This window comes from Platalea leucorodia (assembly GCF_965183815.1).
Source record: "Platalea leucorodia genome assembly, chromosome: 21".
Lineage (NCBI taxonomy): Eukaryota > Metazoa > Chordata > Aves > Pelecaniformes > Threskiornithidae > Platalea > Platalea leucorodia.
Window position 1 is genome coordinate 5,702,377 of NC_138843.1, and position 240,016 is coordinate 5,942,392.

Genomic DNA, 240,016 nt, shown 5'->3' on the forward strand with positions numbered 1-240,016 from the left:
TACCTTAGCATCCAGGCTGAAAAAAATCAATGGCTGATACAGCATGAGACTCAGAAAGACAACATACATCTATCACTTAGGGATTCGATGGGCTTAGAATAGTCTTGTCAACAAATGATTGTTTAAACAGAATATCTCAACTGTTTATGGCACCCTTAATCCATACATCTAAGCACCACTGTAACATGTCGTGAGCATGGATTGCTCTGTAGAAACCTCTGTTGTTAGGTCCGGAGCTGCGGAACACTTAAGCATGTGCTTAAGTCTCTTAGACTTCAAATTAATCATGTACTTAAGTGTTTTGCTTGACTAGGCCCGGCCTAAGAACAGGGAAATACCTGTCATTATGTTAATGGATGAAGTTTTTGTTTCCTGCCCTTCATTTATGTAGCTTATAAAGGGCTGAATGCACACGCGTGTGCTCCGGACAGAGTCTTCTGGCTGATTTATCCAGCCGGTGCACAAACAGACCCTGTGTCACCTGGCCACGGCGGTTATTTCACAGCTCTTCCTTCTCCCCCGGGCGCGGGAGTCCTTGACGTGGCGTTTCAGGGAGGCTTTGGGCCAGCGGAGCCGATGGTGGTGGGTGAAAACCCCCCAGGGGTCGTGAGTTAAATGACGCAAAGAGGAGAGGAGCAGATGGAGAGGGCTGAAAAAAAAAAGACGCAGAAGAGAGTGAAGAGCAAAAAGAGGCTGGAAAAGCATCGCAGGCCGAGAGCAACAGCTCCGATGTCCACAGGGACCTGAGCAGGGCAAGCGAGGGAGGCTGGTGCCAGCTCCAGCCAGCCTGGAGACCTTCTGCTGGCGAGCTGCAGCCCCCGCCGAGCCCCAGCCCAGCAAAGCCTGGCGACGCGGACCCGCGGGGAGCAGCCGCAGCTGCGGAGGAGATGCTGCCCTGCTCCCTGCACGGGTGCCTGGTGGCTTGGCCATGACCTGGGGAGCAAACCCCAACGCTATCATCCCCTTCGCGGGTCCATCGCCTGCCCAGGCTGGCTCTGAGGTCTCTGGGGCAGGGGAGATCTCCTGCTGTGGGCTCTGCTCACGACACTCACGTTAATTATACAACAAATTTAAGTGTGTTGGGAAGGGGGAGCTTCTGTTTCCTCCTCCAAATAACTGCAGCTTCAAAGCGAATTTGAAAAGAGGCTTTCAGGTGCTTGGGGGCTTGCAAGGGGACAGGGGTTTATGAAAACACAGGACCTGCAGAACAAAAAATACAGCAAGAAAGAAGAGGGAGCGAAAAAAATAAAGGAGCATTAAAGCTCAAAAGTATCAATATTTCTCCTCAAAATGTAGAATGCATTTTCTTTTCTGAAAAATTAATAACCTCACTTTGTCAATGGACTCTCTCCTCCTCCCCACCTCTGCTCCCTCCCTCTCACCTCCCCTCCTCTTCCTCCCTTTCCTTGTCTGCAGAAGACAAGCAGAGAATAAAAAAAGCCAGTTAATCCTCAGCAATTCCAGACTTGAGCTTTTTAACGGCCTCTCAGGGTTCATCTCCCAGCCACGCGCTCTCTGCAGAGAAGGGGAACCCTCCCCGCCGGCCGCTGGCTGGCTCCTGGCTCCGGTTCAGCCATGCATCTTCAGGCTCTGCAACGTCCCGGCGTGCCGCGTTCAGCCAAATCACAGCTCACGGCCTGAGTTCCCCAGGAGGGTGGCCCTGCGCCGCCTCGGGGCGGTCCGAAGGAGGTCGCAGGGAGAGAGGGGGTAATTGCCGAAAGGATCTGGGGACTCAGCCCCTGTGCTCGGGTGAGACTCAGCCAGGTCCCTGCCAGGGCCATGAGATGCTGAAGCTGATGTTTGCATTTCATCTCCACCTTAAAGCCAAGCAGGTAGCTCAGTGATGCACCCCCTGAGCGGTCTTGCTGGAGGGGACCGGGGTAAGTCCTTCCCGAGATGCTGCCTCCTTCTCTTCCTGCTACATCCCTGCCCAGAGCCCAAATCCAGCAGCAGGTGCCTGAGCCCAGGGAGACCCTCACCACCCCGCCGTGAAACCTGGCCTGGCTGGAGGCAGCGGCTGGGCCTCTTCTCGTGGGACCTTCCTTAGGGCTCCCCCAGCAGTCGGTGGCAATGCCGGCAAGAATCCCTATTTCCCAGCACTTCCGCACGTGCTTAACTTCAGCTGGTTATGGAATGCCCTCGATGCCAGCGTGGTGCCTGGAAGGCTGGGGCAGGGGTGGCCGCAGCCCTGCCTGTCGTGGGGACACCACGAGGGGCTCGAGGTGGGGATCAAATCCGCTCCCCATCGCTCTGGCATGCAGCAGCTCTTGAAGGCAGAGCCGTTCGGAGGCTGCCGGAGCCGGAGAGCCAGGGAGAGGCAATCGGGAGAGCGTGGAAGCATCCGTCCCGCAGGATGCTGTGGCTCAGGATCAACCCCGAAGGCTTCTGTGGTGGTGAAGAGCAGGAATATTTTCCTGAGACGCTGCTCGGCTCTCGGGGCCAGTGGAGAGCTTGTCAAATATTGAGCAGGCACGTCAATGTTGCAAGCTCTAAGTGAAAGCAAAAATCAGTTAATGGTCTTCCCGAGCCGTCCTCTTGGCGTGGGGAGTCCTCGCAGAACCTGGGGCGGATGATTTGCGAGGGGTTGATGCGCTGCTTAGTAAAGTGGTCATTCAGCAGCCATTAACATGTGTATAAAACAAAATATCCGAAAAATCCCAGTGGGAAGAGGAAAGCACTGCCCCGATTCGAGGAAGTGGTGCTATTCATCAGAGCCCGTAAGTACCCGCTTAAACCCCCCTGGGAATTTGGAGAAGAGTTTTGGGACCTGACGGGAGTTGGGTTTCTCCTTCTGTGAGATTTTATGTGAATTTTAATTTCTCCACTTAGGAAAAAAAGCAAGAAATTGCAAAAAAAAAAAAAATCAAAACCATTACAGACATTGTCAATCAAAGCAGGTGGTTTTGACAAGCTTTAAAGTTGCAGCTAAATTTAAGCTTGGGCGGTTTTTCAAATTTCCTTTTAGTGTAAATTAATCATGATTTTAAAACAAAAATAAAATCACATGGGGCTGGAAGAGGAAAATTACTCTTTTGCAAAATGTTGAAACAAGACAATTTGATGACTCCCACTCTTTTCAGGTGGCCAATGAAATGTTTGAAAAGGGAGATTTAATGAAACAGCTGGCTCTTTTGGGAAAAGGATTCGTTTTGATGAAGTGGCATTTTTCTGATTTTTCAAAACTTTTGGAGCATCCCCCATCTCTGCTGGCTGGGGAAGGGCTTTAGATGCTCCCAGGAACGGAGCTCTGCACTGACAGGGCTCTCAAGCTGTCGTCCCCCTCCTCCAAGGTTCGTGTCCCGCCTTCCTCCAGGGGAAAAATTAGTGTAGGAAAAGAAAATTCAAGGAGGCAACTGCAGAGGAGGAGAAAATTGTAGTGGCAGAGTCAGGGTGACTCGTTATGGCAAAGGACTTGGCTCCTTTCATCACCCTGTGGCAGCCTGGGGCTCACGGCTGAAGTTCAGCCCTACCTCGATGCCTGCGCATAAAGTCTGAGCGAGAGATCGTAACCCTGCCTTGGGCCGAGTTACGTTTGGCTCTCCTATCTGGGATGAAACTACTGGGATTTTTAATTTACAATAAGACAGTAATACATCTTTAAAGATAATAACGTATCTTTAAAATAGGCTAATTATATACATCTCCTTTAATGCTTCTTCCTTTGGCTGAAGGACGCAAGGTCTGGTGAGGGTCTATCAACCTGCACACAGTATCTGGGGGGTCAGATCAAAGACCCATCTAGCCTGGTTTCTCACCTCCGTTGGTGAGCCGTGGTCTACCCGGACGCGATGCAGGTACTCCGTGACTCACCTTTCCAGCAGGAATGGGTTAGCGAGCTTCTCCACTGCAGGTTGACCCTGAACTGTTAAGATAGAGAGCCCCAGAGTCGTGTGTTGAACCCAAAAATTAAGCAAAGAGGTGACCCAAAGAACACCTGACCCAGCGATAATACGGACACACCAGTGTGGGGGACCCTCAGATTAGGTGGAGTCAAACAGGCTGTGCCGAGGGCTGAGGGTTGGGACCAGAGGTCCATCTTTGCTGAGCAAGCACCGGTCTCATGTTTTCTGTCTGGGAGACATCTTTGCATGTGAATCACCTCTTGTGGCAGCTAATAAAAGTGGTTGGCTTTGATGACCCTGGAGAAATGTGGCTTTTCCTGGCTTTTGAGGGAGAGGATCAGCACTTGTGGAAATGAGGCCACTTCACACAGGTGTCACAAGGCAAAGCGTCCACTTGTGAGCACTTGCGGTCTCGTATTAACCCCTCTGTCCTTTGGCCGTGTGAAGATAATCACAAAATAAGGATTGTAAAGCTCTTATACAAAGACTTGGGGATCTAGATACGACATCATCTAGGGACCGTAGCAAAAGGCATCGTTAGAAAACACACACACACACACACACACACGAGATGCATGTATCTACGGTGGGATGGATTGAGAGCAGGATCAATATCTGTACAGTAAATACTCTACAGCAACGGGGAAACAACCACCCCACCCCTGATCTTCATCTGATGGAAGAGAAGCAAAGCCTGGGCACCACTTTTAGGATGAGCCATTGGAGGCTGCAAAGGTGATGCCGTTGGGGAGGCTGCGGGAGTGAGAGCTCGGAGGCTTTTGTGGCAGTGAGATTTGCCTAACGAATGGCTCTTTGGAGAGGAGGGATGGACCTTGTCTACACACAAAATTGCAAGCCAAAATTGGTCTCGTGTAGACACTCTTAAATCATTTTAAAGCAGGTTGGTATTGGTTTGTATAATTCGATTCCTTTACCAAAGCGAAGCGAAATCGATGCAAATGGGGTTTACATTGATTTCAGTACATCCGCACAAAGGTTTTGCCCCAGTTTAATGAAATCAGTTTAAAAACACACCTTTAGCTAAACTGGCATAACTTTGTGTCCGGCCAAGGTGCGAGAGAGAGGGAGAAGGAAAGAAGGCAGCGTGAGCTACCCTAAAAAGAGGCGCGGGAGAAGTGTTCATGAAGTACATGTGCAGGCAGCGAAGCCCCCGTTTGAGCAGGCTGCAGTGGCGCAAAGTGATAAGGAATGGGTCAATATAGTTTTCTCAAAGATTTTTTTTTAAAGAAAGGTTAAATGTGAGGTGATATCGATTTCCCTTTTCTCCCCGTCCCTCCTCTTGCCACCCCCTGGCCCCTTCCCCTCCTCCCTGCCCTTTCCCCACCTCCCCGCAGCCCGGAGCCATCCTTGGAGGAGGAATTGCAGCCCAAAGTGGCCAAGTGACCAGGGAGGACCACGGCGCCCGGCCGCGGCGTTGACCAATGGCCGCCCAAAGGAGCCCCCGTTGCTTAGCAACCCGCTGCAGAGAGAGAGGCAGAGAGCGCAAAAAGATGGATTTTCAGATTGCAGCAGCCAAGCAGATCAATTCTGCAACATGGGCTACAGTGGCCAAGCGGAATCTCTCTTGCTCCCAGCAGGTATTGATCCAGCCATGCTATAGGCATTGAATGAGCTCTAATAAGTCCTGAGTAAACAGGAACAAGGACTTAAGTGATAGCCCAGCAGTCAAACATCAACTCCCTTTGTCTTCTTCTTCCTCTTCTTCTTCTTCTTCTTCTTTTTTTTTTAATTGCTGAAGGGTTTGCAAGAAACGGACAATAAAGTTTATCGATAGAAAACTAGAGAGTCAGAATATCACGTCGTTCGCAGGCTGGGAGGGTTTGGAGAGGAAAAGTCCCTGCCTCAAAAATCCAGGTTGGCTTTGCGGAGTGGTGACCCATGGACACACGTGGTGAACGTGGCTCCCAGCTTCCCTGAGCTTCCCTGGGCATGTGCAAGACTCGATGACAAGGTCCTTCACAATGAGTTTTGCCAGGGACAGGCTCATGAGGGAGTGCAGGTGTCCAGAGCTGCCCATTTGAAGCAGACGTGGAGGTGGGCCCATTCAGGAATCTCGGCTCAGGTGATGAGTCTCCTCCAGATCTCCAGGGCTTTGGAAGGGGAGATTAAAACTCCTTGCAGGGAAACAAAACTCAGGCCAGCCTTCAGGAAGGGGCCGGGAACAGTGAAATTCCCCCTTTGTAGACCCCAGGGCAGGCAGCAAAGCTGGGTCTGAATGCTGCAGAGCCTGAAGGACACGGCCGGAGCTGCAGGATGCTCGGGAAGAGGGAGGGAGCAGACTTGGCCTTGGTTATGAGAGGGGCCTTGTTTGCCGCAGGGAGATGCCAAGGCTGAGGGCAGAACCAGGCAAGGAGGAGTCTGGGCTGATTCAGGACTCTGATGTCAAAGAAGGGGACACAGCGCAGCGTTTGGGGGGACATCACCAAGCCTGAAGGACCTGCCTTTGTGGGAAGTGTGTGGCTGAGACCAAGGAAGAGCCCAAATAAGCTCAACCCACGAAGACTTGACTTGGTGGGTCCCAGACACTTGGCCGGGGCCAGGCTTGTGCAAAAACCTCCATTGCTTGGTGTTTTCCAGTGTGGGGACTGCAGTGACCAGCCCATTGCAGGCCCAGAGCCTGGAAAACAAATACCCCATGGCCATATCAAAACCCTCTGCGCTGTTCCTGTCCCCTCTCCACCCCTCTGCATGTGGCTGCTTCGCTCCCCGCTCCATCTCACACCTCCTCCTGCAGCACCTCCATCCCCTGTTCCTCACCTCCTTCCCCAGCCTTCATCTCCCTGCAGCGAGGAGCCCCACGGGCTCAGGACCCTCTGGCTACTGCTCCCCAAGTCTCAGCTTTACCCGTTCTCTCCTAAATTTCCTAAATGTCCTAAATTTCTACCTCCAGCTCCGTGCACAGTGAAGTCTCCAGCCACCGCTGTCACCCAACTGAATAATTGCTGTGGTCAGTGTGGTTAAATTGCCGGCAGGAAGGACGAGGCTCCCATCCAAAGGGCTGGATGCTGCTCTCCGTTGCATCGCTGGCAATTCCCAAGCGACACCAATTAAATAACTGGAGCTGCTCCAGATTTATGCCTGTGTAACCGAGATCACAGGCCAGGTCTGCCTCCAGCGATTACAGGACTGGGGAAATGAGAGCTCTTTGCTTGCACTCTGAGATCTCTCAACCCACATTTCAGCAGCCTTCGTCATAACAGGGCTGATAATTAATTGATCTGATATTAAGGTGGCTGGCTCCTGCGCTCACCCGAGCTCCCTGCTGCAGTTTAACACCAGTTAAATGAAGTGAGTCCTTGAATCTTTAACGTGATCCACAGTGAGAGGGAGCAAAAGGGAGACAGGCACCTCCGTGCAGACGCACACGCGTACGGGTGCATGCGCGCGTGTTTGCCAGTGTGCACACGTGCGGCTCGATTCCTCCGGAGGTGGGAAGAAAATAGACAAGCACTGGCCCATCCCCAAAGATATTTGCCATTTTCCAAGAAGAGAGAAGATGTAGTCTCTTTTTCTGAAGGTTTCTGCATTTCAAAGTAATATCAGAAGGGCTTGAAGCTTAATCTTCATTACCCAGGAGGCTGCAGGAATCAGGCAAAAGGAGAAAAAAAATCGAATCAATACGGCAGTATGAATTTATTCCCAGGGGGGTCCGAGGCACCAATATTTTCTCTCCCCTCCGTTAAAGAGATAGCACCAGCCTGATGCAGAGGCCCCTGACGTGTTCGGCCCAGGAGTTACGCCACGGCAGTGGGTATGATGACACGGGGGATAAAGATCATGGAAGGTTAAATGGTATCACCCGGGGGGCTGGAAGGAAAACTCCCGGCTGTAGCAAACAACTTCTTTTATTTGTCAATGGCTTCCTGCATCCCTTGGCTCTGCGTGATGCTGGTGGCCGGGAATGCAGGGAGAGGGGCAGGGACAACGCAGGGAAGAGGCGCCGGGATGCTGAGCTGGAGATGTGGGAGGACCGAAACACCTGCGATCCCCGTGGTGCCGGGATTCACCTACGCTGGGTGCCCCGCAGCTGAGCCTCAGCTCCCTTTGGGGGGGATCGATAACTACACAAGGGACTCATCCCAACAACAGATCCAGGCTGAAGGCAGTGATCCTGATCAACTTTAACATTAAACCCTTCACCCTGAGGTGCTCACCCCCACCAGCATCCAGGGTTCAGCATGGCCAAGCAGGGAAGTCTCCAACTGCTCATGTCCAGCCCACCAGAGCCGTGTCCTCAGGCCTGTGACCGCGCCCCAGACATACCAGGAAAGGAACACAGAAACACAGCAGTTCATCTGCACGCCAAAACCAGCTGAAGCTTCGCTTCGTCGCCCACGGCGGAAGCGTGAAGCCCCCGAAGTCCCACAGGACGTGGGTCTCCTCTCCTGGCATAAACAAAGATGGGCTGTGTGCATGGCTGGTGGTGGAGACCAGCATGGTCCCGGTTCTTGCCTTGCTCCTCTGCCGCAGGTTATTGCCCTTCAGCAACGGGGAGATGCTGACCCTCCAGGGCCAGCCACCTCCATGGTCCCTGTTGGTTGCTGCTCTGCTGTGGGCTTCTCCTCCCTGAGCTCTGGCTTTGGCCAAGGTCTCCTGGGGAGGAGCAGCCTGGAAACACCAAGGACACATGGTGGAACTTGCCTTCCCACCCTGGGAAAAGCTACTTCTGCAGCCACAGGGGAGGGAGGCATCCTTCCCCCACATTGCCAGAGCTGAGCCAGTATCTCCCTGTTCATACTGGGAGAAGAAAAATCTCCTTTTCACTTGGGCCACCCAAAGTTCAGGCTTTTCCTGCACAAGCCAAGTTTAGAGAAGACTCAGGGACCCTGCAGCCCTGCGCAAGCCCTCCTGTGGCTGCATCACCACCACGTTAAATCCACTGGAGCATGAAACCGGGCACAGCGGGGGGAACTGCGGGTTGGGGCTAAGTTGCATTTGCTGAGTCTTGGGGAGGGCAGTGGGACCACCGGGCATGGTGGCACGTGGGGCAGGGGCTGCACGGGGCTGGGATGGCGGGCAAATGGTGCGGGGGGTATTTATGGCCTCTTGCTGCACAGCTCTAACCAGAGCTATCAGCTTCCCACCACAATGCGCCCAATCGTTTGAAATTTAAAACAAAATGTAAAACAAGGAATAATGGTAACAAAAAAGGCTTAATTAATTGAAGTAAATTGCATCACAATAGTGATTTCTCAGTAACACAGCTAAGTGCCCCATTATTCTGATTTCACTCAGTATTCATGGATACTAAATAAATCACAGGCCCTCCACTTACAGCCTGCTGCAGAGGGGCAGGGGGATGGGGGTCCTGCCATCTCCTCGGTCTATACGTCGATAACCCCAGCACTTCCCGAGTGTCCGCCTTAAATGGCAGCCAGAAAAATTACCGTCAAAATAAATTAATTGTCCAGTGTTTTTGTTTTTTTTTTTTTCCTTTTTTTTTTTTTAACCTTTGGAAAAACTTCCCCTGGAGATTCACTAGGAAGCGTTTTCCCCGCTTGTTTCCCCACAGTACTGCCCCGCTCTGTTTATCAATATCCTATTAGTACCAGTTTATTTGAAATCATTTATTTTCCCACCGCTCGGGCAGCCTGGCTGCCCCCAGATGCTATCAGTTCGCCTCAGCTCGGCCCCGGGGCTGGCAGCTCCCTGGGCATCATTTGGCAGTGGTTTGTTGGAAGGGACGGGTGAGCTGGCACCCGGTGCCCGAGACCATGGTGAGGGCCAGGCACAGCCTACAGAGCGGCTTGAGGAGCACACGTGGGAGCTCAGCAAGCATTTGCTCGTGACTTTGCTCTTTCCGCCCACGTCCATGCTTTATCCAGGGCCAAAACTGCTTTGGGAGCAGACTGGAGCCCTGCTAAGTGCCAGCCCCGAGCAGCTTGGAGGTGATGAACCACTGTTTTGGGTGGTTTGATGGCGTGCCAAGCTGGAAGGATGGCCCTAAAGCTGAGGTGAGGATGAGGATGCCGGACCGCAGCCCTGCAGGCACAATCCCCTCGACGCCTGGAGCGGGGTCCCGCATCCCAGCATCCCCAGCGCGGACCCCGTCGGGGCACCGGCAGCGGCTTTGTTCTCCTGCCCTTGCTAATCAAGCCGGGCTGGGAAGCGCTGCTGGATGTACCAAGCATGTGCAGCCCAGAGGCATCTCCTTCAGGAGCTTAATGATGGAAAAATACCTATTAGGTGCTGCAGCCCCGTCCCTCCTCCCCGCCGGAGCAGGGCTTGGTACAGCCAGCATTGATTTCGATAGCAGGTCAATGGAAATCAGCAGCGGGGAGGCATGGGGGGGTGTGCAGACCCTGCGACAAAGAGGTTTCATCAGCCCACGACTCAGCGGGATCCCACCCCGGGATCGGCTCTCGGGATCTCATCAGTGTCCCCAGCTGCTGTGCAGTGCCCGGGGTCCCCGGCGGCTGCGTCCCCTCTCTACTGCGGGCGGCTGCATGGAGAAGGTGACGTTACGCAGCCAGCACTGTGGTGTTAGCACTCGGGCACGGCGGGAGAGGGGACGCTGGCTTTTCCCACTCTCCTCTTCTCAAAAGCAACGTCCCCTCTCTCCTCTCAAGCATCCCCTGAGCCCCTGTCCCCAAATCTCACCTACGGCCAGCCCAGCCGTCTCACCCCTGTGCAATTCCTATGGAGGGGCTGCTGCTGCAAGGGGCCCAGGAATCAATTAATCAATCGCAATCAAGATCCCAGGGTGTAATCATAACTAATGTTCAGTCCTGATTGATCATGTCATGGTTTTGCTGTGCTCACGTGAGCTAGGATGATAAACCTGACTGTTTAATGGTGCTTTTGGAGATCCCTTCCCGTTCCCAGCCCTCCCCAGGGCTGTCACCTCTCCTGCAGGAGCAGGAGGGACAGAGGTGACCCCCCAGGAGACCCGAGGAGCCATTTGGGGTGGGGGACAGCACGGTGGGGCCTCGGCGGGGCTGGCTCTGCCGGGAGCAGGCAGTCGCAGGGTGTTTGTGCACAGGGCGGGTGACAGCAGTGCTCTGGGTGGGCACCCTTGCCATGACGGAGGGCATCAGGATGACACCCATCGGGTGGGTGTCACCACTGGGTGGGTGTCACCACCGGGTGCTACAGGCGGGACTGGGGGGGGTCAGTGGCCCCTTCCCCAACTCGTGGCTCCCAGGAGCGGCTCCCAGCTGTGCAGCTCTCCGTCCAGCCGAAATCACTGGAGCCGGCAGACGCTGGCTGGGAGCCCTCTGAATGTCACAAACACGGTGTAACTAGACTTGGATCAATCCATCAATGCGCAGCGGTGGTTAAATAGTGCTGTGCTCACCTCCCTCCAATTAAACTATCATTTCTGATAGATCCCTTTGTGTCTCCGTCTCCCTGCCAGGCCGCTCCGACCAAGGGCGATGGCGATGGCTCGGAGGATGCTCCCTTCTCCTGCCACAGCCGGATCAACGCCGGCCATGGGCATGGTGCGCCGGAGGGATGCGGAGTTTCCTTCACGGCCCACACCGTGTGGGCTGGCTGCCGTGCTCGGGAACCCCGGGAGAGGATGAGCCCCAGGGGCCGCCTGTAGTTTCATCCCGAGGTGCAGACGGGAGCGGTGGGGAAGCAGATGGCTGCGCTGCTGGCGCGTTTCTCCTGCATCTCGCGGCTGTGCTGCTGGGTGATCCCTGCCCGTGGCTGCAGCAGCGGGAGCAGCCCCGCTCCCCGAGCTGCTGGATGCTCTTTGCTTTTGAGCTGCCCCGGGAACAGGGATCCCACGCCGGAGCTGGCACTGGCTCCAAACTCTGACCCCCTTTGCAGGTCAGAGATGCTTCCTCAGCACCCTCCCGAGTCAGCTGGGGGAATGCAGTGGCTGGGGCTCAGCTTGGCTGGGAGTCCGGTCCCTCCAGTCCTGCCGGGGATTCAGGGCATGGCTGAGCCCCATCCGAGCCCCCCGGAAAGCACAGAGCCTCCCGCTGCTGCGCAGACCTTTGCCCTTAGCCTTGTGCTAGCGGTTTGGTGGAGCTTCTCACCTGGAAGCCAAAATTTCTCCTCCTTTCTCCCTTCTGAGGGGCCGCGCAGGGGGTGCTCGGCCGAGGGGTCTCGCCGGGGGCCGTCCCGTGGGGTGCGGAAGGTTTGGGAGCACCCAGGGAGCGCAGCGGCAGCAGGGCCAGGCGGGAACCCATGAAGCAGAGCCGGGTATTGATTTCCCATCGATCCCATGCAACCACATTCTGCAGCGGCTGCTGTCCTACATTTCAATCCCACACCTTCGCCTCTGACTTTAATGGGCTTCATCACAGCCCAAAGCTTTATTTAACCAAAAGGGGAGGGAGCCAGCAGGCAGCTGCCAGAAATCAGAGCAACCCAGCCCCCAGGGTTTGCCCAGGCACAGCCGCATCCTCCGGATCCCTCCCAGCTGCAGGGAGCAGTGGACAGGCTCCCCAGGGTATTTTGGGGGATGCAGATGCACCCGTGCGATGGGAGGGTGCTGCGGGTGTCGGCGATAGCACCCGGCTCTCCAGCAGCTCTTCCACCTCGAGGTCTCTCTCCACCCCATCTTTGCTGTACCTGCACAACTCCGTCTTCCGAACAAAGGGCTTCAACTGCTGCCGGAAGGGCAAAATTAAGCTCCACCTTAACGGGGATCTGCATAATTGTGTGTGCATGTGTAAGCGCCGCACACCCACCTACCCACCCCCAGATGTGAGGTTACAGACAACACGTACGCACCCACGACAACGGGAAGATGAATACGGAGGAGCTGGATCTGGCTGAGGATGCCTGCGTCTTGCTTGGGCATTCCTCGAGCATCCATCATGGCAGCAGGCAGCCCCAGCGCCCGCGCGGCCCCGGCCAGCCAGGCCATAAGCAATCCTGGTTTATCCTCCACACACCCAATCGCATTTTTAAGCCTCCCTAGACCACGGCCCTGTTTGCAGATGAAAGAAGATGCAATCGTCCTTTTATATTTAAAGCTCTGCCCCTGTGCACGTCGCCGAGGCCCCCAGGCTGCCTGTAAGTCCTGGGGAGTCCTTCAATAGGTTCCTAGCAAATCGATGTTATGGCAATCCGAAACGTTGGGGGCCAGCTCCTGCGGGCAGCCCAGGGGACGGGCAGCAGGCAGGCAGTGCAGGCAGAGGAGGGAAATACAGAGAGAAGCAGTGGGGACGGGGTCATCGCCGGGAGCGTGGATGGAGAGGGCAAGTGCTTCGATACGGCCATGCTCCAGGCAAAACCCTCGTGGACAAAAAACCCAAGAGATGTGAGAAGGAACCAGTGGCAAGGAGGGATGGCTGGTGCTCAAGACTTGCTCAGGCAGGTGGCCCTGGTACAGGCAGGGCAGCGTCCTTGCCCTTCCTCCTCCTTCCTTTCCTGGTTTCCCTGGACTGTGCAAGTGGCAGGCACTGACACGCCAGCTCCGGCTGGTGGCTGCCCCCAGCACTATTCCAGTAACTCAAAAATGTCTCCCCACAGGCTGCTGGTAGCTCTGGCAGGTCACAGCTGGGGGCAAGAAGAGATGGAGGACCTGGGAGCAGGAGGGATGGAGGACCTGGGAGCAGGAGGGATGGAGGACCTGGGAGCAGGAGGGGTGGAGGACCTGGGAGCAGGAGGGGTGGAGGACCTGGGGGCAGGAGGGATGGAGGACCTGGGGGCAGGAGGGATGGAGGACCTGGGAGCAGGAGGGATGGAGGACCTGGGGGCAGGAGGGGTGGAGGACCTGGCAGCAGGAGGCATGGAGGACCTGGGAGCAGGAGGGGTGAAGGACCTCGGAGCAGGAGGGGTGGAGGACCTGGGAGCAGGAGGGATGGAGGACCTGGGAGCAGGAGGGGTGGAGGACCTGGGGGCAGGAGGGGTGAAGGACCTGGGAGCAGGAGGGGTGGAGGACCTGGGGGCAGGAGGGGTGAAGGACCTCGGAGCAGGAGGGGTGGAGGACTTGGGAGCAGGAGGGATGGAGGACCTGGGAGCAGGAGGGATGGAGGACCTGGGCACTGGAAACACCTCAGGCTTTCCCCACAGCAACAGGCTCACGGCCTGGCTCCACTGGCCCCTTTCAGGTCTTATCCCAAGAAGCCTTTTAGTGCCAATTTCAATAGGAGAAACTCAAAGTCAACGCCAGCCTCTTCCAAAGAGCCGCCACTGCCATCCCATCCTCCCCCTGTTGGGAGGCAGCTCGGAGGGGCCGGGGGGACCTCGCTGCAGAGCCGGCTCAGCATCTTCCAGCCCACATGCCTGCTCTCTCCCTGGGGCAGAATATGGATGCTGTGTTTATTTTTGATTTATGCCAAGCCGAAAAAGAAATACATTTTCTTCAATTATTAATCAGCGAGGTGTGAGAGGGGGACAAGAGCTGGAAATTAATTCTGTGACCTTTGGGGGTGGGTTTTTACCTCCCTGCCTCCCTCCACTCTTGAGCCCAGTGTGTTTTACCAGTCCTCTCAGCAGAAACAGGGCTGCTCCTGGGAACAAGCTCCTGGCAGGCATCCCTGAGGCTGCTGAAGGTGTTTGGATGATGAGGATGGCGTACAATGCAGGTGCCCCAGCCCAGGTTGTCTGGACATCCAAAGCTGTCCAGGTGTGTGTTCACACACCCCTATGCCTGAACCCAAAGGGTCACTCTGATGCCAACCCACCTTCCCTGCTCTGCTCCGTCCCACCACACCTTTCTGGATGGCTCTGGGTATCTGACTGCCCCTTCATCCTGCCATGCACAGGTTCTTGGGCAGATTAGGACACCTCAGCCCCCATATCTGCTCCTACGCAATGACTCTCCTATAGAGAGACATGGGCCCTCCAGGGAGCAGGAATGGGTGCCCCACAGCTCCCCACACTCATTTGGGTGCCCTCAGTAGGCTCCAAGGCAGGACGGAGACCACAGCTACCTCTGCCTCCTTTGGCTCTTGGCTTCTGCTCTTGGCTTTGGATGGACACCCAGTTTTAGGCATCTAAGGAGGCTTTGGCAAGAAAGCTGCTGGACAAGAGAGAGGAGGCTTTTTGGATTGCTCTTCTACCCTCTGCCTCGAAAACACCCCCTGAGCCAACGTGCGAGGCCGGAGCTCAGCCTGCCTCCCGCAGAAGGCAAGATGGCCCCGAGGCCAGCAGGAGAACGCAGAGTTGGCCTTGGGAAGTTGGAGCATCTCTGGCGCAGGCGTGCTCTCACCTCCCTGCCCCCTCCTCTGCCTCTCCCTCCCTTCCCGAAAGCGGCACTGCGGCAGCACACACCAGCAAACTGATCAAGGCGAAAGGACTGATCAATAGGCGTATTGAGCACTTTTCAAGGTACGGTGATTTTTGCGGATTCAGTGCTAACCTCACACCAGAGCCCCGAGCTACCTCCTCTCCCCCAGCACCATCACCCCCAACACCAGCTCTGCTGCTCCCTCCCAGCACACGTCCTGGCCACCTGCTCCGGGCTGGCAGGGGCACCCAGCCGGCTCCTAGGAGGAAGCAGAGACCTTGTAGGCTCGAGTCACTGGTGACACTTTCAGCTGGAGGGAGAGGGAAGAGTTAGCAACTCCCGGGGGCATTTCTTCATAGTGGGTTCATAACACGGTCTTGGGGACCACCTTGCTCTGGGACAACTCGTGGGGTTCAGAGACTCTTAGAGAGGCGCATCCGAGCTGTGAGATTCCCAGGGATGGGGATGGATGAGCTGGGATCGTCGTGATGGTGGGAAGAGGAGGGCTGAGGACAACCTTTGCAGCTCATGGGGCTGAACCAAAGGCAACGATGGGAGGGGGGAACCCTCCAGCAGCCCGTCCTTCCCGACAGTGCTTGGACGGAAAGGGCAGGATGCGTGAGGACCTACTCCACGCTCGGTGGCATTGCAGGAGATCCGGCTGGAAGGGACCTCTGGAGGTCCTCAGCCCCGGCTGAGTGTTCCTGGGCCACAGCTCCCAGGAGAAACCCATGGGATGTACTTCTGGCTCGGCTGGGCTGGATCGACATCGCCTGCGCTGAGGTTTTGATGGAAAAGGATCTTTGCCTTTAGCATCCTCCAGCTCGCTGACAGCCCGCGAGGGGAGGGATTGGGAAGGCAGATAGCCCAGAGTGGCTGATAAGGTGCTTGGAAAGATAACGCAGAAATTAAACAGAACTTCATGTTAAGAGCTACTGCTTTAAACATGTCCCAACCCCTTCGCTACCGAGGCATGGATAGATATTACACCTTGCAAGGTAAAAATAGCACATTTAATGAAGTCGGGAAAAACGTCAATTGTATTTTGTTGGAATTGCAGAGACCTCATTTCCACGTTCCCCAGGAAAATGCTTCGGCGTCAGAACAGATATGAAAGCCCCACATGCTGATTTGCAAAATATGCTTTAAGCAAGAAAACCAGCAGCAAGCAAACAAACCCCAAATGTTGTTCCTCACCCCCATGTTTGACCTTTATCGTTCTCACACAGCTCAAGTTTCAGATTTTGGTCACCTAGAAAAAAAAAACAACGGTATTTTAACCCTGCTGAATTTTTAATAGAAATTTGCCATCTAAACAGAATTTTGCTCCAAAATTGAGGGTGTTTGGGAATGAATGGTGGAGGGGATGGGAGACCGGCCGGGGTGGCTTCCCCGTGCCCGGGGACACTCGCTGCTCTGGGAGGTGCAAGTGCATTTAGAGGGGAAGAGATGGACCATTCGCCTCTCCAATGCCGCCTTTGATTTAGGAGAAGGGAAATGTCTGTATCTGGGGAGGAAGGAAATGTTTCTGCTCACTTTAACGTGGAGGGAAAGATGTGTCCTGGCCCCCGTCCCAATGCCACTCCGGGGGGACGGTGTCGGTATGGATTTTTGAGGGAGGAGAGCAGTGGGGAGGGCGAGGGATGCTACCTAATGCCATTTCATTTCACTTAGCAGTGCTCTGCTCGCGCAGTCTCCAATACGCCCATCCGTCACGCTCCTCGTTAGGGAAAATCTATTTTAAAAATCTCTAATTTTTATTTTAAAGTCTAATAGAGCTCAGTGGTAATTTTCACTTTAAATAACGATTACACGCTTCGAAGTACAAGGTGTGCCTGGGCTCCGGACCGAGTACCGAGGAGCGGTCCCTGCCTGCTCTCTTCGCTCAGAGCAGGACCCAAGTGATAGCGCTCGGTGCTCCGCAAGTGCAATTCCTATTTGCACCCGTTATGACAGTCCTTTTTATATTTAGAAGGAGGGATTTGGGCCAAACTTTTTATTTGGAAGTGCCGACACCAGGCCTGATGCAGCTCTTAAGCAGAGACGGTGATATGAGATCCATCACTGCTTGCAGTGGGGCTTTGCTAAAGGAGCATCTTGGAAATCCGGAGCGCGATGCGGCACCAGGCAGAGCCGAAGGGCTCCCGAGAGCACGCCGAAAAAAAGGATGCAAGATAAAAGGGGCTCAGCCCTTGAGGTTTCTGACCCTGCTGCCCACCTCCGCTCATCTCCCCTGCCCTCTCCTGCTCTCTGCCCCTGCCATGTCCCATCTTCCTGACCCCAGACTGGCGTGCACCCTGGAGAAGCGACCGTTGTGCACCCTGGAGAAGCCAGGCTGGCTCCATACAGTGTCGTGTCCCTGGCAAAACCCTCCGCTGAAGAGTGGGTTTTCCCAGGGGAGCTGCCAGGATGCTCCACAGGGGGATTGTCCAGTTGGGTGCTCCAGCTGGGGGAATCCTCTCGCTCGGAGCATCGTCTACCCAGCCAGGATTTCCCCGTCTGGCCAGGGAGCTTGCAATGCCCTAGTAAAACACATGGCAACGGCCGAGCTCTGCCGGGGGCTCTGCACATTTTTGCTGTAGTCCAGCAAAAGCCCTTGCAGGAACTGGGAGCTTTGCTGGAGACGACCTCCGCAGGAGCAGAGCACCCAGGGAGAGGCGGGGAGAGGGCGGGTGTCCGACAGCAACACCAGGGCTGCATGGATCTGAGACAGCAACCGGGCTTTCGGCAGGGCCATATCCCCCTCCCTGAGCAGATGAGCTGCTCTGGAGCCTGCCCCTTCCCTCATCCTCCCCTCCTCCTTCTGCATCAGCTCCTCTCCTGCGCATCAACTCGTGACGCAAGGTCTCAGCCCACTGAGCAGGGCTGCCTCGAGCTGCTCGGACCTCCCAGGCAAATAAATTCTCCTCCCTCTCCCATGCACCCATCAAGCCCCATCCATCCTCACCCTCCCTGACAGCTGCCGTCTCCCCTTTCACCTGGCCGGTACCCAGAGGACGCGCGGGGAGGGACGGGAGGGCATGCCGGGGCCCTGCCAACCCACCCAAGCAACAAGCACAGAAAGAGATGCAAGGATGGAAAATTCCCCTTCATAATTAATAAATGAAGAATATTGTTGTTAATCGATGTAGCTGTGAAGAGAATATCGATCCCAGCCGCATGCTATTTTTTGTGCGGCTTAGATTTTTACACCTCATTTAGAGGCAGGTCTCTCTGGGGACCTCTTAACACCAAAAGATATTTGCAAGAGTCCAAAGTGAAGGGAAAAAAAGGGGGGAAAAAGATTAATTATTACCAGAGCTGGAGAATTATGTGTGTGTCCCGTTGTGGCCAACTGCAGTACTGATTTGAATATTTGATTAATAGCGAATTATAGCTGCAGTTGATAACTTATCTCCGTGCTGGCTATTTAGTAAACAAGTGGGAGCCATTAGAAACATTTTTAATATTAATCCCAGGAAATTATGTTTATGAAGGCAGTGGCTAACCCTTTGCGTGCTAGGGCTCTGCACGGAGGATGCTCTGCTCGCTCGCCTCATCCTGTCCTTGGGTGGTTTAAATCTCTCTGTGCCTCAGTTTTCCTTCTTCAAGATGAATAAATCCTGAGTTGAAAGTGGCACTGGTTAAAGCACTGAGCGAGGAGCTTTCGTTAGCACCGCACCTTTAATGAACTGCCAAGGAGATGGTCGGGGAGGTCCTGCAAGACCTCGCGGAGGGTGGGTTTGCTCCGGGAGGGGTTTCATGTCGGCTGTCGGTTTGTGGCTCCGGGACGACGCAGAGCAGGGAGCTGTGCATCTCAGTGCCAAACTACGTGCGGTGGGGAGATGGCCGCAGCCTTCGGCACACCTGAAATGCTAAGAGCAGATCAAAGAGCTGCCGAGAGCAGCGGCATTCCTGCAAACCTGCTGCTGCCTCCCTGGCAAAAACCACATCAAAGGCAGCAAGAGGTCTCTGGGACACGGCAAGCTGCTCGGGGACAAGGCAGCTGGGGACCTGCCTGTCCTGGCTTCCAGGACCTGCTCCTCCAGCAAACCATGCCGGGTTTGTGCAGCCCATCGGTTGTGTCGTCGGGGCAGGGTCGGAAGGTGGGCGCTGGTACCCAGGGCCAGCCGGAGCAGGGATGCACTGAGCCCCAGGAGATGGGAAAATAAGCCGTGAAACCTCCAGCACTGCAGTCAGCAATCCCTCCTACTGCAAGGCTTTAAGAGAGGGTTGGGGAGGGCAGAAAATAAATAGCAGGAGAGCCTCCGCTGAGCGGGGCAGCATGGCTGCGCAGTGCCCGGTCCTGCCACGTGCAGGTCCTGCCAGTGCCGTCCGCCCAGGGAAGCGTGGAGGAGTTTGGGGCTTGTGCGATATTCAGAGCAGGTTTGTGAATTGGGGTCAAATTTTAGCCGGGGAGAGAGGGAAAAATGTGTGAGAGAAAAAAAAAAAAATTAGAAAACACCAAATGCTCAGCTTTCCACCATCACAAAACATCCCCCAAAATAAACACAGGGAGAAAGGTCCCCAAAAAGGGAGGGCTGAGCCTACCTGAGGTGGAACAAACCTCAGGATTTGGGCAGGATGCAAAGAGGGAACCGGCTGGACTCTGTTGGCAGGGGGGGTGGGATTCACCCGGGCGAGGCAGGGGCAAAGCAGTGGCCCCCAGCACTGGGGCTTTATGGGTGCCCCATGGTGTTTGCTGGATCTGAGCTGGCAAAGGGTACCCTTGCTCCAAAAAAACCCCCGAAGCACCATTTCGTAGATGGGGAAAACAGCAAAAGGCGTGGGAATATGTGTAGGGACAGACACAGGGGGTGGAAGAGGATGGGACAAGACCCACTGGGATGTCCCACCCCTGGCAGGGGGCTCCCAAAATGAAACAGCTCCTTCCCCCTGGCTTTGAGGACAGATCTGTCACCTCCGGCCGCGGGAGCCCCGGGACAGGGGGGACCGGGATGAGCCGTCAAAGCCGGGCTGCGGAAACGGGAGCAGCGTGCCTGGGATATGCTCCCTCCTCCACACTTCAGCAGGGCTCACGCATCCATCTCCTCCTTCGCCCGTGATAGGCCCTGGTGCTGCAGATCCATGCAGATCAATGCAAAATTAATTAGAGTAATCAACTCAGCTGTACCACAGAGATCATACAGGCAGGGTTTTAGGTGACTAATTGGTGGAAGCTGACAGCCAGTGTCCCCGGTGTCTTAGAGGTATTAACACTTTTTTCTCTGTAGATTAATTACCTTTTTCCACCTTTCACTTGATGGGTCCGTCCGTGCTGCGCTGTTTGGGGGGCAGCCGTGATGGAGGCCAGGCCTGAGGAGCATCCCTCGGAGTGCGGTGCCTGGATTCGGGAGGGGGCGGGAGCCTGGATTTGCTCTGTGGGTGACAGCTTTGGCACCCGCAGCCTGGTTAGGGGAGAGATGCGTGTCCCTGTCCCCCGTGCTGAGCCTCCAGCCCTGCGCCACGGCAAAGTCCCCCTCGTGCATGCGTACGGCACGGGGCCGCTCTCCTGCTGTGCCTCTCCCAGCTGATCCGTGGCCCCTCCAACACCGCATCCCCCTGCTTCTGTCTGGGATTGAGGTTTGACACCACCTGAGCATCGTTCGGCAAAGGCTGGCGTCCATGCTACGAGTCTGAGGCTGTTTCACAGGTCCATGAGAATGTTAAAAGATGAGTTTGTTCTGCAAATACCGACATGGGGTCTCTGTGATAAAGACCTAATGAGACACTTGTGTTGCCGGGATCCAAGCTGGGAACAGGGCAGATGCTCTTAATAGCAAGGGTAATTAATCATCACCGGTTATCTGGTGCTAGAGATGGGTTCTCCATCACTTGGACTCTAAGTCGTCACTGAGCACCTTCCTGCTGAGTGTGCCCTGGCTCGGACAGAAATGATGGCGAGAGAGAGAGATGGAAATGCAGTGGTCCCTTGTGATGGTCCTCATGGCCTTCACACCCTTGAGCCTAGGGAGCAATGGGAAATGTCCCCTTGGCTTCGACAGAAGATGGGTCAAACCACACATGAGTAACCAAAGATATCTTGCTGCCTTAGTGAAACATGTACAAGGTGTCAGTTAGACATGGAGGAGGGTGGCAGAGTCCTACTCCTGATCCAGGACTGTCAGGACCAAAAACCCAACGAGTTGAACCCTTGGGTGACACTTGTCCCCTCGAATCATGGAAACGGTGGCGGAGGGGAGCTCCACTAGGTCAGGTCAGTGGCTTTCCTCAGGCACTCTTGGGCTTCAGCTGCCCATAATTAAGGTGTTAAATCCAGAATGGTCACCCGCATCACACTGATGGCCGGCAGAGAAGGATTGCCACCTCCAGAGAGCCATTTGTCCCTTCTGACGGCTGGTGTCCGATAGCCAGGATGAATTGTCCTCTCGAGGAGGCCGTGTCTCCCCATTCAGCCGTCCTGGCCACCTCACTCTCATCCCGCTCGGGTGATGGGAGATGGATCCTGCCATCATTGATCAAGGGCTCAATCTCAGAAGCAGGTTTTATTGGCAGAGAAAACAGAGAGGAGAGCGGGAGCTTCAAGTCAGGGAAGCAAAAGCATCTCAGCCCAGGTGGTCCATCTGGGCACGGCAAGGCCAGCTCCGGTGAAATGGGGCTGTTTATTTGAACGAACAGGTAAGTGGATCACCAGAAGCTGTTATTTCTGTTACAGGAGCATCCTGAGACAGGGATTACACCCAGGGAGAGTCAGTACTTGCTCCGAGGAGCTCAGCAGCGTGGACAGACGGCCACGGCCGGTGAGCTGTGGAGCCAGTGGCCAGTTAGGGACGGTGGCAGAGCTGATACCTGACTCCAAATCTCAGCAGTGTCAGACTTGCATCAAAATCCTACAAGCCTGCCTTTTTATCTACTTTTCTTAAAATAAAAAAGCAAAACCCTGTACCTTTCCTGCAAGGGAAAAGGCAACATTTCCAGGAAAAGTGCCTCCCTTTCCATGTGGCTTCTCGAAAAATCAAACTTCCAGGTGTCCTGGCTTCCCTGGGGAGGGGGTTTAAGGGTGATGAAAGGGGCTGTGCAGACAAGGTGGCACCATGAAGCCACGTCCCACAGCAGCACGTGATGGATGCATGTCCCCAGCAGTGGGATGTGATGGAAATCGCTGCCCCAAGATAGGGTTGGCAGAAGGATGCTCATGCATCCGTGTTCCCCATCTTGGTAGCCAGTTCCTGGTGGCACTGGGTAAGTCACACCACCCCAGTGGCCTCAACGCCTCCGTAAGACACCGACCCGCACCCCGCACTGGCTCTGGTGTTCCAAGGAGCGAAGATTCGCTCCCGGCTTGTGCCGCGAAGGCTGGTGCGAGTGCGGTGACCCTGCCGCTGCCTCCCATGCAGGCAGGGGGATGAAGGAGGGGGATTATTCACTACTCAGCTCCAAACACTGAAGCCAGCACTTTAGAGTGCTTTCATCCCTGAAAGCTTCGGCGGGGAAGAAAGGCGAATGGACTGATCCCCCAACAGCACCGTAAGTGCTTTCTTTTTTTAACAAAGCATCAGCGAGGCGGGAGGACAGGAGTGCGGGCTAAGCAGCGCGATGGCCTCTGAGCAAACCCCACACCGGTGCAAGGCACGACCCCTCCCGCGGTGGGTTATCGGGATTTGCCCAACCTTAAAAATAAATCTTCCCCTGTTTCCTTTTATAGGGCCTTTCAAGCTGTATCCCCCAGGTCCTCGTGGAGGGTAATGAACGCGCAACACATGGCTTAGGGCTGCTTGAATTATTCATTGAGAATAATATTTGTTGCCCTTCTCTTGGTGAATCAATGGCGATTTATGGTAGAGGGTCCCCGTTATTGGGGGGCCATTCGCCGTGTGGATAGCAGCATCTGCAAAAACAGGGGTATTTACCACCCTCCCCCTGGGCCTCAGAGCACAGAGATCCTCACCCCAGGCACAGCCGCAAGGATTTCACTCACCGTTGGCCAAAGTCAAGCCTGGCCTTGCCTGGGAGTGGCACAGAGGCAGAAGGAGAGGATGCTCCATGGTGGGAGGGATGACTTCAGACCCCCCCCAGCAACACCCGAACAGCCGGGGGGAGCACCCCGTGCACGGGGACATTTACGGACAGGCGTGCTCGGAGGTCACGTGGCAGAGCCCAACGTGCTCAGAGACGTCTCCTCACGTCCTCGCTGGCTTAGTTAGCAAGTTGGGGTTGCCAGCCTGAAGCAGGGGTTTAACTTTGTGAGAAAGCTCTTCTAGAGGAATTTAAAGCAGAGTCATGCTCCCGGGAAAGCTCTGTACACGGTGCAGCTCCTCTGGTGCTCGGGAGTCCAAGGAAACTCCTACGAGAAGACCTGGACCCTTTTCCCAGCTCTGCCGCCAGCTCTGAGGTCTCAGCTTGGAGTGGGGCGAGGGGAAATCTCATTCCTGCCTCCATGCGGGTATTTAATGCTGTGTTGGGCCCTGTATCCCATCCCATTGCATCCCATCCCATTGCATCCCATCCCATCCCATCCCCGGCATCCCCAGTCCCAGTCCACCCCCCAGGTCACCGGAGGGGGAGACGAGCAGGGCGGAGCTTCCCTTCCCAGCCCAAGCCAGAGTGAATGAATTTCTTTGCGTGATTCCCAAGAGTTGGATCTTAATTAGAGAATGAAGCCGTGGCACGAAGGCAGACACAATCCCGGCTCGCTAAGGGGGCAGGGGGAGGCGTGGGAGAGCTGGGTGTGTTTTCCAGCTCTGGTACCTGCTCTGTCTGGTAAATCCCAACCCTGCAGCTCTCTGAGCTTGTTGCTCTTGACGGGAGTTTTTCCGAAGGGCAGGGGATGGTTTTGCCCGGCGGGGTTCACATCATGTGGGTCCATGCCTCTCCTTTGCCTGGCCTGTGTAAGCATGGAGGCCAAATCCTGACTGCAATCAGCAGCTCTCCATTGACTCCTAGGGCCAATTTACACCAGCTGACGAGCTGGAGATGTGTTTCTGAGAGCTTCTTTTGGGGGAATTGCAGTTTTAAGACAGCTGCACACTGGGCTGAGCAATTTTGAAGGGGTTCATTCTTCCTTTTGGTTTTTCACCCTACCAAGGATGAGGCCCCGCCAGCAGCTTTCTGGGCTAACGTGGTGAAAGCTTCATGGACACGTCTCCTTGCAGAGCCACCAAGGAGCTTTGGGAAAAGGCCCTTTCTCAGCCCCTTTTGGGATGGGAAGAGACTTGCTGGGAGCAGAGGAACCTTGCAAGGCGAGCGACTGCGGATGGCTCAGAGCTGGCAGAAGCAACACCCTGATTTTAAATTTAAAGAAAAGATCCAAAAGTGGACTCAGCCACCTGCAAACTGCACTGAAGTTGGGGGATTCCAGATCAGCTTTTCCTTCAGCAGTGTTTCCTGAGATGTAAGACTTGGCTTTTGCATTTGAGATTTGGACCTGAGTCCCGTCCACCCCAAAAAATCCAGGAGGGCTTCACAAACCTCCATCCCCCAGGCCCCCGCGCAGCCCCACCGGCTCCCGACACCCGGCAGCGATGGGGCCGAATCCGGGGTCTCATCCTTTGTCACCCACCACCTCAAAGTGACGGCAAGGAGGTGGCTCTCGCTTGTCAAGGTGGCATGGTGTCACACAAGCGATGGCCTGGGGCTGGCCCGCGGGAAGGAGAAGAGCCCTAATGCAGTTTTGACAGCGAGGCTGTCGGTTAAGTGCTCCGTGTGGATATTTCCCCCCCCTCTATTGTTTATTATTGGAAGTTACAAGTAGCTAAAGACCTCCCCAATTATCTAGGAGCCGCTTAAGAGCAATTGAGCACCTGTCACCTACTGAATGGGCTGCATCGCCCTAATGACAGGAGCAGAGAAAAGATGCAGGTCAGCAGTGATGGGGATGCTGGCGATTTACAGCTTTGCAGTGCCAGCTCCCGGCTCTGAGAGGGGCAGAAAAAAACACCTGAAGAAGCAGAATGAGGAAAGGAGCCATGAGAAGCCTCCCCAGGGGTCCCTCATGGGATGGGTGGGAGACTTGATGACCACAGCTTGAGGGTCAACCCTTGGTCCGCAGAGCTCTGCAGCTCCTGGCATCCCAGGGGATGTGCAGCAGGTCATGCCACGAGCTGCTCAGTCCCGTAAATAGGAAAGAAAAAAATCCAAGGAATCATTCACTGATCGTCAACCAGCATTAAAAAAATATTTATCTATGCTTTTTTTTCTGCTTTCAATGAATGGCTGCCTGTGGGGGTATCCATCCCATGCTGGGGGGCTTCTTAGGCTACTGGAAGGACTGGAGCTGTTGGAAACCCAGAGACGCAGAGCCTGAACCTGCGGGATGAGCTGCAGCCTCTGGCCAGCGGGAGCACGGCTGTGTTTCCTGTACGAGGCCATTTAAGACAGCTTTGGATGTGGGATCATGAAAATGGTTGCTTTTGAGGCATCGTTTTGATTAGATTCATTATAATTTCTATGTAATATAAACATATTAAGTGGGTCAATTGTGTAGAATAGTGTGAAAAACAAACACAACCCAATACCAGCAAAACCTGACGCGACGTACTCCCATCATGAACGAGAAGATGTGTGTGTAAAATATCACAAAAATCATATCGGAGGAGATTGCACTCAGCTCTGTGAAACAAAGCCTGGCACCCGTTCCCCAGCAAACCAAGCCTGAAACCAGCCTCTTCCCTCCGGCTCTGCCTGCTGCGCAACTTTGACTGGGAATCCCCTTCTCGGGAAAAGCAGAGGTTTTCTGCCCTTTGGATACAGCTTTTTGGAGCAAGGATGCGGGAAGAGGCTGGCGGAGCCCCACCGTCCCCCAGCAGCGATCACCCGAGCCGGGGCACCGGCAGCGGGGTGTCCCCAGGGAGCAGGGGGCTGGGAGGCGCGGGAATGGGGGAGAAGGTGCCAACCTGGAAAGGTTCATCGATAGAAACATAAAATTAAAATAATTTGCGTCAATTCTGCTGAGTGGCTGTTAGGCCTAATTGTTATTGACTCGTCACTGTAATTATTAAGGCTCACACAGAGCTCGGCTGGCAAAGGAGGCGGGTTTGGGACCCCCCGACACAACGTGTCCCCGCCATGCCGGACAGGGCTGGGAGGGGGACGGCAGTGACACCGGTCCCCCTGCCATGCAGGGATGCGTTAGCTCCTTGGTTCTTGGAAACAGCCCCCAAGAAGTCACCATCGGAGCAAAGCGGGGAGATTTTGGCCATTTTCAGTGGGCAGGAGTGAGAGAAGGACGGCAGAAGGGAAGATGGAGAAGGGATGAATGAGGGGAAAACCGAGGGCAGATGGCAGGAATGGGAAGGGATGAGGAGGCGGCTCTGGAGAGACCCTGTAGACGCTGCCAACGCTATTTGCTCGGTGCGGTGCCGGGTAATTTTCTCCCCTCCTTCCTCCGGCCTTTGTTTCTGCTGCCAGCGCGGACCCCAAGCAGCAAAGGAGCCTGATCAATAGGAACACGGTGTTTGCATGGATCATACATGCGAAGAGCACGTTCCCGGATCAATGCCGAGGTCTCGCAGAAGGAGAGGAAGGGAGGGGAAAAAAATAAAAAAAACCCTGCCAGGATGCGCATCGCCACAGGATGTACCGTTTCCATGGTGATGGGCTGCTCTCCCGCCACCCTGTCCTCTGCAATGATGCTGGGGACCCCGCTCAGCACCCCAAGGCAAGGCAGCCGTCCCGCCAGGCTCTCCACCCAGGGGTGATGGGGGTCCAGCTGCCCTCATGGCCACAGCAATGGGGGTCAAACCCCGCCTCGGTCAGCTCTGCCCGCAGGCTGGATGAGGCCCCTCACGTGATGTGACGTGGGGTGTCACCACGGTACGGCCAGCAGCGGAGAAAATCTTTATCCTGTTTTTCCTCCTTCCAACAGGCCGCAGCTGAAATCGCGGCTCCCAACTGCCCGTGCGCCCGTGCAGGATCCCCAGCTCCACCTCCCTACCTGCCTCCTTCCCCGGGGGCTCGGAGGAATTAATTAGATCATGTCTTTAAAGTGCTCTGGAAATGAAAAGCACTTGAGAAAAGTGGTCAGAAACCTTAACGGAGCTAGAGGTTGCCCAGCCAAGGATGGACATCCCCTGCTTTGTTTCCATGCAAGCAAAGACACCTGGGGCCACATATCCTACCAAAGCCCCCCAGACCACACCTTTGGGCTTTGCCCAGGGGTTTTCTCCTGGGGTTTTTGCCCTGGGTTTTTTCTCCAGGGTTTTTTCTCCTGGGGTTTTTTCTTCAAGGTTTTTGTTTCTGGGGTTTTCTCGCCCACCGTTCATGCTGGGCTTCACCTGTGGCTGGCCAAGCAGAGAGGCAGGGGGCTGTCTTTGCAGCAAAGCCAGCCAATACTTCTCAGCCAATAAAGTTATCTAAGGGTAATCATTAAGCCCTTACGAGCAATGCAGCTTGCGTGGAGCTGGGGGAGACAGCGAGTGAGATACTGCTGCAAATGTCCTTGCAGAAAGCGGCTGACCTTGGCGAGGCAGAACCGCGCAGCTGTGCCGGGCGCCGCCGGCTGGCTCCCGACCTCCTCCAAATTTGGGGATGAGCAATCACTGCAAGACAGGTTTCCTCGCGAGTAGTCAAAGGGCTTGTGGTGGCAACCGTGGCCAACCCGTGCTTGAAGCAGTTGTGTCCCTCCTGCAGCGAGGAACGGACACAGGGTGGTGGGAGGAGGGCAGGGAGGAGATGGTCTGAAGAGGGGCAGGCTGGAAGCACACGGGATCACAACTGGATGAAAGCTTTGAGAGCAGCTCCTGAGCATCACCAGCCGTACCTGAAGTTGAGCAGTTGTCCTCCATGAGGGTAAATCCCACCCTTGGAGCCACCAGAGCTGCCACCCAAAGCGGCCGCCCCAGGTGCTGGCAGCTCGCAGGCAGAGCTGGCTTCGAAGCGTCTCTGGCAGGGTTTGCCTTAGCACCAGCTTGGCCCCTGCTATTGCTTAAAACATTTTTCTTTTAATCAGCCAGGAAGTAAATTAAAAAAGTTGGCTGTGCAGGAATTAGGCCTTTTGGCTGGTAGTTTGGGAAGCATCTGTCTCCATCGTCCGCAAATTAGTCTTCCACAGGAGAGTAATCAGATGGTTAATGCAGCCGCAAATGAAATCGCCCATCATTAACTATTCAAACCAAAAGGTCTGTAAAGGATCGGCCCAATAAATCCCCCCTGGAGTGAGGACATGAAGAGCTGGAGAGGGGCTGAAGTCACCTCTTTAGGGCCATGAGTTGGTGATGGGGACACCAGGGCTGCCGGGGAGCACCAACAGCCATGCTCTGAGCACGAGGTTTTCACCAGCCTGAAAAGCATGTGGAGGAGGATGGCTTGGACGAACCAAAGCCCAGCTGGTGTATTTGGAGCAAAACCAGAGATACTGGTCAAAAAATACTCATTTGGGAAGGATGAGGGGTCAGCGAGGCGGGGTCCCAGGCCCCACAACGGGCCCTGCTGTGTCCCTGGGGAATGGCCTTTCAGAGTTTGCTAAAGCAGCATCTCCCTGGCCCTGTAAATGCTGCCGATCCCTCACCTCAGGGCCAGCCCCAAGCCCCCCGCTAGCGAGGCAGCATCGCCTGCGCCTCATTACAGCCCCCTGCCCACCCCTCGCCCCACCCGGAGCTGCAGGGCGCAGGCGGAGGAAGGGACGCGTGGGGCTGGGGACGGCCCGGGAGAAGCAAAGCCCATAGCGGCATCCCGGCCGGTGCAGCAGGAGAATCGCTCGGGCTCAGTGCCTGGTGACAGGCTGGTGTTTTAGAGCTGGGAAAAACAAACACAGAGGGCAAAAGGGCCTTTTCTCCTGGTTTTGGGCTCTCCAGACTCCTGGCTGGCGAGCTTCTGGGAAAGAGGGAAAGAAAACCAAACGAAGAAGCAACCTCCCCTGCAGTGATGGGACAGGGAAAAGTGCAGATGTTGCCAGCTGTGCCCTGCCTCGCTGGTGGGCACCCATGGGGGTGCCCCTGATCCCTGGCGCCTGTTTGGGCTGGAAGTTCATCATCTCGATATTAAAAAAAAAAAAAAGGAATTTTGGTCTCGTGTTGACACTGCCACATGCAGATAACAACCACGGAGACCAAGGGAGACATTTACCCCTTTGAAAGAGGTCAGCCCAGAGGTGATGTAGCACCGGAGCCCCAGGGACGCCGTGGGCTGCCTCTATCCACAGCGCTGTGTTTTGCCCTTAAAGAGTAATCCCTTAAAGATGACTTTACTGCCAGAGAAGGGGAGGAGATGGAGGGAGTGTGAGAGCCTGCGTGCTGGAGGAGTAAGTTCTTTGTTGCCTAGAGCTTGTTAAATCCATACATTGAAGAGAAGAATAAATAAAAAATCAAATCTCTACTTCTGAAAAGCCTTTCTGTGGGGAGCTGCTTCCCTGAATCTTCCAGACCCGGCCTCTGTCGATAAATCAATAGCTGATGCAGGTTGGCTGCAATCGGCTGCAGGAGAGCAAGCTTGTGATGGATGGACAGGAGAGAGGAGAATCTAAGAGATAGGGCAGAGGTGATGCTCACCTTGAGCTTTATCGTTTGCCACTGAAAGACAAGGTAGTGTGGAGGCATTAACCGAAGTGCTAACAGCAGGAGCAGCAGCGCAAACACCCCCTCCCCAAAGCCCACTTCTGAAGAGCCTGCTGTGTCTCTCCTCTGGCTTTTACCCTGCGTCCTGTGGTCTTCCTTGCCACGCAAATGGGTAAACCAAGGTGAGGAGACAAGCTAAATGATGCTCCAAGTGGCTGGGAAAGGAGGGATGCCCCTCGGGCCCCTGCTCGGATGTTTCTTCTGCATTAAATCTTTCCCGTTTTGGCTGCAAGGGGGACCTTGCTGCTCCTGCAGGAGGGAGGGAGGCGTGGGAGAGAAATGTGGGATTTTTCACAGGCAGTCTGCTAGTTTTTAAGCCCAGGGTCTGCTTAGCATCAGGAAGGGGGCAACTATGCTGGGGAACGGAGGACTAGATCTCCTGGGTTCAGAGTTCCCTTGGGGCAGCACAGACCAAACCCAGCCCTCGCTCCCAGCCCAGCACCGAGATCCGCCTGGAGCAGCGACGGGCTTCCACGAGTCTCTCTCATGGGGAGAGGTTTTTCCTTCTGCCACCCTCCTCCTGCCCCACAGATTCACTCTTCCCTCCCCTGAAATCCAGGAGACCTTTGGGACCCTCAGCACATCCCTGTCCTCGGGGACAGATGCTAGGGGGAAAGCTGGTGAGAAATAAGGTGACACTTCTCATGCTGAACCACTTCTCCTTATCTTCAGCTTAATGACTTATTTATCTGAGGCTGCACTGGCCATCCCATGTAACTGCCCCCTCCAGCTGGTTATTCCAGCCCCTCCAAACACATTTATGCCTTGGGTCTTGGCAGCCTGGAGATGGGGAGTTCCTAAACACAAGGAAACACAGAAGGACGAGGATCCCTTTGGTTTGCTCTGTGCCTGCTTATCGGAGAGATTTGAGTGTTTGCCTCATTCTTCTGTTAGGAAAACAAGAAAATAACCATTTCCCTTCTTCTCCAGGCTGCTCACCATCTTAGGACTCCTCCTATACCCCTTAATGTCCCCGCATGTGGGTACCAGCCCATCCCACCCTCAGTGCCTCTCCTTGCTCAGCTCCCAGAGCAGGAGGGGACGGGAGTATCGAATATGGATTGACACAGGACTATAATGATGCGTTCTGATTTCTCCTCTGTTCCTCTCTTAATCATTGCTAACATCCGATTTGCCTTTTTGACTGCAGCCGAACATTGAGCTGACATTTCCAGAGAACTACCCGCATTAACTCCAAGAGCTCTTCCCTGAGCAGTAATAGCTAATTTGGAGCCCATCGTGGTATATAGGTAGTTAGGGTTGTTTTCCTCATGTGCATGACTTTGCATTTATCAACATCCTATTTTATCTACCCTTTTATTGCCCAGTCTCCTCGTGTCCTTAGATCCTTCTGCAAACTTTCCCACTCAGTCTTTGTGTCAGCTACCCTGAAAATTTCTGCCTCCCCATCAAGCCTTCTTGCTTTATTTTCTGCTTTCTCCCAGATTATTTAAGAGCGTGTGGATCAGAGTGGGTCCCAGCACTGATCCCTGTGGACCCTACATGGAAGTCCTCCATGGGGGTCGCTTTCAGGCTGAAGAAATGATATCCAGGCCACATTTCTGGTCCCAGATTCTCCAGGAGAAGCAAATCTATTTCAGGCCCAGGACACTGCATAAGAAGGGAGCTAATTTTGGAGAACGTGGAAGTGAGCAGCAACAGATCCCATAAGATAATCAGGAACGTTGAGGAAGGTCCATCACACAGGCAGAAGGCTTCCGCCCATGTAGATGTTGTCTTCAAGCCCTTGTTGCTGTCCTGCATGGGCATGTCCATCCTGAGGTCTGTCTGTCCAGTTCATCCATCCCTCAGGCCAGGATCCCACGTGAGCAGTTCTGGCCTGGGAACCTGCAGGGCAGGATTTTCTCCTGCGATATCTGCAGGGCCCTTGACCCTGGTGATCTCCAGGAGCACGTGGAGGCAATGAAGCCCATATCCCGGGGACTGAGTCAGCCAGGGAGCAGCGTAGGGCACTGAACACAGCAAAGGTGCTCAGAGACAGGCTCTCCTTGGGCAGGGGATTCAGAGCTGCCCTTTCACCCGTGACCCACCCCATCTTCCCTGGCACAAGTCTTCACCTTCTGCTTGCTACTCAGAGGTTTGTAACAGCAGGATGGAGCAGCCAGGCTGAAGGTCAGCCTGTGCTTTGTAGGCAAAGGCAAATACCTTCCTAATCCAGGCATCTTTTCCCCAAAGAGGGATCCAATTGCTCTCACAGGGTGTGTATAAAGAGGAGAGGACTGGGATTTGCACCCCTACTCATCCCAAGAATGAAGGCATCCCATTTAATCTCCACTCCCAACCGAGTCACGGAGATGCTGCATCACCTCCCCTTGGCTTTCAGCCATGCCGTGTCCTGAAGGATGCAGCAGCCCCCACACCCCTGCCAGTTTGCCCAGTAACCTTTGCCATACACCTCTCTGTGTGCCCCTTGTCATGGGGAGAAGCAGGGGAATCCAGCTCGGAGCACTTTCCTTTGTTTCTCCTTCAAACTCATTCTTGGTTTCATTCAAAACAGCTTGGAAAATAATAGCCAAAAATAAACGCGGCTGCCAGGGCAGGCTGGCGGGAGAGGACTGTGCCCACTGCTATGGCAACTGCAATCACTCCCTGCCCTGCTGCGGGAGGCAGAGCTGCTGATTTGTCTTTATTTCCGAGAAGATTGGCTCAGCCCCAGCCCAAGGCATGCGCCGAGGCACGTTGTCCTTCGGTGGGCAAACTGGCACCTCACCCGCGGGCAGCACAGCGAGCCCCGGGCACCGCTGGCAGGGCAAGGGGCAGCCAGAAGCAAGTCAGATCTAGTGGCGACAAGCTTTTGGAGCTGGGTGGAAAGGAGCAGAGTTGTGGTTTCGGCGCTGGGTCTGTCCCTCCGACCCTGCAAAGGCCTTGTGTGCACGGTCACAAGAAGACAGAGATCCTGGCGTGCCTAAAAATAAACCAAAGGCGGACAAAGAGTGCTCTTATGGCGAAGGCATGGGCTGGATGCAAGTAGATGAGATGTTTAAAAGGTTTGAAAGCAAACCTAAAACCAGATCAAAAAGACAGCCGCTGCATGGCGTAAAAACACCCCAGCCTTCTCCAGATCACTTCAGCCTCCTCGAGGAGATTGTTGGTTGAGACTAAAGTAAATGAGATGGGTGAGATTTGGTCTGCCCAGCCACCCCGGCTCACACACGGGCAGTCATCGCCCCTTCGGGTCCTTGGCCAGCCCCAGCCCCTTCTCCTTGAGACCTTGGGGGAGCCCAGACCTCGCTCACAAACCCCCTCCGAGAACTGGACAAGGAGATTTTTTTGGTGCTGTTTATGGGTTTCATGCTGTGGGTGCCTTGCTAGGATCATCCTGGACTTTTACCCAAACTCCTTCCTTTTGAGGTTATCAAAAGTAGCACCTGCACTTGAGGACTCCGTTGGCTTTTCCCAACCTCTCATTTATTGCTGAAGACAGAATTTCCATAGGTTTTAAGATCTGTCCCAAGGTATGCAGAGAGGCCACGTTTTTGGGTCACACTCTACTTCCAAAAGGATCCTTTGTAGCAGACGAGCCGGGTTCAACCCTTCTGCTGAGGACCAGGGTCGCCAGCCCAGCAGAGCAGGGCTGAGCGGGAGCAGCGAACCTCCGCAGGTCTGGCCCAGAGTAATGAGAAACAGAACCTTCAGCCTTTAGAATTTTTTTTTTTCCTAAACTAGAACTTTTCAACATCTCCTATGAAATAAAACTGGGGAAGACACAATTAGCTAAAATCTGGTAACTTACTCAGAAACACTATAGGCATCTTAAACATAGAAATTAAGTATCATTTGAAACATCCTATGTTGGCAGGTCAAAGTATTTAATTTCAGCTTTTAAATGGCATTTCCTTCCGGAGCTTTCCCCTGTACACTTCATTCAGCTGAAGTCAACACCGTTCCTTGTATTTGTTTGATGAAGGAGTCGCCGCTGCACAGGCTCCCAAGCCATTTCTGCTCATCTTTTCTTTGATTTTCACATCAGCTTTCCCCAAACGGAGCAGCCAGGCTCCTGCCTCACCGGCTATTTAAAGCACGAGGTCCTGAGTGCCTGGCACACTTCCCCAGCTGGATCTCTCCCCAGCCTGTCACCCTGGGTCCTGATATTGCCGAAGCACCAAGGCTCTAATTAAAAGCCAAGCAGAACGCCACATGCTCCCAATTTGAGGACTGGAGACTAATTTAGAAGCAACAGCCTAATTCAGAGGCAACGGACTAATTCACCCCAAACTCTGCAGCCTGAGGAAGGGAGTGGGGCTGTATTACAGAGCCAGGACTCAAATCCCCTTGATCTCCAGAATTTGCCCAGTGCAGCCCCAATATTTGGGCTGGTAGTGGCTCTAGGAGCCCTTTCTCTTGGGGAAGGGGGATTTTGAGGGGTCTGCACTGCCCTGGCGCCCCGTAGTCCTCCCTGCTGCAGACCCCTGGGCTGGCTGGGGCAGCCTACGGGAGTCTCAGAAAGAAGGAGAAGCACTAGAAACAGAATTCTTTTTTTTTTTATGGCCCTAAAGAGACGCTGATGCCTCACGGCTCCTGGGGGAGGATGGTCTTTTGCTTGTTCCAAAATAGGCTCAGCAGAGGCCTGAAAATGCTCGTCCTGCTCCCTGCAGAGCCAGAGCATCCCTAAGAGGAGCTGCAGGGCTGCGGTAATGGTCCCGTACACCCGCTGAGGTGGGCCTGGGTTGGTCAGAGATGAGGCGGGTGGTGGGACAGGATTGGTGGGGAAGGCAAGCCTCGCAGGTAAGAAGCAGGACCGGGATTGGGCTGGAGCCAAGCAGGAGCATGGGATTGGTGGGAAAGGCCATGGCCCCGGTCTGACAGAGGGAGGCTAGCCTGGGCTTGGGAGTTGTGTCCTGGTGTCCCTCCATGGCCTCATCTGGTCTCCTTAGCCATGCTGAGGCTCCTCAGGGTCTCCAGCCTGAGATCCCCAGGGCTCGTCCACACCTCCTGGCTGCCCTCCTCTCCGCGGGGCTGTAGCCCTTCCCCAGCATCCCTTGTGCCCACCGCAGGTGAACTGCACCCTTGGCTCTTGGACCAGGATGCGGCTCGTGGTGCCTGGAGACCCAACGGTGCCTGAGAACCCACCGGCAGCTGGTTTGACCACAGGAAGGGGATATTTTAAAGGCAGTGCAACTCACCCGGCCGACACAGTGGAGGACAGAAAGATGTTTCTAACCACGATAAACTTGGAGCTGCAGCATGAGGCTCATTGCAGGATTGCCACCCACGTGGGCATAGAATCATTTAGAATCATAGGATGATCTAGGTTGGAAAAGACCTTTAAGATCATCGAGTTCAACCTGCATCTCTGCAGGCACATCAGTACCAGCTGCCTTGGGCGTTGCAGGATAAGGATCTTCCATTGGATAACGCAGGGAGGGCTGGTGGCTTCCTGGGACACCTCTCTATGGTGTCCCATGCGCAGCTGTCCCACGTTGCTCGGCACCACCAGGCCTGGGTAAGCACGCGTGGCGCGTCATGCCATGGGATGTGGGGCCCCTGGACGCCAGCAGGGAGTAATGCACACGCTTTCTTCCTTGCAACTGCAACAGCAAAGCTGTGGCAGAGAGTTGAGGGGGGAATGGGATTTTTTGTCCTCTTTTTCTCCTTGCACTGACATCCCCTGCCTCAAGACTGGTTCCTCCATGGGACCAACACTGCCCCAGTCCTCCAGAGCCATGCCCTGGACCCAGACAAAGTCTCCACTGCCGTCACCTCCTCCCAGCTGTCGCCAGCTGCAGCAGAAAATCCCTGGCGTCCCCGCTTTGGCCGGGCTCCGCCGCTTTCCCTGGCTCTCGGTACAGTATCTCCCGGCCCCCTCCCTGCTCCTTGGGCTTTGTCAAAGCACATTTCCCAATTAGAGGATAAAAATATTCCATTCCTGACTCCGCGCGCTATCGATTTTGCCCGTAGCTGTGGAGAGGGCGAGGGCGGGCGTGCGCGGGGTAGGGAGAGGTGAAGGGCTGTAGGCACGAAGTGCAGCTGCCTCCCCCCCTACCCCTTTATTATTATTGTTATTATTCATCACTGTGAAAAGCACCTAGCAGGACTGGTTAGCTCAGCTGACCACTGATAGAGAACAGGGGATCGATACTTAATTGACACAGGCTGGGCAGCCAGAGCAGGGATTGGAGATGGGGGAAGGCTTCTGGGAGGAGGGAGGGGAAGAGAAGAGAAGGAACAAAAGCCAAGGGAAGGGAGGAGAGGCAGGGAGAGGGTGGGAGGAGCGGAGAAATAATGAAGGAAGAGGCAGAGAGGAGAGGACGGAAGAGGAGGCGGGCGGACAAAGCCCCGTGGAGCCCAGCTCGCCCAGTGGGAGCTCTGCGGGTGGGTGCTGTGCCGGCACGCGGCCCTGGACGCCGTGCGTGCCGCAGGGTCTGACGGGACGGGAGAGGCGATGGCGCGGCAGGGACCTCCTGGCGCCGATGTGAATATCTAAATCCTCTTTTGAAAGCAAGGTGTGGGCTCCGTCACTGCTGCAGGTGTGTCCGCACCCTTGGCATCACAGCAACAACAAAACGCCCTGGACCGGCACTGCTGAATTGTCCCTCCTTGCCCACTGTGGCCAGGAGCATGAAAAGTAATGAATGAACATTGCTCTGCTGTCAAAAATACCCCAGCAAGACCCAAACAGCATGCAGGAAATAATCTGCTGACCTCAGATCTTCTCTTCCACCACCTCGTGGTGTAACCCCACCTCCTTCTGCTGGCAGGAGCCATCCCTCCCTTAGCAGCACAGCCTGTCCCACATGGCTGGTGGTGTATCTGCCTAAGCAGTAGATATGGTCTAAACTCCCCAAACCTCAGTTTTCCTACCTCTAGATAATGCTTCCCAGAGCTGTTGGGAAAACGAGTAAGTTTGAGTGAGGCTCGTCTTATGAGGACTTGTTTTCCCTCACGTTGGCCATCCAGGTCCTCTCTCTGCCCAGTGATGTCCTGCTGTGGAGGCAAATTCAAGTACAGATGGTGGCAATGACAGGGACAAGTGCGGCTCACAGAGTAGGGTCTCACAAAGGACCGATGTGTTGGTCCTGGTGGCCCTGGTCATTCCCATCCTTCAAGGTGAGGGTGCTCAACAGATCCTGCAATGCCCTGCTTTTTGGGGGAAAGCCCCGAGTAGGCTGGGGAGTGCACAGGAGCCAGGCGAGGTGCCAGACCTGGCAGTCACCCTTTTGCTTGACTCTAGTGAGATCCCTGCTGGAGCAGCTCACCTGGGCTGGGCGCCAGATTGACAAGGAAAATGTGGACAACCTGGAGAGCCATGGACAGAAGGAACAAGAACAAGATGTTTGGAAGACATGGCCTTTGAGGAAGAGTGGAAGACATTGAGTTCATCTAGTCCAGAAGGGAGAAGACATCAGCAGCCAAGCCTAGTAGGACAGGACACTGGCTTGTTTCTTCTCTGTCTCTGTTGAGGGAAGGACAGGAGAAACCGTGTAAGGTTGGAGATGGGCTCCCAGGCTGGAGCCAATTTCTCTCAGGATTTTAGTGGCCAGTGGTGGCACCAAATGTGATCGTTGCAGAGGTCTGGGGGAGAACAAGGTGGATGCTCCTGCAGAACTCCAAGGGACACTGCCTGCGGTACGGAGCTCTGGCAAAGGGAATTTTGACCAGAAGGACAGAAAATTGCTGAACTTCTCCAGGACTTGGCTGCTCCAGAGGACTGGGCAAGACACACTTGGGGCTTCTTGTTGGGCCAGGAAGGGAAAAGCCAAAACATGTCTTGACCTTCAAAGTCCTTCAGCTGCCAACAGCATGGGCTGCTCTTCACTCCGAGCTGAGCTGGGCTCTTGGCCCTAGAGAGAGAGGCAGCAGGAGTCCTTTCTTGAGCAGAGAGCTCTTCACCCCTGTTTGTAGAATAAGAGGGGTGACCTTTCCCAAGCTAGAGGTTCACTTTTCTTTCTCTTTCATTTTACTCTGGACCCTTCCAACTCTCCCACCAGTGACCTTCAAGAGGACACCCATGCACAGAAAGCCTTCCAGGCTCTTCCTTCTGCCAGCCTTCGCCAGCAGCTCACATAAACAATCCAACCAGGCAGGGAAAGGCCAGCTGGCCTTGAGCAGAGCCCAATGGAGCCTTTGGCTGCTTCCCAGTCAACGGGAAGAAGAAAGACTTTGCAGGCACCTTGCCCTGCTCCAGAGTGTTCAACCTACAGAGAACGTACCAACCTGGAGACACACATCTGCCGCTCCGTCCTGGGAGCTGTCTGGATGGGAAACGCTCAGACCCTCTTCCCATCCACAAAGCCAATTGCCCGCAGACGGGAAAGGCAGATATATTTAGCTTCTCTTGGCACCAGCCAAAAAGAGCATTGAAGGGAGGGATGGGGTGGTGGGAAAACAGCACTTTGATTTTATTTGTTCTTTTTATGGACTCTTAAAGGTACAGGCTGGCATTTGATCCCTGTTAAGGCATGGGGCCCAACAGGCCATGGCACGCGGAACCTCAACCCAGGGCCCGTCCCATCACTCTTGATCTATAACAAGTCAGCCTTAAAAGGATCCTCTCCGTCTCCTTAAACAATATATTACCGCTGTCTATCGTTCCCATTAATGCATAAAAAATCATTAGGTATTTCTATGGAGACCCATCGCCATAAACACAGGCTTCCAAATGCACTCCGGCATTAAGCGGCCAAAGTAAACTGAAGGCGATTTCTGCGGTAATACCCTCTCATCACGCATCCCATCCCAGCCCTCCCCCGTCCCCCGCCGTCTCTCTTCCCTCGATCAATTTTATGGTGCTTGCCTGGGGTTCATTAATGTTTCCGGAATCTCTCTCTGCCCTGTTTAAAAATTCTTAATTAAGCAAGGTTTTTTTGTTTACACTTGAACTAATTACACTTTTAAACCCGACAATAAAACATCAGCTCTGGGCCATTAGGGCCCGCCGCGGCCGGGCAATTCAGGAACTGCCACGCTTTGCAAGGAGATAGGAAGGCCGGAGATGCAGCCGTTCTGCCTAGCTTCAGTCAAGAGGACGCCAGGATCTTCACCTGGTACGTGGAGATGGGGGCCAAGGGTTCGAGCAGCCAGATGTCCCCTTTAGCTCTTCCTTGTTTCCTCCGGATGCGCCTCCCCCAGATAAGGGCTGGCAGAGAGGCTGGATGCGGACGTGTCCTCTCCCAACCCTCGTTGTTGTTTGCCACGCATGGGTTCTCCATGCAACTGCCCCCGTTTCTCCAGAGGCACATTGGCATAGTGGGGCCCAAGGGTAATGAACGATGGAGGCAATGGAGACCTGGAGAATGGGCCTACATGGAGGATGTAGGCCTGGGATGTCAGTGGTTGGGTCGTCTCCAACAGGCGAGGCTTGAGCACTTGTCTGGACCCAAGGAGATGTTCTCCCAGGTGGCCAAGGAGCTGAAGGGATGGAGCAGAACCTCTGGGACACGTTTGTCTCCATCCACAAGGGAATGTGCCACAGCCTAGTGGTGGGAGCACCACATCTTGGGAGCTTGGATTCAGCTTCTCACCACTGCAGGAAAATGTTTCTTCCTGGCCTTTGTCTGCCTTGGGCTTTTTGTGTCCATCCTTGGGGAGAGGAGCTGCTGCTGTGGTGCTGGGTCCTTGGGGTGTTGGTACCAGGCCGATGCTGGTGGAGATCCTTTAAGGAAGAGGTGGTACAGCTGGTGGTGGACACACTGTCACCAGTGACAGGGAGCTGCCCACCACCACCATGCGAATGCTCAAAGGTCCCCATGAGCACAGCAATAAGGGACACCCAGAAGCTGTTCTGCTTCATTCAGGACCAGGAGGTGCTGGTCATTACTTTGTCTCCCACCATAGTGGTGGCTCTCCAGACACCAGCTCCAAACTGGTATTTCCTGCCTTCTTTCTGTCCCATCTAGAAATAACCTCCCTTACATCAGGAAAGCACATGGGGCATGATGAAGATGGGATGGGGGCTAGGGTTGTTGAGAGCCTTTGGGTTGTGTCTGCAGTAGCAACATGGAGGAGAAGATGTCAGGACAAGGCAGGGTGTTGGTACCTGCACGATGGCAGCTCTTGGGGGACTCAGGTTTCTCTGTGAGGCTCTTGATGCCCACGGCCATCCTACCTATCCCACCCAGGCAGGCAGCCTTTCGCAGGTCCTCAAGGGACCCACCAAGAGGAGAGGGAGGAAACCAGGTCCTGATGGCCCAGCCTGAAATCCTCACCAGAAGGGAAAACCAGAGCTCCAGGGCTCCCTCTGCAAAAAGGAGTGTGGCATTTGAGCCCCATGGGACGTTTTCGCTTGTGCATCCAGGTCTCACCCAGCCAGGCCTGGAGAGGGCTTTTGCAATGCAATAAACACCCTGAGCAAGACCAAACACTCCTGTCCAGTCCTACAACCTGCTCCCCACGTTGCTTCATCCCAAAAAGCTGCCCAGCTCATGTCTGCCTTTTGGAAACCCCTTTCCCTGCCAGTTACGAGCTGGGAGCTTAGGAAAAGCATCTCTCCTTGCCCTGTTGTTTCTTCTTTGTAGCCTTCCCCAGTCAATCAGAGCAGAATTCCAGCCACCTCCAAAGCCCTCCGTCATCCGTTCCCCTCTGAGGGAGGCGGGCGGCGGAGCGAGCTCCTCCCTGGTGCAGAGCCTGCAGGCAGAAACGCGGTCGTGCAGACCCGGGCTGCGCTCGGACTCGCGCGCGTCTCCCGGGCAGTGCCGGCGCTGGGGCAAGAGCGTTGCAAAGACCCTCGCCGAGATCCCTGCCAATGGACCTGCTTGATAAACTCACTCACGTGGTGAGAAATGAGGTGTCAAAGCCGATTTTTTCCATAGAGAATTATTAAAAAATAAATACGTATACAAAGCTTTTGAGGGGGAATGTTGCATTTTTTAACTTAAAATACCCCAGATGCACAAAGGGAGCCTAATTCTTAAAGAAACGAGTGGATTTGCTAGGAAGGGAGGGAGGAAGACAGGACTGAAATTGTCTCTTCCAATGTACTGATCTTTCCTTTCTCCTCTCCTATTTGAAGCAGAAAATTTCCCATTTTGGAAGAAAACCTGAAGCAAAAACCTGAGCAAAGAGTTGATTCCTTCCCTGCGATCGCTGCTGCCCACGTGAGCTCTCAGCCCCCCTCACGGGCAGGAGCAGGCCAGCGAGGCGGCAGCAGCGAGGCGATCGCCATCTCGCCCATAAATCCCTCTGACTTCTGTGTTATTTTTTTTTTTCCATTCTGGACTCAGCCTGCTTGGTGTCGGCTCCTGGCATGTGTAAAACCTGCTCGGACTTCACTGCAGCCATCCCGGCCAGTCCGGGGTGAACCGCGCTTTGGCTCACGGCCACCAGACCGGGAATCCCATGGGAATACTCCTGGGAGGATTTTGTTCCTGCACAGCGGAGTCCACCTCACCCCCGGTGCAGGCTATGAGGAAGGAAGGTGCGTTGTCCTCCTGGGCAATAAGGGAAACCGAGGCACGAAGGGGGAGAGCAGCTCCCCCGGATTCACGAAGCCCTGGGGGTGCACCCACTCCTCGCCCCGCGGCCCCCCTGCGCACAGCAGCTGGAGCTGAGACCCGGCAGACTCGATTCATGCAACAGCCGCACAGGGAGTCACTGCTCTGTCGCACAACCGGAGCCGGTGATGGGGGGATAAAGTCACCTGAGGCTGCTGCCAAGCCCCGCAGGAGGGGAGTGTGAGGCTGCTGGGAGGATGAGGAGGGAGAGGAGGAAGGAACGGGGGCCGACAGGGCACGGGTTTCCAGCAGGATCCCGCTCGAGGTGACTGACTCGGGTCACATCGATCCCGGCGTTATCGGGACATTGTATTTGCTGCGCAGGGGAGGGGGAGGAAAGCTCGTGGGGGGGAAGAAAATAGCAAGAAGAGGGGGAAACCTGGCGGGGGGTGTTGTCCTGCCCCTTCTATCGCCCTAGAGGGAGGCAGAAAACCAGGCCCCCCCCTTCCTGGCAGACCCACCCCAGCGCCAGCCTTGAGCATCCCGACAACGCCAGCCACAAGGCACACGGAGGACTTGGGGCAAAGAGCACAGCTGAGAGGCATCAGTTACGGGGAGACCTGGGGCCCCAAAGTCAAACCCTGTTCATGTTCACACCCCCACAGACCCCCCCTGGAGGACTCAAGCTGAGACCAGCCAACTCATCACACCTGTAACACGTGGGTATGGTGGGCTCCAGACCGCTTGGGGACCATGGACCTTCACGCATCTCCTGGCCGTGTCCCCCCAGGAGGGGCCACCCTGCGGTGTCCTTCTGGCTGGGAAAGGGGAGGGGGGACACAAGTTTTTGGGGCACGGAGGAGCCGATGTCACTTTGCCATCTCCCCCCTCTTTTTTTTCCCTAATTCCTCTCATAAATATCTCGCCACATCAAGGCCTGGAGGAAAACTGCAGCTCCTGGCAATGTTGAGCAGGGGTTGCTCCTGGGGGCCGGGGAGGCAGGAGGGGTGGGCTGGGGGAGCTGCCTTCCTGGCAGCCACCCCGAGAGGGGAGCCGGGGCAAGCGGCTGCAGCTCCCACTTGCCCTGGGGCCAATAAGGGGGGAAAGGCGCCTTTGCCATGTGTCTCCCCCAGAAATAGGTCAGGAACCCACTGCGGGGCTTGGGCTGGACCCAGAGCTCTCTGCTCCCTGGGGCGCATGTGGGCTTGCAAAGGGCTGGAGGGGCAGAATTTTGCTGGGGTTAGCACCCAACCCCCCCATGCGCAGCCACGTCCCCGCCGTGCTCACCCCGGGACATCATTTGGTGCTCCCCTGCCCCATGGGCTGGGTCTCCACCCCACAACCCATCCAGCACCGAATCCCAAGCCCTAAACAGCCCCCAGGGTGGGCAGCTTCCCACCCGCCTTCGCACTCTGCATCTCCCCTTTCCCCTTCCCGCGGTCAGCATCACGGCCGGGCTGCAGCCGGGCTGCAGCCTCCTTCCCGTGCTCTGCCCTTGTTTCAATTTTATGAGCTTTTTCTTGCTATAAATATGGTTTTGAGTGCCCATTTATCAGGTCCTGCAGCTCTGGAGTCAGCCTGCCGAGCTGCCCATGACAGGTCAAAATTGACTCGTATGATATTAGAATTGCTATTGATCCCTTCGGCACCTCGCAACGCTCCCGGCTCCGTGACCCGGTGTCAGGCTGGGCAGCCCCCCCGCCTCCGGCCGCCCCGCGCTTCCTCCTGCCTGCTCTCTGCCTCATCCCTCCCTCTGCGGCTGGGATGGGGTCCCTCGCTCCCTGCCCGCCTGACACCCTACAGGGACCCAGGCACCGTGTCCTCCCACGGCCATGGGCCCTTTAGCCCCCCATCGCCTCCCCCCCGCTGCTTCATTGGGTGATGCTGAGCGGGATACGGCATCAGAGCTGCTCCGTGCACAGCACTGGGTGAATCCCAAAGGGAAATCCTTCTCCACTCTGGGTGACTTTCAAGACTCTCAGCCCCTTGCTCAAGGGCTTTGGGGCTGGGATGGGTGCTGCACCCCAAAAAGGCCATCAAATCCTCCGTGCCTCAGTTTCCCTGCATGCAAAGTCAGCATCTTCCCCCTTCCTTTTCCTGCAGGTTTCTGCACTGGAGGCAGCTAAAGGCTCAAGCGGCTCTGGGTTGTTGCTTTTATCAAAACGGGCAAATGCCACCACCAATTCAAGCTGAAATAACCTCGTTTCTTCCACCCCCAGTTCTTGGGGAATCCATGCGGGTTCCTGCTGTGCTGGAAGCCCTTCAGCAGCTTCCTAAAAGACAGCGATTTTCACCCCCAGGTTCATTTGTCCTCGTACCAAATCTTCATCCTTTTTCTCCCTGCTTTTCCCCTGGAGAAGGAGATGGAGGAAAGACCACTTTCTGGCCCTTCTCAAACAGACTGAAGGGCATCAAAGGAAAAGAGCAGGTAGCAGAATCAAACCGTGCAGGAGAAGGTCCTTCTCCACTGAGATGTCACCCTGCAATGGCAAGATGCTGTAGGCACTGCAAGGGTGGTCAGGGCCAAGAAGCACGTTCATGGGAGACAAACCATCCATGATTGTGCATGGCCAAGACACCAACCCAGCAAGGGAATCCCTGGGGCAGGGTGGCTGCATGTGTGGTGGTCATGTGTGGTCATTTCACAGTCATGCATGGTCATATGTGGTCATATACAGTCATGCATGGTCATCCACGCTTGCGCATGGTCATGCATGGTGGTGAGTGGTCATAGAATGAAGAGAATGGAATCACAGAATGGTTTGGGTTGGAAGGGACCTTAAAGATCATCTGGCTCCAACCCCCCTGCCATGACAGGGACACCTTCCACCGGACCAGGTTGCTCAAAGCCCCGTCCAGCCTGGCCTTCAACGCTTTCAGGCATGGGGCATCCACAGCTTCTCTGGGCAACCTGTGCCAGTGCCTCACCCCCCTCAGAGTGAAGAATTTCTTCCTTACATCCAACCTAAATCTCCCCTCTCTCAGTTTAAAGCCATTACCCCTTGTCCTGTCACTACGTGCCCTTGTGAAAAGTCCCTCCCCAGCTTTCTCGTAGGCCCCCTTCAGGCACTGGAAGGCTGCTCTAAGACCTCCTCAGAGCCTTCTCTTCTCCAGGCTGAACAACCCCAGCTCCCTCAGCCTGTCCTCATGGGAGAGGTGCTCCAGCCCTCTGATCATCGTCGTGGCCCTCCTCTGGCCTCACTCCAACATGTCATGTGTGGTCACCCACAGTTGTGCACGGTAGTATATGGGTGTACATGGTCATGCGTGGTCGTGTATGGTTGTGGGTGGTCATGGACAGTGGAGAGTGGTCATGCGTGGTTGTGCATCATGGTGAATGGTCATGCACGGTCATACGTGGCTGTGGTGACATCCAGAGCCACATCTCTGTGCCCACAGCCTGGAGCAGGGCCGACCGCCAAGGACGTGAGGATGCCACCAGCTCCTGGGTGCAACATCACGGACAACCAAAAGCGAGACCTGGCTTTCCGAGGCGTTTCCTCTGGAGCCAGGGCTGGCAATCGATCAAGGGGAAACTCCGCATCCTCCAGAGCAACCCAGGATTAATTTATGTTTGTCTGAAGGACGCTAATTAAGCCTGTTTAAGAGAAAGTTAACTTTAATACTGTAATCTAGTTGATATTAAGAAGCTGCCAAGGAGAGCTGGAAGCAGCCGATCTAACGTCCAGCCAAGGGCCCCGTTTCGGGACCTGCTCAGCATGGCCCCAGGGCCGGACTCAGCTGCCCTGGGGATGCTCCCCAGGAGAGGCCGTTCCCCTCTTCTGCATCCCACCTGCTTGAACACCCAAAGGGTACAGAAGAAGGACCAAATCTGACCCAGCCTGGGCTTATCAAACAGGACCAAAAATATTTTTTTTTTTTTCAGTTTATTGGCAATTTCCCATTCCCCACCTCAAAAAAATTAAATAGAAGTAATTTGATTTGAAATGAAAACTGGTTCAAAATCATTAATAAATCGAAAGTCAAGCAAAAACCAATTGTTCTGGGTCGGGCAGCACGTTCGGGTTTGATTTCAGGCTTCGAGGCGCAGCTCGAACACTTTAAGGTCAAACGGAAGGAAATGCTTCCAAATGAAGTTGCTCCGGTGGCAGAGCTGGAGCCGCTTGGCCCTGGAGCTGCCCCAACGCCAGCTGGCACGGCGGGCTGTGCCGGAGCCCGGCGTCCCCCCGGGGTGCTCCCATCCCCCCGGGGGCAGGGAGTGGGGCCTGATCCTGCTCCCCTGGGCGGTGCGGGAAGCCCTGAGCTCCCCCTGGTACCGGCGGGTCCCTGGTTAGACCCGCATTCACCGCGGCAGCTCCCCACACACCCTGGGGCTGCGGGAGCGGCCACCGGCCTGGGGATGAGAGGTGGCGGCAGCGCCTCATCCCACCGCAGCCCCATCACCCAGGGCAGGGCGACATCCATCGAGTCAACAAAAAAATCTCCTGGCAGCTCCATCTCTTTTTTCCCCCCTTAAAGCAAACATCTTCATTACAGCTCGGAGTTGTTTAAATAAATGAATTAATATTGACAAACCATCAACGAGGCTAATAAATGATTAGTTAAAGGCATACATACATCACATTACGGTTAGCATTAGCCGAGGCTTAATTACTTGTGGAGAGGATCCCATTAGAGTAGGTGCTACGTCGCCGTCACCCTCCGCAGCCCTCCACCCCCGCGGGGCTCCCGCCGCGCCCTCGGCCCCGCCGGGACCTCCCAGCGCCACCGCGTCCCACCGCCGCGGGGCCGTGCCGGGCTGGGCACCGCTGGCAGGGCAGGGCACGGCAGAGGAAACCTCGCCCCGATACCCGCTCCTGGGCACGGCCCATCGGTGCGGTGAGCAGGCCAGGTCTCAGCGGGCAGCGGCGCCGCCGGCGCAGAGCCGGCAGCTCTCGGCAGGGAAAGTTCGGACGCTCAGTTGGCACGAGGTGGTCAAACACCCAGATCCATGCGGCCTGTGAAAAAAGACACTGACAAATAAAATAGGCAATAAATAATAATAACAATATCATAAAATTTTCAAATTTATTGAAAACCGGTCCACTCGCAGAATATTGGATTTTTCTATTATTTACACAGCTGCTGATTTTCTGTAAATATTTAATGCCCCATGGATTTTTTTCAAAGTACAAATCTGAACAATTTCTAAATTTAAAATCCACTGCACAATGCAACCCAGTGAGGGCCTGATCCTGCCGCCCTCCCTCGGCGGGAGCCGCCCCTGGAGCCGAGATGGGACCGACGCTGCACCCAGAGGTGTTCACCGAGGCTCCTTCTGGCCGGTGACGTTTTGGGTCGTCATCTGGGTCCTCCGATATTAGAGGGGACAGGTAGGTAAAGCAAAACCCATAAAACCTCCTAATATCTTTCCAGCGTGTCCAGCACCCTGTGCCACCCATCCCGGGGGACCCGAGGCCACCGCGCCGGTCACACACGTGCTGTCACTGGGATGGCCGTGCCCTGCTGCGGGGGCGAAGAGCCGAACACCCCAAAAAGGGGAAAATTGAGATGAAAGGCAGCGTGCGCCAGGCTCACGTCCATATGCATTTCGGCTTCGAGAGGTTTGTTAGGACTAAAGAGGCCCTTTCATCCCTTTCCAAGGTGTTGTAATGTATCCCCAGCTGGCTTTCATCTCCGCCTGATTGATACTCAGGGCTCTAATGAGCGTGACGGGAAAAGTGGCCAAGGCCAGGGGGGTATGGGCGAGGGGGGGGGTCGGAGAGAGACCCCTCTGCAAAGGTTTCAAAACACTTTCCGTGTTGCAGCTAATGAGGGGATCAGGAGAGGAGAGCGGGAGCGCGGTGCTGAGGAGCGCGGCGGGAGGACGGGGCTCCCTGAAGGCTGATGGGTGCGGGTCTCTGCCCCCCCCGAGGCCATTGAGCCCACGTGGCCATGGGTGACCCCCCAGGATGCCTCTGCGCCGAGCCAAAATGAAGCATTTAAAGCCAAAGGAGGACTTAACCCCCCCTTTGCGCTTGTCCCCCCGGCTGCATTTGTCCCCAAATGGTTGAGCGGCAAGAGAGTGGCCCCGCTGGCCCTTCTCCCCTGGGAGGCGAAGGTTTGTACCCCCCTCCCCAGGGTGGGCGAGTGAGAAGGAGCCCCTGGGACACAGCACCCTGCGCCGGGGGAAGGTCGGATGCTCAGCACAGTCGGTAGGCATCACCCTGCCTCCTCCTCACCAACGGCTCCGGGGCTGAAAATCTACACCAATACCAGTGGGGTACCCCTGCACCCCCACTTCGCCTCCCTCCTCCCACTCCCTTCCCATTTAGGCCACCAAGGTCAGCTCGATGGCAGCCCCGGCACCGCTCCATGCGCTGCCGCAGGGAGCTGGGACGACAGGCGCCTCCCTCCTGTCCTGCACCGGGGCCACGGCCCGGCTGGCACCCGCTGCGGGTTCCCCAGCTGCCTCCCAGCATCGGCACCTCCGGCGCCAGTGCCACCAGCTCTGGGTGCTGGGGCAGAGGGGAAGCGCTGCCTTCCCAGGCTGGGGCCGAATCCTGCACACCAGCACTGCAGAAATGGTCTCACTTCAAACGTCGACAGCCCAGAAGGTCCCCGGCCGGGGCCCGTGTTGGTCCTGGTGTCTCAGTGGCCCTTCTGAGCTGTGGGACGAATGGCCGGAGGCTGCTCCGGTGTGGCGGCCCCGCCGTGTTTGGTGAGCAAAGGGGTGTCCTTGCAACCCCCCCGGCACATGCCTCTGCCTCCCCAGGGGACAGATCCTGCCCTTCCTGTGGGCCGCCCAGCACCGATGCCACAGGGGATGCCCCCGAGCACCCCTCACCTCTCCTTCCCCCTCCTCTTCCTCACCCCCTCTGCCCCCTGCCAGCGTTCCCCCGTTTCTGTTCCCGGGTCTAACGGGCTGCTGAGGGATGGGCCACATGCCAATATGGATCTTGACAAATGCGGCCTGAGCAGGGCTTCTCCCTCTTCACTCTGGCCCATTTGTTTTCCCTAACGCCCCACTGGGTCGGGAGCTGCTGGCTCCTCTCAACAAGACAAAAAAGACAGGGGGAAAAAAAAAAAGCAGCTTCTCCAGAAATCCCTGAAGCCGAGGGTTTTTGGAGCCTCCTCATCTGCCTGCACCCGCTGCCCAGCCGGGGCCAAATCCAGAAGCGCCCCACGCTGCCGCCATCCCTGAGCCCACCGCATTCATTGCGCCCACGGCCAAGGCGGGGGCCATGTCTCTGTGCCCCCGCAGCCCGAGCTGCCTGCCCCCGGCTCCTCTCCCCTCCAGAGGGCCCTCAGGCAGGATTAACCCCAGTGGGGCTCAGGTCTTGGCCACCTCTCCCATGGAGAGGGTCACCAGAAGGTCCCTGCCAGTGGGTCCCATCGGCCAGAGCGGGTCCTCCCCGCTCTCAGAGCTGCGACCACGGCAAGCGCATGGCATCCAGGCTGGACCGACCCTCAGCAGCTCCTCCATGCCCGCGGGGCACCCGAGCAGGTCCGCTCTCCTGTCCCAGTTCAGGCACTGGAGCTAAAAGGACGACGTGGCAGTTGTCACTGGCCCAGAAGGGACTGAGCAGGGCTGCACCCTTGGGGACATCAGGGAAAGGCTGGCACGTCCCCACGGCAGAGGGAAGGGGAGCTGACCCTGGTGGGGACCCTTCCCCTCCTGCTCGGCTGGTACCTCCCGGGAGCGGGGGAGCGAGGGGCTGGGGAGGAGAGGAGGGAGGGGAGGGGGTTATTAGCAGCTTCTCCCTTTCAGGGCCAGGCAGCCAGACTCTTTAAATAGATCTGAAGGAGTCCGAGCGCGTTGGCTTAATTGATTGGCAAGTGCTCCAAGCTGAATATCGGAGATGTGCTGGGGAGCCAGGCGCTATCGCCTTCCTCCATCCATCACCCCGGCATGGTCCTCTCCTCTCCCCCAGCCCAAGCAATACCTGCTCCCCACGGAGGAGATCTGGTGCTGCCAGGCCCACTCCTGGCTCTGGCACCGGGCACCCGTCCTTGCAGCAGCTCAAGCCAGCTGAAAGGAAAAATAAAAAAAACCCTAACAAAACCAAAAAACCCCAAGGCAAACCACACACCATTTCCCAGGACCCACGAGGATTTGGGGCAGAGCATCTGTGTGCACCCACAGATGTTTGCATATGCTTATCCAAGGGGAACAGGGACGGGTTTTTTTCTCATTGTGTTTCGCTTTCTATTTTGTTTTCATTCTCATCCAGCCCTCAGAGCCGGCCAGGGTGCAGGAACAAGAATTAACACAAGAAAAAAAAAGAAAGAAAGAAAAGAAAGGAAAAAAAAAAAAAAAAGAAAAGGGGGACAAGCAGGGATCACCGCTTTGCACAAGTGTCTGTAGTTCAGAGAGACTCGCCCAGAGCCTCCGGAGCCACCAGTCCGGCGAGGAGCAGGGGCCGGGAACTGGGAGTTTCGCACCCCCCGGCACGGCTGTGGCTGTGGCACCCAGGACCCATCCCAGCTCCCCGAGCTCACAAAACCCGCGGAGGGGCTTGCCCAGGGTTTCCAGCCCTTCAAGCAACCACTTGGGCAATTCCCTGCGCATGCGAAAGCCAGAAATGCACTTAAAAACCTCCCGAAATTCATGACCTGAGGCTTTAAGAACCAAACCCCAACCTGGCCATAGGCAATCCCTTTCCAAGCAACTTCGGCTTCCAAAGCAGCTCAGGACTCGCCACGACCTCGGCACCAGCCAGCGGCTCCCGGGCCAACACTCCGGGCTCGATGGGTCCGACTCAAGGCCGAGTTGGCAATCCCATCCCTGCCTTCCCACAGGGAGCTGGGAGATGCCCTTGGGCACCCGGGATGGAGGTGGCGCGGGCGCTTCAGCCGCTGGCGTTTCAGGCAGCCCCCATGGCTGGATCCATCCCCCTCCCATTGCACGCACGCTCGGAGCGCCCGGCTGAGTGATCGATAGATTTTTATGTTACATTGGGAGGAAAAAGGAAAAAAAAAAAAAAAAAAGGCAGGCAAGGGAGGAGAAGACGGTGTATTTAACACTGGAGCAGGTGCTGATAATTGCCTGGAGTGAAACATCTCAATACCTGGTGGCTGCTGGACCCAGAGATCCCCATCTCGCTGCTGAATCGCCAGCTGCCAGATGCAAAAAGCAGCCCTGCAAGATGCCTTGCTTTCCCCCCCCCCAAATTCCCTTGTCCCATCTCTAGCCAGTCTCCCGCTGCCTAGCACCGCACACGAACACCACCGCCTGCCCCGAGGGTCCCGTCCCCTTCCCTTCGCTCGCTGTCCCCAGTGCATCCCTGTCCCTGCCTGGGTTTGCTGGCCTGACCCCGGGCACGGCGTCCGTCGGTCACAGAACCGTGGCAGGGGTGGTCAGGGATGCCCACGCTCCGGCAGCACCGGGAGCCGGGGTGGCCCCAGGGCAAAGGGGTCTCTCCAGGGCAGCTGGGAGTGGAAAAAGAGGGGAGCAGGCACAGCTCCCACCCAAGCACCAAGGCTGCTGTGGGGGCACCCCAAAATACATCCCACCCCCCTGGCAGCTCCGTGACCCTCCCCTGGGCTGATCCCTCCTTCCCTCAGCTCCTCCAGCAGCTGCCTCTCCCCATTGCCTTCCCCTCCCTCCCTGCTTTTAAACGATTGCAAAGCCTCTCATTTTCTAAGCCCAATTACTCCGGCACAATACCCCCGACCGCGCTCTAAGCACGGCAGCACGGTCCGTTGCCTCCCCAAGCTGCCCCGCGGCTGGCGGCGGTCAGCGCCAAAAGGTGACGGCGAGGGGCCGGGATCAATACGGCACCTCCATCTCCCGGCCCCGCTGTGGATGAGGGTCCTCGCACCTCCAGGCTCTCCTCCTCCAGCAGGAGCAGGCTGAGCCGAGTCCCGTCCTACCAACCTGCCAGCGAGGGAGCGGGCGTGGAGGGCTTTTGCTGGGATTTGGGAGCTTTACCTGCCCAAACAGGAGCTGCTCCCTCTCGGCACTCCCAGCGACCCGGATTGCAGGCGGCGGTTGGCTTGCAAAGAAGTTGGGTGTTTTTTGTAAACCCACCTGCCCGCTCTGTGCCATAGCAATAGGAAAAAAATGGTGTTTTGCCAGCTCAGGCAAATAAACCAAAGCCGAAGCCCTGGCAGATGGGCTAGAGAGGCCGGGGTGAGCCCAGACGTTTCACCTGGGCTGGGTCCTGCCCCGGCTGTTTCATCTTTCCCAAGGAAGACGGGAGGTGGGAGTCGCGGGGGCTGGTTTGGAAGGAAAGGGGCCGGCTGCGGGGTTTTCCCACTTTTGACCAATTCCACAGGTATTCCCACCCATCTGATAACGCCCTTTTGAACACAAACCCTTCAGCGTCCATCCCTTTGACCCAAAGATGCCCCCAGCTGTGCCCCAGAGCACCGGATCCCACGGTCTCACACATGCATCGAGCGCTGCCCGTCCTCAGCTCCGGCTGAGCCGACGCGCTGCAGACCCTTCACAACCCAAACCCTCTGCGGGGAGCTGGTTTACAAGAAGAAGAGTGCTGGCTTCCCAAACAAGCCTCCCAGTCCACAACACATTTCCAGCCATACATAATCTAATATACGTTACCATAGCGCCAATCAATAACTCAGTAGGCCAGCTCCGAAATTATTCTCTTAAAGGGCCAGCACACCTCTTCCTCCCCCTCCCCAGGTCCGTCTGCCTCGTGGTACCCAGCGCTGGGCCCAGAGAAGCTGCTTGCCCTTGGGTCTCGCACACCAGGCATTGCCGGGCAGGACACGACACCGGGCTGGTGGTGACACCCTTCTGCACCCATCGCATCCTCTTTGCGCCACGGCTGCATTGCGTAGCCTGCGACGGACACGTGGGTGCCCATCTCCGGGCCACGGCTCTGCCTTCGCCGCTCGGTAGCATCTTTCCTGCTCTGCAGCTCCACCGTCGACACAGCTTTCCCCTCCTCAACACGACCGCAGCCTCCCCACGTGCACACACACCAGCAGCAGGCAAAGCGTGCAAAAACCAGGTCGTGCTCTACCAACCCACCTGCTCAACAGGATTTTCCATCCCTCCAGTTCCCGGGAGATGATGGTGTCTGGGCTGCAACTGGAGCACAGGACCAGGCAGCACCCGAAGCCACTCCAGCCCCTGCCCAGCATCTCCCTGCACACGTCGCCGCGGGCTTGGGGACAGGCAGGGGGGACGCCAGCACCCTGCCCTTCGACAAACCCCTGGGGAGCTGCCCCTCCTGTGCCAAGGCACCCGGGACCCCCAGGTGCCTCAGAAAGCCCCAGGGCGCGTTTCCAGTCCAGCTCCCGAAGCATCACTGCCTTTTCCTCCTTCTTCAACACCAAGGGGGGAAAGCTCCCAAAGCCCCAGGAACGGCCGTCGCCTCCCCGCAGCCCTCGCTGGCTTTAACTCCCCCCCAGGCCAAAACCTCCTGAGAGCAACCTCACACAGGACTGCGCGCAGCGGGGGCATCGCCGTAACGAACCCCACCCTGCATCGCGAACTACCGGACCTGACGCCGCGCCCTCGAGGTACCGTCCCCTTCCCCAAGCACTCGTGGTCCCAGCGGGAGCAGGTTTACAAACGGGCCCTGCCGGTGCTCCCCCCAGCCCGACTCACCTGCTTTGCTCCCATTATAAAAGGGAAAAAGAAGCGGCAGGACCTGGAGACGGTTTCTCAGGTGGCCGCGGTGCCTCCCCAAGCCCCTCAATGCGCAGCCTGAGCAAAATGAGCCAGGCAGCCCCTACCTGAGTCTGTATTGGTGGAAACTCTTCCATTCCCTAAATGCGTTAACACTGAAACCTAATGATACCAGCCAAGGCTGCCTCCTCTCTATCTCAATCCCAGCAAAGATGGGCCAGAAAGAGGAAGAGTAATTAAGCTCTAAGACCCTAACGAGCCTCAGCAAGTGGCAGGGGCTGCATATTGTCCCATCTTGGGTGGAGTTTGGGAGATTTCTGCACTAACCATGTGCTCGGCAGGTGGGTCTGTTTAACTTCCATTACCAGTAACAGGAATCACCCACCTGCACCCAAGACCTATGAAAGAGAAATGCTGGTGCTAGCGGCTGCGGCCCCTCGGTGCCAAGGGAAGAGTTTTTGGGGGAGATTTTCAAGGCTTGGCTTTTTTTCGCGCTCGCCACCAAACGCTCTGCGAAGGCAAATGAGACGTCGGAAACCTTTGCGCTTGCTCCCAGCTGGCTGTAGGCAGGGCCCTGGTTACACCCGGCTTCTCGGGGTACGGGGAGCCCTCTCGAAAGGAAAGACGGCAGGTTTTAATGAGAAGCTGGGGATTTTTCTCTCCTTCTTTCATTTTCAACACACCCCACCAAAGGTTTTCATGAAAATCCTGACCAAACAGCCTCCCTGATAGCTTTTTGTTTGTCACAAGAAAATATCATTTTGTTTAAACCCAAGACGCCTGGCTGTGGGGAAAGTGGCTGCAGATGCTCTTGCAGAGCTGGGCACCCTATGGTGCCCCGGGCACGGTGCTGCCCTGGCAGCTGCCGGCAGAGCCAGGTCTCAGGCACCCGGGGCTGTCTCAGGAACCAGAGGGTCCCAAATCTCTTGTTGGGGAGAAGCTCTGGAGACACAAGGTCCCCGCAGCCGTCCCCTGCCCCGCTGGTGTCCCCCGGCCCCCGGGCAGGATCGGAGCCAGGGTCCCCGGGGACCCCTCGCAGCATCGCCAGCTGCCTTCAAGCAGCCCCCGAAGGGCAGCCCGGCCTCGGCAGCGCTGTCAGCCAGCCTCTACGTCTTCCATTAATTCACTTCACACTGTCCATATTGATCGGCTCTGCTCTCTCCCCAGCTCCCCCTCCCTCGCACGCCCTCCCCCCCGCCGGCTGCTGCACCACTGGGCAGCCCGGGCTGCATGCTGCATGATCCATACAAACTCACTTACTCAGGGAAATCAATGGGCTCGAAAGAGCACACGCAGCAAGGCGAGGAGTCTGTCTGGGGATCGACCGCACAACAAGGAGACACAGAGAGCAGCAGCCTGCACCCCGCCTGCGCCCGGCGCCCCGCGGGGCGGCCAAGGGACCCGGCGGCCCCCGCTGCCACCCCTGCCGCGGCCCCTCCGCGCCCTGGTTCCCTGTGGGATGGGGTGATGGTGCTTGGGAGCTGGCTGGTGGCCGGGATGCAGCCATCCTGGGCGGGGGGGTTCCCCCTTTTCCGACAAAGTGGGGGGTCTGGGAGGCAGCGTAGCTCCTTGGGTAGGAGCAGGGGGTCTGGCAGGGGAGCGTCCCCGCCAGGACACCCGCCTCCTCCTCCCAAATCTAAAAGAAAGCGCACCCCCCTTTTGCACTCCAGCCAGCACAGGCTCCCGTATCCTCCCTTTGGTTCTCTCCAGCCTCAGACAAGTCACGCTGCATCCGTGCCTCAGTTTCCCCATGTTTAACTAGCAGGATGCCTCCCTTCCAGCCGGTTTGGGGTGAGGAGAGGCCCTGCTCTGCCAGGCTGCCCTGGTTTGTGGCCAGGCCTGTTCACAGCAGCGATGAATGGCACTGGGCTGAGGAGAGAGCTAAAATTGAGGGTTTTTTGCCCCCTCTCGGGGCACTGCCGGCCCTATTCACCCAGAGAAATAGTTGCCGCTGCACAAGCAGCGCGCTGGGGTGATTAATAAATCCTGCCAGAAGAGCTGCTGCTGTGCTGAGTTCGCCCATCAAGGAAGGAAATCTTTATTTATATATATTCTATAAACTAATTTTTGCATCATTGCAATAAATCCATCTTCCAGCCGTCAGCCACAATCTGCCTTCGTTGCCATTCACATGTGGCTCCGGGCGGGACGCCGGGCTGGGGGGGAGCAGGCGCAGGAGCATCCCAGCACCAGTGGCCCCGAGGGGGTTCCCCAGGGTCCCCGTTGGGGCTGGAGCCAAAATGGGAACTTGGGGCAATGTTAAGGGGGGAAGAAGGAGCCACTGGCACCCAGCTCCCACCCTGCTGGTCCGTCATGCCTCAGCGGAGGGATGGAGGGGTCCCAAGGATCATCGAGCGACTGGGATGTCACGGCACCTAGGATACGGGACCCCCAATGGGCTCGGACCTGCTGCGTCCCTGGGGAGGCCCCGGAGGAACCGGGAAGGCCCCGAGACGGTGCTGTCAACCCAGTACCGGTAAATCCTGGCAGTGCAGGCGACCCGGCAGAGGCGGGGGGAGGCTTTTCCCAGCAGCCCCCCTCTCCGAGGTGAGTGTGGTTGTGCGCTGGAGACGCCGTGTCTGTCCTCCGCAGGCTCCAGCCCCAGACCGGAGCAGCGGGGAGCTGAGTGGGGGCACGGTGGGCAGCGGCAGAGCTCCGGGGATGGCCGCTGCCCCCTCCCCAAAGTCCCCCCCCCCCCCCCAAACTCTGGGCTGTCCCTTGGGGGTTCAGTTTGGGGGTCAGGAGGTGGCAATGCAGGGCCCGGCCGCTCTGAGCAGCCTCTGCTGGGACCTGGTGGGTTTTCAGCTGAGACTTTCTCCGGGGGCGGCCGTACCCCGGGGGTGGCTGCACCCCTGCGCCCCGGAGCATCTCGAGATGAGAGATTGCACAAGAAGTTGGGGTTCCCACCCGGCTGGCCTCCCGCACAGCCTCAGCGATGCCCCCACCTGCCCTGCCAGGCTGGGGTGCTCCCAAGGAGCAGGACCCTGTTTTGGGGAAGATTTCGGCGCCCCATCCCACCCCCCTGCCTGGGAGAGGGCTCTGCTGCCCAGACTCGTCCCAGCACAGCCCGGAGCCGGGGCCGGCTGGCAGCAGCCGATCGAACCCAGCCGAGTGCCCCAGCAGGGCAGGCAGGAGGTGCGGGCAGGGATCCCACTGGGGAGATGAGTCTGCTGGGCCTCAGCCAGGCCAGGAGGCCCCGCAGCCGTGGCTCCTGGCCCAGGGCTGGACGTGAATGGCAGGAGGCTGAGGAAGGCTCAGAGCGACTGGGGTGGAGGAAGGCTGCCATCAGCTTGCCTCTTTGGCAAGCAGGGACCCCGGAGCCCTCCCCAGGGTGGTTTCCCCATTGCTGGGGGGCACACGGCTGCCTGCCTCCCTCCCTCTCCGGGACGGGGCAGGAGGAGGCTGGTGGGGTGCAGCAAAGCCCCCCCCTCTCCCCTGCCCCTTCCCGCAGCCGCCTGCTGACGCTCTCCGGCAGGATGCGGTAACGCCGGTGGGAGTGGGCTCACCCCCATGGGCAGGGGGTTTCGGGAACCGGCAGCCCCCAGACACCGGTGTACCGGGCAGCACAGCTGCTCCGCTGCCTCGGCCCGACCCTGGGCACCCAGACCCCCACCCTGCCCAGGGACATCCCCCCCAGGCGCGTCCCTGCCTGGCCCCAAGACCCCACAGCCCCTCTGCGCCAGGGTCCCTGCGGAGTCTGGACCCACCTCGGGGGTCCTCTAACAGGACAGGGGCTGGGGCGGGGCTGGGGCAGGCTTTTGAAACAAAATTCTCTGAGTCGCTTTTATATCATTTTTCCCCCGGTTTTGTCCCTTTTTCTCTCCCTTTCCCGTGCTTTGCCAGCCCTGGCACTCGTTACCAGCGCTGGCGGTAAGGAAGGGCTCGGTGCATAGCAATGAGATTGATTGACCCCGGTGACCCTGGCCAGGGCCAGGGCTCCCTCCAGGGCGCCCAGGTCACCGGCTGCTGACCATCACTGGTTGCCACGGTGACACCAGCGGTCCCTAGGGATGGATGGGGGGGCTCCGGGATGCAGGGGGGTGCCGGGGCAGGTCAGCGTGTCAAGGCTGGTGCGTTAGTGGGATGCTACCGGCTTGGGGAGGGCAAGGGTTAAATTCCTGGCCCGGGTGGCACAGGGACAGGTCCCTCCCAAGGGGAGCAGGACAGGGGGTGCCAGAAGTCACCAGTGAGGGCTGGTGTGGGGTGTTCCCTGGGGAAACTGAGGCACAGAGGGATGCCTGGGTGGCGCAGCAGGAACCCAGGAACGCTGGCCCCGGGTGGGAGCCGTCGGGGAGCGGGAAGAAAGCCCAGGGAAGGGGGAAGATGAGGAGGGTGGAGGTTGGAGGTTTGGGTGGAGAGGTGGGGGGGTGCAGGATGGAGGGGTGCAGGGCAGGGTGCAGGGGTGCAGGATGAAGGGGTGCAGGGTGGTGGATGGAGGGGTGTAGGATGGAGGGGTGCAGGGTGGAGGGGTGCAGGGTGGTGGATGGAGGGGTGCAGGGCAGGGTAGAGGGGTGCAGGATGGAGGGGTGCAGGGTGGTGGATGGAGGGGTGCAGGGCAGGGTAGAGGGGTGCAGGATGGAGGGGTGCAGGGTGGTGGATGGAGGGGTGCAGGATGGAGGGGTGCAGGGCAGGGTGGTGGATGGCAGGGTGCAGGATGGAGGGGTGCAGGACGGAGGGGTGCAGGGTGGTGGATGGAGGGGTGCAGGATGGAGGGGTGCAGGGCAGGGTGGTGGATGGCAGGGTGCAGGATGGAGGGGTGCAGGACGGAGGGGTGCAGGGCAGGGTGGTGGATGGCGGGGTGCAGGATGGAGGGGTGCAGGACGGAGGGGTGCAGGACGGAGGGGTGCAGGGCAGGGTGGTGGATGGCAGGGTGCAGGACGGAGGGGTGCAGGACGGAGGGGTGCAGGGCAGGGTGGTGGATGGCGGGGTGCAGGACGGAGGGGTGCAGGATGGAGGGGTGCAGGGCAGGGTGGTGGATGGCGGGGTGCAGGATGCGGGTCCCGCCCGGGTCCCCAATTCCTGGGCTCCCGCTGCCCTCTAGCGGGCAGCTCCGCCCGGCCGCGGGCCCGGCCCCGCCGAGGCCACCGCGCTGTCCCCGCTCCCGTCCCGCCGCCGCCGCCGGGGGTCCCGGCTGCCGCCCTCGCCCCGTCTCCCGGGGGGGGGGAGGGGGCTGGTGGCGCGACAGGGGTCCCGCGTGTCGTGGCGCAGCCACGCGAGGGGAGGAGCGGGGCGGGGGGGCCCGGCCCCGGCAGCCCGCACCCAGCGGGGCAGCGGGCCCGGCACAGCGCCCGGGCGGGCGGGGTCCTGCGTGGGGCTGCTGTCACCCCCCGGGGGGGACACGTCGGGGACACGTCCCCAGGGTGAAGGGGACGGGAGCTGCGGGCGGGGCCTGGGGCTAAAGCCACCCAGCCCGCCCTAGGGGGGGGCCCCCGGGCGGCCCCGCTCCCGCCGGAGCCGTGCCGGGGGGGCACCCACCGGGGTCCTGCCCCACCGGGAGTCCTGCCGGGACTCCCACTGCCCCCCCCCCCGCCCAGGGTCCCCTCCCCTGCACCCAGGGGCTCCCACCGGGTCCCCTCCCGGGTCCCCTCCCGGCACCCAGGGGCTCCCGCTGCGCCCCCCGGCCCCGCGCCCCCGGCAGCGCCTCCGCCGGCCGCCAGGTGGCGCCATGAGCCCTCCCGCGCCGCGGCCCGGCCCCGGCCCCGGCCCTGTCCCTGTCCCTGTCCCCATCCCCGCCCCTGTCCCCGGCCCCATCCCCATCCCTGTCCCTGTCCCTGTCCCTGTCCCCATCCCTGTCCCTGGCCCCATCCCTGTCCCTGGCCCCGGCCCCGGCCCCAGCCCCGGCCCCGGCCCTGGCCCCGGCCCTGTCCCTGTCCCTGTCCCTGTCCCTGTCCCTGTCCCTGTCCCTGTCCCTGTTCCCATCCCCATCCCTGTCCCCGTCCCTGTCCCTGTCCCCGTCCCCGTCCCTGTCCCTGTCCCCATCCCTGTCCCCGTCCCCATCCCCGTCCCTGTCCCCATCCCCATCCCCGTTCCTGTCCCTGTCCCTGTCCCCGTCCCTGTCCCTGTCCCTGTCCCCATCCCCGTCCCTGTCCCTGTCCCTGTCCCCGTCCCTGTCCCCATCCCCGTCCCTGTCCCTGTCCCCGTCTCCGTCCCCGTCCCTGTCCCTGTCCCCGTCCCTGTCCCTGTCCCCATCCCCGCCCCTGTCCCCATCCCCATCCCCATCCCCATCCCTGTCCCTGTCCCTGTCCCTGTCCCTGGCCCCGGCCCCGGCCCCAGCCCCGTCCCCGTCCCTGTCCCCGTCCCCGTCCCTGTCCCTGTCCCCATCCCCATCTCTGTCCCCATCCCTGTCCCTGTCCCCGTCTCCGTCCCTGTCCCTGTCCCTGTCCCCGTCCCTGTCCCTGTCCCCATCCCCGCCCCTGTCCCCATCCCCATCCCCATCCCCATCCCTGTCCCTGTCCCTGTCCCCGTCCCCATCCCTGTCCCTGTCCCCAGCCCCGGCCCCAGCCCCGGCCCCGTCCCTGTCCCCATCCCCGTCCCTGTCCCTGTCCCCATCCCCATCTCTGTCCCCATCCCTGTCCCTGTCCCCATCCCTGTCCCCGTCCCTGTCCCCGTCCCCCCGCCCTGCCCACCCCACTGCCTAACACTAGGCTGATGCTCAGCACCCCGCAGGCGTGTGACACCCCGGGTTCTCCCTGCGCCCAGCCCTTGGTGGCACCCGCCAGGCTGAGTCACCCCGGGCTGGTGGCACCTGGGCCAGCCCGCCGTCAGGGACGCGTAGCCACACCACGGGCTTCGGCCGGGGACGGGAAGCCCTCGGTTTTGCTTCTGCCCCTCTGACGTGGGGTGAGAGGTGGAAAGGGAACGGAGACCAACTCCGGCCCCAAGGACTGGGGTTAGGGCACGTTTGGGGACCAGGCAGTGGGTGCTGGCAGCTGGGACGGGAAGCCCTAAACACCACCCCGGGACAGTGACACACGGGGGGGTTCACTGCCACCACGGAAGCCGGACCAGGGTAAAGCACCTCCAACATGGGCAGCCCCCGTTACCCCAGCGCTGCGCCCCGCTGCCTGCGGGGTGGCAAAGAGGCAAGAGAGGGGGGCTCAGCCTTCCCTCCCATCCCCTGCACCCCTCCTCTTCCCTCAGTTATGCCGGGACGTGGCACCTCCATGCCCGGCCCGGTGCCCTGGAGGAGGGATGCACAGGGCTGGCGAGCGGCCGAGGCTGGGGGGGCGCGGGGGGAGGCGAGCCCCCCTACTCCTCCCCAGCCTGTTGCGGTTGGAGCCGTGGAGTGGAAGTAACACGCGGTGACACCACTGCCCAAAAAGCCGCCGCCAGAACAATAGTCAGGAGCGCGGAAGACGCAGGCAGCCACGCTGCCCCCAACGCTCGCCAAGGACCCGGGCACATCCCCGGGCCACCCCGCAAAGGCACCCGGCGCTGGGTGGCCCGAGCGGCTGACGAGGGCACTGTGCTAATGAGGAAGGCCTGGCGTTCCTGAGGGTGGCACTGGGACAGAGCGGGGCTGTCGTGCTGGGGTCACGACCAAAGATCAGCTCCGGCCCTAACGGGGAGAAAGCGAGGGAAAAAGAAAATGGCAGGCGAGACAACAGGAGCGGGGTTGCTTTGCCTTTAAAATAATGCAGCAAAATTAGCAGCTCTGCAGTCATTAATATGCAAAAATGCAAATCAGGAGGTAATTAAGCTGCAGTCCTCCGGAGGATATTTCCATCATAATGAATTCTATTGTCAGGGAAAGAGCAGCCAGGCGGATTTATGTTGCTTACATGAATATAAAATATGAGTATCAAAGAGCTGTCCTTGCTGCCTGCTGCAGTCCCCTGCCCCAGACGGAGGAGGGCAGAGGGCACAACATCCCCGTCCCTCGCGCCGGCCCGGCTGGCGTTGCCCATCGCCAAGGCAAGGCGGCAGCCAGGGGACGTGGGTACCTGCAACAACGGGGACAAATAACCTCTCCTTTCCCCCTCCCTCCGTGCCACATCCCCGGCAAACCCCAACCAACCGGCAGCGCCTTGGTGCCGTCCCCTGTGGTGCCCGCTGGCACCGAGCCCCGTGCCGGGGCTGTGCTGGCTCTCCGTCTCCCCAGGGGCCAAGGAGGGACCCAGGACACTCATGCAAGGGGGTGGCTCTTCCCCGTACGGTTGGGCTCCCCCAGGGGCACTGTGGGGACCTGGTGTCTGAATCCACCGGATCGCCCCATCCCACTCCAAGCCAAACTCCTGGGAGAGCTGGAATAACGCTGTGCGTCTGTGTCTTCCTACCCCGTGAGTGTGCTGGGGGCCAGGACCCAACCGAGGCTGGCACTGGGGGTGCAGGGACCCTTGGACACCAGGACCCCAAACTGGGGGGATGACATGGGGGGGTTTTGGGGTGGCAGGGACAGCTGGACTGCTGAGCCGTGTGAGCGACACACCAGCCAAAGGGCCACCAGCCCTTGGGCATGGGCTCAGTCCCCGTCTGCCAGGTCAAACCACGCCACCAACCTGCCCATGGGTGCCACGTCCCCCCGGCAGCCCCCGCCGCAGCCCCCAAACCCAGAGGGCGAGAGCCAGGGCTCAGCCTTCCCCTTTCATTCCCGCCAGCGGTGTCCTCTGCGGAAAACAAACCGAAACCCACCCAAAATGAAATAGTTGGCCGGGTGCCACCCCGCAGCTGCCGTCTCCCGGCTCAGCCTGGCATTTTTCAAATGTCAAGGCGAAAGGCTGCAGGGCCACCAGGCAGCCCAGCTCGGGGGGCTCGACACTGGGGCGGGGGGGCTGGGGACAAGGAGGGGGACGAGGACGGGGATGGGGACGGGAAGGGGTGCAGAAGAGGGGGAAGGGACGCCCGCAACCCCTGCAGCTGTCATTGTCATCCTTGCGGTGGAGGTGGTAGGTTGGGGGAGGTGGAGGGAGCCGGTTACGGGTTAGATGGGAGGGAACCGGCTCCATCTTAGCGTCGCTGTGGTCGAGGCGAGAGAAGAAGAAGATTTAAAAAAAAGAGAAAAAGAAAAAAAGGCAGGAAAGGAGACGGGCAAACAGGAGCAGCTGCTCCCCGGAGACGCGAGGCTTTTTTCTTTCTTTCAAAGCCACAAAAGTTCTTGCTCGCAGGCTCGGGAGCCCCCTCCCACGGCCCCTCCTGCCCGTGGGCGCGGGGAGGCCCCTCCTGCCCCACGCTGCAGTGGCAAGGGTGGCCGGATGGCTGGTGGCCAGAGGTCGAAGCCACGCTTGCCATCTGAGGGCCCGGGGAGCCAGAGCTGAGCTCGTTCCCATCCCAGGGCATCCCCTTGGCTCGCCCAGAGGGAAGGGTCCTCCCTGCCCGGGGCACCGTGGGGTTCGGAGCGGGCAGGGGACACCCGCCGTCCCCAGCAGGACAGTCCTCACCAGCGCGTCCGAGGGCTGGGTGCCCCTGCCCGTGCGCAGGGTGGCACATGGGAGCCTCGCAGCCACGCTGAGACGCAGACGCAACCCGGCGGTCCCCCGCGGCCCCCACCCGCCGCAGCCCCCCCGCCGCCCGCTCAGCCCCACCGTGCACCTGCGAAGCCGGAAACCTTCATCTCCCCGGTGGAGCCCAGAGCCGGGGTGCGGGGGGGCCGGGGAGGGGGCGCGGGCGGAGGGTTGCCTCCATTTCCCCCCTGCCACGCTCACGCTCTCACTGTCGGGCAGCAGGGAAATGGCCGGCTTTTGCCAGGGGAGGCTCATAGCCCCGATGCCCCATCCCTGGGGAGGTGGGGACCCTTGTGGGTGCTTGCACACACGGGTGCTGTGGGTGCTTTGTGGATGCACGCACAGGCGGGTGCTGTGGGTGCGTGTGCAGGCAGGTGCGTGGGTGCGCTGGGTGCTCTGTGGGTGCGTGCACAGGCGGGTGCTCTCCCCGTGTGACACCTCCACCCAGCAGCATCGGTGTTGCGGAGCCGCGGTGGGCGCTGTCATACCTGGGCGTCCCCATCCCCGACACCCTCCTGAGCCCCATTAGCGGGTGCCGGGCTCTGGGCAGCGCGGGGTGTTTTAGGAACGACGCGCGGCCCCCTCCTTGCCGCATCCCAGCCCCACGCCCAGGGCGGCAGAGCCCGATGCGGTCGGGGGTCCCAGGCTTCCTGGCTTTCGGGGCGCTCGTGCCCCGGATGGGCTGGGGTGGGGGTTCGGAGGGTTACACGGATGATGGATGAGCAAAAGGGGTTTGCGGTGGTGATGGCTGACAAATTGAAATCAAACTGGCTCTCGTGGAGCCCAGAAATGGAGCTCACTGAGGGCAGAGACCCCTGGCCCTGAGGACAGACACCCCCCCCCATGAGCTTAGGGGGTCGCAGGGTCCCCAGCCATTGCCCCAAAGCTACCAAACCCATCTCACGGCGGATGGCAGGGGTCAGGGTGCTATGCTGACCCTAAGAGAAGGGGACACCCTCATGCCACTGCCCCGAGAAGAACCCCTGAGGGCATCAGGGCATTTTCTTCAGTCATCCTCACGGCAGGGTCCCAATACGGCCCCGGCAAAGGGTGGTGTCCCCACTCCCCCGGGGGCTCACGGTGCACGGAGGCCATTCCCCGTCCCTGGGGGGACATGAGAGCCGCACGGCCCCCCGCAAGGCTGGGAGGCTGCGGAAGAGGACGGTTGGGAGAGGAGCACCCGTGTTTACATACGGTGACTTGCAAATCCCCCCCCACTCCCCCGCCTCGGCATCCCGGCCGCCCTCCCCCTCGGTGGCAGCTCCTCTTGAGGTTTGAGGTGACATCCTGCCTTCTGCGTCTCGCTGTCACCCCAGCCCGGGGGGCCCCTGGAGCAGGTAGGGAAACCACAGAGGCAGCAGAGGCAGGGCTGGGGGGGGGGCACGTCCCCCTGTCCAGCTCCAGCTGCACCTGAAAAATGGCAACTATCTACACCAAGGCTGAGCCAAGTCCAATCACCCCCCCCCCACCTTGCACGGCTTGCAGGGGGCACAGCGCGGGGCAAGGAGCTCCCAGGTTCCTTTCCTGAGCTTCCCATTCCCGTCTCCTTTCCTTGTTCTGGGGAAAAAGCTGCCAATATTTGGGTTTATAAGCTACCAGGAAAGGAAAAGAGCAAGCTATAAATCAGGGTGACCTGCTCCTTGCGGAGCAGCAGGCTGGAGCAGGTGAAGCCTTTTGCATCGGTGCTTTATTTTGGGAGCACGTATGTGGAGGCAGGATTAGAGATAAACACCGGGCTCTGCCCTGCAGTCCATCGCCCAGCCCCGAGCGTCCTGGCTGCCCACCCCGCAGCACCCGCATGCCCTGGGCACCTCCGGACCTAGAGCCCAGCCCGCTTTAGCTTCACCACTAGGAAAATAGAGACAAGGATGATACCTGGCATCCCAACCTCCCCTTCCCGGGATGCTGGGGGATGGAGGAGGGATGTGGGGATGGCACCGCTCCCTGTTCCCCTGAATTAACCCAGGGGAAAGCTGTAGTGCCAGCTCCGGGCGCTGCGTACGGAGCAGCCCGTTCCCCCAGTGACGAGCAGAGGGGTGCTGTGCCTGCACGATGCGGGTGCTGTGCCTGCACGGTGCGGGTGCCCCAGCAGGCAGGAGCAGGGGAAGCCAAGGTGCTTGGCACTTGTTTAGCTGTGAGCTTACAGCGAGATGCAGAGATAAGATAAGGCGTCTGACGGCTGCCAAGTTAAACTGAGGTCACTGCAAACCCAGGCGGGTGAACGTGCCCCCGCAGCCCCAGGTTACACACACACACCTCCAGATGTGTGTTTTCATTTTGGGCAGATTTGTGTCCATCCAGCCGGCTCTCCTGCCCGCTTTGATAAAAAGGCACCGTTTCACACAGCACCAAGCATCGAGCAGAGCTGATGGCAGGGCCGGGGGCTTCCAAGCCACTTTCTGACTAGTTTTGCTCAAAATCTGAGCAGGATGCTCTGCGGGAGAGGCGCTGCTTCTTGGGCAGCCAGGGTTTTTCTGTTTCACAGCTGGAGCAAGGTGTCGGGGGCTTCCCCTCCCAGCGCGAACGCGGGGCTGGTGTGGGGCTCGGCTGGCAGGGCACGGTGCTGCCAGCTCCCAGCCTCCTCTTGCTGCCCCAGTTCCCCGTGTTCCAGCCCCACGGCCCTGCCGGCAGCGCCCCGGCACCTCCTGGGGCTGGCACCCTGCGACCCTCCCCAGGGGCTCCAACACCAGTCTCTGAAAGCTTTGAAAGCAGCTTCAAAAGCCAGGCTCTCCAGGAACCACAGAGCTGGGGCTCGGCCACAGGCGTGGGCAGTTCAGAGCCTTTGGCACAGCCGGAGCCACCTTTCTGTCCCTTCCTCTCCCCTCTCCAAATGTGCTTTTTTTCCCCTCTTAAGCTCCTGATTTTAAACAAAATTATCATGAACCCCCCTGACTCCCCGACCTGGAGCTTTCGGGAGACCTCAAAAGAAGAGAAAGCCCCCAGGTGTCTGCAAACTGGGTCGGAGGAGAGCTGGGAGCCCAGGCTGGGGAACAAAAGGCACATCCAGGGTTTAATAAGGGCAAAAAGCCCCTTCGCCACCCCAAGGCCTCCTCTCGCCCCGCCGGGGATGCTCCCCGCAGCCCCCCCGGATGCGGGTTTGCAGGGAGCAGGGGGGGGGGGATGCAGGAGGTGGGGGGCGAGGCGGGGGGAGGCATCGCGGCCGGATTCGAACGGGAGACGCCTGACAGATGGGTCTGCCCTAGATTTCACGACTGGCTGCCGTTAATCTGGCTTCCTGCGCCCTCCCCCCCCAGCCCACCTCCCCGCGCCTCGGGGCTGCACCCAGGCTCCCCACTGCCGGGGTCGGGGGTGGCAGGGCCCTGCGGGGCCACGGGGTAGGGGGCCATGGCATAACGGGGGTCATCAGGTGTCCCCAGCCCTTGGCTGGGCTGCTGGGAACCCACCGGCCCGCGGCCAGAGCCACAGCACGCCGCTCTGCCCTAAACGTCCCCTGCCACTCGGGCACAGCCTGAAACCCAGCCCCGGGGTGCCCACGTCCCCTCTCGTCACCCGCGCTGGCAAACCTGCAGCCTGCTGGCGACGGCTGGGGGGAGATGGGTTTTGCTGCCATGCCCGGGGCTCAGCACCTCTTTGGCCTCCTCCTCCTCCGGTCTCCCTTAAGCCACCTTTGGATTTCGTCCTGTCTCCCCTCTACGCTCCCCTGCTCCCCAAAGACCCTGCAGAGCTGGGGATGTCGGAGAGGGGGAGCACCCTGCAAAAGGCCAGGGAGGGACCCAACAGCTTCAGCTGCAGAAGAGGCATCCCTGGCTGGGCTGCAGGATTTTTGGCTGCTCCCCACGTGGGGACATCGCCTGGTGACACCCCCCCGGCGGCAGCCTCTGCCCCAGCCGTACACGTGGGAACAGGCCACAGCACGGGGAAGGATGCTCTGCTCCCCTCGGCCGCCCTTTGCCGTGTCCCCAGGCCACAGAAGCACCCCTGGACCCCCCGCCAGCGGCTCAGCCCTCCCGGGAGTTTCTGCTTCTCCTTCCTCACAGCCGAAGTGACGTGAGCTCCCGGGGTTGCCGGTGTCTAATTATATCGCCGTGTCGGTGTGGTTGGCTCCCCCACCCACGCACCACGTCGCCCCGGGGAAGCGAAAGAGAAGCGGTGCTGCGGGCCGGGCCGGGTGGGAGGACACGGCGGAGATGCACCTGCAGCCGCGGCAAAGGACGGGCAAGAGCTGGCAGAGCTACGGCATCCCCATGCCCGGCCCTTCCCGGGTGAGAGGGGTGGATTTGGGGGGTGTCATTTGTCTCTGGCCCCCAGCACCCTCTGGGACAAGGTGATCCGGGCTCGTGTGTCCTTCCAGGGGAAGCACATCCAGATCTCAGCCCCTTGCTGCGGAGCTGATCTATAAATTTAGGTGACCCAGGGCCAGTTTCTCCAGGGCACCGGGTGGGTTTTTAGGTGCCTGCTCACGGTCAGATTGGCTTTTGCTCCTGTGCCCAAGCCCAAGTTTTGGGGGAGTTTTCAGCATCTTCCACCCATGCCAGAGCCACGCACAGCGGGATGAGGACATGGTGCAGACACAGAGGTCAAGGACTGGGGCAGCGTAGAAGAGGACAGAGCCAAACTGGATCTTACCCGTGCCGGTGGGGCTGGATCTGGCAGCGGGGAGGCAGCTGGGGGGCAGGCGATGCCCAAACCACCCCCTGGGCTGAGACTGCAAGGAGGGAGGATGGAAAATGGGGCTGAGATGGGATCCGCTGCAAACTTTGCTGGAGAAGAGTCTTGAGCCCGCTCCTGCTGCGGAGAGAGGTGTTGCCAGGATCCAGCCATCCTCTCCCGTGGCCGTGCCCCACAGCGGGGAAGGAGCCTGGAGCAGGGACTCACCTCCCCGGGGTGGTTTCTATTACTCCTCAAATGATGCTGAAACTTCACATTATATCACGAAACCCGCTAAGGGAAGAAATCTGGGTAGGGAAGGGAAATCCCCCGGCCGGTCCCAAAGAGGCACCGCCTGTGTCCTCTCCTTCCCCCACAGCAAAGGCACCGCCGTCCCCGGTGTCCCGGCGCTTGGAGCAGCTCCACTTCAGGGCACGTTTGCAAATCGAAACTTTCTGAGCCTCACCCACGGCGATGATGTCTTTATTTAGCTGTTTAACTTGAAGAAGCTGGAAAAGCGCCCTGTTAATGACACATTTACATCCCAGCAGCGTTCAGACCCTCAGACCCAGTCAAAACCCTGCCATCTCCTCCTGCCCCTTCCTCTCCAGGACTTTTGGGGTGGGTGGAGGGGACTTTTCCAGCTGGCAGGGGGTGTATTGGCAGTCCTTTAGATGGCCGCTGCCACCTTCCTTGTCCATTGGGAATAGTCACCCTCAGGTTTGACACCTGCCCTCAGATCCTGCTGTTTTCACTGTGAAGAGGTGCTGGACGGGGCATTTGTCATCCCGGCCAGCACCCACAGGCAAGGCTCCTGTCCCTGTCCCCTGCTCCGCACCCAGCTCCCGTGACAGCTATTTCCTTTCCTCCATCTCTCTCTTCCTTTCCGCCTCTCTCCCTCCCCCTGTCCCCATCCCCCTTTCCCGGAGCCTCCTGCCTGTGCCTCTGCCCAGGCCGGGGCTGCCTGCACAGCCGGGGACCAGGCTCCCTTCAGCCTTTTCCCAGCAGGATCTCCCACCCACCCCCATTAACCTTCTCCCACCCACGAGCTGTCTCAGCCGGCAGCAACCTTCGCCCCTGCATCCTGGCAGGGGGAAGATGGTCCCCACCGGCCCCCCCGGGGACACCCCGACAAGGGCACCCCCGGAGATCCCCCCCCGCCTCGGAGGAGGCGTTAAGACGGTCTCTGGGTGCGGGGGTGCCTTTTCTTTCCATTCAGAGGAGATTCCCCAGGCCCCCCGCCCCGGCGCACACGTACCGAGGGTTTCCTGTTCGTAGGCGGATGCTATCTGCAGCGGCGCAGGGCGGGGGGACCCCACCGGGGGCCGGGGACACCGCGTTGTCTCCTCCGGCACACCGTGCCCACGGCTCTCTCGTGACCCCAGTTCATTTTTGGTGTATTTTAAGGCAGCTTTTCCAACCCGCCCTGGGCAGGATCGCACCCCCCAGGCAGACACAAGCATCCCCAGGCTCTGCTGTGCCGTGGGGATCATATCCCGCTGCCAGGGGATAAAGGGTGCCCTCGACCTGGGGCGCCCAGGGCGCGATTTCTTTACAACTGAGTCATCTAAACATGACAATCTGGGGACTACTTTCCCCCGAGCCCCAGGAGAGGCGGCGGGGCTGGGGTGCGCTGCAACGTGGCACGACCTCGCGTTTCCCAGGGGTCCCACCAGCACCCAGTGGTCTGCGGACAACGGGCTGGAAACTGTTATTCTGGGTATAATTAGGGAGAGAAGCGGCGTGGCGGTGGTGGGAGGGAGCCGGAGTGTTTGTTGTCACTGATGCACCGGGGCAGTGTTTTGATGGAGCATTTTTGCATTTTTCAACATTTGCACAAAACGAGGGGGTTTGCACACAGAAGAATTCCCCGCTGAATTTTCCATTGAGCTGACCCGAAGCTTTGCAACGCATGGTTGAGAAGTTTCCATCTCAGCTCTGCCCAGGCTGGGAGGCGAATGGAGGCGGGTGCCGCAGCCGTGCTCCTCTGCAGGGCTGGATCCGGCCGGCCCCGCCAGCGCCCGGCTCTCCAGCGGGTCCTGAGCGAGGGCTGGGCCGTGCCCCGTCCCCCCCCCAGCACCGCTGCCTCCCCTCCATCCCGCCGCTGCTCCGGCGGGGATGTGGCCCTGCTTGGCAGGTGCCTGCGGAGCCGCTCGATGGCCACCCCGCGCTGTTGAGGTCCGTGCTCCAGCAGAAACGCCGCTGCCCTTTCCTTTGCCTCAGTTTCCCCACCTGCAAAGGGGGCTGGGGGCTGCGCGACCGCCCTGCGCGGGGGTCCGGAGGAGCAGCCGGGCAGTTCACGCCGGGGCCGTCCTCTGCCCGCCCACGGGTCCCTGGGGACACACGTGGCCCTGGCGTGGGCTCCCTCCCCGCCCGGCCATGTGCAGCCATCACTCACGCTCAGCCAGGAGCCGAGCCTGATGGAGGGGGGTGTCCTCCCCGCAGCACCGGCAGTGGGGACCCTGGGGTGCTGGCAGCGGGGGGGGCAGGGACGCTGATGTCCCTGCTCCACACTGTGCCCAAAAGAGGGTGAAGGAAGAGAGGAAGAAGAGGGTCCCTGATGCCCCTATGGGAAGGCAGGGAGGACGATCACGCTCTGCATCACTTCTGTCCCCACAGCTGGAAGAAATGAAGCAAAATAGGTCAGAGGAGGGGACCCATCACTGCCACCGATGTCCCCAAGGCTGTGCTGAGGGTCGGTCCCCGTGGGGCATGTGGGCAGGCCGCGCTGGTGGGCAGCCCAGCAGGCAGGGATGGACCCGGGTCCATGGTTGGACTCCAGACCGCCCTGCGGGCGATACCCACTATCACAGCCCCGCTGACAGGATCGTGCCAGGGGCGCGCGTTGCACGAGGGTGCCCCGCTCTGCTGCGGGTGCTGCCAGGGCGGCCGGGAAGGAGGGGGCACCCTTGGAGGAGAGGGGGACGGCGTGGCCCATGGGTCCTTAACCTGGAGAGCGCGAGTGAAGCTCGAAGCCTGCCCTCGCCGAGAGCCCATCCCCGCGGCAGCCCGGCTGCTGCACCATCACGCGGGCTGGGAGGGAGCTGGGGACAAAGTGGCTGTAATATGAGAGATGGGTGGGTTTTAAAAAAAGAAAAAAAAGAGTTTTGAGGCCTTTTTTCTCTCTCCCTGTTGTTGTTGTTGTCCATAAATAATAATTAAACCACCATTTCCAGCCGAGGCCACTTGTTTTAAATTTCCTGGCTAAAGTGATGTAACAGCTGTGCGTGATGCAACGCCATGTGGAATGCATCATTCAGGAAACCAAAAACAAAACTGCCTTTCTGTCCAAATACTCGGCATATCTCCTTCCCCCAGCCCGGCTCGGGGGGTCCAGCAGCCCCCAGCTCTGGGCTGGGCACCCCCGATGCTCCCGCGGGACCCGGCGCTGAGGGGGGGGCACGGTGGAGAGGCAGCTCCCTGGTCCGTGCCGGCTCATCTCCAGGTCTTTTTTAATTAAAAATGTTACAAATGAAGAACTGGCGCTTTGCTGAGGAGAAATAAACCTGTGCAAGCCCGGCACGTGCCCTGCCACGGGAGCGGAGGGTCTGATGGGCTTTCCCTGGGGGGTTCCCCCATTTTCTCTCCCTCTTCCCCCCCAGTTTTGCCCTGCCCTGGGGCCTCGCTGGGATGGCCGGGGTAGCCGAAAGCTGCCGGTGGCTTCAGTGGGGCTCCTGCCACCCCCACGTCCCCCCCCACCATTGCTGGAGGGATGTGGGGGGCTCCCTGGCTCAACCCCCTCCCCGGCCGGACAGTGTGGTGGGGTTTAACCCCCCCTCGGCTCCCCACTGCTATGGGGAAAAATAAACTCTCCAGGATGCCCACAACCGTCCCTCTGCCCCGTCCCCATGCAGCATCGTGGCCGTGCCGTGCCCAGTGCCGGCTCCGCTCCCGTGGGAGCCCAACCTGCCTTCGAAACAGGGCCGGCCAGAAAGGACAGGCAAGAAAAGGAAGAAAAAGAGGAGAAAGGGAAAGAGAAGAGAGGAAAAAAAAAAAAGAAGAAAAAAAACCCCCGAGGTTGCAGTGGGAAATCAGAAGTCAGAGCTGAGGCATTTCGGCAGCCGGGGCTGGAATGTCTGACTCACACTGTGACTAAATGCAAATATGAACTCAAACTTGCTCCTTAAAGTCACCGGGATCCAGTGCAAAGCCCCGAGCTCCCAGGCGATGACTCCCGGCGAGGTGGCCCGGGCCCGGCCGCGTGCTGGCCCACGTCTCAGTGGCTCCGGGGACAGGCACCTGCGGGAGCATCCTCCACGGTGACAGCGACTAGCGATGCTCTGCACCTCCCGGTTTGTTTTACCTCCCTGAAACTGGAATGAAAGGGGAGCCTGGGGGCAGGATAGCACCCTCAGACCTCGGCTCCAGGTGGGAGATGCCTGCCCGGTCCTGCCCCTCGCTGTCCCCCATCCCGAGGGAGCCTCCTCGGGCTGCCCCGGTTTTTAGGGGCAGGGGGACTTTGCACAGGGACTCTGCAGCCACCGGCCGCGCTGGGTGGTCCCGGCCCATCCATCTCTGCGCCCATCATCAGGTCCCTCCTGGTGCGGGTGGCTGTCACGCGGGGTCCCCGGTCATTAATAGATGGGGAAAGAGTCTGGGTCCCAAACGGGGGGCAGGTCCCAGCAAGCAGCGCCATACACCAGGAATCACATCACACCCTGGAAAACCAGCCCTGCTCGAAGGGAATTCCAGGGAAACGGGGATTTTGCTTTTTTTTTTTAAGCCTGTTTTGTTGCCCAGCGCTGACCTGAACTTTCATTCATTTTCAGTTTTGTAAGAGGAGGGTGGGAGGCTCCGAGGGAAGCGGCAGCAGCCGGCGTCCTGCGGCCCCCGCCGGGGCCGGAGCCTCCCCCAGACATTGCCGCAATACTTGGGCTGGGCCAGCCCAGCGCTCCCAAGCCCTCCTGGCCAAGGACCGCAGCGAGCCTTTCCTGGACCCTCCCGAACTGCTGGGAGGTGACATGGGGACGGTGACAGGCCAGGCTGGGAGCTCAGAGGCAGGACAACCTGCTCCAAAGCCACCTTTGCGCAAGTCTCCATCCATCCCGCTTCAGGTTTCAGCCTTTTCTTCTGCGCCAGCAGCCTTTTCCCTGCAGACAGCAATGGGTCCCGCACGCCCTCGGTGAGAAATTAAACGGCTGAGATGGCTTTTGGCTCTGGGACCGAGGCCGGGGCACAAGGCAGCCCTTCCAGCCTGGGCAGGTTTCTGCCGTGAGGTCCAGGGCTCCCCTGCCCGGGGATGCCGGTGTGGGCTGACGCACCGCTGCCATATCCCCAATAGCACCTGCAAAGATCTCCCAGGGCCTCCCATGGGCAGGGTTTGTCCCTGCTGCCATCTCATGGAGGGGAAACTGAGGCACGGAGACCAGGGCCACAGATAATCAGAAAGACCCGACCAGAATAACTGCTTGTCTTACTGTGGAGACGGTCCGTGGCTCTGCTGGCTGTCGGAGCGCATGGCCTCTCTCTGTTGACTTCTGCCTTATTGCATGTAACGACCTGCCCAGGCCTCAGCAGCGAGGAGGAGGCGGCTGCGCCAGAAGCTGCATGCCCGCGGCCAGCCACCGCGACGGCTCCGCTTTGCACGTGGGGAGCAAGACCCAGGGCAGGGAATTCGCCGTGGCTGGAGCTTGGAGCTGGCCGGAGCCCCTGGCCCTCAGTCAAGGGCTATAAAGGGATGTTGTTCCTCTGCAAAACTTTTAACGCAGGGAAATCCCCGGAGCGGGAAGCAGAAAAGCCGGCGCTGTGCAGGCTGGTGAGGGCACAACCACTCTGCCACCACCTCCAGCTGCCAGCAGCACTGTTGCTTATTGATGTTTTACGGCTTTTTGTTTCTCCTGACGCAGTGCTGCAAACACGGCATTGCGTTGGGGGCGGGCAACTGATGAACCTGCCTTTGGCTCCAGTGGGATTTGTTTGATTCCTGCAGAACTATTAACTCACCCGCACTTTCCAGGGCTGTCGGTGCCCTGCCCCGTCTTGCAGCCAGCGGGTACCGCGGGGCCAGGGGATGGGAAGGGACCCTGGGAAGGGGACAGCGAGCAGCCCTGGAATCAAAGCTGAGGGACATCGGCTGCGTTTTATGCAGCAACCGCGGACTCATTTCCACGGGAGCTGGCAGGACGATGGCAAACCCAGCATGGAGGCTCTTTGCTGGGGGTCCGCGCTGGATGCCTGGAGAGCGGCTGGGCTGCTCCGGCCCCCCCAGCACTGCCGGGTTCACCACCCGCTTCCAGAGCTGCAAAACCCTTCTCGAAGGTAGCAAACGCATTTGCAAGAACGGCCACTGTTCCTCCAAAGAGGGAGAATTGCACGGAGGGGCTCTTCCCCTTGCAGCGAGGCTCGGCCGGGAGCTGAGCCCCGGGGGGTGACCTGCCCGCAGGGAAGGTCTCCGTGCCCTCCTTCAGCCAGTGCCTGCCCCGGAGCCTCAGCTACGCAATGGTTTTTTCCCCTGGCATCGCCAGCTCTGAGTATTGCAAGAGTCATTGTGAAACTGTGTTTTATTTAAGCCACAGCTCTTGGTGTCGTAGGACTACGATACAATCTCAGCTCCATTTACTTATTTATTAGCTGCACATTATTAGCACTAACAGCTGTGAAGCTGATGAAAACTGCTACTCCCATCCCAAAGGTTCAGGGGATGGAAACAAGGAGAACATGAGGTGTTGCCCATGCAACGCTGCTGTTTTACACTGTTCGGCGGGGGCAAGGGGCTGGGGCTGGTCCGTATCTCGCCCCACGAGGCGCCCAGGGGACGTCGAGGTTGCTCCTGAGCCTGCAGGCTCCAGTGCATCTCCAGGCAGGGAATGGCACCGGAGCCCCTCCAGCGTCCTGGCTGGAGGTGTCCGCACGGCATCCCCGTGGTACCCCTTTGTGCATCCCCTCATCCCTTCCGCTTCCTCCTGCCCTGTGCCGAAATAGCCCGAAATAGGAAACTGAGGGGGCCGCGCTGTGAACTGGAAGGGGGAACTTCTCAGCTTCAAGAAAAAACGTTGATGCTGGAGGAGTTTTAAGCCTCCTCAGTTCCCCACGGGCAGGCCTGGGGACACGCTTCTTGCCATGATACTGCCACCGGGAAGGAGGAGCCTTCAAAGACAAATTCTATTTTTGATAAAAAGATGCACAGTGACCAAAACAGCTCGGAGCAGGAAAATCTCCCCACCGCTTTCACCCCGCCGCTGTCCCGGCGGCGGATGCCCGGGGAAAGCCGGTGAGGCTCACGGCGACTCCTGCCCGCCACGGCTCTCCGTCACGTGGCTGTGCACAGCCACCAGCAGCAGGATAGCTAGGCTCTGAGGTTTAATTACAATTGTTGACAGGGAAATTATGGCCACACACGCAAAATTAGAATATAATTGTGTTAGGGAAATGTTTCATCTTCTCTTTGTCATCCCCGAGAGCGGAAGGCAGAGGGGGAGCGGAGGAAGAGGGCCGATGCTGGCGGGAGGCGCTGGCCCTGCGCCTCGCAGTGGGGGTGAGCAGCCGGGCTCGGGGTGCTGCGGGGCGACAGCAGCCCGAGGGGCCATTGGGCACCGAGAAAATGCAGGAGAAAAGGCAAATAGCCTCCTTTTACAGAGCAGCAGCGCACGAGGCAGCGCTCCCCTTCCTTCGGGATCAAGGGGAGCGGGCAGGGGGTTGCATCTCTGCCGTCCCGTTAGCCCAGGGCTCAGCCCCACACCGATTCCCAAAAGCAGCTGCACGCCGTGGCCAGCCCCATCCGTGCCCTGCGCCCCTTTCTGCCCCGAGCCCAGGCAGCGTTTCGCCCAGCCGGGCTCTTTGCCCAGGGCTGGCTGCCTGCGGGGAAGCGGCAGGGCCGAGGGCGATGCTCAGCCTGCTGTGCCGCACGCGGGATCGGTGTGGGATGTCCCCGGGGCAGCTGAATGCTCCCAGGGGAGCACGCTCCTCTCGGAGGGGCGCAGATGGCTGCGTACGAGCGTGGCGGCTGGCGGTTCCCCCTTCGGACGGCCACCACAACCGGCACCTCGCTGCCAGCCCAGATACATCCCCATCCTTGCCGAATCGGGGTGGGGGCCATTCTCACCCCTGGGAAGATCCATCGGCAATGACAGGAGATGACTTTGGTCACCGACCCCGTTTAAATGCAGGCAATTCTTTCCACTTTTTAAAAAAAAAAAAAAAGCCAAATGGCCCGAAGGTCCAGGTGACAGCTGGCCCAGGACCCCGGCTGCAGGAGGGGGTCAGGCAAAATGAAAACGAAAGCAGCCTTGCTGACCGATGGCTTTGGGCAGGAGCAGCAGGCCTTCGCGGGGAGAGCGCCCGCTCCGGGGCGGGCAGCAGCCCAGCTCCTCCTCGGTCCCTCCGTCGGATGCCGGCGCGGACTCGCTGAGATGAGGTGACCCCCTGCCCGCACCCACAGCAGCCACACGCTTCTGCCTTTGCTTTTCCACCTGCCTGAATTAATTGAACGAGGGGCAAAGCGCTGGCTCTCCGCCGCGCCGTGACCCGGAGCAGGGAAGGACGTCGGGCTGAGCAGAGCCCTGCTCCCCCGAACCCGGCTCCCTTCTCACCAGGCAGCATTTTAAAAAGCCACCGAACAAGCGAGCGGCCCTCGTGGGGCAAGCAGCTCCCGGGGTGCCAGGGAAGGAGCCCGCCGAGCGGCAGCTCCCTCGCCCCCGGTGAACCGGGCGGACACACGGCACGTTAGGGAAGGTGCCGGGGCCGGCCCGTCGGCACCTTTGATACAAAGCACCCGCCGGTTGGCTTCTAAGCGCCGGCACCCAGCTGCAAAGCTAAACCAGGTGGGTAAACGGGCGGAAAGATGTAAAGATCTGGATATAAAATAGATGGACTTTACATCACAACGCCCACTGCGCTGCCGGGGACCGGCTGAGGCTGCTGGCGGGCAGGAGTGCGGGCAGGAGTGCGGGCAGGAGTGCGGGCAGCGCAGGCAGGCGTCGCCGGCCGCAGGCCTGGCAGCGCAGACCCCGTGCTGGTGGGTCCGGCCCGGGGCGGTGGGGCTGCCCCTGTGGCGGGGGACCCGACGTCCCCAGCACCGCGGAGGGCGCCCGGGGCACCCCGAGGGGGTCCACCCCTGCAGCGCCAGGGCGAAGCTACCCCCCGGCGGGGCACCGAGCGGGTCTCCAGCTGTGAGGCGGCTGCTGCTGCCAGGCGGGGGCTCCCGGAGCGCCGCCGGCCCCGCGGCGGGCCCCCCACCCCGGGGCGGGCCCCCGGCCGGCCCGGCCCTGCCCGCCCGACCCCGGCGGGGGCCCCGTCGGCGAAGCGAAGGGGGGGAGCTGCGGGCGGCAACGTGAACCAGCGGCCGCTCCCGGCCCCCGCCGCGCCGCGCCCCGCCCCCCGCGCTCGGTGGGCGGGGACCGGGACAGAGCGCGTCTTGGTTGGCCGAACCGCCTGCCAGTCGGAGCGGCGGGGCCTTCCCGTTGGACGGCGCCCGCGGCCTTATCAGTCCATCTCCCGGAGCTCCCGTGTCGTCACGGCCCTCCCTCCCCCGCCCCTCGGTTCTGCGTACGCCTATCCTCCTCCGCCAGGAAACATAGTTCCTCATTTGGGGGGCGGGGGGCGCCGAGGCGGCCGCGCCGCCGCCGGGGCCGGTCCTGCCGCAACCGGTACCTCCCCCCGCGGCCGCACGGGAAGTGTGTGTGTGGGGGGAGTGGCAGCGCTCCCGCATCACCCGCTGCCTGTGCGGGAGGCGGAGGGATACGGCGGGGGGGCGGAGGCGTGAGGCGGGGCGTGAGGAGAGGGGCGTATGCGGGGGGGGGGGGGGGGTCGCCGCGTCTCTCGCCGCCGCCGCCGCCGCCGCCGCGGGGGGACCATGCGGAGGCAGCGGGGCCGGCGGGCGCAGCAGCAGCGGGAGGCGGAGCGGCCGCGGCAGCAGCAGCGTTAGGACCCGGGGCGTGGAGGGAGGGAGGGAGGGAGGCGGGGGCGCGGGGCGGGCCGGGCCGTACGCGCCGCCCGGTGCGGGGCGATCGCGCCGCTTCGCTACATTGTACCCGCCGGCGGCGTGAGAACAATAGGCGCCGCCGCCGCCGCCCGCCGGCCCTGGGCGCCGCGGCCGCCGCCCGCTGCCCGCCCGCCGCTCCGCCGGTCCTCCGCGCCCGCGGGACCTTCATGCGCTTCCCCTCCCCCGCGCACGCACGGGGGGTGCGCGCCTGCCCCGGAACAGGTAAAAAAAAAAAAAAATTATAATAAAACAAATAAAAGTATAAAATAGGGATGCGCTTCTCCGGTGCTGCGGGTGGTGGAGCTCGGAGTCGCTGCGGGACTTGGGCCGGCGGCGGCGGGACGGGCCGGGGCTCGGCTCTATTGTCCCCGGCGCCGCCGGCGCTCGGCAAAGTTTGCCGGGGCGAGCTGGGGGGGCCCCGCGCCTGCGGGCGTGTCTGGAAGGGGGGGGATCCCCCATCCCCGCCGGGGTGGGACCGGTTCCCCCGTCCTGCTGCGAACTTCAGCCGGGCACCCCCCTCCCCTCCGCCGCCCCCGGGGGTTCCCTGCGCCCCCTTGCCCGGGCCGGGGCGATGCGAAAGTTAGGGAACCCGACGGGGAGGAGGAAGGGGGGGCTCCCTCGGGCCGCTCACCCCGCTCCCGGCGGGACCCCGGGCCTGGCAGGGGGCGAGCGAGGCCCGGTCCGGCCTGGCTGGGCCCGCTCCGGCCCGGTCCGGCCTAGCTGGGCCCGGTCCGGCCTGGCTGGGCCCACGCCTGTCCCCGGAGCAGCGGGGCTGCCCCCAGGCCGCCCCAGGAGTTGAGGGAGAGGGAGCCGGAGCAGTGCGGGGTCCCCCGAGCCTTTGTCCGAGGCGAGGGGGTGCCGGCGGGCCCCGCTGGAGGAAACCCGAGCGGGCCGGGGGGAGAGGCGGACATCTGCTGCGCGTTAGCCCGGCATCGGCGGGGCCCCCGGCCGCCCCTTGCTCCTCCCGGGTCAAGTTTTGCTCGGCCTTTGTGCTGCCGGGGCGGATAAAGCCCTTCCCGGGCCGGGGCAGGGCGCTTGGCTTCCCGGGGGCTGGTTTGGAGTTAAAAATAGGAGGCGTTGGGAGAATAAAAATAAAAGCCCGGGCTGGATTTGGGGTGGCGAGCGCGTATTGTTCAAGTTGTCAGCGGTTTTGGTGAGGGATGCGGGGTTTGGGGGGGTGCTGAAGGGATGGATCTGCTCCCCTTCCCCGGCAGCGACCGGGGTGCGGGGGGGTTTCTCTGGGGTCTCACGGGGACGAGCTCGCCTCCCCCGCCAGCACCGGGGCAGCAGGTTGGTAAAGTTGCTTTAAAAATACTGACCAGATGCACTGATGACACTTAAAGAAAAGGCTTTTTAAAGAAAAGAAAAAGAAAAAAAAAAAATCCCCTGGCTGTTTTTTATAGTGGCAAAGGGTTTTTACATGCTGGGCTGATTTCAGTGTGTTTTTTTTAAAACTTCATTGAAATGTGGTGGCTGAGCCGGCACAGCCTACAAATGCTTTGGATCGCATGGAGTTTTCTTCTTTTTTTTTTTTTTGGTTTTTTTTTTTTTTTTAAACCTTATGATTAATGAGTTAAATTTATTGGCCAGCTGCCCTTTGTAACCATGAATGAGTTCCTAAAAAAAAAAAAAAAAAAGGCCAAAAAAAAAAAAGGAATCTTTTATCTCATCCCAGGCCTCTCTTCCTCCCTCCCAAAGAAATATTTTTCTATCATAGTGAGCTGGCCAAAAAGATCAATCTCCCTTTAAAAAAAATAATCTGTAAAATTAGGAAGAATAATATTTACCTATCTTGCAAGGTTGCCTGGAGGGCTTTATTTTTGCAAAACCCTCCGAAAACAAATTTTTTTTTTTTTTTTTTCCAGTCTCTTTTGGGAGCAGAGAGGTTCAGTTCTCACCGGGTATGGCCGGGCTGGGCATCCCCAAATTCAGCCTCTGAAAAAGCAGCTGCAGGTGCTCGGCAACCCCAAGGAAAGAGGCATAAGATCAGACCTTTTTTTTTTTTCTTCTCCTTTTTTTAAACAAAACTAGGCAAGGACAAGAGAGCCTCCTGCGGGGAGCGAGTGTGGGGGAAGGAGAGGGGGCGAGCCGAGCCAGACAAGCGCCTGAGTGATAACTTGCCTGAACCCTTTGATAAATGAGTTGACTCTTTTTTTTTTTTTTTCTCCCCTTCTTTCTTCATTCGCCACACGCCAGGAACAGAATTGGCCTGAACTAGTGGAATTGGCAGCAAAAAACTAACATACAAGTGTGTCTGGTCAATAGAGCGCTTGTTCCTGCCTCTGGGTGCTATGTGAGGACTCCGACTGTGCGCTCAGCGGAGGAGTTGGATGCTGGAGACTCGCAAAGGATTTTTCTTTTCTTGCTCCTTTCTCTCTCTCGCTCTGTCTTTTTAAAATATTCATCAGTGGGGTGGGTAGTTTGCTCTAGTCATTAAAATATCTCTTTCCCCTCCCCCTCGCTTTCTCTAGGACTGCCACTGTTGAGTCTGTGGGAGTATGAATCAGCAGCAGCAGAGAATGGCTGCAGTTGGGACAGACAAAGAGCTCAGTGACCTGCTGGACTTCAGTATGGTAAGCGAGCGCGGCCGGGGGGCTTTAAAGGCCCCGGGGCTTTGCTTGTGTGCAGTGTTTTGGAGCTGCAGAAGGGAGGAAATGTGAGCCTGTAAATTGGACATGATGGGTTTCAGATGTGCCGTGTTTGTGTGCATGCACATGTGCTGCAACTTGTTTATTTTCAAGTTAGAGCAAAGCCTCTGCCCCTCCTCTCCTCCCCCCTTCCCCTCAAACGTATATTGTTTCCTTGCAGGGAGCACAGAGAGGTGGGTTGAGTTTTTTTTGGATGGGAAACGTAACGGAGTTGTGCGCTCTCTGTTTAAATGCTCAGTGTGAAATGGGCTGGGCGACTGATTCTGAAGCCACGCAAAGCTGTAACTTCAGTAGCTGATTAATCAGGCTTTTTTCCTCTCCCCAGATCCAGACTATTAAACTTTTGCTCCCACAGGTTATTTTGTCACAGTTTGAAACGTGTCCAAGCTCTCCAGCGCATTATTTTTGCAGGAGTTGGACACTTATGTTCCCCACGCTCTGCTCTTCTGTACCCTGGAAACCTTTAGCTGCATTTAGGAGCTGTTTATTTTCAAAGAAACAGGACCTAAGAGTTCCCCCAGAAGGGTGTGCACAGCTCGGAGGGAGGAGAAGTCCCTTCTAGTCGTAGCAGAACGAGGGTTAGCCCGCGGCACGTCCGTCTGTGCTGCCGTCCGGGGTCAGCGATGTGCCAGGCAGTGTACGCTGTGTGCTTGCCGCGCCGGTGCTGGCTGTTGTTGGCAGGTGACTTGCGAAGGGGAGAGCTTGTGTTCAAAAGAAAATAACTTTCTGTTGGGTTCCTCTGTTGTGTGCTGCACCCTCATGGCACTTGGAGCCTGCGCCTTGCTTTTTAGATAAGCAAACGTGCTGCGAAGATAGAAAAAACAGCTCCACGAGGAGGAATAACCATGAATGTTGCTGCTGTGGCTCTGGGCTGTCCTGGGTCACCCAGCCCATGGCCCCGCTGGGCTGATTTTCTTGCCTCTTGGAGAAGAAGGGAGTAGAGGGGGGAAAAGCGGTGGCGGAACTCGGGGCACCCGCTGTCCTGGTACCTGTTAGGCCTGTGGGAAGTGCTGAGGCCCGGCCGCTTTTCTGCACCCGAGCGCTGAGGTTTAGCAATGGGAAATAAAGCTTCTTATACAGCTGGGGCTTGTACCTGTCCCGGCAGGGCTCTGCGCTGGAGGGGGAGTCAGTGGTGGGGTCTCTCAGTCCCCTAAAGAGCAATTCTGCCAGAGGAGAGGCCCGGTTCTCCCAGTTTCATGCTTCTGTTGGGAGGCTGGTTCCGTTAAATCACCAGCGATGTATTTTTACAGTAGTATGTTTTACAGTTGTTGGGGGACTGCAGCGACGGTATGCGTTTAAAAACAGGAATATGTTCAGGGCTCGCTGGGGAGCGGTGCGTGGTTATTTGTGCCTCTCTCATCTCAGAGGTCCTGCGGGTTGGCAGGAGCCCTGGCGCTTTCCATCTCCTGCACTGGAGAGTGCCAGGTTTTGAACCGCGCTTTGGGTCGGTAACCCATAATCTGCTCCCTGGCCGGGGCTGCAGTGGCTCCCACTTTGCTTTTTCTCCCCTTTAGAAAAAAAATCAAATCCCACTCACCGTTTACAGCTTTAAAAAAAAACCCAAGACCTTATTTTCAAATTTAACGAACTGTCCTCATTTGCATGCTCAGAGCTGTATTCCCTGGAGGGGTCCTGACCTGTTCCCTCTGTACACGATTGCTTCTGTCCTTGGAGATTAATCTACACCTAACGGTTGGATTTGGGTTCAATTCCAACGCTCTTACGCTGATGTAAACCTGGGAACGACCAGAACTACTACTGTGTTCGTGTAAGGCTCATGCGTTCGGCAGCGGGGGCGGCTGCTTGCAGGATCAGGGCCTGCAAATGTCATTTGCCAGCAAATGATTCGAAGACGTTCCCTCCAGGATAAGTTGGCCGATGGGCTCCGACGCAGTCTGGATTCGAGCCAGATCTGTTTCACAAACCCTCATCTCCGCACACGCACACCCTTCTCCTGAGTTTGCATAAAGGGAATATTAACATCTCTCCTGAAGGATGAGTAGCTAAAATGGAAAGCTTCCTGGCTAGTAGACTGTCTTCACCCTGGCATCGCGAGCTTGTGGTGCGCAGCGTGGGTCTGTCGAAGAGGCTGCTCCGTGGCTTGCTCTCCCTGTGTCGTTGGGATGCAGGCTTTTTGACCACAAAGCCTGCTTTTTCAAGTATATTTATATTTTTCTTTGAACAAGCAGGAGTGGAGCATCGGTCCACTAATCCACTCCAGGAGAGTAGATGGGAGAGAGATTCAGAGCAGCTGCAAGCATTTGCTTCAGATAGCTATTTCAATTCCTTTTTTCTAGGGAAAATATGTTCAACCCCGGCAGTCTGTGGTCCAGCTCTGCGCCGTGTTTGGCTGTGCAGTGGGTGAATGTTAAGGTCCGTCCCTAACGGGGTTGCGCGGTCAGACCTGAGTTCGTGGGGTCAGTAAATGGCAGGGTTGTGTGAGATGCTATAAATTGGGCTTACGGTCCTGAAAAGAAAGACTGGTGCCTTATTTATTAAAGAAATACATTGGGTAGTTACTGAGTGGCAAAGCACTTGCCCAAAGCTTTGTGCCGATGTAATTTGCCAATAAGGGTGAAAATCAAAGGAATCTGTAACGTGCATCTAAGTGAGCTGGAGCCAAACACCCAGCTCTGCAGTCTGATCGCTGCTTTGGGGTGTGCGCGGCAGCGTGCTCACCTCTGCCTCTGAACAAATTGCCTTTTATAATTGCCCCAAAGTACAGGTAATTTGTAAGCTTTCTTTCACCACCGCTCCCTGGCAGTAGTCCAGGACGGGCTTGCAAATCTGGAGGAGAGCTTTCAAGAAAGCATCCTGCCTATAGATTCGAGTTGCCGGCTTAACCTATTTATTAGGCTTGGGTTTTGGCGCTTTATCCTTTGGCCCGTGGTTGCCAGGCTTTGCAGCTCGGCCTGACGGGCACAGGCTGCCTACGGCAGGAGCTGCCCTCGGTCTGCGCCGTCGGGAGATGCTCGGCCGCGAGGACTCGTCGTGGTTATCCCGGGCGGCGTCTCGGTCGTGCCATGCTGCCGGCGTCGGTGCGTTGTGGGAAGGTGCGGGCAGGTATCCCGGCCAGGCAGGGGTGCTCGGAGGGCAGGAGCACCCCACGGCACGGGGAGAGCCGGGATGGAGCAGCCCGGGCGGGCACGCGAACGGGGTTGGGGGCCTGTCCGTGCCGCAGAGCGCGCCTGCCAAGCTAGATAGAGGCAGGCGGCTGCGTGCCAGCCTAGGTCTCTGGCAGACGTGAAATGCTGTTAACAGCCATGATTATTAGCAGAGTATTAACCATATGCTGCGGGGATGCTAGTTGTCAGGGTGGGTTTCTAGCTCAGTGAGACGTTGCAGGGTGGGCAGGGGCTTGAGCAGTCACATAGGACCTGCCGTCTGATTTCTCCGCAAGCGATTGCTCTCTCGTTGCGTGCCAGCCCTCGTGGCTCCAGCCGTCGAACTGGGGGTGAAAGCCAAGCTGTTACCAGCAAGCAGGGCTCGAGCGAGCTCCTTCTGCCCTCACCGCTGCTGCTTCTGACACGCTGGAGGGTGCCGAAGCCGTGCCCTGCGCCCTGCTCCGGCCAAGGCGCAGCGCCTGTGTTTCCATGATAAAACTCTCGCTTTTGTTTAGAGTGAAGCAGTCGTAAAGTTTGACTTTACGCCACAGTGGACGTTTGGGGCTGCAGTCAGGAAGGCCTGTCTTAAATGAACACGTATAAAATATCCTGCTGGCAATGTTTATTGAGTCAAATTCCCTCTTCTCCCCGAATTAACAGCTGGATACTTTCCACGCTGCAAAACAGATTTCAGGTTTTGAGTTCAGGCCTGAGGTTGGTTCAGCCTGGAGTTCATAAGGTGGAAGAGTGGAGGAAGTGAAAACAGCTATTTAATTTGAAAACACTGATGCACTGGTAGAAATACACAATAAATGAAATGCTGCTTGATATTGTTACTTGTGTCTGGCAAATTCCCTTTCTTGCTTAGGAGTTCGCTGTTGAATGTGTGAGGTCTCTTTGCTATAACCTCCCCGGTGGTGGGTGCGGGCGTTTGGATCTTCCCGTGTGCTGGATTTGCATCTTTTAACCTGGGAGAAATGGAGGGAGAATAAATTCTTTGGGAGGGGTGGAAATTGAGCTACGAGGGTAGACAGAAGTTGTTGTCAGCTGTCGGGGAGGCTGGAGATAGGAGTTGAGAAACCAAATACAGCGACTTAAGATGGGGGATTTTACATAACCGTTTAAATCTACATTATTCAAATCCAACAAAGGCCAAGTAATGACCCAATTACAGTTCCTCAGACGCTCATGCCTGGGTCCCTCCTCGATGCCCAGGTCCCTCCGGTACGTGCCAGCTCTGGTTCATCTCCTCCCTCCCCCCCGTTTATTTTTAAAGCAGCGTTTAAAAGCAGAAAGGAAATTCGGAGTGGGTGGGTGAACTTTGCCTGTGAGTGACATACGCCAGCGAAGGCAGACGGCACTTCACGTATGACTTGCGCCGGGCTCCTCGAGGCAGCGTTACCCGGTTGGCTTCAGCCCACACCGCGGTGGAAAAACAGGCTGGCAGCAAGAACAAAAAAAATCCAAAACGCTTCCTGGGGTTGGCAAGCGATAAGTGTATTTGGAGCCTGTATTGAGGTGAGGGGTAACCCGGGGTTCCCCCCGCTCCGCCATCACCCTGCTTTAGCATCCCTGCTCGCCCCGGCGCGGAAAGGGGTCCGTGACTCCCGAATCCCTTGGGGAGGGAGCGCAGGAAGGTGTTGCATCAGTCTCGAAAATCTCTCTCGAAGCAGGCGGAGGCGGGCGAAGGGGAGAGGTGGGGAGGGCATCCCCCGGCGGGGCTGGGTGTGGGGGCGTGCTGGGGATTGCCGAGCGTGGCGGCGGCGGGGGGGACCACCTCTTCTGCAGAAGTAGAAAGCGCTCGTTGCACAATGGAACAAGGCTGTTCATTTTCTCCACTCGCGTTTGCCACTCAGACCTTGGGTTTTTCAGCATCAGCAAGTATTAAGCAGAAATGCTTGTGAAAAAGAGCCAGCAGTGCTTTTTTGTTGTTGTTGTTGTTGCTTTTTGCTGCTCGATACCATTATGTTCGTGCATCCCATCCCCCCCTGCTCGCACATGGAGAACTGCCTCTTGCCACTTGGAAAGGGGCTTTCTAACCACTTCACTTAATCTTCTGCCCTACCTTAAGAGGAGGGAGTGAGCACAGGCCAGGTGGGATCAGCCACGTAAATTCCATTTTTAGTAATTTTGGAGATCTTCACAGAAAACAACGCTGCTCTGCAAGGGGAGGGGGGCAGGAAAAACCTGTAGCGTTGCAGAGGAAGGTAGGCTGCAAGTCTTGGGTGTCGTCAGGGTTTGTTTTTATTTTCTAGCCCGACTTCCTGAGGAAACAAGGCGTATTCGATGGCGGGGCCACTGGCCCACCCCGAGTGACTCCGGAGCCCACCCCGGGTGGGCAGCAGCCGCCGGGGGGTGCAGCGGGAGCCCCCCCAGCGGTGCACGTCCAGCGGCTCTCGCTGCAGGGCTGCCCGCAGGAGGGTGTAGGGAGAGCGGGGTTGCAGCCGGGGGCGAAGCCGTAGGAAGGCAGGTGTCTGCAGGCTGGCTGCTGGTGGGAGCGGTTGTCCACACGCGGGCTGCATCCTTAAACGCTGTTTACACCTTTAATAAATACATATATATATTACATATACATGATGTGCGTGTGTGCATACATATATATGCTCCCAAATTTGTGTTCTTTTTTTGAATGGCAGTTGGTTTCTTAACTGCTCTCTTTGCATCTCTACCACATTTAACTGTTGTGTTTTTTTTTTTTTTTTCTTTTTCCTCCCCAGCATTTGTAAAAACAAAGCTAGGCAGACGGTTTTGTACAAAGGAATGTTTCTGACCACAGCCAGACATCAGCTATGTCAGGGCATGAAATGCTGCATTTCTGTAGGCTCTTGTGCCATTACATTGTTTAATCTTCAAAGCATTAAACTTTTGAGTTACTGAGACATCGCAAAGCTAAAAATAATAAAAATTCAAATGACTTGGTGGTGAAAGTATCTTGAGTTGAGTAGTAAAAGGATATTAAAATGTTAATTCACTAAGCGTTTTCCCACCAGTTGTTTTATTGGCTGGAGCTCCATTTGTGTGGAGAAGAATTAGTTTTCTGCTGCACGCAGGTGCATATAAATTTTTAAATAACAGCTCCTGAAACCCTCCCAACTTATATTAAAAATATTTATACAGGTTAGCTGACGAGGTATGCAGTATTTTTGAGGAAGCTCCCTGGCAGGAGAAGATCAGTTGTGATACTGAAGCTGCAGCAGTATAGCAAACAAGTAGCCAGAATGACTGATGCTGTACAATATGTTAATTTTTCTGATCGTGGGTTAAATCCCTTTGCCCTTGGCTTCTCCCGCCGGACCCCGGGGCTGTGTTAGCTCACGGCGCTGCTGAAGCCCCCAAAGGACCAGGGGTGGGAGCTGCTCCGCGAGGCTGGAGGGTTCGTCCCTCCGAGAGCTGGCAGGAGGCTTCCTGCACCGAGGTCGAGCATCGCTGGGGCGTGTGGCTTAATCATCTCTGCCCGTGCCAGCTGGAGCCCGCGGGCAGCCCGCGTCCTCCCCAGGCACTGCACGTTGCCGGAGACGGGCATGGGAGCGCAGGCGACGCGGGATGAGACCCAGACCACTGTGGGTGCTGGGGTGTAGAGGGATAAAAGGAGCTTTGCTGGGTGGGGTGCTGTCGTTTTCCTGCTAGCTTTTTATGAATGGAGTCAGCCTTTCTCCATGGCCCCATGGGCACCCTCTCGTCTGGGCCTTGGTGAATAAGTTAGGGAAGAAGCTGTTGGTTTTGACCACAGCGATGATGCTTCTTGGATGGTTTTCAGTTGCACCTAAGGAACCAGACACGCTGTGTACAGAGAAGTTTATGCACGTAGGAATGTGTGTGTATATTAGCGCACAGCTGCGCTGCTCTCCTGTCCCTCCTGCAGCTGATCTATGTAGCAGGGACACAAGGAGAGGAAAGTTTTTTGCATCAATAAAGTGCTTCTCTTCCCCCTTTCCTCCCCCCCGCCTGCCCAATCTGACCCCCTTTGCAGCAGCACAGTAAAACTAACATACTGAAATCTCTTTTCTCTTCCCTTCTCTCTCATCTTCTTGTTTTTCTAGATGTTTCCCCTGCCAGTGGCTAATGGAAAAAACAGACCCACGACCCTAGCGAGCACTCAGTTTGGAGGATCAGGTACTGTCATCTTAATTTTTTTTTTTTTCTTAATGCTGTAATGTTTCTTGCAATAAATTTGTGTTTGCTTCCAGAGACCCAAAAGGAGGGGGTTCTGTAGTTTTGTGTTATGTATTTTTCTGGTGGTGGTCTGCTACTATTTCTCTGGATGATTTTCTTGTTGCTCCGTGTGTCCCTGGGTAGTCAAAGCTGCTCTTGCTGATCCGTCTCCCATTGAGAAGTCACTACCTGAGCTGAAGGTTGTTGTCTTGCTGTTCTGATTGAAGCAGCCCGAGAGCGGACAGTCAATGCTGTTCCTTAAGCTGCTTAGGCGAACGCGTGTCTGCAGACACACATCCTGGAAGACTTTTGCTGTGTGTCGCTGAGAAGACACGGTGGTGGTGGTTTATTCCTGGGGCTCAGCTGCCCAAAGGGAGGCTCTGGTGCAGTTTGGGTGTCTGCTCCGTTCAGCCCCTGCAGCAGCTCCCTGCTCTTGGGTGGGATCTTGGCATTCCTACAGGGACTTTTGCAAAGTCCTCCTGGCCAGATCCCTCCAGGCAGCACGGCCGCCCCGGGGAGGCGGGCAGCAAGGGTGGCTGGAGCCGTTTCACCTGCCTCCGAGCTGCGGTTTTGGGGTGCTGTGGAGCAGAGCCTTGCCTGTCCTGTCCACCTTGCTGCAGTGCCCCCGAAGCCAGCAGCTGCCCCCGCTCCCCAGAAGTGCTGAGCGGCCGCATCTCTGCCAGCCCGGCTGCCGAGGAGGGGCCAGGGGTGCCAAGATCAAAGGGCTTTGGGAGCAGGGCGTCTGCGGGGAGGAGCGGGCTGGCGATGCGGCTGTGATAGGAGACTCTCTGAAGGGCGCGTAGCTTTAGATGTCTGATTGGGAAACGCGGCACTGGTTAATTTGAGGCTGAAGTGGAGAATTCCTTGGCCAGGCGGACGGCGCGGTGCTGTGCCAGGCTTTTCATGCCCGGGGAAGCTGCTCTGTGCCGGGCTCGCTGCGGCCCCTGGCATGCAGGAAGTTCAGTTAATTTGCCCTTCTTGCTGAAACACGCCAACACTTTGTGGATGGTTAAAACTTGACCTTCTCTACCCTGGGCCGATTCAAGCTGTCCAGGGAAACTCCTGGCCACATGGAACGGCCGTGCCCTGACACCGGGAGGCATCCCGGAGACCAGGATGGGCTTTCTGGATAGCAGCTTTGATGCCGCAGCACGCCGTGGGGCAGCTCTTGGGGAAACCTGGAGAAGCAGGACGGGAGGGGTGTACTCTGCCCTGCCCTGCTCCTGCCCTTTTTGGCCAGGGAAGTTTGATGCTTTCAGATGGGGCTGTTTAGCTGCATGTCAAGATGGTTTTGAGCAAACATTTTTGCAGAGGGGGAAGCTGTTGAGTGGGCGCTGGAGGAAATTTGAGGGGAGAAAACTCTTAGGTTAACCCAGATGGAAGCTGATCTCTCCAGCGAGTGTTCCCGTGTGCGACTTTTGCTGTTAAAATAATCCACAAAAGACGCGCTACACGCTAGCGAGAGAATAGTAATGGAGCAAGCTCACGTTAATTCGCTTCCTGCTCAGAGGCTGGCTTGGCTGCCGGGCTTACAGCGCTGGCCAGCGAGGAGAGGCTGCGAGCAGGGCTCTGCGGTACAGCCGGCACAGCGACCGGACCCCCCTCCGCTTGGCTGTGCAGCAGCCGAAACGACACAAAATCTTTTATCCCCCCCCCGCCTCTTCTTTTCTTTCGGGTGAGTGAAAGGTAATGTTGACACCACCCTTCCTCTGGGCTGCTGCTTTTTGAGTCTGGCTGTGAGCAGTTCATAAAAACAGAGGACTGATGTTATACAACTGAAGGCAGTTGCACAATCGCTGCCGTCCCGGTCTCGGGGCTCTGCGGTGGCTCTTTCGTCCTGCCGTGGGCATCCCAGGTTTGAAACGCAGCTCAGGGCTTGGTTTAGGGGAAGCCTTTCGCTCCAGCAGCAGAGTTATCCCTCGGCCAGTCATCCTCGGCCTCACCTTTGGAGAGCAGGGAGCGTGTTTCGTTTGCGTGTCAGCTTTGTGACTTCGCTCTGGTCCTGAACGTTTGACGATGGATTTTTGCTGGTGGGGTGAATAACTGCAGTAAGATGTTAGCGAGATGTTCCTCGCGCAGGGGCGCGCTGCATCCATTAAGGTGTCTGAACTAGGTCCTAGATAGCGGCAAGTGGTGGGTTTCATAGTTTGCTGATGTTGGGTTAGCTTAATGCATTAAGTGACAGCAAGGTACAATCAGATACTGGTTCATCCACAAAGGCATAGCCAGCCGTCCAGCCCAAAATTCGATTTGAAGTCGAATCGTCACCAACCCTGATGTGGTCAGAGGATGAAGAGCAGATGGTCCTTGGATTTGGGGACCTGGGCTTGCTGAGGGAGGAAGCGCCTTGCAGCCACGCTGTAATCTGGACCTGGAGATTAGCTCCCTAAATCTTCTTGCCTTGCAGGAAGGCCTAGACTTCATCTTTAATGTGCCTCATGTTTTTCAAACACTCCTGTTCAATGGGTATCTCGTGCCCCTGATAAAGATAGCGCAGCGTTTCCCCTCCGCTGCTATCCCTCTGCCTGGAAGGGAGAAGCAAACACCGATTTGGTTAAGCCTTAGGTTGGCAGTGTGCACCGTAGTGCTGCTGTCTCATTATTTGGGGTTATCGTAGTAACCCCAAGACAACAGACTGATGCTGTCTTATGTGCCAGAGAAATTGGTGTTTCGTGCTTCTGCCTGCCCTTGGACATGTCAATTTGTGGCCTCCTGCTTTTCATCTCCCTCCTCCTCGGGGAAATCCTGGGGCAGTGCGTAGCTTTTATTTTTTTCCCCTCCGGAGGAGCTATTAACTCGAGGCTCTTTCCTCCCCAGGGGAAATTAGGAATGAAGGGAGCAAGGCAGTGCCGCTGATGACTCCCGGCCAAAATCCCCCACTTGCCAAGATGAGGTTCTTGCTTCCCAAGTCCAGCTGGTAAATAAGGTAGTGCAGTCATTTAAAACAGCGCTACTAGAAAATCACAGGGATAAAATTGCCCCAAATTCAAATCCTTTTCCAATCCCAATTAATAGTTGCCCTGGCCAAGCTGCTGGCGCTCGTGCGGGTGGCCCCTTCGCAAAGAGGAACCCGTTTCTCCCAGGCCAGGAAAATTCAAAGTCTTAATGAAAGCCCTTCGGCTTTGAGATCCCGTTGCTTTTATATTTGTCTCTTGTTTTATTTTAAGCTCTGCTACTGTTTCCCTCGTTTCTGTCCTTAAATGCACCAGGGAGGAACTGGTTTAGCTACCCCGCCGCATGGACAATTCAGCACCTCCGCTTTGCGTTTTCTTGGCAAGGCGAAACCCAACAATTGCCACTAGGAGAGAGCTTACGTCATGCAGCCCGGGCCTGCAGCATTTATAGCACATATAGGTCACCGCAGGGAAGTTGGTCTTCCTGGGGCTTTGAGCTGCAACTAGTGTTTTTCAGCGTAAGCCGTGTCATTTGCTGCTGGTATTTTATTTTAGCCGGGACGCTCAGTGTATGCCTATTGTCCTGGTCCTAGAAGGCTGCGGTTTGGTCGTCCCCTCATCAAACTGTTTGTTTATTATTTGCAGTAGCAAAACATTTAAAACCGTGTCCCCTGTCCCCCCTGTCATAGTTCATAAATGACTAATCTGATCAGAAACGAGCTCCCTCCCAGTGCGCTTAATTAAACTGCGCCTCTAGCAGGAAACCACGCGTGCTAAATTTCACATGGAAATAACCATTTTTAATTGACATTAAGGCAGTAGGAGTGGCAGGAGGCAAAGAAGTTTCATTGTCTCTTCCCGGCCCGGGCCGCGGCGTTGCCACCACGGCATGGGGCCGTGCCGGGGTTGTCGCCTCGTGGCTGCTGAGTTTTCGGCAGGGTCAGTGCGTGCCAGCTGCGCCTTTGCTTCAGCGAATAAGTTAGGGCTCTGCAGAGCAGGGAAGTAAAACCGAGGCAAATGGTTGTGCAAGGTAACGCATCTCCCGGAGCAGCTCGTGAGCAGCGCTTTGCATCCGCGGTTAATACGGAGGGTGTGCAACCACCTCCCCTTCGCATCGAAAATGGTACGCGATGCCAGGTTGGTGTCCTATTGAAACAGGAGCCCAGGCGGTCTCCTGCTGGCAGATTATTCTGCTTGCACCAAATAAAAGCTTTGCCAAAAGAAAATAGCTTTTTTTTTTTTTTTTTTTAATTGTATTTCCTTTTGAGTAAGTGAATTCACCATTAAATGCCTTTTCCTTCTTGCTTTGTGCTGAAGGGAGCTGCCTTGCTTGGGGTCTCTTAGGTGGGTTTGGAAGGGAGAGTCCCCTCCTGGTCTGTGCTGTGATTTCCACCCCCAAAATTTGTTCGGTGCTTTTTTGCTAGCGAGGTGGTGAGATGAGGCTCATTGTTGAGGGAATTGCTTTGATCGGGGCAAGTTCACGAAATACATTTGAAGCTGGCTAAGCGGGGAGTTTTTCAAAGAGTTACAAGCTGGTGCATGTAACAAATTTTAAGTTATAGTCTACTGAACAAAGTAAATGCATTCTCCCTGGAGGTAGGTGAGTCTGTATCCCCTTTGAAAGCCTGCTTTAAACAACGTTCAAACTTGGATACCTGTGGCAACAGCACTGAAAGTAATAAATTCTATGAAAGATGAGGTTGTCTCTTTAATTGGTGCTATGGGTGAGCTGTTTGAAGATTTAATTATTTTGTGTGTGCACGCAGCCCTGTATTGGGAAGCTCCAAGGTGGGGAGGGGAGGGTCGGGAGCACCGGCTGGGAGCGCGGCGCCTGCCCCGGCACCTCTGCGAACGCAGGAGCGGTGCTGGGCTCCGCTTCGCTTGCGGAGCGGCCGGCTGCGGAGTTTGCAGTAAAAGCATCTAAGTTAGGGAGTTACCGAGAGCTAAGCGCAGCGTTTCTGTTGCCGTGCTGTCAGCAATCGAGTTTCAGGCTGCAGAAACGCATTGGCAACTATTTACCCTAGTGAGGAAAGCAGGAGCTTTTATTAGTAAGGATGTATCACGTTTTCCTACTAACTGCCTCTAGTTCCCACATGTTTTACTTATGCTGAAGTGGGAGTGATGGGCTTTGCTTGCTATTTTGATAGATGATGAAAGGCAGACATGAGGTGCGCAATATGTGACTTGATATTTAAAACTGGCACTTTCCATTGAAGTACGTACTTCAGGCTGCTTGTTTATGTTGCGGTTGCGTGCGTGCCCATACAGCAGGCTTGCAAAACTGTCACTAAACACAAAGCCACCACAACAAAAAAGTCAAAGCAGGAAAATTTACTTGCCTGCCTCTTGGCATGACCGTTTCTTTCAAAGTCAAAATTACTTTTTAGCCATTATCAAAGGGGAAAAAAAAAAAAAAGCCTTGCCACGGACAAGTCAAGCTTGCAAAGCTGTGAGGTCTTGTTAGCCTGGAAAGAGGCAATCCCTGCAGCCCTCCGCTGCTCTCCGCACCCCTGGAGCGTTTCCATTCCTGCCGCCGGCAGAGCCCGCTCCCGGGGTGTAGGAGGATGCTGCCGGCGCGCTGAGGGTATGGCAGGGAAACACCCAGGGTGCCGCAGTCCCAACCTTTCCAGTAACAAAGCCTGGAGGACTTTCAGTGAAGTTCGTCTCCCACGTGCTAGTCAGGTGCGTTAAACGACTTTCTGCTTTGTTTTTGTCTCTGCCTTCAGGAAGCTCCTGTTCTCCTTCCTCTCCTCTTTCTGCTCCCTGTTTTTCCCGTGGGGTGGGTCCCATTAACCGGGATACAGAACGCAAGGTTTGGAAGAAAGGGCTTGGAGGGCCCGAAAGCTGGGGGCAGGGAACGCGGGTCGGCAGGAAATAGCAAGCGCGGGGGAACAAATGGCAGGGGAAGATCTTCACGCCTGTCTCCCTTAATCCAGCGTCGCACCCCGTCGCAGCTCTGATCCTCGCGTCCTGGGGTGCGCGTTCCTGCTCCCAGGGCTTCCCCACCTGGGCAGCTGTTTTTCCAGCGCCTTTGCGGTGAGGTTGAAACATGAAGGCCTTCCTCTCTCCCTCTCTCTGTTACCTCTCTTCAAATCTACTTTTTTTTCCTCGAATTTTTGGGCAAGGCTAAGAGCGAGGGCGTCCTGCCAGAGGCACAGATGGTTTCTAACCGACATGCGAGGAGTGAGCCTGGGAAGAGCAGGAAAAGGGCAACAGTGCTCTTGGGGCAGTGGGGATGCTCTGACGGCAGCTCAGGGCTTCTCCAGCAGTTGGGGAGAGGCAGATACAACCCGGTCCCTGTCTTGGGGTGTGTTTAACTTCAGGGGGTGAAAGGGTGCACGTTTTCGGGGAGAGTTTTTTGTGGGTTTTTTTTTTTTTTTTGTTCTTCTACCCTGGGAAAGAGTCCTCCTGGCTGGATTTGAGATTTTGAACTAGGAAGGAGCACGGGGAATGTCAGGAGTGCCAGAGAGCCGAAGCTGCACTGAGATAAGTGACAGCTTTTGTTTAGAAACTGCAAATTTGACACAGACCTTGTTTAAGCACACAGTTTTAACTTTGCCAGAAGAGCTAAAGCAGCACAGCTATCTCCTGCCGGCAGAGCTTTTTCCTTCCCTAGATGAGGCAATTCAGTACCAGTGTAACTGTGCCTGCTCGAAGGGTTACGACGAGATGAGTGTATCTTATGTAAAAATCACGTGCCTCGCCTGCATTAAGGCTGACATGAAGCTGGGCTAGGAGCAAACCTTCTGTGTTTCAAAAGAACGCGTGCAAGCTCAAGCACCTGCTTTCCTTCTAATAAGAGGAGCTGGTTGTGTATTAATTGCACGTCTAATGTCATTGCCTTGTTCTCACTGTGTCTTCTCAGTCGCAAAGGCCAAGGTCTCATTACAAATGGTCTTCTGGAGGGCGGCACGCTTGGGGCTTGGCGCTGGGATGCGACAGCTCTGCCTCAGCCCACCTCAAATCCTGCTCACGCAGGGCTGCCCGAGCGGCACGTGTTGGTGCGGGGCTGAGCCTTTGGCTCAGCATCCCAGCTCGAAGCCTTGCACGCTTGTTGTGCCCTTTCCAAAGGGGAGAGATGGCTTTGGAAGGGGCCCAGCAGGTCTGGCAAGCGTTTCTGCTGGACCTCGCTGCTGCTAATTTCAAATTCTGCATGCTCTGTAGGGTGCCCTGCTCCAGCACGTGTCCCGCGTGTGACCAGCTACTCTGCCTATGGCATCTCCATTGTTAATGTTTATACGCAGTGAAACTCAAACTGGAATTAGTATTTTATTTTTTTCATTTGAGACAGCAAATGGGTGTCTTAAGGGGATGGATTTAATGCATAGTGCTATTTTGTTACTCTGGATGGCCTCATCTTTAACCCGGCACTACATTCTCCAGTGTTAACATGGCTGAAGGATGCTATAAATGCATCTTCTCTGCTCACTAGCGCCCAAAATCACTGGTAAAGGTGGTATTTTACAAGAGCAGACTGAACCCAACCAGATAATGATGTTATTCGCAAGCAACTTTTTCACAAGTAGGAAGATGATGGTGATCTCCCACTTTAGCTGGAAGAAGGAAATGTTGACACAAGCCTCCCTGCGGTCATCGGAGTGAAGTCGTGAGCACCTCTGTTTCCTGAGCACTTTGAGCCGCGGACCCGAGGGCACGAGAAGAGATCATTGACTAAACTCCACGGGCAGGTGAAGCCCTCTCGGGAAACACCACGTCCCCTCATAGATGAGGTGATTGTCTAAACCGGGCTGATCTGCCCGTTGGCAGCAGCGTGGCACGATCACCTCACTGCAGGAGCGGGGGTGATCTGGCTGCATCAGCTGGAAACCTGCCCCGGGAGCGGCGTGGGCCAGGCTGTGCCTGAAAAACACGCTGCGCTCCTGGGAGCGGGGTTGGTACCTCTCCCCCGCGGTGCAGGGATCATGGTGCGGGTAAACCCTGGGTCGCTGATTGCTGGCTGTTGTTTCTCTTTTGTCTTGGCGCTCGCTCCCCGGCGAGGCTCCTTGCCGCTTCTGCTCAGCCTGTTTTACCTGCTCCGGGCGCAGGAGCGGAGGGGTTCGCCCGCCCGCGCGCTGGCGGCTGCCCAGCGCCCTCTCCATCGCGTGGAGGGCTGCCGAGCCAGTGGTGGACGTGCGGCCGATGCAGCTGTCTCAATTATGCCAAAAAGTTTGCCCACATCTGCCTCTTGGATTCCCAGCCGCGTGGGTTGGGATTATCCTGCCCTCTCCCAGCGCCTCCAAATAGCTGAAAAATCCCAGGAGCACGGCAAGGGGGTGGCAGCCCGCAGGCTCCGAGGAGGAGCACCGGCTCGCCCGCCTGTCCCTGCGTGGCAAGGGGAAGGGACCTGGGCAGCGTCGGGTTTCCCCAGCACATCCCCAGGCCACCAGCCCACCTGGATACGTGCAGTTGCCTGATCAACTCTGGAGGCGAGGATGGGCCATGACCTGCTTGATGTCACGCTTCCCAGCTAGCGGGCAGCTTGGAGGCTGCAAAAAACCCGAAGACAATGTGCTGGCCTGAATGCAGGTGCCTGTTGGTGACCGGGGCTGTTGGGGAAGGGATTGCATTTTAAGAAAGCGGGGCTTTTCCCCAGGGTGGCTGCAGGCAGCCCGTTGTCGGTGGGTCGGTGCTTGTGCCCCTGCCGGGCCTCCGAGCGGAGACCAGTGGGCATGGAGAGCGTCTCACTGCACGCTTCAGAGGCCCTTCTGCCAAAAGGTTCCCAAATACTTTGCAAGTCTTGATTAGTGCATTAGCTTAAACAAATTGAGTTATATATGCCACTGAGGGAAGAAAGGTACTGCACTCCTTCAGTGTTGACTTAAAGTTTAATTAATTTTGTTGCCAAATGAGGCATGAAATACAGTGTGAAATATATTGTGGTGCTGAATGCGTAATTGTACGGGGGACTGGGAGCGCAGCGAGCGCTGAGGATAGGAGATCACCTGAGGCAAGCTGGGGCACAGAGCTCTCATGGCACCGAAACGTGCGCATCTGGCAGCGGCGACGCAGCCGGGCTTTCAGCCGGCAGCAGCGAGCTGGTTCGGGGGGACGCGCACCCCAGCAGCGCTCCCGGGGGAGCCAACCTCCCCACCCAAAGTGGAAGCGGCGTCTGAAGGCGCTGTCACGCCCAAGCGTTTGTCACTGGTTTTTTTGCCGGAGGATCCAACCACCGGAGCCAAGCAGCCAGACAGGGCTCGCGCCTGGGGCTCCCTGGGGTCTGTCCTCTCCGGGATGCAGCGGACGCAGCCGCTGTGGCCTTTGCGTCTTTGCCGTCTTGAAACCGATTCGACGCGGGTTTGGGGTAGGATGGGGAATTTCGCCGTCTGGTTATAGAGATTTTGGGTTTGTCTGTCCCAGGTGGCCTTGCAGGGTGGAAATGCATATGAAATAACATCAGAAGAGGAAAAAGCTGAACTGTCAGTGAAGATTTCTTGATTCAGCTTTTGAGAATTTTTGTAGCAGCTGTTTTGATGCTCTTCTCGCTGCCGTGATTAATGTTTGTGGAGGGAGGATGTCTTCCCAGTGCCTTGCTCCCCCACTGAGGCAGGGCAAGAGGCAGTCCAGGACATCAGCCCCCTTTTGTTTTATTTTGAATTTTTCAATTAACTCTCCAGGTAGCCCAGCTCCAAAGCCAGCAGGGAGAAAAATTTTAAAAAATACTGTCCGTCTGCCTGTTAACCCTGAGAAGCACATCCCCACCTCCAAAGTGACCTGAGGCAACGTCTCCCTCTAAATTTAGCTGGAGATTGCGTCACGAGCAAGAGGGAGGTGAAGTTAATGTGGCATAAGCTTTTTCTAGCAGGGGAGTCTTCATGGTTAGACAGGGACCAAAAATAAAGAAACAGGCCTTGTTTCAGAGTGTCTGGGGACGAGGCTGGGAGGGAGGGCAGCCTCCAGCACCCCGGTGTGTTTGTGGAGGTGGTTTTTTTCATACCAAGTGGGGCAAAAAGTTATCTACGAAATCTTGGCCCATCCTAAATGGGAAGAACCTTCCAGGAAAGTGGGTGATGCTCCCCGTGTCCTGTCTGCAGGGGAGCCGTGGGGTCTCCTTCGGCAGCAGCGCTGGCCTCTCCTGGGAACCGCTGGGCAGCAGGTTTGGCGGTGGCTGCCTGGAGCTCGCTGGCCACCACTCGAGGCAGAGCTGTTCCTCTCCTTCTCAGGGTTTTGAAGCCTCTTCTGCCCATCCTTCATCCCTGACACCTGGGGATGAGGAATCACTGATGTTTTTCCCCCTCCAAAAGCCCTCCTGGGTCTCTGTTGTGGTGCTCTGTGGTCGCAGACGTGGTGGCATCCCGGAGCGCCCCAGGGGACAACCCATCGTGGGCCTGACCTGGAAGAAGACCCAGCCAAACTCCTGCAGGACGAGCCTTGGAGGACACCAGCGTTGCCAATCGCCTCTCTTAACTTTCTGCCTCGTCCTGCAAAAGCAGGGGGGGACGGGTGGCTCGGTTGTGACAAGTGACAAAACGCGTCCTTGTGGTTGCGAGTGTGTGACCGCTCCTCGGAGAGCGGGGAGGTCCTGGGCCCCTTCTGCTTTTTGGGACTTCTTTTTTTTTAAGTGAGGTGGTCTCTCTTCCAAAGGCTTCTTAATGCGCCGTTAACATTGTTATACAAAACAGCAGTATGCCATTTAATTAGGAAAAATACGTACTAACCTCTACCATATGTTGCTCTTCTCCTCGTATTTGCATTTGAAAGTCCAGCTGAATTTCAATGTGAAACTGGATTTTATCCAAATGATGAATGGCCTGAGAGGCTGTGGGAAGGTGGATGTGCCTCCCTATCACATGTGCTTGGGTTTGTTTGGTTTTTTTTTAATTTTCCTTTTTAAAGAAAAAATTTAAAGCAAAGTTCCTTTGTTTCTTGTGCTATGGTTCAAACTGTTCGCACCTTTCCTCTAAAACCTCAAGTGAACTTGTCTGGCTGGGTGGTCATTCCTGCATCCTCTGAAGTACGGAGGCTCCAGCCCCGCGAAGGAGAGGGATTGGATTTGCTCTTCAGCAACAAGTTTCCAGTGGCAGCTCCGCTCCTGGCCGAGGAGATGAGCCTGCTACCGAGCCTCCCCACGCTTCTGGGCTTCAGCCGTGGCTGCTCTGTCCTCGTAGGTTCGTAATCTTAAAAAAGACTTTGGTATCGGCAGGTGCCTTTTCTTTCTAAAGGGGAGGCAATGGCCTGGCCGTGCAGGGTCCAAGTCGCCTTTGCCTCCGCGGCCGGAGCGTGGTGAGGGTTATTCGCTTCGTTTTCCCAGCCTGCCGTGGATGGGGTTTGCGCACGTGCGCCTCGGCTTGTCTCCTGGCACGCAGGGCTTTGCTAAAAGTGCACCGACCACAGCTTCCTAGCTGGGGGCTGAAGAATTTTGGCTTTTTCTTCTTAGTTTGTTGGAGTGCTGGCAGCTCCAAACCCCTTCCCGGACGGGGCCATGGTTTCTCTGTGGCCATTGCTTCTCCGGCACCGTGGGGCCGCGTTCCCCGGCTGCCGTAAAACGGGAGCGGTGGCATCTCGCTGCTGCTCGGACTGCTGGAAGAAGAGCTGTTTTGGGAGCCGTACAGTGGCTGGGTCTGTGGCAGCGCATCCCCGCAGTCTCTTAGAGCTGCCTGGCCTTTCCACTTGGCTGGAGGCTGGATTTTTCTCCTCGTCTGAGGTACACTTAAACGTGAGTTAAGCTCTGTAACACGCTCAGCATTACGTTGCTGAGCTGGGTGTGCTCGCACGGCTCTTAGTAACCTTTTACCTCACCTACCTGGCAAAAAAATCCCTTAAAAATCATTTCATATCCTGATTATTTCACATCCTCCGCCTCTGCGAATCCGTCTTGGAGGATTGCTTGGGTGCCGGGCTGGCCGTGGTGTTCGCAGGGGGAGCTGGTTGCCACAGGTTTCTGACTTTTGTTCTCCTTTCTCTTGGCCCCTTGGAGATCAGTTCAATCTTTAAGACAGTTTTTGTTGGGGCTTTTTGTTGTGTTAATGCAGCTGAACTAATATGATTACATTTCCAGATTTGGGTAATGGAATAACAAGTCAGGAAGCTCTTTTTTTTCCTTTTTTTTTTTTTTTTTAAAAAAAAAAAAAAGGAGAATTTATGTCATTTCCAAATTATCCAAGTCTCCAGTTGGGAAGATCTTTCCCTTTCTCAGTTACTCTTGGCACGAGGGCTCCTTGCTACCGTGGCCATGCGCGCGGCACCCTGGTCCTGGCGTAAGGGCTGCTGCACTTCGTGCTCCATGCCGTGGTCGGTCACGGACCCGGAGCAACCACGAGGTTGTCCTGGGTGCCCAAAAAGATGGGTCTTCCCTTCCCCATGAGAGCTGCCGAGCCAAAGGGGCCATGTACATCCCCCAGTGCTGCGTTAGGGGCAGAGACCCTTGCACGCATGCCCTTCCCTGGGGCAGTTTCACCAGCATCTGGAGGTGCGTTGGCTTTGCTCATCTCTGTGCTCACTCTCAGATTTCAGAGGAGCGATCTGGAAAACAGCTCAGCCAAATCGTCTTGCAATGGCAACTTCCTTTCTAAAAAGAGAAGGATGTTGCGGAGTTAGTGGCTTCCCATTATTTTCCCCAATTTGAGCGCTTTCTTGCCATCGGTCCCCCAGTGTCAGGCTGTGCGGTCTGCTTTGGTTTGGAGACAGCCTCGCCACTACAAAAGGACACCGTGGCCCAGGGCGCCTGCGTCTCGGAGCCGTGCGGGCTTTGGCTTCCCGAAGCACTGAGCTGCTCCTCCGCTCCCGGGACGGAGGCACCGGCCGGCGGAGCCCCTGCACCGGCGCAGCCCTGCCGAGCGGGAGCGGGGCCGTGGTGTTTGCCCTTCTTTGGGTATGCTGTAAGAAGGTAGTGAGTCACTTTCCATCGAGCCGATAGTTACCCTGCTCCTGTCTTATATTTGTGTTGTGTAGCCAGCAGGATTATTTATAACTTAGCCAGCATCCCGAGTCTATTGTTTCAGCAAAGAGCAGGAATGACTAGATGACTTCCTGAGATTTTTTTTTACCACCCCCTCATTTTTTATTTTTTTAAAAATCTGCTTTTCCTTCCAAGTATTATATTCGCCGGTTGGATGCTTTCCCCCCACATCTTCCCCTCCTGATTGTGCGTTTCTGCTGCTGACAATCCCACTACCGGTGTTGCTTTAACTCTCAAAACTCTCCCAGGAAAAGCCAGGGTCTGTGCCCCGGCGGGGCTGGGGCACCTTCGAATGGCACGAGCAGCTCTCACTGGGGCTGGAGCCGGCCTCGCAGGTGCTGAGGACCGAGGCACGAGGCTCCGGCAGAGCTGCTAAGGGGAGGGCGAGCGCCTGTGCACTTGCAGGAGTCACCTTGTGCCGTGGACGCTTCGGGTTGCTCTGCAGCCCAGGGGCAGGGTTGGTCCGGTCCAGGCCGCCAGCACAGGATTGCACCTTTGCGCTCTGGTTCAGCCTTTTTGTCGCCGCCCCTCTGAAGGTGTTCATTGGGGCAATCCAGAGGTCTCGCCTGAGCCCGGGGCTGCACGGCACGAAAGGTGCTGCCGTGCTGGCGGAAGCGGCGCATCCAGCCCCGGGGACGTGGCAGTGGTGGGCATGGAAGAAGCGGGTCCTGAGCTCCTGTCCTTGTGAGGGCGGCCGCTCGCCCGGTGGCAGTGGTCCCATCTGGGCAGTGTTTGCCCTAAATCCTGGAGCTCTCCTGGTTCTTGTCCTCCTCCTCTTTGTCCGTCTGCCTGCAGTTAATTCACTGTTGATATTGCAAGACCCAGCAGTCACCATGGTTTTAATTAAGCGCTTCCCTGGAAATCAGTGGGTAGTAAAGGTGTGCAAAATGGAGAGAAGGGGCAGGGTGGGTGTTTGGTGAACTCAGCTGGTCTGAACCTTTCGGAGGGACCTGCAGGTTGAGCTTCCTTGGGAAGCAATACCCAGGGCCCCGACGGCTGCCGTCCGCGGCTCCTCCTTGCCCAAACAGCCCAGGTCCTCTTTGGATCTTTTTGCTTGAAATTGGGGCATAAGACTCCTGTTTTGGGTTTGGTTAGTTGAATTCTCCTTTTGGCCAAGTGGGATGCTCTGAGGTGGAACCTCGGTGGTGCCCGTCCCGGCTGCGTTTCCTTCATTAGCTGCTTCTCATCCATGATACAACGAGCAGCCTCTGAGGTTAGAGCGGCTGCAGCCACGACCTGCAAAAGCAACCCGGGGGCAAAACAGCTGAAGAGGAAGAAGTCTTTGCTGCCTTGTGGTCAGCGGAGATCCTGCAGAAGTCCTCTCGGTTTCTGTTAGTTCAGAACTCAAAACTTAGTGCTCGTTTATTTTTAAGCTGCTGTTTCTAGCCGAGGTGCCTACAAGCCCTTGGTTGTCCTCTCCCTGTTGGTAAAAGCAGCCTCGTAGCCCCTCCGGCTCTGGACCCTTCCCGAGCGGGGCTGCAGGGAAGCAGTGGAAGGGGCTGGCTGTTGCCTGGCCTGTCTCCGGTTCTCCCCCTTTTTATCCTCTGTGCTAGCGGCACAGAGGTGTTGCTCTCCCTGCGCTGACTTTCCAGGAACTGCCCAGCTCCGCAGGGAAGCGTGAAGTTGATCCAAATGGAGCTCTGCTGCGCTGGAGACGCCACTCGGATGTGAGTGGCTTGGAGTGGAAAACGAGTCCTGAATTCTGTCCTGTGGGGTTTTTACATACTCTTCATAGCCGGTTTTGCTTTTCCAGGTTTCTTGTGGTGCAGAGCACTAGGTATGGGTCAGAAACCAGAGGAGTGTCGCATGAGATCCCGGGCTGGGGGGAGAGACGATGCTCCGAGAAGGGCCTGGGAATTGAGGCATCTCAGGGAACTGATGTCCGGAGCCGTGAGCTCACAGCAAACTTCTGGGGTCTTCTCTAGATTGCTTGCTGCAGTCAAAATTGGAGGTCCTTTGGGCCAGGCACTGAACTCGCTTCTTATAAGAGCTGATCCCAAAGCCTTTACAGCCCAAGCGGAGCGGTTTCAGGTCGCACAGGAGCTCGTGCATCCAAGAGGACGCTTGTGCCGGCTGCTAGGCTGCCTCCCGCTGCTGCTTGTTCTCGTTCCTGTGAGGTTTTCAAGCTGCTCTTCCCCTACCTAGGGCACCCTTGTGCTGGCTCCTTCCCATCCCAGGCGCTCAGTTATTTCGGTTTTCTCCCCTAGCTGGAGTCTACAGGCAGTGATCTCCCACGTAACGCGCTGGTATGATTCCCCTACCACGCAGCTCACCGCAGCGTTTCCCCGGAGCGGTGGGAAAAGCCGAGCCTGGATGGCACTGAATTCCCGCTTCCTGCCGCTCCTCAGGTTCCTTTCAACTGAAGTGGATGGAAAATAAAGCCGAGTAAAAAGACGGGGAGCTGTGACTTACGCTCCCCGCTGTGAAACTACAGCAGCTTAGGACCTCTGACAGCAGGACATGCGCCACATGGCAAGGAGAGCCAGGGATGAGCATCGCCTACAGCACCGCTGCCTCTTCCAGCCCTTCTGGGTCAGCTCAAAAATAGAGAACAGCACTTCTCCCCCCCAGCTTGCTTTGTATTTTTAAAAGCATTGTGGTTTTTTGTTCTGTTTTCTTTAAATAATTTTCTAAAAAGTTGAAACTGTAGGACTGGTGCTTTTTTACCCAAAGAAGAAAACTGAAAGATTAGTGAGACGTTGTGGTTTGGATTGCCAGTTGTAAAGATTTTTGCGCACTCCAGCGTGCAAGGCTTCCAGACCCGGCGAGCACAAGTGCTTGTTCCAAGAGGTGGCTCGACAACATGTGGGTTAATAGCTAGAGATGTGTCTGTCCGCGCAGGTATTTAAGGGATAATCTGTGTCGCTTTATATTGTGCCAAGAGAGGCTGTCTCAGCTCTGGTCTCTGCTGCATTTCCAGCTCTGCCCTAATTTTTGGGCAAGTCTTTCCATATGTACAATAGCTAGAAACAGTTTTGTTCCCTAGAGAGGCTTTGAGGTTTAACATTTATAAAATGCTTTGAGATCTGCAGATAAAGGAAGGCAAGACAATAAACAGCGACCAGGGCTGTGCCAAAGAAATACCCTGTATCACCACAACAGAGCCATGCAGGATTGGGTGGAGATGGCTTTTGTTAGAGGGCAAACAACTGCTCCAGAAGCCGCTGCTGCAGACTTGGTTGGGAGCCCTGCTAGCAGGAGGGGTGCAGCTGAGCCCCGACCCTGGCCTTTAAAAGGGCTCCTGTTACGGAGAGGACATCTGTGGATAAGAGCACGATTGAGGCACATAGGTGAGTTTTTCCCCCTTTGCTTCCCATCGCCCGGGGTGACCTCGGGCTGTCCCAGGGCTCCCCGGGAGCGAACCTGGTCTGGCAGAGATGCTGCCGAGTTGCTCTTTGCTCTCCGGGCAGCGCATCATAAAATCCCCTGGTAAACTTAATCCACTCCATAAGCCTCGTTAACTTTCTTTTAACTGCCTTTGCCTGTCCTTAGAGTGAACTCCTTTATAGTCCCCCAAACAAAGGCAGGCAGGAGTGGGCAGGGACGGAGGAACCGGGAGCTGCGCTCCTCCCCGGCACTCCCGGACGGGTGGGAGGAGCGCGCTGGGGCTCGGACCGCTCGGCACAGGGGCGCTGGGCTCCTCGGCTGCCGGCGACTCAATGGACATGGCATCCCAGAACAAGCTGTTTTGGGGTAGGTCTTCCTGCCAGACATCTGGCGACACTGGGATTTTTTGGCAGAGGGTGGGAGGATGGAGTGCGAAGGAGTAATTTTTAGCGGATCAGTTGGGAATTCTGCTCTCGAGGGATTTGGAGGCAGGTGGGCTGGAGTGTCAGGCTGGAAGTCTTCAGGGATCCTTCTCTCCCCACGCTCTGAGTACCTGCCTTTCAGTACCGTTCCGCTTTTGGGCAGGAGCGGAGAGCGTTAATGCCGCTTGAGGACACGCGATCCTGTTTTGGGAGCAAGATGCGTGGATCTGCAAGAATAGCTCATCTTTTTCTGCTGCTTCCCTGCCTTCCCCCATAACGTGTGTGTAAGTCCCTTAAAAGCTATAAAAGCAGGCTGCGGTGAGCGGCATGGCAAGCAGAGGTGAAGGGTACGTAGCTGGAGGTTGGCTCCAGCACACAACGAAGTTAATTGCTAGCCGAGGGTTTCTTGAGCGCGATGGTGACCCGCGGTGCCCGTGCCGGGAGCCGGCGTGGTTAACTGCTGTAGCCGGGTGGGTAACACGACCTGGTTGCGGGGTTTCCTTCCCCTACAAGGGGCTTGTGGGATGGTTTTCATTTCAACTGGTTTTAGAAATGAATCGAAGGAATGCCCAGCTCTCTGGAGACGGTCTTGCTTTAATTCGAGTGGCTCGTGCATGTCCAGTTTTAACTTGAGAGAAACCAGTTTATCTAAATTGCTACAAAGGGTGCCTGCTTTGGAATGAGGTGGGCTACAGGGGCTCTTGTTCTGGTTGGGAAACCTACACCTCTTAGCTTTAAGTAAACGTGACTTGTGTTTAAGTGCGGTGGTTTGCCGTGTGCTCTGTAGTGGACAGGGTTCCCCCTGGGATGCCAGGGAGCAGCTGAGGCTTTGGGATGCTGCTGAGATGGAATGGGCAGGATGGACAAAACTATGCACGCCCAGAATTAGCTTCCCACGAGAGAGTTAAACCTCCGTGCCCGAGGTCACCAGAGGTAGATGTGTGCTCCTTGTCCTGATCAGAGCAGCGTGGGCAGGAGCTGGACGGCCAAACCCTCGAGCGCGATGATCCTGGGCACCAGAGAGGTTTACAACCGGCTTGTTTTCCCCCCGGTTCTGCCTGGGGTTGAGGGGGTCCCGCGGAGCAGCTGAGGCAGCTTGCATGGAGGCGGTTGTCCCCTCCAGCCTCTGACCTGCTCCCTCTGCCGCGGTGTCAGAAGCAAACGGGGCTCTCGCCTCGCCTGAAAGGCGAGAGGTGTGGAGCTGTGGTTTTGCAAACAGCTGAGCTGACGGGCGCTTGCTGCCGGCTGAGGTCTTCCTCTTCCCGTCCGTCCTGGCCTGCCCTGTCTTGGGGGCTTCTGGGGCACGTCGCGCTCCAAATGGGGAACTGATTTTCGTTGGGTTTCCTGCTGTTCTTACACGTTCAGCAGCCCCTGGAAAGTCCGGTAAGCCCCAGAACTTGCTCAAGATAAATGCGGGGTGAGAAGGGCCCTTTCCTTCCAGAGCAGTGAGTGCTGCAATGCCTTGGACCACCTCACGAACCTGGAGCAGCGAGGAACCGGAGGGAGCCTGGTCCACGGGCAGGCTGGCCCAGGGTCTCCGCAGGAGCAGAGGTGGGAGCTGCCGGCAGAGCTCGCGTGCTGGAGGCAGTCCTGTCGTTCGGTGGTGACTTTGGTCCTTCACATTTTCCTTGCAGCACTGAGGCTAGGAGTGGCGCTTTTTTTTTTTCCCCAGTCCTCCTCATTTTTATACATATATATTCTTTCCAAAGTTGCATTTGAAAATGCAGCCACTTTTCTGCGGGGCAGCAGCTTCTGAGCACACGGAGCATTTCAGCCAGGCCTGGCGGGCGCCGCGTGGCTCAGCTCGCACCGTCCCAGCAAACCACGGAGCTCCAGGTTTTTGACCCCCTTCAGACAACCAGAGCTTCTGCGCTTACGGGTTGGGCACTGATGCTGCTCTTTTTGTTCATGGAGGAAAAAATTCCTTTGAGCTTCTTGTAGTTAAGAGAAAGCAAGCTTTAAGCAAAATATCAGAGAAACTTCTCAATGGTCAATTTTACTAGACAGTTATATTGGCATTCCTGATAAGAAGTGTTAACTGCTTGTCTAGACAAAAGCACTAGAAAACGAAACATGGTGTAGAGGAGACACAGACGAGATAATCTAATAGGTCTCTCTTTGTCTCCGACTTGTTCCTCTGAATAGCGCAGAGCACTGATGTGAAGAGCATTTAAAGGGCTTGGCCGCAGTGCGTGAAGCCGGGCTGGCTGCTCGCGTGGGTTCACCACGCCGGCTGCAGAGCAGGGGGAGAAAAACGACTCCCACCCTTCCTGGCAGCGCTGCATCACCTGTCCGCAAGCCGTACAATGGGTCAGTGTGTGCCTGGGGTGATGTGAAAGATGTAAATTAGGTGAAATATTGCTCCTTAATGTTGTAATAGTCACAAGAATAAAACCTGCTTGCATGAGATCTTTGTGGGGCTTCCTAGGAACTGTGCGGTGGGTTTTTCTCAGGGCTTTTTTTTTGTCATTCAGCATGAGAGATCAGACCAAGGAGAAGCAGCTCGTGCTGGCTGTTGTTAAGCGATGCTAACGTTGCACCCAGGAAATGGTTTGAAGTGCACACGCAGGAAAAAAGTGTTGGTTAGTCCTAGAAAACAGAGGAGCCGTGCTACACGTTGAGTGCCATCTACTGGCACCTCATCCATGGTATTGACATGTTTGTCCCGGGAGAGGGAGAGCTGTCGCGAAGGTCAGGAGCACGGGAGCCACCGAGGGGCTTACGGAGGGAGGGCTCGGTGTGCCTGGCCCGTTCACGCAGGGACGGTAAGGATGGGCTTCCCCTCCGCTCATTCAGCGATGTCTTCGTTGTCCAAGCAAGCTGTAGCCCCACGCAGTGCAGGAGGAGCCCAGAAGTAGGTATCTGCTGAGGTTGACACATCCCAGCCTGAGCTGGATGCTTCATACCGTACCTCCACGACTGATTTAACATGGGATGCATCTACGCTGCCGTTGGCAGAAGCGTGCCACCCTCCGTTCCTGTCCTCTCCCTTGAGCGGGCCCCAAATACGTGTCTGCATACCGAACCAGACCAGGTGACAGATCCAGGTTTTTACAAAAACCAACCCACCACTGCCAGCTCAGTCCCTTAATCTCTTCACCAACGTTTGGGCTAATGCGCTGCTTGGAGGTGGGTGTTGTGATCTGGTTTTATGGACGAGGGGAACCAGGGCACAAGGGGCTGGAGCAACTTTTTGGTGTCCCCTGGCCGATGTGTGATTAGAAATAGGGTCTCAGAGGCTGATTGACAGCCTAAACCCACGGTGCAATGCATCATTGATTTCTGCTGAGGTCAAGAGGCTGACTGAGACCTTGCCTGATGGGCTCCACGCCGTCTACACCATAAGCCTCTGTAGACCTTAAAACAAAGCTGATGATTTTCTATGTTTTTTCAGGTAAGCTCTTCCTGTGGCTTGTCCTTTTGGCTTTAGGGGTACAAGGGGAGTTTGGGGTACGGAGTATGGTTATGCAAAGATGTGGGTTCTTCGCAGAGGAAGGGACAAGTGAGCATCTTGAAGTGTTTATATTTAAAGAGGAAAAAAAGAGTCATGGTTCTTGGAAGTGGTGCTTCTTAGTAGCAAGTAGATCGAATACAGCCCTTTTTAATGCAATTTAAATAATCGATGGCATATTCACTTACAGAAATATTTGGCAGAGCTCTAAATAGGTCACATCTGTCCTTAAACTGTTCATAAGGTAACTGTCTCGCCGTGCTGGGTCATATTGACCAAATTCTGTAAGAACTGGTACCTGGGGGGGGAAACTCCTTGGCTGTCTGTGCAGTTGTCCCCAAAACTCTGCACCTTGTATACTACTGGCACTTGGTTTTGCTTTAGGGATGTCTTAGTAAGCCTGGCTTGTATATTTTGGGCATATTCAGCTACTGAAGTTTGCAATCCTGCCGTTACAGCACTGTGAGCCTGGCCGGGGGTTTCAGCAACAAGCAGGTGTTGGTAGCTTCTGTGTTGCCCACCAGCTTGCTGTCGGGGCACAGGAGCCCCGCTGTGCGCTCGGCGATGCTCGCCTTGGGAAAGGAGAAGGCAAAAAGACGAACCTTTGTTGTGGCGACCATGGTCTTGAAGTTAGACGCAAACAAAAGCTGGAGTTGAGGGCTTGCCCCAGCCCCGCGGAGGGAGGCAGGCAGGTGGTGTTGAGAACGCTTTGTTTGGGAAAGTTTTTCTCATTGTGTCGAACAATTCTTCTTAGATGATCCTTCCTGTGGGCTGAATCATCGTCTCGGCGAACACGTTAGCTATCTTAGCCAGCCCCGCGGCCGCATCCTGTGCGGTCCAGGGCATCCTGCGCTGCCAGAGGAGTCGGAGCGCGCTGGGCTGCCCAGCGCCCCGCAGGATTGCAGCCCCTGCGTTTTGGGTTAGAATAAACGCTCCTGGATGTGCGTTTGCTTCAGCCTTCCTCTCCCCTTTAGGATCTGGTTTTGACCCTTGCTCCAGGGAGGTTTGCAGGGTAAGTGCTGGCTCGTTAGCAATAAAGCGTACAAAGTCATTAACCACCATCCCTCTCCCAGGTAAGAGAAGACTTACAAATAAACTACCAAGGCCGCTGTGGTTGTGTGCGCGTGTGTTTGGCCGTTTCCCCATGTAATTTCCACATTATTTGGAAATGGTCTTTAATTTGTCTAATTTTTAACTGCCTCTGGCCTCGCTACCTGCTGGCTTCGGAGCGTGGTGGTGGGCTGGGAGGGCTCACGTACGCACGGCTGGTGCCGCAGCCCGGGGAAGCCGCCAAGGAAAGCCTTTTTGTTTGATCTGAAATGTCTCTCTTGCAAACTTTTGGTGTTTTTTTTTTTTTTTTTTGTCGGGTATAAGTAAACAGGCTTTTGTCCCCTATTTTCTTGCTCGGTGAGTAATGGAAACCGAGTGGAAAAAGATTTCTATTCCCCGGCAAAAGGACAGTGTTCTGGTTGCATCTCTGATACCGTAATTTTATTTTACATTGCAAATTAAACAATACTTGGAAAGATGCAAATCAGAGTGGAAACAGAGGTATATGCTTCTAAGTAAAGTAGTGGGGACGTATGCGTCTCTTCTGTCATCTACGTGTATGTGCAAAATACACAATTGCGTGCGAAATACAAAAGGTCGCTACGTAGCATCTCGGGGGACCCGCGGCCGTCGTATTTCATTCCTCGCTGGCATCGGGCTGCTGTGCGCGCTCAGCAAAATGAATTCTTTCTTTGGACAACAATACGTGCGTTAGTGTCGAGTGTCTGCATCTTTCATGAGCGTGCAACTTTGTGGTAAAATAAATGAGCTGGAAAAAACAGGATGTGGATTTACCCTCGCTCTTCTCCCCAAAGCTTTCTGTTTAATGGAATATAACCCCTTGCTTTGTGAATAAGCCTGTATCTACTGAATTTAAATTGTTTTGTGGTAGCAAACGTGTTGATGTTGTTGAGTGCGTGTGATGCAGAGCATGAGTAAAAGTTCTCTACAGGGCTCTCTTTACATTTCAGTTCGCTCACAGGCTTGCGGTTCCCCAAGCCCGCAGATGTCCTATAGACACACGTATGGGCTTCAGGCCGGGGGCTCCTGTGTGGCGTGAGTCTGGTGTTCAGGCCAAGGATGGAACTCCTCATAGCTCCATGGATTTATTTAGTTAATAGAATTAAACATTTTCAAGTTTGCCCGCTTGGAAATAGCGAGGAGCAGCGCGTTGGCAGCGTTCAGTAAGCCTGGGTTGAAGGAGCGCTGGGGAGGTGACGGGGCGGCACTGCTGGTGTCCTGCGCTGCGTTTCTCTGCGCTGAGATCTAGCAGCCCTGAGTCGGAGCCCGCTTTCGATGCGTGGGTGCGTTCCCCAGCCTCCTGTCGAAAAGCGGTTTGGGGAGGGCTGAGGTGCTTCGTGGCACCCTCCTGGTAAGGGGTCCCGCGGGGTCAGCTCTGAGCCACCTCCTTGCTCTTCTGCAGGGTTGGTTTTATCGTGAACTGCTACCAGCTGTGGGTGGCTCATCTCCAGATGTGGGCTCATCCCCAGGGCTTGGAGCAGCCCCTCGTGCTTCTCCCACCCTCAGCGGTCCCTGCAGCCCTGCTTTGCCACGTCATGGTGCGATGGGACCGCAGGGCCGGCCGGTGGCAGTGGGGTTCCAGCTGTCGCCTCGCGTGGGGTCTCCGCTTCCCTCCACGAGGAGGGTAGCAGAGCTGCTCCTCCGAATTACACGTTGATCCGAGGTGCTAGCAAAGAAAAAGTGAATTCTCCGACACCTGTTACCGGTCTGACTCAAACCAGTGTTATTCTTGGCCCGTTTCCCTGTGCTTTTGTCCCTTAGACCCTCCTTGATATTCCTTTTCTTGCAGAGCATGGATGGGCTGTTGGGCTTGGATGGGGGCTGGGGACAAGGGACATGGGTAGGCTCATCCCAGAGAGGCTGGGGACAGGGGACGCAGTGGGTTTGTCCCGCAGGCTGCTGACCTTTTGAAAGCACCGACTGGTCGAGCCCTGTGTTATTCTCCGTCCCCTTTTCATGCTGCTCCTTTGTGCTCTTGTTTGGTCATTGCTGTACCTTTGTTTTTACAGCTGGGGGAAGTGTTTTGAGCTTTAAAGTTTATTTTCTTCCCTCTGGTTGTCGTCACAGGTTTGTTTTCTTTCTCCCTGTGGCATCTTGCTGTCTTTCCTAGGGGCTGGGAGGTAGGACCGTCTCTGCTCTCCGGGCCTTTCTGCTGGAGGGAGCGGGCTTCTTCCCTGCGCTCGGGAGGCCCGATGGCCTCGCTGCCTTCCCTTGGTCTCACTGGCTTTTTGATAGCTTAATAAATCCTGTCCAGTTTGGCCTGTCCTCCAGGGAGAGGGTAGCCCAGCAGTTCGGCGCCGGTATGAACCACGGGGCTCCGGGTCCGGTCCTTGGCCGCGCTGTGGACACAAGTGGTGGTGGCCGTGCCACGCTGCAGCGTTGTCCCACCGCTGGCACTGTGTGCAGTTGTTTTGCAAGGCCTTGATGAGGTTTGGGCCGGTCCAGGTGATTTATTTCCTTAATTATAACTTTAAGCAGGCAAAGTCTCATTTTGATTACCAAAAAACCACCCCCCAAAACGCAGTGGGGACCTTCCTGTAGGGTCTGCAAATAACCCTTGTTTCTAAAGCGAAAGGTGATTGAATTTACTTGTTGGGTTTTCTCTCCCCCCCCCCGCGCCCTGACCTTCTTCACCCCTGTGCTGGGCACTGTTTTGTACACTTGCTTTTCTCTTCTGGGCATTTCTGGGATGTCACCCCAGGCTGGGAGCTGCCTTGGAGCCTGCCTCGTCCTTTGAGACCTTTTGCAGCCGCCCGTGGGCTGTGACATTCGAGCGAAGCAGTGTCCTGACCCACAGCAGAAGCTGTGAATGCAGCTTCGCTTTGCAACGCCATGTGCATCATCTCCCAGACCTTCTTCCAAAAGACCGGGAGTAACTAAAGTACTTCTTTGGCTCTTTTTCCCCTCTTTCTGGCTTTTTTTTGGTGTTGGCTGTAGATTTAATTTCTCTCCATACTCATCCCTCATCCAGATCCCATGGGGAATGAATCATTTGTCCCCACTCTCTGCCCAGTACTGCTCCCATCTTTCCCCAGCCCCAAGCGTTTCCTAAAACCCAGCTCCGAGTGTGGACTGTGCGAAAACTGCTGAAGCAGAATATGGTGCAGGAGATGCCAGAGCAGATGCTAAGCGGAGGAATTAATGATCACCGAAGTGGTGGCATCAGCTTTTTTTAAGTCAAAAATTATCCCTGAGTGCGCGTTTGGGGAGGAGGGAGACAGCAGCGGGTGCTTCCCTGGGGACAGGGGTGCAGGGGCCTGTGCGGGGTGGATGCGCGTGTCTTGGCTTTGAATTCTCGGTACATTCATCATCACAAAGATAAATGGGCAGAGTCTGCCCCATAAATCTTGTAGGGATCCGCGTTAGCGAGCTCCGAGATGACCTGTTTGTTTAACGTGTTGGCGCACTTGTGTCCCCAGTTCGGGTGCCTGATCTGGAGGACGGCATCGCTGCCCTCCGCTTCACCGGGCTGTTGTGGTCCAGGGCATCCGCTTGCGGCAGCATGGAGGGGCAGGGGACAGGACCGAGCTGGGTCCTGGGGAGCTGTGAGCTTCTTGGGCAGCGTGGCTCCATCCCCTTCTTGAGGCGTGACGCGGTGGCTTTGGGTCCCCCCGGTCAGGGCTGGCACCTTGCCTTCTGGGGGCCAGTTACGCAGCGGTGCTCATCCTCAGGGATCACCCCCACGCCCCTCAAATTGTGGGCTTGGGGGAGCACGTCCCAGCAAGCGGCTGTCTTCATTCGAGCCGTCCCATCCTGCGTCCAGCCACGCTGCATCCCTCTCCCAGGACCAGCCGGGCTGTGGCTACCAGCAGCGCAGCACGGGCTGCGTGGTCAAGGCACGAAACCTCCCACTCTCAAGCGAGATCCGCCTGAAATACTTTCTTTCTCCCCAGGCAGCAGCAAAGCCGAGCCTTGCTGTCTCAGCCAGCCAGCTTTGGTCCAACCTCAAATTTCGAGGCAGTGGAGAGGATGAAACGGAGCTCCCGTACCTGGGGCGAGGAGGACTCCCAGTCTGCCCCATGAGCAAGGGCCACCAAGGTGGCATTGCCCGGGACCCCGTGCCGCCCTCCAGGTGTTCGGCACCACTTGCTTTTGGGGGATTTTTTTGTCTTTTTTTTTTTTTTTTTTTCTGCTTTTAAATTGTTTTGTCGTGCGCCGGGAAAAGGAAGTGAACAAATTGTATAGTCCCATCCACAATCGACGTCCTGTAAACAGCTACCGGCTGCCTTCCATTCACAGCTGTTTTTTCCTATTCGGGGGTGGACGGGGCTGGTAAATAAACAGGCAGAGCTGGCGGCTGCTCCCGGCGCCCACTTTTCCCCTGCACCCAGGGGCCTTTCCCGGGGGATGCCTGGGTGCCAAGATGCGTCGGGGTTTTTCCTCGCCGAGCGGTGGTGCGCGGGTCTGGGGAGCCAGCTCTCGCCAGGAAAAACAACTTTGCTAGTTTGACTGGGACTAAAGCTAATTACTAGTCGACTAATTTTATTGATTTCAAATCCCTTTTAGCAGAGATTTTGCTGTGAGGCTGATTGCCAGAGCGATTAGGACACAAAGCCGCTTAATTTGGAAGTGTTTATCAAGCAGCCTTCTGTCACCTCTGTTTCAAATGAAATTACGGTGGCACCGGTGTCTCCACCCGTGGTGGCTCGTGCTGTCCCACCTGCGACGGAGGCAGGCAGGGCGCGGGGCCTCCCCGCACTTCTCCCGGGGTGGCTTGGGGGCTAGCAGCGGTTGAGTGTATTCATAACATAAGCGTGGTGGGCTGCTGGCTGCGGGGTTTTTATTCCCAGCTGCCACCACATCCCCGTCCTGCTCCGGCCCGTGGGCACGGCACCGGCTGCAGAGCTGCATTTGCCGCCTGGCTTTCAAAGCCTCGCTGCGGGCACCTTGTGGTTGGTAGACCCTTGAAGATGGAAGATGCCATCTTCATGGCCGCTGTGGCTGCTCCTGAACCTTGTCCAGCCATATGAAGGGCTTGGCCTAAATATTTTTAATAGACTTTAAAAAAAAAAAGCCTAGCCTAGTCATTTTGATGGGAATCAGATTAGGGAGGGCGCTTCGATGCCGGCAGATTGCAGAGGCCGGGGCTGCCTTGGGGAGCGGAGCGCTCAGCCGCAGCTCGAGCAGTGCAGCGTCCCCGGCGGTGTCCCCCACTGTCACCCGTGGGGCTGCCGTGACGGTCCCCTCGCTGCATCCTCCTCCCAACACTGAAAATTAGGCACCTTCAAGTCACCTGAGCCTGCTGGACCGCAGCTTTGCAGCAGCGCATGTTCTCCTCCGGGTATCCCTTGGTGCAAGATTTAAGAGCAAAAACTCTGGATCTTGCTGCACAAATGGTGTCCTAGAGGTGTCAGCAAAATGTCCCGCTCGCATCCCTGCATGTCGTCTGGGTCCAGAGGCCCGGCTGCCCACCCCTTGAGCTTTGCTTGCAAAGGAATCATTAGGGATTGAGCTTGTTTTGAAAGACCTTAGCCTGAATGCAAAGGCCATGCGTCGGGGAGTCCTTGGCCACCTCCGGGTGGGCAGAGCAGGGGCTGGCACCGAAGCCACGCTCCCTCCCAAGCTGCGTCCCGGTGCTGTGCTCGGACCGGGGGTTTCAGAGCTCCAAAACACCTCGGGGCTCACGGCTGGCGCGAGGGTGTGCCCAGGTGGCTTTCGGGGCTCGGGTTATCGAAACCAGAGCAGCATCTCTTGGTGCAGCATTTTCGGCTCCGGGGGCCCCGTGGGTGAGGGCTGGAAGCAGCAGACTGGGAACTGAGGGACCGTAAGTGGCTGCTGGGATGCGGTGATGGGGCAGAAAACCCTACACCCGCCTTGATGCCTTTTCTTGTTTAAGTGTTGTGTGTTTAAAGTGGTTTCGTTCCTCCTGGGTGGGGAACGGCTGCCGGTCACTTGTGCGTAGCCTTTTACTATGGCTCGTTATCAGGTGAAGGGCTTTTTTGCTGAGACTAAATGTGGACAAATTATTTTTATCCATGCTGAGAGCTTAGGACGGTTCTTGTCTATCAGCTCTTCTTAGCTGCGGCACAAAAATCGTAAGGGGAAAAAAAAAATTACTGTCTGACAGCTACAGCTTATTCTATTAGTATGTTTTAATTAGAACATGAGCAAGAAATGTGTTATGAATATTCATGATCAGGGTTATTAAAATGCACAATTAATCTGTACGCTTTTTAATAACTGTATTAATGGAGAGAGGAGGTAGGTCCTATTTTTGTCTTTTCTGAATTGGAAAGTGTGCCTTAACTTGGTTAGTTGGAAAATGGGTTTATTTTAAAATAAAGTTGGCTCCCGACAGCTGCGTGCACGTGTGGGCGTCTCTAAAACTGCACACACGCCCTGCGCTGGAAGAGCGTTGTAAATGTTGCAAAGCCGAGCACTCCAAAGCTGGGATATGCCAGAATTAAGCTCGGTTGTGCAAATGTAATTCAGCTCCGTGCCACGTGAGTTTTGACACGATCTGGGTTGGTGACTTGGATTTATGATTTTTTATTTTTGCCCAGGACTGTGCGTGCTTTAATGCAGGAAATCTGTGCCCGGGGGCGAGGCAGAGTTGGGGGGCGAGGGAGATGCGTGCAGGATCTCTGTCTCACCCGGGGGAGCCTGGCAGCACGTGAGCAACGCCCGTAGGCAAGAAACACATCACTGGGTGCCCCAAGGTGCTTCTGGCCGTCCCCCGGGCGCCTGGCCTCGCCTCCCGAGCTGCCCGGACAAAAGGGTCCGGCTGAGACGCTTGGGCACCCTTGGGCGAGCCCTCGGGGAGAGCCCCAGGGATGCCGGTGTCCTTCTCACTCCAGGCTTCCCCGTCTCCTGCTCCTTCCTCTTCCTCCACTTGGGTCGAGCCAGGCTCGAGGGCACCGCCGGTGAGCGCCATGTGCTGGGGAAAGCGTGACCACGTTTGGCGGTGGCACCGTTTTCAGGGATTTTATGGTGTGAGTGGAGCAAAACCCTGCTGATGGGGGCTTTTCCAGAAGCGCCTGCCCTTGGCCAAACTTTGGGTTTTTGCAGGGTTGGCAGAGGGCATTTGCTGCCAAATTTTAGATGGTGACTCTGATACAAAGGGAGGAAAGAGCAGGTTGGCATTGAATGTAGGACAGATGCCAGAAGTCGAAAGAGGGCAGTCTGTTTTTTTCTGGCTTCATCCCAGAAATCCCTGAATCCTTAAAACACCTGCAGGCTGAAAATGGGAGATTTTTGCTGGCACCTTTCATGCTGGTGACTGCAGCTCAGGGAAGGCGTGAGACCTTTTTTTCCAGCAGGCAGCGGGCAGCGGGCTGGCTCTGTAGCGGCACGTTGGCACGGGCACGTTCGGAGGCGGCTGAGCCTTTGGGGACGCTTCCCGAGCCGGGTGCCTCTTTCTTTGCCGCTCGGGTGGGAGAGCGATAACCTCACTTCACCTTGGCAGCCGTGTGACCACGTGAACACCAGCGCCTGGATGGAAAAAAAGGCCTTTTGGGTTTCCCTGGGGGTTGGTTTGCTGTTGCAGGATCTGGCCACCGCTGTGCGTGCAGGTTGCACGCTGCGGAGCCGATGGGAGGAGGCGAGGGTTTCCCTCCTGCCTCCTGCTCGGCTGGCATGGGGAGGGTGGTGAGGGGCTGCTTGCCCCCAGCTCCACGTCTCCCCAAGAGCAGTGAGGGGGAAGGAGGGGTGCCCGGGGCTCGCACACGCTCTGGGAGAGCAGCTCGTCCTCCGCAGCCTGCCGTGGTGCGTGCATGCTGTTGGAGCACCCGGCGCGGTTTTGACCCCTCTTTGGGGTGCGCTGGTGGCACCGCAGCATGGAAGTAGCTGGTGCAGAGGGTTTCTCCGTGTCTAGGGGTCACATCAGCCCCTTGGCCTCTGCTTTTGTCACCTGTACCACCTGCCTCCTCCTCTTCCCTCCTTCCTTGGGGAGGCCTGGCAGTCATTCCCGCCCCCCCACCCCAGGAATTCTGGCAAAATATTCATCCTGGGCTTCCAGGCACCCGAGCTCCCTCCAGAGCCCCCCCAGCCTGCCCCACTGAGCATCCTGGCCTGGGGATGCTCCTCTGCCGTCGGGTGGCTTGGAGACAGGACGGGGTGGCTCTGCGGGAGGGCAGGGTGACCCAGGACCCACGAACGCCCATCCTGCACGGTGCAGGGGTGGGTGTGGGAGCCGAGACCCCCATGCCTCGGCTTCCCCTCTGGCTCTGGGGCTCCCGAGGCGCCTCGTGGGGGCACGGGCCGCAGCCAAAGCCTGGTCGGTGCCGCGGTCCTCATCCTTCCAGCGCGAAGGGGTGAGTTTGCCAAGGATGTCTTGAGGCTGCGGTTCCTGCTTGTGTCTTCACCCTGACCGTTGGGGAGCTTTAAAAATACCCGTGAAAGCAAAATGAATAGAAGGAGCATTTCTGCCTCCTGATCTCCGTTGGTGTTTGCAGGGTATGCAGATGAATTGCTTTAGAAAAACACATTAGCAAAGCAAAAGTTTATTCTAGGAAGTAGGAGGTGGGAGAATTGGCAGTAATTCTCCCTAGTATCCAAGGTATTATTAGAGGCTTATCCCTGCTCTGCACAGTAATCACATTGGAAATTTTTGATTAGAAAACAAAATCTAAATGAGAATTATGAATATTCATTAGGTGTGGAGATTAATATGCATAATTATGCAAATTAGACAGCAATTAAACACCAATTCTCTGGGGAAATGATTAACACAAAGGCACAGAAATAGAAGGATGTAATTTGAAAGAAGTTTCTGGTTAAATGAACAGTAAGGGGAGCGGAGGAGACAAATACATGGCGTGTTTGCCATAATAATCAGCTTTGCTAAAACGAAATTGGAGTGCGCCCTGCAACCCTGCCCCGCCGTGTCCTTGCTCCTGCACCACCCCCGTCCCTGCCACCGTCCTGCGCCTCCGCTGTCACCGCCGCCGCGAGCAGGTCTCTGCTTCTAAAAGAAAATCTCCCGTAAGGCCCTCTTGGCACCTCGGCTGTTGGCCCTTCGCTGTCGTTGGAAGGTCGGGTGTGGAGGGGGTCCCCAGCTCTGGGGGTGGCACAGGGCGATGCTGGACGCCGCCAGGAGCCACTGCAAGAGGTTTTTCGTGCCACCCTGTGGCAAATGTGGCCATGTGCCCCCCGCAGTGGGGTTGGGGTTTCCGTGGGACGAGGCAGAGATGGCTCTGGCCGGTGCCAGCCGCGCTGCTCGGCCTCCTGCAGATCCCGGATTTCTCCCTGTCCGCCCCGGCTGAGCTCGCGGTATCTGCGTAGCATCTCCAAAGCCTGGCCGCAGAGCAGAACGATGCCCCCGCCTTGCCCAGCCCCCTCTCAAATCCCCGGCTTTACCCCTGCAAGCCTTTGAATGGGGAGACGCCGACTGCTGCTCACTGACCCCTGCTCACCCACCGGAGCGGAGGGGATGGACCAGCGCAGTCGGAAATCCTGCTGCTGAGTCGAGGCTCGGCTGCCAGGAAAGGTTTCTGCCGTGCAGTCGTGGTGCCAGCTTGAGCTGCGAGAGCTTTGCTGATGTGACTCCCTGGGCTTTTTTTGTCCCGGTAGACGTTCACCTTCTCTCCTGGGTGCCTCGTGTGCTGGTAGCCCAAGAGGTGCAGCCTGGGTGGACCTGGCAGACGATGAAAGGAGACGATTTCCTACCGCAGTCTGTGTGCAGGCCCATTGCAAAACCCTCCTGTTTGGTCCCTTGCCATTTTGGGTGGGATCCCCTTCGCCAAGGAGACGCTTGGGAGGGCTAAAAATGAGATGAACGGGAGTGTGCGCTGACCAGCCCTGTGTTGGCAGCGCACCTTCCTCTGCGGGAGCGGGATGGGGCTTAAATAACAAATGCTCTTGAACGAGTTTAACTAAGCCACAGGTAACGTTGTAGCCCCAGCAATTCCCATCCGAGGCTCTTTCAGGTCTGGGCGCTCTTTTAATCTGCTTGGGTGCAATGAAGAACAGTTTGGCCTGTGACTTGGCAGCACCACGGACAAAAATCGGGTCCCACTGGGGCATCGGGATGAGTGCAATGAGTTTTTAATTCATAGTCCTCTTCACCGTTGGTCTCTGGGGAGAAGGGGTTCGTGCGTGCTCTCTGGAATAAAGCAAGTTAAAATACTTGTTTCTCCTCTTCCCACTGTCCCGTGTTTTGAAGCGTTTCCAGGCTGTGGTGGGATTTGCTTTGAAGTTTGTGGAATAAACTCCCAGCTGGAGTGGGAAGGTGAGGAGGGAGCGGGGAGGATCGGTCACGCCAAGTGGAAGTGGTTTATTAACGAAAATATTGTTTTGTTTGTAGAAGGAAGAGTTAATTTTGCGAGAACACCTTTGAGGCTTTGCTGATAAAGCAAGAGTAACCTTTGTTCTTCCTGTTTTTCGGTAGGTTTGGATGAAAGACCAGGATCAGGTTCCTGGGGAACGGGAGATCAAAACAGCTCCACATTTGACCAAGGAAGGGTAAGGACGAAGCACAAACACCAAGCTCCAACCAAAATAAACGAGGGCTTTACCATGGCTTCTCAGTGCCTGTGTTTGTGCCCAGTTTGGGACCAGCTTTTCTTACCCCATTTTGGACGTTGGTTCTGTTAACCCTGCAGGGACGACAGCGGGTTGAGGGGCCCCCCATCCCCATCTCCCCAGGCTTTGCTGCCTTGAGGTCCCCCTGGAGAAGACTTCTCCTCCAAAAGCCTTCCCTCCACGCTCGGCTGTGGTGTGGGGAGAGGGGGGCTCCTGGCCACGGGGTGGGAGAGGTCCCCAAATGGGGTCGCAGCCGAGCAGGTTGAGGGATCTCACCTGAGGGGCTGTGCCTTCGGCAAAGCTTGCTGGGCACCCACCACGCACGGCTTTGGGAGCCCAAGGGGCCAACTGGGGCTTGCTCTGGGGGGAATCTGCCGTGTCGGCCGGCTGAGGCACCGTCGGCGGGGATGCAGAGCACGGGAAGGGTTTTGCAGGGAAGGAGTCGAGGCTGCGATAGCGTGTAACTGGGGCCTGAGGAGGGGAAGAGAGAAAAGACATAAACTTAATTGAAATGGTGTTATTTTGACAGATGCTCCTTTTAATGGGTTTGTGTGATTCGTTTTTGCAATGGCACCTTTCCCTTCCCTTAGGTCAGTGGCAGAGCAGGTGCTGTGGTGTCATTTCTCATTTTTACAGGCCTTCTCCTTGCCCCTTTGCCCCCCTGGCTTGGGGAGGGGGCTGCCGGGCTCTCACCTGGTGGGTGCTGAGCTGCTGGGCGAAGGCAGAAGCTGCCTGAGAGCTGCCAGCACGGGGCAAACCCCTCGTGTGTCCCTGCTTTGGTGCCGTATCCCCTCCCAGTGCCGCAGCCTCGTGGCTGCGCCGCCCTGCTCTCCCTTGCCATGAAGATAAGATGATTTCTGTGCCCTTTTTACGAGGAGCCTTTGACTTTGACCCTTCCTGCTATGGGAGAGACTGAGCTTTGACAGCCTTGTGTTTTGGTGTTTGGCTCAGCATCCCCACGCGCCCGGCGGTAACTCTCCCGTGTTGCTTCAGCAGAGCTACGGCGAAGGCCCCCACTACGGCGAGCACAGGGACCTGCCATCTCACAACAGCATATCTTCATCACCATTCCTGGGAGCTGGACTAGTGGGTAAGTGCCTTTCAGCTGCCCGGCGGGTGGGCGGTCAACGCAGGGGAGATCTAACGCAGAATGGCACGTGGTAGTGGGAGCGTTTGCGCTGCCCGGCGTCGCTGCTCCCCGTGTCAGACCTGCTCCAGAAGGTGTTGTCAAAGCTGTTGTTAAAGGAGCTGCTGTCCAGAGGGTCTCATCAGTGCCTGACGTGCGTGACAGCTGCCATATTTTATGCGCACAGTTATTTTTCCCTGCTTTACAGTAGCATCCAGAAGCAATAGCGGAGATTGATGCCCGCAGCGTTGGCACGGGATGGGCTGAGTTTGCTCTTGGGAGCTGGTAATCAAGGGTGGAAAAGCACCAGGAGAGAGGGGGAGAAAAGACACAGCTCATGATTAAGGTCTTGCAACAGGCTCGTGGCTGCTTTGCTTTCCAGCCTTGCAGCCCCAGGGCGGTGCAATCTCCGCAGAGAGCTGGAGGTGCTTCCCCTCACGGCAGTGGGGTTTGGAGGGCCTCTTCTTGTGTCCTGCGAGGCTCCGGCAGCCCTGTCCAGCTCCTCCGTCCCCTGCTGCAACTGGGCAACGTGAGGAGCTCACGGGGACCGGCAAGTGCCGTGCGGCCCCGGCGGCCCTGGCCCCACCTGCTGTGCCGGAGACGGTGATCGTGCGTGACTGGATGCGTGCGACGATTTACCCAGTTACCTCTCCCAGCGCGGGGGTGGGCGGAGAGATTAAGAGCAGAAAATACCCATCCTGAAGGGCTTAGAGAGCTCTAATGACATTAGGTCAGGAATTGGGGTTAGTCCTCCCCACCTTTGCCCACGCAGTGGTGGTTAAAACCCTCCAGCGAGTGCGGAAGGAGCGGTGTCGGGGCAGGGCCCCGCAGCTAGCGGTGTTTGTTCGTCGTTTGAAGGGTGGGGTTAGAAGAGGGAATTGTGCTTGAAACAGAAAATCCCCACCACGATAGGAGGTTCCTCCTGGGGAGCTGGTCGGAAAGGGGAAGAGAGGAGTGGGGTTGTGCTGGGGAGCGACGCATTTGCTCCTCCTGGCTTGCGTCTGGGGCGAGGGGCTCGCTCTCAGCTCTGCTCCCCGCTTTCGCTCCTCTTGCTGTCGGGGGGGACAATGTTTAATTGCCCCTCGAGGGTCCTGCGCAGGCGTGGAAGAGCATTTCTGAGCAGCTCCCCCCTGTCCCTCTGCAAGGGAGGTTATTCCTTCTCATTTTCTGCCCCAGGAGGATGTAAGCAAAGCAGAAGAGATGTTTCTTAATAAGTTAGGGGAGCCTTGATGCAGTTCAGCAAGGTTTCTTGGGGGTGTGCGTGGGGGGGACCCATCCCAACCCGTCCCACGCCTGGGGCTGAGGCAGCCTTGAGAGTTTCCAGCCGAGAAGGAGCTGCCCGGGGAGGAACACGGAGGTTTCCCCTTTGATGTGTGCAGGGAAGACGCGTTTGGCTTCCTCTCAAAGACAGGGCTCCCAGTCTTTGGCAAGCGCTGCGGCACTCCCCGGCAAGGCTGCGAGCCCAACTGGTCCCCAGCACATGGAGCCGGAGCCTGTGCTGCTCCAGCGGGCGATTTCCACCGGCTGTCTCCGCAGCGGAGGGTGAGATGCAGCCTCGTGGCTGGCAGGACGGCGGCCACGCGTTGTGCCAGAGGCTCGAGTGCCGCTGGGCCTGCGTCTCCCCACGCCGGCGCAAGGTCTCGGCCGCTGGCCTGAGCGGTCGGCTGGAGCACCAGGAGCTTCACCGCCGAAACAGGAGCTGGGGAGGCCGGGAGAGAGCAGCCAGGAGGGGCACGGGGCTCCTCACATTTCAAAGTTGCTTTTGTTCCTAAAATTGAATGTGGTTAAAGTAGAAAACATCAATTCCTGGAGCAGGTTCCAAAATACATAAATAAGTTTTGCTTTGCCTCTGTGCTTGTGTGTTGAGAAGGATGGACTGGAGGAAGGCCACGGGTGGGATTTTCTCTTCCTCTTTCCTAAGCTGCTTCTGAAAACTTTTCAAGTGGCAAAATGCTAAGTGGAAGGGGAGAGAAAGGAGAGCAGGAAAAAAAAATAATGCTTTAGCATACAATAGTGTAAAGCAGTGGTAGAGCGGGAAGGGAAGGTGGGGGTTGGAGATGCGTCACTTCAGCTGCCAGTCCCTGGTTTCCAGCGAGGTCCCCCCGGGGGCAGCGGGCCGGGCGAGCTCGCGCTAATGGGGCAATTGAGTGGAACCGATGGATTTTAAAATGTGAGGAGATGGAAGGAGCAGATTAGGGTGGACACGTCCAGTGGTACTGAGTGGGCAAAAGGTGCGTGAGAGTATCGTCTAAGCCCTTCTCCAAAAACAGAATTTGTATCTCTTTCCTGCCCGACCTCTGTTTCTTGAAGGAGGATCAGAAACTGCTGGAAGAAACGTTTCAGGAAGAACATGATGTGCGTTGGAAATGATGGACTTGGCCAGCTACAGAGGGAGGCCGAGCTGAAAGGGCCCCCCAAAGAAAACGTGCGTGTTGGCATCCCCCGTTGGCGCGGGCTCTGAGCGCTGGTCTCCGCCGGCTGCCGCTCGGTTGGGGTGGTGCCGGCCTCAGCCGGGAACCCGTGTCCTCTGCTTTTGTGTCTCTTGAGTCAGCACAGCGTCCCAGAGGCAGCCTTCGGCCAGCCATCCTCTAACAACGTGCGTTAGGGACAACGAGCACCCTTCAGCAGCGAAGGGACGCTGCTGGCCGGGCAGCACTTGTTGGAGAAACGGAGCTAAACTGTGATTTTTTGGGCTCTATTTTCCACATGCATCCGGCAAATGGAAAGGAGGCTCCACTCTCACCAGCCTTTAGTGGAGCTCTTGCCAGCCCGAGCTTCGAAGCAGTGGTCGTGTCCTTTCAAGGGTGGAGACTTCACCTGGCCCCGAAGGCTGACGGCGTTTTGGGGCCGTGGTGTGCAGGAGGAGGAGCAGGGCTGCAGCTGGGTGCTCTCCTTCCCGCATGAGCCGTTTCGCCGCTCACAAACCGATCTGACGTGAGCAGGGGTGCGAGCAGGGAGATTTGGGAACTGCAGGGTGTAGTGGCCGTTTGGATAAAGGAGCAGGGGAACGTGCAAGCTTGTTCATCCAAATTTCTTCCCGGCGTGTCCCTGCGCTGGGAGCTGGCTTTGCAGGGCTGGCCAGGGAAGCTCTGGCTGCAGGTGGGTCTGGCTTGCGAGCAGTGGTGATCACGCACAGAAGCAGCGCAGAGCATTGATTTTGGGTGTATTTGGTTAGGGAGGGGGAAAATTGAGAGCAAGCTCCAGGAGAAGAGCAGAGCTGGAGGGATTTGCGTGGCTCGGGAGAGAAGGAAAGCGGATCTGAGTTCGGGGGGAGGCAGGGCACTGCCAGCACATCCCCGAACCCCCCGCGGGGCTGATTCCCTGCCTCTTGTTCCTGCCTGCCTGTCCAGGCAGGTCCCTTGTGCCGTCACCCCAGCCCGCAGCCTCGTCCCACGCCCAGGGTCCCCCCCAGGTGTGGTGTGGAGGGGGCTGCTGAGCTCCTGGGGAGGAGGAAGACGCTTCAATAGCCCACGTTGGGGGAGCACAAAGCTCCGGTGCAAAGTGCTGGACAGATTTAAGCCCAGAGGACAAGCGGGCAGCAGTCCCGGCAGCGGCAGGCACCGGCGCTGCTGGCTGGAGGCACGGTTGCCTGCCTGCTCATCCACGGGCGGCCCCGGTCCAAGGCGCTCTCGGGATGATGGCCCTGCAGATCGCAGGGTGCACGCCTAGTCCAGAACCGGTTTGAATTCACGTAGCATGCTTTGAAAGGAAAAAATACTGATTTCTATTCAGCTGGGACACACAGAAGTGGTGTTTGGGGCTTACAGATGTTGTTTAGATGAATGTACAGCATCTGGCACGATGGGAGCTTGGCTTTGGGAGGCACCTGGAGCACAGAGCAGGAGAGGGGCTGTGCTGACAGCGGGACCTGTGGGTGCTGCTCCCAGGGCTGGCCTTCCCCCGCCCTCAGGGCTCCCCGAGAGCTGCGGGTGACGCCGCTCATGCACTTTTTGAAGGGGACGGTGCGAGGGCAAGCTTCAGTCGGATGCTTTCCAAAGTCCAGGTTCCCTCTCTCCCACAGCTTCAGCTCTGCAAGGTGATGGGGAAAACCAGAGCTGTCTGCAAGACTTAACCGGGCAGGGAGCTCTGGCCTGCGTTGTACTGGATGGGATAAGCTAAATTAAGGAAAAAAAAAAAAAAAAAAAAAAAAAAGTCAGTCTCTGAATGGCAATACCGTCAGTGCTCTGAATAAAAATCACCGGAGGCTGCCAGGCGGGGGTCGGTGAACCCGATGAGCAGGGTGCAGTAGCAATGCCTGCGAGCTCCATCGCTCCCCCCTCCAAGTTTTCAAGCTTTGAGCCCCCGGTGCTGCTCCCGGGAGGACGGGTGACGTCCTGGTGGGGCCTGAGCATCCCAGCCTCGAGTGGGGAGAGGGGACGAGGACCATCCCTGGCTGCCCGGGGTGGTGCCAGGACACAACACGGTGAGGAACCGGCTCGTCCCAAAGGGCGAGAAGGGCTTTTCTGTTTGTTTTAAATCACCAATCTTCAAAATCTGCCACTCTTTTACCATTCATCTTCAGTGGGGGCAGGCAGGGGGGGATTGCTTAAACAGCAGGGAAACTGATAAGCCATAACAGATTTCTTTATAGTAATTATTTCTAGTAATTAGCTTCTTTTCAGAGGAGTGTTTCTAATCTTGTGTGCATTGTGAGCTGGTGTGGATTGGGTTCTTCCTGGACAATGGTTTTAATCTGCCCATGGATGGGGTTTGTCGCTGCTCCTGGTTTTTTAACATTTTTTTTTTCTCCCCCCTTTTAATTCTCGGCTGTGTTTTTCCTCCCCTTTTTCCCCAGGCCGTAACTCTAATGGAATTACCGGTGCGGGGCTGTGGGGAGGCGCGCGGTGGGTGGCTGTGCGGTGGCCGGGGCGGCGGCTGCACCGGGGCTCCGTTTGGGAGCGCGGGGACGGGGTGATGCGGGGGCACTGGTGTGAACTCCCCGTGGGCTGGCAGGAGCGCGGGGCACTGCGCCTCGGCAAAGCACCCGCCTTCCTCCCAGCAGGCGCTGGCAAAACCCATAGGCAGTGTTGAATCGCCTTTTCTTGGCTTATTTGTACGCATCCGTGAGCGGGGCTTGTCTTGGGGAGAGAAATGGCAAAACCACAAGTTTATTTAAAAGCGTGGTTTGCTCTGGTGGAGGTGAGATGCTGCTGTGGTCCCGGGAACCGAGGCCAAACCCTGCCGCTGCCGGAGCTCGCGGCAACCTTGGGAAAGAGTTTTTATTCTGCTGCCTTGTCTCCGAGCCGGGGAACAAATCTGCCTTTGGGAGGAGAGAGCGCGAATGGTGCGCGGGGGTTTCTCTGCAAAAGCCCTGGGTGAAGGCAGACCCTGAGGAGGCTTCGTCTGAGCCTGGCACAGCGGGATCCTGCAAGAGAGAACATGCTGGGGAGAGGAGGGAGGTTGGGAAATCGCTTATTAAGCAGGGTTGAAGGCAGCGTGGGCAGGCGAGGGGCAGGGGAATCATAGAATCGTTAAGGTTGGAAAAGACCCTTAAGATCATTGAGTCCAGCCGTTAGCCCAGCACTGCCAAGGCCACCACTAACCCATGTCCCCAAGCACCACATCTCCCCGGCTGTTAAATCCCCCCAGGGATGGGGACTCAGCCCCTGCCCTGGGCAGCCTGGGCCAGGGCCTGACAGCCCTTTGGGGGAAGAAGTTTTTCCTAATAGAGCTGGCGGGGGTGGAAGAGGCGGGAGGGGGATGCCAGGACTCCCAACGAAGCAATGCCGTGAAGAGCTGGAAATACCAAATGCTCCCAGCCGGTTTCTGGATGCACCTTGCTCAAGGTGCCCTCTGCCGTGCTTCACCTTTGCATGCTAAAATTTGCAGAGGTAAATCCAACAGATAGGATTTCCAAGGGAAACCCCTTTCCTGTTCAAGGGATTTGTTCCCAGTATCTTCTGATTTTTATTTTTATCCCTTCCCAAGATCCCTTAACACCCATCTGCAGGATTTCAGTAACTTGGTCAGGAGTGAGATGGCATTTGGGGAGATTCCTGGCGTTTTCTGCCAAGACCTGCCTCCGTCCCGGTCCGTGCTGTGGTTCTGGGGTTTCGCCACCTTTTCTGGTCGGTGCCCCTGGGCTGTGGCTGCGAAGGGGCGACTTGGGCGAGTCCCGGTGCAGCTGGGCTTGCCACATGTGCCAGCTGGCATCTCCCCGGCAGCAGAAACAGCACCTTCTGCTGGCAAGTTCAGCTTTTTCTTGCCCAGCTTGTGGAGTTTTTCAATATTTCAATATTTCAATAGGCTGGATACATTCCCATCCAGAAAAGGTTGCCGTTTTTCCTTCTGCCTTGTTTTCCTAGACAATTAAATGTAAAATTTCTACTGCTGAGGTGTTTGCTGCTTTTTCCCCTTCGTATGTGATGAGGAAGGAGGGTGCTGGGGCTGTCCAGGGGGCTGCCCTCCCTTTCCCAATTTCCCCCATCCCGCAAGACTCCCGCTGATCCAAGCGTGCCGCAGATTGCTGGTACCGGCCCCGCTTGCCGTCCCACGTGAACCGAGCGCGGCAGGAAAGACCATCAGGTGAAGGTAGCGGGTTTCGGAGCAATACGGTGCAGAGTTGGCACTGAGTTGCATCCTTCATCTTCCTGCGCCGGCGCCAAGAGCCCTGTGGTTCAGCCTCCGAGGTTATCTGCCGACGGCAGAGGCGTTTGGCTCGGTGCTTCACCACGCAAGCCATGCGTGGAAGCAGCAGTATATTATCAGACGGGGAGGCCTGGCTGTTGCTGACCAGATAAACTAACGTGGCATTACCCTGGTTTTCCTCTGGTTTAGGAGTAATCGCGATCCGCCTGATGCCACAACCTGTTGAGTTATTTGTGTAACGTTGCCAGCGCTGCGGCAAATAGAGCTGCTAAGCTCTTTTAAAAATTAGGTCATTTAGGAGATCCGTCCTCTGACATTTTGACCTTTGTTTACTTAACGTTTAAGCCTCTGAAACAAAATGGCAGCGGCGCCCGGTGCATCCTGCTGTCACCGGAGGCGAGGGGCGGCGGGATGCTGGCGTGCCGCGCTGTGACCTCCGGCACCGTCGGGAAGGAGAGGTCTTGGGTTTGGGGGTTGTAGTGAGGGAACCCGCTCTGAAATTTTGGCTTGAGTTCAAGGCCCCCATGCTAAGGTTGCCAAACTGAGCAGCCTCCTCTCTCTTCCCATCTCTCTGCCCTGTGCTTCAGGGGGGCTGGTTTGGGGATATTTGCTCCCCACCCCTCTTCATCTGCTCCCCAAAACCTCTTAACCATGCGTGGAGCTGCCTGCCAGCCCAACGTCGCCCCGGTGCATTAACCTGCGTCTTAGCAGGCATCAGTGATGGCTTTAGGTTAAGCTGATTGGCAAAATCCTCCCCTCTCCCAATTTTGCTGACTAAGCCAGCCCGGAGGCAGGGTGCGATCACCCCTTTTCGGGGAAGGGCTTTTGCCGGGGCAGCGGGGGGCTGGCGGAGCCCAACGCCTCCCGGCCGCGTCGCGGGCAGAGGCCCCTGCGCCAGCATGGGGCAGCTGCCGGAGCGGGGCCGCCCTGTCCTGGGTTCAAAGCCTTTTTGCTCATCATCTCCTGTTTCCCTCTTCCCTGGTGGCACCGTTAATAGGCTGTAATTAACAGCATATATTTTCACTCCAGTTTTTCTTTTTTTTTTTTTTTAAATTAAAAAGTGCGTGTTCCCCACTAGAAAAATATCTTGATTTTGCTTTGGGTGGGGGGCGAAACCCCAAAGCAGACAATTGTGCTGCTGGCTGCCCCAGGCACGGTGTAGAGCTATTCCCTTTCTCCCTGGCCTGGGGTCCTTCCCTGGGGCTCCGAAGCTGCCCTGGCACCCATGGGTGCTGCTTGCCAGGGTGTGCTCCGGGACGGTGACCGCGAGGGAGGAGGCTACAAGGACATTTCAGAATGGAAACATTTCACCATGTGCGTTGGGTTTCTCCACCCCCCCCCCCCCCTTGAAAACACTATTTTCAGCAACGTGTGGGTAGGGTGAGGTTGAGCACGTTTGATAAAAGCCGTCGCTGGGTGCTAAAGTTCACTTGGCAGCGCTGGAGCACGTGGGCTCGGCTCGCACGGGGCTGCTCCCGCGCAGCATCCCGGTCGGCAGGGATGCTCCGGCTGCGAGGAGCCCCGCGGTCCAGGAGGAGCCTGGCCGGTGGGACCTAAGGGAGGGGGCTTGGAAAGGAAGGAAACGCTTTTCTATTGAATGCCTGCTCTTTAAATCTGGATGGGTTTTTGGAAAGTTGAATCTCCAGCAGGAAAGGGGAAGAAGGTAAATCCTGCGCCATAAGGAGCGGGAGCTCAGCTCCGCACACTGCTGCTCAGCGTGCGCTGGAATTGTATTTCCTATTGTATGGAAAGCACCCGCAGAGTCTGGTCACTCGTGCTTGGCTTTCGGTTTGCTCTGTCACTGCCTCTGCCAAATTTGGCTGGCTTTTTTTAATATGTCTGGAGGGATTTTTTTGCTCTGGTCTGACACTGCCAGTTTCCATGGCCACAAGCACTTCCCTGCATCGCTGCAGTTTTGGGGTTTTGCTGTTTATGGACCAGCCGAGCCCTGCTGTCCGTGAACTTAAAAGAGCTCCTGTTTTAGCAACGAGCTATTTCGGGAGGCAGTCACCTCTGAAGATGGGCGGAGGAAGCTGCGTTACGAGAGTGGGCTTCACACCTCGGCGGGACGCCCCGGGAGGGCGGCTGCGCGGGGCTGCACGCCAAACCTCCCCTTCCCTCTGACACAAAACCTTGTCTTGTCTTTTCTCCACTGTAGGGAAGAGCAGTGAAAGAGCCTCGTACTCCACGTTCGGAAGAGAGACAGGGATGCCAGGACTAAACCAGGTAACGATAAAATGCGTTGAGATTTTTTTGCTTCATTTACTGGCTAAGCTGCTAGGAGTGAGAGCCTGGGAAGGCAAAGGAACCTGGCGGTTTGCGTCTCGCCTCTCCGCACGAGGTCCTGGAAAGCCTCTGCTCTGCTCAGAAACATCTTGTTGAGTGTCGGGGGTTCATACGGGTGTGTGTTGCTGGCTCAGAAGAGTTGTCAGAGTTTAGAAAATGGGGTTGTAGCAGCTTCTCGATTCTTTTCGAAACCTCTTCAGACTCACTTATTTTATTATTGTTAATCCTGTTTCTAGCTGATTTGTATTTAATCAGATATGACCTAGCCAACACTGCCCTCAGAGGGAGTTTCAGCGAGTCAGATCCGAGCAAAACCTTTCCTTGTGACAGGGCGGCCGCGGGCAGAGGAGCGCTGCGGGCGGCACCTTCTCCCTCCGGCTGCCTGCCTCGGGGCTCTCGCTTTGCCTCCAAGCACCGCGCCTGGTGCTGCACGCTCTCCCTCCCCGGCCAGCGTCCCCCCGGCCAGCGTCCCCGTGTCCCCCCACTCGCCCGTTAAGGGGAAGGAGACTCCGCAAGATGGTTCCTGCGCTGTTGTAGCAGCATTTCGGTGGATATCGGGCGGTGTTTTGGTTTTATGGTGGTTCTGTCGATGCAGGACGTGCAGCAGATGCTCAGCTCCGCAGTCAGGGAGGGACATGGCACGGGAGAGCTGCCTCTTGCAGCAACAACCCTGCCCTGTTGGGTCACCCCGTGTGAACCCCGGTGGGAGGACCAGGGCTGTGCCGTGGGGAAAAACTTGCTTCCCGTGGGGAATACCAAAGGCGTAAATCAGAGCCCGGGAACGCAGTCAACCAGCCCTGAGATAATCTAGCCTGCTACCACCGGCATCCAGAAATAGTTTTTCGGGAAGGAGCGAGCACCTCCGCTTTGATGTGTTGCTGCAACCGCCCCGCCAGTGCCCAAGCATGGCCCCGGGGAAACAGTCCCACCATTTTATTCAAGGGAGCAGCTTTTGGCCGGACAGCTTTTTATTTTATACATGTACACACACACATATTACATGTTTTAATTTTACACAAATTTGTCATAATTTCCTCTTCTCTGAACTGAGGATGTTTCCTTTGCTGAAACAGCTGTGCTGGCTGTCTGTGCCAGAGTGGATTTAATTTACCACTGAAGCTGCTAAAATAAAAATGGGACAGATGCCAAGCCTTGCTTTTTAATGTTATGGTTTTGCTGGGGTTTCATGGAGGAGGGGGAGATATAAGGTAACAGAAACGGGGTGGGCAAATGGTGCCGCGGGCCGGGAGAGGCCCTGGCGCGGGCGCGCGGGTCCGGATCGGGTGGCAGAGCGGGAGACGGAGCCCGTTTGATGTGGAGGGGAGACAAAACCCCTCTTGTGCGGGGCGGCGGGAGGCGAGCGGGGCCGTCTGCACGCTCGCTGTGGCCCCCAGAACAGTTGTTGCTTCTGGCTCCAGTTTTTTTGGGGGGGAGGTGACCTGTTTTTTTTTTTTCTTTTTGAAGAGCACTGGAAAATTGTCCAGTGGCAGATGCCCTGGATGGGGAGCCTGTTCCTCCCCAAAACGCCCTCCTCCAGGGCAGAACTGTGGCTCCCTCCCTCCTTTAACCCTTAACCGCCTCTGGAGGCATCCCCAGGGAGAGGGAAGGGGAAGAAAATCCCTTTCTCTGGGAAATGGCCTTAAAATCTCAGAGCCTCTCTGGAGGTACCTGCTGGAGGAGCTGGGCGGCAGCGACTCAGCCCTCCAGGGTGCTGTGCCGCTTGCTTTTCTTGGCCGCGCTGCTCCGTGGCGCGTAGCGGTTTCAGTGCAAAGGTAATATGACCGGTGGAACAGATTGCAGGAATTTCACCAGCTGTGAATACATGAGCTCCTCTTTCCCTCCCCGACCCCTTTCTGGAGGAGACGGTGTTTTAAAGCAGTGGGTTTTTCTTTCCAGTTTCTCAAAAGCCTGAAATCCTCCTTTATTTCAACATGTTGCCCTCGGAAGATGGGTCAAAGCTAAGCTTTTGTTACTTAAAGGCCCTTTGCCAGGCCTCTTAAATTCCACGTAAACACATTTAACTTTCTCCCAAGGTGAAAGGGGCAATGCCAGCGGGCGTGCTCCTGGAGCAAAGGCACGCTTGCTCCATCCCGGGAGCCAGCGAGCACCCGGGCTCCGGCTCCTGCCGGCTCCGCGCTGCTTCCCAGAGTGCCCAAGGTCAGCTGGGATAAACACCAGGGAGGAGTTTCCTCTTTTTAGAAAGAGAGATTTGACTTTTCCCTGATAAAATGCAAGAGAAAACCACCCCCAGCAGAGGAGTTGCAGCTCCATTGCATCGTCCGCGATGGGTCCGACCGCGCAGCGTTGGGGATGGGAGAGAAACCGGCAGTGCCGGCACCCTGGGCCGGGTTTTATGGCCGGAGGGACTGGGAGAGGCACGGTCAGATGGGACACCGACGTGTAACCTCTTGCGGTCGGTTTAGGCACAGTCGAGAGATGTGACGGCCTGGGGGCTGCCGGGTTTGCCGGTGGGTGAGCGCTGTATCTGTCCCCTGCCCTGGCCGGGTCCCCGACGGCGTCGCGGGGGTGAGAGGCAGCGTGGGGCCGTTTGGTCGGATGTGCGTTTTGAGGATGGGTGGACACGCTGTGCCCGTCAGGTGTGTCCCTCGCAGCCACCAAAGCACCGATCACATCAGAAACTGTAATCCCTTGCTGTAAAACCTCGGAGATGGTGAGGGAAGAGTTTTGTCCCGAGCAAGCCCCTGTGTGGGCAGAGCTCGCTGCCCCCAGGAGATGCTCCCGACCCCTCGGCTTTGCGGGCAGGCTGGCGAGGCAGGCGGGGAGCGCTGCCGAACGAGCCCCTCGGCCTGGCTGTCGCCTCCTCTTTGCCTTCAGCAGGCTGGGCCGATAAAACCGTCGGCAGGGTCTCATCCTGCCCTCGTGGGCAGCGAAGTGAGCATGGGACTGCGATGCTCCCTGCGATGGCACCTGCTGGTTTGCATCCTTAGTTTGTAGAGAGCTTCCTTGCTGGGATCCAGTGAGAAAACACAGCTTGAAAGACCCTTTTCTTATTGCACATATATTCCCCCATAGCTACCCCCATATTTGTTTTTTCCTTCTGGCCTTTGGGCTTTCTTTTTTTTCCATCCTCGGCTGACTTTGTGCGAATGCAGCTCGAGGCATCTCGGTTCCCTCCCAGCGAGCGTGGTGGTTTTCCAGCATAATTACATGGCAGGGCTTTTCTGTCTCCTTGTTTGCAGACTGGTTTCCTGCCCAGCGAAATGGGAATCGCGAGTCCGAGCACACTTTCCCCTACCGGGGTGAAAGGGGGGTCTCAGTATTTTTCTTACCCCAACAATCCTCGCAGGAGAGGTGCTGAGAGCAACATAGGTAAGGCGCTTCGTGTCGCCCTCGGGTGCCACCGCTCCGGTTCGTCCTGCAGCTTGGTTGAGCGACCGCAGGGGCTGTCAACTGGGTGGGCGCCTTCGGGAATAAAAGCACTGGTGTTGCCATGTGTGCACATAGGCATGAATTTGGCATTTGGGTTTTTTAGGAGGGCAAAAAACTATATATATACTTTTATATATATATATATATATATATAAATACATATAATTTTTAAAAAATTTGGATGGGCTCAGAGTTATGTAGAATTTCCTTCTTTCTGGAAATTGTCGGATTAGGTGAAAGCAGCAAATGGCTTGAGGTTCTTCTAAAAATGCCTCCAGCCACACCGCACATCAATAGTCACTCCTAGAAAACCTTGGGCCACCTTCGAGGCTGTTTTTAGGGCCGATGGCCCTCCTTGGAGCCCCTGTCCTGCTGCAAGCAGACAGGACTGCCAGGAACAGGTCGTTAAGAAGCGGCGTGAGGTCCGGGCGCTCTGCCGGGGCGCGGAGCTGTGTCCTGGGACGCAGGCAGCGTTTGCTCCGAGACCTCTCCCTGCCTCCTTCGATGTTCCAGGGCAGGAGTTGCCCACGCCTGGATCTACCTGGGAATAAGACATTTTGCTTTTAACAAAGGCTAAGGTTGGATGTGAACTTAACTTTCGATTGAAGACAAGCCCCAGTTCTCCAGAACTTGTGTTTCTTGTCATAGTTCCGCCCCGCACCCTCCAAAGTCATTTTCTTGCTGCTATTTTGGGCTTTCCCCAACAAACGAAACCAGAAGCGACCCACTGTTACATGTATTTTTTCCAGTGCTTTTCAGAAAAAGGCATCCACTTTGATATTGCCACTTCAAAACGTTGCTGGTTTATGTTGTCAGCCTGGAAAATAATTCTTTTGCATCAGGTCGTTCTACGTGATGAATTTCTCCTCCTGAGCTACAACCCGGCAGAGTCCCTGGCTTGGCAGGCTTGCGGTGTTGGCATCCTGCACCCCCCCAGCTGGGGCTTTCCTTAATTATGAACTAAAATTAAAAAAAAAAAAAAAAAACACCCAAATTTTTAAGCAGTGCTTCCCCTTGAGCCACTTCTTGGGATGTTTCCCCCACCACCTCCCTGAATTGTCTCCCTTCCCCCAGGACGCCGTGTCCTCCCCCCTCGGAGCTGGACCTGGAGAGATGAGATGGGCTGGGGAGGGACCGGCTGCGGCAAGCGCCGGCCCTGCCTTCCTGCAGGGAAGCTTTCCCAAGTATATCACTGCATAAGGAGCAAATGAAAATACAACCCCATCCCTGCATTTGTTCTCTTCCTGCATCCTCTCTCTGCAAACCCACTTCAAGTTAAATTGTTTCAAAAAAACCCAACGGGGGGTTATTTATGGGCTCGGTGCCTTCCAAAGAGCAAGCGCAGCCCCTCTCTGCGTGGTGAGCGCCTCTTATCACAGTGTTCCAGGAGAGAGACGGCCCTGTGAACTCCGTTTGTGGGTGAAACCCGCCCTCAAAGGGTGCAGTCGAGACGAGGAGGAGAGGTTCATCCTCAGACGTTGTCACTATTGACGCTGCTTTGGCTATGGGGCATTTGGGATTTGAGCCCTGTCTGTATCTGCATCTTCCATCCTGGGAGACTTTTAGCTACAGCCGCTCGCTTTCCCTCCCGCTAACCCCCTTCAAAAGTTAGATCCTCTCTTCTTTTCTTGTCTTTAAACCAGATGGACAGCCCAAAAAGGTTCGGAAGGTGCCTCCTGGACTCCCCTCCTCGGTAAGTGGCAGGAGCGCTTTCCCCGCAGGTATCCCCTCCCCGTTCCTCCATCCCCTGGGTGTCCCTGCTCCCTCTGCCGTGAGAGCTGCCAGCCCTACGCGTCCAGCCACCCCAAGCATCGAGGGCTTGGAATTTAGCAGGAGGAGGAAGGGTTTTCCCAGCTACAGTAGGAGAAATGGGGAAACGCCGTGAGACTGCAGTGCCGGGGCACTGATCAGAGAGAAGGAGCTGCAACGCTCCCCGTGCGGAGCAGCCGGCGGTGCCACCTCCCCAGCCAGAGCCCGGACCCATCGCCTCCTGCCCTCGCTGGCTCTCGTCTGTTTGACGTTATGTCGCGAGTGCCCGAGTGAAATGTAATATTCGGTGTGATCGGATTTCACTCCAGAAGGGAAACCAAACCAGTTGTAACGCGGGCAGGCAGCTGGGGCTGCTCCAGGTGTGCGCGCTGCCTGGGCTGTTTTATAAGAAAGCCGAGCAGCCTGTAGGAATATGTTAGCCATGCTCCCGCGGCTGTTACAGGGGAATAAACTGAACAATGTCTTTGTGGCTAGAAGTAATAGGATCTCCAGGAAAGCTAATTGGAGCGGGCTGGAGGGTTCCTGCAGGAATATGGGAGCTGTCTGGCTGCATGGCGGCCGGGGCTGCATTCCTCGCTGGAGCGTTGGAGTGCTTGCAGGGGGACGGGCGGGCTCTGTCCTGCAGGCGAGCGGGAGCCCAGGCCGGGGCTGCGCGGGAGACGTGCTCTTGCCTGAGCGTGTCGTGCCGCTCGCTGCCAAAGCCGATGCTGATGCGATGCGGGTGCCCGCTCCCCCATTCCCCGGGGAACATCTGTGTGCGTCCACCCGTGGGGGAAATCTCGTTCCTTCACTGCTGGCGCAAAGCTTGGTCTGTAGCCTCCACCACTGGCTCTCCCTTTGGAAATGGCCCCCGAGATGCCGATGTTGGGAGGGTGGAGGGAGAGGAAGGCACCGAGCGCTTGCCGGATTGGGCTCGCAGACCGGAGGGTGTTGGAGGGTCCCTGCGGACCCGCATCACACAGAAACCACCTCCAGTCAGCGGTGCTGAGTTGCTCCAGGAGTCTGTGTTTTAACAGGGAAAACCTGCTCGAAGCAGAATCTGTGTCGCTGCGTCGAGTTTCTGTGTGAAATTCAGAGCTTTTAAACCCCCGTCGGCATGTGGGGAAAACATCGCTCCTGACAAATGGCCCTTTATTGGCCTCGGATTTCAAAGGTGACGGGGCTTGCTGCCCGTCGTGCTGGTGGTGCCCTAAAGGGCCCCGATTCCCACAGGAAGAGCCGCTCGGCATTTGCCAAATCTCAGCCCCTTCCCTGTGTCCGAGCCGACACCGGCACATGGGCTTTTCCAGCCCAGAAAGCCTGGCTCTCGCCTCGGCTGCCCCTTGACCGCAAAGCTCCAGGTTTTGCTCTATGGGCCGGTGCTGCCTCTTCCCGCTGCCCTCTCTTTGCCGTGACCTCCGGCTTCTTGGTTTGTTTTTGAACTTCCACACCTGGGGAGAGAAATTGGCACCGAGGCGGCGAGAGAAGCGTGGAGCAAAAGGAGTCGCCGGCCTCAAAGGCAGCGGATCAAAGGGTCTTTCGTGTCTCACTTGCCTGCGCAGGAGCCCGCCCCGTGTTATCGCTGGACCCCATGCAAAATAAATAGGTTAATCAGCATCTTATTAAAATAAAGTGCTTTAATCTGTAATTCCCTAGCTGCTTTGAACACTCGGAGAGGTCAGCGGCTGGAATAGTTGAGGGTGGCTGAAAGGGGAGTGATTCTGCCAAAGGCACCAAGAGGCCCTGGCGACGTGAGATGGTTGAAGAGGGATGCGAAAGACGATGCGGGGCAGGGAGCGAGCGGCTCTGGCTGCGGACGGGCGCAGAGGTACCCGTGCTTGTAACCCGCGGCCTTTTGGGGTTAGTTCTTGTGAAATAGGTGCTGGCCTGGGACGGTGCGGGGCATGGAGCCCCTTTGAGCCTCCCTGTGACGTGGAGCTGGAAAGCAGAGTTAGCGCTCGCGGCCGCGCTCCCCTGCGGGCTGGCGTGTCCAGACGCAGGACCCGGGGCTGGATGAGGCCCCCGAGCCCCTGCTGCACGTCGGCCGGCTTTGCCGGAGGAAGGCGAGGAGGGATTTTGTGCAAGTCGGTTCCTGCAGGATTTTGTTGCCGCAGCGAGTGTGGTGGCTGGGAGCCGTTTCAGCCTGTGAATTCGCAGCCTGGTCACCGCTCTGTTTAGCTTTAGTCTGCCTGAGTCCCACCCCAGTTCGTGCATTTAAGGAAGAAAAACAGGGAGGGAGGGGGGGAAAAAAACCCCAACACCACAAAGCCCTGCGAATCCCAGCGCTGGGGCTTTTCAAGCGGCTCTCTCGCCGCGCTGGCAATTTTAACCAGAGGAAATGACCTCACCTGGAGGTCCCCGAGGCCGCCGCCGGAGCTGCCGACGCGAGGGCTGGGGCCGCGGGGTGGGGAGCAGAGACCTGGCCCTGATTTACCGTTTCCTGCGGCGCTTGGCCGGCAGCCGCCGGCTCGGCCGGCTCCCCCGCACGCCGCGGGGCTGGGATGCTCCTCGCTTGGCCGGTGCGGGGAAGTCCGGGGTTGGCTTTTCACGGCCCCTCCCTGCGCTGAGCAGCGAAACGAAAGATTTGGAGGGGCCAGGGCCACTCCTGGGGTGAAACGTGGCCCCCCAGGATCCAGCAGGAGATGGGGGGGGTCGGGGATGGCAGAACGGGGCGGATACGCAGCAAGGCGGCCTCCCCCTTCTTTGCAACCCTGGTCCGCTCATCCCTGCTATTTTATTCTTCTTCTTTTCGCTCTGGATTTATTAAATGGATGTTGCAGCTCGCCGCGGCCCCCCCGCGCCCGCTCCGCTGCCGCACAGCTGCCTCGCGCGCTGGCCAGGTGCCAGCCCCTGGCAGATGGCGCGGGGCTATTAGACGTGCTTCATTCGATTCCCTGTCCCAGCTCCCGCTATTTAATCAAATTATAGGAAAAGTCAATTTACTGGATTCTTGTTCTTTGCAGCCTCCTCCATTCCCCCGCTCTCCCCAGCCGCACGCGCTGCCCACGCGCGGCTCCGCACGCCCGCTTGGCCTCGACGCTGTCCTGCGATGCCACACAAAGGCAAAGCGCCGTGAATTTTCTTTTTTTGAGCAAGGGACGAAGGGCAGCTGCCAACGTCTGTCAGGTTTTTCCCTTCCCCCTCTATTTTATTTTTATTCTTTTTTTTTTTCTTTATTTTACAACTTTCCCAGTCTCAATCTACAGCACCGATGCCCACAAGTTGCTTTTGGCTCCCGGTTGCGCCGCGGGGTCCGGCCGCCTGCTACGCAAGAGCCGATGGGCAGCGAGGGGCCGGGGCTGCCCCTGGGGCTCTGAGCTCCCCCAGCTGCGAGGGAAGCTGCTCCAAGAAGCGGGAACCTGGGCTGCGAGGGGAAAACGAAGCAGGGCATTGAAGTGTAATTGCTGGTGCTTTTCAGAGCTGCTATTTTTTAACAAAAAGACCACTATTTTCTATTACCCCCCCTAAAAAAAGAAGAAATTCTCGGTGTTCTCGGCAGTTAGAGAAATAGAGAACAATTTTGCCCCTTCTTGCTGGGTGAGGACAAGGGGTCGGAGGGAGCTGGCTGGGTGTGGGGAAAGAGAAACTCAGGGCAGGTTTCCTTTCCAAAGAGCGCTGTGTCTTCCAGGCAGAGCTGGCTGAGCGTGCCGGGCCAGCCCCTGCCCCCGCCTCTGCTTTCGTGTGTATTTAAAAAAAAAATCATTGACGGTTTCAAAATGAATCAATGGCGATGAAAATAAGCTGCAACAAAAGTTCTCATGTAATTTTGAGTGGCATTTCAGTTTCTTTGCGTGTTGAATTTCTGCTTTTTTAAAAAAAAAAAGGTATGTTTTTGCACTGGCACAGGATGATTTTCGGTAAGGGCTTTCTAGGATGGGTTTGGTTAATTTAGAAGGAAAAAAAAAAAAAGCTTTTTCTTTTGCTTAATGTGCTGTTGAATAACAGAGCTGAACGGTGCTGCAGAAACCTGGCCAAAAGCTGTCGGAGAGCCATCCCCTCCGTGTGACATCCCTTTTGAAGGACTGCTTAGCCTTCAGCTTCCCCCGTGCCTCAGTTTCCCCTCGAGCGGGACGGGCTGATTTCCGTGAAGGGTTGGGGCAGAGGCTGCGCTCAGGAGCGGCTGCTGCCGTCACGGTGCTGCAGCCCGGCGTGCGGCAGGGTCCCCGTCGCCACCGCCCAGCCCCACGCCCCTGGGTGCGGGGTTAGCACGCAGAAACGATGGCTTTTGTGGTTACCCATAAAAAGTTATAACCGCAGAAAAAGGAACTAGAGCAGAGAGTTGAAACTTCTGCTGGCGCTGGCGTCTTCTGCAGGAGGGGGCTGCGGGGATCGGCGCTGTTACGGGAAGGCAGCCGGGACGCGTCTGCGCGACGGCCCCATCCCCTGTGCCGGTCCCCGGCAGAGCTGCGCCGTTCGGTACCGCCGCCACGGCTTCAGCTGAGCTGCTTCGTTTTCTCCACCCCGGCTTTGCTCTGGGACCGACTCTGTCATTTGCTGCGATGAATACAAGCGAAGCTGCGCGGGGTGGGGTGACCCTTGGGGAGGATGTGGGGCCATGGGGTGGCCAAGCACTCCTCTCCAACCCCTTTCCTGCCCCACAGGTGTATCCATCCAACTCAGGTGATGACTACAGCAGGGATCCAGCTGGATATACTCCCTCAAAACCTCCCAGCACTGTGTATCCCGGAGCCTTTTATATGGCAGGTGAGTTATTAACAACCCCAGCATCCTGCAAGCCGGCCAGAGCAGGGGCTGCCTGGCCCGTTATGGATGATGGGAGGAATTGCGCAGCACGTGAGATGGAGGGAGCTCGGGGCAGGAGTGTATGAGACAACGAAGCAGCCCTGAAATGGCTCCAATTTGCTCAGCGGGTGATGCTCAGCATAGGTAGGACGCGATAGGGAGAGGTGCAGCCCCTCAGTCCAGGCTGACTTGCCCCTGCGTGGGCTGTGGGACGCATGCTGGTGTCTCTGCCCCACTCAGCTCCGTTTTTCCTTCCAGACGGTCTCCATAACTCGCCAGACCTGTGGAGTTCACCGGGTGCCATGAGCCAGTCGAGTTACGGTGCCATGCTGGGCAGCTCCTCCTCCCCGCTCCCGCAGTCCAGCGGCTTCAACAGTTTACATCAGCACGAACGCATGGTAACGCGTCCCCGCGCTGCCCCGCGGGCGGGCTGGGGGGCTCTGCTCGGCTGGCTGGTGGCGGCACGTCACCTCGTCCCGTAGCTGTCGGCTCGGGGCGGCTGCCGACGGGGAGGACTTGGGTCCTGGCCTGGCCGCCGAAGCCCGGCAGCCTTTCGAGGGTGCCTCTCACCCCTCTCCCCCTCTCTGCCAGAACTACCAGCTTCATTCAGGAGAGGTTAACGGCGGACTCCCCTCTGTGTCTGGCTTTTCCTCTGCCTCCACGCCGTACGGTGTCTCCAGTCATACGCCCCCAATCAGCGGGACGGACAGCATGATGGGTACGTACGGCCCCCGGCTGCGTGGTGGGCCCCAGCATCGCCCCCTTGCTCCACTGCCACGCAGAGGCTTAACTGGAAAATCAAAGTCTTGTGCAAACCGCTGATGCCCGAGGCTGTGATATCTGTGTCCGATGTACCCAGACGCTTTTTATCCCTCGTGTGCCACCCATGCGTGGAGTTACTGCGTGAGGAAGAGGCGCAGCGAGGTTGTTGCTGCTGGATCCCTGGGCGGGCTGTAGCAGGGGGACAGGGTGCTGGCCTGGGGGTTTACACCTCGCTTGGTGGATCCGGGAGGAGACCAGGATCTGTGACGTTATCTCTTGGAGGTGCTGTGCCTTAAATGAGTTGCGGGAGGGTGGGGGTATGTGTGAAGCTGTTCATCTAAATCCGGAATGGGAATGTTTGTGCTGCATTTGGATACCACATTAAACCTCCGAGTGCTTTAATTTATAAACCTGCTGAACCCGTTACAAAACCTGAAATGAACTCGTGTTCCCCAGGAAATGCAGATCCTGACCTTGATTCGTAGAAAAAACCTGGTTTATAGGAGGGGAGGCAAGTTCAGGATTGTAGGGGCTTAAGATGCCCCATGAAAATGGGCCGTGCCGCAGCAGAGACACTTGATCGCGACTGATGGCATGACACCTTCGACCCAGCATCTTATAAAGACATTCCTGCAGCCCCACAAAAGCTGCCGGGACGCGTGTGCCCTTGTCTGGGCTGCTCTGAGCTGGGCATCCATTTGATTTTCAAGCAAAGCAGTAAGAGCGAGAAATTTCAGTCTCAGAGCAGGTGACCCCAGAGAAGGTCTTGTGCGGGTGCCTTGTCCTGCTGGGTTTCTGGCACCCTGGCAGTGATGTCTCTGTCCTCTCTCGGCAGGTAACAGAGGAACCACAGCTGGGAGCTCAGGAGACGCGCTCGGGAAGGCACTAGCTTCAGTAAGAGTTTCTGCAGATCCCTGACCCAGTCCCTGTCCTGTTGGAGCGTTGGACCTCCCCTCTGTAACAGGGACCCTCTAGGCAGCAGGGAAGATGGACACGTTGAGAAGTTTGGGTGAATGCACCCCAAAAACACGGCAGCCTCTGAGGGGAGGGTTTTCCCTCTTCTGCGTGCTGCCATCCTGAGTCCTGGTCCTGGGCAAAAGCAGATGGGGAAACTGAGGCACTGAACATTATGGTGGCCCCGCAGACCCATGCCCATGAGCCGGCTCTGTGGCCGCCCAGCCTGGTACGGGTCTGGCAAGACGACCCTACGCAGCCCTCGTAGCAGGACTTGCAGGTCCCAGTAGTCCTGGCCCTGCGTGTGCTGGTTCAGACTGGCAGGCACTGGTCCCACTGGGCTATCAGAGTTGCATCTGTCCCGTTCAGTGCAGGGACCTTGGCTTCTGCATGGTGGCAGAGGGGTGCCAGCGCTGCACCCTGCAACAATTTCTTGGGGCTCTCGCTTCCCTCCGAGGTGGGACCTGACGAGTGGAGGCTGTAGCTGCAGGGGTGGCGGCAGCGGGGCCAGAGACAGACCCCGGCGTTAATGGGGGAGCTGCGGGGGCACTACCGGGCTGGGCCGTCGTGCGGCTGGGCGCCGGTGTGGGAAGGGAGGTGCCATCGGGTGGTCCCGTCGGGTGGTCCTCGCTGCACCGGGGCTCGGTGGTGCTGCTGGGGAGGGGGAGAGCCGTCGCGGGGTGGGCGCTGCTGACCGTGCTCTGCTTCTCTCGCTCCAGATTTATTCCCCCGATCACTCTAGCAATAACTTCTCGTCAAACCCCTCTACACCGGTCGGCTCCCCTCAGGGGCTTGCAGGTAGGTGAAAATCATTGCTCTTTGTGCAAAGGGGGGTGTCAGGTTTGCTTTCAGGAGGTCCAAGGCAGCGTACTTCCCATGTCAGCCCCAAACCCTCATTAAAGACACTTTTGGCAATCTCGCCAAATCCCGTTTATTTTTCAAAGCAGGAGAGCGAAGAGGAAGGACAAGCAAACTTGAAGATACTTTTTAAATGTCTCCTCTGAAGTTGCATGTCCGTCTGCTTAAATCGGTTGTAGTTTTACCCCATTTGGAGCCAAGCAGTGTGCGTGTGCGGCGAACGCCGTGTGCGTGAGGGCGATGGCTCTGCCTGCTCCTGGCTTTGCCCCGGCAGGAATTTTTAGCAGGCGGCTCTGCCGGAGGCGCGAGCCTGGCCCACATGGTAGCACCGCCGTGTGCTTGAGTTAAAGCATCGCTGCCACCCCCTGGGACCCGCTCCTGCCGTTCAGACAGACCCTGTCCCTGAGTGTCCCCTCTTGGTGAGGCTGGGAGAGCGTCCCTGGTTTTGTCTCCCATGGGAGGAGCGCAGTGGGAACTGGGAAGCAGCCAGCTAGTTAAAAACCATTTCCAGTGCCCGACGAAAGCCCATCTCTGCTCCTGTCCGGCAAGAGAGGTCTCGTTTCTGCCCAGCAGAGCTGGCACTGAGGGTCCTCAGTGCCCGGGGTGCAGAGCAACGTCCATGCACCAGCCTGCTGCTCCCCTGGGGTCGGAGCGAGCACAGCCTGTGTGCCGGCTGCCCGCTCACCCAGGTGATAGATTAAAAACCTCTCAAGGTCTGAGCTCAGTTCCTGCTGAGGCAGAGCAGAGGCGAGCCCGCAGCAGGGGCTGAACAGAGATTTCTGCGGGGGGCACGCGGGATCAGACCGTGACCCCTCGCAGCATCGCTGCGAGACAAAGGCGGGCACCTGCCCTGAGATGAAACGCCTCTGCGGACACCCCGCTGCCTCGCAGAGCGGTGACGGGGAGCAGGGGAAAAACCTGTGCCCGTGTGTGGCGTGGCTGGCTTCGTACGTGCGGTGTGACCGTCCCTGTGCAGCCCCGTGTGGTGCCGTGGTGGCCCATGCGGTGCCGTGGTGGCCCGTGCGGTGCCGTGGTGGCCCATGCAGTGCCATGGTGGCCCGTGCGGTGCCGTGGTGGCCCGTGCGGTGCTGTGCATGGCATGATAGCTGGTGCACAGCGTGGTGGCCCAGCTTCCAGCCCCATCTAGCGGCAGCCGTGCCCAGTCCCAAGCTCTCCCCGTTTGTTCGCAGGCACATCCCAGTGGTCGCGAGCGAGCGGACAGGGTGCCTTATCTCCCAGCTACGAAGGGAGCCTCCACACTTTAGTAAGTGTCGCCGGAAGATCTGCCTTCTCCTTTCCTCTTCCATCCCTTGCGTGCCTGGCGGTAAAGGGCTTTTGGGTGAAGTCCTCTCCCCCGAAGGTCTGGGGCCCGAAGGAAGGTGGTTAGTTGGTAGATGGCCATTTGGTTGGAAGCGGCTGAGCAGAGTTGGGCTCCTGCTTCCCTGAGCTCAGAGCCTGGCTGGCAGAGGCGCAGCCTTGCACCGTCCCCCTGTTTAGGCCCCGTTCACATCCCTGGGGGTTTGGCCCAGCCGAACCGATGTCGGTCTGGTTTCTGCCTCCCTTCCCTGAGCTTGTGTGACCCCTTGTGCCTTTAGGGGATGGCACTGACGGGGTCAGGGGGTTATTTCTCCCGTTCCTGCCTTGCGGTACCTGAGTGCGTGATTGCCGCCAGCCGTTCTTTAGTGTAGAGAGCTGCAGCGGGCTGCTCGCCTTACAGGCATTAACGCAGACCTATTTCTCTGTCCTGTCCTTCAAGCAAAACAAAATGGAAGACAGGTTGGACGAAGCCATCCACGTGCTGAGGAATCACGCCGTGGGCCAGACAGCCGCCATGCCGAGCAACCACGGGGACATGCACGGGCTCCTGGGCTCGGCACCAGCCCACAGTGCCACCGTGGGCAGCCTGGGCCAGGCCTTCCCTGCCTCGGTCATGTCCCTGGGGAACAGGCACCCGAGCCTGGTAAGTGTGGAAGCATCGCGGCAGCTGGTGGGGACGTGCCGGGGACCCACATCGCAGGGTCCCCTGGCATCCAGGGGGACGTTGGCTTTGGTGTGACAGTAGCTCAGTGTGGTCCAGCTTGGGTCAGCCTTTGACAGCTTTGAACGGGTGATGTGCACAGAAGTGCAGTGGTTTGCCTTCTTCATGCAGGGGGGGTTGAATCCACGCTCAGAACGGTGGTGGCTCTCGGGCACAAGCCCTGCATGCCGTTTGCTCATGCGCCTTCTTGGGGCAGGCAGAGGTGGTGAAAACTCTTCTTCTTTCCCTGCAACATGGATGGAAATCCCTCAAAACGGCTTCAGACCGTCCCCGGGATCCAGTGCGGGGCAGGACCGTGGGTATACAGAGCCTGGTATCGCCAGGACTTCTCTGCTCCGAGAGCTGCTCTGCACCACGTCCTTCCGTGCACGTGGGGAGTGCTGATGGGTGATGGCTCACGCAGGCTCCAGGGAGCGCGACAGGTCCTGGGTGCCCTGAGCACGTGGATGCTGGGGTCCCATGCTGGGTCACCAGGGTCCCCCCCCGTCCAGAGGCTGGCGACCACAGGAGCATATTTTTGGCAGAGCTGATTGCCTGCTGCAGCAAACACTAACGCGTCTCCGGTCTCTCTAGAGAACCAGACGTGCTTCCCTTCTGAGCTCCCCAGGCTCTGCTACTAAGCGATGAATCATATGTGCATCCTCTGTTGCAAACTGCTGCCAGCTGCAGAAATGAGAGCGTTTGCAGCAGGGCCGGCTCTGTCCTGCCGGTCTCTGGCCGGCGTAGCGCAGCCTCGGGATGTGCGGGCTCAGAAAGGCTGCCTCGCCCTTTGCGTCCAGGCCCTTCGGAGCAACGTTCACGCTGCTGGGATGTCCCCTGCTGCGGTGGCACTGGGGAGGTGGCAGAAACGTTGGTGTTTGATGGAGACGGGACACGTGCAGCCCAGGCAGGGTGTCCTCTCCAGCGTGCCAGCCTGGCATCCAGGCAGAGAGGCTTTTCCACGGCAGGGGGGAGACGGCACTGATGGGGGCTTTCTGCTTGGCCCAGCTGATGCGCAGGGCACGGGGCTGCTTTCTGCAGTGTCCCCGCCACAGTCCCCAGAGGAGAGCTGGTGCTGGAGCAGGTTGGCTCTTCCCTCCTGCATGCCCGTGCTCTGGGTGGTGGGGGTGTGCGAGGAGGGCACGCGGCTGCACCTCAGCCTGGTCTGCGGAGCCCCGCGGCCGTGCTCTGGGTGCCTGCACCCATGCCCACTGCCCGTGACACTTCCCCCCCTCAAGGCTTGCTCTGCTTGTTCTGCTGTAGGTGGGAGGAGGTCACCCCGAAGATGGGTTGTCCAGCAACCCCAGCATGCTCCACAACCATGTCACACTTCCGTCACAGCCCAGCTCACTCCCTGACCTCAACAGGCAGCAAGACACGTACAGCGGTAAGGCGGCTCTGCACGCGCGCACGCTTGAGGCTCACCTGCCCCGGGGGTGATTCGGGTCACCCGTTAGGTCCAGCCCTGTGCAGCAGCAGCCTGGGGGGGAGATGGGTGCTCCTGCAAGGCCGGTGCTTCCTTGCAGCATCTGCAGGGCAGTTTCTACCTCGAGCCTTTTCCAGAGGTTTGACCTACGTGTTCCTGTCCCTCCTGCCAGCTGCGGGCGCACAATGCCCCCCGGCCATGCTCTGCTGGGGGAGGTTGGGCTCTGACTCTGGAGGGCCTGGGAGGTGCGGGGAGAAGAACAGGGAGTGGTGGCAGGGCAGAGCTGGTGCCCTCCAGCTCCTCTTGCTGCGGACTGGCGATGCAGGATGAGTCCAGGATGCTGCGCGCTGGCAATGCAGCGCAGCAGGAGCAGGGCCTGGGAACCCCCCAGCCCTCCGTGCAGGTCAGGCCCCTCCAACCTCCGTGTGTGGTTCTGCTTCCTCAGCAGGCTTGTCAGGGGGGCTGGGACGAAGCAGCGTCTCCTCAGGAACCAGCGAAATAAAGAGGGAAGAGAAGGAGGACGAGGAGAACACGTCGGTGGCAGATAACTCAGAAGAGGAGAAGAAGGAGCTGAAACCCTCCCGGAACAGAACAAGGTGCTCTTTGAACAGGTCTCTCCCTTCACTTACTCTGTTACCAGGCTGGGGGCGTTTGGGCTGGGGTACGGCCGCGGTGACCCACCGGGCATTGGGCTCGGCCTGGTGAGGCCGGGGGTCGTCCTGCGGCACAGACGCACCAGCCCCTGCCCACCGCGGGAGCCTCGTCCGTCCTCGCAGAGGTGGCACAGCCCGGGCTCCCGCTGCTTCCCTACGGCTGCCCGCTTTGGGCCGTGCTGGGGAAGGGTCCCTGCCGCCCTCTCCTGCTGGCTCCCGTCCCCGTGGCCACAGAGCTTCCCCGTGCTCATAAAGCAGAGGGCTCGTGCCTTGTCCCCACGAGCTGCGCCCGCCTGCGTGGTCGCTCAGGGCATTGCTTGTGGCCGTGCGTGGAAAGGACCGAGTGCTCAGCTCCCCTCGGCCAGGGGTGGGGAAGGTTTTGACCTCTTCCCTGCTTCGGGTCGTCTCCGCTGTCCGCTTCAGGCTCCTGTATCCTCTGTCACATCCAGCCAGATATGTGGCAGTGGATCAGGTAGAGTCCCTCCAGCACGCTGGCTTGTCTGCAACCTCGCCATCGGCTTGGAGACCTCGCCAGGGTGATGCTGCCTGGAGGGGCAGCGCCAGCCCCGCTCCTGCCAGACCGCAGCCACCTCCTGCCCTGGAGGCAGAGGGCTGCATCTACCCAAAACGCCAGCTTGGGACACCAGTGTTGGCCCCCACACCTTCTCCGGGCCACCCTGCAACCTCCCGGCAACAAGCTCAGGCCTTAATCGCATTGTTGTGATATCTTTCTTTGTTGTTTAAAAACAAAGCAAACAAAAAAAAAAGAGGCAGAAGAAGAGCCTTAATTGCTTCTCTCCAAAGTCACTGCGTGTCCCCGTGTCTGAGCGCGGGGCACCGGGCCGGCACGTCCCGGCGGGGGCGCAGCGCCCTGGCTCGCGGGGCCACGTGCGGGGCTTGGCGTCTCGGTGCCTCGACCTGTGTTTCTTTTCTGTGAGTTGACCAGTGCTGAGAGTGCACACGAGGAATGTCCCTGTCTCGTTCTTATTTTAAACCATTAGTCAAGATGAGGATGAGGAGGACGATCTTCTTCCCCCAGAGCAAAAAGCCGAGAGAGAGAGAGAAAGGAGGGTCGCCAATAATGCCCGTGAGCGCCTGCGGGTCCGTGACATCAACGAGGCCTTTAAAGAGCTCGGACGCATGTGCCAACTCCACCTAAACAGCGAAAAACCGCAGACCAAACTGCTAATCCTACACCAGGCCGTATCAGTCATACTGAACCTGGAGCAACAAGTTAGAGGTCAGTGAGGGTCCCGGAGTGGTGATATTTTACGTATCTGATCGGCACGGGGCTGTCTGTCTGTCTGTCTCCTGTGACACGTGCTGTGGTGCCTCGCACTGTCTCTCTCCCCTGTGGCCTTGGGTTCCCAAGGCTGTTGATGTCTTTTTTTTTTTCCTTTTTTCCCCCCCCCCCCTTTTTTGCATCCCTGCTGTTCTCTCTTTTGTTCCCCACTGCCACTGCGTGTGCTGCATGCTGGTCCCCGAGGGGGCACCTGCGCCGTCCTCGCTTTCCCGCAGCCAGGTGTTTCGCTCAGCTGCTTGGCCGGCAAAATGAAAAGAAAAAAAACACCAAAAAACAGTAGATCTCCCAAAGGGGGCCCAGATCTGGCATCTCTTTGAGGGCTGCTCCAAGCACAGAGCCCGTCTGCCTGCAGCCGCAGCGGCAGTGAGCAGTGCCCCATCCTCCCTGCCCACCCAGCACGGGGCTCTGCGCTCCTGTCCCCACCACCGTGCCCCTGGGTGTGCGGGCACCCGGCAAACCCCTGGGGATCGCTGGAGCCGTGCGAGGGGCAGCGGGACGGAGACGCTGAGCCCGGGGTTGGGCAGCCCGCACTGCCTGTACAAACTGGTCTCCGACACAAGCTGGGAGCGCTGCGCATCCCTAGCAGAGCCTGGAGCTGCACGCGGGCGCGCACAGGCTCTCCCCCTCGCCAGGGCACGCGCGTTCCCTTCCCACACGCGTGTGCGCCCGTCTCGGCCGCCCGTGCTTGCCCCGGGTGCCGCGTCCCGGTGGGAGGGGAAGCGGAGGGCTTGGCTTCCCGCTCCGGAGGACTTCGCTGCTTTGTTCCTGCATCCCGCAGTGCATGCTCCCGCTTCCCGGCCCCGCTGCGCAGGGTGCCGTGGCAGGTTAACCCCCTTTCTCTCTGCAGAGGCTGTTGTAACACACATCGGTGGTTTGTGCCTGGCTGTGCTCCTCTCTGCTGGCCTCTGCTGTTGCATTGATGTTGGAGTCCTTTGTGCCTCTCTTCAGTTTGTAATTTTTTGCCTTTCATAACATGTATATTTTTTCCTGTCTCTTTTTTAATTTCCCCTTCCTTTTTATTTTTTATTTCGAGTTTTTATTTTTTGGTTCTGTTCTTTCCGATCTCCTACAGACAGTCCCCAGCCGTGACCTCTCGGTGGTCCCACTCTCTACCTTGTACTTGCTGCTTGCGGATCGAGGCAGGAGCCGAGGGGTGGCGGGGGGCAGGGGCTAGACAGAGTTGGCACCGTGTTCACTTTGGTCTCCCACGCTTGTCCCTTTTTAAACCCTTCTTGGACGCAGCCGGGGAAGCGAGCCGAGCCCCGTGTGCTGCTGTCAGCAGGCGTTAGCGCAGGCAGCTAGGGTTTGGCCTTCGGGCTGCTTTGCAGGAGAGAAGCCGACCCCCAGGTCCCGTCCTGCCAGGCTGCCGTGGGAGCGGGGCCATCGGGTCCCCGCGTGCCCAGCCGGGGCTGCCAGGATCCTCCCGCTGCCGTCCGCAGCTAACGGGGCAGGAAGGGAAAGGAGAAGGCTGGGGGGCGTTGCGGGGAGCCAGGCAGGCAGGTCGGGGCCCCTTCTGAGCGGGGCACAAGGCAGCCGAGGCACCGCACGTCCTCATAACCCGGAGGACCCCGCATGGCTGTGCAAACCACCAGCAGCACTTGCCGGTGGCGAGGTGACGGCTGCCTCCTGCCCGGCTGCGGCATGCGGGGCGCTGCCAGAGCTGTGACCCTGCTGGGGGGAGCCACCAGCCAGGAACCGTGGCCGCCGGCGTGCGTTCGGAGGAACGAGCTGGGTTCCTGCCACGGGTGGGCTCGGGTGGCCCCACTCCTCCCAGCCGTCCCGGGCGTGCTGGAGGCAGTGCCGGCTGGGGCACCGAGGCAGCGAGGGGAGGACGCGGGCAGGGACAGTGGGCAACGCTCTGTCCCACGCAGGCAAACGCTTGCCTGGGGAGCCCTTGCTCTCCCTCCACGCAGTCGGGCACCGTCTGGAGGCTCTCCAGGCCCCCAGCGCGCCCAGGAAGGCTCTGACTCTGCGGCCCCTCTTCCGTGAAGGCTTATCCCCGCTTGGCTCCCCTGGAGCTGATTATCCCCGTGTGGCTCCCCTGGAGCCGAAGGCCAAAGTCTGTCCCAGCGCCAGGTTTCACCCAAGGACCCTCCTCAGATAGGTGTCTTTTCCTGCAAGAATTTTTGCTCTGGGGGAGAAGGTCGTCTGTACAGTAAATTGGGGGTTTGGAGGGGACAGGCTGCGGGCGAGGCCACGGTTTAAGATGCTGCCAGCACGACTCTGCCTTCCCCTCTGTCCCTGCCTGTTTCGGGCACCCCTGGGGTGCTGCCAGCGGTGGAGGCTCTCCCAAAGCTCCTGACTGTGCCTAGAAAAGAAAACCACTCCCTTCCGGAGTGATTTTGGCTGTGTTGAAAGACCTGGATTCAGTGTCTGCATCCGAGACTGACCCTCGGCAGCAGCCAGGGGCACTTGGCTCCTGCCCCCGGTGCTGCCCCCCACCCGTAAGAGGGTGCCGGGCCAGGCTGCCCTCACGCTGCTGCAGCACGGCTGCCCGGAACGCCTTCACTGGGAGGATTTTGCTGCAGGTGGGATTTTTGAAGGAAATCTTACAAAGAGGGATTTGCTTTCTGCCAAAAAGTCTTTCCCTGGGAGATGAACCCGATGTTTTTGGCTGAGACCCCCCCGAACTTCCAGTTTTCAGCCAAAAACGAACAGGAAGGCAAAATTTTGCAGAGGGGGGGGTGTCGGTGTCGATACTGCATCCGTTGCCCGCCCTCGCCCCGGCAGCACCCTCCGGCCCCGCGGGAGCCCGGCCCCGTGCTGGCAGCACCTTCCCGTGACTCGCAGCGGTGACGCGTAGCCCGGGCCGCTCCGGGAAGCGCCCGAGACGAATTGGCTTTGCAAAGTGAGGCTGTTTGAGCCGTTTCCAGTGGACACCAGAAGCACTACCAGCACGGCAACGTATAGCCCCCCGCTCGGTACCACCCCCCTGACTAATCCCTGTGGTGCTATGAACCCAGCAGTACAGACGAGGCCTTGTCACTGGAGGACAAAGATCTGAGGGACCGGGAGAGGAGAATGGCCAATAACGCCAGGGAAAGGGTGCGTGTGCGGGACATTAACGAGGCCTTTAAAGAACTGGGACGCATGTGTCAGATGCACTTAAAAACGGACAAAGCACAGACCAAACTGATCATCCTACAGCAAGCGGTGCAGGTCATTCTGGGCCTGGAGCAGCAAGTACGAGGTATGGTAACAGCTGGCAGGTGCATTTCGGGGCCTTTCTCTCCCCCCACGTCTCTGCGTGCGCGTGCATCTCTGTTGTGACTCCTGCTTTCGGTGCGAGGTTGTGCGTTTGCATCGCCAGCGGCACCCTCGGGTGCACCGCGCGGCAGGCTGAGCTTTCCAAAGCCCCGGCCTGGGGTGGATTTGAGGCCGCTCTGTCCGTCTCCCCTCATGCTTAATGGGAATTTGGCACCTGGATCCCATTAAGCAGCTTTGGAAAACTCAGTCCTCAACTCCGAGAGCTGGCTGAGGCACTTGGGGTTTTCTGTAAGCAAGCACATGTTTCAATTGGCATGGTGTTTCAGCCGGGCATGGGGTTTTGCTCTAGCAGGGGTCCGGCCAAGTTACTGCAGCCACTGCAAGGAGCGGCAGGCAAAGAGCAGCTTGCACTGAGGTTGTTTCCTCGCATGGTCCCGTGTGTCTGTCCTGGGACTCTGTCCTCGCTCTCTCTTTCGGATGCTGTTGCCGTGCGTGATGCTGTTGCCCAAACTGAGGTCGCTTCCCTCCCTTCCTTGCTGTTTTTGGCATAGAGCGCAATCTGAACCCTAAAGCAGCCTGCTTGAAGCGTCGGGAAGAGGAGAAAGTGTCCGGAGTAGTAGGAGATCCCCAGATGACACTTTCAGCTTCACATCCTGGTCTAGGAGATGGTCACAATCCTGTTGGACACATGTAAAGGTATCGTCCCCCGCCCCGTGATCCCAGCACCCCGCTGCGGTTCCGACGCGCGCTGCTCTGCTTTGGCTGCTCAGCCCCACTCGTTCGGCGCCGGCCAACGTCCTTCATAATTTGCCTTGAGTAAATGAGGTGCACGTCCGTGTCGTTTGCTCATCCGTGGACACCCAAAGCCTCTGCCCCACAGGAGAGGTGCAGCCCCGTAGCCAGGACGGAGGGTTTCGGTGCTCTCACCACCCTGAGCGAGCTCAGCTCTGCTCTGCACCTCCCAGCCCTGCCCCAGTTGGCTACTGGAAACCAGCAACTCCTTTGCCCGGTGGCCCTATGGGAGGGAATGGGCGGGTCCCAGGAATGCCAAGAAGGACACAGAAGGCGAAATTCCCCCAGCGAGACCGTGGCAGGCACGGGCTCTGCTGGGCTGTCCCTGGTTTTAAGGGAACCCCGTGCTTGGCCGGGAGCGGCTGAGCCCGTTTGGCCCGAGCGTGCAGGGATGGCGGTGAGGGACTGAGCAGGTCCAGGAGCGGGGGCTCAGCTCAGAGGCTGCCCCGTGCGGGGCTGCGATGCCTCAGCCCGGAGCACCCGTGCACCCCGGAGCACGTGGAGGGGCCGTGGTCCCCCGACGCCCCCCGCGCCGGTGGGTGCCTGGGGCTGCCCTGAAAAAGCAAAAAGGCAAAGCCGACGTCTTGGCAGAACGGCGAGCTTGTGTCTCAGCTCCGCTGCAGCCACGGCGAGCCCTCGGGGCCGACGTCTGCAGAGGTGAGGCTGCGGCAGGGGGGCTTGCGGCCTCCCCACGCAAGGAGCAGAGTTTTATTCTCATTTGGGTTTCTCTCACTTCAGGCTTTTGGTTTTTTTTTTTATTTGTAGATCTTTTTGTTCCTCTGGATAGAGAGATCTGTAGGAAGAAAACCCTCGGTGTGACCTGCAACCTTCTCGAACCATAAACTTTAGTACTGCTAATACTGACACACGTGGACGGATCCTGGCATGACGTAAGGGGTGGAAAAAACACTTTGTCAAAAACAAAACGAAAACAAAAAAATTGCCTTAAGTATAAAGTGCGGAACAGTCAATACATATCACTCAGTTAGAAGGGGGTGGCGTGTTCTCTTGGCTTGTTCACAAGCAGCCAGCAGCAAAATTGTGCCTAAGCTTGATATTTCTTTTTTAAAAAAAAAGAACATTAGTTATGAGATTTTTTATGTAGAACAAATAGCAATGCCTTTTGGTTTTTTTTAGCTTCTTTTGCATATGTTTTGTAAGCAACGAAAAGAATTTTTTTTTGTATAAAAAAAATGTCTTGTACCCCACGCTTTTCTGCTGCTGTTTCTATAGTTAACGTTGCATCTTTAGGATCAACCAGAATATTAAAATTGTATTAAGAGAGACTGGATATAAAGAGAGGAATTCTCAGATTCGGCTCTGAAAGCCACTAAAAGCGAATGTAGCCACAGCGAGGGGATGTTCTTCCTTGCCTGGCTTGTACCTTCCATTACAACAAAACAAACTCATGTGCTGAATTCACCATCTCTTTGCTTTGGCCACTTCTGATTTGGGAAAAGGAAGTTGAACAGCAAAGCAAGTTGCAGCAGTATCCCTCAGCGGTGCTCCCGCTCCCCCCGGGAGGTGACCGAGCTCCATCAAGGGTCTCTGCAAGATTTGCTTTACTCCTGGAGGATCCCGGAGGCCGCGGTCCCGCCTGGGAGAGGAGGTGTCCCGTGGCTGCGCCGGAGCGTCGTGACGGGGAGGACGAGCTGCCGGGAGAGAGCGGGCCTTGAGGGGTGGAAGAGAACCGAGGGACCGGGGTGCTTCCAAGGTAAGCAAAGAAGCAACACAGATGCAAGAGGAAAGCCCAGGGCGGAGGAAAGCACCTCTTGCCCGTGCGTCTGAGCAAACGCCCGCTGTCAGAGGCGCTTCCAGGGACAGCGCTGAACAAAGACAAACTGAACAAAGCTGGAGGACTGGGAAGAGGCAGAGGCGGACGGAGCGAAGGCAGCAGCGGGACACCGTGCTCGGCGACCTTGCAGCAGACGGACCCGCGGACGTTGGCGGCTGGCAGCGGAGCCCAAGGCGGTAGGAAGGCGAGCAGCTACGCAGCACGTGCGCTCACTCCAGCCCTCAGCAAGCCGCGACCGGCAGCAGGATCCCCGTCTCCACGCAGCTTCTCCCCACGCTGGAGCCACCACCATCGGAAGTGCAAAACGCTGCAGGCTTGGGGAGAGGGGTGGTTTCACACCCTGCCTTCACCCGCTGTCGGATCTCCAAAGCATCCTTGGAGGCAAACCCAGCTCGGCTTGCCGCCCGGCTTGCCGTGGGGAGGCAGAGTGGCCGCTGTCACCTGCGTGTGGTCTCCTCTCTCCGTGCTGGAAAGGAGGGGAGCAGCGAGCGCCCGTCCTGCGCGAGATGCTCCAGCAGCCGAGCTGGGCCAGCGATGCCTTCGCTCCGAGGGCTTCCCAGTGTCACTCCAGACCGCTCTGTGCGCTCAGCGGGAGGAAGACCCCCGGCAGCCCCACCGCATGGCAGGGTGCCCCGGAGGTGCGGGAGCAAACGAAGAGGGGCTCAGCGGTGCTGAGCTGCGGCAGCCGTTCTGGAGTTGGCAATAGAAAAGCGTCCACCGGGAATTTATTCTTGTTTCTTCCCTCTCCTTCCCCTTCTGAAACATTTTGTGCCTGGTTCTTCCCAGCTTTGCAGGCAGGGGTCAGCTCCCCAGGGCGATGTTAAATCCCATCTCAGCAGTGTCTGTAACGCTCTCGGACTGGGGCCGGCTGCTGCCCAGATCTGCCTGGCAGAGCCCAGGCGGGCAGGATAGTTCCCGGGGCACGGGTGCTGGCCTGGGGGGCACGTGGGGACAGCGGGGACAGTAGGACCCCCAGCAGCAGCGTCCATCTCTCCCCTCTGCTCCTCTGGCCTGTGCTCCTGGGGAAGCTGTATTGCTTTGGCACAGGGAAAGGGAAGGACTGGCAAACAGGATTAGGTCCTGTGGCACTTCCTAGCACCCCAGGCTTTGGCTTAACCTCCTGCTGCTCCTCTGCGCTTGTAGCTATGCTTTGTGCTCCAGCAAAGCCTACTGGAAATGCTTAGGACATCGCTCATCTCCCACCTACACCCAGGTACCGTGGGCTCAGCCCCCGTAGCATCTCAGAGAGGAGCCACTTACAAGTGCCGGAGCAGCATGGGACCGTCTCTCCCTTCTGCTCCTGGCACTGGCACTGCCCTGGGACTCTGCAAGGTCCAACCATAGCTCTGAGGCTTCGGGTGTTCCCTGCTTTCCCTGCCCACAGCCCGCTGCTCCCACCATCGCTTCTGTGTGGTGAGGCCTGAGAGCACAGCAGCCTCCAGCTCTGTCCCCAGGAAGGCTGGGAAGGGTCAGTGGCTGGCGTCCCTGCGGCCCAGGAACACGCGGTCTTCTCGCCTGTGTCAACAGACATGTTTCAGCCTAATTAGCTCGTCAGGTTATGACACTCTTCCCTCCCTTGGGTTCTTCTGCCTGCTTAAGCACTGGGCAGCGTGAGATGGATGTTTTTTTCCTCTGTGTGTGACAGCCTTGCCCCTGTGGAGCAATTCCCTTGCAGCAAAAGCCGTGTCTTCCCGAAGCATCCTGCCGGGTCGGGTTGTGCTTCGGATGCTGGAGCGAGTTCAGTTTGGGGACGGTAAAACACGCAGGGAGGGGGCAGTGCCCCTCTGCGCCCCGCCAGCCGGGTCCGGATGCTCAGACAACCCCGATTCATGCTCTCGGGTGGGAATTGGGGACTCATCGGCTGCGTTCTGCAGCCTGTGAGACGCTGCTTCATCCCGTGAGCGTCTCTGCCCCGTCGGCGGGGCAGCGCTGGGGCCGGCAGGGCGCTGGCGGCTCGAGGTTTTCTGCTGGCTCAGTGCCGCTGCCCCAGGACCGGGGAGGGATGGAGCAGTGCCCCAGCCCTGGCAAGCTTGAAACCCTACAAAAAAATGAAAAAGTGCTTCCCCAACACTTTGATTTTACAACAAGAATTTGAGGTGGCAGTCATGTACAACTGGATTTCAGGAAAAGAGATTGTAGTCCAGAAAAATCCAGAAACTCAACAAAATTGGAAATTTGAGAAGATTTATGATTTGTTCAAAATTTTGCTGAACTCCTTCATCCCCTCCGAGTCCTGGCTGCCGCTCTGCAGGCCAGGGGGGACTCCTGACGAGACAGAGCCTTTCCCAGCGTCCCCGAACCAACAGCGATGGGGCTTTTCATCTGCATTTAGGTGGCTTGGATACTGTTTTCTTGACAGCAAAACCAGCTAACTTCCTTGGCAAAGCTTGGACGAAGGTCCGTGAGCGTAAACCCCCGGTGCCAGGGGTTGGAGGAGATCTTGGTTCCTCCAGCAGGAAAGCACAATGTCCGGGGCTGGTAGCGCCGTGCCGGGAGCTGCCCCGATGGCGCGGGGCGCTTTGTGCGCCGTCGCGCTTGCCGCCTGCGCCAGCCCAGCGCAGCCGCGGTGCCACCTCTGCTCTCCAGGTCCCTAGGGAGCAATTGCGGAGCGCGGCAAGGAAAAATCACTTTGGCTTGCCGGTGTGTTTGGCTCAGTGTGAGCGTGGTGCCTGTCACCTGCCAGGGAAAGTGGCTTTTCTAAAAATGAGCACTGTCAGGTGCTGTCCCCAAAATACCCCCGGGCCAGTCCTGAAATATCAGCCTGTCGCAATGAAACCCTCGTCTTTAGGTGTCATGGTCAGAGAGGGCCAGGGTCTGCGCCCTCCCCAGCCCCCGGCTCTGCTGGCATTCAACTGCGCTGTCTTACGGATCTCTTTTCTCCCCAGACTTGCTCCTCTGCCTGTCCGCGTGTCCCTTGCGGCGGTGGTCCTGCAGAGAGGTGTCACGGGCGGGTGACGTGCTGCAGGGTGGCGTTCAGTTTTCTGCTTTCTCTCTCGGCCTTGCACGCATGGGGTCTCCTGGGCTGCGTGCCCCTCAGCGTTGGGGGCCACGGAGCCCCCGCGAAGCTTCCTTTGTCAGGTAGGGAATCGGGAGAGGCCGCCTTCCCCCGTGCGCGTTTTGTAGCTTCTCTTTTCCCAGGCTGCAGTAGCTGAGCTGCATCGTGGTCAAACAGCAGGACGGGGGGCCCAGGCGCAGAGCTGCCGTGGGACGCTTCTTGTGTGGCAGGGCCAGCCGCTGGGGCGCCATCCTCGGGTCCCTGGCCCAAGGGACCTCCTCTTTCCTCCCCCTCGAGCAGCCCCCCCGCACACCCTGCCTGAGAGCTGTGCGTGCCACCAGGTGCTGGGGAGTGTCTGGAATCCGATTTATTAACAGTAAAAATTGCAGAGTTTTGTTCTGTCTCCCTCTTCACCTGCTTTTGCCCCAGAGCAAAACAGCTGCAGCCTCCCAGAGACTGCACCTTTATGGGCTCGGACCGGCGGTGCTCGGCATCGACGGGAGGTGGTGGCAGTCTGCCTGCTCCTGCTCACAACCCCGCAGCTGCTGCCAGCGCGCCCCGGGGAGCAGAATTCCAGCTAACCCCTGGTTTGGCAGCCGCTCCCCTGCCTGTGACCCGCCAGTCAGACCCACTCACAGCCAAGCAACTGCCTGGCTCGAGTTCAGCTCCAGCTCTTTGCCAACATCTCCTTGGGCTCTCTGCTCCCCCGCTTTTACAGCGTGCCCTGGTATCCTGCGGAGGTGGGTTGGCAGGAGGGACGGGACCTGGGACATCTGGATCCCAGTCTGTGTCCCTCCTGCCTGCACTGAGCTCCGGCCTGGGAGCGCAGCAGGGCCTGGGCAGACGGTTTGCAGGAATCGGGGCAGTCGAGTTAGCTGGGCACCCCAAGATCCCGCATCTGGCTGTCGGCGGCAGCAGGTCCACGCCAGGTCAACTTGCTGCCCCCTCCCTGTGCGCCATCGCTCCAGGGCCGGGGGTCTGGCTGCTTTGCGGGTTGGGGTTTTTGCCCTCTCCAGCGGAGAAGCGCAGAAGTGTGATGTGAAACCTCCCCAGCTGTGACGGCAGCGAACAGCTTTTTCCCCTGGCCCGCGTGTCGGTGAGGAGCCGGTTCCTAGAGGTTTTGCACTCGCTGCCCCGTAGCGATTGAACAGGAAGGACAGAACCAGGCTGGGGTTTCCCCAGGAGTCGGCAATTTCAGGGTCGGTGCGGAAGCTGCTCTCAAAGGTCCTTTGTGTCTCGCGCGTGGACCCGCTGAAGCCAGCACAGCCTTTGGTGGGCGATTCAGCGCCTCCTCCCCCTCGGCCTTGAGAAACAGGAGGCTTTTAAACCCCCAGTCCCCTGCCATCCCATGGGGAGGCTGCCAGCTTCAGTGCCAGGGCAGCCCATGGCCCTGCTCTGTGCTGTGCTGGTGACGCTGGGCCAGCTCCAGTTTCAGCAAGCCCCTGGCCTGGGGTTTTAGAAAAGAGCTGCGAACGGGGAGGTGAAGCAAAGCTAAGTACTGGAGCTGGGCCAGGACAAGCCATCAGCCCCCGAGGCGCAGTGCTGGCTAACCTGGAGCAAGCCGTGGCCACTGGATTCCCCCGTTCCTGCTCAACACCAGCAACAGCAAGACCTGTTTTCCGTACCACAAGCTTGCACAAGGTCTTTGCCCTGTTAAATCCTATGCAACCCCCTCTCCTCTCCCCCGGGGCTCTCCAGATCCCAGTCCAGCCCATTCTCTCTGCTCTTGTCCGTGACTGCCGAGTTCCCGCTCCCTGCTGCTCTCAGGGTCCAGCTTCATTTCTAGCAGCTCCAAAAGCATTTCAGGACCTCTGCCCTGGAGCCGAGGGTGGTTAGACGAGGGGTGAAACCGCAGGAACGCCCCTTCCAACTCATGCTGCAGGAGCTGAGCACTCAATTGGAGGGGGCAAGGCCTGGTCCTAGGGCTCCTCCACGCACCCTTCACCCTCCTGTGCCTTCTGCTCGATGCTTGGCATCTCACTGCCAGTATCCTTCATCTCGCGCCATCTCCCCCAGTACGCCTGAATGGAGAAGCTGGGTCCCACCTCGTTGCTGCCTGGCTGTACGGGCTGCTCCGTTCACGCCTGAGCCTCAGGCTTGGCTTGGCTGGGCTTCCTTCAACCGCCCCAAGCCTGGAGGTGTGTTTTCCTTCCTCCTGCGCTCCCCAGTCTCTCCGGGCAGCACCGGCGAGCTCTTTCCCTTCGTGCGCAGCCACCGTGGGTTTCTTCGCAGGGGGGCAGAACCGTGCCACCAGCCGCCCGTCTGCTGGGGCGGAGGCGGGAGGATTTGGGAGGTGGATGCTGCAGGTCGGTCCCGTGGCACGGCTGCCTCTCCCTGCCCCGCTGCCCTCGGGGCAGGCGTGGGGGGACCCGGTGCTCTGCCCGGAGGTTTGGTCTTCAGGGCAAATCGCCCCGTCCGCAGCCAGCAGCTGCAGTGCCTTTGCCTGCAGGACTCCCGCGAGCCGAGCGCGGAGGTCATCTCTGGTTAGGAGGGCGGTGCGGGCCGCAGGCGTCCTTTCTGCCAAAACCTCTGTGTCCATCTTGCATCCTGCCCTCGGGGGGCAAGAGGTGGCCCTGCCATGGATCTCCACGCCGGTGTTTCTGTTCCTCTGCTTTTGTACGCCTCAGGTCTTGCAATAGCCGCCCTGGTCCAGCCAAGCACCCGCCGCGTTGGAAGGAGAGGGAATAAAATTCGCGCCCTGTTACATCTTGGCACAGCGGAGCTGCGGGCACCGGTACGGGAGAGCAAAGGGATTTGTGCTTCAAAATGGGGCGTCCCGGGTACCGAGGCCTTTTGCCGCTGAGCATCCCTGCGCCCTGCGTCCCCGGGCCGTGCCCTGCGGAGCCACGGGGCTCCCCCAGCAGCGAGCCGGCGGCACCGCGGTTCCCCCTTCCTGGTGCCACGTCTTCCCAAATCACTTGAAACCCACCAGCTTTTGAGCAAACCTGGTAACGCGGGGCCTCGGGGCGGGAAGGAGCCGTGGGAAGCCGTGCGCCCTCCCGCCAGCGGTGGTTAATTTGCCAGGAGAGGAGAAAGAGGCACCTGGTGAAGCGGAGCAGGGATGACCCCAACCGCGCGCTTGGACCTCGCGGTCTGCAGGAAATGACCCATTTGTACGGAGGGCTCCAGCTCGGGGGGGAAACGAAGCGTTACTGGGTCGCTCTTTCTATATATTTTTGTAGGACGGGGGGGTGGGAGAGCAGATGGGAGATGCCTGCGGAAGTTGTTTATTTTTAACCCCGTAGAAAGTTTTGGGTTGGTTTTTGGTTTTTGGCCTTCAAAACAAAAAAAAAAAAATGGTCCTTGCTTTTGATGTTTATGCTGCCTACCTGTAAATCCAGATGTACTTAAGTGGCTGAAATCCTTGTTCTTAAATCAGATACACATTATAGTTTTGAACTATATATATAGTAAATATATATATATATATGCCTAACCCAGCAAAAAAAAAAAAAATAAAGTATTTGGGGGTGGGGAAATGCGTTGTTCTTTGAAATGAATCACAATTGGGGGATAAAATTGTGTTTCTGAGTGCCTCAAGATATGAATTGTTTTCATTTTTTTAAATAATTTTATACAAGTGTCAAAACAGCTGGCTGGATTATTTGGAATTTTTAAATAATCCTAACTTTTTTAAAGTAGATTTTGAGAACTGTCCTGTATATAACAGTAATGTAGCAATAAATGTGACATTTTATAACAATATTACTTTTTTTCCCCATATCTGTCTTTCAGATGTTGTATACCTATGAATGAAAAGTTGTAATAAAGGTTTTACCTTGTACTAAAAACCAAAAAACAGACAGACAAGACAAGACAGGTTTTCCGACACCGGCCGCTCTCTGTTCCTGTGCTGTGGGCACGGGCCCTCCCCACCTGAATCGGCACCGTGGCCCAGCCGGAACTCACGCGCTGCGGGCGCTTCTCGCCCTCCCTGCGTGCGGCCTCCGGTGAAGGTTTCCAGCGCTGCCCATCACCGTGGGATCTGGGCACCTTCCCCAGCAGCCGTCGGAAACGCCTTGGCAGACGTGTAGGTGCTGGGGTCTCCGTGTCGCAGCACAGCCGCTCCTCTGGCTCTGCTGTGGTCGATGGGGTCCGCCGCCACCTCGCCGGGGTGCTGTTCTCCCAGGGCAGCGGGCGTTTTAGCCCGGGTTACACGTAGCAGAGATCTCATCTTCCTTTTTATCGCAGGAAAGGTTTGTGTTGGGAATGCAGCCCCTGCCTGGTGGGACGGAGGGGATGTCGCAGCACGGTTGTTGCTTCCTTGCCTGTGCCCTGGCCTGGGGAGCACCCAGTGAGGGTGGTACCGGCAGGGTGCAAGCTGGAAGTCAGGTCAAACGCACCCAGCCCATACCAGGAGCCAGGCATAGACTGGTAATGGGAAAACGAGGTGGCAGAGCGTTGAAGAGGGCTTAAACCCCGCAGGAATGGGCTGGATCCGGTACCAGGAGGCAGCCCAGCCTCGCAGGTCCTCACCCTCCCGGCCTCGTCCGTGGGGTGCGGCTATGCCCTGGCCAGGCTGAATCCCGTGGGATCTCTCTCTGTCACCCTCTGCCAAGGGCCCAGCCCACAGCATCTTCAAAGCCACGGCTGCGCCGCGCTGCCCAGCCGGGCTCTCCCTGCCCTCGTCCTCCAGGCTTCGCCGGGCAGGTCCGCGACGTGCTGCCCCTCCCAGCAGCAGGTATTTCCCCAAATTGTCATAGCGTCAACCCTTGTGGTTTCAGTGGTTGGGTTAGCCCTCCGCCACCCGCTCGCTCGGCACGTTAGCGATTACCTTTTGGGGGAAACAAGAGTTGCGGCAGCTGCACCCAGGAGCACTGAGCCCTCGCGGACCCTCTCCGAGACCCTGGGTCCAAAGAGGAGATGCGGCCTGAAAGCAGCCCTCCTTTCTCAGGTTTGCTGCCTGTGTTTCTGCTGTGCTTCTCCAGCTCGGAGCTTGTTCACATAGGGCCAAGCAGGAAAAACAGCCCAAATTAACCGAGCAGCAGCTCTTGCAGTAGCTGGTTAAATCTCACTGAGCCCTGGCTGCCCTTCTCTCAGCAGTGAGCAAGCTCTGAGGCAGCGCGCTGCCCTTCCCGAGCTGCGCCGAGTGCATCGAATGACAGTCTTTTCAATTCTGTCTCTCCTTCTCCGGGCTGATGTGCCTCACCTCATCCTCTTTGCCTTCGCTCCCTCCTCACAGGGGCTGTTTCCTGCGTGCTCGCACGTAGAAGAGCAAGTTCAGCCTCGGGGGTCGCGCTGCCGTGTGGCCGGAGCCTGGGCTGCGCCTGTTTGCTCTTCTCCCTTGAGCTGGATAAAAGCCAGGACAGGCCCAGAGGAGCCAAACTGTTTCAAGACACCAAACACCTTGGTTATTGAGAAATTGGAGATGTGAGCTGCCGGGCCAGGGGGTGAGGGGCAGCCTCGGAGGGCGGAGGGGAGGCACCCACCCCATCAGGACAAGGAAGGGCGGAGGACGAAGAAACCAAGGTTGTACCAGACGCAGACAAGGGAGAAATGCGTGCCGGGGAGCAAGGCCGCAGCTTGGAAGATGGATGCTTGGAGATGCACAAGGCTGAAGGTAAAGCGGGCAAGCCCCATCGGCCAGAGCAGGCTCGGGCTGGGAGATCAGGTGAGGGCAGGAACAAGAAGCAACACGCAGGAGTTGCCGCTGAGTGGCTGAAAGCAAATAGTTTGCCCAAGATCCAAGCAGTGGCCACCAACTTCTGCGGAGCTGGAGGTTCCTGGGTGAACGCTCAGAAGCATTTTTCTCCTTGGAGATGAGTCAAGAGGTGGGATGAGACTCTCGGATCCTGTGGGCAAACGTCATGTCGTGCTGGCCCCGCCAGGCGTGGCCGTGAACTGCCCTTAAAGCGAGGACAAGCTATCGCAGAGCCGGCTGCTCTCTGGGAGCAGAAAACCACCTCACTGCTTGAAACGGGGAGTGATTTTTGTTGATGCAGGGCATCCACAGAGACATCCCCACTTGCTCTGGTGGCCCGAGAGATGCAGATCGCTTGTTTTAATGGTTGAACACAGCTTTGTGCTTTACCGGCGTGTCCCTAAGGCAGCCCTGGACAACCAGGCTCGCTGCCCTTTCTTTTCTGCTTCAGAATCTGAAATGACACCTGTGCCACAGAAGTCACCAAGAGAAGAGAGTGACCCTCACCTTTGGTGGCAGCTCGCCCGCGGGAGTCAGGCTTCGGCAGCGTAGCTCTCCCTGTTGCGATGTGAACGTTCCCCCAACAGCAGGGAGAAGCAAGCACGGCGTTGTAGCGCGGTGTCCAGAGCAGACCGCAAATCCCTTTGCACAGTGCTTGAACTGGAGATGACGGCAAAACACGTTGAAAGGATGAGTTGCTAATACTGCCGTTGTTTTGGTTTAACCAGGAAATTGGTGGTGTTACTGGGGCTTTCCCTGTCTGCCCTGACTGGGGTAAAGCAGTAGGATACAGCCCCCCAAACTGCCTTCAAAACCCCAAGGCTTTTTTGAAGATAAACACTGAGCTGTTTTCTCATTGCCTGTCGAGTTTTGAGTTATTTTGCCTTTGTTATTCATATTGGTTTTTTGGCATCTAGGAAACTTTCAATGCAAAGTAAAAGCTGAGACTCTCCTGCATGTGCGTGACTTCACGGAGCTAAACAGACACTAAAAAAGAAAAAAACCTGTGTGGATCCTGTTCACCAGGCTCCTTCCCCCACCGTGCCCGTGGTAGCGCGGCGGCAAAGGCGCCGGTTTCCTGCAGGAACGCACGCGACGGAGCTCCCGTCTGACGTCCTCGTGCACCCGCCGGTGCGTGGGCAGCGGGGAAACAGCTCGCAGAACTGAACCCAAAAGGCTGCATGGTTCAGTAACCCGCGTCGCCCCGCTGGCACCCAGGCAGAGAAACACTCGAACCATCAGTGTGAAACGTGGTGTCGAGTCAGTCACGCAAAGGGCTGATAAAATAGTTGTTCCGTGTCCCGGTGAGAAAAAACAGGAGCTGGGTTTTTGCAGCAGGCTCCGCTCTGTGAATCTCGGCTCTCGGCAGCCAGCGCGGGGTGCGAGGGAAGACGACGGCTGCTGGCGTCGCTGCTGGACGCTGTTGCTGCGGGTTTGCGCCGGGGAGCACGGGCAGCGTTTGCAGCCCTGAAGCTCTGGCAGTCCAGCCGCAGGGCTCGGGCAGGCGAGCGCTTCGGGCTCCAGTGTCGCCCAGGATCACAGGTTCACTAGAGGCTGGGCTGGCTTGGAGCGGAGCCTGGGGAACGTTGTGGAACTGATGGTGGATTTAGGACCCTCTGCTGAAAAAATCTGGCTTGAAATTCCCTCTCCTGCTGGGAGAGGCTGAGCGGCAGCGAGGAGGAGGGTTTGCAGAGGCGCTGGGGAAACTGCTCTGGAAAGGGGCTGCTTTCCTCCAGCATGGAGGATGAGAAGCATTGAAATATCTGGCTTTATGTATAGCTATAAGAGGAGCCCCATCCAAAATCAACCGAAACGCTCTGTTCATCATCTCATAGCGGAAGTGCTGAGGAGCCAGCCCTGCCACCACTGCGCTGGGGTCATCAGCGGTATCCCTGTGAAATCAGGCAGGGCCTTATCGTCCACCAGAATCACAGAACGGTTTGAGTTGGAAGGGACCTCTGCAGATCATCTAGGCCAACCCCCTGCCACGGGCAGGGACCTCTTCCCCTAGATCAGGTCGCTCAAAGCCACCTGCTTGTTTCTACAGGGTCTCTAGGGATGGCTAACAATTACTGCATGTTACTACAGCTGAGGTCGTAAGACTTCTCAGCTTTTCTCCTCCTTCTCATGCTCGCCATTAGCAGGCGAACCCTGAGGTTCAGGCACAGATTTCCCCCTCTTTTCCCAGGGCGATGGAGCGGGGCAAACCCCGCTCTGCCCTCCCTCCCTCCCCAGGCACGCAGCCAGCTGGCAACCTGCCCTGGAAAAGGAAAAGCTCCTGGCTCTGCAGAGAGGTGCCCGAGATGTGACGGGAAGCAGAGGGGGCGGACGAGGAGGGTGTCGTACCCACTCGGAGGGGGGAGCTGCTGCCAAAACCACGGCATCCCTCACCCAAACACATCACGCGCTTTAGTTTTCCTGATTTTGTCTCCCTTGCAGAATGACGTGTTCAAAATACTCATTTTCTACAAGATGCCTCCCTGTAACATGCTGCACGTGTATGATGTTTTCATTGATTATCTAATTAGGAGGAATTTTCAGTGCAATAGCTCCAATTTGCTCTCAAATACGAGTCCACCCCTCAGTGCCAGGACAGTTGCACCCCCCCAGGGCTCAGGTCCCCTCTCCAGCCTGGGCACAAGCCTGGCCCCTGCGGGCTCACAGGATCATAGAATCACAGAACGCTTTGGGATGGAAGGGACCCTCAAAGCCCACCCAGTCCATCCCCCTGCCATGGGCAGGGACATCTTCAACCAGATCAGGGTGCTCACAGCCCCGGCCAGCCTGGCCTTGAGTGTTTCCAGGGATGGGGCATCTCCCACCTCTCTGGGCAACCCCTGCCAGTGTCTCACCACCCTCAGCGTAAACAATTTCTTCCTTATATGTAGCCTGAATCTCCCCTCTTTTAGTTTAAAACTGTTACCCCTTGTCCTATCGCTATTGGCCCTGCTAGAAAGTCTGTCCCCATCTTTCCTATAAGCCCCCTTTAAGTATTGAAAAGCTGCAGTGAGGTCTCCCCGCAGCCTCCTCCTCCCCAGGCTGAGCACCCCCAGCTCTCAGCCTGCCCTCACAGCAGAGCTGGGCCACCCTCGGAGCATTTCGGTGGCCTCCCCTGGCCCTGCTCCCACAGCTCCATGTCCTTCCCGCGCTGAGGACCCCCGAGCTGGACACGGGGCTCCAGGGGGTCTCCCCAGAGCGGGGCAGAGGGGCAGAATCCCCCCCCTCGCCCCGCTGCCCACGCTGCGGGGGATGCAGCCCAGGAGACGCTTGGCTTTCTGGGCTGCAAGCGCACATTGCCGGCTCATGGCCAGCTTTTCATCCATGAGTACCTCCAGGTCCCTCTCCTCAGGGCTGCTCTCCACCCCTCCATCCCCCAGCCTGTGCTGACACCGGGGGTTGCCCCCACCCAGGGGCAGGACCTTGCACTTGGCCTTGTTGAACCCCATGAGGCTCACACAGGCCCATTTCTCCAGCCTGTCTCCAGCATGGGGACAGTCCATCCCTCATGGCTCCTGTCCCCCCTCCAGCGTGGGGACAGGCCGGTCCCCTCAGGGCTCCTGTCCCCCCTCCAGCGTGGGGACAGCCCGCCCCCTCAGGGCTCCTGTCCCCCCTCCAGCGTGGGGACAGCCCGTCCCCTCAGGGCTCCTGTCCCCTCAGGGCTCCTGTCCCCCCTCCAGCGTGGGGACAGCCGGTCCCCTCATGGCTCCTGTCCCCTCAGGGCTCCTGTCCCCCCTCCAGCGTGGGGACAGCCCGTCCCCTCATGGCTCCTGTCCCCTCAGGGCTCCTGTCCCCCCTCCAGCGTGGGGACAGCCGGTCCCCTCATGGCTCCTGTCCCCTCATGGCTCCTGTCCCCCCTCCAGCGTGGGGACAGCCCGTCCCCTCATGGCTCCTGTCCCCCCTCCAGCGTGGGGACAGCCCCGTCCCCTCAGGGCTCCTGTCCCCCCTCCAGCGTGGGGACAGCCCGCCCCCTCAGGGCTCCTGTCCCCCCTCCAGCGTGGGGACAGCCCGTCCCCTCATGGCTCCTGTCCCCTCAGGGCTCCTGTCCCCCCTCCAGCGTGGGGACAGCCCGTCCCCTCAGGGCTCCTGTCCCCTCAGGGCTCCTGTCCCCCCTCCAGCGTGGGGACAGCCCCGTCCCCTCATGGCTCCTGTCCCCTCAGGGCTCCTGTCCCCTCAGGGCTCCTGTCCCCCCTCCAGCGTGGGGACAGCCCCGTCCCCTCATGGCTCCTGTCCCCTCAGGGCTCCTGTCCCCCCTCCAGCGTGGGGACAGGCCCGTCCCCTCAGGGCTCCTGTCCCCCCTCCAGCGTGGGGACAGCCCGCCCCCTCAGGGCTCCTGTCCCCCCTCCAGCGTGGGGACAGCCCGCCCCCTCATGGCTCCTGTCCCCTCAGGGCTCCTGTCCCCCCTCCAGCGTGGGGACAGCCCGTCCCCTCAGGGCTCCTGTCCCCTCATGGCTCCTGTCCCCCAGACGGGGCCGGGACGCGGCTGGGTGGCGGCGGCGGCGCCACGGGCCCCTGGGCGACGCCGCCGACGGAAGGGCGGGTGTTGCCATAACAACGCCGCTGGCCTCAGGCAGCGCCGCGGGCAGCCCCGCCCAACGCGCATGCGCGGGCCGCGGGGGCCTCGGCGGCGCAGGCGCCGTGGGGGTGACTTTGACGGCGGCGGTGGCGGCGGGATGCTGAGCAAGCTGGTGGGGCCGCGCTACGTCCAGCTCCTCCAGAACTGGTGAGACACGGCCCGGGGCTGCCCCTTCGAGCCCGGGGCTCCTTCACAGTGGGGCTCGGGTGCGTGGCGGGGGGCCGCGGCCTGTCCCGGGGTCCACGGTGAGGTTCCCTCACCGTGGACCCCGGGACAGGCCGCGGCCCCCCCCGCGCACCTGAGGAGCCTGGAGGCCTCCCCGTTCCCCTCCGCTTTGTTCCGCGGTTCTGTGTTCCGTGTCGAGGTGGGCTGACCCCGCTGGAGCTGGGTTTGGAGGGCTGAGAGGGGCGGATTGGGGGGTGGTGGTAGTGGTGTTTGCCTGGCGGTGGTTGGGCTGAGGTGGCTTTGGCCCCCGAATCGCTCTGGTTGTCTTCAAAGTGTTTCAGAGGTGTAAATGTTTGTCACAGTGCCCGTAAGTGCCACTTTGCAGTGTTGCGGGAGGGAGAATGAAGTAGCCTGCGGGCCAGAATAAAGGCGATCCAAGCTATAGAGTCACAGAATGGTTTGGGTTGGAAGGGACCTTAAAGATCATCTGGCTCCAACCCCCCTGCTGTGGCAGGGACACCTTCCACCGGACCAGGTTGCTCAAAGCCCCGTCCAGCCTGGCCTTCAACACTTCCAGGGATGGGGCATCCATGACTTCTCTGGGCAACCTGTGCCAGTGCCTCACCCCCCTCAGAGTGAAGAATTTCTTCCTTACATCCAACCTAAATCTCCCCTCTCTCAGTTTAAAGCCATTACCCCTTGTCCTGTCACTACGTGCCCTTGTGAAAAGTCCCTCCCCAGCTTTCTCGTAGGCCCCCTTCAGGCACTGGAAGGCTGCTCTAAGGCCTCCTCAGAGCCTTCTCTTCTCCAGGCTGAACAACCCCAGCTCCCTCAGCCTGTCCTCATGGGAGAGGTGCTCCAGCCCACTCATGATCTTTGTGGTCTCCTCTGGGCTCGCTCCAGCAGGTCCAGGTCCTTATCTGTGTAGCTGTAGAGTAGTTAAATGAGTAAGTGTGTCTTTTCTTAACTTGGTAATGCCCTTCTTAAATAAAAAGCATATCAACAGGAAACTGTAATATATCATCACCGCCCTGGGGATTGATACTTTTCTGTGCACGTGAGATTCTTTCAAGATTTCTGCCAAGCTTTTTTCTTGACTTGAAATTACTTTCCTAGGTGCCTTAGCAATGAGCATTTGCCAGACCTTTCACAGTGGAGACTTAACGTTGTTTACCTGCACGTGTGTGTGTGTGTGTCTCTTCTTTAGGACTCCCACCCTCGTTACATGGGGTGGCGTAGCTGGTACTGGTATAATATGGTTCACAGACTGGAAGCTGGTCCTTCAGTATGTTCCCTACATCGGTGGCAAGTTTAAAACTGAAGACTAAGCTTCCCTCTAATGGTAAGTTTTGTTTGTGCATCTCTTAGCTTAGGTAGTGGTAGTGTGTTGATGTGACAGTTGGTGTGTCCTGTTTGGCCAGGGCACAATCATATCGTTGGTCCAAAACAGAACTGCTCAGTTTGATTGTTCAGGGCTTTTTTTTTTTTTTAATACAGGGCTTCACAGAGTGCCAGAAGGATGAAATATTAATAAGAATATGTTTTTCAAGTTATTATTTTGCAAGTGGTCGATTTTTCACAGTGTAACGTGGTTCGCGAGAAGTCAAATCGAGTGTTTTGTGGTAATTTGGAACTTTTGACAGATCTGTTTACTTCCAATCCTAGCTAGAATGGCTTCAAGCTCATGACTAGTTTTGTTGCTAGGCAAATTCAGACTGCTCTCTGTTCCTTGTAACTGTTATTAAAAGCAAGTTGAATGTTCAGAGCTGGTTACTACGTACCACAAATTCATTGGAAAATTGGCTTTCTCAAGGTTTTTTTTCCTTTAATTGCATATGAAATGTGCTGTTCTGAATCTTCTATAAGACTGACCATCCATAAAACTAGAGCAGCGATTAGACGATACCTTCTGCTGGGCCTCTAAATGCATATTTATGCAGTAGGCAGGCTTAGAACTTTTTTTATTCCTTGCTGCAGATAGAAGGGAGTTAGGAAAATTTCTGCCTTGCATTAAAGGATGCTGTTGGAAAAAGGTCCAAAGGAAACTGTATAGATCTCAGTACTTGTTTCTTCCAATCAGAATAACAGTTACATTTAAATGTTGCTCAATGAAAGTAAGATACTTGCCTTCAAGCTACACAGTATTTTATAAAGAAATCAGTGAGACTGGAAGTCACAGAGCAAATCGTTAGTACTTTTGTAACTCTCTTTTTCCAGAGATACTTGTTGCAGTTTAAACAATTTACTGTGTCTTCCCCATTTTCAAAATACGTATCACACAGATCCTTGGTGTAGCCAAAGGATGAAAGAAACTTTCCATGAAAGTCAGCTGCACTTGTGGCACCTCGGGTGACCCTAGCTGTTCACGGGCAAGTCAGTGGAAAAGCTCTCGAGTCGTGCAGAGGCAATTAAATTACCTAGTAAGGGCTTTCTTTACTTAAAAATTGTCTTAGCCAGTCATAGGAACATGGATACGTTCCTGAGACCACAGTCTATGTTCCTTCTTTTGAAGCAAGAGCTTTGATGTGTCATTGTGCACAAATCATCTGGAAAGAGCATATTCCTCTACAGGAGTAAGGAGGACGTTTCTGTGGTGGTCTGTGATTCCTTCCAAAGAGACTACAGGCCTGCATTCTGCTGTGCCTCTGTCGGCTTCTGTAACAGAAACTTCTTGCCTGGATACTGGAGGCTTTTGAAATCTGTCTGTAGTGTTGGCTGCTGTAGCGCTTTGCAGGAAGCACTGCTTAATGACTGCTTTGTGTTTATTGTAGGAAATTTATTGCTGGATAGAGTGTTTTGGAGCCATCCGTCCGCTGAGACCCTGCTTTGAGGTGACCTTGAAATGCCCAATACGTTGCAACAGGCCGTGGTGTCCCTCTCTCTCCCATGAACAGTTGTGAACAAATTTAACCTCACTGACCAGCCTGCCTGGTACCCTTCCTCTGATCACTTTCACAGCAGATCTTGTCCTAATGGGAGTAATTTATAAACCTGATGTACAAAATAAACCCGGTGAATGATGGTTTTGGGTTTTTGCCTTACCTTCTTAGTCCGCGTTCTTTAGACTAGACTCTGGGTTTGGGTTATGTCTTCGGCTTGTTTGAATGTGTGTCCTAAGGAAGGCCTGCCGCGCGTTTGCCTCTCCTCCCGCACGGGTTCCTCGGGCGTCCACCAGCGGCTGCTGGGATGCTCGATGAGCCTTTTCTTTGTCCCCCAGTAGCTGTTGCTCATCAACTCTTAATGCCACTGTAGTTCTTGAACTATTCTTAGTGAAGTGTTGATTTTAAGCTAATCATTCCTAGATCCGTAGCAACTGCGGACTCTTGCATGCAGTTCACTTTTCATACCCAATATTGCAGAGTTTCATGCTAACACAGATTCCTGGCATTTAGTTTAAAGCAAGGTTTTGTTTCTTTTTAACGTCAATTCTTGGACCCCTTAAACTGATTGGGCACACACCATTTTAAAGCAGCTTGTGCTGTCTGAAACCAGGCTTTTCTGGCTTAATCTAGGGGCTCAGGGAAGGCAGTCCGCAAACCTGGGAGGCTTTCTGTGCACCGGGGTGAAAACCAGTGCTTTAGAGACTGCTCAGTTCCTTTCTTAATGTGGGTTTTGAGCAGGAGAAGAATATGTATCTGTACTTCATAGGTGTAGTTATATTTATCAACATAAATTGGTGATAAAACAACCCACTACCAGAGCCCTTTAGATGAAAAAGTTTTTAGCTGTTAGAAAAAGGAAATACAAGGATTATTCTTGATCTGGTCTCTGCCGCTAAGCCACAGCAGATGTCTCAGACTTAAGGGGGAAGTTCATCCCTTTCCGCAAAGACCAGAATTTGCAAACAGACTTATCTCTGTGTGAGAACAGGGTCACTGTTTTCTCTCTGTTTAGTGCCAAATTTCACCTCATAATTTTTGGCTGTAATGAAAGGTTCGAATCTCTTTAGGGGAAAGTCTCAGTTGTAGTAGCTGCGCTGCTTGGGTTCAGCCCCTTCAGGGCTGAAGGCTTCTGAGTGCTGGTTCTATGGAAAACTGTTGTAAAACCTGCCTAAACGGTGGCACTGTGCAGGACACTTATTTAACAGAATAATTGCTTTAGCATTGCTTCGGCAGCATCATTGCTAATTAATTGGGGGGGCAGGGAATATCATTTTCACATGCCAAACTCTCTTTGCTGCCCTGCTGCGTCCAGTAGGACGGTACAGAAGTTTACGGCGTGATGGGCTGACCGTGCTGTTTCCTCGGTCTGTCCCCCTCCCCTGCTCCAGCAGTGCTCCTGAGCTCCTGCCCGACTCCCAAAAGGCCAAAGCCACTGCGCCTTGAAGTGCTGAGAATGTCGGTTTGACGACAACAGCCCTGTGCTATGTATAGGGATATCGATATTGATCCATTTTCATCCAAAGTACGCCTTGAAAGTGGACATTATATCAGCCTGTACTCGCACGTCATTAAACTCAGACTTGAACAGTTAGAGTCTCTGCTCTTTCTTACCTGTTTAACATGTCTAGACAGGACGGGCACAATACGCTGCTGCTGACTTCAGAAATGACCTACTTTGGGCTTGTTCCCGTGGGCGGGCGAGCCTCTGCTCCCACGGCTGAGAGAGTTCTTCAGAAGGCCTTGAACCGCGGGTCTGTGCTGCCCGTTCCCCTGGGGACCCTGCTCTCGCCGCGCTCTCAGTCTGCGGCTCTCAGTAGTGAGGGTTACCCTTCGCAAAGCCCCCGCCTAGCGTCGCGCACAGCGGATGAGTTTGGAAGATATTTAAAGGAGAAAACCATATTCAGAATACCAACTGTCTGCACAGGCAGGCACTGCAAGAAACGTACGGACTTTGGATTTGTTTGCCCTTTGGCGATTGTTTAGCTGCTTGTGTTTTCTGCAGTGTTTCAAATGATGGCTTTGTCTCTAATTAACCCTAGGATTAGCATATAACTGATTTAATTTCTAGTATTTCTCCTTCTGCAAGAGCAAGCACTCTTCAGAAATATTCTATTAGAAATATCTTCTGCGTTCTTGGGCAAATTTCTGTTAAATAATCACTGTTCAAGTGTCACGAGCGATCTTTCTAATTTTTAATAGCCTAGAATTGCCTCTTTTCTAACGGCTAATTATTTTTCAGAATGAGCTAACCAAATGTCACATACATTATACGAACAAATTTGGTAAAAGACAACCCGACAGAGGAGGAGAAGCTTCCCCTTCAAAACCTGGAGAGTTCCACTAGAGGGCACAGCGGCGGCCAAGCTCCGGGGGCTTTGGATTTACAGAAATCAAAAAGCACCTTCAGCTCGTGGTTCACGATGGAACTTCCAAACTGCCTCTAAGAAGAGGAAGGCTTGCATTCCTCCTGCCTCTTCTGAGCGTTTGTCCGTGCTGGTACCTCCACTTTTATCACGAAAGGCCTAAGTGGAGACGGGACAGGGAGGCGTCATTGCAGCCACCTCAGCGCTCGGTCTGCTGCCTTCAGCCCTTGTTGGTCCCTTCTCCTGCGGTCGGCTCCTGGACCAGCCTCCGACTCTGCCCCGCTGCGTGTAGGTTGGGTGCTCCCTGGCGAATCCTGCTCTGGAATAAGCTCCTCTCTTGGGTCTGGGATATTTGGCTGCAGAGCAGAAAGCTTTCGACTAGTTGTCTGCAGGGCTAAAGGGAAGAGTTTTTTCTGTCAGGATGTCCTGTTGCTTGCTTCCGTGGCTGACAACAACTGAGTTTGGTGATTTTTGGATTATCTGCTAGTCCTCGAAGAACACGGGTTCTCCGGCAGCTGAATACGCTTTCAGCTGGTGGCAGTGTCTGCAAAGACCTTATCCTCGGTACCTTGACAGCGTTCCCAAAGGAACACTGGTATATTTTCCCTTGGGCTCAAGAGAGAGTTTCTACCCAAACCTTTCATGCAGTCCTAGGAGAGTAAACGTCTTCCCCTCTGCAAACTCTTGCTGCACCAGCTGTCAGTGAAAACTGATTTTCTAACTACTGTGACCCTGAGCTTGAGGTTCAGTGGATGTTTAAGAGGTCACCTTCTCCATCCCCACCCCGCAGCAGGATCCGCTCCCCAGCTTTTCCAGTTCATTCTTAAAAAATGCCATTGAGGGAGATTTCAGAGTCCTCTACGCGGTCTGTTTCTGTGCTGAACTGCTCAGTTTACATGTTGGGAAAAAAATTCTCTCCCCTCCTGCAATACAAACCCAGTAATTCTTTCCCTTTTACATATTTGAAGGCAATTACGAGATCTCAGCTGTTTTCTCGAGACTGAGCCACCCTGGTTCTTTCCTCTTCCCTCACAGGTCGTTTTGTAGACAGCTCATGATTTTCATTGCTCTCCTCTTGGCTTCCTTCCAGTCACTCCGTGTCTTTCGCACAACGCGGCGTCCAAACGTGGACGGCGTGTCTTACACGATCTCATTTCTTAGTGAAAGAATCATGGAATCATAGAATCGTTTAGGTTGGAAAAGACCCTTAAGATCACCAAGTCCAGCCGTTAGCCCAGCACTGCCAAGGCCACCACTAACCCATGTCCCCAAGCACCACATCTCCCCGGCTGTTAAATCCCCCCAGGGATGGGGACTCAGCCCCTGCCCCGGGCAGCCTGGGCCAGGCCCTGACAGCCCTTTGGGGGAAGAAGTTTTTCCCAATACCCAACCCAACCCTGCCCTGGCGCAGCTTGAGGCCGTTCCCTCTCGTCCCATCGCTTGTTCCTGGGGAGCAGAGACCGACCCCCCCGGCTCCAGCCTCCTTTCAGGCCGTTGCAGAGAGCGATGAGGGCTCCCCTCAGCCTCCTCGTCTCCAGGCTGAGCCCCCCCAGCTCCCCCAGCCGCTCCTCCCCAGCCTTGTGCTCCAGCCCCTGCCCCAGCCTCGCTGCCCTGCTCTGGCCACGCTCCAGCCCCTCCATGGCCGCCTTGGGGTGCGGGGCCCAGTGCTGAGCACAGCATTCGAGGGGCGGCCTCACCAGTGCCCAGCGCAGGGGCACCATCCCTGCCCTGCTCCTGCTGGCCACGCTGTTCCTGATACAAGCCAGGGTGCCATGGGCCCTGATTTTAATCAATGAAAGAGGAAGCAGTGAGTGGTTAGTGGGAAGGAGGGTACCAGTTTCCATCGCTGGTGCTGAGGGTCGCTGGGGTTTTGGAGCAGAGGGCTGAGGTACGGGCAGGGCTCGACGCGTGCTTTCGCTCGCAGGTGCAGCCGCCGGCAGGGTCGAGGGCGTTACCCCGCAGCCTGCGGGGGCCAGGGCTCCACTTCCAGGCGCGCGGCGCTGCGCTCTCACCCGTGCTGACTTCTGCTCCCAGTTTCCCCGTTTGCTGTGCTAAACGACAGCAAACCGCATCACTCCGTGCCTCAGTTTCCCCTCATACACTTACTTCGTTTTTAAGCAAGAAGCTGTATTTCAGTACAAGTTTTTGGTTAGAGCAGTATGACTGTGGCTGGGTTGTGACATTTTCTTTTTACAAAAAAAAGGGGAAAGTGCATTTAGGAAAAATAATGCGCTTTTGATCAATACTGGCAATTAGAACTTTTCTGATCCATGTGCTCAAAATTGCAGGAAATAACGGCGAGAGCAGAACAAGATATTTCATAAGTGTGAGCCCAGAAGGAGCCAACGTTAAACACAACCCAACAAAACCAAAACCAGTCCCTTGAGAGATGGGATGCCTTCAGGGCAACAGCGGGCTCCGTATTGATGAAATTAGACAAAATCCCCACCCTCACCTAGCTTAAATATAAAAATATTCCTGTACAAAGCAAAAGCATCAGGCACACCCAGCTCTTGGAAGTCGTTTTCAATTTCTACCCCCGGGTCTGGACAACTCGGACCCCGTGCGCGGGGGCCTCTGGGTTTCCTCTCTCCTGCGACACGCGTCTCGCGTCCTTCCTCGCGCTCCCTCCCGCTTTCCAAATAAGGGAGGTTGAAACAAATGAGCGAGCCCTGTTTAAAAAAAAAAAACACAAAAAACCCAATAAATAAAACTACGGACAGCTTGTTGCACAGATGTGGGCCGGGGGAAGCGCTGGAAGTTCGAAGAGACCGAATCGGTGCGGCGGCGAGCCCTGCCGATGGGGCAGCGTCCGGCTGCGCTCCCGCGGGCGCCGCCAGTTTGAAGTGCGGCGGCGATCGCTTCAGGACCACTGGTCCGTGCAGGATTCTTAACAAAAACCTCGTTCGTTCGTTAAAGGAAAGTTAATTACTCTGGCTTGCTTTGGAGGGCAGGCTGCCTTGCGGCGCTTAGTGTTTTTCAGCACGTGGATAAGGGTGAGGAACACCCCGCTGGCGACGTACCGGTGCTGGGTTGTACGGTGCCAAGGCTGGGGGCTCCGGGTGGACGTTAACCGGCCGCCTCTCTCCCGGGAGCACTGCAGCAGGCGATTTGGCCGTCTGCGATAGGTTGTGGTTTACGCTTTTTCCTGAAAAACTTTCCATTGCTTTGTCTTCAACACCACCTCCTCCAGAGCAGATTTTCCTCCTTGTTGTGGGTTTTTCTTTTGTATGGCTCTCTTTCTGGACGTTGTCCCGGGAGGAGGGGTACGGGCGCTACGCCGAGCGGTGCCGCTGCCCCCATGCAATGAAAAACCGTCTCGGAAAAAGCCGCGTTGCAGAACGGACCCCGCTCTTCCAAGGGTCTCAGGTGCCGTGGGGGGGTAACACCAGGACGTGGGCTGCCTCTGCTGGCGGCCTGCCCGGGGGGCTACCTGCCCGGGGGGGCTACCTGCCCCGGGTGCCCCTCCGTGGGGCTGCCTGCCTGGGGGGCTACCTGCCCGGGGGGCTACCTGCCCCGGGTGCCCCTCCGTGGGGCTGCCTGCCTGGGGGGCTACCTGCCCGGGGGGCTGCCTGCCTGGGGGGCTGCCTGCCCGGGGGGCCCCTCTGTGGGGCTGCCTGCCCGGGGGGCTACCTGCCTGGGGGGCTACCTGCCCGGGGGGCTGCCTGCCCCGGGTGCCCCTCCGTGGGGCTGCCTGCCCGGGGGGCCCCTCCATGGGGCTACCTGCCTGGGGGGCTGCCTGCCTGGGGGGCTGCCTGCCGGGGGAGCCGCCTGCCCGGGGGGCTACTTGCCCAGGGGGCCCCTCTGTGGGGCTGCCTGCCTGGGGGCTACCTGCCCGGGGGGCCGCCTGCCCGGGGGGCTACTTGCCCGGGGGGCCCCTCTGTGGGGCTGCCTGCCTGGGGGCTACCTGCCCAGGGGGCTACCTGCCCAGGGGGCCGCCTGCCCCGGGGGGCCCCTCTGTGGGGCTGCCTGCCTGGGGGCTGCCTGCCCGGGGGGCCCCTCTGTGGGGCTGCCTACCTGGGGGGCTACCTGCCCGGGGGGCTACCTGCCTGGGGGGCTGCCTGCCCGGGGGGCTGCCTGCCCCGGGTGCCCCTCCGTGGGGCTGCCTGCCCGGGGGCCTGCCTGCCCGGGGGGCCCCTCCATGGGGCTACCTGCCTGGGGGGCTGCCTGCCTGGGGGGCTACCTGCCGGGGGGGCCGCCTGCCCGGGGGCTACCTGCCCCGGGTGCCCCTCCGTGGGGCTGCCTGCCCGGGGGGCTACCTGCCCGAGGGGCTCCTCCGTGGGGCTGCCTGCCCGGGGGGCTACCTGCCGGGGGGCCCCTCTGTGGGGCTGCCTGCCCGGGGGGCTACCTGCCCGAGGGGCTCCTCCGTGGGGCTGCCTGCCCGGGGGGCTACCTGCCCGGGGGGCTACCTGCCGGGGGGCCCCTCTGTGGGGCTGCCTGCCCGGGGGGCTACCTGCCGGGGGGCCCCTCCGTGCCCCGCGTCCCCGTCTCCAGCCCCGTGGCGTCCGGTGCCCCCGGTGCGCGGGCGGGGGGGCGGGCGGGCGGTGCTCGGTGCTGCCGCGCGGGTCCGGGGCTGCAGGGGGCGCGATCGGGCGGGGCGGGGGTCGGGCCGCCGGGCGGGGCGGGGGTCGGGCCGCCAGTCCGGCCGGGGCGGGAGCGGGGGAAGATGCCCAAAGCGGCGCTGCCGGGGCACCGGGGGGGGGCCGCGGCGCCCGGCGCTGGGGTAAGGCCGGTCCGGGGCGCGGGGGGGGCGGGTGGCTCCGGGGGAGCGGGGGGGGGGGGGCTGCGGGGCCGGCTTCCCGCCGAGCGGGGGGCGGCGGGGAGGGACTATATCCCCGCGGCGTGCGCGGGCGGAGGGATCCAGGCGCGGCGGGCGGCGGCGCGGTGGAAGGGGCGGGAGCGGAACCGCGGGGGCGGGTTGGAGCCGAGCGGCCGCCTTCGGCGTGGAGGAGGCGGGAGGGCCGCGGCCGAGCGCGGAGCGGCGCCAGGGCCCGGCGGGCGCCCGCGGCGGCGGAGGCCGCGCTCGGGGAGGGCGGCGGGCGGCACCGGCACCGGGACCGGGAGGAGCCGCGGCCCCAGCGCCGCCTCCCGGGGCGGGGGGGGGGGGGGAGCCGGCGGGGGGGGGAGGGCGGCGGGAGCGGCCGGAGCGCGGAACAGCCGGCGGCGGGAGGAGAGCGCGGCGGCCGGGAAGAGCCGGCGGCGGCGGCGGCGGCGGCGGCCGGAGCCAGGAGGGAGCGGCCGCGGGCCGGGCCGCGCCGGGCCGCCATGGAGCGGAAGAGGTGGGAGCGCTCGGCGGGGCCGCGGCGCCTCCGCCTCGGGGGCGGGGGGGGGGCTCGGGCCGCGCTTCCCGGCGGCGGGGAGCCGGGGCGGGGGCCGGCCGCCCGGCGGGAGGCCGGGCCGGGGCGGCGGGGAGCCGCGGAGCCGGGACCGGGGCCGGCCGCCCGGCGGGAGGCCGGGCCGGGGCGGCGGGGAGGGCGGCGGGCCTGTCCGTCGCTACAGGTGGGCGCGGCGCGGGGGCTGGCGGGGCTATAGGCAGCACGAGCGCCTATAGGTACCGTCGGGGTCTCGGGGGGGCTCTGTCAGCGGCCTCTCGGGAGCCCCGCTCGTCCCTTCAGAGCGGCTCCTGCCTAGCAAACTCGGTTCCTCGGGTTTTTTTTTCAACGTCAAATAAATAAGGTGTTTGCGAAGCAGCCAGGGTATCGGCGAGAGCGGTTGCCCGCCCTCTCTCTGCTGCTTTTTCTGTATATGCGGGAACTTGGGGTCGGGTGCAGAAAGAAGCATTTGCCTGCCCGGGGGCGAGGGCTGCTGCTGTAGGGGAGAGCCCAGGGGCAGGGCTGGGGGCGCGTTACCCCGCGGGCGTTGCTGCTGGGGGAAGCATATGGCCGGGGAGCTGCTTGCTCTGCCTGAAGGATTTCTATTAATATCAACGTATGTCTCGTATGGCTGTAGGTGGGCCATATGGATCCTTCCCGCACCCATAAGAGGCAGCCTCAGCGCACCCGCGAGCTGATGTGTGAAACTTAGGTCCATCGGGAGCTGGAAGAGCGTAGCCGAAGTTATCCAGGTGTCCTTATCTGGCCTTTCTAGCCAGCGAAATGTATGCGATCCACTTCTGCACGCGTTAGGTTTAATTTTTTTAAATCAGATTATGGTTCTGAGGAAAGCGTGGCCGTGCTGGGTGGTGAGCGAACCAGCGGCTATCATCCTCCAGAGCGTGAAGCTGGAAGTGCCGGCTCCACCGCCGCAGCCTGGAGTCTGCCGGAGAGGAAAAGACCCCCGGCAGCAGCCGGAGGAGGTGCAGCTGAAAGCTCGGAAGATCCCTGGTTTTCCCGAGAGCTTATTTTATTTGTAAAGTTGTGGTCTCAGAGCTGAACTTAAAAAAGAGAGGGAGGGAGGATAAGTAGCATATTTTTATTCCCAAGTTGTAATGGATTTTCCCCTTCTATCAGTTTGGACAGAGATCAAAGGTATAACAGGGCCCTGCTGCGCTAATTTTTGGTTACTGTTGCATTTTGCTTTACCTCAGAGTGGAAAATACGTGTGTGCCAATTTATTAATACCTCTGCTATTTCTACCTGTTGTTTACCTGGATGAATTTTTTTGTCCGGCTACACTGAATGTACAGATGCAGTAAGTGTTTGTGGAAAATTGCGTGCGTGGTTTGGAAACGAGCGCTCTCGTGTGCGGTCACCAGCCTTGAGAATTAACGCTGAGCCAAGGTGGCCAGCGGCGGGGTGGCAGTTACTGCCTTTCTGAACCGTTGTTTGGGGCTACCACGCTTTCCATGTGGAGGTTTCCTCTTGTAACCCTGCGCACTACCAGCGCGTGCTTTCCGCACGAAGGCTTCTGTGGAATATGAATTCTGCTTTGGGCGACAAGACAAATGGGTCGTGCCGAGTACGTTCAGCCCGTGAGATGTGAGTCTGTGCGAGCCGGTTGCTGGCTGGAAATTAAACCCTCCTCGAGGTATAAGTCCCTGGGCAGGCTTTTAGAACAGTCCTATAACCTCGTGCTTACCAGCTGTTGATCGTGCAGAAATTTTTTAACTGGAGTGCATTCTCTCGTCTGCCTGTGGTTTAAGAGTTGGGAAACCCAAGAGGGTTTCTGGCTGATGTGGTGGGGCTTGCGGGCCAAATCCAGAGCGAGCAGGAAAGGTGCAGGGATGCAGGATTTCAGGGAGGGAAGCGTATCGGGGATTTTGTGAAAGTGGCGGGTTGTCTTCTGAGAGAGTTTTGGCTACAAAGGCTCTCTTCAAACTCGGTGTTCTCACCTGGGGGAAGGAGAATTTAGTGCTGCTTTGTGCGGCTTTTCTTCGTAGTGTTTTTCTGCTGAAGGTTTGATGACCAAGTGTCTGAGAAGGTTGGGATCGCTGCTCGTCTCTGCTTCAAGGAGTTGTTGACATCGCTGCTCTGGAAAACTTAACAGATTTCTTGGGTGGAGCTTATTTTGTTGTGAATTTCTGACCTATGCAGCACCTACGTAAAAAGTGGAAGAAAATGTTTTTAACACACCCCCAAGTACATTTTGGTCTGTATGCTTTTTTTTTTTTTTTGCCTCCAAAAGAATTGTGGAGGAGAATGCTTTGACTGAGACCGTACTTGGCTCTTGCTCGGTGGTTCGGTTTTACCCGCAGCTCCTACGATGCTTGAGATGAGCCCTATAAAAGTGGCTGTTACATTTGGGCTCGTTCCTATGTTACGGGACCGCTGCTCGGGTTCTTGCTTAGGGGCGGGGTGCTTCTGGAAATTGGAGACATTTTGTGTGCATTGTGTGTATCAAAGTTGGTTTTTTGGTTCTTGGGGAGGGTTTTGGTGGTGTGGGGGGTTTTTTAGGTGTTTTTTTGTTGTTGTTGTTGTCGGAGCCCAAGTTACTGAACAAAGACAACCCCATTGCCCTGCGGGGCAGGGAGCATCTCTTACACACTGCTGCTGCTGGCGGTGGTGCGGAGCTTCCTAATAAATGTAAATGTTGCTTGGGACAGCTGCGGTGGCAAGGGACAGCTCAATCCCCCGAGGCTGCTCCGTGCAGAGCCGAGGGCACCCGTTTATGGAGGGAGGTGTTTTATCACAGGGAGATGCTGCTGCACGGATGTGTGGAGACGTGGGGTGGGTTCTGGCAGCCGGAGGAGTCACCTGGTCCCGCTGGTTCACACCGGTGCTTTTTATGTGCGCTGGTGAAAGCTGCGAGTATGGCTGCGCTAGCCTGTCCCGGGACGACCGAGCTGGTGGCGTGTGGGACCACCGAGGCAGGAGTCGGTGCGGGTGCTGCAGCCAGGGATAACGTGAAGATGCTGGGAGAGAGGGGGGCTAACAGCGGCAGCGTGCGCGGTGACCCAGGGTCCGCGTCTCTCCCTAGGAAGCGGTGTCGGGGGCACACAGCACCCGGAGGGCCCCCGGCGCCGGCCTTTGCGTGGAGCAGAGAGAAGTGCAGCGGAGGGCGGCTGGGGTGGGCTGTGACTCCCCAGCGCTGCGCAGGAGGGACCACGACTGAAATGGAGAAGGAAAAACATTTTGCGTTATACCCATTTTGCTTTATACCCGTCACCCTCCACTGAGGAAACGAGGCTTTGGGCATAGGCTATCCATCACCCTTTTTACCTAGTTGATTCCTGTCTCCATTTCTTTAAAAGGCAGGCGATGCCTGGGTTTGATCGGGTTTGGTTTTTTTTTTTGTCTTTTGTCCCTTGCTTTCCAAGTTGTGCAGCTCCTGCTTAGGCTAAATGGGGAGAGCGGAGGGGAGGAGACTCGTGTAATGAGGGAGGAGGGGAGAGGGCCTGGGCTTGCAGTTGATCTCTCCTTAAGAATATAAGGCAGGAAACAAAGGGTGAGCTGCACATGGAGAGCAGCGGGCACCTGGCGGCCCCGGCCCTTCAATAGGCTGCCACGCATTCGGCTTAATCCGCGCCCAAAAAGTCCGTGAATAACAGACGAGGGTGGCTTGGGTTTGGCCATAGCACCCCTCCGTCCCCCTCGGGTTCGTTTTGTTAGCGCCGAGGCAGGCTGCGCGAGCAGATAATGCGTTGGAGCTTTTGATGGACGAGCATGTAAAATCGTTTGCAACTTTGCAGTTGCCTCGCTTTTCGTAACACGGTGAAGTGTGAAGGGCCTTAATTCAGGAGCCAAGTGCAGCGTGCTCGCAGTGTCAGCGCCGGCAGTGTTATTTAGAAGAGGTTGGTTTTTGCAGCTTTGTACCAAGATGTCTCTCTCCTGGGTCTCTTCAAAGTCTTTGTATATCAAAACCAGGAGTGCAGAGCAAAGCTTTTGCTCTGGAGTGGAAGGAGATAAATTTCATCTTTTGTGACATTTAAAGGGCGCGCAAGCATTTTAGCGACGTTCAGAATTCGTAAATGCTGGTTTACTGTTTCTGTGCCTTGTGACGTGCAGCAAGCAATCCCGCTGCTCAAGTTTTATGGTTTTTTGGCTGCCTCTTTTTTTTTTTTTCTTCTGTCTTTCCCCTTTGACCCTCTCAGGTGTCTGTAGGTGCCCTCAATGGCTGTGTCCTACCAAGCGTGCTCCTGCCGGAGGGACCCCGGGAGCCCCGGAGCCCACCAGCCACTTCCTTTCTGTTTGCATTTACTGAGCAAGTTCGCTGTCAGCTTTGAGTTGTAGCTTTGTTCCTCGGTCTGCGGTTGTTCCAGAGAAGCTTGGTATGGTATTGCCTTTTTCAATACATAATCAGAATAAAAGTTTTTCTTCTGAACATTTCAGTGCTTTTCCTTTGGGCCAAGCTTCCCCAGGAAGAGACAGGACTCTGAGTCATTTCAGGTGGGTTTTTTTAGACGTATGTGGACTTAGCAGTTTTTCAGATCCATTGTAAAATTACTAGAATGCATACTAAATGAAAAAGCTGATGGGCTATGTTTGTTTAAAATACTGTCTCTGAGTGTATCTGGCTCTGTTGTTCTGGAAGTTATGCTGCGCTTCGAAGTGCACAGTTCATTGTAATGTATTATTTTAAAAATTACTAAGACACTAAACCGTAAATTGGAGCTGCAGACCTTGAAAGAGGAAGCAGTGTAATATTCTTCACATAGTAGGAGTTTCTCTTCTTGGCTGCACTGATGGCAGCGATGGCTCTGGCCTCGGAGCTGCTGGAGTTGGTTATTCCTCTTTCTGGATCGAGGCATATAACTCCCTTTATATTTGCAAAAAGGGGTTTTAAATTTGAGTCTGGACCCAGTCTCTGTTTCTGTCTGCTTATTCCTGCTCTCTGTGTCATCTTCTGGCCTGAGCGTTCCTGCAGCTCCGTAGTGAACTGCTCCAGCTGAGGAATAACCAGCGATAAAGTGTTTCCTCCTCTTCTCCCTGCCCTCTGAAGATGGATTATTCCCCCCCCCCCCCCGGTTAACTGTGCATTTGCATGAATGCTTTGATGCTTGAGCAGTGGTGGTGGCGGGGAGCAGATACGGGGCAGGGTGAGCGGCGTGGGAGCAGTCGGGGCCAGGAGCTTCCTAAGCAGATGCTGTGTGGGAGATGACCACGACCGTTTGGTCATAAGTCCTTTGAGAGACTTGTTCAGATTTCAGTTTTAGTATAATTCATATTAACCCTGTCTCTCAGTTTTCGGAGGGTTTTTAATAGTTTGGTTCTTTCTAGTTTTTTAAATCTTTTTTTTTTGCATACACAGTCTGACTTGAACTAATTGGTTTGCCACTGTCCCATGCTAGAAATTCTACGCTTATGCTGTTTTTTCCAGACCTTCCCCTAATAAAGGCTTCAAGGAAGCAGATATTGTGTTAAATAGAGACTTTTTCCTTGGAGCTTTTTTCCCTTTGAGAGGACCCCAGAGAGGCTGTTAGTGTCTTACCACTGTGAACACCACCGCTGTGGTAGAGCGGGGTCTGTGCTGCCAAAAGAGTTGGTAACACTTCTTTCCTCTCATCCTGTGACAACTTTATTATTTCGAGTTATTCTTGGCCTTCAAGTAGAAACCTTGCAAGAAGTAGCCTGCGTTTCTGGCTTCAGGAATACCAGAAGGTAACCCTAATCACAGAGCTCCAACTGTCCTCAGAAAGCATTTGAACCCCCTTGGCATTAATTTGTCTCTGGCAGGTATAAGTTGCCTTGATACCACTTCTCTCCTCAGTAGAAAAAAACAGAGAGGAATATGTAGGTACTGCTTCTAGTTATCTCACGTTCAACGCTTGGCTGTTGAGTTGTTGGATATTGGGTGGGAGATGCCCCATCCCTGGAAACACTCAAGGCCAGGCTGGACGGGGCTGTGAGCACCCTGATCTGGTTGTAGATGTCCCTGCCCATGGCAGGGGGGGATGGACTGGGTGGGCTTTGAGGGTCCCTTCCATCCCAGGCCGTTCTAGGATTCTGCGATGATTCTGTGATTGTTGAACTCCCGGGTGCCACCACCGTGTGCAGTGGGCACCCTGCCAGTGAGCTCTCACCGGGGTGTGACCCGACCTCTTCTGAATGAGATCCTTGGTACATCAAGAGTGCAGGGTATTTGTAGGCTAGGGAGGAGATCGCCCCGCTTCCATGCAATGTGGCTGAAAAAAAAATGTTCTAACACTACTAACCGCTCTTTAAAAGAAGAAAATGGTTAAATAGGGGTGGAGGGGTAACTGGCATTTTTGGTCTTAAAATGCCTTTCACCCAACTACCCCGTGTTCAGTATGATAGACGCACGTGGAGTGGGCTTCTACCAGATGGGTAGTGAGATTGAATATGCAAACTGTAAGATGCAGAAAACCAGAGATGAGAGAAATTAAGGGAATAAAGAGGCCTTGTTATGATGCTAAATGAGAACGCGAAGAATTCTTCGTGCTTATGGTCTGTATAGTTCTACCCACTGGCTTATTATACACGGTCCTAACACATTGGCTTATTTTTGCTTTATGCATAAAAAATGAAAGAGCTTACCTAGCAGTGCTTTTTGTAGTAGTGCAAAAGGTTATGTTAGATTATTTAAAAACAAACAAACAAACAAAAAACCCAAACCAAGAACAAGGAGTTGGAGTAGTTTGTGCCTGCTTGCCAGGTTGTAGTCTTTCATGAAAAACCAGGTGTTTTAAAAGAATCTCTCTTCTGTTTTGCTGTTAATGGAAAGTTTTCCAAGGTTTTGACCTTTATCTTTGCATGACTTAAGCTTTGTAATTCTTTGCTTTGCAGCTTGTCAGCAGTTAACTTCTGTTCTTGCTCCTTGCTCCTGTCTAATCCTGAAGTTAAGTGTTCGGAATGCTACCAAAGCCTTGCAATCAAAGCTGAATGTGCTGTTCGGGGGGCGGGGGAAAGGAGTCCGAGGAGATGTTTGCGGTGCTGGTCAAACATAAGACTCCCGGGAGAAGAAATTATGCTTGAAAATGGGTATTTATTATTTGAGACAACCAAGCGATAAGTACCTCTGTGCTGATCTCTCCCACGTCGGTTATTGTGTGACTTATGCTATGTTCATTTATACCTGCTCTGAATCTTCCTCTTTACGTATAAAAACATTTTAACACGGTCTGCACTTAATTTGTCTCTTCTATAATAATCATGAGAAGGAGTTGATATGAAAGCAATAATATCCACTTAGAGTTTAACGTGAGCTTCATTCTTGGAAGTTCGGCACACATTGTTTTTCATGAAGGACATAAAAATTGCCTCTCCCGAGTTGCAGCAAGCGCCGGTATTGAAGTCCAGAGCGTTTCAATTTCCCTCCTTGGTTCTTTTCTGTGTTTTTTCAGCCCAAGTGGTAAAAAGTTCCGAAGCAAGCCCCAGCTGGCACGCTACCTGGGCAGCTCGATGGACCTGAGCACCTTTGACTTCCGCACAGGAAAAATGTTGATGAATAAAATGAACAAGAACAGACAGAGGATGCGCTATGACTGTTCCAACCAAGCCAAAGTAAGACTAAGATGCAGTGGCAGCTTTTCCCTTTTCCGTCTGCCAGGCTGCCTCTCGGAACTATATCTGTGATAGCGTGAAAATTAAGCGTTTTGTAATTAATGTGTGAAACTCGAGTTGTGTGAGATAACAGCATCTCTGTTATGGGGTGTTGGACAAATGCTGCAGTTCACTGGTCCTTCCAGGGTACTGGTACTGTGGAAGAACATTGCGGTGCTGTGAAATCTTCTGTACGGAAGGGCTGGAGAGAGGGCTGGCATCTTTCTCTCTTCACTTCTCCGGAGCGTGAGATCGCCTTCTCCAGCACGATCTCCCCCAGAGCCCCAGGTCTCCAGCTGACTCCCGTGGCCGTGCAGCAGCTCCGCTCTGGCATTCGGTTTGGGGGAAGAGGGAAGAGTGGCACGGGGCAGCAGGGATGAGGGGGTAACGCCACCCCCGCGAGCGGCTCCCCGGAGCCGCCCGTAGGCCATGCTGGTATCTCGGCTTTGGAATTGATCTAAGGAGGGGATGCGTTTTGGGCAAAAAGCTGAAGAGACAAGAGGCTGGCTAGGCCTATCTGTAGAACAAAATAAAAGAGTCTGTGTTTGACACCCGGTAATTTGAATTGTTAAGGTTCAGTCAAGATTACAGTGACACTGATACGCTGCCTGTCTGGATAGATTGGCTCAAGTCATTCTTAAATATCTTAATCGGATGCTAAAAGCTTTTTCAGAACCCAAAAGCTTATGTCTATACACCTAAACATTAAATGCGAAAAACAGCATAATGCTTATTTTCTAAGTATGTCAACCAGTCAAGAATCATCATCATCGGAGTGACCGGAACACGTACTCACAGCGCTGGGTGCTGTAGTGATATTTTAAAAGAAACGTGCCTTGCTGCAGAGACCAGCAGCTGACACACACAGGCGAAAAATTCTGCCCAAACCTTTCAATAAATGTACAAATAGTTATCATTGGCTTATAAATGGATTAGCACACAGGTGATTCGCAATGATATTTGTCCTGAATACATCTTTTCTACATCTCATGAATAAATATGTTAAGCAGACGCGGTGTCTGCATCCTCAAGAACAAAGTGTGTCCTACAGCCATTTCAAGGCTTGCGTGTTGGATCTCGGGGACGAGGAGCGCTCTGCCTGTGTTTCCACTAACATGAAATGCAGTCATGTAGTGAAAACTTGTTTGTTATGAGCTCTGTTTTAAAACTGAGTTTTGTTAAAAACTGAACGTAAAAAAAAAGTGATCGAGGTTCCAGCCGTATTGATTTGATTATTGGTGTCCACAACTGGATTTAAACAGAATGGTTTAGAAGGGTTTCTGGATTCACAACATGGTCTCTAAATCCCACTTTGTAATTTTTCTAATTACTACAAATATTGTGTCAAAATCTTCTGGTTTAGTGATCTACAGGTGGCTTGTCGAAGTGCAAACTCAGTGTTCTGACTCCTAAATTCTGTCAAAATTGGGATAAAACCAACGTGTATAAACTAGAACGAGGGGAGGCTGGTATCTTAAGTAGAATGTGAAAGAGCGGAAAACTTCGTTTCATTTTGATAGATCTAAGGCAAGATTTGAACATAGTTATGCATTTTTAGCAGTCTAACTCATACAGCTTGAGATGAGACAAGTTTTCAAGTCCATGAACTCTTCTTTTCCCCGTTGTACATCTTTACGGCTGTAGTAGCATTTTAGCAAATTGAGAATATTTTTCTGAGCTTTTTCCCCCTCCTTTTGTTTGAAATTTTTAGGGCAAGCCTGATTTGAACACGGCACTGCCTGTCAGACAGACAGCCTCCATATTCAAACAACCTGTCACAAAGATCACAAACCATCCCAGCAATAAGGTGAAGAGTGATCCTCAGAAAGCTGTGGACCAGCCCCGGCAGGTAAGGCTTGCAGCTTAGTACCACCTTCTCCAGAACGAAGAAAGTCCTGGTTTTTCTGCTGGGAGGGTCCCAAAATAAACCACTCTAATTTTGTGATGCTGAACAAATAGTCCATGGCAATTTGAAGTCTCTGATATCTCAGAAACAATAACTTACAGTGCTCCAAGCTTTTAAAATCGGAACAAAACCCGTTTCCAATATATAGTTAGGATTCTGTCTTTCAAGAAATCCCTGTTCCTGTAGAGACCGCATGGAACGTGACGTTTGTGATGTAGTGCAAGGGGTTGCACCCCCTGCGTGGGCCTTTTCTTCAGATGCATGTGTCATTAGTAGTTAACTCTACCTGTATGAATAAGGTCATAAATTCACTTGGAATGTCATTATTAATATAAAATCAAAGTGTTTTTCTTATCACACTGTGTATTTGCAAACGAGAATACACCAAAATTAAAGGAAAACGTTCAGCTTAACTTCATCTGGTGAAAGGATGCGAGAAGCCTGCTTAGGACAAGGGCGGCTTTGAAGCTGGGCGCTGGTAAAATAAGAAGTACCCGTTCAAAGCAGCCTTTGGAAGGCATTTATCATTTCATTGATATTACCTAGAGCTGACGGCCTGTTGCCTCCACAGAGCTCGCACCAGGGATCCCGAGAGTCCTTTCCTGTAGCCAGTCCATCTTTATACCTTTTGGAAACCTGATGCTCAGCTCATGAGTCTGTTCAGGTGCTGTCATCGGTATCAGTTATCAGTACATTTTAAACTCTTGCAGGTCTGGTGGAATCAAAATATATCCAAGAGGGAAAGTGATTTCAATAAAATTAAAAGATACCCACCTCTCACATTGAAAACCTTTTCTGCAAACTTAAAAACTACCTTTCTGAAGTGTGAGTTAGGTTCTGTTGGAAATGGAGTTGGGTGGTGTGTTTTGGTTTTGTTTGGTTTTGGATTTTTAAACAGGTTGGTGGGGTTTTAGCGTGGTTTCCTAAGGAAGTAGAGCATGTGTGTTCATAGTGATGTTCCTATTCCTGTAAACCCCTTGGCTAGTTAAGAAAATAAGAGAGGACGCTGAAGATATGACATTGATATGCAAAACACTGAGCTGGGTAGAGATTTGTGTCCCTGCTGTGGAGCAGATTGAGCTGTGAGTGCAGATGGGCGTGAGAGCCATCCCCCAGCACGCAAAGGTGGTGTAACCTGGCCTGTGTAGTTCCGCTGCTCCGTTACCACTCGTTGTAAAGCAGCTTCCTGGACTCTGCTTCTGCTTTCCTTACGTTATCCTCTTTATGACAACATTGGAGCCTGGTTTCAGAGAAGGTCCTTGAGAAGTTCTTAGGTATATATGTATATATATAAAAAATATGGTTATACTGTATGTATAATATATATACATATTGGTTTGTATATTTTATTTTCTATTCTATAGCATAGAATAGGGCAAACTTGCTCTTTCTTGTGTCTTTCTCTGCATCATACATCTAAGAGTCTGTTAAATTACAACTTTAAAATATTTTACCGGACTGTAGTATATTTTACCCTCTGGTCAGCAGGCTCCAGATGTTTCTTCAAAATTTGAAAGCGGTGCGAAGTCCCAGCATGCGCTGGCTTAAAATTTGCCTATTTGAAAGTCATGGGCTAGAGCAGATCCAGCCGATGGGCTTTGGCTGCGAGCGTCCTCGTTCCCCTTGTTGGGAGCTGGTCATTGGAAAAGTAACGGGAGTTCAGTCGCGCTCCGATTTTGACAGGCACGAAAAGGGGACACGCCTGGACTGTGTGGGCTAAATTCTTAGTTTCTCAAAATCTAGATAAAATTGCTTTCTTGCAAGACAAATGGTACTCCAGCTATTCACTGATCATCCTTACACATATAGATTGAGTCGAAGGTGTAGCTAGGTATAGTATCTGACTTTCCCCCGACCCCTGCGTTCACGTGTTCTTAAGCTTGAGGAGAACCTGTGGTTCAAAATCCGGTGAAGGACTAGACATGGTTGTTCTCATCAGAAACTGCGAGAGAGGAATAAAATAATGCTTTACCTTGGGAAGAGCTTGGATACAATTCTTGCATTCCTAAACTTCTGTGGTACGTGTGAGGCGGCAGGAGAGGAGTAGCAGTGTAAAAGAGGCTGTCCCACACGATGTGCCCTTCGATGAAAGCCAGCAAGCCTCGCCTTGCTGTTCCAGTGCAGAAGCTTTCCCTAGGCGACCAGTCCCTGGAAGAAAAAGGTTTTTTTCAAGGCAGCAGATCAGGACAGAGTTGTGGGACTGATTGGCAACGCGGATTGTTCCCTGCCGTCGGACCCGGCAGACCCCTTCCGTAGTAAATCCAATATAAAATTGTCTGCAGCGGTGCTCTCCCCCCCTTTGGTAGCAAGCAGGTGCTTTGTGTAGTTGTCAATGCCATTTCTGCTTTGTGCCAATAAACACTTTCTTTGATGTCAGCTCTTCTGGGAGAAGAAATTAAGTGGACTGAATGCTTTTGACATTGCAGAGGAGCTGGTGAAAACAATGGACCTTCCAAAAGGTTTACAAGGTAATCAGAGTCTGCCCTTAACTCCAGGGGTGGCGTTTTGATGGCACTCAGCGGCGGTCGGATGGTGGTGGGTTTGCCCTCCTTGTTCTCCGGCGCTGTGGAGCGTTCCTGCTTCAGCGGGAGCTGTGAGTGCTCTGGCTGGGCGCCTCGGTGCCCTCCGTCCTCGGGATACTGAAGCAAAGCTGCTTGACTTTTTTTTTTGGTTCATTTTCCAGAAGCAGAATGGAAACAGCTTCCATTCCCAATTTTGTTTTTTTTGTTGTGTAACAGAATGAGGTTGAAATAACCTCGGAGAGAGTTGTAGAGATGCTGTTAGAAGTGCTTAGGGCTGAGATTTACGTTGTATTAGCTTTTGAAATGACAGCACATGCTTTGCCATTAAAATCAAAATCATGCCTGCTGTCCTGATTTGCTGTTCTTTGCCTGGTGCAATGTTGATTATCGCTTTTCCTCCCACCTGCAGGGGTTGGACCTGGCTGCACTGATGAAACCCTTCTCTCGGCTATAGCTAGCGCTCTGCACACGAGCACTATGCCTATCACCGGGCAGCTCTCTGCGGCCGTAGAGAAGAACCCCGGAGTTTGGCTAAACACCTCACAGCCACTTTGCAAAGCGTTTATGGTGACAGATGAAGATATTAGGTATTAACCAGAAATATCACTTACTGTCTTGGAACAAGGTTTCTTGTGGTAAAACAATACCCCCCCCCCTTTTTTTTTCTTTTTAATGGCAAGCTTACATGTCTGATGGAGCACTACGACTTGCTGAATTAATTCGAATGCCTCTTTATCAGTAGAGTAGAAAAAAATTGTTACACGAAGCTGCTCTCATGCAGGCGTGTACTTAAACCCCATTACTTTTATTTTGACCATGCTCAGTTACTCTGAGGTTTCAGGTTCGTATTTGTTTTTATGTCAGAGTATGTCTCCTTTTATTGAAAGAGGTGTCTGAATTTGAGCAACCTCGATTAAGGCACCTCCTAAGCAAAGAAGGGATTGGAGAAGTCCTGAACAGTGCGATTCGATGCTCTTCGCCTTGCTCTGGGTCAGCACAGGAGCAAATAAAAGCACTGACTGCTGCGGTGGCAGCGAACACGACGCAATTTATTTAGGTATAGCTTGCTTTCAGTAATGAATTATATTGCTAAATCAAGACTGGTCAAAATCAGCTTTAAGCACTTGATAGAGAACTGAATATACCAAAGACACTAAGATGAAAGCGTGCTCCTTTGCATTCATTAACAGCATTTAAAGGTAGTAATTGTTTTGACTGTTTGATAAATCTTTTTGAAATACAAGATGACTTTTTTTTTGTGCTTGATTTATACATGAGCGACCAGGAAAAATGGTCTGTTTATAACTTTATGATTCCCTGGGGCTGAGATGAAATAGGAGTCCCATGAGCCACAGATCGTTGATCACTTCTTCACTTTACTGTGACTTTGACAGAAAAGGAGCTGTAAAATTTCAGGTTGTGGCTCAAAAGGGGAATGAGCAAGAAGATTGAAATGGTCAGAAGCTTAATTTTCTCCAGTCTCATTTTTGGAAATCTGCAGGGTAGGCTGATTTTGTTCTTGTTTAAATGAATGTTAGTACTAGGAATTAAAAAAAAAAAAAGTCCTGAGTCAGCTGCTAGATTAGGAAAACTTCAGCCAGAATTAAAATCGGTGCAATCAATGCGAAGGACTTGTAATAGAAATTATTGGATGACTTCTTAAAGTGTTTCTTGCAGCTTCGCTTATAGCATAATGCCAGGCACTTTTTTTACAGTGCCGTTCTTACAGAGGGCTCTTTCGCAGCCATGCCGGTCTGCCCCGCCGGGGGCATGAGGGATTTAAGATTCCTTTCCCTTGCAAGGGGCAGCTCGGAGGGCTGATGTCGGTGTTGGTTGGTTTGGGACAGGAAGCAAGAGGAGCTGGTGCAGCAAGTGCGGAAGAGGCTGGAGGAAGCCCTGATGGCCGACATGCTTGCCCACGTAGAGGAGATAGCAAGGGATGGGGAAGCTCCTTCAGAGAAAGAAGGAGGCGAGGAAGAAGGAGAAGAGGAGGAGGAGGAGGAGGAGCAGGACCATGACCAGGAGATGGAGAATGTATAGTCCAGGTAACGTGACAGCATCCTTTCTCACCTTAAACTGTACTTCACTGAAGGCAGAAATGTTTTCAGAAGGAATCGTAGTATATATTGACCAATCTTTGCTTTTTAGGGTGCACTTTTAAAGGTGTAGGAGCCATGCTTTCAGGAAAAAATCAAATATTTTGATGTGTGTGATGACTGGTGAGAGCTTGCGTTGTGACGGAGTGTTCTGGGCCTTCTGTCTGTGTCAGACGGGCTGAGTGTGTAACCAGAACGTGTACGTAAGTGCTCGAAGGATTCTGTCTTCAAAGTGGATCAGTTCTTAAACTTATTTGTCTTGTGATGTCAATTTTCCCCCCCTATTTATTTATTTATTACTTCCTATGATAGGCGAGAGGACGCTGTGGACAGAAGGGACAGCTGCTCTCTTACGGACTCAGTTTCTCCCCCTGCCTGCCTTCTTTTTCTCTCACTTTTGCATTTCTAGCACACATTTTCTTGCAGGGTCTATTAGAGGGCACATTTGTGGAATTTTTAAAATAATATTTGTAGAAAGCTAGGAAAAGGCAACCTGACCATCCAAAGAAGGACGTTGCTAAAAGACTTTATATGTGGTGGGAATTTATAAACTGAAAGTAACAGAAGAACGGATGTATTCAAAATCTGGAAACATCTGAAAAGTTTAAGGTAGCGTAACAGTAATAACTACAGGATTCACAGAAATGTGCCTTTACATTGTGCATCCCTTAAAAGTATCACAAAGGGCTTGCTGCTTCTTCCCAAGTAATGTCTGACTTCCACTTGCAGTGGAGCTTTTTAAAGGTGCAACTAGAATTTTTTTAATTGTCTTGTAAAGCAAAATAGCTCTGAATAATGAGTCGTTACCGCGTAGCAATGCAGAAAAAAGCAGATCTATGAGGCCGAGAGGAGTTCCCTTAAATGTTTTATGTTGCGCTAGAGAGGGCCAGCGCGCCATGCTACGAAGCAGGGTTTTTCCTTGCTGCGTTCCTTTGATGTAAGCCTAGCCAGGAGCGCTGTGTGTCGCGTCGGTGGAGCTCATGCAGCGAGATGAAAACAGAACTCGCTGATTTTCATTTTTGATCGTTTTTAAGTTTTAGCCTAAGAAAAGCAATTAGTGTTCTGTCATTGAAATAGGATAGCCAATACCCCGGGTGCTTCGTTATGTAGGCTCCAGAGCCTGTGAGGCAAGAACCGAGAATGTGGAAGGGGGGGAAAAAAAAAAGAATTTTTAGGATGAATAGCAGAAGAAAAGCCCCTTTGGAGGGCGTGGCAGCTGTATTTCAGGTAGAAGGAAGAGTGATTTATGTTAAGCAATCCTTCAAGCGGAAAGGTTGATTATAACGTGAAATCTGTTTGGCCTTTGGGAGATACCATCTTATATCTGGGCTCTCTGTATTTCCCTGTTTTACCACATCGCTAACAGTAGCTTTATTTGGACAGCGAATATCTTGCATTCCTTTCTACTACAAAGGTCTGGCAACAGCAAAGAACCAGAACAAACTGTCTGCTGAAGGTGAAAAACAGGAGATAAAGAAATAGATATGTAAAAAAAAAAAGAAAAAATAGATATGATAAAGCAATGGTGCTTCAATGGTGCTTCATTCTTTTAGGGGCTCACTTGCTATAAAGATATTAAAAGTTCTTACTGACTTACCAGGTCTTTTTTTACTCTTTCTTCTAGGGAGTTCCATCTAAGAATTCCCAGTATCAACCCTATCAGCAGGGTCAGCACAACAAAGCCAAGAGTGTCTGCCAAGCAAATTGCACCACCAATCCAACTGTACCTACGAGCATTTTGATGTACGCTTCAGGAAACGTTGGGAAGCTGATGGTTCAGTAATTGCTGGGTAGTTTTGAAGATGGAACTTGACCAAACTCTACTCCCCCTCCTTTTTTTAAAGGGATAGGGTAATCGGGAATGCAAAAGTGGGAGGGAATAAAGGAATATAAAATGGTGGGAGGGAAAATACTAGGAACCAAATTTCCTGTCCTTTTTTTTTTGTTGTTGTTGTGGGTCAGTGATAGGTAATACATTTTTAAGCTTTTCTATCAAAGTACCTTTAACGATGACCCATAGAAACAAATTTCTCTCGAACCCGAGTGAGAGAGATGCTGTTTCACTCCTTGGCTACTCTGCTGTAGGCTACCTGTTTGTACCAGACTGTAGGGAGGTCATTTTATGTTGTGGATTGTCATTCCGTGTGTCAGTTCGGGTCACTGAATTTCCTTTTCCTCGCAAGATCACATTGGTCTTGGAAGTGTAGTCTCAGAGATGAACTGCCAGTGCCTCTTCCACCCGATGTTTCGATTAGTAGGGGGAAGTTACACTCGAGGAATTGGTCTTACGTCAATGGCAATCGGTTTTTTAGCTAGTTCCAGCACCACACTGAATGCACTACCGTGCGCATTTTTGATACGGAGTTGTGTGTACGTCCAAGCATAGCCGAATAGAGTTTCGAAGATAAATATACCCACTCTATGGTATATTTTGCTTTGGTTTAAGTCCGGTCAGAAGGACCTTCTCAACTCGAATGGAAGGATGACTCATTTCTGACTGACAATGAGGAAAACTTCCTCCGTTCTCTTCTGGTGCCAAGAACCCTGACCTCTGTGTGTGTGGAGGGAAGGGGATCCATTCCAATAGGTGTGTCTACACATCTGCTTTCGTGTGCAGTAATGTTCTGACCTCTTTTAAAACAAGAAAGGAAAAAGGTTGATTTTTCTATAATTGATATCTAAAAAGGAATTTAAAGCTTTTTATTAAGTATTAAATCTTTCTTATTTGCATGTGCAGTGAAGTGACCAGCATTTTGTGTCCAAAAATGAAATGATGTGAAACCTGCCTTAATGTGTTTATAAGTATTTGGCTTCACCATGGGTACCTTGATTGATTCCTCAGTCTCTTCTAGTACATCTGTGAGCATATTGGGGTAACTTGTGGCTAAAAATGGATTTATCTGGGGAGGGGAGATAAGGAGAGAGGAGGAAGATGAGAGTTTATAGCTTGGAGATTGTGTGGGTTAGGTTGCAAAAGTTATTTTAGTCTTAGGGTATCCATTGCGTGGACATCTCAGCTGAGAGTACAGTATAAAGTGGTGGATTAAATATTGTGCCACTAACCAATTGTACAAGTTGTCGGTATCCCAAAACTTGGGGAAGAAAGTAGCTCCCAGAGCCTTTATCACGTAAGAATGATTAGCAGTGACAGCAAGGGACAGGGGAATTGCCTGGAAAGTAATAGCCTTTGGGAGTAGTTCAGCTTAGTGATCTGAGTAGGTTTAAGCTCCTTGAAAAATATCCCATGCCAAAGTGATTGATAGTTTATTAACTCTTTTCGTAAAGATTTGAAGATACAAAAATCTTTGATATTGCTCATTTGGAGTACTGCAAGAAGACTGAATTGTACTTTGCTGCTGCTCTACCAGGTGTTGCTTTGGGGAACCTTACCTGGTGCTGCAGCCAGTGAAAATTATTTTCCTTTTTGAACAGTCTGTTACGGTTATTATTCTGTAAATCTGTCCTCTTGTAATTCATTGTGTTGAATTAAATGTTTCTCACAAAGCAGAGATTCTTCTAGTCTGCGTCAAGCCCCTGCCTGGAGCGTTTGCGCTACGCCCCTTCCAGTCATTTCAGTGGAGACGCTCTTGCGTTTTTGTTGCGGGCTCCACGCTGAGAGCTGGATCTTGATAGGAACTGGATCTTGAGGGGAATACAGAATGAAACTTGTGGAAAGCCAGTTCGTTCTTGCTGCAGAGTCGTCTTGTGTCCTCACCCAGTAAGAGGCTGCCAGGGTGTCCCGTCTAAGGGGCGAGGTGCTGACACGGGCCTTTGAATCTCGACTCTAGCAGTCTATAACCCATACTGGAGGGGTTCTTTTGACCATGGCAATCTTGTTCTGACACTATTTCTTTTTTAAAACTTGTTTAGTATCTAGTGATGTCTTTACTTTTATTTGAATCTAAATATATTGTAAGCATACGTAGCACCAGAACTTAGATGATTGAGATGTTGATACGAATATTTTGATGCATTGAATATCAAGTTTAAATTGCTGACAACTTGTGTGCCAACTTTTTTGTTTTCACCACTCTACTCTCCCTGTCCAGCTCGCTCTCTTTCCTTCAGTCCTTTAAAAAGTTTATTAATGTTTTTCATTCGTATGGAGGAGTTGATTGTTCAAAGTACCAAAAAGGGGCCCAGGACTCCTATCACGTCCAAAGAAACGTAAATAACTTTACCTGCTTACCGAGACAGGTAAGTAAATAAAATATTCCTTTTAACTGACCCTGATGTCTTCCTCATGTTGCTGCAATAATAACTGGATTAGTTTGTCTTATCGCAGCCTACTGCCATGGATGCGACGGACGGGCATAGCCAGCATTGACTGTATCCCCAAGACGGAGAAAGCAGTTGTTACTTGAGGTATATCTTGCTAAGCAGGTGATTAGTAAAGAACATACTTAAGAAAAATAATTGAGTGGAATCGGGGCAAAACTTACCTTTTATTAATATACAGCAGCTGTTACATGAGAACATATTAACAGTGGCGTTGTCTGTTGTTCCGTCTGAGATCAAGTTCATCTGCTTGGAGAAGTACCAGTGCGGGGATGCTTTTGAAACCAGTAATTCTTTCTGTCGCTGGTAATGACACCGTCCTGTTGCCCTCAAATATTACAAACGTTTGTAATACGGAGCTGCAATGTGAAATAGCCGTAGGTTTGTCCTGCACGCTGTTTGCACTGGTAAACCGTTTTGATTATTTTCTACTAAAACAATAGTCCCAAGCTCTGTGGATGGATGGTTACATTGATATAGTTTAATCCCCTTTGGAGATAATATATGAGCATATTTTAGCGGCCCTTACGCAGCTTCACTACGGGGTAGGACCCGGTCCAGTACAGCTAAGGTTTTGCATCTTTTTCTGTAGACAGCGTGATTTTTGGATACGTACCACCTGAGTGCACAAAAGCTACATTTCTTATGCTGTGTCATGCCCAGTCAGGTTTTTCTTGTTTTATCTGGAAACAGCAGCCTCCCTAATTCTAGAGGGCACTGGTTGGAGGAGATGGAGGGATGGACTGGCGTGGTTGATGTTGGTAGATAGGATGAAAACCCTCGAAATGCCGTTGTACTCTGCAAAGGTAACTTTGTAAAAAGAGGCTCCTGGTTATTTAAAACTTCTGATTTTATCTTGTGCAAAGTGTGTTGGAACCATTCCATTAAGATGGCTCAACTTTTTTTTTTCCTCCGCTTTGCTTTGCAAAACTAACAAAGTTAAAGGGAATGTGTTTATCTCCCTGTTTGTGTTACCAGTGTTATTTTTACTGAATTCTAGTTGGATGAAATTTTGTGCAATCAATAAAAATAATGAATTTGCATTCGTACAGTCTGGCTTTGGCCTGCAGAGCTTTTGCAGGTGGTTCTGCCCAGGAAAAGTGAGCTTGATTCACATCTGAAATTGAACTTGCTGAACTGGCTGTTGAGTAAGAAAAGGGAGGAGTTTTCTTGCTTGTAAAGTGAGCAGGTCAGGAAGGGAAGAAAGCCATGAACGACACGGCCGGACTCCGGGAACACGGGCCTGTTCAACCCCGCATACGGAGGCTTCGGTGTCGTGGCTGCGAGTTGTTTTCTGGTGATAATATTACATGAAAAACGTTTTTGAAGTTAAAATTCATGGGTAAATGTACACCCTTGTTCTACTTCCCATGTGAAAGGAGGCTAGCTGCAATGAACTTTCCAAGTCAGAGACGTATTTTCATGAGTAAAACACATTTTAATTCCTGCGGGGACTGAAAGCACGCACTGTGTACAAGGCAGACTCTGCTGAATGAAAGCTTTTCATCAATGCTAGTTTATCAGCTACCGGTCGAGGTAATTTTGCTTCTTTCTGGCAGAGAGAACTGTCCTACCGCTCTTTTCTATAAAGTAAGGAAATGTTGAATGTCAGTATGAGTGAAGGTTTAAAAAAATTACATGTATTTTGCAGCTGTCGTGCTGAAGACTAATCTTGTGCGAGCTGGCTGTGGTAATTTGAGGACTAGAGGGAAGGGGCAGCAAGCGATCCTGTTAGTTAAAACTTTCGTTGTGTCAAATCAGTATTTGTGCCAGTCCTGTGAAAGGCACCCCGGTGTTCAGCTCAAGGCTGCATCCATATATTTTTAAAAGACTTTAAATCCTCTCATGCTCCCGTGCCTTCTACAGAGCTGCTGTCTCTGTAGCACGTGTGGTGTAGCCGTACCGTAGCAGTCTCCCTGGTTTAAGACTTTATCCTGCAAAGCAGACAAGCTGTTCACCTGAAGCTTTCTCTCCAGGCTTATTTCTGTTGTTGGATATTACTTCTAATCTTCTATCCTTAAATTTCCTGACCTAATGCTTACTCGTCCCTGTCTAACTTTGTCTTTGCTCCCGCGTATCGGCTTCTAATGGCTCTTTTAAGATAGTTAGGAAATATATTCTTGCCTTTCTTCCCTCCTGTTTGCCATTGAACGTACCTCTGTGGCAACTGTAACGCTCCTGTACGTGGGAATGTATTTTAGCAAGTTACCCCCTTGGTAGCTCTTCCCGATGGAGGAGAGCAGCGCGCGGCCCGGCGGCTCCTTCCAGGCTCCCCAGCAGCGCTCACGGGCTGGGAGCAGCCGTCGCAAGCGGCAGCGGGCCCTGGGACCTCAAATGCGAAGCCTTGCGCTTAAAGGGAGCGCGGCCCTGTCGTCTGCGCCCGGATCCCTCGCTGCCTTCTGTTCGGATCTGTTCCTGGGGTCTGATAACCTCCCTACACGCTCAGCTCGTCCTTCTGACTCTGTACCTGGTCGCTTGGTTTTTTGTTTATTTGGGTTTTTTCCCTGCTCCTACTCTTTTACTGCTTTGCAGGAGGCAGATACAGCAGAACATCCGAGAGGATAACTAGTCTTTCAGCACTTGAGTCGCGTCCTTTTTGTCTTGCTTTAAAGAGAGCCCGTTCTATCTAGACTGATTCTCCCAGTCCTCCAAAAGAAGGTGGGCTAACATGGTTAAAGGAGGAGGGGGCTGGAGAATGCTTGTTTAATGAAGAAAAAGTAAGTTTTTTCAGGATTAACTCTCCAGTCAGCCAATCCTATTTATTTGGGATTACGTCCTTAAGAACAATCTCCAAGAGTCCAGATGCCCGTGCAAATCTTTGGATGATGCCACTTATTCCTCATCAAATAAAATGCAGATTTTTAGCCATTTTCACTCTGAACAGAAATTTCCGCGTATGCGGGAACTGCTTCCTAATGGGCTTTTCCTTTGCGGTTGGTCGAGGTTCCCAGTGTTCCCTGCTTTACATAAATGTACAGATAAACATGAGAAGGTGGCATACTAATTCTGCAGCATGGAAAATAATGTCCTGTATGGGATGTAGTGAGCTAAAAATGTGGATTTGTTCTCAGATTAGCAGGGATCAACGCTGTTCCCTTGAACTAATGAGGGAAAACCGTGACCCTTCAGTTTGACCCCATGACTAGCTGGAGTATAGGAGAGAACGGCACGGAACAGCATTTGCTAAATGATGTTTACAGTGATAGAGCATTTAGGAGAATGAGGAGACAAAAAAGCATTTCGAACTCGGAATGACCCACCAAATTGCACTTGAGATTGTCAGGGTTATTGGTTAGCAATCAAATTTAGTATTGCTGAGTACTGATGTAATGCTAACTGCTAGTAATAAATAATATTTACCGAGTATGGTAGATTAGTACTAATTCATTAAATTAATATTAAATTAATAAATTAAATATTTCTTTCATTCATTAAATAAATCCCTTAACGTTTAGTGGATTTTTCTTACCGTACAGGGTCACAAATGGATGTAGTTTGAGGCCATGCAGAATTGGAACAGTAGGGCAAGGAACGACCTCTCCCATGGTTTGTCTGCGGGGGCAAGACTCAGGAATTGCTTAGCTGTAGGAATCTGGCTTCACGTGCACGTACAAAATACAGGTCTGCTGATAGCTAAGCCCCCAGGCTTGAGCTTTCGGAGGGAGATGAATACTAAAAAGTTATTACTTGGTTTTGTTTGTAACTTGAGTCCAGTTCTGTGTCCTGGATTAGCCTATCAAGCACATTTTGGGGGGTTTAGTGATCTGAAGGGCTGTAAAACTTGAAGGCTTGGTGTACCATCTTTTATTTTTCATGCTTTTGTCTGATCTGCAACTAATTCTTAGTTTTCCATCAAGTGGCTGCTCCACAGTTACCTGGGAGCTAGATTCTTCATTAATCTGATGCATGAAAGAGAGATGTTTGATAACGGCTTCCCCCAAAGTGCCTTTTTTACGCGCTGCTGTAGTAGGGAAATCTGTTAAGACAATGTCGTGGCGGTGATCCGAAGAGGTAACAGAAAGAAGGCGGCTCGGCCTGTTGGTGCGGAGAGGATCGCAGCTGTCTGTGTTTGGAGTTGTATCGGAGTTGGTCAGTTGTAGCGTGTGCCTCTGATACAGGTTTTGCACGTCATGCTGGCGTTGAGCCTCCTCACCTTGAGCCGTCTCCATATGTTGTTCCCTCAGTCAGCTACTTCGGGAGATGATTGATCTCAGACTTAGGTCATTTTTCAAGTTACAGATCTTGTCAATCTGTCTGGCTCCACCTACATGCAGTGATTCAGCTCCTGATGTGCTGAAATATTCCCTTAAGCCTTCCCACACACAAGTAAGGACTTTTTTATAATTCTCCAAGCTGCACCACCTCTTCTGCGCTGCGCTCGAAGCCTGTACAAAGCCTGTATTTTTATTTTTTTTGCATGATGTTTGCACGGGCTTCAAGAACAGCACAGAAAGCAGAGGTTGATCTCCTAAAGAGTGAGAGGAGCAACTACAATAGTTCTCTCAAAGTGGGGGTTTTTGCCCCTAAACTTTAGGTCCCATTTATAGCGTTTGGCTAATGTGCTGTGATTTAGGGAAACGGATAACTGCGGGGATTTTTGGCTTGGGGGGGGGAGGTCAGTAATTCCCTCTTTAGGGGTTGATCTACAAAAGGATGGTCTTTGCAGCAGAACAGAGATTCCAGCTAGGGCGTTGTAACTTCTGCCTTTGCACGCTTGACCTGGAATAAGAGTGGCTGTTGCAGAATTGTACTTGGGGGAGTTAGGCTTGCGTAGCTGCGGTGGTGCTAATTACGCTGCCGTAGTTCTGTTGCTCTGTTTCCCCACACAGAAAACAGTTTAACGGGCTGTTACACCTCTGCTTTGCTTTAGTAAAGTGTTCTTTAATTCCCTGTACGTACACAGGGGATTGTGTTGGTCACTTTGGGGGACATCCTTGTGCTGTGGGTGATCCGAGACCGAAGGATTACAGGCAGCAGAAGCAACTGTGAATGAGCCTTGATGGGAGGGATGGGCTTGGAAGCAGCAAGCGAGCGCCTTCTCTCTTCTCTTGCGTTCAGGGAAGTTGGATCTTCTGTATGGTTGTGTTTTGGTAAAGAAATAGAGTTGTGCCGAAGAACTTTGCTAATTTGTATAATCCAGTTTCTCTGTTAATGGGAGACACGAGTCCCTTAAAGACCTGCTAATTACTCAGGGTAAAAAATACAAAGGCAACCTGGTGTCACGAGTGAAATTAAGAATCTAAGAAGAAAGCGTGAGCTAGTTCTGCTGAAAATGGGACAGATCAGAGGCATAACATCTACAAACCAGGTTTGCCAAAAGCCCTTAAAATAACAACTGGCAGTTTCTCTAGGTGGTGTTGGACTTGACACAGTGATTTCCCGAAAGGACTCTCGAGTACAGAGTAGGCAAAAACGGCAGCGTTCGGAGCCAGCGTCGCGGTTGCTGGGGTGAGTTCGAAAGCCCGCGTACGGCCTCTTCTCCTGGGGGTTGAGGGATGGTGGCGTGGTGGCCTGCGGTGGCAGGGAGCGTGGTCACTGTCGGAGCGGCAGCAAGGACGTAGGGAGCCGTTCAGATACGGGTGTAGTCTGTGGTGGTGCAGGTTGCCCAGAGAAGTTAGCACTGTTGGTCCTTAAGGAGAGTTTTCTACGTTTTCTGGAAAGGGGAGAAGCTCAGAAGGGGAGAGGTTGTACCGTTCTGTCTCAAGTAATGGAAAATCCACTATTTTTAGTAGTTTAGTGGGGTGTTTCAACTTACTAAGTTAAATATTTTGGGAAGCGAGAGCGGGAGATGTCTCACAGCCAGCTCGTGTGGCTCAAATCTGCTGGTTTTGCCGCGTCTCTCCCTGGAGGAGAAGCTTCGGTCCGCAGTAGGTGCGAGCTCTCCCTAACTCGCCTGGAGCCCGCCAGCTCGGAACAGCTCCGCGGCATGGGGAAGACGAGTCTGAAGTGGGAGGATTCCCAGAGCTGCGCTCATGCCGATGCATCCGTGTAAGCGCCGAGGAGTCTGGATGGATACGGACGGATCTCGCTCAAACTGAGCCTTGAACGCTTTGGGGGGACACAGAAGTTGCTCCAGGCTTCCTCCGCAGACAGAGCGAGCTGGTGGGAGCTCGCTGCCAAGGTAAAACGGGAGGAGAGGAAGCTCGTTACCTGTTTCCATGAAACTTTTCAGGAGCTGGGAGATGTTGGGCTTAGTTGGCAGGTAGAAGAAATAGAAAGACGTAAGGAGGCAGTTCTGGTGGCTGTTATCTCACTGGAAAGATCCCACAGAAGTTTAAGGTGACCCATCAGAGTATGAGAAGGTGAAAGTCCTCCGTAGGAGAGTCATCAGCTGAAGGGCAACGCTTGGAAGCGCAAGGACAGACCGCGTGGCTCGTGTGTTTGGGCCGCTGGCTTAACACTTCCCGGGATCTGTGCAATGTGAACCGAGGGCGGGGGTTTGGAAGTGGGGGTTTCTAGATCAGACACTGATGGTTCTTGCAATTAAAGCCAATCCCAAGCCAAATGGTTGAACTGGTCCCAAAGACAGTGACTGGGAAAGACAGTAATGTGAAAATGGAGAAAAGCTTGAGAACAGGACCTGTGGAATTGGAGCATCTGGGCTCGTTTGAGGTTGTGGGTGAGCGGGTAATGGGTCTCGGTATCGTTCTAGTGAATTAGTGTGCTGCGCCATCGCTGCCAGGAGGGGTTTCTTAAAGCTCCGTGCGTGGAAAGTCCCTTAGAGCAGCGGCCCAGGTGGAACAAATGGTTCGGAGGTAACTTCTGCAGTGAGCCGGCCGCCTTTGGCGGGGGGAGACCGCCGCGGCGGGGGCCTGCGCCGGGAAGGCGGCCGAGATCCCCGGGGTCTGGGGGCATCTGTCTGGAGCCGAAACGGAGAGCTGTGCGTGAGAAACGGCGGGTAACCCTGGCAGAATAGAAAGGGGAGCGCCAAGGGGGAAAAGGTGGGAGAAAGGAGAGAGGTTTTCTGTTGTCTTAACTTTTGTAACTCGGGAAGAAGGAAATATATATAGGAGATAGACATATATATATATGTATATGAAAAATATATATAGGAAATATATATATAGGAAATATATAGGAAATACATCTGTGGGAGGCAGACAGCTGTGCCGGGGCTCCGGACCGGACCGTGCGCGGTGGGGGACGGAGGCGCTGCCGCCAGCCGCTCGTCGCCTCCGCGTCCCCGCGGGCTCGTGCCAGGCAGCGCCCGCCGCCCCCGAGCTCTTGCTGCTCCGGGGGGGCCGGGGCCGGGGGGGCCCGGGGGGGCCGGGGCCGGGGGGGGCCGCGCTCCCGGTTCCCGGCGGCGGGGCGGGGCGGGGCGGGGCCGGCCCCGCCCCCTTCCTGCGGCGGGGCGTGGCCGCCCCGGGGGGGCGGGGGGCGCATGCGCGCGGCGGGGCGCGGCCCATTGTCGGGGCGGGGCGGGGGCGGCGCGGCCGGGGGGGGGGCGGGGGGCGCAGAGAGGCGGCGTGCGGCGGGCACCGCCACCGCCCCGGCCCGCTCCGCTCCGCTCCCCTCCCGGCCGCGCCGCCGCTCCCGCCGCCATGCCCGGCTCCATCTACCAGCCCGAGGGCGGGCAGCCCGCCCGCGGCCCGCCGCGCTGCCTGGCGCTGCTCAGCCCGCCGCCGCCCGCCGGCCAGGAGCCGCCGCCGGAGCCCGAGCGGGAGCGGGAGGGGCCGGCGGCGCAGGACGAAGCCGCCGCCCTGAGGTTCGCCCTGGACCAGCTCTCGCTGCTGGGGCTGGAGGAGGCGGGCGAGCGCGGGCTGCGGGAGGCGGCGGGCGGCGAGGAGCCGGAGGCGGCGGCGGGGGGCGCGGGGCCGGGCGGCCTGCAGGGGCGGGAGCGCGGCGGTTCCCCCCCGGCCGCCGGGGCCGCCTCCCCCCCGGCCGCCTTCGGGAACTTCGCCCCGCACCTGGGGCCGCCCGCCGCGCTGCTGGCCGAGCCGCTGGGCGCGCTGGGGAGCAGGAAGAAGAGCGTGAACATGACCGAGTGCGTGCCCGTGCCCAGCTCCGAGCACGTCGCCGAGATCGTGGGCCGGCAAGGTAACCCCCGCCCCGCGCCGGGGGGGCGGCGAGCCGCGGGGACCCCCCCCCACCCCCCTTTGTCCGCCGGCCCCGCGGGTTTGGGTCACTTCGGGGGCTTTGTCTCCCTGCCCGGCAGCGCGGAGGCGGAAACTTAACGGCGACAAATCCCGCGGCCCTGAAACTCCTCCTTCGCCCTGGGTTTCGGAGCGAGCTGCTCCCCTTTGTGCCGTTCCCCAGCGCGCCCTCCCTAAATATTAATTAAAGTAGATAGGCCGGGGGGACGGGCACCTTGGGGCGGGGAAAGTTCCCAGGCGAGGCCGTGGGAGCGGGCAGGACACCCAGCGCAGGCAGGAGCTTGGGTTTTACTGTAGTTGAGCGCCTCTCCCCCGCCAGCCCGGTGGCTGGGACTCGGCGTGTCAAGGGTATTCGCTGTCTCCGACCCGGTGGCTAGGTGGGAGTCGGTTCGCTGGGTGGGCAGGCGAAGCTCGGCGGGCCGCGGAGCCCCGCTCGCACTCAGCTGTCACCAAAGGCCGCCCGGGCACGCCTCGGCCCCAGCCCTCTCCCGGGTGGGTGTGCCTGGCGTGGGCTTTGTCTCCAGGAAATCCCAAATAGCCCTTCACCAAAGTTTCACCTTTAAAAAAAAAAAACAAAACCCAAAACAAAAGACCCCAGGGAGGAAGATTTAAGAAAAATAAAAATGAAAAATAAAAAGGGAGCTGCCGCCCGCAGGAATCCCGGCGGCGATGGGCAGTTGGGCTCACGGGGAGCCTGACCTCCGGGGCGTTTTCGCCTCGCAGGGCTCTGGTACCGCGGCCTTGCCCTCGCTCCCACCGCTCCCATCCCTCCCCGGCCGGGGGGCTGCGGGGCGAGGGGCCGGGGGGCATTTTTTTCCTGGGGGGAAGCGGGGAGCTGGGCAGCCTCATTGTTCTCTTTGTTAGCCAGAGCCATGCTGTGATGAGCGCGGTGACATCATACTCTGCGCTTCCCATTGGCCTGCGCTGCCTCCCAGCCGGCCCCGCTTCCCGGCCTCCCAACTTTCCGCGCACCCCTCGTCAGTCCCACCGCCCCGGCCGTGGGGTCCCACCGGGCTGCCGAGCCCAGCCAGGGCGGCCGAGCGGCGTGGCACAGCCCGCTACGTCGCCGGAGGAGAGGACCGCGGCGCCGCGCCCTGCTCGGGAGGATCCTCCTTCTCCCTGGGCTGGATGGGAACCTGGATTTGGTGGCCTCGCCGGCGCGCTCTGCAAACCCCTGGGGTCCGGCAACTTGAAAGGAAACCTGTAACGGGGTCTGGCCTCCGCTGGGAAACGCGTCGGCTCTGCGAGTTCAAGGAGGTTGGAGGAATGGCTGCTTTCGGGCTGGCGAGCTGTCGGTTGGCACCCTTTCTCGCAGCGGCTGGGGTTGGGTGTTTCGGCTGCGGTGAGGCCCCAGTGCTGTGCCTCCGGCACCCCGATGAGTTAAATGTGCACCCCGGTACCTGCCCCAAACACCTCGTGCAGAGTTCGGGTGCTCGCTGATCTCCACGGGCTCGTGGGGCTCCTGGCAAAGAGCTGCAAAAGGAATTATTACACCAGCTTGAGGAGGGGTGCTGGGGGGCTCTGTGTCCCGTCGGAGGGGAGCTGGGGCCAGCGATGGGCTGGAGCTACCTGCTGCCGCCCCAGCCCGCGAGCAGGAGCCGCTCTCCCCAGGGGTTTTCCCCCGTGTGTTTCCTGCCCCTCTCCTGGTCTCAGCTTTTCTGCAGCTCCCGGCCTGTTCGGACGCCGTGCCGGGGCCCCGTTGTGCCGGGTTTTTGGCATGAAGGGGGACTGGGCATTTGGCACCCCCAGTTCTCGCTGGCGGGGGGTGCGGTTGGGCAGCGTTTGAGGGGACGGGGCTGTCGGCAGAGAGTCTCTGTGCTCTGGCTGCTCTCCGGTGCTGCCGGCAGCTGTTTTAAATCAGGGATGTGCGAGGCCGGTGCAGCCCGAGCAGGGGCAATACCAAGATTGTTCGCAGCTGCCCAGCTCTCCAGGTCTCGCACCGAGCTCAGAAATGAGCAGAGCCCTTCTCCCTCGCCTCATCCTCCGGCACCCGTGCTGGCTCCCGGGTCCCCCCCGCAAGTTTCCCTCGGGCTTCGGTAGCCCCATGGCAGCAGGGCTCTGGCTGCGCAGCAGCATGGAGCCGAGCCTTGAGGTGCTTCGTCGGGCCTGGTGTCATTCCGGTGGCAAAATGCGCTGCTGGTGACGCTGCGGGGCTGGGTCCGACTCCCTCAGACCGTGTCCCCGTCACTCTTGTCTTTCCTGCGCTACCCAGCCCGGCCGTGACCCAGGGAGCGGGCGCTTGTGGTGCCGCCGCGCTCGGAACGTAGGAAGACGTGGGGATCGGGTGCCCTGGAAGGGTCTTGTCTTGGGGCAAGGCTGGGTTTCTCTCCCCGTACGCCGTGTGCTGAGGAGCAGCTCTCGGGGCGCTTTGGGGCTGGTCCCCCCAGAGCCCGGCAGCCCCTCGCTGCCGTGGGGGCGAGTAGGGACGTGGCCGGGAGGTCCCGGCAGCCGGGGCAGCGCTTTGCCCGTCGGACGAATGCACGGCTGTCCTGCGCGGGCTGAGGTGGGGCAGAGGCTGTCGGACGCGATTTCTCCTACTTCTCCTTTTTCTTCAATTTCTGTTCCCCAGATCCACTAATTTAACCCTTTCCAGAAGGGAGCAGCAGCAGCTCAGCAGGTAAATCTTTGTTGTGTAAAGCAAATCTGTGTTTTCTTGACTGAGCTGGAGGGGTGGTTGCCACGACCCCTCGTCCGGATCGGCATCGGTGATGGTGCGGAGCGGCGTCTGCCAGCCAGGATCCGCGGCTTTTCTCCTCCCTGCCCACACGGCTACCGAAAGGCAGCGTGGCCTGGCGGGATTACGTGGCCGTGCCTTTGCGTGCAAGCCCGTTCATGACTCCTGCTGTGGGAGGGACCATCTCCAAAAGGTGCTGTGGGCATTGATTGCAGCGGTGTGGGCTCATGTCGCTAACCAGCAAAAAGAGCAGTGGTGCTAATGGAAATCACTGGGGAGAAGGGAGATGGGGAGCATGGGGAGGGCTGGACGTTAAGAGTTGCCCTGGCTCTTCCATGTCGGCACCGCGCCGGCGTTGCTCCCTGCTGTCCCGGCTTTGGAGGTGACGTTTCCAGCAGCTTCTGCCCCAACGAGGCCAAGAGGGTGACGGGCGGCCGGTGCAGCCGAGAGCCCTGGGCTCTACTCTCCCCTCCTACGCCACGTGCCTCTCGTGGGACGGGGCCAGCCGCGGCTCCTCTCTCGGGCTCCGCTTCCCCATCTGCGACGCGCAGGGACTGTTCGCAGCTTTGCAAAGGATTTGGGAAAGTTGCCGTTTATAGAAGATGCTGGGATGCTCGAAGGGGAGATCCAGGGAAGGATGAAATACGGCAGCTCTCCTCCCTGCCAGAGCGCGGCGGGCGTTTCGACGCTTGGAGGATGCACAGAGCCACCACAGGCCTCGGTTTCTGGGCCAGCCCGAGCATCTGTAAACTTGCAGTGGATTGCTGGGACTGCGATGGATCCTCTCATATTTCTCAGCCCTGGGCTGCTGCTCTCTGCTGTCCCCTGCCCATCATGCCACGTCCTTTGAGGCTGGCCTGGCTGTCTCCTCCCACCTCTCTGGGTCATAGCAGAGCCAGAAACTCCTGAAGTCGGTCGCACAGATTGATCTGGTCGCTGAAGTATCTGCCTGCGCATCTTGGCTCCGGCACCGGCTTCCTCCTCTCTGGCCCGAGGCGAGGAGCCCAGTCTCCCTGCCTCGCTTTTCCCAGTGTCTGGAGAAGAAACAAAGGTGTGAGGTGCCTGCCTCCCACAGCGTGGTTGCAAGGATGAATTAATTACTGTTTGCAGAGAGGTGGGAAGAAGCGCTCAGCAAGAGGGGAGATGAGATGCGACGGAGGTGCAACGTGTTCTCCTCCATGTCTGGCCCTGGCGCATCCTGTGCCATTTGCTTGTAAGGAAGGGGACCGGGAGTGCCGTAACGCCGGACCTGAGGCCGGGAGATGCTGCAGAGCTGGGGAAGAGGAAGGGCAACATCTTTCTGCAGCAGGTAGCACGCTCCCGAGGGCTGGGTGCAAGGCGTCGGCTGACTCCCGGGCTGCGGAGGCTGGGATGAACACAGTCCTCCTGGCCAATGCCATCAGAGGCTCCTCCAGAAAAGCTCCATTTGCTCTTTCTTGGGTTTTCATAGCTCAGAGCTGGGCACTGCAAGCGCAAAGCAGCTCCTTGGGCAAAGGGAGACGTGGTCTGGCCAAGGGGGTCGGCTGGCTTTGTCCTCCTTGCGTGGAGGGGGCCACCTCATGTCAAAGCAGGTGCTGGCCGGGCCGTGCTGGGGCCAGCGAGTGGATGAGCTGCGTCGGGGCTCTTATCTCTTGCCTGGAGCGGAGGCTGGAGAGGCATTTTCCAGCCCACCGCCCCAGCCAGCGCTGTACTGGTTTTCATGGGCTCCTGCGATAGTTGCAGCCCTGATCCGACTGGGGCTCCTGACAGAGGGCAAAGTCCTCTTTGGTGGGGCCAAGAGAGGACGTTCGGGGAGAGCAGCCGCCTTTCCTGGGGTGTCACCTCCAGCACCACATCATCCCGGGGAGAATCCCCCGGGATTCTGTTTCTTGTCCAAAACTAGTGATTTCTCAGCCCAAGAGCAGGTGGGACGGGTCCAGCCAGGGCACTGCGGCTCCGTGGGGCAGCTTTGCGGAGCAGAGCGTGCCGGGAGCTGCGCGGGGTGGGCAGAGAGCGGCTCGGAGGTGGCAACAGTGGGAGGAAGAGAAGGGTGTGGAGTCTGGAGATGGGAGGGTTTGAGAGGAGCAGCCAGCTCGCACCCCGTCGGTGCCGTCTCTGCAGGCAGAGGTGGGTGGTGGCGCGAGGGGCCGTGACTCGGCGGGGTTGCGGGTGCTTGAGACCCCCAGAATGAGGGTGTTTGCTTGCAGCTGAGCCTGGCCATGGGGCATCGAGATGTTTGGGCCCACGGGGACTCGGAGCTCTGCCAAAGAGCTGTAACGTGGTGACAGCCACTCCTGGGCTCTGGTGAAACCCGGGCTCTGGTGTTGAGAAGGGCTCTGTTGGGGCTGCAGCACTGTCCCCCCATCCCCCCTCCGGTTTTGGGGGTGTTTTCTTTCGGATCTGAAAAGTGCTTTTAAAGCCACCTCGGTTATAGACTTGTAGCAAAGTCTGGCACCTTGTTTTCCTCCTCCCTCGTCATTAATGCTGCGCGCCGGCCCTTGGCAAGGTAAAACATGGGAATGCCAACCGCTGCCGCTTGGTTGATGTAAGGCGCTCGATCCGGCAATGCCTGCGGTGGGGTCCTCTCCACAGCCCCCATCGGGCACGGCCCCGTTCCCATGGGATTGTGCTGCACCAGCTTCAGAGGGACGCAGCCATCCAGGATGGCGTTTGCACAGCGTCCTTGGGTGGGGGCCGGTGGAGGCTCCTCTGAAGTATCTCATACTGGTGCGGATCATTCCCCCAGTTGCAGGTTGCCGGTGAAACCACCTGTGTCGTGCGGTTCGAGTACGTCTGGCTCTCGGGAGGCCTTTGGAGGGCTTGGCCATAGGGTGTCAGCATCTCCCCAGGCGTGGGCAGGAGCAGCCTTGGCTCAGCCACCTCTCCGAGGCGCAGATGTGACGGAGGACAGGGGTCCGACCGCTGTGACGTCTCTTCACCAGTTCCTGCTGTTGCAGACCCGTGGCTCGCTGTGCTGTGCGGGTTTAAGTGCTTTACTGAACCCCAGCCCGGGGAGGCTGCCCATCCTTCACGGTCAGGGCTTTTAGGATCTGCTGCCTGGGAGCCCCGCGGCCGAGGGGTGGCTTAGGTGGAGTTTGGGACTGGGGGCAGCGGCAGGACGGGTTGGTCCCTGGGTGGGGCCGTGGTGCTGTCCCGGCTCTGCTCCCACCACGTCCCCGATGCGCCCGTCCGGGAGCACTCACCGGTGTGTCACGATGACGGAGGCTCCTCGCACTGAGCAGTGCAAGCGCGGTTCCTGGTGCAGATGCCAGCACATGGCCTTGGGCAAGCGGCTTCCCCGGCTGATGCCTCCTCTTCTGCAAGGTTTCCCCACGCGCTCTGCGGGCGGGCAGGAAGGGGAGCCAGCTCCCCCGCTGCCCCAGACCTGCCACCGTCCTCTTTGTGCCAGGATTGGAAAAACCAGCTCCGACCCGTGGCGCGTTTTGCTGTGCCACGGGTGGCCCCAGCGCCGGTGCAGTGGCCTGCGGCAGCGTCCGGCAGCCACGGGTCGTGTTTGTTGTTCCTGCCCTGCTTGTTTGAGGAGGGTGGAGCTGGCCAAGCCAGGCACCCCTTTTATTTTTAACCCAGGTTTCTGGCTTTGCCCCTAGGAGGGGTTCGCAAGGAGCAGCCGGATAAACCCTTCCTCCATTTTGCACTGCTGTAGCATCAGTTCGGTCCCACCGGTGCAGGCAGCGTGGTGGAGCCGGGTGAGGAAGAGCCTCCCTGTGCTGTGCTGTGCCCCCCGCGGGACGTGGCTCCTGTTTGCGCCTCCTGGCAGCTGCCGATGCCTTTGGATCTCGAAATTGCCGCTTTCTGCTGCGAAGGGCGAATTCCAGACCTTGGGTGTGAGACTGGCGTCCGCGGGAGGCACCGGCAGAGCCCCGCCGTGGCTCCCAGCCCGGCTGCCCTCCCCTGCTGCCACCGTGCTCGTCCCTGTTTGCCAAGCAGCGGAGCAGGGGGAGAGCTTATAGCAGGTACCAGAATAAATCAGGAAGGGAAACGGGGGGGTCACGAGCACCTCGCGCCGGACAGCCTCGCAGAACCTGGGACGCGCTTCAAAAAACTTCAGCTTGGATGGTTGCTGGTTCTGCCCTGCCCCAGTCACCGGGCCGTTGCTTGCCCCACCATATGCCCCCAGCCATAAATACACCTTCCAGTTGTTGTCCTAAATTAGGAAAAGCCTGGACAAACCCTTCTCCACCCGCATTCCTCCTCTGCGTGTCCCCACAGCCGCTCAGCGGCTTCCCCGGCTCCGGGGAAGGGGGCAGCTCTGTGCCATCCCCAGCCCTGCCTCTGCCCAGTCGCACGGAAGGTTGAATTTGGGCTCGTCCCCCTGCCCAGTCCCTGGGGCAGCGCAAGGTGGGAGGAACATTCTTTTCCTTGCAACAAGTGCTTGGAGGGGGCCTTCAAATGCTTGCAGCCGGCGTGTATGAAATGCAGAGGGTTCCCCCCCTTAGGAGGGAGATCCCAGCAGGTCTCCAGCCTCCCCAGCTCTATCTGGCTGCTTATCCGCCTGCTCTTCTCCCAGATTCCCCTCCAACCTGCCTGTTGCTGTCCTGGGACCTGTGCAGGGAGCAGGTAGGGCGCGCGTGGGGCTGCCGGCACCCCAAGGCAGTCTGGAGCCGGGCAGGGGCTGCGCTGGCTGGTGCGAGCTGCTTTCGAGGTTTTCCGAGGAAGTGTCCGGAGAGGCCGATGCCGTCACCCGTCGGCTCCCTGGATGTGGCTATCGGAGGGCTTAGTGCTGCCAAAAAGCCGAGCTGTGACATGCAGGACAGCTGCTGCTCTCTTATTTTGACAGTTTTTTACTTCTCATTATTCGTGATGCTTAACGCCCTGGTAAATGCACCATGCTCCAGCCTCTATTGCACGGCCCGCGTTGGGGCTCTGCTCTCCGGCTGCTGGCGGGTGTGGGTTGATTTGCCCGGTTGGGACAGACCTGCCTGAACGTCCTGCGCCACAGCTGAGTCCCTCCAACCTTCCGGGGCTTTCCCTTCTCCAGCCTTGCGGCTGGAAGAGCAGCCCTGCCCTTCCTCGGGCAGCGTCTGGGAAGAGGAGGAGGAGGAGGAGTGCCCCGAGCGAGCCGTTTGCGGAGGAGCCAGCTGGGTGCTTGCGGCTGCCTTGGCTGTGTCTGCGCGGAGCCGAGCTCTCCTCGCTGGTGTGCGGCTATTTATCGGTGTGGATCTGCAGCAGCGGCGTTTGCAGTGGACAGGGACGGTCTCGGGACTCTGATCGGGCAGCCTCCATCCCTGCGGGCTCCCGGCTTTGCTTTGGGTGCCCTGCAAAGCTCAGGCGGAGGGCGGGAGGTGGGAGACAGGGGATCGCTCACCCTCGTGTGCCAGGAGCGGAGGGCGGCCAGCCGGGCCCAGCTCCCGCTGTGGTGCGCCTGGCTCATGTGAATTTAATTAAGTGCGCGCACTGGAGCGCAGGCAGAGCGGATGCAATTAGCAGGGCTGGGGTTGCAGGGAGTGGGGCTGCGCTTGCGGCCCGAGGCAGCGCCTCGGCGAGAGCAGCGGCGACCAGTCCCGGAGCAGAGCAGGAGCCTTTTGCTGGCCGGGCGCTGCAGGGACTCGCAGCTGGAGCCCAGCTCGCCCACAGGAGGAAGGAGGCAGGGACTTGCCCTGGGGTTGTGCGAGGCGAAGGCAGAGCTGGCAGCAAAGCCCCGGTCTCCTGCGTCCCAGCCTGGGCTCTGCCTGCTGAATCACGTTCCTCGTGCGGGGGAAGCAGGTCTTTCCAGAACGGGGAGAGCCGGTGTCCCGCGAGCACCCCTGCCCCAGCCGGCGAGGGCGCAGCCTCTCTGCCCTGGGGTCTGCTCCCTCGGGGCAGGGCGAGGGAGGCGGGGGTGCCTGTGCCGCCCGGCGTGGGAAGCCCCAGCTCCCCCGTGCCTCCGGGGCCATCGCTGCCGCCCTTGGGGTGCGGCTGGGGCCGTTTCTCAGATTTAGCTGCTGGCTGAGAGGTGTCGACAAACCTGTAGGATCCAAACAAGCCTTTTCCTTCCCTTCCATCTTCAGTGTCTTTTTTTTCCTTGCACCTCCTTAAACGCTTTTTGAGTAAACCCGGCTTTCCACCCCCTCAGCAGCCCAGAAAGTGCCCCCGCGGCTGCCTGCTCCGGCCCCTCTCTGCCCACGCGTTGTCCCAGCCCTTGGGAGCCGGGCTGCAGGCTGCAGCCCGCGGGTCCTCAGTCCCTACTGTGGTGCAGAGGAGGGGGTGGCAGAGGGTCAGGCTGGTGCCGGGAGCCTGGTGTGCCTCGGACGAGCCGGTGCGGCCCCCAGCACTGAGCTGTGAGCCCCTGGCCACCTTGGAGGCGGGAGGGCCCCCTCTCTCCTCTCCGAGGGTGTCTGTGCTGCGGGTGCAGAACCCAAGGGACCTGCTGGTTCCTGCTGGTCCTGCGTCTCCCCATCCTGGGTGAGCAGAGGGTCCCCGCGAGGTCTCAGCTTTGATGTGTCTTTTTTTTTCCCCTTCTCCTTGCTCTGCAGGCTGCAAAATCAAAGCCCTACGCGCCAAGACCAACACGTACATCAAGACGCCGGTCAGGGGCGAGGAGCCTGTTTTCATCGTGACCGGGAGGAAGGAGGACGTGGAGATGGCGAAAAGGGAGATCCTCTCGGCCGCCGAGCACTTCTCCATGATCCGAGCAACGCGCAACAAAGTGAACGGGCTGACAGGAGCGATGCAGGGGCCCCCCAACCTGCCGGGACAGACCACCATCCAGGTGAGGGTCCCGTACCGTGTGGTGGGGCTGGTGGTGGGGCCCAAGGGTGCCACCATCAAGCGGATCCAGCAGCAGACGCACACCTACATCGTGACGCCCAGCCGGGACAAGGAGCCCGTCTTTGAGGTAACGGGCATGCCCGAGAACGTGGACCGGGCTCGGGAGGAGATCGAGGCGCACATCACCATGCGGACAGGCTCCTTCATCGACGTCAACGCTGACAACGACTTCCACTCCAACGGCACCGACGTCTGCCTCGACCTGCAGGGCAGCACGGCCAGCCTGTGGGCCAAGGCCCCCCACCCCGCCCGCCGCCCCTCGGCTGCCCTCCGCAACGACAGCCTCAGCTCCCTGGGCAGCGCCTCCACCGAGTCCTACTACAGCGGGCGGGTGGCGGACGCCAGCCCCACCAGTCCCTACAGCACCAGCAGCGGCTTCACCTTCAGCGAGCCCCCGGCCCCTCTGGGCTCGGAGGAGTGCGACTTCGGCTTCGACTTCTTGGCCCTCGACCTCACGACACCCACCACCATCTGGTCGCCCTTTGAGCGCTCAGGCAACCCCTTGCAAGCCTTCAGCAGCTGCTCCTCCATCAACGGCTCGCAGAGACGCAACAGCGGCACGGCCACGCCGCGCCACTCACCCACCCTCCCCGAGAGCGGCGGCATGGCCCTGGACCACCCCTTAGCGCGCCGCATCCAGAGCGACCCCGTCAGCACCTTGTCCTGGCTGCCCACCCAAGGCTCTCTGTCCTCCTTCTCCAACAGTACCGGCTACTCCTCCTCCTCCTCCCTGCCCGGCAGCATCTCCGCCACCTCGGGCTCGCCCACCGACTCCAGCAGCTCCGACGGGCACCGCAAGAGCTCCCGCGAGTGCATGGTGTGCTTCGAGAGCGAGGTGATCGCCGCCTTGGTGCCCTGCGGCCACAACCTCTTCTGCATGGAGTGCGCCATGCGCATCTGCGGCAAAGCCGAGCCCGAGTGTCCTGCTTGCCACACTCCCGCCACGCAAGCCATCCACATCTTCTCCTAGCCGGGTCTGGCTCGCCAGGGCGGCCAGCCCTCCCCTCCACCCCAACACAGCTTTTTAAGGACTTTAAACTGTTTAAATCAACCTTTTTATTTAATAACGGATCCGATGGGCGCACGGGGTGGGGGAGGGAAGGAGAGGCTGCTGCTCGCTGGCTGCAGAGGCGGAGAGGGCAGGACGGCGGGGCGGGAGGGTGGCCGAAATACAGGGGGTCGGGAGGGGTGGGCAAGAAGGGGCCGACGAAGACGAGGAGGAAGAGGGGCGTGAAACTGCAGAGAGGAGGAAACTCTGATGTTTACAGAATAGCTTTAACTCTTCACCCAGCGGCTGGGAGGAGGAAGCCCAGCTGTTCTTCACCAGTCCTTCCCAAATAACAGTATTCAGTTTGCAAAGTTAAATAAACAGAAAGAAAAGGTCCGGTTGCACTTTTTATTTGAGGACACGCAAGGGTTGTCTTTTATTTTTTTAAAATCATTCTATTATTATTATAATTTTTTTGTTGTCGTTCTTTTTGTATGTAGTTATTTTTTTGGATGATTCTTGATGGTTCTATAAATATATATATTTTTTTTGTAACGCAGGTCTATCTTCTATTTTGCCAATGTGAAAACTGCCCAAAACCGCGTGACGGGGGGTCGTGGCCAGAGGGGCCGGGCCGGGGGGGAGCTCGCGGGACGGAGGGGGCACAGTTAACGCCACGTCGCAAAAACCAGACAGATTTCTATCTCCTTTTTATTTTGTGGTTGGTTGTTTTGGTTTGGTTGGTTTGTTGTTTTGGTTTTTTTTTTTAGTTTTATTTTTTTATTTTTTACCTCTTTATGTATATGTAGGGAATTTATAGGAAAATATGTACTTTATTGAATAAATTTTAAAAACTAAAATATATTTTATTTTAAAAAGAAAATAACGGACCTTTAACCTTACATGGCTAAAGTACTGATTATATATTTGCTGAGCTGACTTGACGGTTATGAAAATTGTATCAAGAGTTTTATTTTTTGACTTCAAAGCCTTCTTAATAAAGACTTTTTACTATATATGAACACATCTGCTACCTATGGTGTCTCGCTGTCTGCGGCCTCTCGGCGCCCATTCCGGCGTCCTCGGGACCGGCCCCCCTGCGCTGGTTTTGGGTCGGGTGCCCGCCGGTCCCTACATCTGCCGGTCCCTACATCTGCCCGTGGTTTGCTTTTCGGTAGCGTTCACCCTCTGCTTGCCGTGTGCCGGGGGCACGGACCCTCCTGCAAACCCCGCGGCCGAGCCGAGGCTCCCTGGGGCAGCCGGGGCGCAACGTGGGATGGGGTGGTGGGGAAAAGGCACCCCTCGAGCGCCCCGGGGCCTCGCTGCCTCCCCGGGGGCTGGCATCGGGTGATGGCGGCGCCATTTGCCACCGCGTCTTGCTGCGCCAGGGCGGCTGCCGCGGCTCGCCCCGGCCGTGCTGGGGCTTTCGAGGCGGCTGTCGGAAAGAGCCATCGATCCCTTCGGGGAGCGGTAACTACCGAAAGGCTGCCTGGGCGCCTACTTTCTCCCCGGCTGAAAGCTCGGCTATTAATGGAGCTCCGGTCTGCGTCTGCAGGCTGCACGTGGCGTGAACCCGCCTACGTGATTCGTTAATGAGCCCCATGCCGCTGACAGCCCTCGGGCAATTAGGGATTCATTATTTTTTCATCAGAAAAATTTTCGTCGCCCTGCTTACCATGTTGAGCTAATCTGCTGGAGTGTGCTGGATTACCGGAGCTGGCACCCTCTGGGATGGCTTTGGCATCTCCGGAGCTGTGCCAGTGCCGGGGCGGCACGGCAGGGCTGCCGAGGCTCGGCAAAGCCGGCTGGGAAAAAAGCGGATGCCAGCTTGGGTGCTCGGGGCAGGAGCAGGAACCGACGGGGCCATCGGCCTCCTCCCAACGGGTGGATTTGTCCCTGTCCAGGCCGGGTGACCCTGCTGTGGGTCTGGCCCTCTCCTTGTCCCCACGGGCGCTCCTGCTCCCGGTGAGGCGGTGCTGCTCGCTGTCCCCCACCTCTCGCCCTGCTTGGGCATCCTCTTGTCACCCTGTCCCCAGCTGCACCCACCAGCAGCCACCTCTGCGTGGTAGCCAGTCGCCCAGGCTTCATCCCAGCTCTGCGGAGCTGGCCGGGCCTATGGGTAGGGACCCATAGACAGTGGCACCCATGGGCAATGAGGACCCATGGACAGTGGCACCCATGGGCAGTGGCACCCATGGGCAATGAGGACCCATGGACAGCAGCACCCATGGGCAGTAGGGACCCATAGACAGTGGCACCCATGGGCAATGAGGACCCATGGACAGTGGCACCCATGGGCAGTGGCACCCATGGGCAATGAGGACCCATGGACAGCGGCACCCATGGGCAGTAGGGACCCACAGACAGCGGCACCCATGGGCAATGAGGACCCATGGACAGTGGCACCCATGGGCAGTGGCACCCATGGGCAATGAGGACCCATGGACAGCGGCACCCATGGGCAGTAGCGACCCACAGACAGCGGCACCCATGGGCAATGAGGACCCATGGACAGTGGCACCCATGGGCAATGAGGACCCATGGACAGCAGCACCCATGGGCAGTAGGGACCCATAGACAGTGGCACCCATGAGCAATGAGGACCCATGGGCAGTGGCAGCCATGGGCAGTGGCACCCATGGGCAATGAGGACGCACAGATAGTGGCACCCATGGGCAATGAGGACCCATGGACAGCAGCACCCATGGGCAGTAGGGACCCATAGACAGTGGCACCCATGGGCAATGAGGACCCATGGACAGCGGCACCCATGGGCAGTAGGGACCCACAGACAGCGGCACCCATGGGCAATGAGGACCCATGGACAGTGGCACCCATGGGCACCCACGGGCAGCAGCACCCACTGACAGCTGTCAGTGCACCACCGGTGCCGTGGCCGCAGGTTTTCATCGTTACCGGGGTCTCTCTGTAACGAGGGGAGCGGGGCCCTGTGCCGTGGGGCTGTGGTGGCATGTGGGTGCTTGGAGTGCCCTGGGTGGGGGACCTGGGGTGGTCCAGGGTGCCCTGGATGAGGGCAGTGTTGGGGTGTCCTAGATAGGAGGGGGTTTTGGGTGCCCTCGATGGGGTCTTGGGGTGTCCCAGGTAGGGGGGGACCTTGGGGTGTCCGGGGGGGAGCCCAGAGAAGCCTTCTCAGGATGTTCCAAGTGGGGTCTTGGGGTGCCCCTTATGGGGATTCTCAGGGTGTCCCGAATGGGGGGTCTCCAGGTGCCCCGCACAGGGGGCCCTTGGGGTGCCCGAGCTGGGAGGGATCTTGGGGTGCTGCAGTGGGGGGGACACCAGTCCCAGCGCCCCCAGGAGCGCCTCTGGCCCGGGAGGGGCTGTGGGGTGGAGCGGGAGGCGGAGCGGGGCGGGGGCCGTAACCCCCCCCCTCCGATTAGCGGCGATTAGCGGCAATAGCGACAATTAGCGGCAATTAGCGGCCATAAAGGGGCTGCGGGCAGCGGGGGGGGGAGCGCTGGCAGCAGCGGGGGGGCCGCCATGGCTGCGGGGGACCCCTACGTGCAGGTGAGGGGGCCCGGGGGAGCCCTGCCCGCGGGTTTGGGGGGCTTGTTGCAGACCTGGGGGGTCCTGTGCCTCCCCCGGGGGCTCAGCACCCTGGGTGGCTGCAGGTGCTGTGGCCTGGGTGCCCCCCTGGGTCACCTCCCCACTGGTGCCCGGCTTGGTGGCACCTGGTGGGGTGTCGGGGGCCTGGTGGTGCCTCAGCCGTGGGTCTGGCCGTGGGCTGCCCGCCCTATGTGGGTGCTGCGGGGCTGCTGCACCCCAGCTGGGCTGCTCGTAGGGCTCCCTGACGCGCAGGGACCCGTGGCCCGGCAAGCGCAGCACCTCGCGGGGTGCTGGTCGCAGGTCAGAAGGGTTTGGTGCTGCCTGGGCACCCATCTGTCCTGCTTCTCGCCCAGCTGCCCTGGCTGCTTTCATCCCCTGGATCCTGGCCCGTATCCTCCATCGCTGCCGAGGATGCTTCTGCTGCGAGCAGGCAGCAGGACAGGCTCTTGCTTCCATTTTTGCTGCTGTGTGTCAAAAATGATTGCTACAGCTGTCGGGCAGACCCTAAACCTGGTCCTTTCTCCCCGGAGGTACCTGCGGGGCTGGAGGGTACCGGTATTTCTGCAGAGGTCAGAGGCGCAGCGTCCGTCCTCGTGGCGTGATTGAGGTGCAACCTGGGCAAAGCAAGGAGGGTTTCCGTGCGTAAGGCGTTGTGGGTTGCCTCGTCCCAAATTGCCGGCCAGGCTGGGACCGAAGCAGCTGCAGGACTGATATCGCCAAGTGCCCCGTGGAGCCCTGCCGTTGCCTTCCGAATCTCACCGCTTGTGCCCGCGCCAGCCTGGCGCACCCTCGGCACCGGGCGCTGGGGAGCGGCCGAGGGCCCAGCTGGGCGCGCTAGCAGGGATGCTCTTTTGTCCAGCTGCGATTTCAGACTCAAATCTGTTAGTGCCTTGCCGGGAAGCCGTACATCGTGCAATTTTCGCTCCCCCCAGCGGTTACTGCTCATAAAAGATAATGGCTTCCTGTCGCTGCGCCTCCGCTGAGCGGCCCCTGCAGCACCATCCCCTTCCTGCCCTCTTTATTTCGGTTGCAAAGTCAGGCCCTTCAGTCTCCGGATGACTCCTTGGATGTGAACCCAAAGTTCAGCCCCTTCCTTCCCCCTCCCCAGACTTCCAGTCTAGCCAGTGCTTGTTTGATCAACTTTAATGATGCATTAACACATGTGCTTTGCACGCTGCAGACCTGGAAACGTCTGCTGCAAGCCAAGTTCCCTGGATTTGCAAAAGGAGCGAAACCAGGATGGGTTTTCAGGCCCCGGTTTTTAGCAAGAGGCTGGCCCCAGCCCACTGGGGTGGGAGCGCGATGCGTTAGAGCCCTGTCGCTGCTCTGCAATCGCTCCTAGAGTTTGTGGAAAGAGATACACGCTCCCGCCTCAGCCTGAGAGCAGAGCTGCAACTGTTGGATCCCCCCCTGCCCTTTTTTAAGTTTGCAAGATGGCCTCACCTCTTGCTGCTCGGAGCGGCGGGAGGCACCGGCCGCCTGGAAGCAGCCCCTGTTCCCCCCAGTCTGGCAGGAGCTGCTGAGTCCGTGTCTGACAGTTTGGCGCAGAGCGGGGCTGCGGGCACCCCGGGCCGGGAGCAGGGGCAGCAGGAGCTGCGGTTCCCCAGCACAGGAGCTCACCCTGTGCCAGCTTGGGGCCAGGTATTCACCCTTTTGCCAGTTAATGGGGTGCCTGCAGCGGGGTTTTGAGGGTGTTTTTGGCCTAGTTTTTACTTCTCTGCCCCCGTGGTGTTGCGCTGCTTCGCTCCTGGGATCCCGCTCCCTGTGGGGTGGCTCCAAAGAGGCTTTTTCCAGGCGTGAGGGAGGTGTTAATGCTCGGGTCTGGGTGCAGAGGGAAGTCAGGGCTCACGGTGCTGCAGAACCCCCACTTCATCAGCACCCGCTGTCTGCGGAGGGGAAGCCGAGGCCGGTGGCAGCCCCCAGCAGGCAGGGAGCACTGGTCCCATGGGTGCCAGCTGGTCCCTTGCACAAGGCTGCCTGCTGCGACGGGCCCCAGGGAGCTGCAAATTTGGGGGGCGAAAAGGGCACGGGGTGGTGTTTCTTATCGCTGTCCCTGTGCTCTGGCCTGTAGCTGGGCGTGCAGAGCTGGTGACGGTGTCTGGATCCACTCGGTAGTTAGCAAGGGATCTGTGCTGCACGTATCTGCTTTCAAGCCTGGTATCTCTGCCCAGCCAAGCCACGCGGCTGCACCCCCAGCACGCCGGGTGTTCAGAAATGCCCGTGCTTGGCATCTTCTGTGTTTCCAGAACCCTTCCCTGCAGCAGCAGGCGTGATCGCACCCTCGGGGCTGGGCAGAGAGAGCCCCCCATGCTGGGGGGGGGGCAGGAGAGGTGCGGACCTTCCTGGGGTGGGCAGCAGAGCTGGGGAGAAGCGGGGCTCCAGCAAAGGCACCCTCCTGCACATCTGGAGAGCAGCTGGGTGGGACCCCTGCCTGCAGGAGCCAAGGGGCTGTGGGGCACTGAGCAGGGTGCTGGGTCCCATGGCGCGCCCCGCTATGGCGATGCTGAGCACTGGGCTGACTGTCCTAAGTGAGAACCGTGGGGAGGGCTGCGATGCTTGGTTCGGAGGCTGGTGGCCAGATGCTTTCCCTGTCTCTTGGCTGTGGCTCTCTGCAGGGGTGTCGTCCCTCCTCTGTCCCCGCAGGGTGCCCGGGTGTGGATCCCTGACTGTGTCGAAGTCTGGAGGATGGCAGAAATAACCAGAGGCTACAAGAACGGAGACACCGTTCTCCATCTCCGCCTGGAAGATGGCTCGGTAAGGCTGGAGCTGTGCAGCCCAGCAGGTCCCTTCTGTGATTGCCACATGGTTGGGCACCCCGAGATGGGAGATATTTCACCTCTGCACCCCCAAACCAGCCCGGGCTCCTCAGCAGGGTGCAGAGAGGCTCAAACGTTGCCTGGATGTGTCCTGTCTGGTGTCTGAGCCCAGACCACTGCGGCCGTGTCTGGCTCACGGTGCCCTGTGTCCCCTGACTGCCCCGTGAGCTGGTCCTCGCTGCCTGCTCCTGCCTGACTTCCCAAAAGGCCTCCAGCTCAGCTCGCCGTGCTGGCTGGGCTGTGATTCCTGGTGACTACCAGCCCAAGCATGGCCTCCAGACAGCATCCCTCCTGCTGTGCCAGTCCCCACAGACCCATCCTGCCTTTGCGGGCCAGCTGACCCCGCTCAGCACGTGTGCTGCTCCGTCTCCATCCCCGCAGGCACTGGCCTACCCCATCGAGTTCCAGCTGCCGCCTCTCTGCAACCCCGATTGCCTCTCAGGCGCCGATGACCTGGTGGCCCTGAGCTACCTGCACGAGCCGGCTGTGCTGCACTCGCTCCGCCGGCGCTTCCTGGAGGGAAACGCCATCTACACCTACTGCGGTGAGCCCCGTGCAACCCCTCCTGCTCCCCATCCCGTGCCCCTTCCCCACGGCTCCCTGGGCCAGGTGCCCCTCCTGCCCCTGCCCTCTGCACAGCCCTCTTCCTCCAGGTATCATCCTCGTTGCTGTCAACCCCTACAAGCCGTTGCCTATCTACGAGGAGGAGGTAATTTACGCCTACAGCGGACGCGAAATTGGGGATATGGATCCTCACATCTTTGCTTTGGCGGAGGAAGCGTACAAGCAGATGGTGAGGTGCGAGCATCCCCGGGGCTGCAGTGGGGAAGGGCCGAAGCCCCGTCTGGACCGTGGCGGTCTGTGGAGAGTGGTCCTGTTGGGGCACAGGCCGTTCCCAACTCATCTTCCTCTTCAGCAGGTTTGGGAAGAACCAGTCCCTCATCATCAGTGGTGAGTCGGGTGCGGGGAAGACTGTGTCGGCCAAGTATGCCATGAGATACTTCACCACCGTCGGGGGCTGCCTAGGCGACTCCAGCATGGAGGGGAAGGTGCTGGCCTCCAGCCCCGTCATGGAGGTGGGTCCCCTGAGTCCCCAGGGTCTGTGTGGGGATAGCTGGGGTGTCCCTGCAGGCTCTCCCTGTGCTCCTCATGGCCTGTGTCCCTGATGGATGCTGGGTCTGTCCCCGCCCTGTAAAACGGGTGGCAGGGACTGAACTTCTCCAGAGCACCTGGAGATCTGGGGCCAGTTAAAACCTTCTGCCCTCCTTCCCCACCAGGCCTTTGGGAATGCAAAGACAACCAGGAATGACAACAGTAGCCGCTTTGGGAAGTACATCGAGATCGGCTTCAGCCAAGCGCATGTCACAGGGGCCACCATCAAGACCTACCTGCTGGAGAAGTCCCGTGTCACCTTCCAGGTGGGCTTCTGGGGTGGCATGGGGACAGGGCTGAGTGGGAGCCCCAGTCCTCAGAGCGGGAGGGTGCTCCTCCTGGGCATCCCCCAGGGAAGCAACCCCAGCGCTGCTGAGTCGAGCTGGGAGAGGAGAAGGTGTCCCGTGTCCCCAAATCTGGGGCTGCAGGGGAGCAGGGTGGCCCAAGGTGACCTGGCTTCTCAGTGATTTTTCTTCCTCATCCACAGGCGAAAGCGGAGAGGAACTACCACATCTTCTACCAGCTCTGTGCCTCGGCCACCCTGCCCGAGCTCCAGGGCCTGGGTCTCCGTGAGTGCCCCCACTTCCCCCTCGCGAGCCCCATGGCACAGCTTGCTGCCAGCCCGTCCCACGCTGGGCAGCGCCAGGCCTTCCAGCCCTCCCCAGCTGGGTGCTGGAGGAGGCTCTGCTGCTGCTGGGCACCCCAAGGTGGGATAAGGGTGGTTGGGAGCCCCGTGGGGCAGGTTGTGCTGGTTCACAGCCTGATCTCACCCACAGGTGGAGCAGAGTCCTTCCACTACACCTGCCAGGGCCAGTGCACCGCTACCCAGAGCACCGACGATGCGGCCAGCTTGGACAGCACACGGCATGCCTTCTTGCTCCTGGGTACTGTCCTGGTTGGGCACGTGTGGGGAGGCAGGGCTGGTCCCTAGGGGTGGTTGTCCCACCACCCTCACCCTAGTGCTGATGCCATGTATCCCAGTCCTGGGGATCCCAGCTATCTACTGGCCGTTCCCATCCCTCCGGTTTGTGCGATGCAGGGGGGCAGACCAGCACGGGGTGGGGGGAGCCTGGGGAGTCCCTCATGCCTGTGCCGTGCCCGCAGGTGTCCCCGAGGCCGACCAGCTGGAGCTCTTCAGCATCCTGGCTGCCATCCTGCACCTGGGCAACATTGTGGTCAGAGGGAGGGACCGCCGTGGGGACGGCTGCTATGTGGAGGTGGGTGAGAGCTTGCTGCCTGCACCCTGCATCCCAAACTGGCCCCTGAGCTGCGCTGGCTGCAGGAGCCACATCTCGCAACAACACAATGACAGGGTCTGTCCCTTTACAGCCTGCTGATGAGGCCCTAGGGCTGTTCTGCGCACTGCTGGGCATCGAGGCATCGCAGGTGACGCGCTGGCTCTGCCACCGCAAGCTGGTCACTGCTGGCGAGACCTACCTGAAGCCCCTCTCCAGGCAGCAGGCGCTCGACTCCCGGGATGCCCTGGCCAAGCATATGTATGGGCAGGTCTTCAGGTGGATGGTGAGCAGGGTCAACCGTGCCCTGCGGTCAGTGGAGGGCCACCGCACCTCCATTGGCATCCTGGATATTTATGGGTAAGAGCAGCTCCCCTCTCCTGGGCTGCCTGGAAGAGCATGGTCCTGCTCCTGCACCAGCTGTGGCTGCAGGTCTGCAGCCACCAACTGCTCCAGCTGGGACACGGGGCAGTGCCTGTCCCTGCAGCGGGGCCAGCTGGGTGCCTGCGGCTGGCTGGGGTGGCTCTGCCCGGCAGCTGCCTCATGCCCGTCTCTACTGCCTGCAGGTTTGAGATGTTTGAGCTCAACAGCTTTGAGCAGTTCTGCATCAACTACGCCAACGAGAAGCTGCAGCAGCTCTTCAACATGGTGGGTGTCACCCAGATGTGTCTCCTTGCTGGGAGCTAGCGAGGGTTGGCCATGCGCAACCCCGCTGCGCTGTTGCTTTTGGTGCTCTGCCTTGAATGTGGCTGGCGCTTCAGTCCCTGCAAACGTGGGGCTCTGGGAGGCTGCTGGAGCTGGGCACAGTCCCCTCCCTTCTCCAAAAGTGCTCCTGCTCCAGGAGAAGGGCTGCTCAGGTGTTTTATGGAAACCAAGCCACTGCCTGGTGGCTGGCCACCTTTGGCCCCTCCTGGCTCAGTCCTCCTTTTCTCTCCCTGCCCTCCAGCATGTCTTCAAGCTGGAGCAGGAGGAGTATGTGACCGAGGAGATCCCTTGGGTCTTCATTGACTTCTGTGACAATCAGCCATGCATTGAGCTCATTGAGGGCCGGCTTGGCATCCTGGACCTGCTGAATGAGGAGTGCAAGGTGGGCAAGGGGTGCTGGGAGCAGGCTGCCGTGGCCACCCAGAACCCCCCTCCTGTTCCTTCTGACCTATTTGCCTTTCAGATGCCCCAAGGCAGTGATGGGAGCTGGGCCCAGAAGCTTTACCAGACCCATCTCGGCAGCTCCTACTTCCAGAAGCCCAAGAGGCCCACAGATGCTTTTGTTGTCTGCCACTTTGCTGGCAAGGTAAGGAAAGCTGTGGCAGTACAGCCCTGGGCGGGGAGGGCTTGGCAGTGGCTCCGTGCCAGCGGGCACCCAGCCTGCCCTGTCTAGAGCTGGTGGTGGCAGCTCCTGCAGCCTCCCAGGCTGGGAAGTGGATCCTGCTGGTGCTGCTGCTGCGTGCTGGGCTGCAACTCTTTAACCGAGGGTAAAAACATGAAAACTCTGGCTGTGACGGTTCCCATCAGTAGCCTTGCAGCAGGGCAGGAGGTCCAGGCAGTGTGGCCAGCACCAGCTCTGACTCCTGCAAGGACTTCTTCCAAAAGCCTTGGACTGTGTCCAAGCAGAGCCCTGCACCAAACCGGTCTGGGAAGCTGCAGGCTAGTGCTGGTGCTTGCCTTGTCTCCTGCCAGGTGGAATACCAGTGTGATGGGTTTGTGGAGAAGAACAGGGACGCTGTCCCCGAGGAGCTGGTGGGGATGCTGCGAGCCAGCAAGGTGAGAGCCACCCTGAGCAGGGGCTGTGCAGGGCAGAGCCTGGCCGGCTCGTGGCCCCGGGAGCCTGGGGCTGGGAAGGACTGATGGCGTAGGACGTATAAGCCATGCAGAGTAAATCCCTGTCTGCCTGCTGTCACGGCCCTGGGCAGTGCTGGCCATGGTCAGGGTGCCGTGAGATGTGGGTGCTCCCCACCCTGTTCCCCTGCCTTGGGCTTCCCCATCTTGGGGGACATCTTGGCCATGTCCCTGGTGAGAGGGCTTGGAGGGTCCTGCTGCTTCCAGGTCTGTAATGCTGTCACTTCTCCCTTCCATCCCACATGGCCCTGGCAGAAGGTAAGGGACATCTTGGAGGGCTCTCAAGAAGGTGCCTGTGGTTTGCACTTTAGTTTTTCCCGGGCTTAGTTTTTCCCGGGCTTAGTTTTTCCCAGCAGGCAGGGGCACAGTTGGGTCTTTTGGGTCTTTTGGGGCTGCGTCTCCTGGCGGTGATGGCTCTCTGGGCATTGGGTGATGCTCGCTGGAAGGGCTGCCTGGCTCTCACAGCTCTGCTCCGTGCAGTCTGCCCTGCTCACTGAGCTCTTCCTGGAGGAAGGGGATGGCCCCATGTCCCGCAGGTCCAGTGGGCCCAGGATGGCTGGTCGCACCAGCCGCAGATCGCTGCCTGGTAGCCAAAAGAGCAAGAAGTCCATCTCCAGCCAGGTATGTGGGGGTGGGGGTCAGAATGTGTGCTGGCCCCGGACAACTGGGGCTGGGGTAGCCCCAAGGGAACCCCACAAGCCCCAGGATGTTCCTGCTGGCCCTAACCATCCTTGCCTTGTCCTCCGCAGTTCAAAGCCTCCCTGAACCGGCTGATGGAGGTGCTGGGCAGCACCACACCGCACTACATCCGCTGCCTCAAACCCAATGATGGCAAGCAGCCCTTTGTGTGAGTGCCTGGCTGGAGGGGCTGGGGACTCTGTGGGGCACTGCTGTCCCTCCAGTCTGTGTCCCTCTTGCCCTGGCCCCGCATAGCTTGAAGCGTGCCAAGCTGGCTGGGACCCATTCTAGATCAGCCCTTCTTTGCCCCAGGTTTGACTCCAGGCGAGCAGTGGAGCAGCTACGAGCCTGTGGGGTCCTGGAGACCATCCGGATCAGTGCCTCGGGCTACCCCTCCAGGTACCCCCAGCTTCAGCAGCACCCTGGGTGCTCTCCCTCTTTCCAGCCACAGCACCTCTGACCCCGCTCTGTCCCCCCACAGGTGGACATACCAGGAGTTCTTAGAGAGGTACAGGGCTCTGGTGAGCAGAGAGGAGCTGATGGGCACCACTGAGAAGCAGATCTGCAGCCTTGCCCTTGAGAGACTGCTCCAAGTAAGGGTCCTGCTCAAGGGGTGCAGCTGTGGTACCAGAGTATCCCTTGCAGATGCTTCTCCTCATGGGTGGGTGCCCAGTGGGGTACAGAACTGGGTGAGCTGGGAGATGGGGAGGAACTCAGCCTCCAGGGAGGCTGGATGGGGAGATCAGTGGCACGAGGATCATCGCTTTTGGGGGAGCCTGGCTGGGGTATGTTTTATCCCTGGGACTGACTCCACCCTTGCACACAGGACCCCAGCAAGTACCAGTGTGGGAAGAGCAAGGTGTTTTTCCGGGCTGGCCAAGTGGCTTACCTGGAGGAGCTGCGGTACCGACGGCTGAGAGCGGCCTGCACCCTGCTGCAGAGGCACCTGCGGGGCTGGCTGGCACGAAGGCACTTTGGACGGGCACGTGCCGCAGCAGTCTGCCTGCAGCGCCATGCCCGGGGCATGTTGGCCCGGAGGTGAGCAGGGGATGGGGCTTGGAGGGAGCTGCAATGAGCTGAGCAGAGCTCAGCCTTGGGCTGAGCTGGCAGTTGTATGGGCTCTGGGCTGGGCTGCAGGCTTTGTCAGCCCTTGCCCGGTGCTCTGTCCTCCCTGCGGGCTTTGCCACCCCCTGCTCAGCCCTCTGCCCTCCCTGCAGGTTCACCAGGATGCTGCGAAGGACAAGGGCTGCTGTGATGCTGCAGAAGACCCTGAGGATGGTTCTGGCCCGGCGCTCCTACCTACGCATGCGCCAGGCTGCCATCACCATCCAAGCCTTTGCCCGGGGCATGTTTGCCCGGCGTCTTTACCGACAGGTAGGAGCCTGGCAGGGCAGTGGGTGCCCCGGTCCCACCTGGGGGGTGCTGTGCCGCTGGCGATGCCACTGCCCCATCTCTCCTTCCATAGATGGTGCGGCACCAGAAAGCCGTGGTGATCCAGGCTGCAGTCAGGGGCTGGCTGGCCCGGACCCAATACGCCCGCCTGCGTGGGGCCATCATCTACCTGCAGTGCTGCTACCGCCGGGTGCGGGCATGCCGGCAGCTGCGGCAGCTGCGTGTCGAGGCACGCTCGGTCGAGCACTACAAGCAGCTACACAAGGGCATGGAGATCAAGGTGATACAGCTGCAGTGCAGGCTGGATGAACAGGTGGGTGCTGGCTTCAGCCCTTCATGGGTGCCAGGGTGTGGGGGCAGCTGCTTTTTGCTGACTGCTTCTTACCAGCCTCTGTGCAGCCAAAACTATGCCTGCCCTTGTCTTCAGTCCTCTCCCAGCCCTGCGACGGGAGCTGACCCTGCCCGACATGGCTCCCCGGGCAGGAGTCGTGCATCTGGGTCTCGTTCTGGGGATTTCAATGCTTCCTATGGATGGGGGGCTGGTGGCCCTGGGGATGGGCTGGGCACCCTCCTGGGTGCTTGGTTGGGTGCAGCCTTGCAGCACAGCGTCACGTACCGGGAACAGTCCCGGCATGGCGTGTTCTCCTACCGCGCTGCGGCCTCAGCATCTGCTGTCACCATCTGGGTGTCTCTGCTTCGGCTGTCACCGCTCCGTTTCTGGGGGTGTCTGCGGAGGGAAAGGGAGGGCTCCTGTGGTGTCATCTTCTCTGGGGGTTTCGGGAAGCAGGGTGGGAAAATCCTGCTGTCGGGGCTGGCAGGAGGGGGGTAATGAGCTGTAAAGCCATGGCGAAGCTCATGCATGGCTCTGCGTGGGGTGGTATGTCATGGAGAGCTGCTCTCCCAGGCCTGAGCTCTGTTTGAGGTGATACTGGGGGCTCAGGGCTCCAGATGGGTGGGAAATGGCGTATCCAGGTTCATTGCAGAAGGGCAGCCTGAGTATGCAGGGGTTATCATTGATGGGAGATGTGGGGATATGCCCTTGTTCCTGGCCACCTGATGATGGCTCTGCTCGTTGTCCCCAGGCCCAGGAGAAGCAGCAGCTGGTGGATCAGCTCTCAGGGCTGAACGCTGCCCATGCTGAGGAGGTGCAGCGCCTGCGGGCTGAGATGCAGCAGCTGCGGGAGGATGCAGCCCGTGACGCCCAGGTCCAGCAGCTGCAGGAGCGGCTGGCCGAGCTGGAGAGGCACAGTGTGAAGAGCTGCCTGGGCCAGGAGGTTGAGGAGCTCAGGCAGGTCTGTCTGTCTGGGGAATGCTTTTGCTCTGCTGGGGCTCCACGGGGCTCTCCAGGGGACCTCTGGCAGCCAGGGCTGGCCCCGGGCCGGGCTCTGGCTGTACCCACCCCTCCGCTTTCCCACAGCGCTTGGTAGAGGTGGAAGCCACGAAGCTGCAGCTGGGGGAGGAGAGGGATGCCCTGATCCAGCGTGTGTTGGAGCAGTCACAGGATCTGAAAGGTAAAAGGGGGCTACCTGTCCCCTCGTCCTGTTCCCCTGGGTATGGGCTGGTCCTGCAGGCTTGGTGTGGTCCTGGATGTCCCCTCGCAGAGGGGGCCTGGCTTTGCCTGTCCCCACGCCCTTCTGCGTTCGTCCCCACAGAGCAGCACCAGCGTGCGGCACGGGAGAGCCAGGGGCTGCTGCAGGAGCTGGAGGAGGAGCGGGCGCGATACCAGAGCCTGGTGCAGGAGTACACCCGCCTGGAGCAGGGCTATGAGAACCTGCGGGATGAGGTGGCCTTCCACAGGGTGAGGGGCCGGCAGGGACACCGGGAGGCTCAGGGCAACCTCTCCCTTGGCTCCTTGGGGGGATTAGGCAGCGCTGGCTGGCCCAGGGCACCCTCTGCGGGAGGAGAAGGCTCATGTGCTGGGGGATCCCCAAGCCAAGGTATCCTGCAGCTATCGCTGCTCTGCCCCAGCTGATGCACCAGCAGGTGCTTGGGGTGCGAGGGAACAACCTTGTCCTTCTCTCCCCACTCAGCAAAGCACCTTGAGACGGTCCCCTTCGACAGAGAGCTTCTTGGGCTCCGAGAGCAGCTACTTGTCCTCCATGTCCACAGCTCCCTCACGAGATGGCTCCGACCAGCAGGCTGAGGCTAGTAGTGACACTGGTGGGGACAGTGGGGTGGTGGGGACAAGTGGACTGTCCCTTCCCTTGGCTATGGGGACAGCTGTGCCCTGGGGCTCCTGGCTGGGAGCTGGTCCCATGGGGGAGGCGTGTCTGCAGGTGCTGCAGTGCTGGTGCCCAGCACTGGCTGCCGTGCCAAACCCTGTCTCTGCACCCAGGGGCTGGAGGAGCGCTGGCAGCCGGTGCCGGAGGGGCCACAGCCCAGCGGTGAGGTGCTGCTGAATGCCGGTGTGGGCCAGGATCCCTTCGAGAAGGCGTACCTTCTCCTCCTGGGGCAGTTCAACACCGTCAGCGAGGAGCTGGCACGGACTCGGGAGGAGCTGCGGAGGTCCAAGGCCTCCACGGAGCTGGAGGAGAGGAAACCATTGGACTTCCTCAAGCGCAGGGTGAGCTCCTGCCCCGCTGCCATGAGCAGGGCCAGGTCCAGGCTGGTGGGGCTGCCCTCACCCTGCTCTCCTCTCCCTGCAGAACATAGCTGAGATGCTGGGGCTGGGCAGGAGCCCAGAGAAGGTGGCAGTAGATGATGACTTGAAGCATGCATATGATGCGGTGCAGGTTGCCAATAGGTGAGTGTGGTCCCAGGGAGATGGTCGCCAGCTGAGGCTGGTTTCCCCATAATGGGCTACTGGATCCATGCTGCTGGTGGGGCTTTCCCTAGTGTTTTAGCCAGCCACGGCTTGGGTTGCACCTGCCTGGCCTCTGCAGCACTGTGGTGCTGGGCAGCTGCAAATCCTCTTTGAAGCAGCCACCTCCTCATGTGCTGCTGGCACCATAGCCCCAGCTGGGCTGGGAGAGCGAGGGCAGCCTGCCCCTCGCTGCCCGCCTGGGTGTGGGGTAGCCCTGGCTCTCCTTCCCTTCTCTCCAGCACACCCAGCTGCGTTTTCCTCGTGGGCTGGAGCATCCCACCTTGCTCTGAGCACAGGCACATCCACTGCATGAGCAGACTGGGTGCTCTGGGCTCAACAGGAGCCTCCTAAGAGGGCAGGGCTGGTGCAGCCGGTTCCTGGGCTGTGCCCTGTGTGCTCGAGGCTCAGTGCAGCCAGAGGGGAGATGCTCTGTTAGCACAGCTGGGTCTGCGCTGCCCGCAGGGTGCCTGGGTAGGGGCAGAGTTCCCAGCTCTGAGGCTTCAGGGGAGAAATACCTCCTCAGCAGCCTCCCCAAGGGATGGGGTGTGGCAGCTGAAGGAGGCTGGTGCCTCAGTTTCCCTGGGTGCATGTGTGCAGGCTGCTGGCGAGTCAGCTGCGGGAGGAGAAGCAGCAGCACGAGGAGGAGGTCGAAGGGCTGCACCTCGACATCTGCTCACTCAAGCAGCTGAGCCAGCAGCAGGCAGCCCTCATCCAGGACCTGCAGCGGCACCAGGGGCAGGAGGGGCTGCAGCACCATGTCCTGCGGCTCAAGGAGGAGAACTGGGTAAGGGGCAGGGGGGTGGGTGGGCAGGACTGGGCCTGGGGCTGGCTCCCACGCCCTTGCCCTGTGGTGAGCTGCAGTAGCTCCTTAGGGAGCAATGTGGGGGACCCTGCTGCATCCCCCCAGCTCTGCTCCACCCGGTGGGTGCTGGTGGGGGTGTCCAGCTGAGGGAGGCTGACTGAGCCCTACCGGGGCTGTTGCTGCCCAGGAGCTGACCCAGAAGCTGGAGAAGCAGGAAAGAACTACACAGAAGCTCCAGAAGCAGCTGAGAGCCTACGCGAAGCAGATCCAGGAGCTCACAGGCAAGTGCCTGCAAGGGAGGGAGGCACCGGGGGGGCTGGAGCATCGGCCAGCCTCACCATGGGGAGCAGAGTCCCCCCAGACAGAGATGCTGGGGAGCATCTGCTTGGATTGAGCTAAGGGGACCTCATCTGGGTCCTACAGCCCAGGACACAGCAGGATGTGACCTGTGCTCCTCTTCCCCAGTGAAGAGAGAGGCTACCGGGCCAGCGCAGGAGTTGGCAGCGTCCGCTGTGGTCCTGTCCCGGTCCCCCATGGTCCCATCCCTGACTGGGCTGTCCCAGGCCATGCTAGCATGGAGGATGGAGGATGAAGGGCGCATTATCAAGGTCATCATCACAGGTAGGGTTTGGAGAGATGGGGACTCCTTACCCCAGCTTGGCCCCTGCTAGGGTTTCTTGCTGTGTGAGCTCATCCTTTCAGTGTTGCTGGGGCAGCATCCCGCCTGGCTCAGGACCAGTTTTCCATAGCTGCCTGGATCCCAATTGTCCTGCTTTCCCCTGCAGACTACAAACCACAGAGCAGCCCTGGGGCGCTCCCAGACCTGCCAGCCTACGTCCTCTTCCTGTGCTTCCGGCACGCGGACCACTGCTGTGACGAGCCACGGGCCCGCTCACTCCTTGATGCAGCCATCGATGCCATCAAAAGGGTCATGAAGGTGCTGGGTTTGGGGGTTTTGGCTGGGCTGAGGAGCAGGAGCTTCACTGGCCAAGGCGGGGATGGCACTGGGGCAGCAGCCTGGCCCCCGGGCACAGCCTGTGCCTGATGGCAGCATCCAGCCTGCACAACAACTGGAGTGAGGGGTGCCCCGGGTGCTGCAGGGCTCCTGTGAGAGGCTCAGACAGCTCTGCACCCCCACAGCCCTCATCAGGCTGCAGCTAGCTCTGTGTGGCTCGCGGAGCTGCCACGAGGGCTTGCTGCTGCCGCTGCCAGAGCCCTGCTGACCCCAGTGCTCTCTGCTCCCACCCGCAGAAGCACAGCGATGACTTTGACATAGTGGCACTCTGGCTTGCCAACACCTGCCGGCTCCTGAACTGCCTGCGCCAGTACGGCCGGGATGAGGTATGGCTGGGCTGCAGGGGGTCTGCCGCCTCCCTGGGGAGGGTGGGAGCTTAGTGGGGACAGGGTTTGTCCCCATCTGGGGCTGCATCTTCTTTGCCCCCAACCCAGGTAGGTGGGGATGTGATGCGCTCCCCGCTTGCTCAGGGACCCTGCTGTGTCCCCTGGTACTGCTGGCTCTGACCCAGCCTGTGCCCACAGAGCTACTGGCAGGGGAACACGGCGCGGCAGAACCAGCATCGCCTGCAGAATGTGGACCCCCAGAGCTCCTGCCGCAGCCTGGATGCCCTGGCTGTCCAGCTCTACCAGCAGCTCATCCGCACCGCCGAGAAGCGCCTCAAGCCCATGATTGGTATGGCCTGGGCCTGGGTGGCTTGCAGGGCACTCGTGGGATACTGGTTCAGGGTGGGAGCGCTGTGTGAACGGCCTGCTCTGCTACAGAGGCTGTACCCAGGGGGGAAGGTAGGCTGTGAATCATGGGCCCCCTTCTAGGAGGGACCCTCTGCTCCTTGAGCCTCCTGGCTTGGAGGAGGTGGCTGGGGAGCTAAAGTGGGCTCAGCACCCTGGGGACCTTGGGCTGCATCCATGGGGAGCTCTATTTCCCCATGCCCTGCTTGGCAGGCTCATGGAGCAGGGCCAGCCCCTGGGCTAGCCTGGGCTAGCTAGCCTGGAGGTGTCATCAGCCCCTGCATCCCAGACTGGGACACAGAGCCAGGAGCAGCGCACTGGCTGCTTGAGGCACAATGCAGAGTCTCTGCCTTGTTCTGAGGAGCCTTTTCTACCCTTTAGTTGCTGCAATGCTGGAGAGTGAGCCCATACAGGGCTTGTCCTCCTCTTGCCCTCCTGGCCATCGCCGGTCCTTGGCAGCCCCTGCCCACACCCTGCCTGAGCTGCTGCAGCAGCTGGGCTCCTTCCATGCGGTGCTGGATCGCCACAGGCTGGCCCCCAGTGTGGGGCACCAGGCCCTGCGCCAGCTCTTCTTCCTCATCAGCGGCACCACCCTCAACTACCTGCTGCTGAGGAAGGACACGTGCTCCTGGAGCCGCGGCATCCAGCTCAGGTCAGTCCCCACGCAGGACGGGTGAATCTGGGGGAGCTGGGGCATGGCCGGTGCCTCCCCCTGACCTGGGCTCCCTGGCAGGTACAACATCAGCCAGCTGGAGCAGTGGCTGCGGGCAGAGGGGCTGCAGCAGAGTGGGGCCCGCGAGGTGCTGGAGCCCCTGGTCCAGGCTGCCCAGCTGCTGCAGGTGAAGAAGGTGACAGAGGAGGATGCTGGAGCTCTCTGCAGCCTGTGCACGGTGCTGTCGCCCCAGCAGGTACTGGGAGGGCTGGGGCTCGCTGCCTGCTGGGCACTCGTCCTATTCTGGGGCTCCATGGCCTTCCTGGGTGCACCAGGGATGCCCTGGCACTGGGCTGGGGACCACGCCATACCCAGAAGTGTCTGGATGTGCCCAGCCCTTCCCTGTTCATGGTCCCCGCCATCTTCTCCAGGTCGTGAAGATCCTCCGGGCTTACACACCAGCTGTGGGGCTGGAGGAGCGCATCAGCCCCAGCTTCATCAGCAGTGTTGAGGTAAGCGGGACCTGGGGTCCAGTGCTGGGGGGGAGGCTGTCCTACATGGGCCCCCTCGCTGGGGCAGCCCTGGATGTGAATGCTCTGTCCCCACAGAAGCGGCTGCAGGACCAGTATGGAGGGGAACCCAGCCACCTCCTGGTGGACACCAGCCACCTCTTCCCTGTGCACCTGCCTTTCACCGCCTCCCCTCTGCACCTGGATGAGCTCCGCATCCCTGATGCCCTTAACCTGGCCTTCCTTGTCCGCCTCTGAGCCCAGGTCGAGCCCCGGGCCACTGCCAGTGCCCCATCGAGGGGTGTCTGAACCCCCTGAGGTGTGGGAAGGCCATCAAGGCTGGGGGTGCAGCACTTCTTGTGCGTGCCGTTCTTCTGGGAAGCTGTTTATTTATTGAAACTCAGGTGCCTTGTTTGTGGCACAGCCAGGGCCCGTGGCAGTCCTGCGCTGGGGCTTTTGGCCACTTTTTAATCCTTTGAAGTTAATAAAAGTCTTTGCAGATAACTCTGGAGTCTGAGGCTGGCTGAGGTGGGTGCACTGTTTGCAGGGTGGTGTGAGGGAGCTGGAGGACCATCACAGGGGCATTCCTGGGGCTTTTCATGAATTAAGGAATGGTTTGGGTTGGAGAGGACCTTTAAAGATGATCTAGTTCCAACTCCCTGCAATGGGAAGGGACATCTTTCACTAGATAATGGTGTTCAAAGCCCCATCCAACTTGACTTTGAATGCTTCCAATGATGGGGTTCCACAAGTTCTCTGGGCAACCTGTTCCAGAGTCTCACCGCCTTCATTGTAAGACATTTCTTCCTTAAGTCCAATCTAAATCTACTCTCTTTCAGTTTGTCCTAGAAGGGCAGCTGGGCCCGTAGAGGGCCCTGGGGTGCTTTGGAGGGTGGCAGGGTCCTGCATGGGCTCTGGCAAAGCACTGATGAGTTACTCTACGGGTAATGAGGAGAAATCTCTGGATCGGTAGACCTTCTGATGGTGGATTTCAACTTCCCAGACATCAGCTGGGAATGCCATACTGCTCTGACGAGCAGGTCTGGAGAGTTCCTGAAATTTGTGGGAGAGAACTTGTTGTCACAAGTACTCAGGGAGCCAAGCAGGAAAGATGCCTTCCTCGACTTGCTAGTTGTGAATGGAGGAGGACTTGTGGGGGAGATGGGATGGTCTTGGCCACAGTGACAATGCAATGGTTGAGTTTAACATTGTCAGCGTAATGAGAAAAAAGGACAGCAGAGTTGCTAGCCAGCACTTCAAGAGAGCAAACATCAAGCTCTTCAGGGAGGTACTGAGCAGAGGCCCCTGGGAATCTGCTGCTGAGGGCTCAGGAGTGGGCGAGTGCTGGTCAGTCTTTGAGAAGCACCTTGGAGAAGCTGAGGAGCAGGCAATTCCCTTGTGTCAGAAGTCAAGCGAGCGGGGCAGAAGACTGCTTGGCTGACCAGGGAACTCCTGGTGGAGCTCCAGAGGAAAAAGGAATTGTGCGATCTCTGGAAGCAAGGTCAGGCTTTGCAGGAAGATGACAGCTGTGGTTCATACATGCGGGGAGAAGACAGGACAGGCCAAAGCTCACTCAGAGCTGAAATGGGCCAGTGCTGTGTCAGACGACAAGAAGGGCTTTTTGAAGTACGGTCGTACCAAGAGGAGACCTAAAGAAAACATTGGAGTGATACTTGTTGAAGATGGTCACCTGACTGATAGGGATGGAGAAAAAGCAGAGGTGTTCAATGCTCAGTCCTTAATATTGACAGAGCTCGGGCTGCCCGGTCCCCCAAGTCGGAGGACCACGAGTGCGGGAACAGTGACTTTCCTTCCGTGGACGCTGAAACGGTCAGGGACCAGCTGGATCTGCTGAATGGCCACGAGCCCACGGCGCCTGATGGGATTCAGCTCAGAGTATCGAAGGAGCTGGTGGATGTTACGGGCAGGACCCCTCTTGATCATCTCCTAAAGGTCTTGGGAGTCTGACTGGAAGCTGGTGTATGCAAAATACAGCCCATGGCCATAAAAACTGAGATGTGTTGCCTGTGCTCACTGTTAGTGCAGGTGACACTGGCCGAACCAACTGCACACATCCATCGCAGGACTTGTATGTGGGTATCTGGGGACCAGTGAATGCAACTGGTTTTATTTAAAATAAAGTCACCTATTCAGTGTATCACCCTGAGCTGTGCAAGGGGAGGGGGGGATGCTCTGATGCTCTGCTGGGCTCTCTCAGGACACTTCCCTCTCTTCAAGGTGTGCAGAGCAGGGGGCTGCAGGAGCAGGGACCCCAGCAAGGGACCCTTAAGTGCCTCGTGACGGGAGTCCTGGGGTCCTGACCTTCACCCTGAAAATGGTGCTGCAGGCTGAGATCGCAGCGGGAGTGGGCAGAGCCAAGCGGTACAGAAAGGGTGTTGGATTGCTTGCTGAAGTTGCCGTGTCTAATATTAGCCACAGGTCGTATACTTCAGAAGCCCTTTCAAGAAGGACAGAGATCGAGGGACAGCTTTGCTGCCTGTGATCCCTGGAGCAGCACACGCAGTAGCAGTCCTTTGAGGTCCGTAACACAAATCCTGCCAGGCTGCACAGGGGAGACAAAATGGCTCTTGGCTACTCTGGTCTGTACTTAAAATAGGAACAAAGCGGCTCCCATGTGCCTCCCCCCAGGGCCTGGGATCAGGGAGGGGGGGTGCACGGCATCCAAAACTCCTCATGGTGTCTGCATCTTCCCCCCCCCCCCGTAACACTCGCAAAGCTGTAACTTCAGCTCAAGCTTCTGAACTTTGGCAGCAGGCAATAAGCCACCTTCTCTGGCTACCTGAGGTTGGAAGGTTACCTAAGGACAACTCTGTAAGGCTGATAAATGGGAAGAAAAACGTGCGAGTGAGGCGGTGCAGTGGATGCCGGCAGCAGACTTGGGTAAGCGGACTGCAACAAGCACCGGGGCGTGCTGGCTCTGCACGGCGTGCCTGCGGCTCCTCTGCCGTCCTAACCCTCGGAGCTGAGACCAAACGGCGCAGTAAGGGCGGACGCCTATGCCAGCGGACTGGAGCGGGGCTGGCAGTGGGAAAGAGAGGAAGCGGAGCCACGTCGATGGTTTTCCACACGAGGGTACTGTCCACGCTGGCAAGGGCCACACTTGGGGCTTTCCATCGAGCACATCATAACCCAGCATCGCATCAGAGAGATCATGGCCAAACTGACCCTCGGGCCCGGTCAGAGCGTTATTTGGACTTGTTGGACGGGATTTCGGAGGGTGACTCTTTCATAGGCTATAACTAGAGGACTTGTTGGACATCTGAACACAATATCATCCCATTCACAGTGGGCAGCTGGTGGATAAATTTTTAAAAAACTGGGTTTTTTACTCATAAATATGTTGTAATATAAATACTAACCCATCAGGGCTTCAGCAGCCTATGTTCTGAAATAAGTGATTTTTAAGTACCTCAAATCCTGATTATTTCATGAAACCACTTGAAGAAGCCTGATATTTAGAGCCCATGTGTCCATCGTTGTGTTTCAGACCCCTTTGGATGTCTCGAGGTACATATCCCCAACAGACCGGTAACTTGTACGGCTTCAAGGGAGCACTCTCTACAGTGGGAGTGAGGGGCAGTGCTCAGCACTCACAGTCATAGTTCAAAATGACTTATGATTTATATGATTGATGTATAAATTTATAAAATTTATGATTTATACCATGACTATGATTTATACAACTGCCGAGGCACACACGGGTCGTATCCGCTTTGCTGTGCGAGCCTTGCGGGTTCTGGGATGCTGCGGGTCTGTGCTGGTGCCTCTGGTGGTTATGCAGAGGCTGCTCCTCATATTCCACCTCTGTAACCCAGAGAGTCGCAGCTAACCCAAGGAAAGAATAAAAAAGACAAATGACGCCCTGAACACAGCCCCTTCCTTCGCTCCAGTGCTCTTAGATGGTTTTGTCTCACCCTCTGCACACTGAAATGAGCAGAATTTTGCTCACGGAAGGCCAAATCCTTTGGAAGTCAGTGGGAGTTCTTCATTGACGTCAGTAGGCTTTAGATCAGACCCAGAAAAGCTGGCTTTATAAATACAGGCACTGCAGGTCAAGCACTGTTTTAAGCTGGTTTCGGTGATACCACACGACGAGCTCCAGGAGCACGACCTGCAGGCAGGAGCACTGGGGTCCCCCCAAGGGGCTCTGATATGGCCAGAGATTCCTGACGTGTTTGTAACTCCACGGCCCTACTACCTCGTGCAAATATACTCACTGATACATTTGCCCAGATACTAACCTGTTGGTGGCAACCTGGCTACTGGAGCAGAAGCTGTTTTCAATGGCCTTTCAATACTTAAGCCAACTGTTTTCAACTGACCTTTCAATACTTAAAGGAGGCTTATAAGAAAGATGGGGGCAGACTTTTTAGCAGGGCCAATAGCGATAGGACAAGGGGTAACAGTTTTAAACTAAAAGAGGGGAGATTCAGGCTACATATAAGGAAGAAATTTTTTACGATGAGGGCGGTGAAACACTGGCAGGGGTTGCCCAGAGAGGTGGGAGATGCCCCATCCTTGGAAACCTTCAAGGCCAGGCTGGATGGGGCTGTGAGCACCCTGATCTGGTTGAAGATGTCCCTGCTCATGGCAGGGGGATGGACTGGGTGGGCTTTAAAGGTCCCTTCCATCCCAAAGCGTTCTGTGATTGATTCAAGCCATCAGTCTGCTACAAGCTTGATTGTGTATTGCTTGATTGGAATGGAGCACGCGGACCAAAACGTGGAAGTGAGAAAATAGTAACAAGTCCCTGTATTTGTTTTAAAATTTTTAACCTGTGGGGCTGGCGGTGGAGGGAGGGCAGGGGGAGAGCCCGGGGGCGCTGGCGGGGCGGGGGCTGCCGCTCGGCCTGCAGGAGCCGCGGGGGGAAGGGGGGTTTTGGGGAGCGGCGCCTCGCGCCCCGGCGGAGCCGAGTTCTCAGGGCAGAGCCGGAGGGGCTGGGGGGCTGGGGAGGGGCCGGGTGGGCTCCTGGTGGCCGCGGCGACCGGGAGGAGAGGAAGGATCCTTGGCGCAGCTCTCCCGGAGGAGTTTCCGCGCCGCTGGTCCCGCGCAGCCGGATCGCGTGGGATCCGTGCAGAAATAAGGGGTTGCACGGAGCTGGCTTTGCGGCCGGGAAGGTCAGAGCAGGCGATCGTAGCGGTGCTTTGTGCGAAGCCGTTCCGTCCTCCCGTGGGTAGCTCGTAGCTGAGTCTTCGGTGCTTCCCTCTTAGCCCTTTGTACGAAAACTGATGAAACCGAGGGGAGATTTTCGTGCTGGCACTGAAAACTGTTCCCAGAGAAAAGGATGGCAAAGCTGGCCGCGAGGCTGGAAGAACGTGTTTGTGATGATGATGATTTTTAATGGATCTGTGTAATGGTCAAAATTCAAGTAGTACAAGGACAAAAGAAATTAATCTTAGGTTAAAGTTGCCAAAAACCCAAACCAAATGCTTGATGGTCAATTCCACTTCTGGAATTGTTTAACGCCAGAGCGGATGGGAGGTTTTAGGAAGCACCAGCAGTTGAGCAAGACTGAAGTCAGGTATCAGAGCGTGCGGTGAGTGTTTCAGGGATAGATAACGATGCGCAACGTGAAGCCAGGCATCTGAATTTTGGCTAGCCAGATTTGAAAATGCTTATTTACCTACATCATTTATCAGCATCGAAAGGTAATGCCTTGTTTTGCAAGTGCAATGTGAAGTTTTATGAGAGTTTTGCAAAGCCAGATGGAAGGTGTGTTGGAGAGGACAAGCGTGGTGCTGTTTGTCCTCCAAAGGAGCCGGTCTCCCATTTGGCCAACTGGGACAACTGGTTGTGGGATGCAAGACTGCGCTGGTGATTGATGTGTCTCCAAGCTGAGGTTAATCAAGAGACTTATGGAGACTTAAAAAGGCAGAGGAACTTTTTCCCCATTTCTCTTTTCTTTTTTTTTCAAAAAAAAAAAGAGAAAAAAGAAAGGAAAAAGCTGTTCTGTTGTTAACCAGAGGCTGTACGTTGGAAGGCAACGGACTTTGTGAGGTGCTTGTGTTCAGCAAAGAAGCTGGCAAAATTGAAAAGTGCATCTGATGTTAAGCCAAAAGTGTTTCTTACCTGCTGAGTGAGGAATACCTGTTCGCTGTTACAAACTGGTGAAATTGATATAAAATATTAATTTTCTTAAGCTTCTCGTGTTAGAGTTGTATTAAGGAAATAAAGCGGCAAGTAGCGATTTCCCAGATTGATAGCAGCTTCCAGGCAGGAAGGAGAGCAAATCTACACAGTGAAAAGTGATTTATTGCATTGTCCTTCTGTTGTAGTCCGCCGAAAGCCGCAGAAGCTGGGTTTGGTTTTGCAGCCTGTCACACAGGTAATTCAGAGAGGCTCGGCTTCTCCGTTGCCGTGTGGCAAAGATCAGATTCCTGCTGCCAGTTCTGCAGGCTATGCTTGAGGAGCTAATGCTGTATCTCAGCTCTGATCAGAAGAACAGTGTCTCTTCTGAGTTGGTGCCCTTTTCCCATGTTCTCAGATGGCGTCTGGGGAGACCCTACTCTGCCAAGAAAGAGCAGATGGTGGTGCTTGGGGATGCCTAAACTGTCTGCTCTTGCCTCCCAAGTCTACCTGGGGACACCGACCCGTCTGAACTCTGAAGCCCTGAAGTTGTGTACTCTTGCAGACATCATCACAGCCTTAGAAGTTGAGTTTTCTAGTATGCCCTTTTTTTGGCAGAAATAATAGAACTAATGAAGGCTTCTTTTTAAAACTTCTCCACTTGTGGGAGTTCCTTTTCTTCTCTTCATGAGGTCCCCAGCTTGATGGAAGGCATTTTTATTGTGGTTTTTGAAGGCTACTTACGGTTTTCTGAAATCCTTTTGAGTGCAGAACTTAAATGGTGCCCGGTCTGAAGGAGAGCACGAGCTCTGAAGAGTCAATATCACAACGACAGCCAATTTTTTGCAGAGCCAGCAGTGTCCAGTAAACACAAACCCAACTGTCTCAGTCATTCCTGCCACTGAGAATTTTTCCGAAAGGCAGCTGATGAGGATCTTTGATTCCATTCATGAGCCCAAGAGAGCTCAAGAAGCAAAAAGGCATCAGGAAAGTTCGATTGCTTTCTGTCCTTTGAGATATACATCAAGAAAATGAATACTGTTTTTCTAAATGTTTATTTTGTATTATAACACCAGCTTCTATAATATTCTAAACTCTCCCCTGCAGAGCTCTTGGGGAAAAAAGAATTGCTTTTAAGCTCCTAGATTTAGACAAATTTTTCTTTTCTGACATGTTTATGGCAGAGAACAATACGTGACAGCTGCCTGAACGTGAGCCAGCAGTGTGCCCAGGTGGCCAAGAGGGCCCATGGCATCCTGGCTTGTATCAGGAACAGCGTGGCCAGCAGGACCAGGGCAGGGATCGTCCCCCTGTGCTGGGCACTGGTGAGGCCGCCCCTCGAATGCTGTGCTCAGCGCTGGGCCCCGCACCCCAAGGCGGCCATGGAGGGGCTGGAGCGTGGCCAGAGCAGGGCAGCGAGGCTGGGGCAGGGTCTGGAGCACAAGGCTGGGGAGGAGCGGCTGGGGGAGCTGGGGGGGCTCAGCCTGGAGAAGAGGAGGCTGAGGGGAGCCCTCATCGCTCTCTGCAACTGCCTGAAAGGAGGCTGGAGCCGGGGGGGTCGGTCTCTGCTCCCCAGGAACAAGCGATGGGATGAGAGGGAACGGCCTCAAGCTGCGCCAGGGCAGGGTTGGGTTGGGTATGGGGAAAAACTTCTTCCCCCAAAGGGCTGTCAGGCCCTGGCCCAGGCTGCCCAGGGCAGGGGCTGAGTCCCCATCCCTGGGGGGATTTAACAGCCGGGGAGATGTGGTGCTTGGGGACATGGTTTGGTGGTGGCCTTGGCAGTGCTGGGTTAGCGGTTGGACTTGGTGATCTTAAGGGTCTCTTCCAACCGAGACGATTCTATGATTCTATGAAGATTTCCTGTGTTTAGTCTATTAACAACTTGTTTATTCTGTTGGGGTGAAATTCCTCTCCTTCCATACTATATGTGTGTATATTGTGTGACCTGCCTCTGCCCAGTGAACTTGGCAAATATTTTATATATACTTCTGTGTGGCTTTAATGTGGGTAAATCATTACCAGCTCCTGACTGAGACCAAACCTGACAGTGATGAATTACTTTACATGATAAAGAATTTCGCATGCCTAATCCCCAAAAGCCTCGGAGAGAGACTGGCATTGTTTGACTTTTACAAATGCATCTGCTGGTGCTGGGAAGGTTTGGGATGATTATATCTGGGTGGTTTTAGTCAGCGGGATTCTCCTATTTTCTGCCGTCTCTAAAGCAGAAGAATTGCTCTTTGTGAAGTCTGTTGAATGCGACATGCAAAGAGCCACTCCTGTTATGATCTGGGCAAACCTTGAACACATGAATGTATGGATTTTTACCTTGTGTCATTCTTTGAATGAGTGTGATTGATAGACAGAATGGCAGCTTGGTGGTTTATGAATGGGATTCTAAGGTACTTCGGTTTGTTTGTAGCTGGAAGTTTACATTTTACATCATTTCTTTCTTCACTGGACTGGCTGTCCTGTGCCATG

The 240,016-nt window shown here is 56.8% G+C and overlaps 5 protein-coding genes across 25 annotated transcripts; all 5 read left to right on the forward strand.

The window, feature by feature from the left end:
* The first annotated feature begins 76,423 nt into the window (after positions 1–76,423).
* On the forward strand, positions 76,424–153,518 carry TCF3 (transcription factor 3). Of its 17 annotated transcripts, XR_014230302.1 has the most exons (21): positions 76,460–76,610; positions 78,860–78,961; positions 86,181–86,253; positions 117,680–117,753; positions 118,765–118,903; positions 127,686–127,753; positions 131,014–131,143; positions 132,847–132,896; positions 137,554–137,656; positions 137,954–138,093; positions 138,287–138,413; positions 139,293–139,351; positions 140,131–140,209; positions 141,460–141,533; positions 142,026–142,229; positions 143,550–143,673; positions 144,158–144,323; positions 145,367–145,605; positions 149,427–149,571; positions 150,433–150,557; positions 151,128–153,518. XR_014230302.1 is itself a non-coding variant. In XM_082331146.1 (20 exons), exons 2-19 carry the CDS (start codon positions 78,887–78,889, stop codon positions 149,567–149,569), a joined length of 2,067 nt encoding a protein of 688 aa, XP_082187272.1. In that variant the 5' UTR covers positions 76,460–76,610; positions 78,860–78,886; the 3' UTR covers positions 149,570–149,571; positions 150,433–153,518. The 17 variants fall into 17 exon arrangements, 16 of the variants coding, with proteins under 16 accessions (XP_082187276.1, XP_082187277.1, XP_082187279.1 ...); XM_082331146.1 differs by having other exon boundaries at positions 150,433–153,518; XM_082331158.1 differs by having other exon boundaries at positions 144,158–144,308; positions 150,433–153,518.
* Positions 153,519–164,738: 11,220 nt separating this feature from the next.
* UQCR11 (ubiquinol-cytochrome c reductase, complex III subunit XI) lies at positions 164,739–171,375 on the forward strand. Of its 2 annotated transcripts, none has more exons than XM_082331174.1 (3): positions 164,739–164,818; positions 166,044–166,178; positions 169,958–171,375. In XM_082331174.1, the coding sequence occupies exons 1-2, from the start codon at positions 164,769–164,771 to the stop codon at positions 166,162–166,164; spliced, it is 171 nt and encodes a 56-aa protein (XP_082187300.1). In that variant the 5' UTR covers positions 164,739–164,768; the 3' UTR covers positions 166,165–166,178; positions 169,958–171,375. The 2 variants fall into 2 exon arrangements, with proteins under 2 accessions (XP_082187300.1, XP_082187299.1); XM_082331173.1 differs by lacking the exon at positions 169,958–171,375 and adding an exon at positions 167,608–167,858.
* A 3,853-nt stretch (positions 171,376–175,228) lies between these two features.
* On the forward strand, positions 175,229–192,992 carry MBD3 (methyl-CpG binding domain protein 3). Of its 4 annotated transcripts, XM_082331171.1 has the most exons (9): positions 175,229–175,360; positions 176,031–176,145; positions 179,789–179,845; positions 182,761–182,920; positions 184,671–184,808; positions 187,243–187,333; positions 187,797–187,974; positions 189,235–189,432; positions 191,108–192,992. In XM_082331171.1, the coding sequence occupies exons 4-8, from the start codon at positions 182,819–182,821 to the stop codon at positions 189,425–189,427; spliced, it is 702 nt and encodes a 233-aa protein (XP_082187297.1). In that variant the 5' UTR covers positions 175,229–175,360; positions 176,031–176,145; positions 179,789–179,845; positions 182,761–182,818; the 3' UTR covers positions 189,428–189,432; positions 191,108–192,992. The 4 variants fall into 4 exon arrangements, with proteins under 4 accessions (XP_082187297.1, XP_082187295.1, XP_082187296.1 ...); XM_082331169.1 differs by lacking the exon at positions 176,031–176,145 and having other exon boundaries at positions 175,230–175,360; XM_082331172.1 differs by lacking the exons at positions 175,229–175,360; positions 176,031–176,145 and adding an exon at positions 175,563–175,580.
* An 8,310-nt stretch (positions 192,993–201,302) lies between these two features.
* Positions 201,303–212,409, forward strand: MEX3D (mex-3 RNA binding family member D; the record flags this gene model as incomplete). Its single annotated transcript, XM_082331167.1, has 2 exons — positions 201,303–201,798; positions 210,981–212,409. 2 exons carry the CDS (start codon positions 201,303–201,305, stop codon positions 212,243–212,245), a joined length of 1,761 nt encoding a protein of 586 aa, XP_082187293.1. The 3' UTR covers positions 212,246–212,409.
* A 3,352-nt stretch (positions 212,410–215,761) lies between these two features.
* Positions 215,762–231,706, forward strand: LOC309599589 (unconventional myosin-Vb-like; the record flags this gene model as incomplete). The annotated part of the gene is made up of 35 exons (XM_082331137.1): positions 215,762–215,788; positions 218,471–218,581; positions 219,025–219,187; positions 219,297–219,441; positions 219,563–219,719; positions 219,921–220,061; positions 220,283–220,364; positions 220,572–220,679; positions 220,900–221,012; positions 221,125–221,390; positions 221,597–221,678; positions 221,977–222,117; positions 222,199–222,321; positions 222,708–222,791; positions 223,616–223,713; positions 223,857–223,943; positions 224,026–224,137; positions 224,371–224,582; positions 224,762–224,918; positions 225,010–225,249; positions 226,019–226,228; positions 226,354–226,447; positions 226,589–226,734; positions 227,272–227,499; positions 227,582–227,679; positions 228,337–228,523; positions 228,729–228,822; positions 229,007–229,162; positions 229,327–229,478; positions 229,793–229,882; positions 230,081–230,231; positions 230,669–230,939; positions 231,021–231,195; positions 231,371–231,451; positions 231,548–231,706. 35 exons carry the CDS (start codon positions 215,762–215,764, stop codon positions 231,704–231,706), a joined length of 4,941 nt encoding a protein of 1,646 aa, XP_082187263.1.
* Positions 231,707–240,016: the final 8,310 nt, after the last annotated feature.

Bases quoted from the DNA above. Each gene is read 5' to 3' on its own strand.
- MBD3 (XM_082331169.1), top strand. The intron at 179,846-182,760 runs GTGGGTTTTTTT...GTGTTTTTTCAG, and splicing joins AGGACTCTGAGTCATTTCAG to CCCAAGTGGTAAAAAGTTCC. The intron at 182,921-184,670 runs GTAAGACTAAGA...TGAAATTTTTAG, and splicing joins ACTGTTCCAACCAAGCCAAA to GGCAAGCCTGATTTGAACAC.
- TCF3 (XM_082331146.1), top strand. From the start codon at position 78,887: ATGAATCAGCAGCAGCAGAGAATGGCTGCAGTTGGGACAGACAAAGAG. The intron at 137,657-137,953 runs GTGAGTTATTAA...TTTTCCTTCCAG, and splicing joins CGGAGCCTTTTATATGGCAG to ACGGTCTCCATAACTCGCCA. The intron at 141,534-142,025 runs GTAAGTGTCGCC...CTGTCCTTCAAG, and splicing joins AAGGGAGCCTCCACACTTTA to CAAAACAAAATGGAAGACAG.
- UQCR11 (XM_082331174.1), top strand. From the start codon at position 164,769: ATGCTGAGCAAGCTGGTGGGGCCGCGCTACGTCCAGCTCCTCCAGAAC. The intron at 164,819-166,043 runs GTGAGACACGGC...TCTCTTCTTTAG, and splicing joins GTCCAGCTCCTCCAGAACTG to GACTCCCACCCTCGTTACAT.